Here is a 267,978-nt window from a genome sequence, read left to right as displayed (position 1 = left end):
TCGGGTCTTCATCCTCGCCTCTCTCTTCTGAATTTTCTCGCCCCTGTCCAAACCCAGGGTCACCTTGGTTGGCTCCTGCTGCTTGCCGAGCTGCTTCGGCTGCCTGAAAAGCCGCTCTCCGAGCTTCTTCAGCCAGAAGCTCATTGAATGAAGGTGGAACCCTCTGGTTTCCCCCACTCATGGCCGCCATATAACTAGCCCGGGACATATGTCGTCCCCGTCCTCTTGCCATACGAAAACCTCCCCGACGCACAAAGTTGGTGCTCGGAGATGCTCTTCTCCCGATGCCTCCTCGTGCCGCCATCCAGTTTCCTCCCAAACGCCCACGTGCAGCCCTCGTCCTCTGACAGTTGCATTGGCGATTCCTCCTTCCGTAAGGTGGAGGATGTGGCCCCTGGGTAGTGTAGGGGTAGCTCTGACGATAACCATCCCGGTCTCCGAGAATTATGTAGATCGGAGGTGGCTGAGGCGTCAACTCTCTAACCACCTGAGTCATGCTTGTGATGACTCCCGTAACCATTGTCATTGCGGCAAAGAATTCATCTCTTTCCACAAAGGGAGGCTCAACTGGGTCTTGAGTCCGTGGGACTTAGTTGTTTCCTTGATTGTTAGTCATTCCTAAATATGTAATAATTTAATCACTAACATGTATTATTCAAGCAGAGACTTACATCTTGTCATTGAGTCTTATTATGAATGATGAACAGTTTTTCTGTGTAAACTTGGCTCTGATACCACTTTGTAACACCCTGATCTGGGACCTCAGGAGTCTGAGTTCGGTTGGTATTACTTCCCAGAGGGAAGAGTGCAAAGCTTACACAGTGAAAACGTGGCTAAAAAAAAAACTTTTTATTTCATTCTCATAAATCAACTTTTTCCTTACAATTGTTCATCATTCATAACAAAATATGGCAAATTACATTATTCAATGACAAGTAAAGTAAAAGATATCAATGCTCTACTGAAGAAGAAGAAGTTGCTCACAAACTGACTGTTCTAATACCTGGAACCTACAATTGTAATTAAACAAGAATGGGGGTGAGTCTACAACCCAGTAAGAAATAATTATAAGTAAATAAACACTCAATTTACAACTGTAGTGGGTTCTAAGCCCCTAGTCTTAATTTAGTTCTCGATACACCACACATGTTTGTATATTTTAATTACCCCCATTCTTGTTTAATTACAACTGTAGGTTCCAGGTATTAGAACAGTCAGCTTGTGAGCAACTTCTTCTTCTTCAGCAGAGCATTGGTATCTTTTACTTTACTTGTCATTGAATAATGTAATTTGTCATATTTTGTTATAAATGATGAACAATTGTAAGGAAAAAGTTTATTTATGAGAATGAAATAAAAAGTTTTTTTTTTGCCACGTTTTCACTGTGTAAGCTTTGCACTCTTCCCTCTGGGAAGTAATACCAACCGAACTCGGACTTCTGAGGTCCCAGATCGGGGTATTACACTAAATGTGTAAGACGATCTGCAAGTTAAGTTTCTTTCTCTTCATAGAGTAAAAATGACATACTTCAAATGTGAAAGCAGTACGACCTTTGAACGTATCTATAGAAGAATTTGTTAATAGACTTATCCATAATTTGCTACTTTGCAGTACACTGGGTTCAGTTTCAGGGGCTATGAATTAGTAGCTAGAGTCGTTTCTATGTTTGTAGCTCGGTTAAAAGATCCTCTCAAGATCTACTATCTCGCTATTTAATTGTTCAGTAGATCACATCATTTTGATAGGCATAGTAAATGATTCATCATAACTTCGCTTATTGTTTTCAGAGTAGCTAGGAAGGGACAAAACCTTCTCGTTTCAGGAACAATGGTGCAGAAGAATCTATAAGCTCAGAGTCTGTCATTTAATAAATATATAATTCATTTACCATATATTAGAAACAAACAAGCAAAACATGAGAACCACAAAAGAGAATAAATGAAACCACCTTATGCTGTTCACTGAAAACTGATTGCAAGCATTTTTAAAGTCCTTGACAGAAGTACGAATATGGCAGTATCAATGACATTTTCCTGTCTGTACATTTTCAATCATTCACAGTTCTAAAGTGCCGAATGTGCTTTCTTATCAATGGGTAGTGTTATACCATAGCATCCCCTCTTTTCAGTAGATTGTCAACATAAATAAAAGGTTACAGAGTTCTTTTCTTTAGTAGTCACAGCATGTGGTGCCCCAAAATTGAAGCATCCCTGTTTTTGCTACTTGGGGTCATCTGTGTACTCTGTATGCTTAGATAGATAACCTGTCAATGATGAAAGCCAGAATGCTCCATTTCTTAGCGGCGGCGTTCATGTATATCTCATACCTCAAGCAGATCCAATTCCCTTTGACCCGTATCTTCAACAGGATTGTGCAAGATTGGCATCTTATCATAGAAAGCCTTCCTCACACTTACGACATTGACTAAACATGCTTTTTTTCTCTTGCTTTTATGGTGCCCGATCTTACCAAATCTTTGATACAGCACACCCTCGTGCTCCATGAAAAAAGCTTGATCATGCTACAAGCTTGAAATTCCAAAAAACTGTCGATCAACACTAGTATACAAAAGCAGGTCTGAGATTGAGAATCTAGCAACAGTAGCAGCTGAGAACCCCAAATATATGAAATCTTACAACAGTAAAGCATACAAAAGGCATGTCTCTTACTCCAAGATCAAACTTGGTGAGTCCCACCAACAAACCGTCTTTATTTATCCTTAGAGAACTCTTTATCATGGTCTGATCTGAATTCCTTAGATGCAAACCATTGATGTGTATCTCTATGTCAATTGAAAATGAAGTTATCTTAAACCTAGTGCTGGGAAACGAGACGAACAGCTCACTGTTCAGCTTGTCTCAGAGCGTGAAATGCTCGGCTGGATTTGTAAACTGAGCTCGGCGAGCCAACTGCGAGCCATCTTGTTGAGGCATCCGAGCTGAGTACGACAGTGGAATAGGGATGGCAGTGGACCGGGGCAGGGGTGGTGGATAAGGTCTCCACTCCTGCCCTCCATCCCTGCACGGGTTTTGATTTTAACCTTCATCCCTGCCTCTATTCCTGTTTCATGTCCTCCATCCTCGATCCAAACGGGGCAAGGAGGGGTGGAGCCCCGTTTCCCCTCGGTCCATTGCCATCCCTAAAGAAAGATTGGAGATGGGGCAGGGCAGGAGCAAGGAGGGGATTGGGACGGGGAGGCGATGGGGTGAGGGAAATCATAAGTCCATCCCTGCATGGGTTTTGATTTTAACCTCCATCCTCGTTTTATGTCTTCTATCCCTAGTCCAAACGGGGCGAGGCAGGCCCCCGTTCCCCTGTCCACTGTCATCTATACAGTGGAAGCTCTGCTCGGCTTGTCTAGGCCTGTTAGTATATAATATATACTCCAAGCAACTAGGCTTACACCCATTCGCATAGTTCATCCATTTTTTCTTACCCATATGCACACGTGGGAATAAGCCATGCATCTTCTTATCGTCTTCCTATCAAGGGGAAGGAGTCAATGAGCATGTCAGTGGGGTATATATATTATCAAATTGTAAAAAAATACTTAAAAAAAAACCTTTTTTAGGAAACAAGTCAGCTCATGATCGCTTATAATAAGCTCAGGCTAGGCTTATGTCGGCTTGTGGCAAGCTAACGAGCTGAGCCCGAGTAAGGGATTCACCCTTAACAAGCCGAGCCTGAATTCAGCTTAGTTTTACAACCCTACTTAAGCCACACCTGCACTTACCAAAAGAGTTCAAGAGAAATTCTCACCATCGAGAAACACGAGTGCATGATTGTCTTCAAACAAAAACGGCAAAGTAGTTGCCAGCGGGGGGGCTCCACGTGGTTGGTAGGATCTGTCAGTGCACGTCTCCCTGTGGTGGGACGTTGCAGGTTCAAACCCCATTCGTACGTTGAATAAATAACTGGGAGGGGTTTGCCTCTAACCCCGGCTTGCCTTTCCAAAAAAAAAAATGACAAAGTAGTTGGCAGCCTGATCACAAGCATCTATCTACCATCTACCAGAGCTCCTACTTGGTCAAATTAATGTGGAGGCCCCAAGATACACAAACAATGGCGAAGCAACCCGGCCCAATGGCCTGGTGGTGCAGGAACAGCTGTTTCCATGTGAAGAGTGGGTCCCATCCCAATCAACTGAGCTATCTATTTTCATCAAAGTGCCTGCCACCCCCTAGTGCTATATCTCCCACTATTGGCACAGCCCATCCCTTGAAGGGAAAGAAAAGATGGAGCTGAACAATAGTTAAGCGTAACAGGCCTCACAGTGAAAGCATTACCACCACGGGGAATTCAATGCAAGAAGAAAAGCAAACACTAGGCATGCCTTTAATAATGAACTTGGGTATCGCTTTTTTCTTTTTCCATATTTTATGCTTTTATAATATTTTACAAAATTAAAGCCACCTAGTTTATCAGATATTTACAAAATGGTGCTTAGAATTTGCGTTATTGCAATTGACTACTTTTTTTGTGAATGAATTTCAAAGACATGATGGTATTAGTCTGTTTTTTTATTAAAACAACTCACTTTCTCTGTCATCTTTAGGCTTTTCTAAATTGGCCACATTAATTAAGATTACCATCTGAATGTGAGAGCTAACCTTCTTTATAGAAGGGCAGAATCAAAGTATTAAGTGGTGAACAAATGGGTGCAACTGTTAAATTCTATGGTGGTAATTGAGGGCATTAATTTTACTCACTTCCACTTAATGATGTTAACACTAAGCGTGCCTTTGACACATTATAAAAACAGCTGGCTAAATGTAATAACCCAAATGCTATGTGTATTTGTAAAAAATAGCTGATAATTTAATCGGTTAATTATTTTGTAAAATACTTTTTTTAGATCGAGCTTACCCGTGATGGAGATGAGGGTGAGAGTTTACCGTTATGATGGTGGGTGGGACTTTGTCCATTTTTGCACTGTCTGGGAAGGGTTGTTGGGCATTTGGGAGGCACATGGGTCCTATGAAAGATGGCACCAGACAAATACTATATTGTGTGACGCACATTCATGGAATTGGATCAGTTGGTACACTTGAGTGAAATGAGTAGAGGGCTTGGACTGGCAATGAACAACTTGGCATAGTAGGTGGTGACGCACCAACTCGTCAACTATGCAAACCAATGTTGTCAGTATATCGGTATCGGTATCGCCCCCCCTGAATCGTTTGGCCACCGAAATTCAGCTGTATCGGCCAAATACTCAAGTGAATCGTTTTGTATCAGCTTAAAAATAATAAAAAAATTATTACCATGTTAAAATCATTAAAATAAATTTAAAATTAAATTAAGAAAATTAATTTTTAGTATTTTTTTTACATTTATTTAAAAAAAATAGCCAATTCAGGTTTGCACTAGGTCAAACCCCATTGGGCAACTGTCCAGTGGATATTCTTTGCAGGCTAGGGGCATTATTAAGAGATCCTTAGGCAGGTTCCTCGTCGTTTAAAAAGGAAAAGAAATTTTTTCAAGAAAAGCTCCTAAAGTTTGGACATTAATAAAAAAAAAGGCACTTAAGCTTTGAGTTTTTTTTTTTAAATGCACCTAAAAAATATAATGGTCAACTAAAAAGACTCTAAGAGTTTACTACCATCAAGTTTGCTGTTAAATGTGATGTAAAATTATCATTTTATCATATTTTAAAAAATGCACCTATAAAAAAGAGGGAAGGAGTCTTTAAAGGGTTAACTAGTAAATTAACTCTCTTAACTCTTTTTGGCTTAGTAATGACCTATGTGTTAAATGGATGGAAATTTGTTTTTTTTTATTAATGGTGCAAAAATTTAGGTGCCTTTTTAAAAAAAATTAAAACTTAGCTGTGTTTTTTTATTAATGCCCAAGCATTAGGTGGATTTTTGAAAAATTTCCTAAAAAAATGTCACATTTTGAGAGCCCCATGTCACTAAGATTCATCAACACAAGGACACGTGATGTAAGTTCAACTTGCAAGTTCAATTTTTTTTCGAAAAATAGGACATGAGGACATGAATCTTTTTTATTTTTTAATCAATAAAAACTATATTTTAATAGTAAAGATGCATTTTATTGAAAATATCAAAAACTATTAAAATTTTATTAAAAAATTAAAATAATTGTCGCTGTGTCAGTGTTCGCTCCTTACATGTCCACTTGTCACATCCAAAATAATGTGCCTCTCTGACGTAGGCCCCAAACCATGCCATCAAGACTCTAGAGAAGATCAAGTCATCAAAGTCGCGGAGGTTTAGGCCTATGTGGTGACTGCCCACCCTGGCCCCAAACTGTGCCCACCTCTCATGTTGAGTGCTCCAAAATTGTGCCTTCTGCGTGCATAAGACTGGTGGAGCTCTCTCATTTTTAAAAGCAATAGAGGATTTCCACTATTCCTTTATAAGCAACTTTTCTTATATAAGCAATTTCTTTATGCATGAGTTTTTGTGAAAAATGCAAAACTTTTTTTTATAAATGCATTCATATTAATGTGCTCTCTCACTCTCAAATTCTCTCTCAAATGCACGTCTTTTTTATCTTTCTCAAAATAGAGCACTCTTAAGCTGTTTGGAAGAGAGAAAAACTCTCATAAGAAAGTTTTGCCTATGAGAGTTTTTGATATGAGAAGTTTTTCAAAAGAAAGTTTTTCGCTTGTCTCAAAATAGAGCACTCTTAGAGCATGTTTCGAAGAGAGAAAACTCTCATGAAAAAAAAAAGTTTTTCGCTTATTTGTGTAGCATGAAAAAAATAGAGTTAAAAAATGTGAAAAAATGAGAAAGAGGAGGAAGAGGGTGGTGGTGGTGGTGAGTGGTGTTGAGATGGATGGTGGTGGCGAGATATGGTGAGACAAGTCATGGGAAGTGTGAAATTAAATTTTTTTTTACTAGAAAACATTCCTCCTCGTATAAAAAGTGTACATTTTAGAAAAACTCTCTCAACGAAAAAGTCTCTCTTGTTTGGAAGGGTCAAAAAATCTGTACGGATTTTTCCATTTTGCATCACTATTTTTCTTACGTCTTTCTTGATTCCCAACACACCCTTAAAAAAAAGTGACGTTGAGAGCTCTTTTATTTTTTAAGTAACAAATCAGCAGGTCATTGACCCATTTCGGGCTTGGCCTGCCATGATCCAAAATGAATTGGCAGGTATTGGGCAAAGAATTAAATCAATTTGGAGTTGAGCTCAACCCAATAATTATTGGGCCAGGTTTTTGACAATTTAAATTCATTTTATGGGTTATGTTTTGTTTTGTTTTCCAATTAACATAATATGGTATGGTGTTTGTTAGGGTTTAGTGTTTTGATATATATTTTTTAATAGAATGAATGTTTAATTAGAGATTTAAGGTCTTTGTGTATGTTTTCAATTAGCGTTATGCATGAATATGTAAATAATGAGTGGATGTTTATATTAAGAGTTTTGTTTTTTAAATATATTGCTAGTATAATTTATTGGTAATTATTTTTTACCTCTTTATTGTGTGTTTGTGCTTAAGGGTGTCAAGGGATTGGATGTAGTTTGGACCATATTGGTCTTCATATTTGACTTTGAGGTGTTGATACTAGGTTCAGACCTGAGTCAGATGGATCCACAATAAGAAAAACCATACCCATGTCTCATAAGGATTATAGGAACCGGTAAAATAATACATGTATCTTTTTTACATTGAAAACCCATGGATCTTAATCAGAATTTGTGTCGGATCTAGGTCTGGTATGAAATTTCACAAACTATGCCTACCTCCATATACTAATCGGATCCTTAAGATCCAACATCGATTCTAAATGAACCTTCTTTGTCACCAACCCTCACTCTATAAGATTTGGTATGAGTTTGGTTCTTGTTAAACCCAACCTATGGACATCCCTATTTGAAGTTGGAAACCTAGCTTGCACGCAATAATTCGGGGGTTGTGTGTTCTCCTCTGAAGACCGATTCGTGTGTTCCGGGGTGTACGGAGGAATATCTTGGGGCCCATGATAATTCATATGCCTATGTTACCCATGATGATTTTATAATAAAATAACATATAAAAAAGATAAATAACATATAAAAAAGATAGATATGCGTTTAACGAAAATATCCTCCCGTAAGATAGATATGCGTTTGACAGAAATGTCCTTCTGTAAATAGCTTTGTACATTTCTGTGAGTTCAGGTTCCCACCTTGGTTTTAAGATTGAGTTACAACACATTGCCGCCTTCTTGTTCTTGCCTTGTGTTACAAAACATTCTCGGGTTCGTTTCTACCTCATGGAGATAACTATAAATTGATCAATTGGTTCGATCATTGGTGGGCGTCATAGGAGAATTTATCGACCATCTCTTTTTACAGTCTTCTCTTCTTTTTCATTTTTGTTAGGCAGTATGAAAAAAAACAATGATGCACAAACATTCCAACAAGTGCCAATAAGGCATCTTGAGTACATTTCCATGTCATCATGCTATTATTGAAGAAGGTATGTCGTCGTGAGTGCCATTAAGGCGTTTTGTTATTGCAGGTGGATATTGACTTTTTGACAGTTGAAAAATTAAAGATATGTGTAGGACGTTGGGACCTATTGACAAGAATGCTTGGTTACATATGCGAGGAAGGGCCTCTACCCCATCCGGTATCGTCCATTCACTCAGTATATGCAATGTATCGCAAATCGTGGTTGTAGTAACATACTACCGATTTGTAAGTTATTTTTTTGTTTGTTAATATCGATTTATAAGCTAATATGTTGAATTGCCATATCTATTTGCAATATATTATGCGATATGTATATCAATTTGTAAGATATTATGTGTTTTTTAGTGTTGATTTGTAAGATATTTGTAGTATAATTTTAAAATATGTGCGTGCAAAATTTATATTGTTATACGCTTACGGTGGCAATTTGTGTATTCAAATCACTGCTCATTTAGCGATGTCTATTGAAATCGCTTCATGGCATCGTAGATATAATTAAATCACTGTTACGTAAATCGCTATCGTCAACACACATACACGATAAATCATTTCTTTTATTGGCATGGTAAATAACAACTCGATGCATAGTATAAGCAAATAACAAATCGATGTTGTTTTTATACTGTGATTCATTCAATCATTTCTTTGACTTGCTTAACTAATCGGTATCCGTTGTTATATGTATCTTGAATAAATTGTAGTAAACGTATGTGCTGGTTAACGCAAATTGATATCTTGCTTATGACAGTGGTGAGCTTATCATCTGGTTGCAGTGAAGATGTATCTCAATCGTTGAAAAGTTATGGAGAAGTGAACATCTATACTAATGACGCACCTGAAGAAGTGAACATGTGCACTAATGATGCACATGATAAAAAGAGTGCAAGCATTTGATTCACTCTTGACTTGAATGTTCCAGTAGAAGAAATGCAATTCGATAATGAGGTAGACGATCATGACAGTATACTTGACTTTGTTCCCGTAGAAGAAATGCAGTTTAATAATGAGGAAGCTGCATACAAATTTTATAATGATTATGCCTTCAAACTTGGATTCAGTGTTAGAAGGTATTCTTGGTCAAAAAATGCACAGGGTGTCGTGGTGAGAAAGACATATGTTTGTTCTAAGGAAGGTTGGAAGAAGTCAAGTGAAAATTCAACAAGGAGCAAGTCAGATTCAAGATGTGGTCGTCCAGCGAGAATGGTGTTAAGAAGACTTCTGAATGAGAAATATGTAGTTTGTACTTTAATCAATGATTATAACCATAAATTAGCAACTTTATTTATGACTCTTATGTTAAGGTCACATCGTAAAGTAACTGAAGCGCATGTTATAATTGCTGAAATAGCTGATAGTGTCGTCATTGCACCAAAGAAGACATACAATTTGTGCGTGCACATAGATGGTGGTTGCGAGAATATACCATTCACACCTATGGATCTAAAAAACCACTTGAGGAGGAAGATGACAGATAACATAAAGAATAAAGAAATATGTTCTTTGTTTGATCACTTATAGAAGAAATCAAGCAATGGCCATGGTTTCTTTAGTGCAATGCAACTGAATGAAGATGGATATGTTGTGAATATGTTTTGGGCAGATTTGAAGTCAAGAGTAGATTATGAATGATTCAATAATGTGCTTGTTTTTTATACGACAATGAAGATTAATAATAAGCAGTGTCCATTTATGCAGTTTATCAGAGTAAATCATCACTCACAGAGTTTCATATTAGACGGTACTTTTTTATATAACCAGACCAAGGAAACCTTTGAGTGGTTGTTCATAGTATTTACATAGGCAATGAATGGGAAGCACCCTGAAGCTGTACTTACAGATGATGATCACGCAATTATGGCTGCAGTGTCTCATGTATGGCCAGATACACATCATCACCTATGTTTGTGGTATATTTTTCAAAATTCAGCAAAGAACATAGGACACATATTTAATCAGAAGACAATGTTTGATAAAAAGTTTATAAGGTGTGTACTTGAGAGCGTAGACGGGGTCACCTTTATGTCTGATTGGGAGGAAATGATTCAGATGTATGACCTTGAAGATTGTGTGTGATTATAAAATTTATATGCAAACAAAGAGAAGTGCGCATTAGCATATGGAAGACAATACTTTTGTGCATGTACGATAAGCACACAAAGAGCTGAATCTGTGCATGCCACGCTGAAGAAAACTTTGTATTCATGTTTAACAATGTTGCGCTTCATGGAACAATATAAATTATTTATAGACAATCTTAAACAGAATGAGCTTGAACAAGATGTGAAATGCTTCAACACATGCCCTGTAACTTTGAGTATGAAAATATTGATATGAACTACAAATATGTATACACTAACTATATTTGAATGGATTAAGAAGGAGGTTATATATATCATGAATTGCAACATAGAAGGACATATGCAAACCAAGAATATGCATAAATATCATATTATATGGGAGGATGAAGCACATTCGAAAAGGTAAGAAGCATATGTTACGTACAATGTTGACAACAGAACATTTTAATGTACATGCAAAATGTATGAATTCAAAGGTATTTTATATCGTCATGCATTAAAGACACTTAATCAAGAAAAGATACAAGAAATACCTGAGTCATATTTAATGTGAAGATGAACGAGACAAGCAAAGATTGAACTGCTGGATACAGATAATGTTCGTGCATCTGGTATTGATGAGAAGTACCGCATAGCCTTCCGTTATCAACAGCTACGTAGGTCACTTATGCATGTTGCATATTTGGCATCGAAAAGTGAAGAAGCCTATGTATGCAAGAGAAAAGTGTCAAGAAAGTTACTTGAAAATGTGCAATTAATTCACCATCAGTTCGTTGCAGCTCATGAAGATCAATCTAAGAAAATGAGAGCAAACAACAAAAGTAAAAATCATGTTTCTTCTGACCCGCATGAGAAGTTGCGCCGAAGCGTAAAAATCATCTTCAATAAGTCCGGAGTCAACGTTGTAGATTATGATGAACAAATTCACCTAGCGAAGGGTATCAAAAGGAAACTTGCTTCTGATCATAGTCGTTGGAGGACAAAAAGTGCACTAGAATTGATTGGCAAGAAAAGGTCTAAGAAACAATCAACTCCTAAGCAAAAGCAACCAAGCCCTTCACATAAACAGGTATGTAATACATTATATTGTTTCTCATGTAAATTGCATTACATGCAACTTATCAATATCTAACTTGTGTAATTTCTAACATGCAGCAATATCCTACAGACGTGCACTACAACGTTGGAACCTTCAATCCTCCCGACCAGTTTGAGTCGAATGATGACATCAATTTTACAAGTCTTTTGGTACGTAATCAATGTTGAGAGGATGTTTGCATTTCTTGTCAAACTTAACGCAGTGTCTTATATTGTTGTGTTTCATGACAGGCTCAGTTTAATTCAAAAGTGAGCAATGGAACACAAAAATCACGTGTGAATTCTTCAGCTACATAATTGTATTTGATTATATTAACATGATCGATCATTGTAATATGTATCCTTCACATGTATAAGTTGTTGTCTCATCTAGCTTACAGAGCTAAAGTTTTGATACCATTGGTAAATCATCGTTGTTCAGTGCTTATACCATTAGTAAATATCATTGTATCATGTAGCTTTCACATGCAAAAAGTTGTTCTATGAATAAACTGTATTAAAAGTAAAAATCATTGTCACATCTAGCCTTCACATATACAAATCATTATACATATACTGTAGTTGAATCGTTGCGAAAAAAAGTTATTCTATGAATAACTGTATTAAAAGTAAAAATGATTGTCTCATCTAGCCTTGTTAGATGAGACAACAATTTTTACTTTTAATACAGTTTATTCACAGAACAACTTTTTACGCAACAATTTAACTACAGTATATGTACAACAATTTGTATATGTGAAGGCTAGATGAAACAATAATTTTTAATTTTAATACAGTTTATTTACAGAACAACTTTTTGCTTAACGATTTAAATAAAGTATATATACAACGATTTGTAAATGTGAAGGCTAGATGAGACAACAATTTTTACTTTTAATACAGTTATACAAATTGTTGTACATATACTATATTTGAATCGTTATACCATATAGTGTCCTATAGTGATTTATACAATGACGTCTATGTCAAAGACAATGATTTTCCTTTGCTGCAAATCGTTTCATGGCCAAATCGTTGGTCATGATGTATTATAATAAAATACTCATATTGTTTATAAATGAATGTGGTTGTAAATCACGTTGATTTGTATTTATGAAGTTACCACGACAATGATATGTCTTTGTTTGTTTTATCGATATGTAATATCGTGATTTACTCATATCGATTTGCAACTGTTACTAAAATATTATTTAGGTACTTTTTTAAGTCTAAATATCTTGTCGATTTGTTTATTATTTTTCTTTTTTTCCTTTTATGAATCAGTCATTATGTAAATCACGATAAGACATATCGTTCACATAGACAAAGCTCGTAAAAGAAAATTGCGATAGGACAAATATTGTTATAGTATGAAACTTAAATCGATGAGGTTGTAAATCAATTTGTATTTATCAAGTTACCTCGATTTGTACTTTACCAATAAACATCGTATCGATTTGTTTTTTCTTTTTCTTTTTTGCCTTTTATCAATCATTGTGTAAATTGCGATAAGACAAATTGTTGTACATATACTGTATTTGAATCGTTATACCATATAATGTCCTATAGTGATTTACACAATAACGTCTATGTCAGAGACAACGATTTGCCTTTGCTACAAATAATAGTCTAACTTATTGACGTATTTAGTAAAATTGGGGTAATTGTTGAATTTTTATTTCAACTTAAAGAGATTTACATAATTTGTATACACAGTCTTATAAAATTTGTATACAGTCTTACAAAATTTGTATACACAGTCTATAAAATCTTTTACAAATCTCTTTACATCATATTACTTCTAAGAAGGGTCGCGTCGTTCGTTGCCTTCTAGGTATTCTTGTCATCTGAGTTTTTTTCTCTTCCGCAATTAGAAACTCCATCAATTTTTTGCATAGTTTTATGTGAAATCCAGATATATCATCCTGCAACAAAAAGGTAATGTGAGACCGATATATAAATTGAGTCCCCAATAATATAGGATAATAAAACATGTTTAAGTGTAGAGCATACATCATTGAAATAAAGTTTTTGTCCATTGTATATTGCTTCAATATACTTCATTACAAATATGCCACAATTGATGCTATTATTTTGTAAAGGAGCATCCTGTGCGCAGTGAAACCGCCAATCGCCAATATCGACAACCAAGACATCTTTGAGAAATCCCTTCTGTGGTTAATGCAGAAGCAAGTAAATTTTGGGCCACCGTACAAGATATGATACACTTATAGATAAAAACTTACCAAATGCACAATGTCATGTTGTATACGAGTGTAAAAGTCCAATGAGTTATAGCACCATAGTTGTTGTTTTTTTAAATCTATCACGTATAAGACCTAATACTTAGACGATTGCCACAATGTAAGAATAAATATCTGTAAATCGATGATAAAATATCTGACAAATCGATATGAAAATTCCTATTAATAGCTTAGAAATCAATATTAATAATCAACATACAAATAGATATTAAAAATCAAAATAATATCTTAAATTGATATAATATCTTACAAATCGATAGTAGAAATTGTGTTAAGATTGTTATGCATCACAAACTTTGGACAAGTTTTTTCACTTACCTTTTCACTTGACCAAAAGTCTCCATAGTGATCATCGTTACCCTAACATTGTAGTCCATCTTAAAATTCAGTGGCGTATAGCAGTCGACGAACAGAACTCTGTTGAACGAAACAGTGATAATAGTAAGGTTAAAACACAAAGCAACAAGAGTAAATTGTCGCAATATTTGGCTTCATAAGTAAACATTGTTGTAAGATTTAGCAAACTTAAGTATAAATCAAGATAACTTCATAAATACACATCGTTACTGCATCAAACGTATAAATTGTTGTTGCTTCAAATATACAAATCGCTACTGATTTAAATGTATAAATTATTCATGCTTTAAACTTACAAATCGTTGTAGAAATCACACCCTTCATAAGTACATATTGTTGTAATGTTTGGGCTTCATAAGTAAACATCGTTGTATGATTTAGCAAACTTAAGTACAAATCGTGATAACTTCATAAATCATAAATACACATCATTACTGCTTTAAACGTATAAATCGTTGTTGCATCAAACGTACAAATCGCTACTGCATTAAATGTATAAATCATTGATGCATTCCAATATACAAATCGTTGTAGAAATTTAGCCTTCATAAGTACATATCATTGTAATGTTTGGCCTTCATAAGAACAAATCGATTTTTGATGCCTAGAAGATGAATAGGTACAAATCGATTTGTTTCAGTATGAAAACAGATGTTATTTAGCATGAATGGTACAACCAATTGTAAGATTTAGCATTCAAATTTACAAATCGATTTGTTTACATAACGAAACTTTACACAAAACTTACCAAAATGACAAGAATTTTGGTAATCCGACAGTGGAGGAGAAACACCCAAAAGGTAGATGCAGTTGATAGTGACAACGATGCTCCCACTGCACAAACAACAGAAAAGGTTGCTCCGATGAGACCAGACGATGACAAAGGGTGCATCGTCAAAGGGAGCTCCTATTACATTAGATGGTGCATCATTTACTGCTTAGGGCAAAAATGGAACGTTTGAACTTTGAAGAGTTAAGATCATCCTCTCTTTTCTAGAGGGGGGACATTTTTGTCCTTTTTTCGAACCATCGTTTCATGGCATCCTCCCTTTTTTGAATAGAGAACATTTTTGTCCTTTTTTTAAACCATCGTTTCATGGCGGGAATGGCAAGAAAGGGTACTTAAGTTTTTGTAACTGCACTGAACTCTGAGGCTAAGTGATGTCGACACACACGGGGATAAGAGCCCCACGTGCTTATATATATGGTGCTCATTTGGACCCCTGAAGACGCACATGCATGTTCGGGGGGGGGGGACATATAACCTGCTTCGGAAAGCTACTGTTTCCATTCTTATCTTTGTACGTTCCTGTTTTGCACTATCCTTTTCTTTGTAAATGCAGATGTCTTGAGATAACAGATTACAATAAACCATGTTTTATGATGACTCAGTTGAATCAATTCTAAGTGTGCTAGGGTCTCAAGAATTTCATATCAAGTTAGCCAAGTTCCAAATGGTTCAAAGCCATAGTTAGTTAACCTGGTTAAGTCTAAAAGTGTAATTCTTTATCATCATCCAAACTGTTTGTCACAAAGCATCGGGTTGCTGCTAAGGGAGGATGGAGTTGCAAGAATGATACAATAGAATGTTTTTGAGTGGAGGCAAAGTGAATACCTTGCAAAAATTGCTAAAAGGAATAAGCATGAAAGCACATATCACCATGCAACTAGATATATAATTTAATAATTTTACCTGTTCGTCATCAATAGAACAAATAAAACAATAACTTGTCAAAGAGAATGAGATTACAAAGACAAAATTGAAGGATTTTCTCTCGCGTTCATTCTATTTAATGGTATACCAATTTACAACTGTCGTCCGAGCACCAAGCCTTGTAAAGGAGAGGGAAGAAACAATGTATGACAATACCACCACAACGGGAGAAGACTAAAAATTCACTAATCACCAATATAAAAGGTTTCTACTATATATTGCTTGACCTTTTCGTCAACTATTACGAGCAAAGAGATAGGATTCTGAAGGAGTGATACGGAAAAACAATGAACAAACATGAAGCAAAAAACAAAATAAAACAATAGAAGACACTAGATTTACGTGGTTCAACACTTAGGCCTATGTCTACTGGCAAAAAGAGCAAAAAATCACTAGCAAGATGTAACACCCCGATCTGGAACCTCGAGAGTCCAAGTTTTGTTGGTATTACTTCTCAGAGGAAAAGTGTACAGAGTTTACACAGAAAAAACATGGCTATTTTTTCATTATCTTTAAATAAGTCACTTTCTTCACAATGTTCATCATTTATAACAAAAGAAAATAACAATTACATGAATGTTCAATGACATGAAAGATAAAAACTACCAAGTGCTCCACCGAATAATAAGTCGATCAAGTCCTACATGTTCTAGTGTGCCTGAAACCTACAATTGTAATTAAATGGGGGGTGAGTCTACAACCTAGTAAGACATAATTATAAGCAAATAAACATTTAAACTTACAATTGTAGTAAGCTCTAAGCCCCTAGTATGAGTTTAGTTTTTGACCCACCACACAAGTTTGTATATTTTAATTACCCCCCACACCCCCCCAATACTCTCTTAGACACTCTATTATACCACACTAATTCGAGGTCGGCTATACCGGTCATAGTCATCTATGGGCGTAGTAACTCGCGTAAAATACCCAAATTTTACATGTTGGCCAGACAATGAACCATGCACTTTCAATGGTCTCTGGACCACCAGGCACTACAATGAAACAAAAAAGGGACCCTGTCGGTAGCTAGCCGGGAGGTGAGGCTCAATCTCAATCTCGATATGATTCATGCTGCATCCTAACCATGGTGGTTCTCAACCATTCATGGTCGTCTAGAGTCTCCAAACACTGTGTGAGTGTAACCCTAAGTTCAACACATAGACCCATATTCTCAAACTCGTATTTCACTCATTCTCTCACGAGTGATATCGTGAAATGATCACGACAGATCTCATTCTTTAATCTTAGGATGACATTAGGACTCATAATTATCTTATAATAAGCACGCAACGATGTAGGGTCTCCATATTGTTAAATCACCGGTGGCCTACTCTCCATTGTGATTGCACTCTGGCTACGAACCAAGTAGCCCTTACCACAGGTCGCCACTTCAAAGATTTAAAGAATTATGTATGTTAATCTCAATATATTCATTCATACAATATGAATAAAATAAAATGAGACTCAAGTTTAAACACAGTCTCATCACAATGCATGTCATTAGCAATTTATCACATACATATACTATCACAAAATAATCTTTTTAACATACATGACATACAATAACTAACATGTATTCAACAACTAACATGTATTATACAACTAACATGTATATGCAATCATCTCATAATATCATGCATGGTCAATTTATGTATATCATTTTTATATTCAAAAGTTATCATGATAATCATGTTAATTCATAACAATAACATGCAACGTAAAAAGGTTTATTCACATCTAAAATTACTTATAATATTTTTTACCTTGAATATGAATATTAATTGTGCTCTAGTCGCAATCAAGTCTCAAGATTCTTTAAGAGTAGGATCTGGTCATTACACAAATATATTCATATTAATGCACATGATCTCTTATACTTTAACAAAATTACCAAAATACCCCACCCAAATTGACTTGTGAGACCTCAATTTTTATGTTCCTGATTTGACCAAAACCAATAGACAAGCAGATTCCTTTTTGCGATACGAGTTCAATGCACCAAACCTCGATTGATTCTGAGTTCGGAGTGTGAAGTTATGCCCAATTTACCAAAATGGATTTTGGATATTCACAAGGGTATTTTGGTTATTTTGAAATTATTTTCATAATTCAAAAATAACTTATAACCTGATCCAGATCGATTTTTTATCGGGACCCAAAACTGCCTAACTAGATCCAGACTCCTTACTGATCTGGATCCAGAACTATCTAATTTGATCTATACCTAGTTCTGATATGGATCTAGAATTGTCTGACTGAACCAAGACCCAATTCTTATCTAGATTCAGAACTGATTTGAATTAGATTCAGTTCTATTCTGGATCCAAAACAATCAGTCCAGATCCAGACCCATAACTCTCTCGATCCAGTTCTATTTGGATCTCTCTAAATTGACTGGATCCAGATTTGGACTGCTCCAAATCAAACCAATATGGATCTGAGACCCAGTCACACCCGACTCGGTCTAGTTTAAACCTGTACGGTTTGGTCTGAACCGACTCAACCTAATTAAATTGGTTCGGCCAGAACTGGTTTAGTCTGAACCGGTTTGACCAACCCTCTTTTTTTTAAAGACCAAGGTTTGGTCTGGGTGATGCCCAGACCGACCCGGTTCGGTCCGGGTCACAACCGAACCGACTCGATCCCCAATTAAAAAAAAACTAAAAGCGAAAGGGGCAAAGCCCCTTCCATTTTCATATATGTAGAGGGATCGACAGCTGCCGGCCCTCTCCCTCCTTCCTCCCTGTGGCAGAGGGGTCGGCCACCGACGCCAGCCGGTCAGCCCCCCCCTCTCTCTCTCTCTTAATTTTTCTTAATCCTCTTTCTTTCTTTCTTTTCTACAGTTTCGTCGGAACCTATGGTTGTTGGCCCCTTTTGCCCAGATCAAAAAGGAGAAAACGAAGAAGAATAAGTGGATGGAAGGCCTTACCTCGCAATCGGCCAGATATGGTACGTTTTGCAACTTTTTTTTGTCACTCTCCCTCTGTCGTTCTCTCTCCCACTCTTAATGCGGGGTGGGGAAAGAGGCCCTGCGTGAGGGTTTTTATAGCCCTCATGAAGGGTGAGGGGGATGAGGATAAACCTCACCCCCTTTTCAGTTTATTGAAGGTGGTTCCCTCAAATGAGGAACCATCTTTTTTTTTTCTTCAAGGTTATCCCCTCTGATGTTTTCGTCGGAAGGGGGTTTACACAAGACGTGAGTAAATACAATGTCTAGATAGAGAGCTCTCAAATCCCTGATCCTGAAGACACCCGAAAACTCTCAAAGGAGGCAACTATGCATGTGACAAAGGAAATGAAACCCTAGCTGGTACAAAAGGAAAAATTATAAAACTAGCCTGCAATCCCTCCGATAGCACTACAAAATTTCATTTTTCGGTCACCAAAATATTTTTGAAACGGGCCATGGATCGGAGCATGTCCAAAATTCAAGACACCTACAACGAGAGAGAGAGAGAGAGAGAGAGAGAGAGAGAGAGAGAGAGCAACAATCATTGAAGCCAATGACGTTGTATCCCCTAAGTAAGCAACAAGACAGCATGAAAATAATGAAATAATGAAAGAAGAACCAGCTATAAATTATTGGCCCCACATGGCCACTCAATTTGGTAATGTGAGCATCGATCACACCCACCTAAATCGTAGTGGGGAGCTCTAATCTCACCCATGAGCACTTATAGGGACTATGTTATCCTTTGGAACCAATCTATTCGGCCGAGGAATCAGGCGACAAGGAAGCCGGGAAGTCCCAGGCTGCCCCCCCCTTTAACTTCCATGGCATCTCACAAGATGGACCACCCCTTGATCAATTCCAAACAACTCTTTAATGGAAGCATCACTCAAGAGATCCAAGATCCAGAACTCAACAGACACATTATAATTGGAATGTGGGTCACACCCTAGGAAGCATGAGAGTTCATGAACTTGCCCACGCTTAATGTGATAAATCTCTTGTCTAGGTTTAATTAGGAATTCATGACAATGAACAATTTTGATACTTGTGGACACTTGTTTTAAGTCCAGCTTGATGCATACAAAGCTTTTAGGTGAGAATCTTTAGAATGAGAGCATTTTTCATGTAATTCTGCTGCATTGCTGGGTTCCATATGGTGTCCCTTCTTTTTCCTGCCATACTCAGAAGAAAGCAATCATAGTGTCCCATTTGTCAGCCTATTGAAACCAAACACTCGACAATTACTGAGAGGAATGCAGTATGAAACCACACAATTTGTTGATGCCCTGGGCCAAAACCAAGCATGTAAATCCACCACTTTGAGTTAGCAACGTAAATCGAGACCCCATGAAACTCCGACCATAGCTGGCCCCAGACCAACTCTTCTCCATTAGTGTTTCTTCTTCAAAGACAAACGATAGAAACCTTGGCCCTGTTCATATAATCGAACCCAAGACCCATTAGTTATGATGGTGTGGCCTAACCATCCAGCTATCTCCCTTCTCAAAACAAAATCCAGCCATCTCATACAACGCAGTGCAGACTGGCAACCTTTTTTTTTTTATTCTCTTTTTTTTCTTTTCCCAACTGAATCTCGAAGTTGGACATGTTTGTTTGACCCCATGAGAATCAGTCTCTCAGAATGTTGAGAGAACGATCCTCATTTGCGCCATTTTTCTATGTTTTTTCACGTGCAAGCAAACGTGAGAAAATGGGGCAGTGAAATTTGAAAACACATTAGAGGTTTTCACTCATTTCTCATGCATTTTCGAATCATATTGTCCACCGTATGATTTGGAATCATATGATTTCGGATCACATGTGATGTCGAATCACGAGATGCAAGCAAAATGAAATAGCCAAAAAAGACAAGGACTACATATCCCATCTAAGCCCACAAAGAAGAAAGGTCCCTCACATTTCTTTTCAAAATAGGGATAGGTCCAGCGTCCTTTTACGTCTTGTACACTCCAAACAGTATGGCCTCCAAATTCTTTGCCCCTGACCACCTTTCATCCCTACGTGATGGTAATGGGACATGAGCACACAACGTCCCTAATCCTAGTGTTGGCTGCCAAACCTTATTCTTTAGCTCTAGGACAAGATTTAGATATGGTCAAACAGCTCAAATCAAGTTAAATTTATGTTTGGGTTGTGGTTTGGTCTTGATCTTGATGTTGGTCATGGTTAAGATTGGTTTTGCACTTCAACTTTTTGGTTCATTTGACTAAACTTCAGTAAATATACTACAGATTAACCAGTCAAGTGGTCATAATTGATTTTGATGTTCATTATAGTTGGCCTCAAGGGGGTTGGCGTAGTGCGGTGGGGCCTTGGCTGTTAGATGGGCAGTCAAGGTTTAATTCTCATGGGCGTCACCCCTCTGCGCAAGCCAACGCATAGCATAGGTCCTAGGAGCAGGAGTCCTAGCTTCAGAGTTTTACACTGCTGACACAATGACCGTAGGTATGGCAGGCTGAGCCAGCGCGACAAGGTCTTCATGCCAGGTGCAATTTCTTTGGGTTATAAAAAAAATGTTCATTATAGTTTCCAGCCAAAGTCAATGACCATTGAAATTCGGTTTTGCTTTGAACAGCACCACAAGGGGATGCACACTACCACGCCCATTGAAATCTACCGGATTAGAAACCTCACCCCTTTTTACTTTTCCTTACAACTTAACAATGTTTTGCATGCTTTTTCTCTGTCTTTCTAATTTTCATCCTTATCTTGGCTAGCTATAGAGCCTTCTAGACAACTCATGTGATCACTAGTTTAAGATAACCTAGTCTACACCTCCATGCGCTGCTAGAGGAAGCATTATAAAGATTTTTCAGATACAAATAATTTTACAGCTGCAGCCTAGTTTAGAAAAACTTGACCAGATCCATCTTCCAGTTAATGATACATCACTAAATTGTCAAAAGGAAGATTGGTTTTGCTATTTTACTTCTTCGTCATGAGCCTCAAAACATTTTCAAAGCAACTAAAATGGAAAGAACAAACCTAAATAGTTGAATGAATCAATGTAATGCCATTGCAGAAATGTAAGAGCTTGAGATTATATATATATATATATATATATATATAGATAACATCGTGGCCGTCTGTTTGCATTTTGGATGAATGCCACATATAACTGTTCCATTGACTTTTTAACTTTTCAAAATACAAAACTGACGGCCACGATGTTGGCATGAGCAAAAAAGCTCATGTTTCAGCATGACCTGATCTGCTTCCACAAGGAACGCCGTTATGGGTGCACGTTCATTGCTGCGAGACCAAAGCTGGGTGTGCTCGCTCGTGAGAATTCATTGCTATACTTACTGATAATCATCAAAACTTCTTATGCTTGCACTAATTGAAGTTGCTAGGCATTTTTTTGTTTTCCAGCAACAGGCTTGCATCAATTTAAGCACCCAAGGGTATTTTGCAATAGATTTAAATACTTGAATGGCATATTCTGGTCTTGATAGAATATGCTACACTACATAAGCCGACAACTTTGTTCAAAGGCATCAATGAGAAATCACCATCACTTTGATTAAAGGATGGAACACCCATATCTTGCAGGCTGGTTTTCTCTCAGATCTATGAAATAAGAAATGTTTCCAATATAACTGCCACCTCAATAAAAAGAATGGAGGAATTTAAATTGTTTTCTTCCATACACAGATAAGCCCTAATTTGTCCATTACCATGGGCCATCAAATGAATAGTTTGGCAACTGTAATCCCACCAAGGCAGCTATTCTGCACCTTCGTCTATGTGACCAATAATTTGGAAGCAATCAATGATGTGAGACTAGTTAGGCTGCAATATGTAGGCCTAAGATTCTTTTGGCATCAATAGACTCTCAGTATCCTTTATGGACTGTTGTAACAAGGTAGGTATGCCAAAACACAAGTTATTCATCATCATCACGGAACCAGCACTGCCTGCACCGATGCTCTGTAATTGTGGAATGGAGAGGTGATGCAGTGATCGGGAGGATCACTCCTGAACACGGCAGATTGATACCAAAGCAAAATCTTAATTATCCACGAAAGCAAGAATTGATGAAAAATAACATGAATTGCAAGAAGAATTAACTAAAAATCACTCATCAAGCTCCTTTTTTTCTTTCTCTCTACAATGGATATTTATAATGAACAAAGAGAAAGAAACCCTAATCTTAAAATAGGGATGGCAGTGGACAGGGGGCGGGGGACAAGGTCTCCACCCCAGTCCCATCTCAAAATCCTGCCCTCCATCCCCGCATGGGTCTTGATTTTAACCTCCATCCCCGCATGGGTCTTGATTTTAACCTCCATCCCCGCTTTCATTTTCGTTTCATGTCATCTATCCCCGGTTCAAACAGGGTGAGGCGGGGCGGGGCCTGTTTCTCCTCTGTCCACTGTCATCCCTAAAGAAGGATTGGGGATGGGACGGGGCGGGGTGAGGTGGGGATTGGTGACGGGGACGGGATAGGGTGGGGAAAAGCGTAAGTGCATCCTTGCATGGGTTTTGATTTTAACCTCCATCCCCACATCCATCCTTGTTTCATGTCCTTCATCCCCCGTCCAAACGGATTCGTTCCCTATCTTAAAACGGATTCGAGGTAGCTACAATCACCATAAACATGATTCAAGGACCAATATCCCACTAAATAATTATAAGAAAAAATAAATAATAAAGATGGATCCTATAGGCCCAGTAGTGTAGTAGTGTCTCGTCCCCGCTCCTGCGTAAGAAGTGGAATCTGTACAAATTGAAATTTAAAAGACTAAACCCCCAAAACAAAGTTGGTGTTCAATATTAGCCATCTCACCGTGGTAACGAGACACTCGTCTCCAATTGGCTGCCCCAATCCGCCTCAAAATATCGGCCATTTTTAATATTTAAATATAACAATATATTTCCAATTTTTTTCAAGAAAAAAACTTTTTTTTTTATTTATCACACAAATTCTTTGCCAAGAAATTTCTGATCATATATTTGTTACGATGCCTCCTAATCAGATTTCCACAATGGAAGGGGTGAAGAAAATTCATTCACGTAGAAAAGGGAAAAAAGAGGCTTGATGACCATCTATCAGGAATTCCTTTCTAATTCATCCGAACTCGAATTCAATGTGATCCAAACCCGAGATCCAATAAAATTAGATTCACTATTGAGTTTTCTTTTAAGTACTATTCTAAATACTAATTTTTTGTTCTAACTGTTTCTTTCAAATGAACGAGTTTTTGTTCGACAAAGTTTATTTCTTTTTGTTGGTTTTCAAAGTTTTATTGAAAAAATCATATCATGCCGCTTGTGAGATTTCATTAGTAAAGGTTGTTTGGTAAATATACTACTGATTAAGTAGGCTATATGTTTTTAACATGAGCCAGCCGGGACAAAGCTTGACTCAGCTAGACATGAGCCCGAGCGTGGGCTGGGTCCTAAGGTAACTGAGCCAAGCTTGGTTCGTTCGACTCAGTTACCAGCCGTACTTATACCACTGTCCACATAAACGAAACCAATGAAAGCCATCTCTAACCCATACTTTTGACATCAAATTGCACCTAAAAATGAAGAAATATGACGATGTTGAATTCGTGGGGGCAACTCAATTTTCTAAATGTGAGAGTGAGTAAATCATTTTGAAACTCTTGTGACACGAATAGATGTGTTGTACGATAAATTACCTTGTAACGGTGAGCTGATATGCTAATTTGACTTCCCCTCTTGGACCACTATCAGTCTAGCACCACTCGACTTTTGCATACATTTGACTCCAAGGGAAAAGCTATACCATATGTTAGGCCGTTTAACCAAAGCAGCCCTTCTAGAACGACCAGACTCAATCCTAAATTTTAACTTTTGTCCAAAAACGAATTGAATGTATGATGGAAGCCATCCTATTTCAAATGATGGGATCCCTGTTCGTCCCATCTTGAAGAGGTTAAACGGATACAAATTTGCTCATAGTTACCATAGTAATTAAGAAGTGAATGATTGAAAAATTGGCTTAACGTAAGGAGCATAAAACATGCCTTATCCCAAGCTAGACTATAAAAAAAAAAAAAGCTAAAAAAGCATAAAGCATATGAATAAAAAGTCAGCAATGGAAGCAAGAAGTGACAAAAGTAAAGCATGTGCGGTTTTAGTTGATACCATAAGCTCTTTGCACAAAAATATCCATCATATCTATTAATTTTAAGATGAAAGCATGCATCTTTGTAATATATAAAATCATTAGAATATGAGAACTGAAATCTGAGAACTAAAAATACCAGGATTTCCAACACTGTTTTGCAAATCCAACCATGTGGATGTGCTTGGCATGGTGAATTTGCTAGGAATCAACCATTGGATCATGTGTTTTTTGATGAAAAATGTGATTTTTGAGTGCTTAAATATTTATGAAGATTAAGAGCCATTGACTTTAAAGGTTAAAAAAATGGCTTTTATCATCAAAATCAGATGATTCAAGAGCAAGTTCTTATAAAACCAAGCATATAGATCACATTCATATCATTAGATTCAAAAGAAAAGAACAAAAAATTCATGAAAGTCGTGGTTCACACATTAGTTCTCACATTTTCAGTTCTCATATTCTAGTCACTCTTATATATATATATATATATATATATATATATATATATATATATATATATATATATATATGAGAGTAATGCGTTTAAGTATTTTTGAATGTTTAATATGTTCAGATCTCTCTCTCTCTCTATATATATATATATATATATAGATAATTTTCAATGAAAATGCATTTAAAAAAATCAAGCAGTTCGACTGATATTAAAAAAGACATGCTTTATATTCTCGCAAGTCATCTTCTCAGGGTTTTGAAAGTGTGGAAGAAGATCATGCTTCTTCCAAGGTCTTCAAAAAGCTTCCGGTAACCAGAGCAGATCAGGTTTAACCTAGCGAGATGTGCGGACTGTTGCATCGGCAATACGACCTGATTTGTTCCTCTGGTGACTAGTTTTGCTGACAGGTACTTTTGGTCTAAAGCCCAATGATCAGCACTTGGCAGCCCTTATTTTTTGAAAAGAGGGAAGATCAGGTGAATGCATTTTTTTGATATCGACGCTGAGAAACCACCCATCAGAGACCTAACAGCGCAGGCTCTGCCTGTCGTACTTATGATCGCTGCACTGGCAACGTAATGCATTTGTGCCTAAGGATGGCAGTGGACTGGGGCGGAGGGGGGACACGGTCTCCACCCCCGCCCCGTTTCATAATCCAAACCTTCATCCCCGCACGGGAATGGATTTCAACCTCCACCCCCGCCTCCATCCCCCTTTCATGTCCTTCATCCCTGGTTCAAACGGGGGGCGAAGCGGGGCTCGTTTTTCCTTAGTCTATAGTCATCCCTTAAAAGATTGGGGGCGGGGCTAGGCAGAGATTGGGACGGGGCGGGGCGGGGAAAAGCTTAAGTCCATCCCTGCCTCCATCCCTGCACGAGGATAGACTTTAACCTTCATCCCCGCTTCCATCCCCATTTTATGCCCTTCATCCCTGGTCCAAACGAGGCGAGGCTGGGAGGAGCCCCGTTGTCCCCCTGTCCACTGCCATCCTTATTTGTGCCCAACTCCTTAGGGTGGGCAAGTGACATGCATAAAGCAGCTGTGCCACGCTCTTCATTCGGAGCCTGATAAAACAAAAGCATGATGTGGTTGATGCATGGTTGATCAGTTTGGAGGCACCATAGCAAAACTTTAGGTTTTTTTTTTTAAGGCTCAAACTTAGTTAAGCACCCCATGCATGACATAGCTGCTGCTAATATCTATAGCCCAAGTGTGATTTCTTGATCGTGGCTGGTCCAGCGCAATCCCTCATATCTTTGCACCATCTGTGGCATCCTTTAGCCAGAAAAGGAAAAAAATGTAGTAAAAAAAATTTGACAGAAACAACGGAACGCCCCCGAAATCAGTAATTCATCTGACTTGGCTCAAGGGGGGAAAGTTTATCCAACTACAAAGTTACCACCGGGGCCCACCAATGACAGGCAGCCCTCGATACAGCGTGTCCTCAGCCTCTCTCCAACCAAATGAAAGAATTGTTGGGGGAAATGCATACAAAACCAAGGACAAATACGCAGAAATCTTCACTGCTCTTGAGGTTTTACTTGGGGGGACAGATAGTAAATAACACAGACCTCAAGGTAGGCGATATGGTCCTCAAGATCTAATCCTAACTTCCACTGTGCACAAATAGGGATTTACGATTATAAACCCAAGTGGGCAAGTTTAAACAGTAGTGCGGTGAGGCTCCACCTATGTCGAGACTTGGTATTTCTTTTTCAATGATGTAATTGTAATATTCATCATAATCAGCCCTGAAAGTAACCTCTTTCTCCAATTAGCCAAATCAATTGACTTAAAGAGTTGAGTTAATCACATGAGTTTCAAACTCGGATTTGGATCAACAACTTTGCACCAGGTAGGCGAGTGTTAGTGGGCCTAGCCAAAAACCCAACGAGTTCCAATCAACAAGAGAAGAGGACACTGCATATTAGGTATAACAATGCAAGATGAGATGATAATATATCAAACACTTTATGTAATTGGTGGCCATTCATACAAAATGAGTGATTTTTAGGAGATAACCAACAGGAGGAGAAGGAGGTTTTTATGGAAGAAAGATCCATCAGATGGATGAGGGATGGTGGCAGAGACTTCTCTTTCGTTATAAACTTCAAGAGAATTAATGTACATATCACTTTTTATTTAATTAATTTTTTTATCATACATGCATAAAAACAATTAACCATTTTTAAGGTTCGTAGCCTTCATAGGATACATACATGTATGATTTTAATTAACCAGCAATAAAGTTACTAGCCTCTATTGAGCACAAGCATTATAATTGCACACATTATTATGCCGCCTATTAAGCTATCACCGTATCATACATAAGCATATCACATTTTCATTAAAGAATAATACAACAATCATTCATTGTGAGCCATAATTCATTTTAACGATATACAAAAATTGGTAACATACGAGCCAATACATAATCCAAGTAAAAGCACATGCTTATAGCTTCGTTGAGCCTACACCATACTCTAATATGGTGTAATCATTTGGTCAAGCTTTGAGATTCATACATGTTGAACTAGTCTGTTTTTTGTACCATGACATAAATGCAAACAAGAATTTCAATTCAGAACAACATGAATAAAATATATTCCAAGATGCACCACTGATAATACTGCAGTTTTTTTTTTTCAAAATCAATGTTGCATAACTTTGAAAAATGAAAAAGCCACCCTCAAGATCATAGACCCAATCACATTGGCTCAACCTGCCATACTTATGATCGCTTTCCCAACAGTGTAATTAAACCCGTGGTTCCCACCTTGCTTCAAGGGAGTCGTCTTGCTTCAATATAAGCAAGGAGTATAATGTCACGGGCTTATTTTGGAAGCCGCGTGCGGCACCTGGCAACCCAACCAGGTCAGCCTTCCGAGTTCAGAAAGCACGCAAACACCCCTCACAAGGGTATCCAATCACATCCGAGCATACACAATCTCAAAGAGAGCAACAAAGAGAGAGAGAGAGATAGAGATAGCAACAGAGACAAAAAAAGCAACTTCCATTCATAAGTTGGAAATTACAAAGAGGGGGAGAAACAAAGAGAGAGAGGGGGGTGGGACCCGTTACTTTTCTTGGTTAACGAGGGATCTTAGGCCAAAGGTCATTTATAATGCACCTGCAGAGGTCCGAAGAGGTATTTACATCAGGGCAAGGAGGAATCAACATGGCAGGGTGGAACACACTCCCCCGCCCAAACTGGCACCGTCCTCGGTGCCATCTTTTTTCTGGTAGTCTTCGATTGCTTGTTGAAACTGACGAATATTTCGTGGAGTCTCCCAACTGGCATCACTCACTAGTAGACCTTTCCATTTCACCAGATACTTCTTCACTTCTCCAAGATAGTTATGGACATGATCAATGATAAAATCAACTTCTCGTGAAACTGGCACTGTTGTAGAGAGGGCTCGTTGAGGAATAGGAGCCCGTTGAGGCAGACTGCGACTCAGATCTTCTTCATCTTTGTTGAATGGCTTCAGATTGCATACATGAAAGACAGGATGTACCTGAAAGCTGGGAGGGAGGTCTAGTCTATAAGCTAGCTTGCCGATTCTTTGAACAATGGGGAAGGGTCCATCATACTTTCGAATGAGTCATCGATGGTGCCCCCGAAATATAGCTTTCCTCTCGAGATATAATTTGACCAACACTTTCTCCCCGACTTGGAATTCAACGGCCCGTCGTCCTTGATTTGCCCACTTCTTCATTCGCTTAGCTGATTTGTGTAGGAATGCCTTTGCTAGTTCTGTCCGATCATGCCAATTCTTAACAAAATTGTAGGCAAAGGGCGCCTTTCCTCGACCTCGAGCAGCTAAGGAGTGCGGTGTCTGAGGTTGATGTCCTGTCACAATCTCGAAAGGACTATGCCCTGATGATTCACTCTTTTGAAAATTATAGCAGAACTAAGCTATATCGAGTAGATCCTTTCAATTCTTCTGATTAGCATTCACAAAGTGTCTCAAGTAGTCCTCCAACATCCCGTTAATACGTTTGGTCTGGCCATCAGTTTGGGGATGAAAACTGGTAGAGAAGTGCAATTCGGATCCCAACAACCGAAAGACTTCTCTCCAAAATTTACCTGTGAACTGAGCATCTCGATCACTAATAATGCTCTCTGGAATTCCCCAATATTTCACAACGTGCTTCACAAAGAGTTGAGTTGTGTCCTCTACCGAACAATGATTTGGGCCTGACGCGAATGTTGCATATTTTGAAAATCTATCAACCACGACAAAGATGATATTGCATCCCTCAACTGTTGGTAAGCTGACAATAAAATCCATCGAGATACTTTCCCAAGGTTGACTCGGCACAAGTAGGGGCTCCAACAATCCCGCTGTCTTTTGATTCATGGCCTTATCCTGCTGACAAACCAAGCAGGTGCGCACGTACCCATCTACGTCGTCACGCATCTGCGGCCAGTAGTAAACTCGCTCTATCAGGGCAAAGGTTCTCTCTTGACCTGGGTGACCAGCCCATAGGGAGTCGTGGCACTCCTTCAATATTTCTCGTCGCAGAGCCCCCCACCAGGGCACATAAACTCGACCCCCGACTATCATCAGCAATCTATCTTGTTCCCAAAATCGCCTGGTTTTCCTCTCTTTCACCAGGGAAAGCAGCTGTTGCGCCATGGGATCCTCCCGTAAGCCCTCCCGAATTCTATCAAGGAGGTCACTTCGAGGTCCAGTACTTCTACTAGCATCTTCCATCAAGGTCGTTAGTCTGACCTTCCTACCCAAGGCATCTGCCACTACATTAGTCCTTCCAGGTTTATACTCTAAAACCATGTCAAATTCTGCTAGGAACTCCTGCCACCGAGCTTGTTTTGGACTAAGCTTTTTCTGAGTTTGGAAGTAGCTCGTGGCTACATTGTCGGTGTAGGTAACGAATGTCGACCCCAATAAGTAGTGCCTCCAGGCACGTAAGAAATGGAATACGGCGGTCATTTCTCGTTCGTGCACTGTATATCGCTGCTCAACATTGTTCAACTTTCGACTCTTGAAAGCTATTGGGTGACCATTTTGCATTAGTACACCTCCAATTGCAAAATCTGATGCATCTGTATAGACTTTGAATGGTTTTCCTTGGTCCGGTAATTGCAACACTGGTTCCTTGGCCATGGCGTCTTTTAGACCTTCGAAGGCTCGCTAACACTCTTTTGTCCACTCCCACTTTTTGTCTTTCTTCAATAATTCAGTTAGAGGCGCAGCGATAGCTAAATATCCTTCGATAAAGCGCCGATAGTAGTTTGCCATGCCCAAGAAGGATCAAAGCTCCGGAACCTTGGTTGGACTTCCCCAATCCTAAATAGCTTTTATCTTCTGGCTATCCATCCTTAGGCAACCTTTCCCAATCACGTGGCCCAAGAAACTTATCTCATCTTGGCCGAACATACACTTTTCCCTTTTTATGCATAACTCATTGTCTTTTAGAATCTTGAACACTATGCGCAGGTGTCACATGTGTTCTTCCATATTCTGGCTATACACCACAATGTCATCGAGGTATACAACCACGAAACGATCCAAGTGAGGATAGAATATCTGATTCATCAGTGTAGAGAATGTAGCAGGAGCATTCGTCAAGCCAAACGGCATCACCAAAAACTCGAAAGCACCATACCGCGTCACACAGGTGGTTTTGGCTTCGTCTCCTTTGGCAATCCTAACTTGCCAATATCCTGAACGCAAGTCCAATTTCGAGAACACCCGGGCTTCCCCTAATTGGTCAAACAAATCAGCGATCAGGGGCAGGGGATATTTATTCTTGACAGCCAGCTTGTTCAGAGCCCGATAGTCCACACATAGCCTCTTGGACCCATCATGCTTCGTCTGGAATAAGACAGGGGCTCCAAAAAGGGCTTTTGATGGGCGAATGATTCCGGTAGCCAACATTTCGTCTAACTGCCTTCTGAGTTCAACCAGCTCGGGTGGGGCCATTCTATAAGGCACCATGGTAGGGGGTCGTGCACCTGACACCAACTCAATCTGATGACCTACTTCTCTTCGCGATGGCAAATTTCGCAGGCAACTCCTTGGGCATTACTCCTTGAAATTCTTCCAATATTACAGCTATAGGTGGCGGCACTTCCGCAGGAAATTTCTCACTGGCTTCCTCTCGCATTGTCAATAGAAATGTTTGATCACCTCGTTGGAGGCCCCTCTTAATCTGCAGGGCAAAAACCAAACGAACATTCGGTGCCCCCAACGTCGAGGCAGGAATCATACATGGCGATTCTTCACTCATAAAGCTGACAACATCCAAATGAGGCATAGGCACGACCTTGCTTGCTTGTAAAAATTTCATCCCCAAAATGACTTTGAAGTCATCCAACGGAACAATAGAGAAGTCTATTCTGCCAACCCACTGACCAGCCCCACACTACAAGAAAATCGTGGATTAGCGACGGACTATATCCATCGCTTATCCATCGCTAAGCCGTCGCTAAACAGTTTAGCGACGAATTAGCAATGGATAGAGGCCATCGCGAATTTTTGCTCGCTAATTAGCGAAAAAACTTATCTGTCATTAATTCCGTCGCTAATTTGCGACAGTTTAGCGATGAACATTATTCGTCGCTAATCTGTCACTAAATTTAAAAAAAAATAAAAAAAAAATTGATCCCTGACGGGCGGTATTCCGGTAGCAATAAGCCAGACTTATACCGCGCCAAACAGGCATTGCACAGAACGATCGCTCTGCCTCGTCGTCGGACTTGTATCATCCTCCGTGAACTGGTGCTCTCCGGCGTAGCCGTCCTCCGTAAACCGGCGTCGTCGTCCTCCGTGAACCGGCATCACCGTCCTCCGTAAACTGTCCTCCGTGAACCGGTGCTCTCTGGCGTCACCGTCCTCCGTGAACCGGTGTCATCATCCTCCGTGAACCGGCATCACCGTCCTCCGTGAACCAGTGTCGCCGTCCTCTGTGAACCGGCATGCTCTCCGGCGTCGTTGTCCTCCGTGAACTGACATGCTCTCCGGCGTCACCGTCCTTCGTCAACCGGCGTCGTCATCCTCCGTGAACCGGCATCGCCGTCCTCCGTGAACCGGCGTCGTCGTCCTCCGTGAATCGGCGTCGCCGTCCTCCAGCGATCACTCTGCATAATCGTCGTCCACCATGAACTGACTTACACAACGTTCACTTTGCATCATCGAAGTCGGTTTAAATCGAGCGTAGTCGATTTAAATTTTGAACGAGGAGAGAGGGAAAATTTCGTGCTCGGTTTAAATCGAAAATTAGCGAGGGATTTAGCGACGGAATTTTTCCGTCGCCAATCCATCGCTAATTAGCGACGGATTAGCGACAGAAAAAATCCCTCGCTAAATCCCTCGCTAAAATGTTTTCTTGTATTGAGAATTAGCAACAAAAAAATTGTTGTCATTAATCTGTCGCTAATCAGCGACAGATTAGCAATGAAACAACTTTCATCGCTAATCTGTCGCTACTTAGTGACGGATTCATGAAGAAAGTTTTCTCTAGCTAATCTGTCGCAAATTTACGACGAAAAAAAATCATCGTAAATTTTCGTCGCTAATTAACAGTTTTCTTGTACTGCCAAGTGCCACATTTCGAGAGATTCCCAGAATAGGTTGTGTTGCGGAGTTCACGGCCTTCATGCGACTAACTTTTTGTTCCCATTGTAGGCCCAACCTTTGGGCCTCATCTTCGGCCATGAAATTGTGAGTAGCCCCTGTATCAACCATTGCCTTCGTAGCTCTTTCGTTGATGGACATCGCCAGGTACATTAGTTCCTTGTTAACCATGGGGGTTGCAGAGGAAGATCCTCCTAGCACATTCACCCTTTATACTGCTCCCATCCTGACGTCCTCTTCTACCGGGGCTTCTTCCATCTCAATGGCATTAGTCGCCCTTCTTCCTGCATTCCCTGCGTTTTGATTGGGGTAATTTCTAGCAAAATGATTTCCGTTGCAATACCAACATCGAAGATTTGGTTGTATCGACCTGTTCCCTAGAATCCTCTCATGACGTGCTTGTGGTTGATTTCTTTGATCTCTAGGAGGAGGTCGATACTGGTTCCTGGCTTGACCTCCGACAACATTGCCTTGATTTGGCCGTGCCTGAGGGCCTCCACGATTTGGGTTCTCAACTATCTGTTCAGCTATAGTCATTGCACTTATCAAGTATGTCGGTATCATCCGAGTTAATTCCTATTGAGCCCAGAACTGTAGGCCCTTTTTGAAGCAGTACATGCGATCCATTTCCGACATATCTTCTATATCAAGCATCATTACGGAGAATGTCGCTACGTATTCCAAAATACTTCTTGTATGCCTTAAAGCCATCAGTTTGTCACGAGCAAGTTCCTCAGCGTTATGTGGAAAGAAATACCCCCTGAGTTCCTTTTTAGAGTCATCCCATGATTCAATCGGGACCCTTCCACGTTCCATGCCACGATATTGCGTCCTCCACCATACAGCGGCATTCTCAATCAAGTACCTGGTTGTCGTGCGTATTCGATCAGCATCGATGTCAATCTCTGCTTGATCGAAGAATTGTTCTACATCCCATAGCCAGTTCTCCATGATCCTGGCATCTCTTTCACCTTTGAATTTTGCCGGTTCCACTGGTTTCAATTTCGGTCGTTCACGATGAAACATCACTGCATTACCCCCGCGATTTCCGGCATTGGCCACACCACCAATCCCATTTCCCAATAGTCTTTCTAAGACTCCATATCGTTCTCGAAGTTCCCGCATGTCAGTTTCCTGAGCCACCAACCGATCAGATAATTCCTAGACTGTAGCCCTTAGCTCTTCGGCCTCAGCCCTCACATCCTCATTCAATTTTTCAAAATCTTCATGTGCACTTTCTAGCGTAGAGGAGCAACCATGAACGTCACTTGTCAAATCTGTCATTTTTTTCTCCATCTTGGTCACTCTTTTATCTAGAGGACCAACCACTTCCTCAAGGCGAGACATCTTTGTCGACTCTACGACATATTTTTTCTTCTCCGCCTTTTTTCCTTTGTGAACTTTTTCGACAAGTTCACCAAACTCCGCATCCATTCTTGAACGTCACGAGGGTTTCAGCAAGTACCCCTCCTTTCTTCTTTCAAATTCTCAACTAGGCTCTTATTATCAGTTGTCACGGGGTTATTTTGGAAGCCGCGTGCGGCACCTAACAACCCAACCAGGTCAGCCTTCCGAGTTCAGAAAGCACGCAAACACCCCTCACAAGAGTGTCCAATCACATCCGAGCATACACAATCTCAAAGAGAGCAACAAAGAGAGAGAGAGATAGCAACAGAGACAAAGAAAGCAACTTTCATTCATAAGTTGAAAATTACAAAGAGGGGGGAGCAACAGAGAGAGAGAGAGGGGAGAGAGACCCATTACTTTTCTTGGTTAACGAAGGATCTTAGGCCAAAAGCCATTTATAATGCACCTGCAGAGATCCGAAGATGTATTTACATCAGGGCAAGGAGGAATCAACATGGCAGGGTGGAACAATAATGCCCTTGCCCTTTCTTATATATAAGGGGTCGACGCCCGTAACCCATCTAACAACAAAGTCTCTCTCCTACTACGCCAAACCCCTTGGGTGTAGAAATTTAGATTCAAAACATGGATCAAAGTCACTCCACCACTTTCGTACATCTAAATGACAACGTGATTAATCCCTGAAGTTAACAAAGGCATATCCTGCAAGGCACTATAGAGCACTAGCTCAAAGTACGTCTGAACTCAAGTGGCAACAATGGGATTTGAGCTCCAACCCTCTCTCTCTCTCTTACCATATACACTAACTTTTGTTTATCACTCCAACTATTAAAGCTGGACGCTCAATCATGTTTGACATTTATTAGATGTTTTTGTTTCAATGACATTTATCAGCTGTTTTTGTTTATTTGTTGGCAGTGATAACGAAAAGTAAATAAAATTGTGACCTACCAGTGGGCGGGCACTCTAGATAGTATTCAATGTGGGTAAATAGTGCAACTGAAAAATAAACACATAATAATTTTATACCTATCTATAAATTTAAAAACTGGCGCCATCTATGTCAGTCTTATACCTAAAACTAGTAGTATTACCGTAGGCAATGTGAAGGAAAAGAAAAAAAAAGGCAAAAGATTCCCGCATGGTACGGTGGTTAACGGACTGTGAATATGTTGGCAACAGGTCTATTTAGGTGCCATCCTAAGTGTGGCAGGTCGTTGTCGTGCGCGGTGGGGCACATGCACTCCACAGGACGCGGCAGAAGCGCAGAACCCAACCAACCCCTAAAAAATGAAAGGGCATTTTCTTCCCATTGGTGAGGCAGGGAAAGGCGTTGCATTCATTGGTTCATGGCCCAGCTTCTTCACGGTCCTTTACTTTCACTAAAGGCTCTCTCGGAGAGAGCTGCTCAGCGAGTCGGTGGACAAAATTTGCTTCGTTCGCTGTCTGTCGCGGGACCCGTGTCGACCTACCCGCGACGGGGGAGACTCCACCATGAGTTCATAACCCTCCGGGTCTCCACAGCCCGAATAAACACCCATTGTACTGGACAGACGGGCCTCATAGCGAACCGACTTATAATTAAAAAAATGAAGAAATGACCGTACTACCTATAAGAATATGCTATTTCACAAAATAGCTGCAAACTATAGTAATATTTCTCAAATACCCACCTGCTCGATTTTTGTTGAATATAAAAACATTTCTGATGATTTTTACACTTTCACTACAAACAACAAAACTCACCATTTCATCACAGTTTCAATGAAACTCACTATTGCAAAACTGAGATTCACCTATAAAGTTTTAGGGAAACTTGTAGCTAGTGAAACTAAGATTCACCTATATTATTTTAGTGAAACTCATTTAAGATTCGCATATACATCAAAATGGTGAAACTCAATTTAGTTGCCACAAAACTAAAAACTTTTTTTCTTTCACTTTACCCATCATCCCTATCACCACCACTACTTCTCCACCGTCATCATCATCACTACCACCACTTTTTCACCATTATCACTGCCACCATCACCGTTACCACCACCACCCTTACCAAGGTTGGCAAACTCGTTGAGTCAACACGGTGACTCATTTCAAAATAGGTGCCAAACTAGTCACCTGTTAAGAATGTCTCATTTTTTTTCATAAGCTCGCCGTCAACTCACCCTAAATCTATCAAACTCGGCCTAAACTGTTGGAGTTGAGACATTTAATGAATCTAATTTTTAAAAGGCTTTTTTTTAGAAAGAAACCAACAAGAAGTAAAAACTCTACCTATTTAGTTTTTCTTTTTTATCATTAATGCTTAGGTTTTTCCTATACAATACAACTTTCATAAGAGGGCAAGCATGCCAACATTGAGTTTTCGTTGCATGGGATATTAATTGAGAGTGGTTGAGCTTCCATTGCAACTCTCTCTCTCTCTCTCTCTCTCTCTCTCTCTCTCTCTCTCTCTCTCTCTCTCGACAATCTGGACTCTACTTACCTAATACAATGATCGCTTTTGTTTTTTGTATACTCTTTATTAGATATTTTAGAATTTAAATGCATTTTATTCGCTATTCTATTGCAACTTAGTTTCGCTAAAACTTGAAGGTGAACCTCAATTTTGCTGGCCATTGAGTTTCACTAAAACTGTATAGGCGAATCTCAGTTTCGTTGGCGTCGAGTTTCGCTAAAATAGTAGGTGAATCTCAGTTTTGTTGAAATGGTGAGTTTTATTATTTCATATTTTAGAAGGGTAAAATCATAAAAAAATGCTCCCATAATCAATGAAAATCAAGCAGGGCATTCAAGAAATATTGTGATATCTTGCATGCATCTTTTATGTGAAATAGCATTATTCCTAGGGGTAATACCATATTTTCTAGTTTAAAAAAAAAAACGTAAGCTCGGTTCCTTCAAGAGCTCCCACTTGCCGTAGTTGGCATGTTTCATTAATTGTACAAGGTCAATTGCATGCGTGCAATTGAGCACCACGCATGCGCTTGCTGAATTTGATGGATTTAAGGTGAGTTGATGGGAACATGTAAAATAAGTTTAAATAGCTTTTCAGTATTTTTTTTAGTAATTTTGACTGAATAAATGTGTTTGGTATGGTTCATTTACTAACAATTAATAACTAGATTATGTTTCTTAAATGAAAAATTATTCGAGTCTCAAATTTTTAATACCATTGATCTTCAAACCCTATAAAAGCCCACTTACAAATTAGAAAGGACAATCAAATTGCTATGAAATCAAGCATGTAGACCACATCCGCACAACACAACTTAAACAAAAAAACTCCAAAAACCCTTTTTATATATTTTTTATATAGATTTCATTTTGTAAGTTATCTCACTCTCATAATAATATTCACTACTTCACGCACGTTATTTGGCACAAAAGTATGGGAACAACATTACTCTAATCATATGTAGATTGGGATTGACAACATACAGTTCCAGTGATGAATAATCATTTATGGAGAGCTGGTCATGGCTCAAACCTTAAAAGATTAAATTTTGTACTAATTAATGCGTGTAGGCTATTTGGCTCAGCATTATGGCGCAGCATACTAGGTTGTCTAGTCACTTATAAATTATGGTTTCAACCATGCATGAACGTATAAAATACTAGAATTTGATCGCTGTTAAGATGGTTGGATGTGACCGAATACCACAAAAGAAAAAACAACTCCAACAGACATCGTTTTGTATATTATATCTTTCTGTTCTGCTAGGAGTTAGGCAGTTAGCTAACCAGGTGCGTGAAGACACTAGTGAATAGCAATAATGGTTTTAGCTATGGGACTCTAAAGCACTAATCGAGCATACAAATCCATCACATTATTTTATTCACAGATGCAGCACAGGCAGCGAAATTTAAAGCTAAGAAACAAACTTCGAGCTTAGAAAAGAAGGGAAGCTGCCTTCTAATAGTTAGGCATGTTAGTTCCGATGCTCTACTATGCATCTCTGGGTCTGGTTGGTCACTTCCGACCATAGTCTAACATTTTCTTTATTTTCTTTTATTTTCTTTTTCTTTTTCTGGAGAATGATAATGGTCTGACATAGTGCGGAGTGATTCCAACATTTTCTTCCCTGCGGAAGGGATGGTTGATCTATCAATCCTCAGCCCTTCTGCACATACAAATTAAACACACTGCCCCATTTGGTCATTTTCATAAAAATAGATGGTCTGATTGCACAAAGATATCCATCTCCATATAATGCAGTGTATCGTGAGAGGTTCATTCTACTTCTTTTATGTCATTTACAAGCATATTCTTATATGCTACGTATAGTGCTATGGCATACTTAAAAACCAATTCTCTATAACTAGCATTTACAGATTGCCTTTATCCCCTATGGAACCTACGATGATAATTTAATTTAACAATCAATTGAATTCAGCTTCATCTTAATTTAATTAGTATTATAGTTAACTGAAAGTTCAAAAGCTCGTAGTTTGGCTTAGGATTGCATTAAAACACAAGAACATCAAATCAATGGCAGAGATGGGTTTTATTTTTTACTAACCAAGAGATAAGTGTAATGACGAGTTATATCAGTCAAACCAAAAAACATCAGCATACGCTAATGAGATTTTGATGAAATCTAACAGCTCGAAACCCACCTTAATCACTTGACCTAGACTATAGAGGTTCAAACTGATCACCAAGTCTATGCAACTCCCTATCGAATATAGTCAGCAGCATCTGATTCATAGGAAATTATGCATTAACAACAACTACATGAAATAATATATTTGCATCTCTTGTAAAAGATCATTTTCACTGGCACTAGAGTGAATGCATGTTAAATCTATTTTTTTCTTATATATAATTTCGATTTTAATTTATTCAATTTTCAACGTATGCAAAATCTTAGATTAGTATCATCACAAGCATCGATGCAGGAATTCAAAACGTCGAATGAGTGCACTTGACCATGTGAACAACACTACACTTCATGCCAAACTTCCAAGACACCAATATTGCTCACGACCTCCCCACATACGAGATAAGGTCGAAGGAGCATTCCCTTCAAATATTATTTAGCAAATTAGGCCCCATGGTCTCTATTTTTGTTTTCTAAATACATAAGATATCTAAATTATATTGTCTAATCAAATTTATCTTAATCATGTGTTTATTAAGGCTTTCAAGCACCCTCACATCCCATGCAAGAATACACGATGAAACAATGAGATTAAAACCGAACATGTCAGACATTGTATAGTCAATGTGCCATTCCCAAGTCCACTCCTGTCACATTTTGGGTCACATCCGTTTGAGCTCAACAATATTGTTTGCTTTGATGCGTCCCATACTTTTATTTTCAGCATAGCCTCATCATAACGAAAGAAACCCTGTGTGGTTGGAGAATGACATTTTCACAGAAATGATTTAGGGGCATCGACAATTAATTGAGTATAAAGATTTTAAATAAAGGCATCACTGGAAGTAAGGGTCTATGTCATAAGGTACAGGAACAGGTACATAGGGTACAACATGGAAATTTTTAAAAGGATATAGGAGTACAACTATACATATACACCTATTCGTACGAAGCAGGTTATATGTTCCCCCCCCCCCAAACAGGGCATCTCATGCTCGGGGGTCCCAAAAAGCACCACGTATTTAAGCTTGTGCGTCTCGTATCCCCATGTTTGTCAGCATTAATTAGCATTGGAGTTTGATGTGATTGCAAAGACTTAAGTACCCTCTCCTCCATTGGTGCCAAAAAAAATAACGATTCTAGAAAAGGAGTGATTGTAAAGACTTAAGTGCCCCGAAGATGATTATTTAAGACCCAATCTCTGCACTACAGGATTATCCGAGAAAGAAATCTCTCCTGGAGGAGGCCATGAACATCAACCCTCTCACTCACTCTCTCCCTTCTCTTTCTGCTTCTGTGCACATTCAGCAAAAGATCATACATTGCTTCATCAAGCACCGATTGACCTGCACATTGACTGTTGTGGAGCCTGATTCAGAGTTTTTACCCTTACAGGAGAAGGGTTTGGGGGCTCCTCCCAGCGTGGGTAGCATCATTCAACTAAATGAGTTGTAGATCTTGATTCAGATTTTTTACCCTTACAGAAGAGGGGTCTAGGGGCTCCTCCCAGCGTAGGTAGCATCATTCAACTTGAAGAGTTGTGGAGCATGATTCAGAGTTTTTATCCTTACAAAAGGGGGGTCTGAAAGCTTCTCCCAGCGTGGGTAGCATTATTCAACTTGATGAGTTGTATAGCTTGATTCAAAGTTTTTGCCCTTATAGGATGAGGGTTTGGGGGCTCCTCCCAGCGTGGGTAGCATTGTTCAACTTGATTCGTTACGGAATACACTACAAATCATTATAGTAAGGGCAAAAACTTTAAATCATGCTCCACAACGAATCAAGTTAAACGATGCTACCCACGCTGGGAGGAGCCCCCAAACCCCCCTCTTGTAAGGGCAAAAACTCTGAATCAAGCTCCACAACGAATCAAGTTGAACAATGCTATAGTCAGTGTGTAGGTCAGTCGGTGTTTGATGGAGCAATGTAGGATCGTCTGCTGGATGTGCACAGAAGTAGAAAGAGAAGGGAGAGAGAGTGAGAGGGTTGATGTTCATGGCCTTCTCTAGGGGAAACTCTTTGCCTCCCTTGATTTCTTCTCTAGAGAGAAAGAGAGAGGGTTTTACAGTGTTTTACGGAGAAGGAAGAAGAAGAAGATGATGATGAAAAGTTTAAACAAACAATTTTGATGCCTTAGGTTTGTTTCGTCGGATGACCATCGGATCGCCGACTCACTATCGGATTGTCGGCTCACCATCGTTTCGCCGGATCACCATCAGATCGTCGACTAAGGTTCGTTTCACTGTGTAGACTTTGAAGAGTCAACATCATCCTCGACTTTCTGGATGAATGACATGTTTGTCCTTTTTTTTTAACCGTTTGTTTTCCTTTTTTGAATGAAGGACATTTTTGTCATTTTCTCAAACTGTCATTTTATGGCAAGAATAGCAAGAAAGGGTACTTAAGTCTTTGCAACCGAACCAGACTCCAATGCTGAGTGATGTCAATATACACGGGAATACGAGCCCCATGTGCTTATATACGTGGTGCTTTTTGGGACCCCCGAACACAGACGTGGGATTCAGTGAATCATCGAGGGTGAACATACACCACCCTCTCATATTCGTATCCATGAATAATTTCTTTTGAGAATTTATCCATGCATCTCTCTCTCTCTCTCTCTCTCTCTCTCTCTCTCTATATATATATATATATATATATATATATATATATATATAAGAAAATTGTTTCATACACTAAAGCATACCATGATGGTGATACACTAGCATTTTTTTGCCACATTCTACCATCAGATTGACTGCAACAGGCAAAGTTACCATAACAGTTTCTGACCAATTTAATGCTAGAATAATGCAAATCAAGGAGTGTCTTGTTTTAGGTCAAACTAGATTCAAAATTGTCTTAGCTATTGTAGTGAAGGCATTAATGAGGTTGAATATGATTATAGGGCTTTACACAGCCCGCTGAGAGTGTGTTAACTCTGCCGCCAGCTTCTGGTTTCACAGTGACAAGAAAATGGTGTATATATATATATAATGGATAAAAACAACCCTTATTGCATCTTAACACCAATAAAAATAGGTAACCAATGATTTCCAGATTCAAACGGATAAAAAACTGGTCTAATCCATACACAGTGAACTACCAATACCTGTACCAGTGTTGATATAGGTAGGGCACCCTTGTAGAAGTATCATGTTACATAGGCAGGGATACATCGTAAATCCTGTAAATAGGATAACAAAACTAAGAGAGAGTGTGTAACACCATGATTCGGGACCTCTTGAGTTTGGGTTGGTGGGTATTACTTTTCAAAGGAAAAGTGTAAAGTAAACACAAAGAAAACATGGCATAATTTTTTTTAATTAAAACACCATAATCTTATAACCAAATTCATATCAGCTACATCATCCAACTCAAAAGCACATATTTACATACGGTTCAATAAATAAAAACAGTAAAGTAAAAGTCTCTGTATGACTCTTTTGCCATTTGCAAACACTTGTGATCGAAAGCAGCTACGTCGACCTGCCTCGGGTAGATCTTCTAGAACTTACAGTTGTAATTATTAAGGAGATGAGTTCAAAATTCAATAAAAAATAATTATAAACAATTTAAGATTCTGACTCACAACTGTAGTGAGCTCTAAAGTCCTAGTCTTAATTTAGTTTTCATCACAGAACACACAAGTTTGTCTCTTTTAAATTCTCCCATTAACCTTCTTACACTTACAAGTTAGCATTCACTCAATGCTAACTACTTGTAATGCTCCGAATTTTTAAAACACTTTGTCTAACTTTCATAATTTTTTTTGTAGCAAAATTTAGAAAATACTTTAGCAATGGGTCAGTCATAGGTATATGGCTAATCACTCAATGTCATCGATTTTAGAAGATGCGGGGTGAGTCATAGGTATGTAGCTAATCACTCAATGTTCACCAAAATATTTTATTTAAGCAAACCAAAATGAGTTATTTATTATAAACAATACTATTTAGTAAAGCAGTATTAAATATTAGGTTTGTAAATGAAAGGTCTAACAAAGTATGGAGAAACCCTAGATCCTGACGACGCCATATATTTCGCATATCACACTGCAGATTCAGTACATGTATCTCCCATAAAATAGGGTAAGAACCATTCCTAATCTGATAAAAAAATATTTCAATTTTAACAAGTATAATATGTTGAAGACATAAAAAGTTACTCTAGGATCGTAGTCAAAAATATCGTAGCTCAAGTATCCACGACTTAGTGTATAGGCATCTTATAGACCGAAGCAAGAGCTCCTCGAGCCTAGCTTAACCATGCAGATACAATTTGAGTCATTCGCATGATCGGTCCAACAGATTACCAGGATCAGTAGCTTACATAAGGTGATGCATGAATAGTACTAACGTACATTCATTCATTCATCAATGTACTTATAACTAATGCATTGTTTCGATAATTACAAGTTCACCTCTGATACGCAGGAGAACCTAATTTCAGTGTCAAACAAAGTCATCGAGGTATTTATTATGCTATATATTTTTGTGCCCAGAAGTCTGAGTAACCCTATCTATAGCAGGGCAACATGTTTTTATCAAAACAAACCCTGTTAGAATGGTTTGGATGCATCCTACTACTACAGTAGCAGAGTTAACTCATGTCTTAAGGATAACCCGACCTCCTAACCCCAGAGTGACTGAGAGACCACCTGAACTCTTTGGTTCATAAGATAAAGTATGTTACTCGTTGTGGTACCAATATCCTCTGCCTCTATGAGTGTAAGTCTTGAAGGAGTTTGACGACATAATCTTTATTATTAGAACATCGAGTGCCACATAAGCAATCCAGTGCATTATGCACTATAAAAAATATAAACCCAACCCCAATCAGTTTTTTGGAAACACGGGCAAGTTCCTGTATGGAGAGAAACTATTGTTATGTTTGTTTAAATGCATGCAAACATCATTCTTGGCATCTATGACCTTCACGAGTGCTTCACCCATTGCAGGTGGATAACCAACTATGGCATAACGGTACTTACGCTTATAAATATTATTCTTATATAGTAGTTTACAAAGATATATATAACCAAAGATCACTTTTGATTGACTGCTCAGGCGTATTTAGTTGCAATGAGCACTGGCCTAACAAGGAGCAACAACTAATCTTGCGCAATAACCCTTACGAGTACTATGACCTTTAAAGCGGAAATACAACAAGTGATCTTGACAGGGTTTCAACAATGAGGGCATCACCATGCCATCCATACTAGCTTAGGTGAGTATTTTGCCAGAAATTTTGACAGCAACTCTCTAGTTTAATAAAAAAAACACTATGTTCTTTTTAGCTCAGAGAGCATCTTGTCAAAAAATTTGGTAGCATCTCCCTTGTTTAATGGAGAAAACAGTACCTTCGCTTTTGGATAGATGTGCATTGTTGTGCATACATTGCATCTCCCATAATTTATCAAAAACCCAGGCTTTAGTTAGGCCTTATGCCAGTGACTTAGATGTTTACATAAAAGTAGTTTTGCACAAATTTAAAACTTTTTCAATAGGGGTTTCTTATCTAAACAATGTTTTAAACGTGACAAGATTTTTGAATCGCTTTGAGTGGTAGAGATCAATCAACATTTGTATACTTATTACAACATAATTATATTTATTAAAAGCAAGATCATGTGCATATAACAGCGTGATGATAAATTAAATAACATAAAGCAAGGTTCGGTGAATGAAATCATGCACCGGGCTAAGTTGAGTGCGTAAAACAATACCTGGTGAATGAAACTACGCATCAGGCTAAGTAAAGTGCATAAAGCAGGGCTTGGTGAATGAAACAACGCATCGAGTTAAGTAAAGTGCTTATATATATATATATATATATATATATATATATATAGAGAGAGAGAGAGAGAGAGAGAGAAAAGTAGTCACAAAGATACATGTGTAAATACCGAAGCAAGCTTGTAGTGACCTAGAGGGCGTGAACCAAAGACTAGGACCCTATGATACATAATTCATCATAAATATCACAAAATAGTCGTTAAGATATGTGTGTGAACACTGAAGCAAGCATGTGGTGGCTTAGAGGGCATAAACCAAAGACTAGGACCTCATATTATTTTAGAAAGGTGTACAGTAAGGAACATCCCATTGTACACGACAATTATTCCAATAAATATAAGTTGAAATAAAGAGCAACGTGCAAACCTACCATAAATCTGGTAGAGGTGGCTTAGCACAAGCGTAGAGGCACTCCTAGGTTGTGGCAGACACGTCCTTCCTTGGCATGAAGAAACGAAGAGATATAGGTCAAAAATAAACCAGACCTAACTTAGGTACAATTGGGTTCAAGCCTACCTCAAGTGAGCTCAATCCAGGTCAAATGGGTTCTACCTATATAAGAAAAAAGTAGCCAGAAGATAGAGAAAGTCAACTTATCAAGGTCAAGTAGTCTTGACTCAAGTGAGCTCGATCTAGGTCAAGTAGGTTCGAGCTCACTCAAAGTGGGCTTGACCCAGGCTAAGACCAAGAAATAAAAGAAGAGAGAGATAAACTAACCTGGTAGGTTAAGTATACTTGACCCAAGTGGTCTCAGTCTAGGTGAGGTAGGTCCAAGCTCACCTTAAGTGGGCTTGATCCAGGTCAAATAGGCTTGACCTAGGCAAGAACCAAGAGAGAGAAAGAGGAAGCTAGAGAGAGAGAAAGAAGGGGGCGAAAAATTCTAAAAAGGGGGGGTGGGTGTCTTATTTATAGACTTTGGGTGTGACCCCCAACCTAAGAGATAAGCATGCCCCTTCTTTTCGATTTCTACTTACCAATTTTGGATAACGACAAATATATTTTATGTGGAGCGCACCTAGATATTTTCATGAGATAGTTATGTGGGGCTCACAGGATATTTATATGGTGCCTACAAGATATTTTTGTAGGATATTTATGTGAGGCCCATATATTTTTGGGGTTTCGTCGATATTTTTTGAAACAAAAGTTAGTATTCTATTCTCTTTGTCTTGACGAGACAAAGCGGATTGTCTCTGCAAAATTCTCTAATTTTGCCAAATGAGTGCGATATGACTCCCTGAATATTTTAAGCGTATATCCCAATGGATATATGCATCATAAGTACAATTGGCTCTATGAAAACTCTTTGTTTTGTATTCTAGGTCAATACGATAAAATTTGAAAAAAAATACCACTTATTTTTATTCAAAAGTTTACTAAAAATTTGCGGATCTTACACTACTATACTAGATTAGTTATACTGGTAATAGTCTACTTTGGGCATAACACCCATATAGAATACCACAATTCTACAATGTTGGTCAGACTATGAACTACTCTAATAGATCTCAGCTAGGATCACTAGGTATTGTAGTGGTCGAAAAGTCAGACTGAAGAGCTAGACCTAGCCATAAGGTTTGTGGTTCATGCTACATCATGATTTTCCTAGAGTCTCTCACTGTGTGAAAATAACCTCTAAAATATTTTTATGCAACTCTCGCTTTCCCACATAAACTATTTCGAGTTTATTTGCTCTCTATCTCAAGTAAAATTTTTAGAATATTCCTAGGGTTTTGATATTCACAAATATCTAAGCATGCAAAAGATGTAGTGTCTCTATATCGATGTAGTGTTTCTACATAAATAAATCATGGGTGGCCCACGTTTATGGTGACTCTCATTCTAATGGCTATTAGGTAGCCCTTTTCATTTGTCGCCTCTTTCAGGATTTATGGGGTAAAATCCATCATGCTAAGATGACTCAAATCTTGTAATAAACATAACTGAAAGAATAGACTAAAGAAAATCTCTCAAATACTCAATTATATTCTCAACATGTAATTATATGTTCTCAAACTCAATGTATGTATTTTTATCTAAAATACAATATTTCTCTAATCATGCATGTCATATTGAAGCTCAGTAACACATGAAATAATTTCTGCACAGGAGCTAATTCATATGCATTCATTTTATCTCTCAAAGATGCATAATTTTAAAAAATATAGCTGCATAACATGCAAGGTAACAACTATATTCTCAAGCATATATAATTTCATGAACAAAAATATTATTTATTATTAACTAGACATACTTATAATATCTCTTACCTCAAACACAAGTGCTGAACTCTAACTTGTGGTCGAGTCTCACAATAACAGTCATGTCTGTACATTACACAAAAACTTATTTAATTATTAAATCATATTTGTTATATTTATAAAATTATCAAACTATCCCTCTCAAAGTGGTCTGTCAGACCTCAATTTTTGTGTTGTATGTTTGGTCATGAGATTAGGATGGACAAATCTCTCTCTGTTCCGATTTCAATGAACCAAACATCACTTGATTATGAGTTTAGAGTGAAAATTTATGATCATTTTACTAATTTCATGATATAAGAGTATTTTGGTATTTTTATTGTCCTGCGAGTTTAACCGAACTCAGTCCAAGTCTGGTCTGGCCTCGGTCTGGTTTCAGTCTAAACTGAACCTAAAGGGTTCAGTCTGTTTCTTTCTCTCTTTAGTTAAGTGAACTAGATCTAGATTCAGTTTGGTATAAATTGAACCAAATTCAGTTTGAATTCAAACTGGACCTGAGATAGAGATCCAGTCTCTGCCTCACTCTCAAGTGAACAAATTGGATGTGGATCTAGTTTGATACAACTGAACTCGGCCCGATTCAGAATGGGTTTGTTACCAACTGAACTCAGATACATTTAGGCTTAAATGGATCTAGACCCAGTTTAACCTGAGCTTGGATCAACTGGATCCAAATAAAGATCCAGTCACTGTTGGCACAGACTGAACCAGATTTATTTCAGTTTGGGTCTGGACCTAAGACAAGGGGTCCAAACTCTGTCTGACAGGCTCACAAAAACTGAACCCAAACCCAGATTGATCTGGGACTCTGTCTCACATGCTCACAAAAACTGAACCCTAAAAAGGGGGGAGGAGTTTTACCTGTGATCACTTCCTCGTCGAAGAATGTCTCTCTTTCTCTCTTTCATTTCTCTTCCTATGTGCAACTTCCTTTCTCTTTGCAAATTTTTCTTCTCCGTTTTTTTTTTTAGAATACAGTGGGGGTAGAGGGTAGGGATCTCACAACTGTGGGAGTCCCCACTTTCCCCACTCATTCAAAATCGTGGGAAGGCTCCTACGATTTTCCCCTTACTACGGTAATGAGGAACCGTTTCTCGATATGAACGGTTCCTCATCACCATCTTTATCTCTATTAATTTTTTTTAATCTTTAACCATCTTTTTTTTGTGCACGATACACATTTTAAGAGAGAGAGAGGGAGGGGGAGGGGCGTTGGGTATTAGTAACAGGAGCATCCAGCAAGTTATGTGTCTCAAACATGAAAGTCATTGGGAAAGAGAAGCGTAGTAAAGGCTGGGTTGGGAGTACTAAACTGAGCGGACAGATCTCCCTTGGATCGGAAATTTTCAGACGAAAAGGCAAAGTGATAGAAGGGGCCAGAACTAACATATTACATGCAGAAATGAGAAAACCACTCGAAAAAAAAATGTTAAAATGTAGAAAAGAAGAAAAACGTATAATATTCATGTAAACGACGCTGACAAATCTCACCTTGCCCACGTTAACCTTATATCATTCCATGTTTAGTTCCTATGATCAAGGATTAATTTATTGAACAGTATTTTATACTCCTGATGCAACGCCGCACGCACATGCACAAACAATGGTCTTTCACTTTTGTCTGTAGCCTTTACGAAACAAGCAGCTGTGTGTGATTTAACTAAGCATGGAAGCTTATGCTTTAACGCTACTTCCATCGGACCATCCGCAGTCCCCACCAAATCATGATTGGCACTAACGTTCTACACACATAAAATCATGATTTGCACTACTAACATTATGCACACGAAAATTCATGATTTGCACTAATATGCGGCACAAATTGCCTTTGCATCCCAAGCATTTCCCGCCTAGATCGTCAGTTCTAGGCATGATGGTGGGAGACCATGCAGTATAATTTTGCTGAACGGTAATTATATAAGCATATGAAATCACTTATGTTAGTAAAAGAGAAAAAAAATGAAAAATTAAGAAGTGCATGAATTTTAAAAAGAGAGGAAGTTCAAAAAATAATCTGCAAGCACACACGACACGAAAGCAATCAATAACGACACATCGGAGACCGGAAATACCCAAAAGACAAATTTGGGTTTGACTAACTGCTCCGACCCTAGCGCTTACTAATGGGACGTTCGGTTGGATCATTCAGAATCGCTTTCTCAGGGCTAATAGCCTGAAATCTCATGTTCAACCGAACATGAGATTTCAGACAACCCGTGAGATTTCAAATCACGGGTTGCACTGGGATTTAAAATCAGAATGATTTTCTAAATCCCGTCGAGTTGAGGCACCCGAACGTGCCCTAAGTCTTACAATTGATCCTCTAAAAAAAAAATTTAAATCCTCTCAACAAAAAAGAAGGCTTACAATTCATGAGCAAACGGTATGTGGCCCCGGGCAATGCATACATAAAATTATAATTGAGCTTAATGTGAGGGGTGGATTTAATATTTCATAAGGAAGACGATAAAAATAAAAAGCATGGGTTGGGAATTTATTGCATCTCGACTAAATGAGCAAAACAAGAAGGCAAAGCAATTAGTAGAGGGAATGGCCTGACTACGGACAGCATGACTGTTCTCTGCACGTAATGCCGGATGGGTTAGGATGTCTAACGGTAAGCGTGTTATTAAAAATTCCATGTTTCAATCGGTACAATACCCCTGTCGGGTTGGAGGGCGTGGCCAGGCTACATCAAGATGGAGATAAATATATATATATATATATATATATATATATATATATATATATATATATATATATATATATATAAGCCACGCATGTATATTTTAATGGTTAGATCAAATGAAAGACCCCTTGTCTGGTTGCGTGCGCGTCTGATCCACATGTGCGAAGGTGAGTATATATATATTCATACGCGTAGATGAGGTTGCTGTGGACATTCTCATTTGGGGCTTACTGAGAGGGCACTGACAAGGAGGAGCAAGGGGTGCACAGTTGTAGGACGAAAAAAAGGGTGGGGGGAGAGGGGGTTGAAAAGAAAAATATATAGAGGGAGCTGATACCTAGCCTGCTAGGGGTAAGGATGGAGAGAGACAAGGAAATGAGGCAATCAAAATTCAAGAGGATCTGTGTGTTTTGTGGTAGCAGCCAGGGGAAGAAGAGGAGCTATCAGGATGCAGCCACTGAGCTTGGGAAGGAACTGGTATGCTCTGATTTGTGGTTGTCTCAAAGCATGGCATTTTTCTGCTCTCTCTCTCTCTCTCGGTCTTTTCCTAGACTTCATTCTGAGGATTTTTCTGTCTTTTTCCCATATAGTGAACATTTCAGGGACTTAGTTATATTTGTTCATGCCACAGATGGCCACAATGTTCTTCTTTCTTGTGTTTATTCACATACTTCTGCAGACAGTCGGTAGACATCTGGATATGATTTTAGGTTTGCCTTTGTTAGTCCATGCTTATTTCCTAACAAGTGCATGAAAAAAAAAAGTCATGCTTTATCCTCTCCTTCTACGTTTTCCTTCGTTGGTTCCTGTTAGGTTTCTCATCCCTTCATCACCCTGCAAAATCTCACCTCATCCTTTTTTTATTTTTGGCAAGCCACCTCGTCTTTCTATACATACAAATCTAACACAGTTCTTATTGCATCCCTCAAGCCCTTTTCTGGAACCTGTGTATGTGGGGGTGGGGTGTGTGGTGTGGCGGGGATAGTAGTGGATCTGGCTAGTGTATCATACACATATGAAGTTCTTACATAACGAAACATGATGTTTCTACGGTAGGCTTAAAGGAAATTTCATGTACAATATAAACATTTTCTTTGTTTTTTGGTGTAACCAGGTGTTGAGGAACATAGATCTTGTTTATGGGGGAGGAAGTGTTGGGCTCATGGGTCTTGTGTCACAGGCCGTATACAACGGTGGCCGCCATGTCATTGGGTAAGATGGTGGCTTTTCTTCACTACTTTTCAATTTCATAAATAATTTACTCATAAGACTATGCAAGGCAGCCTGTTATGAAGCATTTTCTGGTTAATTAACTCTAATTTTTTTGTCATGATATTGTCCCACTGCAGAGTTATTCCCAAGACGCTCATGCCTCGAGAGGTATATTAAAAAAGGCCCTATTGATTTTCGTTCTTTGGAAACTCTAATAAGATCATCCAAACCTCCCTTCGTTTGCCCTCTTCCCAAATTATCACTAAAGTTTTCCATCCCACTCTTCCAATAACTCGGCGAGTTCCAGTCCGGAGGAATCGCCAAGGAAGGAGACCACTGGGCAAAAAGCCCATCTATTCTGAGACTACTCATCATGAGAGCGCAACACCCCATGAAAAATACCAAAACCCCTTGTCAGCTTTGTCGGAGACATTGCCGTCTCCTCTTTCAGTATCCGCACTCGACCAACCACCTCTTAGCAACTTTCTCTCTCTCAACATTTCTTTTTATGCTTTTTCAGATAACAGGGGAGACTGTGGGAGAGGTGAAGGCAGTAGCAGACATGCATCAAAGAAAGGCAGAGATGGCACGACGGTCGGATGCCTTTATCGCCCTACCAGGTTAGTGTAAAGATCAGACATTTCCAGAGACCGGCACTTCAACTTTTGTGATTACTGGAGATATTTGAGGAGAAAAAGGGAGAAATGCCTATAGTGTTTATGCCTGAAATGCCCTTGTGATTCTGGGGTTTCCTACCATTCTTTTTGTCATTGCCCCAAGAAAGCAATGACAAAATGACATGTCCTGCACATCTTTTTTGGACCTTTAGGGCAATGGTGTGAAAGGAACCCCTCGAAGATAAACCCCTGATCCCAATGCCTCCTCTTCTTTCGTTTTTCTTATTTTTCCTGTTTTGGTCAAGGCCCACTCGGAGAGTGCAGCTTGGTGCCCTCCAAAACCATGATAAAAGGAGAACTTTTTCTCACTTTTCTATCCGTTGAGCTGAGATCTGACATAAAAAAAAACGATCTGTTAAAGGACCCCAATGGTCGATCAACTGAAGACTATAATGGTTGCCACAGTGTTTGTTATCCTACAAGTGGGTAGTTCTGCACCACCTAAGTGACTTTTTTTTTTTATTTCTTTTATGAAAGCATTGCACCACTAAATGTCATCATCAGCGTGCCACAAAACAAAAAGAATAAAACAAGGGTAGCATACGCACAAAGGAAAACCATAATATTAGCACTAAAGCAACGAAAAGACAATAAAAATAACTCCAATTTTTAATTCCATGCAGGAGGATATGGGACTCTAGAGGAGCTACTGGAAGTCATAACGTGGGCACAACTAGGGATACATGATAAGCCGGTAAATACTAATCTATAGAACCGCTATAGGAGGGGTGTGATCTACATACCTTCCACTGACTAGCAATCATTCTTAACGGGTTCGTTCTCTTGCTTTCAGGTTGGGTTGCTGAATGTTGACGGGTACTACAACTCACTGCTGTCTTTCATTGACAAGGCCGTGGAGGAAGGGTTCATCAGCCCCAGCGCTCGCCATATTATTATCTCTGCACCAAACGCGAAGGAATTGGTGAAGAAACTGGAAGTAAGCTCCATAATCTCGTCCCCTTTATCCTGCGTAAACTATGCATGATGAAAAGAAACTGCACAAGCCCTGCTAACCAAAGACACCCCGAAGGCCAAAGCCCAATAACCTACTACAGCAGGTCGTTATGTATAATCGAAAAATATTGGTTACCCTCATGGGTTCCAGACTTCGTAGTTGAAAGTTGAAACTCTTAGAGGGAGGTCATTTTACCAAATCTAACTCTTCAGCGTGGTCAAAACAGTGCGAATCAAATAGTTCTTTTCTGGATGTAAAAATACTATTTTTCGTGGATTCAAAATTCAGTACATTGTAGCCCGTTGACTTGTTAACTTAAAAAATCTGACATAGGAAAAACATGAACCAAGAGCCGGTTTTCATACATATAAGGTTAAACATTTTATATTACATTAGCAATGTTCAACTTATTAAAATAACCGAGCAATCAACATTTTTTTAAATACATGGTTATGTTTTGAAGAGAAGGATAGAAAAGATCCGAGGACATGGCATTGGATAGAAATGATTGGAGGAGAAGGATTCATGTGGAAGACCCAGAATGATTTTCTTTGTTGATTCATATAGCCCGACCCCAATTGTTTTGGATGAAGGCGTAGTTGTTGTTGTTGTATGGTTATGTTTTGAAGAAAAACGAAAAAAAAAACATACTTTGTAAAATGTAACAATGATAATTTAATTATTTGAATTTAAAAAATGACTTTTTTAATCTCAAATAAGTAACAATGTATTTAAAAAAATCTCATTACTTTTAAAGATATTTTCATCATTTCAATCAATTGAATGTTTCTAACCATAACATATAATATTAGATAAACCAAACAGAGTAATAAACCATGTATTCATTTATATCTAATATTCAGTAGCTAGACAAAAGAAAACAAGAGAATGTGTCATTTTATGATATTCCGGATCATTATATATATATATATATATATATATATATATATATATATATATATATATATATATATATATATATATATATATATATATGCACCAAAATCTTCACGATAAAAAACCTATAGATTGTACATCCAAATGATTTTATTCATGTTTTTTGTTAAACAAACCATAAATGCATCTATGGGGTTAATTTAGCAAATAGAGTTTGCACCTATGGCTTCCTGCTAGATTTAAATACTATCTGTATGCCACAAATGTAATAATATATCTTATTTAATAGAAAAACATATTTTAGGTTAAATGATTTTTTGGTAGTTTAAATAGGTTTGTGACAATAATTAAAAACCAATAACATGCAACATAATAAAATTTCATGTACAAAAAATCAAGTGCATATGTTGAAAAATATTCGGGCCAAAGCATGCTTCTTATAACAAAGCAATCATGCTAAACACATTCGAAAGATTTGATTAAGTAGGTAATACCTTTTTTGCAATAAAAGGTAGACAATATTGGCTTATGATATTAGCACCAAATATTTATCACATTTAAGTACCACAATCTTGGGTAAAGCCCTAATTTCATTTATTTAGTCAATCATAGTCTTCATGTGTTTGCATTTTTTTTTAGTTAGAAGCATTGTCAACAATGCCATTGATATTTTGAAACAGTGCGATATTTCAAGGTCAGCCGATATTTTTTTGAGACTTTCCTCATATTTTCAAAGCATTGCCAGAACCTAAAATATGATGATAATATTGGAATATTTTCCCGAGATATTCCAAGATTTTCAAAATAAATAATTTTTTTGTATATTTTAATTATATTTTTTGTTTCTTTTATATTTTAAAACTTTTCTAATTATTTTATATTTTTGCAAGAAAAGTACTATAAAATCTACAATTTCTTATTTTTTATTATTATTTATATTTTTCAAAATTTAAAACTTCTGTTGTTTTTCCGAGATTTTTTTGATAGAAACGACTTTGTAAAATAGCTCTCGAGAAAAACCTTACCGAGAACAGTAGTGGTGACTACGGTTAGAAGCATTATTGGATCCAACTATGTTGATGTAAAAATCTATTCTTCATAAAGTTTCCGTGCATTGTGGGACCACTGAATCTTACATTCATTTATTTATTTTTTGTTTCGATAGCTACTCTAAACTATTTGATAAAATTTCGTTATGTTTCGTTCGTTCTTCCGATCTATGTGCATCTCATCCGCATAACGTGAGGTTGTGAATTACATATTTACCTTACGTTCTCCTTTTCGAGTATCGGAAGGAGAATTAACCTATAATTTTAGGCCGTTTGATTCCAAATTGCACTTCATTCCTCTGTTTTCTTCACCTAAGTTATCATCCTTTTTCATAAATGCTGCCCTGGATCTTACTTTACAAACTTCGTTTTCAATCTCAAAATCAAGAAAAAAAGCCGAATTCCTTACCGTTTTCTAGTTCCTGAAACGCAAAACAAGAATTCAGACGGAGATTTTGGATCCTTTCCTTCCACGACTGCTCGATCTCATCTTCTCTCTGTCACGAGTATCAGAAGGAGAAATAACCTATAATTTTAGGCCATTTTATTCCAAAATGCACTTCATTCCTCTGTTTTCCGTATCAAAGTTATCATCCTTTTTCATAAATGCTTCCCGGGATCTTACTCCACAAACTTCGTTTTCAATCTCAAAATCAAGAAAAAAGCCGAATCCCTTGCCGTTTTCTGGTTCCTGAAACGCAAAACGAGAATTCAGACGGAGATTTTGGATCCTTTCCTTTCACGACGGCTCGATCTCATCTTCTGATCTCTGAAATTTTCGGGATCCAGAGATCGTCTCCTCCTCGTTTGGCTTCGATCTAGTTCATCCAAACGCAACTTTTGCATTGTTCCCTCTTTAATGCAGAAAAAGGGAAAGTCACGATCCATTTCTTGATCCTCTGGTTTTCAGCGAATTGCGATCGAGATTAACGGGGGAAAATCATGATTCATTTCTTGATCCTCTGGTTTTAACGGGGAATCCGCCTCGTCGTCTTGCAGGAGTACGTGCCTCGCCATGAGAGAGTGGCGTCGAAGCTCAATTGGGAAATGGAACAGCTCGGCTACTCTCCCAAATGCGAGATCTCGAGGTAGTTTGAAGGAGGAGGATGAGGAGGAGAAGAAGAAGAAGAGGAGGACGAGGGCGTGAACGAAAGATATTTGCCGGTCTCTTTTGGGAAGGGCGGGAGGGTGTGGAAAGGATAAGACGAGAAACTTCGATTTGGAGGGGGAAAAAATGCCAGGATTTTTTTTCTTCTTTTTTCTTTTTGGGTTTTGTAAAGATACAACACAGAGTGCCTGAGCTTGTTGGATATATAATATATACAAAGAAAACCTTCTCTACGATTCATCTGGAATTAATTGAAATGCTTAAGAGTCCGCTTCTTGATCTCGCTACGTCAAGGTGGCTTGCATTGGACTCACGTAGCTCGGGCTCGAGTCCAAAGTCCAAACATGATCCAACCCGATATGATGGTATGCATTTGAATCTAGTTCGGATTTGGATCCAATATGCTTGGGTATATTTGGATCCGAAATAGGACATGCTAAACAAGTACATTTTGATGCAGATCGGAACTACATTTGACCCGAACTTTTTACTGTTTCAGTTGAAAAAGCAAAGCATTTGTTCCACTTTCAGCAGATCCAGCTCCACGGGTTCTTATACCATAACCAAATCTGGAACTAGAGCTCTGTATCTGATCCAAATAGATAACCAGACCCAATCAATGTCGGCCGTAGTGTAGTGTTGCAACGGATCAGATAAATACCGGATCATGCATTATAAAAATCCAGATCCATGTCTGAATCTGAATAAGAACCAGTAACATAAGATTGAATCCCAATCTCAAACATATATGGTGATGCTGGATCCCGTAAAATAAGTCCGAAACCAAGGTTTTTACATGTAAATTGTGTAAACGGACTGAATTAGATACAAAACACCGATTCGAATCTGAAAATGATTTGGAATGTGTAAATCCAAATCCAGTCCGAATGATCTTTTGGATCTTACTTTTAATGATCGATATCCGGAGATAAAGTGTTGATTCGGACCCTGTGTCCCATCAAACCCGATCCGTTTGCAAACGAAACGCACGAACACAAGCATTTTTCGCCCTTCCTCCACCTATAAAAGGGCCCCCGTCTTCTACTCTTGTTTCTTGCCGCTCGCGAAACCCGAAGCCCCAGCCTTGTTTTGGAACCCTCCTTCAGAATCTCCCCCACCGATGGCCGCAGAGAAAGGCTCCCGAGCAATCTGGTTGCCGGGAAATCCTCGTTCTTCCCGTACGATGGTAAGAAATGTAAAACTTCGTGCCGTATTCTGTTTCCAAGGAAATTACGCCTCTCTTTTTTTTTTCCCTCGTTTCTTTTGCATCTCTGATCTCAACGAGTTGCCGTAGATTTTATTTTACCATCAGAATCACACTAGTTCCTTTTCCGTTTTACATTATTCGTTTATTGATTAGCGTTGCTTGGATATTCCCTCGTGAACTTTAATTTTTTTTGTTTGTTATGTTTTAGTTTCCCCCCCTATAGGGTCGGATGTTTTCCGCTTTGATTGTGTGTTTGGATGAGCCCGACTATGGAGGTTAATTGGATAAGTTGGGATGTCGCCTTGCAAGATCGCAACTTTTGGTAGTTTTATAGATCAATTGGGCGCCAAACACTCCCTAAGAGTCCTTAGGGACAGAAAAATGTTTATTTTTTTCAGTATGCTCGTGTTTTTAGCACGCTTGACCATTTACTTCTTAAGGTAAGCTTAGTCTTTTAATTTATTTATGTTAAGATCTGTTTGGAAGGGGTTACTTGGAAGGAATCAAGGTAAATGTGTTGCCCTTTTGTTGTGAGAGCACCTAGGAATTTATCCTAGAGGATCCCTGTGAGAGATTCTATCCGATTCTCTGCCTCGTTTGGGGGACAATTTTCTCATTGCATGGGAAATTGGAATGAGAAATATGCTTTTTCATCACAAGACGGATGAACGAGCTGCTTAATAACTGGTTACAATTTGAATATCTTCATTTTCATAACCAGATGCAACTTTTTCAACTTTAGCGTGATGCATGTAAGCATCTTGGCCATTCAAATGTATAACCAAGGCGCTTAACTTCTGAAGACAAGAAGACTAATTGTTATGTGGTGCTATTAAAAGTGTGGATATAACGTAATGGCATCATCCAAAACTCGGACATAATACTTCTAGAAACAGCTCTACCACGTGCTCAACGCATATCGAAATCACACTTCTGCAGGCTTCCTTTACAGACATGAGACAACCAATCCATTAAATTCTTTAGTTGGAGGGAAGGAAAAAAATACATATGTTCAGTTCACCACAAGAATTAGCAAAAACGTATAGCACAGGCTGGGACAAAAGTACTCTCAGCAATCACTCAAGATCAGCATATGTACTTTAGGAAAAGAAATCGGGATGCTTGAGAGTATCGCTCTTATTCTTAACATCAGCTCATATTCTTAAGAACAAGAAACAACTGCATATGGCCTGGTTCAGAGTCTTCAGATCCATATGTGATGTCACATCTAGTAAATGGAAACAGGTGGGGATTAGATCCGAACCTACTCCATATTTGCAATATTTAGACACACTAGAATCTGATCAATATGCAATTACAACAATGTCTTGACATTGGTGTGTCCTAATGAATCAAAATTTGGGAAAGAAATTTCAAACTTCCAAAGTAGTCCAAATCATGGGAATCGGTAATCTGGAGTGCGTGGACTCTGTCATTTTTCTTGTTATGCTCGTTGAATTCACATCCAAATGCCATGCCACCTTTTCCACCATTTTAGACACTTATACCAAATCCACAATTTCCTAATTACACTAAAAGTGCTAATACTAGCAAACAGTTTTAGAGCAACACAAGCCCAAAATAGAGTTCCAAATCTATGGACAAATATCCAAGTTAAAGAGAATAAAATGAAATGCTCCTAATTACTAATTATAACAGAACCATAATTTGGATTTGGACCACCCAATGCTTGTTGACTACTATACAAGAGCATCTTCCAACTATATAATGATTGAGAGTTGAAATGCGGGTGCAAGATCGGAAGCAAGAATATGGAAATGCAACACCAAAAAAGAGAGAGTTCATAATGGAAGTGCATGGAGGGTGGGTGTGAGGGAGACTATTGGTTCTCCTAAAATTTATTTGTATTTACAGGATGGACACCTTTCACCTGCGTAAAAATGTATATAGCCATAGAACAGAAAATGCCTAAGGAGCTCGAAAGTGCAGTTCTAAACTGCAAAAATCATGCTTACCAAACATGCTTCTCGATTCTCGTAACCACAAGTATTGTATAATAGGAAAGATTGCTTCATATGATCTTCCACATCGCTTCTTATTCATTCCCACATCTCTTCCTTTTCTCTTCGATGTTGCTTACTATTTACTTCCACATTGCTTCTTGTTATAGGTTATGTGTAGTCATAACATTGTTTCCTTATCACCTCCTATTCACTTCCACTTTTGTGTCACTTATTTTGTGCTTCTTTTATCATTTCCTACATGCTTCCATCACGCTTCATGCTTCACACTTTTACTTAAAACTCATTTTTCGCTTTTATTGCAAATTGCATCCTGTATCCACCTACTGTACTAGTATCTATGTATACAACACTACGTAGATTCTTACATACAATGTCTTGCTTAAGGAAAATGTCTAATTTCTTGAGTTTGTTGAGATTATTGTCTTTACAAATTAGATACAGAAGAAAGTTCTTGATTGATTATAAGTTGAAATTCACTAGCGATTGAATTACAACTGCACTGTGACCAAATAAACTTTGGTGTCTATAGGTTGGATCTTAGTTGTCAAAGGCAGCTCCTAGGCGACCTAGGCGCAGCCCCATCGCCTGGGCGACCAGATCTGGGCGGTTGGGTCCTATATTGCCGCCTAAGCTGTCACCACCTAGGTTTTTTTTTAAAGCCTAGGCTTTTTTTTTGAAGTTTTTTTTAAGACATCATTTGTTTTCTTCTTCGAGGAGGAGAAGGAGAAGAATAAGAACAAAGAGAAGACAATTATTTATGTTGTATACATGTTTCTTATTATGTTTTTTATGTTATGTTATTTATTTATTTATTTTGGGTACCGCCTAGGCCTTTTTAGGGGCTCACCGCCTAGGCTCCACCTAGCGCCTATGACAACTAAGGGTTGGATGTTAGGTTGAACAAATTTTCCTATCCTATGGCTCGTTACTAATGGGTGTTTTGATGCACCCACTTATTCAAAGAGATAGAACAAGTGGGCAGTTTAGACACCCCATTAAATATGTAGAGCACTAAAGGTTTGTATGTTATGTTGTTTGGTTATTGCCATCGCCATCGCCCAACTACATGGGGTTGGCTTTACGAGTCCTGTTTCTCCATTCATGTCTATCTAGAGCTAAAACTTTGGTTACTTTACTATAGTTTATGTCACCTCTAACTGCTTCTTTCCAAGTCTTCATTGGTCTTCCTCTTTTCCTAACTCCTTCTACTTGTACCATGGCAATATTTAAGAGGTCTTTGTGCAACATGTCCAAACCATCTTAAACGACATTCACTTATTTTATCATTCATTGGTCTAACTCCTAGGCACATTCTAATAGATTTATTTCTAATTTTATCCTTTTTTATAACCCTGGACATCTATCTTAACATACACATCTCTGCAACATGCACTCTATCTTATCGTTTTTTAGTCACCCAACATTCAACTACATATAATAGTGTTGGTCTTATAGCAGTCTTGTTGAAACGTCCTTTCAGTCCTAGAGATACTCTTTTATCACATAGCTCACCATTAGCTTGTCTCCACTTAACCCACCTGACATTGATCCTATTAGTGACGTCTTCTTCAAATCCCCCACTTTGTTGTAATGTAGACCCTAAATACTGAAACTTATGGCATTGTTTAATAGGCAACTTTTATCACTAGCTTTTATACTAAACTTGCACTTTGTATATTCAACTTTTGTTCTACTAATTAGTAAACCATTTTTCTCCAACATGTTCCTCCAAAGTTCTAATTGCTTTTATATATTATCTTTTTCTTGACTAACCATTACTATATCATCTTCAAAGATCATGCACCAATGGACTTCTATTTAGATGCAAGGCATTATTTTATCCATAACCTATGTCACACAGACTCGGTTGGGGAGGCGACGCACCTGGGCTGAGTCCGTCCGCTTTATAGACTCGATCAACTTTGACCAAGTCTATAAAGGTCCATTTTCAAATGTTACCTGCGTTAGGGCCGAACCCTAAAGAGGGGTTTATGACAGGGGGAGGGGCTTGCCCTGTCGATCTTTGCCTCCCCCCCCAACCGCCCGGTCTTCATCCCCTGCAGTCACGCTGGCGACCGTAGCCACAGGCGAAGCCAGCCACCCTCTTCCCCAACCACCGGTCTCAGGTATGCTTCCTCCCTCTTCCGTTCTTCCTCTTCGTCCGGCAGGGGGCTCTCCCTTCCTCCTTGTTTTCCGACAGGGGGCTGCCCCCTGCCTCGTTCTTATTTTCCGGCAAGGGCGGAGTCCCTGCCATACTAAAATAAGTTTTCTGTTTGGTTGTAAATCTAGCAATTTAGTTTTCTGGTTTTCTACTTTTCAAACTACTAAAAATTCAAGTTTTCTAAATTCTGTATAAATGTAATGTTTGGATGTACTTGAAAAACTGGGAAACATCCAGAATTAAAATTTTATTATGTTTGGATGGTTTACTTGAAATTTGATCTCTCTCTCTCTCTCTCTCTCTCTCTCTCTCATGCTAGCGTGTGCGCACACACACACACACTCCCTCACTGCAACACGCTCCATAAGGTGAAACAATCATGAGGTTCCTTTTCTCATGCTTTTCTCGTACAAAAAAAGGGACTGCCGCAGATGACTACTGCTGGGGGGCCAACGTTGGAGATGGTGATGGCTGCCGCTGGGGCCGACGGCGGTCGAAAGAGGCTAAAGATGGGCGCTGACGGTGGTGGCCGCAGAAGGCTGCCTGATGTCCGACGATGGAAACAGGGGTTTGGGATGGAATGTCGAGAGAAGCCAAGACCCCGAAAATGGCAGACCTCAGATGGCCGATGATGGCTCAACGGCTAGATTTTTCCGAGGGAGAGAGCGTTGGTGAGAGGCGTCGGACGGAGAGAGGGGCAGGTCACGGAGGACGCCTGCCGGAGAGAGGAGCAGGTCACGGAAAACGCCGACGGAGGAGAGGCAGGAAACTCAGGAGCGTCGTCCGGCCGTCGGATGGGCGAAGGGTTGGGACCGCAGAGGGCGGAGGCAAAGAGGAGGCTTCTAGAGCTATGGAGCTCAGATCAGAGAGAGAGAGAGAGAGAGAGAGAGATAGAGTGCCGATGGGAGGGGAAGGCCGACGACAACAATGGGGGTGCGACAGTGGCAGTTTTTGCGATTGTGGGAAAACAAAGGGGGGGGGTTACAGTGGCCGACGGTGAGGCTCGGGTAGTGGCTCTTGCAATCAGGTAGGTGGTGGGTGCTGAAGGCTAGGGAGGATTCAGGCGACTGGCATGATAGAAGGCATTAGAGAACTGGTCGGACCAAAAGACGTCGCTCTCCTCGAGCTTGAGAGCAGAGGAGTCAGGGTCGGGTTGCTTCAATAGCCGAGGAAGCGAATGGCGGAGGAGACAGGGTCGGGTTGCTTCAATAGCCCAAGGAAGCGAAGGCGGAGGAGTTGGGTTCGCCGCAGAGCGAGTCCGAGAGACAGAGATTCAAAAGAGCCCTGGTGAGACTGGTGGACGGCGGGAGTGGGAGGGGATCTGGAGAATCGACGGCGTGGTGGTGGTGCTCGACGTCTCAGGGGAAGAACAGGCGGCGGCGTGGTGGTGCTTGACGTCTCAGGCGGCGGCGTGAGGAAGGAGAGGGTCGAGAGAAGGGGGGGGGGGGGGACGTCGCTCTCCTCGAGCTTGAGAGCAGAGGAGTCAGGGTCGGGTTGCTTCAATAGCCGAGGAAGCGAATGGCGGAGAAGACAGGGTCGGGTTGCTTCAATAGCCCAAGGAAGCGAAGGCGGAGGAGTCGGGTTCGCCGGAGAGCGAGTCCGAGAGACAGAGATTCAAAAGAGCCCTGGTGAGACTGGTGGACGGAGGGAGTGGGAGGGGATCTGGAGAATCGACGGCGAGGTGGTGGTGCTCGACGTCTCAGGGGAAGAACAAGCGGCGGCGTGGTGGTGCTTGACGTCTCAGGCGGTGGCGTGAGGAAGGAGAGGGCAGAGAGAGAGAGAGAGACCGGTGACAATGGCAGTCAGAACAGAGTTTTTAGAGGTTCACATGTCTCTTTGCCTGGCCTGCTTGTTGGAACGAATTCAGCCAATGTGGTCGGGTAAAGACTTCAGCTGGATCGGGAAACGGTGCATCGGGCGTGTTGGGCAGCCCACAACACGCAGCGCTGGGATGCTGCAGGGTGCTTCCGCTCGGGAGGTTGCCCCATTGATAGAATTTATGCTTCTGCACTATACTTTTTCTGTTTTTCTGCAGATTGTTGTGCCTTTCTGCAGTTGCTGCGTTTTTCTGTAGCAACTGTGGTCGTGGGAATGGATTGTTTCCTTTCTCCCTTACGCTGCTCTGTAATGAACTGTATCTACATATTTTTTTGGTGCTCGGTTGGATGTATTTTGGTAATGTTGAATGATAAATGTTCTTCTCGTACAAAAAAAGGGCAAGTTAGAGGTAATGGAGTTCACAACAGCCCACATTCACGATAGAAAATCCTTAGTCCATTAACAACTAACTGGTGCCAAAGGACCATACAACTTACACCAGCTGCGAAAATCAAAACAGCTCCTCACACGGCCAACTGGTTTAAGACATTGTCCACAAAAGGTGCAAGCCATCATAAATTTTCTGAATGCATGGTCGAGCATATTCTTCAAAACTGCTGCATTTCCTCGCTGAGGACCATCAAAATCTCAATCATTTGTTACAGCCAAATATTCCAGAAGATGCAAGACTGCCAAATATTCTAGAGCTGATTTTTCTTGGGCAGACATACATGGTTCTATTCTTTACCCAATACCATGTAGCAGACCTCCCCCAAATCAAAGTAAAAAACTAGCAACTGCATATCAATACGATAAATTTGATAACAGAGTTATCAGAAATGAAGACAATGCATGACAAGTCAAGTGTTAAAGCATACACATTAACATGTTTAAGACAATGTTAATCTTGGACATGTAAACAAACAAACAAACATGTAATCCTGAACAGCCACTGATCACATTCTACCAAAGATATCTCTAATCAACCAAGTTGTTTGCACTAAAATGAAGGAATACAACTACTCTCTCTAGCCACACAGAAACAACGCAAGCCAATCATCCACAGAATTATTGAAGTCCATGAAACTAGTGTCCTTTGTGCTTATTCTATTGAAATCCTAACATGCTTTCTTCAGGTTTCCACATTCTGCATGTATTAGCCATGATGTTATTCTCCTCAAACCCTTTTGCCCTTACATAGGTATCAACCCATTCTGCCATCCGATACGCCAGTTTTTGGAATAGGCAGCATAGCAACCTGATTAGGTTGTACATTTTTTAACTCCATTTCTCTAAAAAGTTAGTGCTGAATATTTTTCGTATAACCATTGATCAAGGTGGTCCATGAAACTACATTTATTCTGGCATTTGATCAAAAAGTTGGCGACACATAATTGGCCACAGCTGCAGTACATATCTATCAAACAATTACAGGCAAAAACATCCATGTTAACAATACTTTTAATCTCATAGCATGCACCATCTTGCTTAATTTCAAATCCCCAAGACACCAACAAGCAGAAAGCATGCTAACAGTTGTAATCGCATTAACTCTAAAGTTTTCATTCATCACAACGCTAAACCAAAGTGTATCCAGAGCTTGGCCTCTCTGAGCATACACAGCAATGACAGCATTCCATGACACCAAATCTCTGTGAGACATTTCATCAAACGATTGGTGTACACACTCAGTCGCGCCAAAAGGAGCCACACAATTTCATGAGAGTGATTTGTATGATCAAATACCAAATTGAAACCCGTTATGAGAACGTGGGAGTGCACCATCTTGCCTTCACAAGACCTCGACAAACCTGCACCAGCCCAAGTAAAAAAAACTGAGCAGTGAAACTCACTCTGAACTCCCGTTTCTCCTTAAGTGAGCATACACCAAAATCACTTCAAGTGCATTGCCTGTCTTCAAATGTAACGACCCGATCCGGGATCTCTCGGGCTTGGGTTCGTGGACGTTAGTTCTCATAAGTAAATTACTCTAATAACCTCAAAAGCTATGTTAATTTTTTTTTTTATTAATTGAAGGTCCATACATCTATTTACAATATCATAACCATCCAAATACATAAGCAGAATAAATAGAAGAGTGTAAGTGAATCATACTTCAATCGTACTGAAAACTGGTGGTAGAGTCGAAGTCCACTACAAAGTCCTATGAGTGACAACAGTTGTTGAACCTCCAGTTGCAACCAAAAGAGGGGGGTGAGTCTACAACCCAGTAGGATTTCATTTACAAATAAACATGACCGTTACAATTGTAGTGAGCTCTTAGCTCCTAGTCTTAGTTTATTTTGTTAATTATACACATATAGTATTTATGAGTTTTACCCTCTTTTACTGTATCTCTATCATCATTCTCAAACATCTTCTCTACTCTAATCAGTTATTTCAGACATAGTTTTTTCGAGCGTAGCAACCCATGTAGACAACTCAGAATCTACGATGTTGGCTAGACATATGAACCACTCACAACAACGTAGTCCAAACTGTCTCAAACTATGGACACCGGTGCTGCAGCTACTCGCCGGTTGCAAGCCAAGAACTAAAGAGCTCAATCGGTAACTAGCCGAAGAGCTAGGGTGGCTATACATGTCCCTAATGTTTTGTAGTTCATGTTACATCCTACATGTGCCTAGTGGACAATGTTCTAACCTCGAAGAGTCACCTTGGAACGTCTGAGATATTCTCAAGGTACACACATCAACAATGCCCCAGACCATGTCTCCTAGTAGAGTTCCTTATTAAGCTTTGTGTGGTTATCCTATATACAATATTCTTTTAATATTCATATCTTAAAGTCAATAGATTATACAATCAACAATACATGTCCATCAACTACTTTTTAACACATGTTCTAATGTCAAAACTTTTAAGGATAATAACCCACCACAGACTTATTAATTCACAATACTTATAATGCCCCTACCAAGGCATAAGTGTGACATTCTCAGGATAGTTCCTACCTTGAGACTTTAAAACTCTACCCTTAATTCTCAAACTCACACATTAATCTTTTACATGCAGTAGTGTTATGATACATTCATATTCATGTCATGAATCAAGAAATATGTATCATCATATTTAAGCATCATACTAAACATTAAACTTTATGGATCCTTAAGCTTGCCAAACAATATTTGATTCACAATAAATAAAACTCGCATACTTAAAATATGTAGAATCACATTGAAAGATGCCTAAACTAGTTAGCATGTATTTTATTCAACTAAGGAGGAGTTTGCAAATGTTCACTTACCTAGAATGCTTAAATTTCAATTATAAGAAATATTCTTAGCCACATGCAAGTTTTAATTTGAAATCAACAAATATCTCATATCATTATTTACAATCTCATCTTTATCAAAATTATCAAAATACCCTTGAGCTTAAATGCCAAACTCTGACTATTTTTTCAGAGTTTGTCATCACATCTCTTACTAATGGATCCTACTCGAAAAATAGAATCGAAAGATCTAAAAAAAATCACTTGAATCTGACCTCGGGTACCAAGTTATGCCTTGTTTACTAATCAAGCATACTGAGGGTAAAATAGTCCTTTTACTTTTTGACCAATTATAACAAAATCTATGTTGTCTTTACACCATGTCTAATTCGTATTAAATTTTGGATCCAAATTCACACTAATTTCAAAATGGGTCACTTAGGTTTTAACCAAAATTCTAACTGGATCTTGGATCTGGTACGCTCAATCCAAACTTATTTGTGATGATTTGACACGTGCATGGTGTCTATGCTAGACGTACTTGGATTTTGGACTAAATTCCACTAAGTCCACTTAGTTTCAGATCCACTTGAGTGTATGTGATCTGACTTGAGTTTTAGGTCCAAATTGGGATCCAAACTTAGATCCGATTCGTAATGAAAAATCGAGGTGTTCTCTATCTCGATTTTTTCACCGCACTCATTCAATCACGCATACACATATATTTATATACATCCAAAGTTTGATTTGGCTCGGTCTAGACTGAGTCGGTCTAACCCATAATGGCTTGTCTTGGTATGGATCAAGTCAGTCTACAAATACAAACCCGACTTGGTCTACTAAACTAATTTCGACCGGACTCGGTTCGAACAGACCCAGTCGGTCTGTCCCAATACACAGACCCTGACTCAGTCTGTCGAATAATACAAACTCGACTCGGTCTGTGTCAAAAAAACATAAACCCGACTCAGTCTATCGAACAATTTTTTTTTCGTTGCTTGGCTCGGTCTGAGCACGCCCAGACTGAGTCATCCCGGTCTGCCTTGACCCGGCTCGGTCTGGGTCATGCTCAGACTGAGCATTATGGCTGACTCTGTCTGCACTGCCATTCATAGTCTGCAGAAACGCAGGTGGATGCCATTTTCTGGATAGAGAGAGAGAGTTTGAGGCCAGGGAGAGGGGAAGTTTGAGCCCCGTGATCCCTGTATCTCCTGGATTAAAAATTTTCCTGTTTTAAAAACTAATCTGGTTTTTTAATATCCCAATTTACATTAAAACAGTGAAAACGTATAACTCTGGCTTTTTATTTTTCCAATATCCCATTTTCTGGATAATTTGGTCTAACCAAACAGGCCCTTAGAAAACGTGGTTTTTCTGGTTTCCAGCCATTGTCGAAATCCATCTGATTTTGAATTTGTTGGATAGTGGTCCAAGTTTCCAACATAATTAGGCGTCAGTGATCTGGTTTCAGGATTGCCCTTGACCCGCCTCCACAGTTCTCTCCACAGGGGTGTGTTTGGATAAACCAACTAATCCAGCCAATCCAAAAAGGTGGGACATGCCAGGACATTATTTTGTTCTCCAAAATGCAATATCCCAGTTTATCCCACTCTTCTAGGTTCATTGTTGCGTGCAAGCTCACCAACTATGGAAGTCTCTTGCCTCAAGGCCGAAGCTAACAACAAACTATCCTTGGTGGGAGGGTGGAAGTATTCATGGAATTTTACACTGAATATCAAAACAATTCCATGGTCAATGTGACACCTCTCAGCCGAGGTGTCTAAGGCTCTGTTTGGGAAGTGACCACCGGAGGTCACCAGAGTGGTAAGTGGAATCCCTACTTCCTAAACTGTTTGGAAGCCAGGGAAAAGTAGGAACTGATGACATTTGCCAATTCCAATTCCTCATTTCACCTGTGTGAGGTGGTAATTACCAAAATGCTACACCAGTGAAACTTCTGATGGGCACACTGGTGGCCTTCTCAGTTCATGTATTAGAGTAATAACTGCATCGCAAACAACCCAAAGGATTTGTTAAATCCATGACTATTATGGAATCCACTTTTTCATACTCAAGAGGCAGTTTAGAAAACCAAAGTGGCAGTTTGCCCCCGTTGTCAGGAGCAAGAAGAAAAAAAGATGTCAGGAAAGACAAACGATAGATACAATTTGTACTGAAAGTTTTTTTTGAGTGAGCTTGGTACCGGTCTCTTACTAATAATCCAATTAGGCTCACTGTTGGAGAGAAGCTGGGAAATCTCCAGCATTATTTTTGTTTGGGGGAATGGAAAAAAGGCATTTAGGGCGGTTCAAAGTTCATTGAAAATGTGATTTCTATAAATCGACTTACCACAATACAGAGGATTGGGGGCAGATGTTGGGTAGTATCTAACTTGTTGACATCCCTAGAATTCAGGCACCATTAAGGGCATGTTTGCCTGAATCTCATGTGGTTACGAATTGCACGGTGACAATGTAATTATGAATCACATGAGAAAGGAGGAAAATAGTCCTTTGCCGTAATTCTGAATTTTTCCATCAGTGTGAGAAAACGATTGTCATCAGGGCCAAGAAAACCGACCTAAAAGAGCGGTGAATTCCTTCAAAAGCAATTTCACTTACTACGTACCAACGGGGGGCTCCGCTTGTTTAGTAGGAGCAGCTAGTGCACTTCACCTTGTGTTGAGACGTCACAAGTTCAAATCTCAATGGTATCGTTGTATAATTGGCAGGGGTCTGCCTAACCCTAGCTCACCTTTCAAAAAAAAAATAAATTCACTTACTACGTACCAACTCCGCTTCTTTGGCAATTGGTAGGAACTGTTAGTGCATGCAGGTCACCATGTGTTGGGACATTGCAAGTTCAAAACCCAATGGTATGTTGTGTAACCTGTGGGGGTCTGCCTAACCCCAGCTTGCCTTTCAAAAAAAAAAAAAATCACTTACCACTGTTAACCTACCGTTGTATGCCCTATCTATATGACAGGGACACGCAATTTGACCGCAGTTCAGGTATGCTGATTCGGACATGGCTTTGTATGAATATTATTCTAACAGTTTTTAATAATTCTTAGTTTTAATAAAAGCATTTTTAAATATTAAAATGTTGAAAATAATTTGTTATTAATTAAAAAAATTAAAAAATCCATCTCTTCGTATGTTTATTTTTTTTTTTTGAAAAAAAAAATGAACTTGAGAGTTGAATATGCATTCCTTGTGCTCGTGTCCACCTATAGACTTACGTGCTGTCTCTTTCTCTCTTGCACGTTTACGTACGTACATGCAGGAACTCCAAATGCATGATTGCAAGCTATTGCCCCGCACACGAACTTAGGAAGGTCAAGAGCCTGATGGCCAGAGGCGGAGCTAGGGGGGGGGGGGGGGGGCAGTCCTGCCTCCCGAAACAGTTTAATTTTTATTTATTTATTTTTAAAAGCCCAACCCTGATTCCATATGAAATAGGCTTTTATCCATTTTTTTAGCCCAGCCTTGACTGCAGCAAATAGTTTGATTTGTTCATATGAAATAGATTTTTAATAATAATTGTAGCCATTTTTTACTTTATCTCAAAAAAAAAAATCGAGGGCCCTAACCTCGAACCCCCGACTATCACACCATTTTTTTTTTGCTACACACCTGTTTCCCCCCCCCCCCCCCCCCCCCACACACACACACACCAAATGAATCCTAGCTAGGCCACTGCTGGTGGCGACCCCCCAATGAGGATTGGCGTAGTGGGGTATGGCTCCACCCATTAGATGGGTGATCAAGATTCCATTTTCGAATGTTGGCTTCAATCTCTTTTAATATGTATAAGCATGTCCATTTTATAACGTACACAGTCAAATATGGCAGGAGATCTGGAAAAGCTTGATATTTTCAAAATATCACCTGTTTTGCAAATATCATTTTTATTTGGATATTATCATGGTATTAACATGATATCTATAGCTTTTATATTAATCTGTTACTTATATGTTTTTATATATTTACATATATTTATAAATTAAATATATCAATATTTTTCTTTCCCTTAAGGGTAAGTTTGGAAGCAAGAAAAATCCTCATAGGAAAAAAAAATTGCCTATAAGGAGTTTTGATATGATAAGTTTAAAAAAAAAATTACGTTTGTTTGTATGTAGCATGAGAAAAACAGGCTGAAAAGGTACGAGAAAAAAATTCGGCTTGTTGTTTGTGTATGAAAAAAAAATCTCCTATATCAAGTGCTAATAAATGGCAGTTTTTCTCCTAAAATATTGCTAACCAAATAATATATGTAAAAATAAAATTTTGGTGGCTGCATGCAATAATGGAACTTTGGCTTTTGTCACGTGTTGTGCCTTGGCGAGTGAGTGCAGAGCATAATAGGTTTGGTCCAAAACGTCCAAATCCACAAGCCGGATTCCGGTCAGGGCTAAGTTGTAAACCCAATGGAATGTCATCTGACCCGTCCAACTCAACCCACTCAGAACCTGGCTCAATAAGACCTGGGCCTAGCTAGCCCGAGCCCAATAACAGTTGGGTCTAGCTTCACTTCTTTTGCACATATGCCATTTTACAGTATTCTCCACCATTTTGTCGTAGGACATGCATATATTTGCCACCCATACGTTTGCCACCCAAAGAAAAGCATCACAAAAAACTCCATCACCCATCATCAAAAAATGCACCCCACCAATCAAGTGAAAAGAAAAAATGGCAAAAAAAAATCCAATTCATTTGAGTTATACAAACTTAAACAATTACAAAAGTTTAATATCCATAGTCTTAGCATTACAATCATAATTTATCAGAAGTATTTGTTTTTATAAATCAAGTAATTATAAAACCATGGCATTAAGCTTCCTTGCATTTTGTAAACAAAGAACTTTGTTGCTTTGGCTAAACACTTGAAGAGATGACCTCAGTTTCTTCGTCCAAATGATGACTTAGGTTTCTTGTGACATCATCATCTCTGGTTCAAACTGATCAGCATTTTGAGTTTTGATCAAGAATAAAGATAACAACCAATCACCACCACCATCGACAACCGGCTCCCTATAAAGAATAATGTCCATCTTCTATACTTATATATGTTCATATACGGTGAAGTCATTATACACTGCAAATGGGTTGGATACGGATCAAATCTTTCTTGATCCAAATTTGAATCAGAATTTCATGCACTTGAAGTCTAAAGCTGATAAAGATCCAACAATTTCGGATTGGATGCAGATCTGAACTATATGTACTGGTAAGAGTCTATTCAAAACAGGCTATCGTAATCTGATTGGGTATTGATCAGAATTTGAATTATATCTGACATGGAATACTGATCTGATTAAGTGAATCCAAGCGTGATCAAAATGTACATTTGGATCTTGAAAGATTTGAATACGGAAAATAATATGCCCAATTCAGGTGGGACATTCAATCAAATCCGATCCGTTTGCACCTGATGACAGGTTTTTATTTTAATATAAAAGGGCAGTTCCGGATCCGGTGCGGACCACTCACCAGTCACGAAGACTGTTGTTGCGGTTGCTGACTTGTAGAACGAAGGCCGGCGTTGGTGAGACGACGTTTTCTGGATGAGATCTGGGCGTCAAGTCCAAGCTCCGTCAAACACGCCGCTGGTAATTGTTATCTCGGACACCCACCGCCTCCGTATTTGTAGATGTGATGATTAAAATGCCCATTTTCAGGGATGGGAAGATTCACACCAGAAACTCAGAAAAACGACAGTTGAAAGACGACACAATGTGAGCTTTGACTTTCACACAATGTCACAAGTCATGCCCCTGGGAAGCAAAACTTAAAGTGCATCTTCCTCTTTTAAAATAAATAAAATAAAATAAAATGCACACTTTCAACTCTAAAGTAGGAATGACAGTGGACGGAGGCGGAGGCGGAGGCGGAGGCGGAGGCGGAGGCAGGAGACAAGTACTTCACCCCTAACTCCGTTTTGCCTTCCCTTCTCGCATTTGTTTCTGCACGGATTTTGAATTTAACTTTCATCTTATGTTCGTATCCTTCTGATCCAAACGGGGTGAGGTAGATCAGGATTTTGTTTTCTTGATCCTTTTTGTCGTTGCCGCCTTCCATAATTAAAAGAAGAAGAAGAGAGAAATAGGAGCTCATGCGGCTCATTAAAAGAAGAAGAAGAAGAAAATTTGAATGTTAGGGTTAAGAATATATATATATATATATATATAAAAGAGTTTAATAATAATTTCTTTAACATGAAATGAGAACGAAAGAGGATGGGAGAAAGAGTAAGTCTATTGATGCTTCTATCCTCGCACAGGTTTTGATTTTAACCTCCATCCCCGGTCCAATGGGACGAGGCAGAGTGAGGCCCCATTTACCCCCAGTCCACTGTCATCCTTAGACTAAAGACTCTAAACCAACAAGGGAAATTGCAGTCATTTTAATTTGTTTAAATTAACAATGTATTAATCAAGAAATATGTCCTTTTTGTCATAAGCAAAAAAAATGATGTCCGTGTCATTTTTTGTTCGATTCAATTTCATATCCAACTTAAAATTTTGATCCTAATATGAAAATAATCCAATTGAACATATCCGAATGTAGGTTCGAATTTTACTTAACATGTTGGATTCAAATTACATGTAAACTGATTATGTCCAACATTTTTTTTAGCAAATTCAACTATATAAGGCATGGTGAACTTACTAGCAATCAACTGTTGGATGGGGTATTTTTTTATAAAAAAATATATATATAATTTTTGGATGCTTGAGTATTTATGTAGATTATGAGTCATTAAGTTTAAAGCATTAAAAAAATTTGTTTATACATTATAATATGATGATTCAAGAGCTTATCCTCACAAGGCACCATCACATCCGTATGATTATATTTAAGAGAAAAGAACAAAAAAAAATTATAAAAAATCATAGTTCACACAATAGTTCTCACATTCTAATGACTTATTACACACAAAAAAAAAATCTATAAAAATCACAGTTCACACTGGTCAGAAGTGGACAACTTAAGGCACGGTGGTCGTGGGGCTTCAACCGGGGTTTTCTTAGCTTCGGCTTGGGTTTCTCATCGTCAAAAAAAAAAAAAAGTGAGAAAATAATGTGGTGTTTTTGTTAATCGCATGAAATTGAGGGTCGTTTGTTACTTTTGTTTTTCTTTTGCTTAAAAAAAGCGCACGACAATCCTTTATTTTTAGTTTAAAGTTTTCAAGCATGGTCCATCTAATTTTATTTAGGCCAGAAAAACCTCAACAATTATAGAAAATAATAGTAAATAAATAAATAAGATGGGCTGTACACGTTAAAAGCAGGGCGAACAGCTAAAAGGCCTTAATAAATTGCTTGTCCAAACCAAATCTTTTTGTATACGCATTTTTTTTTTCTTTCCTTCAAATTGCAACAAAGAGGAAGAGAGGGAATTGAATTCCCCAAATTGAGGTAGAGAGAAGGAAGGATTCAGGGGTTGTCCGCATACCATTTGGTGGGTTTTGGGAGTCTCGTGATCCACGGCTTGAAAGACCCTCAGGACACCAGAGAAATTCGTCCCACAAGTTTAAAGGCAACGAAGGAGGATAAAAATACAAAAGGAAGAGAGAGAGAGAGACCCAAAAAGGGGAGAGAGAAGAAAAAGAAATTAAGGGAAGCCACAGATATTCCTTCTTAGATCTCTCTCTCTCTCTCTGGTATTGCCTTTGGCAGTCCTTCCAGGTAAGGATTTTATTTCTTGATATCCTGATTTGTATCGTGCTTTTTCTTTTTTGTTTCGAAGGATTCTGAATGTGGGTCTTGTTATGAGGAAATATTTTTCTTGATCTCGGTTGTCCGTTCTTATGGGGTTTAATTCCTTATTTTGTTGATTTTCGATTGAGGTGAGGGTGTTTTTTTTTTCTTCTTTTTTCACGTTTTATTTAACGTTGGGGAATGTCGGTGGGTAGTTTGCTTATCGTCAGCTGGTTTTCACATTGTTGGCGATCTTTTCCGTAGATGGTGGTTTCATATCATGTGAGAAAAAGGGGTTGTGGGGGCAAAAGTTCTCTGTTTGACTTCGTGGGATGGTAATTGTAAGAGCATTTGCCAGAAGATGTTTGGTGATTTTGGATGTTGGAATTGTTTGTGCATCTGCGCATCGAAATCTTTGCTTCGGGGATCCTGTAATCCGATGGTTGTTGCTCGATCTGGAAGTTTTGAATTCGTTTTGATGGTATTTATATCGATCAATCGATGTAGGAGAATCGCCATCTGAATTTGGTACGAAATGGTTCTCATTTTTTTTCCCGCGGAAGAAGATGGTACTCAATTGCCAAGTTCCGGATCCGATGTTTACAGTTGTAGATGGATTCTCATGCTTGAATTGGTGTTAATTTTCCTACATCTATTTGACGATTGAAGCACTCTTCTGGTGTCTGTTGACATCATTTGGGTTCTTTGATTATTTATGGTACATTTACGATGTTCTGCAAGGAATTCTGATCTTGGGCACTTAGAATTGGAGTTCACCAAAACCAACGATCTTGGTTGGCCAATGAACTGAAGTGGAGCTGGTTTTATGAACGACGATATTGTGATCTTGGGGTTGAATTATGTGGGCTAATCAAGTTTTGGCTCATTCGATCTCTTTAAGGGTTGTTAGGTTCCTGACGTTGAGATTGTGATATTGACTTTATTCAATGTGCAAAGTTGCATGGTTATTCACTGTGTAGAGCTCCCTTTTGGTCTTTTCTTTTTTCCTGGAAGGTTGCATAGGATTAGGTTTGATGTGTTTGTCCTTAAACTGTTTCTGAGAGGAACTCATGTTGATAACCTTCTCCATCTGTTATTTTCTCTAATGTGTTTGCCTTTGTAAGATAGACTGTAAAGTTTTCATCCAGAAATGTCGTGTATTTAACCATGCTTTGTGGTTTTTATTTAATAGGTATGCCCACTTGAGCTTTTGTTGAGACATATCAGTTGATTTTGAGGGGTTTGCACTCGAAGAATACTATTGTAGTGAATCTTCAAGGAAAATGAAAAAGGCCTTTGATCAAACCGTTAGGGACCTGTAAGTGATTACTTTTTAATATGTTTTCTTTGTCTGCTACTGAAGAAATGAGCTAATTAGGTGTCATGAATACATAATTATTACCCTGTTTTTCTGTCTTGCAGTAAGAGAGAGGTTAACAAAAAGGTCTTGAAAGTCCCTGGAATTGAGCAGAAAGTGCGTAATTAATTTCATTTGCCATCCAATTCACTGTTTGTGTGATTGTTTTTTTCCATTAATTTTATGTAGCATTTTTATTGTGCCTCCTGGATGACTGGCACTGCATAAGTTTGTAATGGCTGGAGTTCTTGCATGTTGACCAGCACTTTGTCTGCTTGCATTGTCAAACTTTGTGCTGTATGCAAGTGGAACGAGCCCTTTTAGCCTTTTTCTTTTTATGGCAGGTTCTTGATGCAACTAGCAATGAGCCTTGGGGTCCTCATGGATCACATTTGGCAGATATAGCACAGGCTACCAGGAACTTGTGAGTTTTTTTACTGTCCATCTCGTGTCTGAGCACTTTCTTGGTCTGCCGTGGTCGTTAAATTTATTTTTTTTGCACTTTACACTTTACAGCCATGAGTATCAGATGATCATGTCTGTTCTCTGGAAGAGAGTGAACGACACGGGGAAGAACTGGCGGCATGTCTACAAGGTATGGTGTAATTGTTTGAAGTGGACCATATGATCAAATATGTGCTTTATGCTCTTGTCCATTCACTGAGTGGATATTATTTCTACTGAGTTGCAGGGATTGACTGTTCTTGAATATCTGGTGGCACATGGATCAGAACGAGTTATAGATGAGATACGAGAGCATGCCTACCAAATATCGGTATTTGTTTACTTATTATTATTCAATAACAATGCCCAAATTTAGGTTTCTGCAAAGCATGGTGGTTATGAATGGAGCTCGAATGATGGTTTCTTTTAACATTTGTTATGGCTGATCTCAAATAGTGTTCTTTACCATGTTGCAGACTTTGTCCGATTTTCAGTATATTGATTCTGGTGGAAAAGACCAGGGAAGCAGTGTCAGAAAGAAATCACAGAGTCTTGTTGCCCTTGTGAATGATAAGGAAAGGATACAAGAAGTTAGGCAGAAGGCTCATGCTAACCGGGACAAGTGAGTTTACACTAAGCAATAAGCAGAAATTTTCACATGTACTAATTCCTGTTAGACGTGACAACCTTAGAGGTTCTTTGGTAATTGCCATTGTCTTCCTGTAGGTTCCTTACAGGTGGTGGAATACACAAGTCCAGTTCTTATTCAAGTACTGGAGGGGGTTATGGTGACCGTTCTGATGATGATAGATATGAAAGCCGCTATGGAAGCAGAGATGAAGACCGGAATGCATATGGGAGGGACAGTTACAGGGATGAAGACCGCTATGGAAGAGGTGGTGACTCTTATTCTCGAGATGGGGATCGATATGGTCGAGACTCTGTTGAACGCTACAACAGAGATGGCTATAGAGACGATGATTATAGAGGCCGGAGCAATGATGATTATCAGTATGGATCAAGAAATAGAAGTGTCGATGGTGAAAAGAACCATTCTCATGATGAGGATGACCGTTATTCTTCTAGGTATATGTCCATTTGTCTTGGGATAACTTCTGACATGCTTTGTTGAGAGGTCTGACCAGTATGTAGTTTTAGGCTGTGTTCAACTTCTGTCTATCTGCAACTTCATTTTCTTTCTGATTGTAAATCATGTTGCACCGTTCTGGGTGGTGCTCTAACTCCTCATATATATATGCATTGGCTGTGTTTGGAGGCCTTTTAAGTCTTAATTTTTTTCCTTGTACATGTGTTTTAATGGTGGCCAGAGGGCTTTTTTGTCTTAATTATTTTTTCTTCTTGAGCAATTTGATGTTTAAGGTGTTTATCACGATGCATGGCTTTTGGTGCAGAAGTGGAGGGGAACGGGGTGATGACTATTCTCAGGATGAAAGGTGGTTTAGGGGAAGAGCTGAAACCTGATTTCTTGCTTCTCTTATCTTTCATCTGTTGATGAGCTTATATCCAAACTTATATGACATTTTATATGTTTTTCCTTGTCTTTATCAGGCGATTGGAGCGCAAGCTTTCTTCACAACATAGTGCACCTCCAACATATGAGGAAGCTGTTGCTGATGCTCAAAGCGGTACCCATGATGAAAGGTTTGTGTGGTTATTATATACGTCCTTTTTGAAACTTTCTGGAATTTGTTTACATCTTTTTGAAGCACCCGATGCATGTGAGAAATTATTTAACAGTGTTCTATTTGTGTATTTATTTGTCTAAAGGGATGAAGGAAGTGTAGGAGGTTCTGTGCATAAAGCATCTCAGCTTGGAAATGCAGATCAAAATCAGAGCACTGCTGCTGCTCCTGTGAACAAGGAAGTCGCTGAGTTTGATCCTCGCGGCTCTGTAGCAGGTCAGCAATTGAGTGTAGTTCTTTTATTGGGAGTTAATCAGGATTTCCTTATGTGTCATGATTTCAACTGCATCTCCATGTGGATTTGCATTCTTGGTTTAAGCACAAGTTGCTAACTTATTGCAGTTTTCTCTTTAATTTTAATGATGTATCATGGTGAAGTTCAAATCAATGACTGCAAAGAAAGTTTACGGTAAATGTTTGTTAGACCAACAACTAAATCTTTTATCAATTTAATTAATGAAGTGATTTTGCTGAAGGTGACTGAATTTAAAGTTTTAAACCAAGTGGAAAAGTAATTCTGTTTTGGTTTCTTTTGTGGGTTAGCTTGGGGCCACACGTTTTCGCTAGCTCCAGTCACTTGTTTATGAGTTTACATGTAGGGTGTGTTTGTTTAGCCCCCATGAGGATCATTCTCTCGCACAAACGAGAGAATCTTCTCATATCGCTCCATTATTTTGTGTCTAAAACATGAGAAAATGAGGCATGAGAGTCCATTCCTCTTTTCCTTTGTAATTTCTCATTTGCCATGAGAATCATTCTGTCATCTGTCCCAAGTGATTCTGATTCATATAATTCTATTTGTCATTGAGAAATGGACTCTAAAGTCTAAAGTGGTAGAGCCAAGCGAACGTGCCTGTGACATCTTTTTTTTCTCCTGGTCTGTCGACTCTGTCCTTTATCTTTTGTTTTTCTCCATCTTGTTTTTGTAATTTTCATTTGACTTGCTTTGTCACTTCAAGTTCAGATTACTTCAATTTCAGTTGTTAGATTTCTCATGATATTGTACATGATGGGGACTGTATAATTCTGAGGATGTTTTGGCAGAGGGATGTGAACTGATTGAGATTGGTTTGGATACCAGACTGGCAGAGTGCTGTTTACGTGGATTCAATAAGCCCTTCTGGACTTATCTAGCATGAATGCTTCAAAATGTCCTGTATACCCGTATAGATGCTTGTACTTCTGAGTGCTGGTGCTGAATGCTTCTTTTTGTTGTGACATGTAGATTTATTATATTTTATATGCATTTGTATTTCTATGAATATCTTATACCTTCTACTTTTTATCTTTATATTTTGACCCAGTTCTCCAATTGGAACACGTGTGCATATGCATGTGTGCAGTTTACCTGCTCTTGGTGATTTCTAGTCTCTCATGAATGGTCCCTTCTGAAGTTCTCCTCATGGAACATTTCAAGTAATGTGACTGAGCTGACTATTGTCAAAGCATTTTCTTGGAGGGCCTTTGGGTTGGCACACAGGCCATGTCTAGTTAATCATAACATAATGACACCTAGGCTACCTACCCTGCTTGATTGAACATATTCCTATGTCAGCATAAGAAACCTTTGCATTACGTGGTCTTTGATGATGGGCTTATAATTATTGACTGGGTCATTAGAACAGCAGCTTCTCTCTCTTCAAAAGACTCAAAAATTACATGGATCATCAACTTGGAAGTAAAATGACATTCACTTAGAATTAGTGGAAATGAACTTTTTCTTTAATGATGACATCATGTTATACTTGATTATGATCATTTGTAATCCAACATACAGCTTTTCCTCTTATTTTGATGCAAGCAGTGGTATTTGTTGACCAAAAGCTCCTGGGTTTGCAAACTCATTTGTGCTTCATTTTTACAGCTGCTCCCACTTCTGCTGCAAGTGCAGAAATGGATCTTTTGGGTTCACTGATGGATCCATCTTCACCAAATTCATTGGCAATTACTCCAGTAGCTTCCTCTACTGCTGCAACTTCTGGTGCTGATGCATTTGCAGATCCTGGTTTTGGGACAAGTTTTGTGGCTTCATCATCTGCACCCACTGCATTGAATCAGGTATGGTTGGTTGTTTCTTTGTGTTTTTTGGCTAATTTTATTTGTGTGATGGTAGGAAGCTTGAATTAAAGTTTTTGAGACAGCGGAAGCTTGACTTAGATAATAATGACATCTGTTCTTCCAATGTGAAATATCTCAGAGTGCATGCCTGGAGGTAGTGTTGTTGAATTCCTTTCAAAGCTCATAGCTTATTAAAAAGGATCTATCACCTCTTTTGGGTGTTTGTGCTCTTTTGACAATTTGATCTTCATTGTCAATCACATGGCATTGGTCAAGGCTTGCATTTGAGGCTGTAATGGGTTCGTTCCTAAAAAGGGCTGAGTACTGCCAAAGTCCTAGAGTCGATGCAGATAAAAAGTATTGGAGAAATAGGTTATGCATCTTTGTTCGAGTTAGGCTTGGTGCAACTTGTTAAGCCTTGTCAAATTTCTCAGTGAGACTTTTTTTTCTCTCTACCAAGGTGATATTGTGAAACCTTAATAAACAAAAGAGAAAATATGCAAAATACGTTCCATTTGTCGAGGTGTCGTGATCCCTACTCTGGTGTTGCAATTAGGTATTTATGACCTAAGTTACTACAATGTGGCACTGCTTTCACTGTGAACAAGTTATGTGGCAATGCAATGACTCCCTATTTCATGTTCAGCCCGTGTCAAATTTCATTGGAGGTCTGGAGCTTATTTATCAGAGACCATTGGGTCGTGCTTATGTTAAAACCACCTGGGTTAGGTTGTTCTTTTCCAGATTTTGATTGTGCTATCTATATTTCACTTGTACATGCAGTATTTTGTATTTAGACTTTGTACGCCTTTATTTGACTGGTCATCTATTGCTGAATGGTCTAAACAGCCCAGCGAGGATCTATTTGGGGATTCTCCTTTCAACGTTATATCTTCTCAAGAGACTGTCAGCTCTCAGGCACAGAGTTCTGCACCTACAGCTTCCTTTTCAGCTACCATTACAAGTGAAGGTGCAGAGTCTGTCCATCCTCCTGCAGCTAGGGTGGAAAACATCTCTGATTTTGGTTTTGGAGAGTCGTTTCAATCCCTTACTTACACTCCGAACACTGTTCAACCTCAAGCAATCCCAGAATTCCCACCCACTGAGCAGCCAACACAACCACCTCCACAGCAATATCTGCAATCACAATCGCAGCCACAGCAATATCTGCAATCACAATTGCTGCCACAGCAGCCACCACAACCATATCTACAGCCACTATCACTGCTACAGCAACCATCGCAGCCGTATCTGCAGCCACAGTCACAGCTGCAGCAACCACCACAACCATATTTGCAGTTGCAGCCACAGTCACAGATACCATCACAGCCATCCTTGCAGCCACCTTTACAGCTACCACCACAGCAACAACTGCAGCAATCACATCCATATCTGCAGCCCCAGCCCCAGACACAGGCACAGCCCCAACCCCAGCAGTATTTGCAGCCACAGCAAAGTAGTGATGTCCTGGCAAATCTTCTTCCACAGTCAGCATCAAGGGTCACACCAACCTCACAAACAGCTGGTCCAACAGATATGAATTCTAAATCCCAGACTCAGAAGGATAAATTTGAACCCAAGTCGGCAGTTTGGGCAGATACACTCAGTCGTGGTCTAGTTAATCTTAATATATCTGGATGTGAGTATATCTTTTTTTCACTTTCATTTTTTTTAATACAACTCTGTGACCTCATACTTCAACACATAAAAAGTTACAGCAACACTGAACTTCTTAAAATGGCTCAATTAACCTTATGTCACCAACTCAACGAGTCATCAATTGAAAAAAACATGGTCTTCTCTATACCAGTCCCACTTACTGCTCAATAGTAACAAAATTTCCTGTATCACATTAATTAAAACTGAACCATGTCTCATTTTGCCAATTTCAAATATGTTCCTATTTCAACATATATTATTGTCTAAATTCTCAACTTACCTGTTGAACTAAATTTTTTTCTTGGTTGAGTATGATAATTGACAGTTCTATACTAAGTTGAGCTTTGATCTATATATATTCATGTCCCTAGTACTGTACTATCTAGAAATAAGCCATGGTCGTGACATTTGTTTGTTTGATCTAACCCAACAGATTCATTTGGCATATTTTTATAGCAGAAAATGCACTTTGCCTCGAGTTGTTTTTTTACATCACGTTTTTTTTTTCAATCGCAAAATTCTGGTGCGTTATGGACTGTCAATTTACACATTGCAATTGCACAATCCAAACATGTTTTCTAGTAAACAAGCCATGTATATCATATCCATTTAGCTTTTCTTATTGAAGAAAAAGGTCTTTGATCCACTAAACATTAGAAAAATGTGAAAACTAATGGAGGCTATTCGATAATACAGCACTAACGTGTGTGTATGTGTGGACTAGTAAATTTCAAAATATGGGGTTATGATCACATATTCTCCTAAAATCATAAGTGAAGCTCTGCAAATTGCAGATGCCTCTTTTTCTTTTTCATCTCTCTGTTTTTGTCTTTTATGTTCAAATAATATACATGCACTTACATTACACCTTATGCTTGGTGTCCTTTCAGCAAAAATCAATCCCTTGTCTGACATTGGTATCGACTTTGATTCCATTAATCGGATGGATAAGAGAAAAGAGAAAGAGAAAACCGCTGCTGCACCTTCCACTGTTGCTATGGGTAAGGCAATGGGAGCTGGATCAGGAATTGGTCGGGCTGGTGCAACAGGTTTGGCTCCTCCAAACCCCATTATGGGCGCAGGCATGGGCATGGTCATGGGCATGGGCATGGGCATGGGCATGGGTGCAGGAATGGGAATGGGAAGTGGTGTTGGAATGGGTGCTTATGGTCCTGGCATGAATCAACCCATGGGCATGACCCCGAGCATGGGTATGGTCCCAGGAATGGGCATGGGCGCAGGGGCACAGGTTCGACCTGGTGTTGGAATGCCACCCTCTGCTCCGGGCATGGCAGGTTACAATCCGATGATGGGGATGGGTGGTTATAACCCTCAGAATCCATATGGTGGCTATAGGTAAAGTTCTTTCATAATGAAAAGAAGGGAGAGCGAGAAAGAATGGTGGGAACAAGCTCAATGCAGATGTTAGTTTTGGCACATGGAACATGATAAAATTGGTGGTCGCACACCTTTCTAGTCTGATTGCTGTGGTGGTATGTGTAATTTTTTAATACATTGCTGTTGGCCGTGTTTTTTGTTTCAATCAACCATTCTTGTCATGAGCTTGGTATATGTTCAGCCTGAGACTGTCTCCTGCATCTTCCTTTTCTTTGCATTGTGGTGTCTTTTTTTCTTGTTTATCTTCTTTTAGTTTGTTCTTTTGTTGTGGGGAAGGTGCTTTTAGATGCTAGGGAGTCATTGCTGAGTGTATTACTTATCTGAGCTTTGTCTTCTATGATATATATATATATATATAGGATGCCCAATAAAAGAAATAAGAAAATAAAAATTTGATTGGTTTATGCTTGATAATGGTGGACAGAGAAAACAGCCTTATGTTCTTGTTTGTCTATTTGAAGGATTTTTTTTAATGAATTTCGAATTGGGAAAATGCATGGAAAAAAGGGGCCAAAAATCAGTCTTAGTTTGATTAGCCTTTTGACCGGATTCAACTTGTGGCTCTTGTGGGCGACCCTTTTTGTGGTCCAACGCACGGTTCGAAGGGGTTAGTGGTTCTACAGAGCCCCACAGTTTCAGGAAATACAATTAACACATTTTTTTTTTTTTGATGAAGCGTCTAACACGTTTATAGGGTGGCCTAGTTTTATCCATGACTTCGGGAATTCTTGACAAACAGCAGAAGTGGGATTCTTTGTGGCACAAGTCTCCAAATAGAATTTGCTTTGCCGTACCCCCGCCCATCCAAGTGGGATGAGAGAACATAAGGTGGATATTCTATTCATGCTTGAGACTAGAATTGTGATCGATGCTCTGTCCTCACTGTAGAGGGAATTTTCCAATTGGGAACTTTTTTTGCTAATTTTGAGGTGGCAGTTAACAGCCGTATTATTTGTATGTGGAACCCACAATCAGTGGCTGTAGAGGTGATGGTAGCCACTGATCAAATTGTTTCAGTTTTGGCAGATCAAGGCAATGAAACAATGATTGTAACAATCAGGGTGTGTATTGCCAAAATGAAGCATGTCATAAGATAAGATTGTGGAACATGTTAGTACATCTTAAAGAGGTAACTTGTGTAGTACTTGGATATTGGAACACGACCAGATTTTTTCGTGAAAGACAAGGGTCCCATTTAGGTCACCAGCACTCCTCTCAGTTTAATGACATGATCAGTCAGTGTGAGCTTTAAGAGGCAAAAACACATGGGGACAGTTTTTACTTAGCATAATGGCCAACGAGTAAACAACTTTCGGGCAGAAAGGTTAGATAGAGCTTCGGTGAATAAATTTTGGGTTGAGGAATACTATGATTCGAGTTCTCCCCGTACTATTCCAGACCGCAATGCCTTACTCTTAATTAGTGCTTCCAAAGCCACAGTGGTATCCCATTTAAATTCTTCATATTTTAGACTATGAAGGAAGGGTGATGGTGCAAAACAACTGGGGTACTAGTGTTAACAGCAGTCCCATGTTCAAACTAGTGGCCAAGCTAGAGGCAGTCAAGAAGGGGCTCAAGTGTTGGCATAAAGCGAACATTGGTTACCAGACAAAATTAAAGCAATTGAAAAGGAGTTGGAGAGATGCCAGTGAGATCAAGGAGGGGTAGGGGACTCAGTATCCAAGGAACTACAGTTTCGGGATGAGTTACAGATCCTTGCCCAGATGGAAGAGGAAATGTGGTGACAAAATTCAAGATATAAATGGCTCAAAGAAGAAGACATGAATACAGTCTTTTTTCATGCACAGGTGAACAAAAACATTATGAGAAAAAGCATCTCAATCCTCATCAGGGAAGATGGAACAGAAATAACAGACAAAGATGACATCAAGGAGAGGTCAAAGAATTACTTTCCAGATATGTTCTCAAAAGAGGCAATCCAAGAAGTGGATGTAGAAGTAGAAGGCTCACTAGAAGAAAAACGTTATTTAGCAAAAGAAATTTGAGACGAAAATAATCCGTCGCAAAGTTGAGACGGATTAGCGAGAGAAAACTATCTGTCCTTAAAATTGGAATTAGTTGCGGAATTAGCGACGAAAAAATTTCATTGCAAACGTCGTCGCAAATTTGAGACGAAAAAATTTTGTCTCATACTTCGTCGCAACTTCGCAACAGATGAGCGATACCATTTTTACGTCGCTACTCCGTCGTAAATTTGCGATGACGTTTGCGACAGAATTTTGTCGTCGTTAATCCGTCACTAAATTTCTCGTAAAACCCTAATGCAAGCCCTCTTTCTTTTCTCTTTCTGTTTCATTTATTGCACACCCCCGCCCTTTCTCTCGCCCTCCCTTCTCCCTCTTTCAACGATCACCTCCCTCTTTGGTAGCTTCGCCGGCACCACCTCGTTGGTCATCCGACCTTTCTCTCGCCTCCTCTCTCCTTCCCTCTTGCTTGTCTGTCGACACCGACGACCTCCTCCCCCAGGTACGTCTTCTCCCTTATCTCTCTCTCTCTCTCTCTCTCTCTCTCTCTCTCTCTCTCTCTCTCTCTCTCTCTCTCTCTCTCTCTCTCTCTCTCTCTGTTCTGATGGGGTCGGGCTCGACCAGGTAGTCAAGCCCACCTCCCTCTCGGTCGAGGTTGGGCTCGGCCTGGCAACTGAGCCCACCCCTCTCCCCGCTTCCTCTTTTCGCAGTGGAGGGGCCATGTCCCTCCCTGTTTCCTTTGATAGCAAGAGAAGGGCCTGCTCCCTTTTCAGGCAGATAAGCATACAGGGGAGGGGGGTGACACTCCCTGCCACTTCCACTCTTCCTTTCCTTTTGACAGGAAGACAGGGGTTGGGCCCCTACTCCCTTTTTCTGTCAGGTTGTTCGGGTAGGGAGGGGATGAGATAGTTTTGCAAATATCAGCCATTTTTTGAAAATCTCTCCTAACCCACGTTGGTGACCTTATCATCCTCCTGTTCTGGTAGCCTCGCTCCACAGCCGACCAACGATCAGATCTCCTTTGTCGGTGAGTCTGCAGGTATACTGTCTTTCTCTCTCTGCCAGGCGGTGGCGGAGCCCCTGCCGCCTCTTGATGGGTTGTTACCTCTGTCGTATATAAATGTGCTTTCAGGTGCGTAACTGAGCTAATTGGGCGATGCTTAGTGCTAAGCATCGCATGTGGCTAAAAATGCAATACAAAAAGAAATAAAAAAAAATGCAAAGGCAATAGCATGCAAATCGGGTAAATACCCATAGTGAGTAAGTGATGCAAGCGCATCACAGGTTATTTAATTTCTTGGATGCAACATTTTTTTGTTCACACACTCACTTAGTTGTGGATATCTAGGACTACTTTGATGGAGTTTAGAGATCATGCTGAGCATTATTTTAATGTATAAAAATAGAAGTGCTCTTATTTTTGGAGTTCGAATTTCATGCTAGTCATGGTAGTAGTTAGCGAGATATTGAAGTGTGTTTGCTGCAAGTACATGTTTGATATTATTTTGATATGAATGATTTGAATGTATTGCAATATTTGATGTGATTGTATCCATGCTTGCATGAAGCTATTTTCAATTTGATTATGTCTCTCATGTGAAATTGTATCATGAAAGCATGCTGCAAATGAATGTAACGTGTTATGAATGGGTTTGCACATGAAAATGAATGATAAGTTATCAATGTTTCAAATGAATGGTTTTGCACATGAAAATATAAAGTTAATCAATGCATGCATCATAGTTCTTGTGATTGAATGACATCATATATATATATATGTGTGTGTGTGTGTGATATATATCAAATCATTACATCCACTATGAATGCATGATAAATTAGATTTTTTTTATCATAGCATTCTTATGATTTTCTTTTAACTGGTTAGGATAATATTCATAACATCATAGGACAAAATGGTTGTAAATCGTTAATGGATGTATCGTAGGATAGTTGACAATGAGGTATCACTTGAATATATGGATGGTGTTGACAGTTTTATTGAATTTGCAATGACAAGTGTCAGTACAGTGGATCCCACAGGTCGGATCAGATGCCCCTGCACGATGTGTAAGAACAATCGATTTGTAGAACCTCATGGCATTAGACATCACCTATAAAGGAAGAGTTTTGTGAGTGATTATCAAAATTGGATACTTCATGGTGAAGAATTTTAGAACAATTTTAATGCACGGATAGATGTGTTGTATGATAATCCATATGTGGATTTGATATTTGATGCTGAAGGACCAAAATTGGGTTCTACTATAGGTCCTAATGATGTACCAACTGGGGTAGAGGAAGAAGCAACAAACTTACTTAGAGATGCTGATGAGCCACTTTGAAATGGTTGCGAGAGTCACACTATCTTGTTTACAGATCTTCAACTACTTAATTTGAAGTTCGAGTATAATTTGAGTCAATCATGTTTTGACAGTTTGTGCTCTATTGTGAAGAGTATGTTGCCCAAAGATGAGAAATTGCCACAAAATTTCTATCGTGCGAAGGTTATGGTCAACACTTTAGGTATGGGGTATCAAAAGATAGATGCTTGTCCAAATCACTACATGTATTTCAAAGATCAAGAAAATAGCAGATCATGTTCGTCATGTGGGCATCCTCGGTTCAAGCCAAAGACAAGAGGCAATGGTAGCACGAGGTCAAAAGAAGTGACATACAAGTCGCTTCGCTACTTTCCTATCACCTCTAGATTGCAACGATTGTATATATCTTCGAGGACAACTAAACACATGAGATGACATGCAAATAAAGTTTGACATGATGAAGACAAGATCATGTATCCTATTGATGCGGAAGCTTGAAAGCACTTTGATCATACTCATCAGACCTTCGCAATGGAAGTTAGAAATGTTAGGCTCGGTTTATGTACAGATGAATTTAATTCATTTGAGGGTAGATCAACTCCATACTCGTGTTGGCCAGTATTTTTCACCCCATACAACCCTCCTCCAAGCTTGTGTATGAAGCGTCAAAATCTTTTCTTGTCTCTATTGATCCCTAGTCCGATCTCTTCGGGCCAAAATCTTGATATATATTTAAGGTCATTGATTGATGAACTGAAAATACTATGGGATGACGGTGTTCTCGCGTACCATGCCCAAAAAAAATAAAACTTCAATATGAAGGTTGTTGTTCTATAGACAATTAGTGACTTCTCTACATATGGTATGTTATCTTGTTGGAACACACATAGGAGGTTGACATGTCCGTACTGCATAGAGGATACAAAATCTTTTAGATTGACACATGGAAGGAAGTTGTACTGGTTTGATTGTCACAATCGATTTCTACACAGCAACCATTTGTTCCGACGACAAAGGAATGTGTTATGATCAGGCACAACTGAAATGGAAGGTCCACCTACACGGTTGTCTGGCATAGAGATTTTAAGACGATTGTGATATTTTTCATATGGACTGACAAATTCCCGTAGTCCGACACCCTTCCTTGGATTTGGGAAGGATCATAATTAGACAAAGAAATCAATATTTTGAGAACTACCATATTGGCCGACCTTATTGATACGACATAATTTAGATGTGATGCATGTGAAGAAAAATATGTTTGATAATGTGTTCAATACGGTAATGAATATCAAAGAAAAAATGAAAGATAATCCAAAGGCTTGTATGGATTTAAAAGTAATATGTAAAAGACCGGAATTAGAACTCAAAGAGTACAATGGCAAAATACTCAAGCTAGTGAAATACATCTTTTAATATATATCACATCACTTTCTCATATGCTCTTATTTTTGGAGTTCGGATTTCATGCTAGTCATGGTAGTAGTTAGCAGGATATTGGAGTATGTTTGTTATAGGTACATGTTTGACATTGTTTTGATATGAATGACTTGAATGTATTGCAATATTTGATGTGATTGTATGCATGCTTGCATGAAGTAATTTTTGATTTGGTTATGTATCCATGAAGATATAGAGTTGTGTAACTGATCCAAATAAAATTTTTATTTGTTAGAATATGGTTTGTGGAGGTCACAGTGGTAGAGCACCCAGTGGTAGCCAGTCTTAACCTCCATCTTCATGGGCTGCTTTGATAGGTATATCATTTAACTAATTGTATACTTGATTAGTTTAAATGTGCATTGTGTGAATTTCTAACTCATTTTTTTATAGATGATGTTTTGCCTGCACATGACCTACCTACATCAACTATTCATACATGTCACGAGACAACGCCGAATGTAGGGTCTTTTGAGTCTGACACACGATAACTCACTCAAATAGTGTATATCGATAGTCGACCGTAAGTATTTCATTTTCACTTATCTAATACTTATCTTATAAATAGTGTATATCGATAGTTAATGTATACCAATTCATGTGGAGCGCGAAGTTTAAGCCACAAGAAGTAATATGATAAATTAGGCAGTCACTAGTTCAGTATCTTCCAGGACTGGTCGCTCAATGAAAAGAGTACCCAAAGAAGGTGTTGGACAGATTGTAGTCCTCATTCATGATATACAATCGTTTATCATAGTTAATGTGTTTCATATTTAATTTTTTGTTATAGTCATGTCTACTAACTTTCTGAAATTATTTGTAGACTTCGAATCGCTTCGCGACTGCGATGGAGGAGTAGGACGCGAGGCGGGTGTGGCAGAAGGTGGCTGTCAGTCGATTTGCAAACATGCTGCATAATATGAAGATTGCAGCAATAAAAACATCTGGTGGGATAGATGATCCACTGCAATGGAAGGGTCATGGCTCTCCTACTATCAGGTCAGATTTTTGGGATGCAATGTGGGACAAGTGGGCGAGGCATAAATTTCAAAACCGCTCAGCAAAGGCTACACAAAACCAAGTGAAGATACCTGATGCCCATCTACACACAGGTGGATTTAGGACTTTTGGGAGCCACCTGAAGAAAATGGTAACTCATCAATATATATATTGTCAAATTTATAAGTATTGTTGCATACTTTTTAAATGATTTTTTTACCATTTAACCCCACAGGAAGCAGAAAAATGAAGCATTGTGCCTTATAAGGATGTGTTTGTTGAAACATATAAATGTAAGAGCACAGGAGAGTTCGTATCAGATTAGTTCACAAGTGGTTGTAGTCATAGCTCGATACTCTGACTCGGCAGAGGATCTAGAGATCGTATCAGAGGGGATTCTGACCTATGGAGGTGAGGTGTCCAGTAACTGAATGACAAGTCGTGGGGCAAGTGGCCCAGTTCGAATCACAATAAGTCGATAATTGTATATCGGTGCTTGACTGCATGAAAAATCCTTTTGCTGGTGAGGACTTTAAATATCGAAGAATCCTGAAGGCGGTGTTCTGATGTGCAGTCCATGGAGCTTGCATAAATTGGCTTAACAGTTGGATTGGATATAAGATATCTGGTCGTATCACAATTAAATAAAGAAGTTGCCCGACTAGACAATGATATAGAGTGGGATATAGTAATGGATCTCCATCATCTGGTATTAGTCAGCACTTTTGATCCATAGGAAATTCTATAGGCTTTGCCCCAAGAAGACCGACATCAGACAAAATATCTAGGATATATTTTTGTTAACTTAGAAAACTTCAAGTGGAAATACATGTAACTTCGATGCTGAGGAAATACTTAAGTTCACCTAAATCCTTAAGGTGAAACCATGTATGTAGAAATCCCTTGATTTGTGTAATCATCAAATCATTGTCACTAGCGATGATAATATCATCAACATAGATGAGAATAATAATGAAACTATTGGATGTTTGTCGCGTGAATAAAGTGTAGTCAACTCAAGATTGAGTGAATTGAGCATTTTTAAGAGCAGAGGTAAGTTTCATAAACCAATTGTGTGAGGATTGCTTCAATCCATAAATGGATTTATGGAGTCAACATACTTGATTTTCTCCTTTGACACAAAAGCCAGGAGGGAGTCGCATGTAGACCTCTTCATGTAAATCACCGTGTAAGAATGCATTATTGACATCAAGCTGATATAGAAACCATCCATTCATAGTCGCAAAGGAAAGTAAACACCGAACAGTAGTAAGTTTTGCTACCGGTGCAAACGTGTCATGGTAGTCGAATCCTTCAATTTTTGTGTAGCCTTTTGCGACAAGTCATACTTTATAGCGCTCAATGGAACCGTATACTCGGTGTTCAACCTTATACACCCAACGACAACTAATGGGGTGTGTATTAGGAGGTAATGTGATGATGGATCAGGTGTGATTTTCTTCCAAAGCACGGATTTCATTTGACATAACCTCACGTCAATGCAGATGTTTAACTGCCTTGCCAAAATGTTTGGGTTCGTTATCGAAAAGAAGAGATGAACGAAAAGCAGCATCAGATGGAGAATGAAAATATGGGAAAACGTCAATGGGATATCGACACTTGGAAGAATCGGGTTGCAGAGTGTGTGATAAACTATGTGATTTTGGTGTGAGGATTAAGCAGACATAATCTTTAAGGTAAGACAGTGCAGAGAAAACGCGTTGGGATCGTTGCATGGGTTGTGAATCAGCTAGCCGGGTTTGGATCATGAGGTGGAGCCAGATTAGCTGTGGGATTGGTAGATGGGTCAGGTGGAATGGTCGCTAGATCTAGATCATCATTGTCAGGAAATGGGAGTGGCACAACCACGGGTATGTCATCTTTCTCAATGTGACCTTGGAGAGGAAAGACTTTCATAAAAAATGACATCGCGACTAATGAATAATTGTTTTGTCTCAAGATCAAAGAGTTGATATCCTTTTTGATCAATGGGATATCCAACAAACAAATAGTTCCTGGTGCGAGAGGAAAAATTGTTTTGGTGTGCATTGATATTTTTTTGCAAAGAATAGACATCCAAACACCTACAAATGATGGTATTGAGGTTTATTTTCAAAAAGTAATTCATAGGGTATTTTGTTGTTCAAAAGCAGAGAAGGCAGACGGTTGATCAAGTAAGCAAGTGTAAGAATACATTCACTCCAAAAAAGAGGTCGAAAGATGGGATTAAAAATGTAAGGCTCTAGCCACTTCTAAGAGGTGTTGATGCTTACGTTCAACCTGCCCGTTTTGTTGGGGTGTTTTGATATAGGACTTTTGATGGTCGATGCCATTTTGATGAAGAAAATGTTGGAAACAACAAGAAGTAAATTCAGTGTCATGATCACTGCGAAGAAGTTTGACTGGAAATTGAAAGAAATTGTGAACTAAAGCACAAAATCATTGAAAACAATAAAAAGTCTTAGATTTATAGCTCATTAAAAAACCCCAAGTCCAACAAGAAAATTCATCAACAATGGTAAGATAAAAATGAGCATCCGAATGAGATGGCATTTTGTAGGGGCCTCAAATGTCACAATGTACAAGCTCAAAGGAATGAGCATGTTGACTTAAACTAGTTGGAAATGAAAGTCATGTTTGCTTAGCATGATGACAAACATCACAAATACATTGAGAATCAAACACAAAGTCTGAGACAAATTTATTCAATAAAAAACTTCGATCACGTGAGGGATGACCCAATCGCATATGCCAAAGGATACCTTTATTTGGTGTAGAAAATGTCAAAGCATGATGAGTATTGGGAAGGATGAGATGGTAAAGGTCATCACATAGTTTGCCTGCTCCAATCATTATCCCCTTCAAAGGGTCCTGGAAGAGACAAAAAGAGGAATAGAAAGTAGCTATACAAGGAATTGAAGATACTAACTTCGAGATAGATAAAAGATTGCAATGAAAATTAGGTACATACAAAACATCAATAAGAGTAAGATTGAAATAAAGGTTGACATTTCTTATATAAGTAACAAGAATTTTCTCACCATTAGGAAGGCTAATCAGACGTGGTTTTGGTAAAATCATGATATTGAAAAGAATTTGAATATGAGGTGTCATGTGATGTGAAGCCCCTGTGTCAATGACCCAGAAAAAAATGAATGAAAAGATGAATTACCAGTCAAGTTGGCGGAGGCTGGTTTAGCATCAACATTAAGCCAAGAGGCAATATGTCCAAGTTGATCTTCTGTAAGCTTTGAAAGAATGGAATTAGATTTGAATTTAGGCGGATTCCGAAGTGGTGCAGGCTCTTGTTACAAAGTTGCATTAACCGATCCACGATCTGCACTTTTAGTGTTGGAATTAGCCTTTGGATGGTGTGGCGGGTAACCATAAAGCGAATAGCAATGATTCTTGATGTAGTCTAATAACCCACAATAATCACACTTTGGGCATGGGTTGTTGTTTTTGGTGGAGGAATGATTGACCATGGGGCGTGACGAATGATATTTAGCCGAAAGTACTAGATTATCATTGGCACGACCACTCAGTGGCATAAGTAGTCTCTGAGTTTCCTCTTGGAGAATCATGGAGTAGACTTTGCTAATGTTCAGAAGGGGTTCGATAGTCAAAATGTGACTTCGGAGTACGACAAATGTTTCATTCAATCCCATGAGAAATTGATAGACCTTTTCTCATTCAAGACAAGTATTAAAGTTTTTGAATGCACCACATGTGCATGTTGGAAGAGAGGAATATGAGCCGAGTTCATCCCAGAGTGTTTTGAGTGTGGTAGAATAAGCAGCAAGAGAACTTTGCTCCTAATGATGATCAGAAATAAGTTTCTTTAGTTGGTAAATTTGAGTGGTGTTTTCTTGAGAGAAATATTCTTCTAAATCCAACCAAACATCCCAAGTTGTGTTCGCATAAATGACACTATTGGCGATGTCTTTAGAGAGGGCATTAATAAGTCAAGATAGTACCATGTCATTGCATCGGCATCAGGATGAAAAATCGGGTGATGAACTTATCGACTTTGGGAAAGAGTCATCAACAAACACAAACTTATGTTTGGCACTAAGAACAATCCTCATAGCATGCCACCAAGTCGAATAATTGTCTCTCTCCTGTAAGCACAGAAAAGACAAGCACAATTTCAGGGTTGTCACAATGATGCAACAAGTATGGTGAGATGACATCAGGGAACTTGATCAGCCATGAAAGAATCGACGTTATGTCTCTGAATGCAGCAAACAGAGATTGCTGCTGATAGAAAATGCTACTACGGAATATAATCTGACTTGGCAATATAGGAATGAGACTGAGACAAGGTGTGGCACAAGAAAAGAAAATGACTGTTTCACAGTTTGCAGAAGATGTGAATGACGATCTGGTCTAGCAGGAGAGGAACGAGATCAAATGGATCTTTCTGCTATGATACCATGAAGAATGTGAGATTACTCAGGAATTCGTTATCATTCCATTGGTGAATTCGGTAATAAATAAAATTATAAGGTATAGTTACATGATAAACATCACAAATACAAACAGATTTGAATAACAACTATGCGCAGACGGGTGGCTTGTGCGATAATAGTGGACATGCGATTGTAGATCCCGATAGAATAGCGGTGGCAAGCTGATACAGTTCAGATAAGACTTGTGCGATAATAGTGGACATGCGGTATTAGATCCCGATAGAATAGCGGTGGTCTGCTGATACAGTTCAGGATGCGATAACCAACCCTGAGATGAGATAGCGTGAATAACGGGTAAGTCAATATTTCCTGGGCTAACAAAACCTGTTTGGGGATTTTTCTCTAACAAAAAATCTAAAAAGGAGAGGAGAAAGAGAAACAAATGTGGATAAAATGGAAAAGGGTGGGTGGGGAGAGGTGGAGTGCTGCTTACAACTGGCATGAAAAAGACAGGATGATCATAAAGGTTGGTAGGGACAGACGCGATGCCACCGCCAACTTCTCTCTTCACTTAAAAAAAATCCAAAAATGATATATATATATATATATTCATTTTTATTTCAATTATTAATTGAACACTTTGGAGTTATGTCCAAAAGGAATATTCCCACTTTTACCGGACCTAAGATCTCAACGCACTCCCACTGCAAAATTTGTGGGCCGCCCTTGTTGCAGATTTTCAATATCATGCTGTATTTGGGAGGAGGCATTTGAAGGTATTTCAAAGGAGTTGGGAAAGGTTTAATTATTGAATTTCAAAGGAAGTGGGTTTCAAGGGAGTTCCGAGCTTCCTCTGTTGTTTGCAAGCACCATTAAATCCCTCCAGGATTCAGGCATTCAATTCCTCTTTAATCGGTATCTTGTTTGAAGAAAAATGTGGTGCACCACCATGAGTGGGGCAGACTTGGATATGATCTAATTCACAGAAATTCAGATCCAATCCAAAAATAAATTGCTCAAAAACCTGCTAAATAAAATTAAGAAAGAAATAAAAAATTAATTAAACCCACTCAACTATCACTTTTTAGCATCCTTAAATAATAACTACAAACTAAAAGCATAATAAACGCCTACAGCTAAGTATAAACATTTTATTCAATGTGACCAGAAAGAATCAAATGACATTTTTGTTTGGCAAAAAGGATTTTAGAGGACTATGTCTACTCTACTATGGGTCTAAATGTTAAATAACTAATTAATAGCCAAATGACAAGTAGCCATCATGAGTCTGGTTTGCTAATAGAGGGGAGAAACATTAGGGAGTTTGATTATGAAAACAGGGAAGCATGGAAGGGATTCATCTATCCACCGGAATCCTTCCAAAATGAGGTTGTAAAGGATTTCAAAGAAAGGAAAAAAGCGGATTTGGGAGGCCTTGATTCCGTGCTTATATCACGGTTTCCATGGATTCCTGCTTTCTATTTTCTAACACTTCTTGTTGGCCCTGGGTTTCCTTAACTAGTTGTAACCCGTATCCGATGTCCTCCGGTTCCTGTCGATACGATCCTCCCAAACACATCCTAAATGAGTCGGTAGTTTTTGGTGCCATGCACGCTTAAATGTCATTAAAAAGTCAAAAGCTTATGGATCTTTTGAGCTGTCTTGCCAGTTGGAAATTTAAAAGATAGAAGATTCGGATTTTTTGGTAGCACGCATAACCGCATAAAAGATAGAGAGGGAGAGAGAATAATTGGTCTGTGCTAAACCCATTTGGTGTTATACTGTGTGCTAAATGGGTTTTTCAGCTTCTTTGGTGTTTTTTTTATGTGGTTCCAGCCTTAAAAATGTGTTTGGCTTGGTCGATTTACTAAGAATCAACACTTGGATCATGTGTTTTGGATGAAAAAAATGATGCTTAGAGCCTCAAAATTTTACAAAGATTTTGGACCATTGATTTTTTGAACTTTATAAAGACCCAGAATCAAACATGTCAAGAGCTTATCCCTATAAAATCAAGTACATAGATCACATTTGTACGGTTTAGCACCAACTCATCTCTCTCTCTCTCTCTCTCTCTCTATATATATATATATATATATATATATATATATATAAAGAAAAATGTCCAACCAAAACAAGGTCTAAATTCTACAACCAACAATAGAAATATATAAATAGGAAAGAGTGACTGTCTAACTAAAGGAAGGTCCAAAATCTATAACTAACAACGATCTGATGGCTCTTCTTCTCTGGTGCATGAGCATCTTATCGATCGAACCTCATATATTTGTTCTTTATAATTTATTTAGTAACAAATATGCTTTACATGAAGACTTTACAACATATGAAAATGTTTTTTGAAACGTAAAAAATTTGATGGCTCACAATGCATTTAAAACTTTATAATACAAAGTATTTTAGGCCAATTTTTGGCACTTTCATAAACACAGATAAAAATCTAATATGTAAAGTCATCAATGAAAAACTCGATAGTTAGAAAAGGAATGCCGTCAATTATCATCGGTGATAGATTTTGGACTTTCCTTTGGTTAGACGATATACATTTATATAAGGTATAGGTGCTAACTACTTTTCTAGCTAATCACCATGCTAACTGAGCTTTTGAATGATTTTATCGATGTATTACTTAAATCTGGCCATACAAATGTGTTTATGAAAAACATAATTTTTTAAGTTTTTAATATTTAAGAAAATATTAAACCATATAAAAACCTTCAAAAGGTACATATCAAATTCAAATGATCCAAGATTTGATTCCTGTAAAATCAAACATGTACATCGGTACCAGATTTAAGAAAAACATATAAAACCCCTTCAAAAGCTCGGTTAGCATGGTGGTTAGCAACTACCTTTTTTTATATGTGCATATATATAATCACTATAATATGAGAACTACGAATATATGCATTTTCAAATTTTTTTTTTTTGAAAATCTAACCATGTAGATATGTTTGGTATGGTGAATTTGTTAATTAGAATCAATTGTATGACATATATTTTTGATGAAAAAATATGATTTTTGAATTCTTAAATATTTATGAAGATGATAAGCAGTTGTTTTTAAAGCCTTAAAACAATGTCATTTATGCATCATAATCAAATGATTCAAGAGCTCCTTATAAGCATGAAGATCACATCTATATGGTTATATTTAATAAAAAAGAACAAAAAATCTATGAAAAACGTAGTTCACACGGTAATTCTGATATTCTAGTGACTCTCTCTCTCTGGAGAGAGAGTAGAGGGCAGCTGCCTATACCGATCTGTACCTTACAAGGCTTTTGAAGGGTTTTTTTTTTTTTCTCGAATCTTATCATACAAATGTATTCTATGCGCTTGATTTCTTAGGGATCAACTCTTGCATTATTTGATTTCATCGTGCGGGAAGATTTTGTAGGGTTTGAAAATTTCTGGTATAAAATTTTTATAAATATCATAAGTATCCAAGACCTAAAAAATTCATGTTTTTTTCATAAAAACACGATCCAAGTGTTATTTCTTAGTAAATTGACCATGTCAAGCGTAATTGCAGAGTCAGATTTGCAAAAAGCAATTCAAAAATCCTATGTTCGCTTGTGGTAAGTTGTGGTGGGTACAAAACTGTGCTCTCTCCCTCCCTCTTTTATACATGGTATATATATATATATATATATATATCAAGTAGAGCGTAGGTGCTTAATTATACGTGTATACTGATTTTTCGATATATTTTTTTGCAGTTCCAACCCCATAATTGTGTTGGGCATGGTCGATTTACCAGAAATTCATACCTAAAACTGTGTTTTCGATGGAAAAAAAATGATATTTGAAGCTTCAAAATTTTACAAAGGTTTTGGACTGTTGATTTTTCAAACCGTATAAAAGCTCACCCATGTGTCGGAATCAAAGAGCTGATCCCTATAAAATTAAGTATATAGATCACATCTGATTTAAATCATAATATTGCAGAAAAGATGAAAAGAATTGGCTGCCATTTTTCCTTTAGATTTGTTTTATGTGAAATGAAAAAGTTCAGTCGGTATAATCTTTAAATAAATAAATAATAAGAAGAACAGGAAGAGACCTATTTTTTTATCATTTTTGTTTTTCTTTTCCTCTCAAATAAATTTGAATGGTCGGAAAACGTTGGCTCACTTGGCTTTTGGGAGGTGTGAGGAGACACAAGTCAACAGTCACGCAACCGTACTTAGAACATCGATGGCTCGTGTCACACGTGCGAATCAGAATGCTGTCGAAGCGTGACGACAAGAGTGCAACGTCAGCAGTTCGAAAAGAGAAAACCCAAAAAAAAAACTTGGAGAATTTCCGGGAGTTAGCAGCACTAGCGCCGTTACTTAACGGCGATCGTTTGACCTATAAAAAAGGGTGAACTTCACCCGAGCACCGAGTCGAGAGAGAGGAGTTAGGCCAGCGACCACGAAGACAATCCAAAGGGAGAATTCCGAGCGCCGTTAGACATCAGGATCTCGCCGTCATGTTCTCCGTCAAGATGGAGCCCGATCTCGACGACCTACGGTGCCACCTTCTAGAAGATTCCTACTACACCTCCTTCTTCCTGGCGAGCTCTCCGTCGGAGTCGTCTCTGACGGAGTTTACCACGCCAGAGGCCGTCCCCGCTGGCGCACCGGGAAAACGGCGGCGGATCGATAATTCCGATTCGTTCTGCAGGAGCGGGCTGGAGGAAGAGGAAGAGGGAGACGACGAGGGGGAGAGGTTCGTGCAGAGCGCGCTGCGATTCGACTCGCCGGAGACCGATAACGATCGGGAGGAGGAGAAAAGGAAGAATGTCCCTCCGGAGCCACTCTCGGCGGCCGCGCTACCGTCCACCTCGGTTCCACCGAGCTTCTCCGGCGTGTTCAAGGGGCCGATGTGCCTGAGCCCGTGTTTTTCCGGCGGGTGGGAAGAGCTCCCACTTAACGAAAACGACTCGGACGAGATGGTTCTCCATAGCGTGCTGGAGGAGGCGTGCCTGAAGGGGTGGTTCCCGTCCCGGGAGTCTCAGCCGGCAGGGAGTAAGAGCGAGACGAGGCCGGGAGTCTCGGTTCGGAATAAGAGCGGGAAGAAGCGGTACAGGGGAGTAAGGGAGCGGCCGTGGGGGAAGTTCGCTGCGGAGATCAGGGACTCGGCGCGCCAGGGCGCGAGGGTGTGGCTCGGGACGTTCAACACGGCGGAGGAGGCTGCGCTGGCTTACGACCGAGCCGCCTACAAGATGAGGGGTCCGCGGGCGCTGCTCAACTTCGCACTCAGCGTCGTCGAGCCGCAGGTCGCGGCGCCGGAAGCCAAGGCTAACGGGTCGGCTAGCTAAGAGCGACGCGCGAGCTTGAAAATTACTCAAAACCGTGGTTGAACTTTCTTAACCCGAGTTGAAAATTTTAGGTTCAAGAAGGGAGCTCTGCTGTGCCAATGTGGGCCCTGGCGAGGGAAGATATTTCAGGCCTGCGTATAGGGTAAGGTGGGCCCTTCCTTCACCACAATCAATGGCTACCGCTGCTTGGGCACTGGGGGCCAAGACCTCAGTCGAGCAGATGGGCCCACTAATCTAGCACGGAAATGCCAACTATGCAACATTAGTTGGTGCTTTGTGGTGATGCTAGTCGGGGCGTGGGATCACCTATAAATAATGGAGCCCAATGTGTGGTAGTTATTTCTGCAATTGATATGTGTTGTTGGTATGTGAGTGGAATGAGGCCGAAACGGGGCCTGTATATATGGCTTCGTGGCGGGTGTATATGTGCATTTATTTATTATATGCCCATGTAGATTCCCTCGATAATGACTATCTTTTTCTTTTTAAATTATTTGGATAATGGAATTATGGAACCAAAGTAGCCCTCTTGGTAGCGACAATTTTAGTCTACCAAACTATTGTCATTATGACGAGCCCCATCCTTGCCCACAGTTTTAGTTCTTACAAGAGGAGTAAGGGGAATTTGAGCCCACAAGCACTCAACCCCAATTTGCATACTGTCATAAGTTTCACATTCTTTGGATTCACGGAATTGGAAATTACAAGATAAAAGTGACCCTTCTGTTTTTTTGAAATCTTTATTGGATGTGTCGACCAAAAACAAGTCTCAATTCCACATCAACTGCTTCCAAAACGAAGGATCAAACAAACCCAAATCTTCCAAAACGACGTGCAACATACAAATTTCAACCACCAAAGAAAGATCTAGAGAGAGAGAGAGAGACGTTGCAGGTTCAGAACCCCAGTGGTACGTTGAATGATAACTGGTGGGGTCTGCCTAACCCCAGCTTGCCTTTCAAGAGAGAGAGAGAGAGGTGGCGTTAAGCTTATCCACATGAAAAACCTGGTGGGGTCTGCCTAACCCCAGCTTGCCGAGAGAGAGGTGGCGTTAAGCTTATCCACATGAAAAACAAGAAAGATCACAAAATCCCATTTTGAATGATCATTGCTAGAAAAAATATTAGCATGTGCTCAACAGCGACTGTATATTTTAAGCAAGTCCATACAGATGGGATATTTTGTGAATAATTCCAAATCCATAGCCTTCTTATCTTTTTGGTGCACGATAATTTTGTAGCTTCTTGATTTTCATGGAAGAATAGAAAAGATTATCTCCACCACTTACCCAAAGGGCTATAACAATGGATTTGATTCTATTTCCAAGATCAAGTTAATGCTTCAATTTTAAGGAATACTGGGAATTATGCATCGTGCTAGAGCTGCTACGGAAGGCCTAAACTCTACGCAATGATACCTAAAACACTAAAACCAAACTAGACTCAAACATAAACAGCTAGAAGCGCAATACAATAATGCTAGGAAACTGGATTTTCTTTTGTATTTAACATTGTGGTACTCCAAAAGGCACGTACTGAAAACAGAGAGATAAATGTGATCCTTGGAAAAAGAGAAACAAGCAGAGAAGGAAGAAACACATTGTATGCGTTGCTTAAAGAATAGCACGGGACCAACGGGGGCTCAGCTTGTCTGGTAGGAGCAGTTAGTGCACGTCACCTTGTGTGGGGACGTTGCAAGTTCAAATACCAATGGTATGAGTTGTATAACTAGTGGGGGTCTGCCTAACCCCTGTTTTCTTCGTCAAAAAAAAAACACAAAAGAATGGCACGGGACAAGAAAAACATGAAAATTATTCAGAAAGCAACCGCAGAATCCAAATAAACATGATTTTCCATTACCTACCTTTAAAACACTACCAGCCAAAACAATGAGCACATGATACAAGCACAGGTTAAAGTTTCTATTCCTCCCCTACCAACCATGGTTACATGGCCCTCAAGCAGAAAAAATAAACAATAAAAAATGAATTGAATGGCTAGTTTCGAGCATTAAGCTAACAAACCTAGTATATGTATGTAATAGATGTGGGGACTCACAGAAACGGGTCTAAGCTGGACCATTGGGTAGGTCTTGGTTGGTAACAGAAGTACCTTTTGGATTGCATACTTGTGGCCTGAGCTTGAACCCAAGTTTCTTTGAGAATAGACTCCAAGAGCTCTTTGGCTTCCCAAGCTTCTCAATCTCTTGCTTCATGCTCAAATACTCCTTCTCAAGCTCGCATACCCGCACTCTCATGTCATCGATTCCAACCTTGAGGTTGTGATTATCCTTGATGTGAGCAGGAGCAGCAGTCATGGTGCCTTCGTTCTTCGGGATGTCGAGGCTGCCGTGTGGTGCATGTCCATTATCAAGGTTATCTGATACAAAGAACCATCCTGCAATGGTTGTCCGGAGGCGCAGCTGCTCGAAGAACAATACTTGGACCACAACTCTGAGTGGCAACCTTTCGTTCTGGGCAGCATGCGTGCAGGCCTCTAGGGACAGCTTCTGGCAGTTCATGAGTCTACATAGCTGCTCCCTCTCAGAGTCGGTCAGCCAGGGATGGGCCTGAAACAAAACCATGCAGAAAAAGTGTAAGCAATTATGGACCTCACTATATATACATGGCACAGATAGGATGTGCCCACTGCTAAGACCCACCACCAACTGGGCAAAGATTCCAAGTTTTTCACCTGTTAGAACTTGGCTTACATATGTCACATGGACACCACCAATAAGACAGGTTAACAGCTATTCTTGTGGAGTTTTCCATCGCTAAGCATTATGCATTACTCATTCACTAGAAATGTAACAAAACATGCCCCCCACTGCTAAGACCCACCACCAACCGGGCAAAGATTCCAAGTTTTTCACCTGTTAGTTCTTGGCTTACATATGTCACATGGACACCACCAATAACACAGGTTAACTATTCTTGTGGAGTTTCCCATCGCTAAGCATTATGCATTACTCATTCACTAGTAATGTAACAAAACATGCCCCACATTGCTTAGACCTACCAACTAGGCAAGCATCCCAAGTTTTTCACATGTTGGACTATATCACATGGACACCACCAATAAGACAGGTTAAAACCATTCTTGTGGAGTTTTTTTCGCTAAACATTATGCATTAGCTAGTGTCGATATTGGATATTCCACCTATCTATATCATTGCTAGAAACTTGCAAACAGGTTCTTTTTATGCAGAGTGCTAAGTCTGCCAAGAATAAATATAACACCAAGAGCGTCACACTGCCGTACAATTAGGCACTTGGTCCGTCTATTTTTCTAAAGGGGCTGCCCCCGCAAAAACAAACTCTCTAGCACTACAACTACAGAGTTCCCACTGTGATATCAGTGTTTGTATTACCTTCAAGTATATATCAATAGCACGGTAAATGCCATCATCCAGGGTCCTAGCATAGTCGGGAATCATTGCTGCTAGCGCCTGAAATTTGGAAAACTTGAGATTAACGTCTGGTGCAATTTCTGCAAGGAATCCATCAACGAGCCTGGCCACCATTGTAATCGGTGCCGGTACAGGTGAGCCAATCAACTGCCCTTCATCAACCAAGCAAGGGCTGGCAGCCGCAGAAACTTGATCAGACACAAGGAAATGATCTAGAATTCTCTGTACACAGTCGATGTCATAGAGAGTTTCTACCGAGTAAGTCAAATTAGGAAGGAGAAGGTCTTCCAGGGAAGCCTGGTCCATTTGCAGGCCCGCACTTTTCTCCAAGTTGTCTCTGCATGATGAGCTCGCGTGCAGAATCGTGGCTGTACGAAGCAAACCAAGTAGGAATTTCGTCGATGTGACACCTTTCTGCATGGGTAACAGACCAACAATCTCTTCGAGCAGAGTCCTCTGATCACCCTCTGATGGAAAAGACATACGAGAGTTCTTTTCCTGATTGCCTGAATGTCTTTGCAGTCCAGGGAGATGCCAATTTGCATAGAATGTCAGGCACCCTGCAACATTCTCCGGACTCATTCCTTTGGACTCCATTGCCAAAACCAATCTTTTCAATAGAGGGAAACTTAAAACTGCTAAGTCTTCGTACCACCAATCTGAATTCACAGTTTCTGGCTTGGCTTCTGTACCAATTCCATTCCATAAAACGCTACCACATGGACTCTGCAGGGTTCTTTGTCCTCCCATAGGCCAACCAAACAAATTTGGGTCACAACAGGCTTTCATGGCCAAGGAGTTGATGCATCTTGTGACAATGTGAAGTTCCTCAGCATGAGGGAGCACCTCCTCACATGTTTCCAGCGCTTTTAGAGTGTCCTTCCAACTGGAGAAAACCTCACTGAGAAACCCCTCCGTCTGAATAATCAAGTTTCCTTCCCCATATTCTTCAGTCATCCGAAAGTGCTCAGCAGCGCATCGAACGCATACCACATTCACGGCGGTAAGTTCCAGCCTAATGCCATAACAGAATTTCACAATGACTTCAAAAGCTTTTGCACCACCGGGGATGTCATGGAACTGCAGGACACACCCTGTTCCTTCTGCACTGGAAGACTCTTCAATTAACTTCTCCAACAGACCACTCCTAGAAAGTAAAGGGAACTGCAACAACAAAGTGATGATTATCATGAGAGAGAGAGAGAGATGTACTGGAATAGAATTATACCTTGTGGAGATGAAACGAAATTTCTCCAACTTCAATATCAATATCACTAGGAAGTCCAGTAGTACATAACCTGAAAAGAGATGCAGGTAAGGAAATCACCGTGTAAGCTGGGATTGCTCCATTATTGGTATTTGAAGCCCAGACGGTTTCTTTGAATACAGTCACCGCACACATGATATGGTATAGAAAAGAAAGAGATGCAAAGCAGAAGATATGCATTTCAAACTTACAAAGGTTCCATTCTGGTGTAAAAGTGCTCAACCACGAAGCAAACATAGAAAGGCATTCACATAATAACGTTGATAAACAATGAGATGCAAATTTAGATAATTCAGCTATCTCAAAGGCATAATTGTTAGAATTCAACAATATTTTCTTTTGCAAAAACAAGTTGTTACTGCCTTTTTTAGTTATTTGTGCATCTGCTAATTATTAACACTTTATCCAAAAAAATTATTAACACTTCCAATTGTCAAGTGCATAATTTAGTGTTAGCTCAATTCAATTGTTAAGTACATATCACCCACTCGTGTTAGGTGTTAGCTCATCCAGCGTTGTCGAAAAATTGCTTGTCTTTGTTGAACTCAGACAAATTACCTGAAGATGGTCATATTTTCAGCCTTGCACATTGACTCAGGGGTATCCCCACAGTGCCCACACTGGTCTGGATAAGAGGGATATATATAGCTTCTATTGTATTTCTTGCTTTTCCATCCTATGCTTGCTTCTGTTCTCATTAGAAGGTTCTTACAAACAGTGCAATCACATAGTTTAAACAACTGACAAACGACCCGAACTGAGTCAGCATTCATCTTTTTCCAGGAGCCATCTATTTATTATGTTTCATTCCCATGTAAAGGAAAGGTGGAAAGGCTTTACATGAGAATGGGCATGGATTTCTAAAAAAATCCTGCCAGCTCCGCCCCCATGTGAAAGCTTTTACAGGGAGGTATGAATGGATTTACACATACAAAGTGACCCATCATGATGATTTGATGTTTGTTGCTAGCTCAGTACTTTTCCATGTAAGTAATACGAAACAAACCAGGCATAAAACCAAAACACCCAAACAAAGTTTCAATATTTGTTTATTTTTGCAATTCAAGATTCCAGGTTGTTTTCACTTCGTTAAAATGTTCCCTTCTACAGCTTCTTCAATAGTAAAAAGTAGAATGGTGGAAATTGCTGGTATTGATGAGATAGCACAAAACTACATGAATTTCTTGTGGTAAAATTTTTTAAGGACCCTCGGAACCCCAATAAAGATAATAATATGAAATTATGAATTAATCTCATACAACATGGGAAGGAGAGGTAACAGGCTTAAAACCATGGACTAATCAGCTTGGGACAGAATATTGGCATTCACCATATTCATTGAAAAATAGATATAAAGCTAGTTACAGCTTCTTCAATAGTAAAAAGCAGAATGGTGGGAATTGCTGGTATTGATGAGATAGCACAAAACTACATGAATTTCTTGTGGTAAAATTTTTTAAGGACCCTCGGAACCCCAATAAAGATAATAATATGAAATTGTGAATTAATCTCATACAACATGGGAAGGAGAGGTAACAGGCTTAAAACCATGGACTAATCAGCTTGGGACAGAATATTGGCATTCACCATATTCATTAAAAAATAGATATAAAGCTAGTTACGTTCACCAGATTGCATTTATGCCAGGAGAAAAAACATGTAAGCAGCCATTTCTTATTCAAAAAACTCAATTTTTTCATCAATAGCTTGACAGACACCTCACGGATGCAACTCATACTGCTTAAAATGGGAAAAACGCAATGGATAACTAGGAAACCAGAGTGATCAATCGTGGGTGATTAGAAGCCATCGGTCCAGGCATACATTGGGGTCAAAATTTGATGGGCTACAGGCTTAAATGCTAGGCACAGACTGAAAAGCAACTGTTGGCACTAAACCAACCAACAACCCCACCTATTTCACTTTTCTGAATTACCTACTACTGCTGTGTAACTCAGGCATTGGCAGATTCCAGCAATTGAATTCAGTCCAGAGTGAATTGACATCCTAATTTTCAATTTTGATTACAAAATATATCCTATCCCAAGATCAGGATTGCAAAATTTTCTCAAATTTCTTGAAACAACACACTCATTGGCAATATTGCAGTACTGAAAAACTGATAATTCATCCTTGGCAGGAAAACAAAAGACTAAAGCTTTGTGTGCCCATAATAAGAAATTGAACAATCAGAAATTTTAGAAAGAAGGCACACATGAAATGTTAGTCATATTACCTATGACCACCAGGCATTCTCGGGCAGCAGCACCTTCTTAAGATACCTCCTGGCTCGGTACTAACATTGAACATTATTGCTTTTTTCACAAGAATGGTAAACATAATTCATCATTCTAAAACCTTAAAGGTTTAGAGGTTGCTCTGCCTTTATAGCTCTTTGCGGATTTCCATCAGCCATGATCCGAATTACTGTCAGGGCATTTCCTCTACATGTTAATAATACCAGTAGCTTTATTCCCTTCAACTTTAGCTCATTCAGTAGCTTGATGAGGGTGTGATTCCATTATTAATATCTACCAAGACTTTACACGGAAAACATGCTCAAATATCTCAAACTAGGTGCATTTTCAGTCAGACCTACTGGTGAAGATCTTACTTTTAAAAGTACCAAGTCACTTCTATTCTCATTGAAGTCCTAAGCAACAGCCTGATTAGACAAGCCATAATTAAATCAAAATAAGAACTAATGTCTTCCATAAGAAAAATGCATCCAATCCTTCATTCTTGTTGCACAATGTCTCACAATGTTTTCTCAGAAGCTTCCTTTGTCAGTAATTCTTCAGTTTCACTTTTGAATACTTCACATAATAATTTTTTATTGTGCTTTTTGATTCTTCGCTAGGGTCGAGATCTTGATACCCTCTGTTCATCTTTTCCAAAAGTCATGATTTTATCATCAAACAGTAAAATAAATGATCCCAACAGAATTTCAAAAACTCTTCATCTCTGCAAATATATTCCCTCATTTAGGCAATGGAAGACGCTAATGAAATCTTCAAAGCTATCTGGCTTCTTATGATAGAAGCAGGGTGAGCATTGTTGGTATGGATGAAGAACACAAAATCTCGAATTTCTCGCAGAAATTTTTGTAAGGTTCATTAGAAATCCCAATAAAAATTAGACGGGTTGAGACATTTAAAGCACCTTAAGATGCAGAGGATCCATTTTCCTGGTCCTTTTATCAGGGAACCCGCCTATTTTAGATCTTATAATTGCGCGTGAATACCTCAGACAGCATTTTGAGGGAGAGCCGACGGGCATAAAGCGAGGGAATGTTTAGAGCGTTAGTCAATCTGGTTGGAATCGCAGAAGATTTGCACTAACAATCATGAAAGTTTGTCACGCTCATCATGTTATGTTTGTTTCACATGAAAAACACAGAAAAGCTTGCAGCCATTTCACATTGAAACAATTAGGAAATCAACAAGCCATGCATGCCACGGGGTCCAGGCTTGCATCCTAGGCACAGCCAGAGAAACAATTTGTTGGCACTAAACCAACGAACAATTCCACCTAGTTCATTTCTCATCAATGACATATATGAACTAAATGCCACTGCAATGCAACTCTGTAGCGGTAAGATTCCAGAAATTGTTCTATCCAAGTCGGGAAACTGGGAAAATCTGCTCATAACTGCAGAACTAAAAAAAAATTTGTGGAAAACCCACAAAAACTTTGATACACCTATGCAATTTTTTAAAGCGTGCATTGTATCGATTGGAAGATATGGGCATCTTAGAATACACAGAAGTCCTAATGGTACGTACCAAGCTTGTCCTTGACGTTGAAAAGCATCAGCTTTCGAACCCAGTTTCAAAGAAGCCATTGCATCATGAGAGAAAGAGACGACAATGAGTCATTTCATCCAGAGAGAGAGAGAGAGAGAATTCAGTTTAACGTAGCCAAAAGAAAATAAGTTTTTTTTCTCCTTTTTCATTAGAAAGGATAATAGTGTGGGGGTGCTGAAATAGCTGGTGGTCTTCAGGGTTAAGCATGATAAGGTTAGTTGTATTCAAGGGAAGGTCCAATCGTGGAACACCATGAATGCAGGGGTTTCCTAAAAATCCTCCGCCAAATCCCACTCGGCCCGCGAACTGACCGTTGGGTCCAATGCCTTTGCCCAAAATTCGCCTTACCCTATTAAGCAAGTTTTGCATATATTTGATGTGCTTGTTTGTGCCATAAAGGTTGGGGCCTACCCCAAATGAAGCCTAGCCCAAGGGTGGGCTGGGTTGGACAAAAATACCAGTCCCCGCCCAAATTGGAATGTGGAAGTAAACTTCAGTTTCGTGGTCGTCGTCACGACTCACCATGGGTTCCAAATCAGGTCGCTTCTCATCTTTATTCTTATCTAATAGTTTTTTTACCCCATAATTTTACTCGTTGTTATCTGCTTAGTTTCGGAAACCTTTAGCTTTTTTTTATAAAAAATGTGACAGCCTAAGGGAGGGAGAGAGAGCATTTAGGAAGAAGCAATGTTCGGTGTGTTCGGAGTTCGAATGAGCGCCACATATATAAGCACATGGGGCTCGTATCCTCGTGTGTGCCGGCATCACTTAGCGTTGGAGTCCAATGTGGTTGCAAACACTTAAGTATCATTTCTCACCATGAAACGATGATTCAAGAAAAAGATAAAAATGCCCTTTATCTAGAAAAAGACAAAAATGTTTCATTTTCACCGTAAGCAGTAAACTTCTATGATGTCGTTGGATCACCTTTTGATGACGCACTATATGATGTAATCGGAGCTTCCTTTAACGATGCACCATTTGCCATCGGCTGTTGCTGCCGAAGCACCCTTTATTGTCGTCGGAGCAACCTTTGCCGTCGTCTGTGCAATGGGAGCATTGTTGCCACCATCGACTGCATCTACCTTATGGGTGTTTCTCCTCCACTATCAGATTACCAAAACTCCTATCATTTCGGTGAGTTTCGTGTAAAGTTTTGTTATGTCAACAAATCAATTTATAAATCTGAATGTTAAATCTTACAATTGGTTGTATTATTTATGCTAAATAACACCTATTTTCATACTGAAATAAATCAATTTATACATATTCACTTTTTGGGCATAAAAAAACAGTTAGCATAATTTATTCTTATGAAGGTCAAACATTACAACGATATGTACTTATGAAGGCTAAATTTCTACAGTGATTTATATGTTTGAATACAACAATGATTTATACATTTAATGCAGTAGCGATTTATACATTCAATGTAGCAACGATTTATACGTTTGAAGTAGTAGCGATGTGTATTTATGATTTATGAAGTTACTATAATTTGTACTTAAGTTTGCTAAATCGTACAACGATGTTTACTTATGAAGCTCAAACGTTATAACGATATGTACTTATGAAGGGTGTGATTTCTACAATGATTTGTATGTTTGAAGCATGAACGATTTATACATTTAAATCAGTATTGATTTGTACGTTTGAAGCATCAATGATTTATACGTTTGATGCAGTAGCGATGTGTATTTATGAAGTTACCTTGATTTGTACTTAAATTTGCTAAATCTTATAATGATGTTTACTTAAGAAGCCAAATATTGCGACGATTTATAATGTTGGTGATTGTGTAACGAATGTGATAATTTGTAATAATATATACTTGGGGAGGTGGTTGTAACATATAATGATGCGGTTAAATTTATATGTCGTTCAGGTTAGCAATGACTAAAATTTGTAAGATAAGAAAGCCCCTGTTGTTCGAGGGGATGATAGTGGAGAAGTGATCCACCAGACCGATATATATGAGCATTATGAAGCGTACCAAAATATAATGAAGATTGAGAATGATAAAGGCATGGACAAAGTGTTGAAATTTTATAATGTGAAGCCTGGTTAATCCGATAGTGAAGATGAAACGCAAAGGAATAAGGATTTTATTCCCGATGTTAGGTGTATTTTTCTAGCTCCATCTATCTCAAATCATGGTCAGGTCATCACTCTTTGGGGAGATGATTTTAAATCAGCCAGGAGTTTTGTGTTTGAAGAATGGTGGTTGTAGGAGCCATATTTTCACACGATTATTATTGAATCATGGAACAAGCTTTCTAATAAGCATTGGACAGCTATCCGGTGTCACAAGAAGTTGTCTCGTCTAGCTAAGGATATCAAGGCCTGGCTTCATAGTCGAAATGTGGTTAAATTTTAGCAAATGGCTGCATGGGAGCAAGAGAATTTGGTGTTGTATCAGACAATATCTTCCCTTGAGTCTCTCTCTAATTTGCAACTTCAGAGTTTGATGGCCAGATCCCTTGAGTTATCAATGCTATTGAAAAACTGGAGGGTCAAGGAGGAAATTCGATGAAAACATAGGGCTAGGGTGAAATAGCTTGCGGCAGGAGAAGAAAATACTAATTTTTTTCATTCATATGATTCTCATCATCATAGAAGGAAAGTCGTTCCTTCAATCACCAATGGGAGAGTTCCTTATTTTGATCTACACGTTAATTCAGTAGTCACTCAATATTTTAAGGATTTATATTATGTTTCGTTAACAGCAGAGGGCGTCATTGGTTGAGCTTTTGTTGGGATGATTCAACAAGAGCAAGCCAGAATTATGCGAAGGAAGATCTCTGAAGAAGAAATTTATAAGGCCATCAAAGATTTATTGTGGTGGAAAGCACCAGGAGTAGATGAGTTACATATGGATTTTTTTAAAAATATTTTGGGATTGTGTCAAGAGTGATGTGGTTAACATGTTTGATGAGTTCTATCGTAACTCTAGACTGCCTAAACAAACTCACTTGGCTATTATATCATTAATTTTGAAAGATGATGTAGCCATGATATCTCAAGGTTTTGCCTGATTTTTGTTATGAGTGCTCTCTATCGTATGATTGCCAAAGTCTTGGCTAATAGGATAAAAGCAGTGGCACACCAGATTTTTTTGGACTCTCAGTTCACATTTATCCACAATAAGAGGGTTCAACAATCTTTCATCATGGCATCAGAAGTCATTCATTCCTTATAATTTAGCGGTCAGCCATATTTTGTTTTAAAATTAGATTTTCATAAATCCTATGATTATGTGCATTGGTCCTTCTTATTTCAAATGTTGTCAAATTTTGGTATTGGTCCTTATTTTTTTGGGTGGGTGAGGAAATTGGTTTCAAATGCTTAGGCCATGATAAATATTAATGGTATAAGAGGAGACCAGATCATGTTGGGGCATGGATTATGGCAAGGTTGCCTACTCTCTCCATTATTGTTCAATGCAGTTGCAGATGGACTAGTGGTGTTGCTTAAGCGAGCAACGGCAAAGCGATTAATAGATCCTTTAGATGTTCTGAAATTCCCAAAACATATCCTTATTTATACTGATGATATGATTATTTTTTGTCGAGCAAATGTACAACAGATGCTTAGATTCAAACTAATCCTTCAGTTCTTTCTCTCTCTATCTGGACTTACACTTAATGAAAACAAATATTCACTTACTATGTTCAATATTAAGTCTACTATACTTGCAACAGGGAAAAGGATTTTTAATTGCATGATTTCTAAGTGGTCGATGACATATTTGGGCTTGTCGTTACAAGTGAAGCACCTATCTTTAACTGCATGGGAACCAACAATTCAAAAAGTGAAAAAGAATTTATTTTTGTGGCAGGCGTCTTATCTCTCCATCACTGGCCGACTGACTTTAATAAGACATGTTCTTTCGACTATTCTAGAATTTTTTATGTTTATGTTTGTGATGCTTTGTGGGAGTGGAGAAGCATATTACACGTTTACTGGCGGATTTCTTATGGTCTGGGTGTCGTCTCCAGGGTAAGCATCATTTGGTTGGTTGGCGAACGGTGGTGTAACCTAGGCGTATGGCTGGCTTAGGAGTTTTTGCTCCCAGACAGAGGAGCATTGCACTTGTTGCCAAGCAATGTTGGTTGGCTCATCAACCGGGTAATCCATGTGCTCGTTTGCTTCATGCTAAATATGGGGCTCCCAATTTATTACTAGTTCGATAAGGAACATGGGGTTGGCGATCTCGCATTTGTGAAGATGTGGTTGAGGGCTTTATCCTTCTTCAGAGATCAAATTGAGGATGCAGGAAATAATGGTCAGTGATTGCAATGGGCGATTGCGCCAAGTGGTGTGTTCCACACCTATAAAGTGTATAGATCGTTGCTCTCCCTAGGGGTTGATTGGATCCCAAATAGTGTGTTATGGGCTAAGGGCACTTCCCCCTGATCTCGGGTCTTGGCATGGTTAATTTTGCAAGATAGGGTTCAAACCCATAGTAATTTAAAGAAGTTGGGTTTTCAGTTTCCAAGTTGGTGTGTGCTTTGTCAAGAGGCTGAAAAAACAATGTTTCATTTATTCTGGTCATGCTCAATCTTTGTGAAACTTTTTAATAGGACGTGGAGACATCCGAAAGTGATTGTTAAGGTGGAGTTTTTTGCACTAGATCTGATCCTGGGTCCAGTACATATTCGACGAAGCAAAAGGTAGAGGATGGTCTGGAGGACGTGGTTGCTTACAACATGGTGGTTTGTATGGATGGCATGCAATGATGCAATTTTCTGTCAAATTTTGTTTCTCCTTAATAAACTATAGTGCATAAAATCTTGGTTGATGTAACACCCCGATCTGGGACCTCAGGAGTCCGAGTTCGGTTGGTATTACTTTCCAGAGGGAAGATTGCAAAGCTTACACAGAGAAAACGTGGTTAAAAAAAACTTTTTATTTTATTTCTATAATCAACTTTTTCTTACAATGTTCATCATTCATAACAGAAAAAGAACAATTATAATTTATTCTCAATGACAAGGAAAGTAAAATATACCGATGTTTTGTTGTGGACTGATAAAACTGCTCCCAAGCGACTGATCTAATGCCTGGAACCTACAGTTGTAATTAAACAAGAATGAGGGTGAGTCTACAACCCAGTAAGAAATAATCATAAGTAAATAACAACAATTTACAACTGTAGTGGGCTCTGAGCCCCTAGTCTTATTTTAATTCTCGATACACCACACATGTTTGTATATTTTAATTTCCCCCATTATCATTCTCAAATATTCTCTTTCACACAACTATCGCTAGGCTGACTATACCGGTAATAGCCATCTATGGGCGTAGCAACCCTATAGAACACCCCAATTCTACATGTTGGCCAAACAATGAACCATACACTCCCAGTGGTCCCCGGACCACTAGGCACTGCAGTGTACCACCACGGGGACCCCACCGGTAGCTAGCCGGGAGGTCAAGCTCTCAATCTCGGCATGGTTCATGCTACATCCTAAACATGATGGTTATCAACCATCCATGATCCTCTAGAGTCCCAAACCAGTGTGAGTGAAATCCTAAGTCATAACTAAGTTCACACATTGAACAATATTCTCAAATTCAAAGTTCACTCATTCTCTCACGAGTGGTGCTATGACTAATCACAACACTTCTCATTCTTAATCTCATATTGACGTTAGGACTCACACCGCTCTCACTTAGCACACAATGATGTAGTGTCTCTACATCATTAAATCACCGGCGACCCACTCTCCATGGTGGCTGCACTCTGGCCGCGAACCAGGTAGCCCTTGCCACAGGTCGCCACTTCCGAGATTTAAGGGGTACTGCATGCTGAACTCTAAATATCCATTCATACTATATGAATGAACTAAATGAGACTCTAATCTAAACTTAATATCATCATAATGCATGATATTAATGATCAATTAGACATGCAATTACAATCGCTTTATATCATGCATGACATATTACAACTAATATGCATTTCACAATAAACATGTATTTAAATTAACTCAGAATGTCAAGCATGCATGTCATGGTCTCACTCAAAGCCATCATGCTAATCACATAACCTCTTAAACACTACGATAACAAACAACGTGAAACAGGTTTATTCACATCTAAAGTTACTTATAATATTCCTTACCTCAAATGTGAACACTGTACTTCCACCGAAGGTGAGTCTCAAGATGCTCTAACAATAGGATCTGGTCATTAAAGCAATATATTTGAATTAATTCACAAATCTCTTACTAAAATTACCAAAATACCCTTCCCAAATCTTATTCAAGAAACCACGGTTTTTGTATTTCTAGTTTGACTGAATTTCATAGACTATTGTATTTCCCTCTTCAATACGAATCAAACGCACCAAACCTCACTCGATTCCGAGTTCGGAGTGCGAAGATATGTTCATTTTACTAAAATGGATCTCAAGTATCCAAATGGATATCTTGGCACATTTCGGATTCCGAGCCAATTCGAGACTATTTTCTTATCCAAATTCTGATCTGGATCCAAACCTTGTCAGTTTGGATTCAGATCCATTGCATAACTGGATCCAAAATTGTCTGACTGGATCCAGAATAGTCTGATTGGATCCGAACCAGATCCATTCTATTCTGACTGGATCCATGACAGATTGACTGGATCTGGGCCTGCTGGATTGGATCCAGATCTGCCTGACTGGATCCAGGATAATCTAACTGGGTTCAGACCTGTCTGACTGGGTCCAGATCCGAGACTGATCTAGTCAAATCTGGACCTGGTTAATCTGGATCTGATACAGGTCCAAATTGAACTGGGTCTGAACTGAAAACCCAGATCCAGACCCGAATGATTCAGTTTGGACCTTGGTTCAACCGGGTCGGTTCAGACCCGATTTGGTCTGAACCGGTTCGACCTGAACCAGAATAACCAACCTAGTTGGCTTGAACCGGTTTAACCCGAACCGGTTTGGCTTGAACCAGGTCGATTTGAACCGGTTCGGCTTGAACCGGTTCGATCTGAACCGGTTCACCCAACTCACAAGACCCGGTTTGGTCTGAGTGCGACCCAGACCGACCCGGTTCGGTCTGGATCGCACCCAGGCTGAACCAGATTTTTTTGTTCCAAAGTACTCGGTCTGGGCGCGACCCAGACCGGTGGGCTCGGTCTGGGTCGCACCCATACCGACCCGGTTCGGTCCGACCCGGTCCCCCCAATTAAAAGGGCGGAAGGGGTTGTGCCCCTTCCGATTACTGATGCAGAGGGTCGGCCCCTGCCGACCCTCTCTCTCCACCCACCTATCTGGGCCAGCCTCCGGGGCCGGCCAAAGGCATCGGCCGGTCGCCGAGGCCGGCCGTCGGAGTCGGCCGCCATAGGGGCCGACCGACCCCTCCCTCTTTCTCTGTCTGTTTTTTTTTTGTTCTTTAACAGCAACTCGCCGACTGCAATGGCTGTCGGCCCCCTCTGAGTTCGGATCAAAAGAGAAGAACAAAGAAGAAGATGGGGAAGGTGGCTCATCTTGCTGCTGTCGCCGCCGCCGCCGCCTCAGGTAAGAGTCTCTCTCTCTTTCTCGCTCTCTTTCCCTCTCTGACTCTCCCTCTGCCGCTCGTTTGGTGCGGTGGAGGGAAGCTGTTATAGCCCTCACGCAGGGTGAGGATAACCCTCACCCCCGCGGATTTTGGGGGGTGAGGCTTATCCTCACCCCCTCCCGTTACGCGGTTTCCCCTTTGGGGGAAACCGCAGTTTTTTTTTTTTTTTTAATGTTTATCCCCTCCGGCGACTTTGTCGGAGGGGGTTTTACAGTTGATGTATATGTGATTCTGCATATGCATCTTAGATCTCCCCTTCCCACCGATAGAAGTTCACCCATCTATAATGTCTTCTTGTCCAGCGGATCTTGGTTGAGCTTGGATATGATGTATGTTTCAGTTAGTCTGTAGTTATTTTACTTCAGCTTTACTGTTTTTTATTTTCATTTTTGTGCTTATTCAGTTCTTGGGTTCAACATTTTGTTAATTTTCATGAGTGGTAATGTTGAATCTCTCTCTCTCTGAGCGAAACTCACCATTTCAATGAAACTCATCGTCAAAGAAACTAAGATACACCTATACAACAAAATAGCGAAACTCAGTTTAGTTGTCATAGAACTAACAAATCTTGTGAGACATTTTTTTTACAATTACTTTTCTTTCACTCTACCCCCATCATCCATGTTACCACCACCACTTATCCACCATCACCAACATCACTACCACCACTTCTCCACTCTTATCACCACCACCATCATCACCATAAAAAAATCTCACAACTAAGATTTATTAGTTTTATGACAACTAAACTGAGTTCTGCTATTTCGATGTATAGGAGAATCTCATAGCGAGTTTCATTGAAATCTTGGGATTTTGCTAAAACTGTATAGGTGAATCTCAGTTTCATTGTCGACGTGTTTCACTGAAATGTGAGTTTCGTTGTTTCATTTTTAGCGGAATGGATAAAATTGTCAAAAATGCTTTCAAATTCAGCGAAAATCGAGCGGGTGGGTGTTCGAGAAATATTGTGTATCTTGTAACTATTCTCTAAAATAGCATATTCTTAAAGGGTAGTACAGTCATTTTCCATACAAATAAAAGAATTGGTTATAGATTAGCTAGGTAACTATTCAAATGCTAATGAGAAAACGTAACTATTGAGAAAACATGGTCTCTCTCTCTCCGAAATTATCTAAAATTTACAACGAAAATGCATTAGATTTAGGTTGGAGGTCCAAATAAAATTTGATCCATTTACACCCGAGGTGAACATAGAGTTGGGAACCGAATTGACTCTTGAAAGTTGGCCCATCAAGGTAGGACCCAGGCCCAGCAGTAAGATTTGGATCATGTGCAAGATGTTACTGTAAAAAAAAAAATTATGACGAGGAACCCTCGCCGAAGCGAGGAAAACCCAGGATGGAGCACCAACGACCACCCTGCCTTACGTGGCCCACCTCTGAAATGTTACTGTTGTCACATGGTTTCAATTGAACCTAACTTCAGATAGGATAGGTACAAGGAAAGAGTCTAGGGATGGGTCACTGTTAGGAATGGCAGTGGACCGGGGGACAACGGGGCTCCGCCCCGCCTCGCACTGTTTGGATCAGGGATGAAGGGCATGAAACGGGGATGGAGGCGGGGATGAAGGTTAAAATCTATCCCCGTGTGGGGATGGAGACGGAGATGGACTTACGCTTTCCCCCGCCCCGTCCCTGTCTCAATCCCCGTGCGGATCATGTAAAGGACCATGTAAGTCCTTTAGTGGATCGGAATATAATTTCACTAGAAAGCGTTGATGTAGGTTTGAATTTGAATCCAAAAGTTTGACCTTGTAGGTCCTTTAAGATCCAAATCTTAGGTCTGCGCCTAAGTATAAGATGTGAATGAATCAAGTATTATCTAATATCCAGCCTATTGCTTATAGTTTGCCTTCATTTATGTATCTATATCCAATTAGCTAAAAGAAAATTTGCTGCCAAAAAATATTTTAAAATTATTAAAGGAAAGCTATCTTATGCATAAGGTGGGCCAGCCCACTATCATGTATATGGTAATTAGCTGTATCAATTTTACAAATTTGGAAAGTTTCTGAAATCCCAAAGGGACATTTTCTTTATGTGTTTCATGTGTTCATCTTCATCTTTCCACGAATGTACGGCTTCCATCATTTCTCAATTCATCTAACTCAAGCCCGTAGGCACGGGTTCGAAATTCACATGCTTTAGGCCTGAAAATTATTCAGGGTGATTTCGTAATCTCCTCTTCTTTATCTTTGCTATAAACGATTTGGTTTCTGTGATTTTTTATGTGTAGACTTCAAATTGCTAATCGAGTTTTTATTGTTTAAAGTATTGTTTTGCTACATGTAAATCACACAATTAGGAAAAAATAAATGTTCTTTATTATGGGCCTTCCTGATATGTATAATAAAATGAGGTTCTCTGTGAATTAGAGTCGTAAGATGGTTTTCTTCACCTTCTTAATTAGGTGGTTAAGTCCATGCATTTCTTGCAAATGATTAAAATGTGATGTATCTTCTAGACCATTTGCTATCATTTGCAGAATGTGATATCTATATAAACTTCAAGTTCACAAATTTTAGTTTGCTTTTTCTTTTCCGTTGGACTCTTTTTTCTGGACGACAGATTTTTTTTTTTTTTTTTTGTTACCCATAAGAAATTGAATATGATGTAATAATATCCGATGAGTTAAAGAATGAATATTGATAGCAGTCATATTACCATCAAAGTGCACCTGTCCACCGAACTTTTCTTGCACTCTTTCGAGATTCATGTGTCATGTAGCCATGTTTTGTGGGTAAAACCACGAGAAAATTGTCACTGTTGGGTTCGAAAATGAGCCCACTTGATTGTCAATCAACTACTGGTATTCAATCATCCTTTCTTGTTTTTTTTTTCTTTTCTAGTTCAAAGAAACAACAAGAGCCCGACTTTTGACCTGTTTAGAGTGATCCAATTTGGTTAATTTCTACTTGGATTTGACTATTGAATCCTTTAATTGGATTCGAGTTCCTTCCGGTCATAGACTTGATGCACAAGAGGCTCTCATGAGCCATATTTGTCTGATGTAAATGAACCCTTTAGTTGGGCTTGGTTCAGTTTTCATCTGAAGCCTAACCATAATAATATCGACATGCCAAAGTGGCTCAACTCCACCTTCCCCATCTTTAGAAGAACTAAAAGAGGGCATGGCATGCCTTAGTCAAGGTGATGAATTGGACAGGTTTACGTGGATATTATAAAATGTACCACATCCAAACTCGTGTAATATCCAAATGGTAGACCATTTAAGCAGTAGTCAACTCCATCCAAAGTCCAAATTCAAGCACCTACAACTCACTGTTTTAATGTTATTTTGAAAAGGTACGTTGAAGAAAAGCTTCAATATATTATGTCATTTTATCTTCATTTTTTCTTTTTATAATTATTGAAACTTTATATATGATTATGTAACTATTTTTTTAGGCCCGATTAGTATTTAATGAAAAAAGGAGAGAGAGAGAGTGCACACCTCTAATCCATCCTTACCTAGAACATATGAGTTGTATTCCATCGAACCAGATCCAATCGGGTTTTTTCCTGCATAAAATAGAGAGATCTAGAGAGAGGGGGATCCAACACGTTATGGGTGGATCTGTCCTGCCAGGCCTTGACTCAGTCCCCCAACCAAGTAACTAGGCCTAGTCAATTCCTGTCTCAGATCAGTAGACCCATCATTAATTGTAGTTTGAGCTCCAGATTGGATCAACATGGATCCGACCAATTAGGAGCAGGAAAAATGCTACTTAATACATTATAAGTGAATGGAGATGCTTAATCATCATACTCATAATGAGTGCGACTCACAAAGACTCATTAACCGTGTGCTCTTCCACGAATTCGGTCTAGTTATAAGCATCATTTATGAAGGACAAGAATCTCAAAGTCTTTTTACAAGTATATACGCTTCGTCAATGGGTTAAGATATGACGCATACATGTGTGATGTGTGGGGGCCAACCGTTCAACGTCAAAGCCTAACTTTGCCTGCCTGTCATTTGGCACCTAGCAACAGTCCGAGTCAACCAAGAATCTGACGTGGCTGCCACTTAGAAGCTTGCAAGCGTGGACGAGTTTTACAGAACCGAAGTGCGCCGCATGAGCCGTTGACTTCTTGGTTGGTTGTTGAAGTGGATCTTGACACGTGATGTGATGAAGGAGTCATCCAATGTCGGTTGGCGTGGCTCATTGAATGCTCGGCACATGGTTTAGCTTATTATAGGAAAGCCTCTAAATTCTTCAGTAGATTTTTTTTTTATATTTGCACCGAATCTTTTTTTATTGACAAGCTGAGGACCCCTACCAGTATAAGGAAAAAGAGAGAAAACTTATGAGGAAGACATAGAAGGAAACCAATCATGTGGTTTAATCAGAGGCCATGCCAAACAAGTTACAACTGACGAAGTTACTTGATTTGCACTGAAAAGCTTGGAAGGAGGAGATGGTATTCATGAAAGGAAAGGTAAAAATCACCCATAATCTACCTCGACCTTCAAGTGCCTGATTTATGAGCCCAACCCTGTCCATCCCCATGGGTGTTGGTAACTGGGACAGGATCCACATCTCTAGGGGTTTGAACCTGCAACGTCCCACCACCCACAAGGAGACGTGCACTGACAGCTCCTACCAACCACGCGGAGGGTGGGGCTCGTTTTCTTTCTTTGGGAGGCTTTGATTTGAATCCAGCCGAATCAACCAATTTTTAACCAGTAGATGACACATCTCAGTAAAATATTAAAAATAACATTAAAATTTATGTTAAACCCTTTTAAAATATATATATATATATATATATATATATACATAAAAAAAAAGCGAAAACAGCTTGTTTGGAATCGATTCTGGAGCCATAAGATACAATTCTGCCGGATTGGCAACGATACTGGCCCTAATGTTACTTTCCCGGTGAAGTTACCAATTGCCAAACTGTGGTAGGAAAGCCCCCATTTGTACTTACGCAAAAGAAAGGGTTGCCTTTTTGACGTCTTAAGTGAAGGATTCGTCATCTTTGCTTTAGGCAGCCTTCTTAATTAACGGCCAAACCACCAAATCCCTTCCGAAGCTTTCGTCATAAAACTAAAGGTTGCGTTGATAAGCAAAAGAAGAAGAAGAAGCGATCTCCTTGTTCTTAAGTATTTACCACATAAACTTTGTCACAAAAGAAAAGTTCTTTTTGTTTTTTTTTTGCTAATTATCAAAGCATCCAGGAAAGAGAAAAGACATTGGGAAAGGGTAAACTGGTCATTTTTGTAGATAAAGTGCTTTCCAATGAGATTCTCATTCCTGACAATAACGGTTCATTCCAAAAAAAAAAATATCTTCTAATCTTGCTTTTCTTTGATATTAAATATTAAGCAAACTTGTTATCTTAGGTACTTCCCAATCCTTGCTGATGTAAAATTTGGCCATTGTGTCCTCCAATATTTTTGAAATGGTCCACAGAGAAACTAAAACCCCATTAGTCAGGGAGGGAGGGAGGGACCCATACTGGTGAAGGCCTGGTCTCAATTGGTAGGGGTGATTTGTGAAATTTATCAAATTGACCGGATGTCACTGGTTTGATAGCCATATATGTGCCCGCCCTTTGCCACAAGGCCAAAAATGGGTGTACCAATCTTATTAAAATCAGTTCACTAAGTTAATCAGTTTTTTTTTTTTTTTAAATAAAAAAATCAAAATCGAATCGATCTTGAATCTGCTCCTTTTTACCATCAAGGTGTCATTAAAAATTTAAAGAAAAAAATGTTAACCAATGTTTAAAATATTTATAAATTAAATTTGAATCGACCCCTTTTGAATGGCCTTTGGGCCTATTGGAACTGAATCGGCCAATTCAGACCGATTTTGATAGCATTGGGCTGTACCCATGGCAAGGGGACCCGGAACGTTACACCAATTAGCATGATGGTTTTTTTTTTTCTTTCTCAATTATATTACAAAAAAGGAAAGGGTACATACGAGCCAAACAACGTCTTCCTAGGGATGTATTCGTCTTCTTCGCTCACATTCAAAATTCTCAAGCTTAATAAGCAGGAAGGTGATGTGCAAAATCATCTCTCCTTGTGTGCTTTGTCCAAATTGTTAGGCAAACCGAACGCGGCCAAGAAAACCAACCCCAATTCTTTTATCGTTTTCGTCGTTGTTTCCATGGTGGCGGGTTCTCTGTAAACCCCTGTTGACCATTCCCCTCCCCCTCACTCTCTGTTTGCTTTCAGAAGTTGCCAAACAAAGAAAAACAAAATTTGTGTCTGCATCTCATATCCCGATGGGGTCCTCAAATTCAACCAGCCTAAGTTTGGCACAAAGCATTACATGGGAGGAGGATTGCTGGGCTTCTCAAACAAGCAAGTCAAACAACCTCCCATTTTTATATACCCCCATGCACCAGATTCAATGCTCATCAAAACGGGTTGTAGAGAGAGTGGAAAAGGAAACCCAAATTGTTTTTCGATTTCCATCCTCATTTACAGCCCTCCCCAAGATTCTGTTTCAATAAATGCAGTAGACTTTGGTGTTGGGCATTCATCTTTCAATTATTTTTATCTGAATACAGAGCGTGGGCTGTTCATTTTCCTCTTCTTTCTCTCTCTTCTGGATGATTTTGTGAAGTGATTTCTTTTTTTTTTCAAGGCGGTGTTGGGATTGGTTGTATTCAGCTGGTGAAGGATTATAAGTTAATTATTCCTCTGGATTAGAGAGAAAGCTTCGTGAAATCTGGGCCTGAAACGTTGCCCTTGGACTATTCCACGCCATCAAAGCCGGCTTTTAATGGTGTCGGAATGGGTTGAAGTGCATGAGATAATGTGAAGGTAACGCTTGAGAGTATTTCTAGGGTTTAAGCCATGTGATTCTCACACGGTTTTTTTGGTATATATATCAATGTGCACATGATCTGTTTCAACTTGAATAGATATAAGACTTGTAGCACTCTCTTGGGTCTTCGTATCTATTTCTTGACTCCCCTTCATTCTCTTTAGTTCCATTGTTGCCACCTTTACTTCTCTTTGGTTGGTGAATCACCTCCTCCTTTCATTCATTGGTTCGATTTGAATCCTTTCCTCATTTCCATATTGCAATATAAAACCTTCTTTCATTCATTGGCTTGATTGAATGCGTTTCCTCGTTCCCATCTTGCAATATAAAGCGTTTCTGGGGTTCTCAATTTTTTTTAATGGTGGGCTGCTGAGAATCATGTGATCTTGTCATTGGCCACTGTGTATCTCTTTTTTCTATATGCTTCATACCGAAACGTCCCTTTCTTTTCATTAGTTTTCTTTCTGCGAAAAAGGTTGAGTCATCGTTTCTTGAGCACCACTTGGAAATTATAAGCCTTTGAGTTCAGATTCACTGCACTCCTTATTGTGTGACAAGGCTTTCTAGACCTCTGTTTTATCATATATAATCATTGTCTGAATAGTTTGGCAATTCAAACCATAGAGATTGAAATTGCTCTTTGTATATACTGCATTTGTCTGCTGAAATTTTGCTGTTCTTTTTTCTAAAGCCCTTTTGATCTATCATTTAGATTTAGGCTGTCATGGATCTAGTAAGAAACCCGAGTTCGCAAAGTGGGGAGTACTTGGAAAGCATGATTCGCGATTATGTTGGAGGGAAAACCAAGGCTAGAGCTCACAAGAGCTCGTCTGCTCGCTTGGTTACTATCCTCACCTGTTTGCAGTTCACCTTTGCCATCTATGCAACATTCCTTCTGTACTACATGAGCCCGACGGTCGATTTGCGCACAAAGCCAGACTTCTCTTGGGCAACTCGGATCGCCAAGCACTGGCAGCAGTTTATCATCCAGCCACATGTGGTGGCACATTACCAGGAAGCCACTAGTTTTACTTACCCAGCTGATGCATGTGAGCATGAGACTATCGACTTCTTGCAGAAGAAGTCGAACGATTCACAGATGATCAGGATCAAGAGGGAGCTCTACGACGAAGTCTTGGAATTTCAAAAGAAGTCTTTTGGGACCGAGACGCTATCTGAACTCATGAGGATGAAATCAAAGTGGGGCCAAGGAAAAATTCCTAAAATCACAGTGATTTTGAATCACTTTAAGAGGAAAACCTTATGTGCACAGCTTGATTCTCTTCTTCACCAGACCATTCCCTTCCACAATGTGTGGGTGCTTTCTTTTGGCAGCCCCAATGAACTTGGCATGAGGAGAATAGTCGAAAGCCACAATAATTCTAAAATCAGCTTCATCAGCTCAAGCTATGATTTCAAATATTATGGAAGGTTTCAGATGGCTTTACAGACTGATGCAGATTTCGTATACATTATTGATGATGACATGATTCCGGGCAAGAAGATGCTCGAGATTTTGTCACACGTTGCAGGAACAGAAAAGTATAAAAATTCTGTTCTGGGCAGTATTGGGAGGATATTACCTTTCAGGCAGAAGGATTACACCTTTCCCAGTTACAGAAAGTTTCGTTCGAAGGAAGCTGGACTTTATTTGCCAGATCCAGCTTATGGAATCACTGTGGACCGGATTCTTCAGGTGGATTTTTTGTCTAGCTCATGGTTTTTGTCTTCCGATCTTGTGAAGACTCTGTTTATTGAGACACCCTTCACTTTCATGACTGGTGAAGATCTTCATCTCAGGTATGAGGCTGACTGTAATCAATCTTTAACTTGTATGTCTATGTAAAATTTAATTTCCAAACTGTGGTTGAATTACTAGATGTAAATGTTGATTTCAACTTATTTTCAATTGCACATACTCTGTAAAGCATCAATTGTACCTCTTAACGCATATTAGGCATTTTATGTTCTACCAATTCAGATTCATAAACTATATGACCATTAGATTCTTACCCCTGCCAGGGATTCTTCTCAACCCTGAGCCTGTCCTTGTGCTTTAAATTCATCTGAAGTTAAAAGCCTATAGCTTTATATGTAAAAACAAGTATATTTTCTCCTTTAGTATCTGTTTTTCAATTTGGCCATGATCCGTGTCTGATAGATACTCAGCTTACGTGTTGTTTGTGCTTCAACCTTGCAGCTACCAGCTCCAAAAGTACAGGAATGCGGGCTCATTTGTCTTACCAGTTGATTCTAAAGACAAGGAGACGTGGGGAGACAGTGAACACAGACTTGCTTATATATCTGAGACCACTGTAATTTTTAAGGATATAGTTCAAGTCCGTGATGATCAATGGTGGCGTGCTCTCTCAACTGGCTACATAACCCAGTGGGCTGCTATGTATCCTCAGAAAATAGATGCTCTGTTCTATGCTCATTCTGTGAATGAAGTGAGAGCATTGGCACCTCTTCTGGAGAAATTTAGATCAACAGTTGGAAAGAAGGCCTATATTGTGGTGTCTGGTGGTAGTTTTTGCCCATGTGAAGGGGCTGCAGATGCAATCAAGTGGCCAAGGGCAGGTTGCCGTGAGAGGAGATTCAAGATCTTTGATTTAGCCATTGGTGCTACTGGGGGAATTTCAGATTCTGAGGTGCCCGTCCTGCATGCTGTTTACTCCAGCATGAAAGGGCTGATGAAAATTCACAATCCAAGTGTGGTGATTGCAGTTGCAGATATTGATGCTAATGTGCGCAAGGCACTAAAGATGGCTGTTGAGACCAGTTCGAATAGTTCAACATTGGTTCTCTTGCCAAGACCTTCCATCCCAAAGGTTTTCTTTATGGCTGATCTCAGATCAACAGCGTTACCAAGTAAGATTTTACTCTTTCTTATTCATGTCCAAGTGTGGATTTCTTTATGAAGCGCTTAATACTGTGCATCTTTGCAGTCATCCTTTATTAATGCATTCTATTCAGCTTATAACTAGAGATACAGGCCGTGGCTGAGAGCCACAACTCTGGTTGCAAGGTGGCGAATGCATCCTTGCAAATCTAACTAATAGAGAAAATAAATCAGATGACCCTGGGATACTGTTTAGTAGACTTTGGCAAGTGGTGAACATGTTGCCAAGTCTCTAGTAGCCTTAGTTGGAGGAGTTGATGTTTAGTCCTCGGTTTACAACATCTCATTCGCACTTGTTTCTGGTATTTTTCTAGTTTTTCTTTTATTGCTTACTTGGATTCTAATTTGTTCCATTACATTTTTCCTTTATAGATTGGAACCGGATGCGAATTTCTGTAAACATAATCACCCAGAACCGTGCTGCTTCATTGCAACGGCTCCTCAAGTCTCTAAGTAATGCATATTATGTTGGTGATGAGATCACAATCACCTTCAACATGGATACACAAGTGAACCAAGAGACACTGAGGCTGGTAAATGCTTTCCCTTGGCCGCATGGTCCCAAGATCCTCCGCCGTCGGATCGTCCAAGGTGGCCTCATTCGAGCTGTTAGCGAGAGCTGGTACCCCTCCTCAGATGATGATTTTGGCCTCTTACTGGAAGATGACATTGAAGTGTCCCCTTATTACTACCTGTGGCTCAAATATGCACTGCTAAACTACCACTATGACCCACAAGTCTCATTTCCAGAGCTTTCTTCAATCTCTCTGTACACACCTAGACTTGTTGAAGTGGTGAAAGAAAGGCCACGCTGGAATGCTACCGATTTTTTCAAGAGAATACATCCAAATACACCATATTTACATCAATTGCCATGTAGCTGGGGTGCCTTGTTCTTCCCTAAGCAATGGCGGGAGTTCTATACCTACATGAACATGCGTTTCACTGAGGATGCAAAGCAGAACCCCGTTCAGATTCCAAAGTCCCGGACAAATGGCTGGCAAGCTTCATGGAAGAAGTTCTTGATAGATATGATGTATTTGAGAGGTTATGTTAGTCTGTACCCAAACTTTCCGAATCAGGCAAGCTTCTCAACCAATCACATGGAACCCGGTGCACACATAAGTGCCAAAGATAATGTGGTTAAGCATAATAAGGCAGATTTTGAGGTGCCATTGTTGCAGAGAGACTTCAGGGAGCTGTTGCCTGCTGGTAAGCTACCTCCAGCCTCAAAGCTGCCTGTTCTCAATCTTTTCAACCAGGCAATGTCCCTTAAAGGCCTGAAGTCTGCCGGAGCAAAGCTTACACAGGATGTGATACAATGCAGTGAAACAGAGGTTGTGGTCGTTGAACATGAGACTGGCAGGCCTTTGAGATGTGCGAAGTTTTGATTAAATTTTTTTCTCTCCAACTTTTTCTCTGGATTGTGATTGTGTAATGGAAGAAAAAGGAGGCCTACCCTTCTCCGTTACTTCTTTTTTTCAATATTTTTATTCTTCTATTATGTAATTTGTTCGAGTCTGTGTTCAGTCTGGCAGAGGAAGCAGAAGGCTAGAATCCTTTTTCTTGTTCTTGATGGAGGGTTCTTAAGGTCGGGTACTTCCATTGTCTTTGACACCACCACAAAATAAAGGTGGTTGATTTCATTTATGCAGCCTAAATTGGCTTTCGTTATACAAAGGAAATATAAAGACCCTCTCTCTCTCTCTCTCTCTCTCTCTCTCTATGATGCCAAGTAATTCGGATTTACATGCTTCTTTATAGTGGCTAAATTTGTTGTTTTTTGTTAAAGATGGGGAACAAACTGTGCAGATTAAGGTGGTCGGGTCTTTGAATTTCGTAATGAAGAAGTATGCATTTTTCCACATTCTTCATCAGCAAACCCTTTGCCAAAACTTTTTTGTGCTAATGCCATCGTACACATTACGTTGAAGCTGGCCGACTCTTCCATGACAGAGATTGGGAGGTGTAGCACAACATTGGAATTTGATGAGGGACTCCCAACAGAAACACTTTCAGTTGCAAGCTCGTCTGGCATTTGTTCCTCATACTTGATACTATGTATAATGTCAATTTAAACACATGTTCAGAACCGTTGCAGTTTCATCGGGCAGAAGTTAATAGGTGCCAAAAGTTAGATGCTTCATTACTTTTTTCAAAATGACATTCTTCTCATGTGTTTTGAGTCTTTTGACAGTGTCATTAAAAATTTGTTTGCCCATTCTTTATACATGTTTCAAAAAAAAGCGTTACATGGCATATTGTAATTTTTCTACAAATTGATGAGTTGCCATTTATAACTCCCTCTATCCATCGTAAATCAGGAGTTATTATCAAGGAGGTAAATGTTCAAATGACTAAGAACTCTCTCTTTTAATAGCATAAAATAAAATAAACCTCTCGTCCAGCCCCATGAAACTCCAGTCATCATAAACTTAGGTAACCGTTCATACGGATAAGAACCATCTCTCTCTCTCTCTCTCTCTCTCTCTCTCTCTCTCTCTCTCTCTCTCTATATATATATATATATATATATATATATATATATATATATATATATATATATATATAGCCATAAAATAAAGGAAACCTGCACTATGGCCCATGCTAACGCCTTGTGGCCGTTACAGTTTCCTAAACCTACGCCACAATTGTGAACATTGCCCTTCTCATCACATTTCTAACATATATAGAAATTCATGGTGGTATAACATGTAACAATGAATCATACGACTAGCTCTTGGATTGATGACCACCGATTCAGTGTTTGAGGTATTGTAGTCTAGCAACGATAAGTACATGGTCTTGACATTCATTCTTCAAGGCAGATATATATTGTTCACCTATTAGAAATTGCTTAAGCTTTCCAAATAAAGAAAAAAAGAACACGGAATTGCTTGAATATGCCAAGCAATGATATTATTTTCGTTGTTTCTTTTTTTTTTAGAGAGATTATTTTCACTGTTGTATTCTTGTAGGTATTCCAAAGCGTCTCCTAGGTAACACTACTTACGCCCCAAGGGGGGTTGGCGTAGTGGGTGGGGGGCCTTGGCTGCTAGACGGGCATCACCCCTTTGAGCAAGTCAATGCGTAGCATAGGCCTCCGGGGCAGGGGTCCTAGCCTCGGAGTTTTAAAGACCGGTCAGCTCATTGGTGCAATTTCTTCAGGTTATAAATCCAAAAAAAAAAGGCAGCACTATTTCCTCATGTATCTGGTGTCATTGGGAAATTCACCAAAGCGTGCTTGCAGAGGGCCATGATATATACAAATATTTTACCAAACAACACAAGCCCTATGAGTATAATCAGGTATTTCATGAATTTTTTTTTGTTCTCCTCGGAAAAAAGTTCTTAAAAAAATTTGTTTGATTCACCAAATGAATTGTTTAAGCACGAAATTGTAAGCTTGGTGAGTTTTGTGTCATGCATGTGAATCCTAGGTCAAGTTGGTGACCTACACTTAAGGTTTGCTTTGCAAGTTCTTCATTGGTTATATGGACTCGGGTCTTCTTCTCCACTCCTGCATCAACATTTTGTTTGAGATGCACTAAATTTCATTTTATTAATTAAGTAGAAAGAACTTTGGGGGTCGATACCTTATTACCCTGACACTACAAGAAAAATGTGTATTAGCGACGGACGCTATCTGTCGTAACATCCGTTGCTAACGTGTTTAGCGACGGATTAGCGACGGCGTAGCGGCGGATAGCATCTGTCGCATAACCTTAGTCGTTAACTACGGCAGAATTTATTTGTCGCTAAATAACGGTGGATCATGTTCGTCGCTAATCCGTCGTGAAATAAAGACTGATTTGATTATGTGACGGAATTTAATTTGTCGTTAATCCGTTGCTACTCTTTAACGAGGGATACGTATCCATCACTAATGTCTATCATTAATGCCTGTCGCTCGGCCCCTCCAGCGCAACCACTATTATCTTACACCAATAGGGAGGGTGTTCGGCCCTTCCCCAGCAAAAAAAGCACACCTGCGAACGCCGATCGGAGGGCGATAGGAAGGGGAAAAAAAAAGGGAGGAGGGTCAATACCTGCGAATGCCGACCGGTGGTTGGCGATGTCGACGGCGGCTAGCAGAGAGAACACGAGGGAGAAGGAGAAGGGCGGTGACTCAGGCGGATGTTGATGGACACAAAGAGGGAAGCAACGACGGTGAGGATGCCGACAAACGAGGTCGGAGAGAGACGGTGTCAGAGAGAGAGGGTGGCTCACCAGAGCTCTATTGTGGGTCGCCAGTTGCCGCAAGGGAAGCGAGAGGAGACACGGAGAATGGGGGTTCTCGGGGTCGTCGGGCTGTCTGCCAGACACAGGGAGGAGGAGGTGACCGGGGCGGTCGTCGGAGGGCAGAAGGTGGGTGGGGCGATTGCCGAAGAGAGGTAGGTGGCTAGGGCAAGCAACGGGGGTGAGAGAGAGAGCAGAGTTAATTTCGTGCCCTAGATAAGCGTTTTACATAAAAAAAACTAGCGACAAATTCGTAATAGAACAATTCTGTCACTAACATTGATGCTACTTAGCGACGGATTCGAGACAGAAACATTCTGTCGCAAACACCATCGCAACTTAGCGACGACTTTTTACCGTCGCTAAGTTGCGACATAGTTTGCAATGGATGTAAGTCTGTCGCAAATTTGTCGCTACTTAGCGACGGATTTGGTGACAAATCGTTCCGTCGTAAATCCCGCAACTAAATCAAACTTTAGAGACGGCTCATTTTCTTTCGCTAATCCATCGCAAAATGGCGATGGATTATTTCCGTCGCTAATTGACATTTTTCTTGTAGTTTGAGTTTTTTCTACTTGATTAATAAAATTGAGTTTATTTTTTCTCAAAAAATGTTGATGCATGAGTGGATGGGTTCATAAGGATTCATTTGGATTCAATTTATATTTTATATTTTTTTTACCATTTGGATCTTTTGTATTTGGATTAGTTTAATATTTGGTTTATTTATAATAGATATTGGATTATATGTTAGATTAAATATTTAGATTTTATTAGATTATGATAAGTTTTATCTTTTACGGGCGATCATATTAGAAAGTTTATTTAGATGAGAATTAGGAAATAGATGAGGAGACCTCTCTAGAAAACAGTAAAAAAAAAGTGAAGTTGAAATATATAATTCAGTTATTTTTTTATTTTTCTATATTTTTTAATTATTCTTTTATTTTCATAGTTTATTATTGAATCCTGCGAGGTTCAAGAGAGACCCTCTTGTTTATTGCATCACATGCTTCAAGTGCTCATGGGGAGCAGCTGCTAGCATGTCTAGTGATGAAAAGAATTAGGTTCCTTATTAGATATGTGTGAGTTATATTCTTAAGAGAGAGAAATATCTTACTCCCCCTTGCACTTGCACAGAAACAAATCTCTGTACAGGATTTAATGCCCCCCACCATGGTCTCGTTCGGCAAATCATGATGGGTTTTCATGTAGATCAAGCAAGAAAACAACTATGGAAAAGGTATAGGCGTCTTGTCTGAAAGCAGCAACACTTCACAAAGCAGGAGTCGGCCTTCCTCCAATACTAGGGGTTCTTTACAATCCTTTACTACCCATAGCATAAATTTTAGTTTACAAGAAAAACACTGATTAGCGATGGACATTTGCGATGAAAAAAAATCGTCGCCAATTGGCGATGGATTAGCGAGAGAAAGATATTCATCGCTAAAATATCATTTATTTACGATTTTAGCGACAGAAAATAATTTGTCGATAATTCACTGCTACTTTACGACGGATTAGCGATTGATTTTATTTTGTTGCAATATCCTTCGCAACTTAACGACGGATCAGCGACAGAACTATTTCGTCGGTAAGTATTCGCCAAATAGTGATGCCCTAGCGACGAAATTTGGCCGCCGCTATACTGTCGCTAATTTCCCCATAAATCCCTAATTATTTTCCTTTTCTTTCTCTTTTTTATTTCGTCTTCACCGCGTCTCCCCGGCCCGCCTCCCGTCGCCACTCGGCCTGCCTCCCGTCGCCACCCGGCCCGCCTCCTTTCGCACCCCCGGCCCGCCTCCCATCGCCACCCAGCCCACCTCCCATCGCCCCTCAGCCCGCCTCTCGTTCACCCCGACCCGCCTCCCATCCCCCTGTCGGCCCGCCTCCTGTCGCCCACTGGCCTGCCTCCCGTCGCCCCTTGACCTGTCTCCCATCGCCCCCCGGCCCGCCTCGGTGACACCAGAGCAGCCACAACACCGGCATTCGTCATTTCGCCGACCACAGGTGAAGGTTTTCCCACCTTCGTCTGTTTTCTTCCTCATTTTTTTTCTTTTTCCGTCAGGCAGCCGAGTTGCCTCCTGCACCATTTTGTTGGTCAGTAGGGACATCCTGCCGCTTTCTTCTTTTCGATAGGTCGGCAGGGGCCAAGCCCCTGCTGCCTGCAGTTATTCTCGGTAGGATGGCAGGGGCGAGGCCCTGTCGTCTGCATGCGTAGACAAGGCTGACAAGGGCCAAGTCTTTGTCGCCCCTTCTTCTTGTCGTCAGGCAGGGGGGGAGCCCTCTGCCTCTGCTTATTTTTCCTGGTGGACAGGGGGCAAATCCTCTGCCTCCGTGTCTTTCTGACAGGCAAGGGGGCTTTTCCCCCTGCCTCCACGATTACTGTCAGACAGGGAGCTTAGCAGGCTCATCCCCATCCTTCTTCTTCTTTTGACAAGGAGGGGCCAAGCCCCTTCCCTGTCTCCTTGTCTTACGAGATGTGAGGAAGTAGATTTTTTGTATTATATTATTTTGTATATTTGTACGTTGTAGGTAGTTGAGCTAATTGTGCGATGCTTAGTGCTAAGCATCGCATGTGACTAAAAATGCAATGCAAAAAGAAATAAAAAAAATACAAAGGCAAAAGTAATTCAAATCGAGTAAATACCCGTGGTGAGTAAGTGATGCAAGCGCATCACATGTTATTTAATTTTTTTGATGCAACATTTTTATGTTCACACACTCACTTAGTTATGGATATTTAGGATTGCTTTGATGGAGTTTGAAGATCATGCTGAGCATGACTTAAATGTATGAGAATAGAAGTGTTCTTATTTTTGGAGTATGGATTTCATGATAGGCATGGTAGTAGTTAGCGAGATATTGGAGTGTGTTTGCTGCAGGTACATATTTGATATTGTTTTGATATGAATGATTTGAATATATTACAATGTTTGATATTTTTGTATTCATGCTTGCATGAAGTTATTTTCCATTTGATTATGCCTTCTATGCGAAATTGTATCATGATTTTTTTGTTCAAATGAATATATTTGTGTCATCATAGCATTATTAAGATTTTCTTTTAACTGGTGATGAAAATATCTTTAATATTTTAGGATAAAATGGCTGCAAACTGTAAATGGATGTATCGTAGGATAGTTGATAATGAGGTGTCGCATGAATATATTGATGGTGTTGACAGTCTTATTGATTTCGCAACGGCAAGTGTCAGTACAATGGATCCTACTGGTCGGATCAGATGCCTCTGTATGATGTGTAAGAACAATCGATTTGTAGAACCTCATGGCGTTAGACATCACCTATACAGGAAGGGTTTTGTTAGTGGTTATCAAAATTGGACGCTTCATGGTGAAGAATTTTAGAATAATTATGATGCAAGGGTAGATATGGTGCATGATAATCTATATATGGACTTGATATTTGATGTCGTCGGACAAGAAATGGGTTCTGTTGTGGGACATAGTGATGCATCAACTGGGGTAGAGGAAGAAGCAACAAACGATGCAGCTAGTACATTCTATGACTTACTTAGAGATGTTGTTGAACCACTGTGGAATGGTTGCGAGAGTCACACTATCATGTCTGCAGTTCTTCAACTACTAAATTTGAAGTAGGAGTTTAATTTGAGTCAATCATGTTTTGACTGTCTGTGCTCTATTGTGAAGAGTATGTTGTCCAAAGATGAAAAATTGCCACAAAATCTCTATTGTGCAAAGGTTATGGTCAATGTTCTAGGTATGGGGTATCAAAATATAGATGCTTGTCACAATCATTGCATGTTGTATTTTAAAGATCAAGAAAAAAGCAGATCATATTCATCATGTGGACATCCTCGGTTCAAGCCAAAGACAAAGAGAAATGGTAGCACAAGGTCAAAAGAAGTGTCGTATAAGTCACTCTGCTACTTCCCTCTCAACCCTAGATTGCAACGTCTTTATATGTCTTCGAGGACAGCTAAACAAATGATATGGCATGCAAATAAAGTTCGACATGATGAAGACAAGATCACATATCTTGTTGACGCAGAAGCTTGAAGGCACTTTGATCGAACTCATCAGAACTTCACTTTGGAAGTGAGAAATGTTAGGCTAGGTTTATATATAGATGAATTTAATCCATTTGGGGGTAGATCAACCTCATACTCGTGTTGGTCGATATTTGTCACCCCATACAACCTTCCTCCAAGCTTAAGTATGAAGCGTCAAAATCTTTTCTTGTCTCTATTTATCCATGGTTCGACGTCTCCCAGCCAAACTCTTGATGTATATTTGAGGTCATTAATTGATGGACTGAAAATACTGTGTGATGACGGTATTCTCGCGTACGATGCCCACAAAAAACAAAACTTCAATATGAAGGTTGTTGTTCTATGGACAATCAGTGACTTTCTTGCATATGGTATGTTATCAGGTTGGAGTACACATAGAAGGTTAGCATGTTCGTACTGCATGGAGGATACAAAATCATTTAGATTGACGCATGGAAGGAAGTTGTGCTGGTTTGATTGTCACTATCGATTTCTACCTAGTGATCATCCATTCCGAAGACAAAAGAATGTGTTTCGAGTAGGTACAACTAAAATGGAAGGTCCACCAACAAGGTTGTCTGACATAGAGATTTTAAGAAGATTGTGATATTTTTCATGTGGACTGACAGATGCCTATAAGGCAACGCCCTTTATTGGATTTGGGAATTATCGCAATTGGACAAAAAAATCTATATTTTGGGAAATATCATATTTGTCAACCTTATTGATACGACATAATTTGGATGTCATGCATATGGAGAAAAATGTGTTCGATAATGTATTTAATACATTAATGAACGTGAAAGGGAAAATAAAGAATAATCTGAAGGCACGTATGAATTTAAAAGTGATATGTAAAAGATCAGAATTGGAACTTAAAGAGTACAATGGCAAATTAATGAAACCAAAGGCAAGGAATGAGCTTGGTCCAGATCAAGTAAAGTTGGTATGTCAATGGTTAAGACATTTGAGATTTTCAGACGGCTACATTTCTAACATTGCTCGGGCTGTGAAGATAGATGAGGAACAGTTATATGGGTTGAAGAGCCATGATTGTCATGTCATTATGCAACGCTTGATACCCCTAGCATTCCATGATATGTTAGACAAACCTATATGGGGGGTATTGTCCGAGTTGAGTAGATTTTTTAGAATATTGTGCGCAACTGAAGTTGTAGTATCTGAGGTAAAGAATCTCGAAGAATCTGTCGTAACTACTATTTGTCAGCTAGAGAAGATATTTTCACCAGCATTTTTTGATGTTATAGAACATGTGGTCATACATTTGCTATATGAACTTAGGGTTGGTGGACCTGTCCAATATCAGTGGATGTATCCATTTGAAAGGTATATGCTTATTTAAATTTTTCTTTTCAATACTATTGAGAAATTTATTGTAATCTGAGATGCATATTGTTGACAGATGCATGTTTGACCTCAAGAAAAAGGTTCAGAATAAAGCAAGAGTAGAGGGCTCTATTTGTGAGGCGTACACTTTGGAAGCGATTTTAAATTTCTCATTTATGTACTTTGAACCTCACATTCCAACATGTTACACATGCTCACCTCGTAATGATGATGGAGAACAATCAACTGTAACTGGCAAATTGTCTATATTTCAACCACTTGGATATGCATTTGGCAGTTGCCGGTCAAGACTCTTGGAAGATCGAGAGCAAGACACAGCACAAATATATATCATTTTCGATTGCTCAGCAATTGACCCATATATTGAGTAAGTATAGTTAATACGTAACATTAAGTTTTATATGTGTGTACATGGTTCGGTAAAATAAGTTTATGTTAAGTATAGACAATTTGATCTGGAGTTGCGAAGAAAACTTCCACAACTCACTGATGCAGAAGTACAGAAAGAACGTGAAAATAAATTTGTGGCATGGTTGAAAGAGTTGGTAAGGACGATTGTATATATTTTTTCCCTTTATACAACAATAAAATACGTAATTTGTTGTGATCATAGTCCTTGTTTGTACTTGTAGGCCCACCATGGTGATGTTAAAGATCAAGGAATATGTGATTTACAAAATGCTCTGTCTAAAGTTGTGCAGTGTTACAACAGGTACATCATAAATGGTTATCATTTTCATACAAAAGACTACGATGTCAACAAGTCAACGATGAATAGTGGCGTGTGCGTCAAGGGTAACAGCTATGGTGAAAATGAACATGAGTACTACGGTGTTATAGAAAAAATAATGGAGTCGACTTACTTAGGCACAAATAATAGCTTAACTTTATTCAAGTGTCAATGGTTTGATCCCACAACAACTAGAGTCAACAAAGTCTCAGGCATTGTGGAAGTGAATGGTAAGTCAAGGTTTGGAACATATGAACCATTCATATTAGCCTCCCAAGCTCAACAAGTGTACTATACTTCATATCCAACTACAAGAAAGTTAGATAGAAATGAATGGTGGGCAGTTTGTAAGGTGAAGTTTAAACTATACCCCAAGTATGATTAGTTACAAGAAGACAAGATTGCTGAAGAGGATGAATACTATCAATCAGATGATATGTATGACTTCTCTTATGGTCACGATGTCACACATGGTATGCATGTCATATCTTCACTGGCTTATGGCACATGCATGGAAGAATGTGATCCAAATGATATACGAAGTGGATGGGCGCTAAATGAAGAAGAAGAAGATAATGACGAAGAGGAGGAGGAGGAAGAAGACTATGAAAGTCAGACAAGTGATGATGAGTCATTCACGAGCCAGGGAAATGCAACTTGTAATATAGTTTGATCTGAACGATCTAAATGATTTGAATGTATTGAAATGTATTGTATTGATTTGAATATATTGAAATATATTGCAATGTTTGAATGCCTTGCATGATGGTTTTTTTAATTTAATCTGAATGATTAGAATGATTTGAATGCATTGAAATGTATTGTATTGATTTGAATATATTGAAATGTGTTGCAATGTTTGAATGTCTTGCATGAAGTTTTTTTCAATTTGATCTGAATGATTAGAATGATTTGAATGTATTGAAATGTATTGTATTGATTTGAATATATTGAAACGTGTTGCAATGTTTGAATGCCTTGCATAAAGTTTTTTTCAATTTGATCTAAATGATTAGAATGATTTGAATGTATTGAAATATATTGTATTGATTTGAATATATTGAAATGTGTTGCAATGTTTGAATGTCTTGCATGAAGTTTTTTTCAATTTGATATGAATGATTTGAATGTATTAAAATGTATTGTACTGATTGAATATATTGAAATATGTTGCAATGTTTGAATGTCTTGCATGAAGTTTTTTTAAATTTGATCTGAATGATCTGAATGATTAGAATGATTTGAATGTATTGAAATGTATTGTATTAATTTGAATATATTGAAATGTGTTGCAATGTTTGAATGTCTTGCATGAAGTTTCTTTCAATTTAATCTGAATGATTTGAATGTATTGAAATGTATTATATTGATTTGAATATATTAAAATGTATTACAATGTTTGAATGTCTTGCATGAAGGTTTTTTTAATTTGATCTGAATGATTAGAATGATTTGAATGTATTGAAATGTATTGTATTGATTTGAATATATTGCCAGTACATTTTAATTTGTTAGAATATAGTTCGTGGAGGACACAATCGTCGAGCACCCAGTAGTAGCCAGTCTGAGCCTTCATTTTCATGGGCTCCTTCGATAGGTATATCATTTAAATAATTGTATATTTGATTAGCTAAAATTTACATTATATGAATTTTTAACTCATTGTTCTGTAGGTGCTATTTCACCTACACGACCCACATATGTCGAATGCAAGGTCTTCTCAGTGTAACCCACGACAAATAATTCAAATAGTGTATATCGATGGTCGACCATAAGTATTTCATTGTCACTTATTCAATATTTAACTTATAAAAAATGTATATTGACGGTCGATTGTTGATGTGTATCTTTTCATGTGCAGAGCGAGGTTTAAGCAGCAAAAAGTAATATGAGGAATTACGAAGTCATTATTGCATCATCTTTCAAGACCGATAGCGTAATAGAAAGTGTACCTGAGAGAGGTGTTGGACAGCTTAATTTTTTCATTCATGGTATGCAATCATTTATCATAACAAGTAGTATTTTATATTTATGTGTGCTAACGTTCTGAAAGTATTTGTAGTTCTTTCATCGCTTTGCGAGTGCAACGAGGAGAAGGACCCAAGGGTAGTGTGGCAAAAGGTGGTTGTCAATCAATTTGCCGACATGTTGCACAATATGAACACTGCAGCAAAAAAAGCAACTGGTGGGATAGATGATCCACTGCAGTGGAAGGGTCATGGGTCAGCTACTGTCAGAAGAGATTATTGGGAGAGCATGTGCGACAAGTGAGCAAGCAATGATTTTTGAAACATCTCAGCAAAGGCTGCACAAAACCGAGCAGCGATGCTCGATGCGCATCTACACACAGATGGATCTAGGACTTTTGGGAGTCACCAAAAGAAAATGGGAAGTCATCAATATATATATATATATATATATATATATATATATATATATATATATATATATAATCAAATTTGTGAGTATTTATGTATGCTTATTAATCAATTTTTTATATCATGTGACATTGCAGGATGCAGAAAAAAGAAGCATTGTGCCTTACAAGAATGTGTTTGTTGAAATACATAAACGTAAGAGCACGAAAGATTTTGTATCAGAGAAGGCGAGAGCGACAACGGTATGTATTTATTGTATTAATAAACATTATAATATATAAGTTACTTTGAATTATGTCATCATAAATATTGTAATTATTAACTATTAATTCATATTCTAATTATTACTTTGTAGGAGTCATACGAGCAATAAATGATACAACGATATGGCAATGACTCAACTCAGCATCTGTCTTTTGATCTTGCAGCATGGGTGACTGCTATAGGTGAACCCAAAAAGGGTTGTGTGTTCAGGTTTGGGAGTAACATGAACACCACACCAGTCGTTGCCTTCTGCAGCCCGAGCTCACAGAGTTCTCCCGCCAGCATCAACTCCCAACGTCCTATTGACCCTGATATGTGTTGGGATAGTGTTTGTCAGTGTCTTGAAGACAAAATGCAAAAGTTTTTAAATAAAGCAATTCTCAACCTTGTCTGTAATGAGTTGTGCAACTTTTTCAGATAGAAGAACTTCATCTGCATTCAACATGAGCTCAAGTGCCCGTCAGGTATGCATGATTGAATTGCTATAAATTTTTTCTTATAATTTTGTTAATGTCCTTCAGTTTATTACTAGTCTATTTGTCATTCAGTCATTTACTTTGTTGCATTAGATTAGGTGGATTGCATATAATTTATTTCAATATGTTTTATTTATAAATACTAACATTTTGGTTCTCTTTTGTAGGATGATGGAGATGATCAGCGTAGAGGAACTGATGGAGGCATGGAGGAAGGGGTAGATCGAGAAAATGAAGAGGATGATGCCCAAAATCTTGGCGAGGATTAGGTTTTTTTGTTTAATTTGTTTGACAAACTTGTAACTAATTATAACTTTGCAAGGATTGTACTTGGTAGATAAAGTTTGCTTAACTTAGCATTTATGTTTAATTTGTATGCATTTTTTATTTGTACTATTTTTTTATAAGCAAGATATATGAATTGTACGAGAATTTTTTCTCGATTTTCAAAATATTTCAAAAAATAAAATAAAATTTTTTTTACAAATCAGCAATGGAGTAGCGACGGATATTATCCGTCGTTACTCCGTCGCCAATTTGAAGTAGTCATTGGTTTGCGGTAGAATTTAAGTCGTCGCTAATGTTCGTTGCCAATTAGCGATAGATATTCATCCGTTGATAAATAGTAGCGACGAAAATAACGACAAATTAAATTATGTCGCTTGACCAAATCGGTCATCGTTTAACGATGAATTCGTGACATACATGATCCGTCGCTAAGCCATCGCAACATAGCGACGGATTGGTGACAGATAAATTCTGTCACAATTTAGCGACTAGGGTTATGCGATGGATGATATCCGTCGCTAGTCCATCGCAAAATCCGTCGTAAACATGTATAGTGACGGATTAGCAACAGATAGCATCCGTCGCCATTATGCATTTTTTTTTGTAGTATAAGCTCGGAAGAAAACGTCGGCCAAGGAAGAGGAAACATGCCTAAAATTAAGTAACTTGAGAAAGTATTGCAAGTGTGATTACACTGACATTAAGGTTTTCATTTGAGTTGGATCTTTTTGTTGGAGCATAAGTTGATTCTTATTTTGGGTTCCCTTGGTTGTTCAAGGAGAGTAGTTATAATAAAAGAAATGTGCGATAGATTGGAAACTCTAACTCTCGTTTATCTAGAGAAGTGAGGTGATCCGGAATACAAGAGTATGGAAATTTATCCATATCAAGATACACCGTTAAGAAGATTACAATGATTGCAAGGATAGACATCAAATGTAGAGAGACATCAACTGTGGGACGTTAAATATGGAGAGATGTCAATCGAGATGGGCCTCGATCAATTCCTCTTTCGTTTCCTAAATCTCAACAGGGTTGTTGTGAGTTATCTTCATTTGATGAAGTGTTGGATGATCCATTTGATGAGTTGGATGAGCTGTTGAGGTGACTGACTTATCTACTTTGATAGTCCTTGGAAGACGACTCTCCTGTGGATTTCACAGTCAGTTTTCTTAACATGCCCACACGTTGTGCTTGCCACGAATAGTAAAACACTTGGCAAGTGAGCGGTTTTGGTAAGTCCATCAGCGAGTTGATCCGAAGAGGAAATGAACTAGACTTGAATGTGTTCTTTTTCGAAGCAGGTTATATGTTCCCCCCCCCGAACAGGGCAGTTAGCTACATCTCATGATCGGGGGTCCCAAAGAGCACCACGTAAGTAAGCATGTGTGTCTCGTATCCCCATGTTTGTCAGCATTAATTAGCATTGGAGTTTGATGCGATTGCAAAGACTTAAGTACCCTCTCCTCCATTGGTGCAAAAAAAAATGACGATTCTTAAGAAGGAGTGATTGTAAAGACTTAAGTGCCCCGAAGATGATTATTTAAGACCCAGTCTCTGCACTGCAGGATTATCCGAGAAAGAAATCTCCCCTGGAGGAGGCCATGAACATCAACCCTCTTACTCTCTCTCTCTCCCTTCTATTTCTGCTTCTGTGCACATCCATTAGAAGATCATACATTGCTCTATCAAGCACCGACTGACCTGCACATTGACTGTTGTGGAGCCTGATTCAAAGTTTTTACCCTTACAGGAGGAGGGTCTGGGGGCTCCTCTCAGCGTGGGTAGCATCACTCAACTTGAAGAGTTATGGAGTCTGATTTAGCGTTTTTACCCTTACAGAAAGGGGGGTCTGAGAGCTCCTCCCAGTGTGGGTAGCATCATTCAACTTGAAGAGTTATAGAGTCTGATTCAGAGCTTTTACCCTTACAGAAGGGCGGTCTGAGGGCTTTTCCCAGCGTGTTCATGGCCTTTTGCCCTTACAGGAGGGGGGTCCGGGGGCTCATCAACCCTCTCTCGCTCTCTCTCCCTTCTATTTCTGCTTCTGTGCACATCCATGAGAAGATCCTACATTGCTCCATCAAGCACCGACTGACCTGCACATTGACTGTTGTGGGTCCTTACTGATGAGCTGCCTCTAAATTTATTCGACTCTGGGTCCTTACTGCACTTGAAGTTGAGTCGTTGTATTTTTTGTTATTCAGTGGGTGGTGAGGCCCTCCTCTACTCTCTCAAGACTCTTAGTTTGGGCAATCTTTCTTTTGATGATTATGGTTGTAATGTATCGTTGAAGTTAAAATGGGGAATAAAATGACAATAGAAATCGCTGAAAATTTACAGAAATAAACTAGACTCAATAACGAAGACACCACTTTTTACGGATTTGGAATATGACCTCCGGTTAGGGAGATATGGCCCTGACAAGTTGGTCCTAATTCGGGTAGCGATTTGCTTACTGAATAACACTACAAATCGCTATAGCGATTTGCGGAAGACACTACAAATGGGTCGCCATCATATTGCATCGTAAGAATTTACAGAGCCGGTACTGAAATCTCATGTTCGGGGGTTCCAAACCGCGCCACGTATAAGATGCAGACCGGCATGTATCCCCATGTGGGTCGCCATCATATTGCATCGTAATTTGGTGCCGCAGCAAAGACTTAAGTCACCTTTACCGTCATTCGCTTCCTCTTCCTCGGACAGACATAAATGCCCTCCTTCTAGAAAACTGAATCGTCGGTTCGTGAAAATGACAAAACTTCCCTCCATCAATATTGCGGGAAAACGTTTCGCAGAGTTTGCGTATGTAGCAAGCGTTATGTTGTATGATACAAATAGTTCAAAAAAATCCTTTCTCGCTCTAAGCACTCTACCGGAGATTCTTTGCTTTCATCTCGAGTTGCCGGAGCATCCTTTCCTTTTTACCAGAGCATATGTTTCCGTCTTACGCGCAGTCGCAGCATCGTTGCCACCTTCTGTTGCGTATTAGTTGTTACTGTTGCTTACTTTACAGTTGAAATATCCAAATTCCCATCGTTTCGGTGAGTTTCGTGTAAGTTTTCTTTCTTCAATCTGAAGATTGCTTCTTATACAACGATTTGTATTATGAACCCAAATATTTTGACGATTTCTAATGATGATGATCGTGTATTGTGTTGTGCAGGTTAGCAATGTCTGCGCCTCATTAGATTAGAGATACCCCGTCGTTCTATGGGTTGTCTATTAGAGAAGAGATCCGCCAGTCCCATCTATCTAAAGTTTTTGAAAGATACCAAAATATACTTAAGATTGAGAACGATGAAGACAGGGAAAAAGCCTTGGAATCGTATTATGCGGAGGATTATCCATCAGATATCGAGGCTGCGGACCAAAGGAAGAACTCTGAAGAACAAAAGATGCAGAACAAGGATGACGAAGAGAAGGCAAAGGCCAGAAATATTGATGAGAATATAAATAGAAGGCGGAGGATTAACGCACAACAGATGAAAAAGAGGAAGAAGAAGGCGGAGGAGTGGGAAAGGGATGTTAGCAAAATGCTGGCGGAGGCTCATAGGAGAAACTTGGAGAGTAGAGCAATGCGACACAAGGCAAGGCTACTGAAGGAGGCAGAGGAGAGGCGAAGGCAAATGAATAAGGAGGAGGAAGAGAAGGAACATAATATTCCTCAGTTTGAGGAAGAAAAGGAAAGGCGAAGGAGGGAGTTGGAGTTCGAGGAAGCTAAGGAAATGCAAAGGCAGTAGATGGAGAATGAGGAAAAGAAGGAAAGGCAACGAAAGAAGGAGGAGGAGGTAGAGAAGGAAAGAGAAAGGAAGAAGCAGGAGGAAGAATTGCAGGAAAGAAGGAAACAACAACTGCAAGAGAAAGAAAGGCGACGGAAGGAAAAGGAGGAAGAAAAGGAAAGGGAAAGGAAGAAGCAGGTGGAAGAACTGCGGCAAAGAAGGAAACAAGAAATCGAAGAGAAAGAAAGGCGGCTGAAGGAGAAGGAGGAGGAAGAAAAGGAAAGGGAAAGGAAGAAGCAGGAGGAAGAGGCGAAAAGGGAGAGACAAAGGAAGCAGAAGGAGGAGGAGATAAAGGAGAGAGAAAGGAAGGAGAAGGAGGAGGATGCGAAAAAGGAGAGAGAAAGGATGCAGGAGGAGAAAAGGGAGAGAGAAAGGAAGGAGAAGGAGGAGGAAAAAAGGCAAAGAGAAAGGAAGCAGAAGGAGGAGGAGGAGAAAAGGGAGAGAGAAAGGAAGGAGAAGGAGGAGGAGAAACGCGAGAGAGAAAGGAATCAGAAGGAGCAGGCGAAAAAGGAGAGAGAAAGGAAGCAAAAGGAGGAGGAGGAGAATAGGGAGAGAGAAAAGAAGCAGAAGGAGGATGAGAAAAGGAAGGCGAGAGAAAGGAAGGTGAGAGAAAGGCATGCGACGGTGGAGCCGGTAGAGATGGAGATTGAAAGGCAGTTGGAGGCAGTGGACCCACCAGAAAGTCCTAGGTTGGAGGGAGAACAGCAGAAAATAGCGACCAAGGTAAATATATCCGTCCTGTCTGCGAAGATTTAATAATATGTTTAGCGATTTTGGTATAGCGATTACTGTGTTAGGTATTGATATTTATAGTGATTACTGCGATAGTATGTCTGCAACCGATATTATTTATAGCGGTTAGTAGAATAGTATTTATAAGTACAAATGGAAGTAATTTATAATTTGTAGAAATAATATGTTATTTTGTGTTACAGGGAGGTCATAGGAGAAGTAGAGCACCAGGTGAAAAGCTCGGAGGTCGCTGTCAATGGCCTGTAGTTCTGTCTTGGTATGGTCAACTGAGTGCATATCAGAAGGACCGACTACGAAATATGCACTTCGGTGGCCTTTTAGACCAGCAATATTTTGAAACTTGCTGGAATACCATGACTCACCTGGTAAATAAGTGGAATGATAAGACTAACACATTCCAGTTTGATTCTTTTGAGATCACCATGACTCTAGAAGATGTGGCGAGGATCAGTGGCCTTAAGTGCGATGGCAGTGCTGTCCTATTACAGCATTCAAAATATAACGCAAGGGAAAACTGCACTGCCCTTCTAGGGATGTCGATAGACGAATGGAGTCAATGTATTTCTGGTGGAAGCAATTCCACATCAATGAAGGTCTCATTTTTTCGTAATAAATGGGAAGGCCACTCCGCTACTTGTGCATCTGAAACAGCTGACCAAGAGTTGCGCGGCTTCCTTTTATATTTTTTTGCTCTTACATTATTTTCCGATTGTTCTGGTTCGAGAATAAGTTCCATGTGGCTGCAGTACCTGGCAGACTTAGACGAAGTCGACAACTATGCCTGGGGTGCCGCTATGCTCGCACACCTGTACAGTCAACTCCACCGTGCGAGTAATGGTACGAAAACAGTTGGCGGATTTTGGCCATTTGTTCAGGTATTTGTTGATTACATACTTAGTATTTGCAGACAAATCTCATTGCAGTCTGTGGCGTTGCTAATAATATTTTTTTTGTTAGGTCTGGGCGTTGGAACATATTATCCCATTGCGTCCACGGTGTGGCCCTCCGATTTGTGGTTTTCCAAAGATCAGTCGCTGGGCCAGAATAAACATCGCAGTTTATAATGCTAAGTCCATTTTAGATGGGCTGCAATTAAATGAGGTAAACGTTCTAAAATTGTTTACAATCGCGTCAGCATTTACCATTGAGTATTATAAATCGTTGTAATGTTCAGCATTCTTAAGTATACATCGCTGCAGGATTGTCTTCCGTAGTGCATATCGTTGTTGCCATATCATGCGTAAATAAATTTTAATATATTTGTCATTCGTTATTAAAAAGAATTACCAATGTACAGGTTTTGTGGAGACCTTATGGAGATGGGGGCGATGATGAAGACGTTGTTGCGGAGGCTGCCAGATTCTCTGACTGCGATTTGTGGCTATTCTGCAATTTTGAAGCCGAGTTGCAGCAAGGTAGTCGAGTTCTCTTACAATCTGGCTTGGGGCAGTCTATCCCAAATAAGCCTTTGGAGGTGAGAAGGAAGATGAATATTGGTGGGGGCAGGCACGTGAATTGGAGCGATCGCTACAGGGACGAATTATTAAATTGGAACTCAGGTGGTTTCCCTGCCGTATCGTATGATCATGAAGGACGACAATTTGATCCCTTCTATTTCGAAAGCTATTGGGAACCAATGCGGCGAAATCGGAAGATTATGAAAATTGTCAACTTATGCCTATCAACTGTCCCTTCTCATGTTGTAGCCCAGCCTCTACAACCAAAACGTCGTCTCGCTCTGGTTAATACGACTAGTCCCTTAGTAACAAATCACGAGGAAGACCGAACACTTGCTCCAAAAGAGAAGACTCTCTCTGCCGCAAGGTTCGAACTTATTGAGAGGAAGAATAAGAAATTAAGGACAGAAGTAAGCACTATGGGCAGTCAATTGAATGCAGTGGTGGACATGATGACCAGTCTTCTTAGGCAAGGTTTCGCAACGAAGAGGCCACTCAGGATAGACAGTCCACCAATAAAAAGTGAGAGACAAGTCTATGAAATTTCATCAGATTCGTCCAGTGACTCGGAATAAATCCTAGATTTTCATTTTTATCACGCTATACATTTGTTGTAATTGTATAATGAGTTGCGGTAACGTGAAATTCTTTTACTGTTTAATTCTTTATTATTACATCTTTCCGACTTTGGGTCTCGGTAATAAATAAATTTAAACGAAAATAGATGTTTCTTCAGAAATCGTGGCATTGCCTAACCTCTTTGGCATCGCTAAGATATAGCATTTCTGTTTAGCAATCGCTGTATTTGTCTTCGCCTCGAAAGAATATCGCACAAAGTATTGGCGATCTAAGCCATGAACAATAATTTAACGAGTTCTGACGGCACAAAGGTTTGTATCCATATACGATAATCGTGAAAATGTATTTGTGTTAAATAATCAATAGATAAGGAAAGGATTTGTTGCCATCGCTGGATACTTCGTGCTTTGAGTCGGAGAGCATCGCAGCATAGTGATTTGTGGGTATTGTTCGAATGTCAAATCACACGTGGAAAATGTATTTTTGAATATTTAAAACTTAATGAGCGGCATGGAAAAACGTATTTTTGAATACTTCGAATGCAAGCATTTAATTTGGCGGCGGTTATCAAAAAAAGGCGGCATGCGAAAAGCCGTATTTATATTTTTTTTAAACGCAATCAATTAATTAGCGGGCTGTTTTCAAAAAATGGCTGCACGTTAAAGGACTTTACCTTTGTAGGTGAGGACGGCGTTTCAGTATCTGCATTGCAAAGGTGTCATCGATATCTCCGTCCAGGCATGGCGCCGAAGAAGGGGACAATCGAAGCAGTACGACCAGCCATGGCGGCCAAGAAGAGGACGAGTGGAGCAATACGACCCGACACGACGCCAAAGACGATGGGAGCACTACGACCGGGCACGGCGGCAACGGAGAGGATGATGGTAGCAAAACGACCAGGCACAGCGCCAGAGGAGTGGACGAGGGGAGAAAAACGACCAGGCACGGAGCAAACGGATAGGAGGATGGGAGCTAAATGACCAGGCACGGCGCCAATGGAGTGGACGATGGGAGCAAAACGGCCACGCACGGCCCTGAATAAGAAGACAACCACATCCACAGTACCAGGACTAGCGCTTAAGAGGTATATTTTTTTAAACGCCTGAGCGGTTTAGTGAATATTTGCCTCTTCATGTCGTATTTGGACTAGTGTTGTTTACTGTAGACAATAATTTCAATGTCCAATCCTGAATACCACGCTCATGGTGCACTCAGTGCAACATCCACAGTCTCGGGTGGGCGGCAACGCCCTGACGAGTTAGTAGATGACATCGAGCAGATGCAAGATGAATTTGCAGATGGGAACACTATCAGTAAGTTTGTAAGTATTTGTCCAGTATCAATTTCTAGGTCATCGGTTTGCATGTTCTGAAGTTCGTAAATTTGTGCAACCAGACAATATATGATTTTGTCAATTACATTCAGAGCAACCCAACGAGCAATACAGTACGCATCATCAGCCCGTATTTCATGGTATGTCTGGGCCGCTGTTGTTCTGTTTGCTTTCATGACGTACTCACGTTTCTTGGTGGTTAAACCTTGCTATTTTGTGCAACAGATGTACGTCCGGCGAAAGCCATACGGCGTAGGATTCGCAGATGCACTACCTTGTTGGAACAACGATGATGAGTGCGTAGACATTTCGAAATTTGGATAGGTAAGTGAACAAACCTCTTATCCAAGGTTTATTCGTAACATCCCCATCACGATAAGTCTCTGGAACGAAAAATGATTTTATCGATTCGCAGATTTTACTTCCTACACTCTGACAACATCCAGACCATTGGGTCCTATACGAGATGAATTTTCAGGTAAAACAACTATGGTGCTACAACTCATTGGACTGCCACAGTGGCGTAGAACGCGATGCTATGCATTTGGTAAGCTTGTGCCCAAAGGTGGAGTAGCTATTCGAGGTGGACCGGACTGTAATATATTATCCCTTTTTCACAGGCGGGATTCCTTAACGGGCAAATGGGTGTCGACATTGTCGAGTGGATGTTGCTCTGTGCTGACGATGCTCCGTTACAAAGTAATGGGGTCGATTGTGGCATATTTGTAATGAAGCATATTAAAGCAATATACAATGGAGAAGAACCTTGTTTCCACGCTGTATGAGCTTCGTATCCGATGTTATTGGATATTCTTGTTATATATTGGTTTCACATTACCTGTTTTGTTGCAGGAACATATGTCGGTAATACGCGACGAAATATGCGGAAAATTGATTGAGTTTAAAACGAACGGCAGACAGAATAGTATAAAGTGAAACCTATCGATTGCTCTGTCTGTACAACCTAACGAGCCTCTCCATCACCGTTCTCGCCGTCCTCCTCGACAGCAACCCAGTCGGTGCAGTCGCGCTGAGGGTGGCCAGCAGGAGCTCCGCCAAGTCCTCTTCCTCTCCCTAGCGAGGTCTCAGCGGATTTGTCGTTCCGGTGACAGGTGTTCATCTCGTTCCGGTGACGGGTGTTCTATGAAAAGTAAATTGTATTCAGAAATAGTTTTATGTTGTATACGCATAACCAATGCTGGTAAAGTTCTTAAGCAATGAAGAATACTATACGGCGAAAGATATTTCTAAATATCGCATTACGTGAACTTATCAATAAGAAAGGTTTGTTCTCAGAAATCGCTGTATTGATGAACCGACGATAATGTACACCTAAGGCGATTTCTTGAGACGTACTTGTGGATTTATTTGAGACCCAAAGATTCGGTCCAATCGCATTGACTATGATTCAGAATAGCCCTCTGGCATGACATTGTTTTCATTAATGCGGAGTGCTTTTTTATTTAAGATTTGTTTTTGGTTTAATGAAACTGACGTATATACTCGAAAACTGACGGAGGGTGATAGGACATTTCATTAATATTTGAATGACACAACACACAGTTCCACTTTGCTTCTCGAATAAGGAACCGACATAATCGACAATTCCTGCATAAATGACTTATTCTTGAATCGAGTGCATAGGCGGCTTCGACGCAGTTGTCGTATCCGTCTATACCTTTTTCATACGTCTGTAAGATCATAATTGAAGAAACCGTCGTTTAAAATTCAAGCAATTTTCAAATGCTGGCACAGGTTTTCATGGTCGTAGCAGTGTAGTTTGACGTTAGACCACCAAGCGTATCGCTTTGTACTATTCGTAAAATACGAACGCGACATTAAAGCCATGTTTAAGCATACAACATTTCATAGCGATGTTGAATATTATCATTTCGAACATTAGAAGTCTTTGTTCATTGCACACATCGCAGTCTCACCCTGCGACTGTCAATCACGCGGGTTGAGCGCACATCTTTTATCAATTACAAGCCTTTTAGATCCTCGCCTCCGTCAGTTTCTCCTCCGAAATTAGAAAGGACGTCAACTTTTTGCAGAGTTCTTTGCGGAATCCGGGTATATCAACCTGCAAAAACAAATTGTAAACTAGAAGCAATAGACATGCCCTTAATTCCCAATAACAGAGGCCAAAGAATGGCATACAGCGTCGAAACAGGGTTCTGCACCATTGTATATCGCTTCAATGTACTTCATTACAAATACGCCGCAATCAACGCCATTATCTTGTAAAGGAGCATGGTATGTCGTGCGATAGATCCACTCGCTGACATCGACTCCCAAAATGGTTATGAGGAAACCGATCTGAGAATAATGCGACCGAAAGTAAATTCATGACCCCAGTACACTACATAATACTCATATAGATGGAATCTTACGAGATGGGAAATGTCTAGCCGTAAACCACTGTCAACTTCCAACGAATTATAACACCATAGTTGTTTTTCGCGTAAATCCATCACGTATAAGACCCAATGCTTTTCAGACTGCCAGAGTGTAGGAATCAATATCTGCAAATAGATCGAAAAAATGTTGTTACCACTGTTACGCTGTAATATTGCACTGTAGGTTTGTTTGCTTACCTTTTCACTTGTCATAAGGTCTCTGCAGTGATTACCGTTAACCCAATAAGATTTGCCGTCTTGAAATCCACTGGAGTATGGCAAACGGCGTAATATAGTCTGCAAACCGAAAGAAACATTGCTAACACCAACGTTAACATACGAATCAATTGGACTAAATCAATAATGAAAAGCAACATAAAATACAACCGATATACCATGAAATATGGGCTGGCGACGCTCACAGTCTGGCTTGGTGCGTTGCTTTTAATATAATTTACGAAATCGGATATAGTCTGTTTGCAGCAAATATGGTGTTGTATTGATCATACGTACACATGTCTTACGTTTATAGACAACTGCTACTAGTTTCATACTAACAAAATTACTGATCATGTTGCATTGTGCGAATTCACTGCGCATTCGGTTGATGTCCTACAGGAGTGATTGACTAAGTTTTCGCCCAACTTCGTCGGTGGATGTTCGACTGAAATGAATGCGGACATTGCAACGACCGATATTTAAATTACATTATATAGTACACAAAAACAAATCGCAAAAAACGCATGAAAGAGACGGATTTTGCTGAACATGTAGACTATGTGTAGACAATATACCCATGATTCGCCATTGTTGGTCGTGTAGTTGTCTTTGTCTGCCTCACCGACTATAATTTTCTATGTTCGAGGGCGGATCTCCAGGTTTATGAAGGAACCGTCGGTTTGGTTGTTGCTGGTTCACGAAGTAGAAGACAAACACACCTTCCAGTGCTTGTGCGACTATTTATGACCTAAAAGATGTACTGCTCAACCAACATGATCAATGAATATTGTACGACAACTCAAACATTTATGGGTATCCGTTGGAAAATACACATTGATTAGCCTTTTATTTATAATATATGGATACAACTTTTCACAAGATAACAATAATGATTTCAAAAGTCAAGTGGAGGTGTCGGGAACGCGAAAGATTTGCTGGAGAAGAAGTTGACTGGAGGTGTATGGCGATTTGTGGTTATCGTTGAATAGCGATCTGTGGCATCGCAGCACAGTGATTTACAGTCCTACGCTGCGATGCCACACATCGCAGCACACTTGAACAATCCTTCACATCACGCTAAGATTGACAATCCAACAATAATCAACAACGTTCTACGCTGCGATGCCACATATCGCTATTCAACGATAACCACAAATCGCGATACAGTGATGTCATCATTCGCCTTCCTGCAGAAGCAAAAACCCGCTATCTATCGATTTGAACAAATTCAACCACGAACCGCAAGTCGTCAATGACAAACGACTATAAACTCTCAAAAAATCTGGCATTGTGGAGATCGGGTCATGCAAAGAGGCATGACAACTAAGTTAATAGCCCACACGAGATTCCTGTGTCCCAAACCTATCTGTCGACTGCATCATAGCCTGTTAGGAAAGAGAAAATATTAGACACTGAATTAAGTTTCACAAGAAATGCATACCTCCTCGCAACATCGATTACATACCAAAAGCCTTGTAAAACTGTAGCGATCGTTGCCGGAAATCTAGTCGGGAGAAATGTAGGTTTGAACATTTGCCGGTACTTCTGCAGGGTATTGCTGCATGATGGACATTACACGAGTTAGCTATTTGACAAGCTTCACGCAATGGGAAGCAATATAATGTTTTACATACCTGTTCATTCGAAGGGCTTTGTTGTTTTTTATTACAGGATGGTTGTTTCTTAGTCCTTTTCTTGCCAACCAATTCTAGTGCACCCTTTGCCCTCCGACAACTGCGATCAGAGGCAGGTTTTCTTTTGATACCCTGCGCTTCATGAATATGTCCATCATAATCAACAACGTTCACTACTGACTTGTTGAAGATAATGTTTACGCTTCGGCGCAACTTCTTGGGAGTGTCAAGCGATACATGATTTTGACCTACGTTGTTCGATCCCATTATCTTCAACTGGTATTCATTCGCTGCAACAGACTTAATGTGAATTAACTCTACGTTTTCAAGTAACTCCGTTGCAGCTTTTCTCACACATGCATAGCCTTCTTCGCTTCTTGATGCCAAATCAGCAACATGCATGAATGACCTACACAGTTGTTGGTAACGGGAGGCTATGTGGCACTTCTCGTCAACACCAGATTTACTCGCATTGTCCATAACGAGCATTTCAATCTTCGCGCGTCTCGTCCATCTTCGCATTACGTAAGACTCAGGTATTTCTTGTATCTTCTCTTGATTGAGTGCCTTTAATGCATGACAGCATAGGATACCTTTGAATTCATACATTTTGCACGAACATTCTAACCTTCCGTTGTCGACATTGTACGTGACATGTGCTTCTTGCCTTTCCTGATGCTTTTCGCCCTGACAAAAAATATGGTATTTGTGCATATTCTCGGTTTGCACCAGTTCTTCTATTTTGCAATTCATGACATGCAACACCTCTTTCTTGATCCATTTAAATACAGTTAGTGTATACAGAGTTGCAGGTCGCATCAATATTTTCATGCCAAAAGTTAGAGGTCGTGTATTGAAGCATTTCACGTCTTGTTCAAGCTCATTCTGTCTTAGACCGTCTACAAATAATTCATATTGTTCCATGAAACGAAACATTGTTAAACATGAATACAGGGTTTTCTTCAGCGTGGCATGCATAGATTCGGCTCTTTGTGTGCTTATCATACCTGCACAAAAGTATTGTCTTCCATATGCCAATGCCCACTTCTCTTTTTCTGCATATAAATTTTGTAACCACAGACAGTCAGCAAGGTCGTATGTCTTAATCATTTTGTCCCAATCTGACTTAAAGGTGACCTCGTCTACGCTATGAAGTACACGCCTTGTAAAATGTTTGTCAAACCCTGTATTCTGATTAAATATGTGTCCTATGTTCTTTGCTGCATTTTGAAAGATATGCCACAAACACAGGCGATGATGTGCATCTGGCCACACATGAAGCACTGCAGCCGCAATTGCGTGATCACCATCTGTAGGTACAGTTTCAGGATGCTTCCCGTTCATTGCCTGTGTAAATACTCTGAACAACCACTCAAAGGTTTCCTTGGTCTGGTCATACACAAAAGCACCGCCTAATATACAACTCTGTGCGTGATGGTTCACTCCCACAAACTGCGCAAATGGCCACTGTTCAGTGTTAATCTTTATTGTAGTATCAAACACAAGCACATCATTGAAGCATTCATAATCTAATCTAGACCTTGAATCTGACCAAAACATATTCACAGCATATCCACCTGCATCCACTTGCATTGCACTAAAGAAACCATGTTCATTGCTTGATTTATTCTGTAAGTAACGAACCAAACAACATATTTCTTTGTTCTTCATGTTATCTGTCATCTTCCTGCTCAAGTGGTTTCTAAGATCCAAAGGTGTGAATGGCACATTTTCGCGACCACCATCTATGCGGGTAAACAAATTGTATGTCTTCCTTGGTGCATTGCCGGCGCTATCGGCTATTTCAGCCATTGCAGCATGCGCTATAGTTACTTTACGATGTGACATTAGCATAGGAATCATAAATGATGCAGATAAATCATGATTATGATCACTGATTAAAGTATGCACGACAAATTTCCCATTCGGATGTCTTCTCAAAACCAATCTCGCCTGACATCCACATCTTGATTCTGGCGTGCTCCTAGTTGGATTTCCCATTGATTTCTTCCAACCTTGCTTGGAACAGACATATGTCTTTCTAACCAAGACACCTTATGCATTTTTTGACCAAGAAAACCTTCTCACACTGAAGCCAACTTTTAAGGCATAATCATTATAAAATTTATATGCATCTTCTTCGTTATTAAAATGCATTTCTTCTACAGGAACATAGTCAAGTGCAATTCCATGTACATTCCCAGTTCCTACGGTTTTATTAAGTGTACTGACATCAAAATCATGATCATTATTGAATTGCATTTCTTCTCCTGGAACATTGAAGTCAAGTGTACTTTAGTGTACATTCCCGGTGCATACACTTTTATTATGTGCGTTGTCATGGTAGTCTACCTCATCATTGAATTGCATTTCTTCCACTGAAACATTCAAGTCAATAGTGGGTCTAATGCCTGCACCCTTCTTTTCATGTGCATCGTTAGTGCAGATGTTCAATTCTTCAGTTGGGTCATAAGTATAGATATTCAATTCTCCAGATCTTTCTATTGATTGAGCTACATCGTCTTTATTACAACCTGATGATAAGCTCAATGATGTTTTAAGCAATATATCAATTTGTGTTTGCAGCAACATGGCAAACAAGTCAATATTATCTCACAAAAATGAGAGTCTGTTACTAATACAGCGGTTTAAGATACAATGCATATGATGAGTGAATGTAGGATACCTGATGGGGTAGAGGCCCTTCCTAGCATCTGCAAACAAGCATTCCTGTCAACAGGTCCCAGCGTCTTACAAATATCGATAAGTTTCCAACCTTCGTAAGAACAAGATCTACCTGCAATAACCAAACAAAGCCTTAATGACACACAAGACGACATGCCTTCTTCATCGATAGCATGATGCTGGGAAGCTACTCACGCCGCCTTGATGGAACTGGTTGGAATGTTTGTGCATCATTGCTTTCTTCCTTAATGCCTAACAACAACGACAAATAAAAGAAGACAGTGGAATGTTTTGTAAGCAATATATCAATTTCCGTTAGCAAGCGGCATAGGTTTACTACGATTTAATCAGGATGCATATAAGAACGGATACCACTAGGGTTACGCAAGTCAAAGCAACGATTTAATGAATGAAAGTATCAAAGCAAGTGCGGTTTGATGTTTGCTTATGCTGAGCATCGACGTGTCGCTTACCATGCCAATAAAATAAACATGTCGTACATGTGTGTTGACGATAACGCTTTCATAATATCCACGAGGCTCTAAAGCGAGTTCAATAGAAGTCGCTGAGAGAGCAACGATATGCATGCGAAAATCGCCCCGCCATGCGTGTCAAGATGTGTTTCTGCACCCAAACGTTTTCAAAGTCTGTGTACAAATATCTTACAAATACACATTACAAAACATATAATATCTTACAAAACGATATGTATAGTGATTTGTCAGATATTGAAAATCGATACGGCAGTTCAGTATTTATAACTTACAACTCGACGATACAAAAATATACTATCTAAAAGGTCGATAAATATATCGCACAATAAATTACAAATCGATAAGGAAGAACTTGAACATAATAGCAAACAAATTGATATTAACTAACAAAAATGTATCTCACAAAAACGAGAGTCTGTTACTAATACAGCGGTTTGAGATACAATGCATATGATGAGTGACTGTAGGATACCTGATGGGGTAGAGGCCCTTCCTAGCATCTGCAAACAAGTGTTCTTGTCAACAGGTCCCAGCGTCTTACAAATATCGATAAGTTTCCAACCTTCGTAATAACAAGATCTACATGCAATAACCAAACAATGCCTTAATGGCACACAAGACGACATGCCTTCTTCATCGATAGCATGATGAGATGAAAAGCTACTCACGGTGCCTTAATGGCACTGGTTGGAATGTTTGTGAATCATTGCTTTCTTCCATGATGCCTAACGACAGCAGAAATGAAGAGAAGACACTGGAATGTTTTGTAACACAAGGCAGGCACGAGAAGGCGACAGTGTGTTGTACAACAGGATAAAAAACAAGGCGGAAAGCTCGACTGGAGACGAAGGCAAAGTTTGCGTTGATAATGGGAGCAACTGTTACAGCAGATGGCGCAGGCAAACGTCTCCACTTTAAATGGTTAACATCAAACTTTCTGGATGGAGGATTTTTTTGTCCTTTTCCCCACCCGTCGTTTCACAACTTTTGAATAGAGGATATTTTTGTCATTTCCTCGAACCGTCATTTCAGGGCAAGAAAAGCAAGTAAGGGTGATTAAGTCTTTGCAACAGCACCAGAGTCCGATGCAAAGTTATGTCAACATACACGGGAATACGAGCCCCATGTGCATGAATACGTGTCGCTCATTCGATCCCCCGAACACGGACGTGGGATTCAGTGAATCATCGGGGGCGAACATACACAACCCTCCCGGTCTTTTTTAACATGATCTTGAACAAAGTGGAAGTCGATTTCCACGTGTTTGGTGCGAGCATGAAAAACAAGGTTTGCAACTAGATATAGAGCTCCAATATTATCACACCAAAGAATCGATGGTGTAGGAGAAATGAAGTCAAATTCCTGAAGTAGAGACTGCAGCCAAAGCCAAATGAGATCTGCAGTTGCACATGCAAGAGATTTGTACTTTGCCTCAGTGCTAGAGTGTGTCACAGTTTTCTCCTTGTGAAAGGACCATGATATGGTGTTAGGTCTAAGAAAGGCATTGTAACCTCTTGCCGATTGTTGATCATCGAGGCAGACGGCCTAATCGGCATCTGAGTAGGCACTGAGTTGTTGTGAAGCGGACTTTTTGAACACGAGACCATGATGCAGTGTGTACTTACCTGAGATAACATAGAATGTGTTTAACAGCCAACCAATGTGCAATAGTGGGTGAAGCATGTACTCACAAACCTTGTTCACGAAGAACGCAACATCAGGTCCGGTGATAGTGAGATATTGTAAATCCCCAATAATGTTATGATACAAGGTGGCATCATGAAACAAGGTAAAGTCATCATGAGATAGTTTGGCAGATGTACCCATAGGCATTAAAATGGGCTTAGCATAAGCCATGGAGGCTTTGTGCAGGAGCCTCAAGGCATAAGTACACTAACAGAGATGAAGCCCAATGAGAAAGTAAGTGACCTCAATCCCAAGAAAATAATTTAGTTGTCCAAGATCTTTGCTAGAGAACTTTGTGCCTAAGTGTTTGATCAAATGTTGAATGGTGATAGACGAGTTACCTGTGATGATGAGATCATCAACGTAAACCAGCAAGTATACAACTAGCCCATTTTGTTGAAAAATAAACAAAGAAGCATCAAACTGTTATGGAGAAAATCTACAAGAAATGAGATACGAGCTTATCCGCTGGTACCAAGCACACGAAGCTTGTTTGGGCCCATAAAGAGTGGGATCTAATTTACACACATAGTAAAGATGGTATGTATCCTCAAAGCCTTGAGGTTGACTCATGTAGACATCTTCCGAAAGTAGACCATTTAGAAAAGCATTGTTGAATTCCAACTGATATATGGGTTAATGCATAGACATTGCAAGAGCAAGAACCACATGAATCGTGATAGGCTTAATTAGTGGCCTGAATGTTTCAAAAAAGTTGATTCCCTCTTCTTTATGAAAACCCTTGGCAATGAGACGAGCCTTATAGCGAGTGATAGAGCCATCAACATGATGCTTGATTTGTTTAACTCATTTTTAGCTAATAACATTAAAATGCTTCTAAGGAGGAACTAGATGCCATTTGTTGTTTTCGATAAAGGCACGATGTATAAAGGATGCTATGAAAAGACCTGGGTTTGAGAGAGTCGTCATAGACCGGTTTATCTTGAGATGGACATGATCAGTAGGTCGATCGATAGGAGGAGGAGGAGCAGTCACGAGGTGCGGTAGTGTGGAGGGGACGATGAGTCAGGATGAGTGGAGCTGGGTGTAAGCACTGAGATGTCGGACGGAATAACAGGGACCACTGGTGGAGGGTTTGATAATGCCATGTAGAGAGACTCTGTTAGATCGAGTGCAAGTGGGACAGTCAATTAAGTAACAAGGGGAAGTGTCTCAGATTCAATAGAGAGAGGAGGAAGGACGACAGAGGACGTGATGCCCCATTGAGAGAGGTTCGGTTGGGAAGGTGAGGGACACAAGTGGCTTAAGGAAAAAGACATTTCGTCAAAGTAGACATGATGAGAAATGTAGGTGTGGTGAGTGATAGGATCAAAACAAATGTACCTCTGACGAGAAGCATAACCAAAAGATAAACATGTCTTGGTTTTTTGTTGGAACTTAGAGGTGTTGTACGAAGTTATGAACAGGTAGCAAATAGAGCCAAAAACACTAAAGTGTTGATAACTAGGTAAGCATTTAAAAGGTAGCTCATAAGGCATCTTGGGCTCAAGGACTAAAGTTGGCAGCCTATTGATAACGTAAGTTGTTGTCCGAAAAGCATTAACCCAAAAATCATAGTTGAGGGAGGCATGCTCAACATACTCTATTCGGCTTCCACTATGTGGTGATGTTTGTGTTCTACCATGCCATTATGCTCAGGTGTGTCTAGACATGAAAATTTATGGAAGATGTGTTTTTGTAAAAAAAAAAAATCATGACTAATAAATTCACCACCATTGTTAGATTGGAAAGACTTAATAGCGAACTGAAATTGATTTTCAACTATCTGCTTAAAGTTCTTGAAACAATCAAAAACTTGAGATTTAACATGCATAGCGAAAAGCCATGAGAAGCAAGTGAAGTCATTCACTATAAGAAGATAGTACCAAAAAACTTCATGCAAGAAAATCAGGGTTGGTCCCCAAATGTTGACATGGAGAATCTCAAGCAGAGAGGTTGTGCAAGAAACTGAGTGACCAAATGGAAGCTTATGGGCTTTTCTAATGAGACAGTTTTCACACACCTTTATTTGTCTATCCCTACTAAATGAAATAGCATTTTTAGAATATAAAAATGAAACAATTTTTTTTGTTGGCATGCCCCAAACGTTGATGCCAAAGGTCAAATGAAGCTTTTATCCCTGCATAAGCCGCCATCATTTGATTATCTCTCGGCTTAATTAGATAGAGATCTGCACTAGTTTTTTGTCTCTTAAGAAGAATCTTGCATGTATGTCGATCCTTGACAATGAATTCAAATGGGGTTAATTCAAAAATGCAATTATTATCTTCAGTAAATTGCCCTATATATAGAAGATTTTTTGTGATATTGAAAACATGCAGAACATTTTTCAAATCAAAGGTAGCGTCATTTGTTGATAAAACAAGATTGCCAATGCTCGAAATAGGAAGCATCTTACCATTACCAACGATGATGAAGTACTCGCTTTCTTGATATTGAGGTTTATTGAAAAATTATTGATCATCCATGGTAAAATCATTTGTCGCACCCGGTGTCGGGATACTAGTAGTCATCATTGCTTAATTGTAGAGACATTGCTGAGAAGGCCTTAAGAATGTCTCAATAATTTTTAGCTATGTGACCATGTTTGCCACAATAGTAGCAAGTAATAAGTCCTCGTTGATTTGGAGGATTTTGTGTGCCATGATTAGAACTAGGCTGATTTTGATTGAAATTTTTTCCTTGGCCCCTACCCCAGCCGCCTCTGTAGAAGCCACGCCCACGATTGTAGCCTCTAGAGGCATTGAAGGCAGTCAAAGAATTTTCTTGTGCTTGAGGTTGTTTTGGGTGGAGCATGAGAACATGCTTTTTTTATTGAGAAGAAGATCATACAGATCTGCAAGGGAGTGAGTAGCAGCTTCGGTGGTGATTGAGGTAATAAAACTTTCATATTCAATAGGCAACCTGTTCAAGGCTATTTAGACAAGGGCATTGTCTTCCACAGGATGATTTTCTGAAGCAAGAGAATTGGCTAAAAACTTGATGTGATCTAAGTATGATACATTCCTTCTTTATGAAAGTACGATCTTTTTACAGAATCATGAGTCTCAACAGTGACTGAGATCAATAGATCTTTTTATGTTTGTTGTGTGCCCTTAAGTGGGTGATTTATGTGGATTCATGATTGTGTAATCGATCCATTAGTGGTCATTAATTGTAATTGTGTGTGTAGACATCTTTGTAGTTCATTACAGTTTTCCTCACTTCATCATGCATTCTTGGCTTGGTTTATGTGTTAGTGATGTACCATGTGAGGCAACTTCATACGTTCCTGTGGCTAGTGATGTTTTTCTCTCAATTGTTGGTCCATATAATGGTTTGTGTGTGGGCACTGACCTTTGTTCTGATGATCCAACATGATCTTGTATTTGTGTCAACATTATTTTTAGCAGGGCCCTACATGGTAAAGTTCCTTTTAATAGGAAGGTATTGCATCTGTTTCCTTTGTAGGACCTCTCTGTTTTGTCTCAATTTTTTTCCCAGTTAGCTGTTTATACCATGTCAGCTTTTCTGGTCAATGTGTAAGTTAGTTGTGTACTCTTCTCTTATATAGATTTGATCTTAAATAAATATGGCGGTGTACTGTCATGTCATTGGTATTACATGCCCTTTTGGTCATGCACATGAGGCAAGAGTTGGAGTGGGCGTAGGATTGAGACTATATTTTTGCCACTCCAAGTGGAAGAATCTGTATACCTAGTTATTGGCCTGTTTCACCAAAAAAAAGATTTTTTCTTGATTGAGGACTAGCATTTGCTGTGCAATTACTTATTGATTAAAAGTTTATTACTTTCTGAACGATCAACTCTATTTAGTGAGTTTCTGCTGACTCATTTTAAGAGTTCTTTGTGAGCAATGAAATTGCTCAAAATTTATTAGATAGAAGCTTGTCTCACAAATTAAAATAATCAGGTGCATATTCATGTAACTATTACTGTATCTGGTTTATGCTTCTGATAAATATTTCTCTAGCTTTTCTTATATTTGGGATTATGAACAGGGCACCCCAGTTAGTGAGCGTGCTATTCCAGTTGCAATATTTGAAGCCGATGTTGGTAATGATTATCTTAGACATCCTCATTAATGTTATTGATGAATATATCTGGAATTTTTTTTCATGTTGAAATTTCTTTTTCATTATCAGAAATTATGAAATTCTATGTAAGGAAATGGTGCAAGATCTCATCAGATGTGGGCATCAGGTCTATAATTGATTGGTCCTATTAAAGGCAACGGCTTAGTTCAGCTATTCAAAAGATCATCACTATACCTGCTGCAATGCAGGTGGTCTTATCCCCGAAATTGTCTTTGTTTTTTTTTTGTGTTGGTAATTATAATATCTATCTTAGAGAAGGTACTCGCTGCAGGTCTCTAATCCAGTTCCCAGAGTGATGCACCCTGACTGGTTGCATAAAAAGGTTCAAGAAAAATAAGATAGATTTCGACAAAGGAATATAACCGATATGTTTAATCCATTGAATAGAGGTGCACAAAGTAATCTTTCAGTGCATGATACCAATCATTTAACAGATGAAAGACATGTTATGGACTTAGAAGACATTGGTGTCGGGCATTATTTCCCTGACAGGGATGCGACCAGTGGTTCATGGTTGTCAAAAAACTAGTGGGCAAACTTTTTCAAATAAGTCTTCTCCAGGATCTGTACTTTGTTCTGCTGGACAGAAAAGGGATGACGCCTCTGGCGTACTTCCCCAAGTGTCAACTGAGTTCCATCAAAATGGCAGGTCCATTGAAATCATTGATCGGAACATTGATTACCATGGGTGGCTTGAAATAAGGAAGAGAAAATGGAAGGAAACTCGGGAAGCAAAGAAGGTTCGGAGGTGTTGTAACATGGAAGAAGCATCATTTATTATTCTTTAAATTTTTTGGCTGATTTATTGCTTTTTGATCAATGATTTTTCTTTTCTTTTCTTTTCTTTTCTTCCTCTCTTCCTCTCTTGTATTCTAAATTCTGATAATTTGATCTCACAAATTTGTGATTCTCATTTGAAAGAAGAAATAAGAAAATGTTTCTCATTTGGGATAGATAGAAAAAAACATGCTTTATGTCACCAAGTTGACGGGACATCACAAGTTCAAAACCCATAGGTGCCATCCCTTTCCAAAACTGGATGTACACACCAATGGGCAGGAAGAACCTCAAAGGGTTTTTTACCAACTGGAAGCTAGCCAATGGGAAGTTGGTGATAGGGGGTTTCCTTTGGATCATCCAAAAAAAAAAAAACTCCAATGGTCCAAGTGGACATAAATGCTCAGTCTTCCATTTGTCCAAATTCCATTGAGATTCCCATGCCTCATTGGCCCTTACTGCTCCTTAAAGAATGAATACAGTTACAAGGGTAAAACCCCAGGCCGATGACACAACAACTTCAATGATCCAATAATCCAATTAATTAATCATTGAGTGATCGATATTGTGATAATTTTTAAACAAACCATCCAAGTGTTGGATCCCATCAAAAGAAAATGTGTTATCTTTTCTGTAGAATACGTTCTTGGATGTAATTTTAACTTAGTTAATTGCTTTATCATTCGAGATGCTAGCTTGTTGTCAAACTTCAATACATAGATTAAATATTTACAAGTCAATCAATTTCACGAGAGATACTTGTATATATAGAAATATCAATATCAAGTATGTCGCATCATGCCCTTAATACATGAGATTCAATTACAACATCATCATGTTATCTTGCATACCTTGAACAAAGCATGGATTGGCTCCCTTCACATGCACTGTGGTCGAAGGGGCAATCTCCACAACTTGCTAATAGATGCCCAATGTGCTGACGGGGTTTTTTGCATGGATATTGTTGGCAAATAAAAGACCGACTTCTGAAAAATTGGCAACCAACTTGATAATAGATGCCCAACGTGCTGCTGTGACCTAGAACCGGCCACTCATCTTTTTTGGTACTGCATTTTTTTTGCAAGAGGTTTTCAACCAGGTTTCAGACCAACGGGAGCTCTTCTTGTCTGGTAGGAGCAACTAGTGCACGTCACCTTGTGTTGAGACGTTGCAGGTTCAAAGCCCAATGGTATAGTTGTATAACTGGTAGGGGTCTGCCTAACCCCAGCTTGCCTTTCAAAAAAAAAAAAAAACATATTTCAGAATACTGTTAGTTGGACCAAAAGAAGTCTCAAAATCGAAGAAATGGCGTGTAATCTGGAAATGGTGGAAATGTTAGGCATGGTGGCGTGTCTGGGAAGATAGAAATAATCGGGTATTCAGGAACAAAGCCTCAACTCCAATTAAGATTTGTCATCTCATCGAAGGCGATGTGGTGAATGTGGCCCGATTCAAAGTTGGAATAATGGATAATAACTCCTAAAAATCACCCTCTGTTCAAAGGGACCATTCACTGCTGCAGTTCTTGTTTATAAGGTGTATGTGTGCACTGATCTCGTCTCCTTTTTATGAGGATACCTCATCCTCATATCAAAGATATATGTGCTGATTACTGATTGCTGATAAATAAAATTTTCCTTGTTACTCTAAAAAAAATGGAATATGCTAAAAAAAATACATGAGATTTAATTTGTAAATCAAACTTTCAAATTTTTTAGTTTTTATAGATTATTTTAATATCTTGGTGCACTATAATTTCCAATAAGTGCTACTTGGGTATGAGTGCCTATAAGCCAAGCCAAGTCCAAGTATGGATCGTTGCTGTAATTAGGAGTGTCAACGGGTCGGGTTTACCCAGACCCGACCTGAACCAAACCCTATAGGGTCCAGGAATGGTGATAAATAAGATGACCCGTGTCCAGACCTGGGTATAGTTTATGAAATTTTATACCAGACCCGGCCAGAGTTTTGATTAAGACCCACAATTTTCAATGTAAAAATGCTGAAAAATATTGTTTTACCCGGTTTGATTCAAGTAGTTCTTATCGGGTCTGGATATAGTTTTTAATTCTTATGGTGGACCTGATTAGACCTGGGTCTGGACCGAATATACCATACCCAAAAAAATTGACCTAAGTCTTGTTCCATCTGGGTCTGAACCAAACCCAATCCGTTGACACCCCCAGCCCCAGTTGTAATTACTCGAGCTTCTACCGGCCCGTTTTGAGGAATGGACTTACTCTTTTTCTTTTTTAACGATGGAAACTTGTAACCCAAACCTGCTGCCTGAGAGAACGACGGTCTTTAGGGGAAAAACTAAATTAAGGTTATTCTGAGCAAAAAACTTCTTCTCCCGGATACCCCTCCTCCTCTCAAAGGGCCTCCAACTGCCTTCTTCCAAACAGTGTTTTGTCAAAGTCAAACTAAGCCGCTCAAGAGTCCGAGTTTCTATCATAGCCCACAAGGGCTCTCATCTGCTAAGGGTGCTGTGTAAAATGTCACCGAATTGACCGATGTCACAAGTTCAAAACCCACTGATGGCATACATCGCCACAAGGTCAAGGCTAGGTGTACTCCATGGTGGGCAGGGGACCTTAAGGGTTTTACCAACCAGTGACCAGCCAAAATATGCTGTCCGTGATGGGGGGTTTAAATTGGATTATCCAACAAAAAAAAAAAAAAAAGTTAGCTAGGATTCATCATAGCTCAATAATAAAGTTAATTCAATCATTGACTGTTCAAAGTCATTTGGTCCGAAATGGCTATGTTCATAGCTCAATAAGAAAGTTAATTCAAGCATTGGGCTCTGGCACAAAAGAAACCTGCTTAGTTTAGAGAAGAACAAAGTTTTTTTTTTTTTTTTGTATCTCGTAAACGATAGAAGCGGTAAAAAGAAAAGGAAAAAAAAAGTAAGAAAACTGTAATACTATTGGAAGTTTAAATGAATCTTACCATTCTAACCACCTTAATGTATACTGCCAGAGAGCAGCAGGTTAATTTGTAGCAAATCTAACCACCCATTTTCAGAGAGAGAGAAATGAATGAAAAGTTTCACCAAACACCATGGACTCCAATGAGTTGCTGGTTGCTTGCTTTACCAGAAATTCCATGAAAAGGGATCTTTTCAACCCACCAACCTGACTTGGATCCAAAGTCTCACTTTTCTTAAGGAGCCAAAATTAAGCTGAACAAGCTAAACAGCTTACCTAAACTTCATTAACCACCATGAAAACCAAACCACATTTTCCTAATTACCGAAACACCCTTAATCAAATTATCAAATGCTCAAAAAAATCGTAAAAGAAAGAGAGACTCTTTCCATCCCACAACACACTGGACTTCACCCTCCTATACTTCTACTTCCCATGGTAGACTATTTACACTGCTGCTTCTGGATTAATTCAGCCAAGCTTATGGCCATCTTGCATTATAAGCTGATTTATCCAGCATATTAATCAACATGAGGAGAAAGAGAAACATTTCATTAATCAAACATCATCAAATCAAGTACAAGTAAGAGAAGTGGTCAAAGACACAGGAGTATGCATGACTATCAAAAACCAATCTTTCAATAAATGGATGAACATGGCATTCATTATCTTATGTTATTTTATTCTTCCTTTGGGACTCCTAGTGGGGGTTGTTCAGAAACACAAAACCTGACAAAAAAAACAGGATCCCTTTTATGCTGTTGGGATCTATACATCTTCCAGATGGACGTTACTGAACCCACCAAATCTTTGCACATACTTTCTGCCCTTCAATAGGAGAGTTGGTTACACCAGCACGGTGGTTACCCTTGTGGTCAGGGGGGTGCTGTGTCAAGCTGAAGTCTTAGCATCAAATCTAGCTGGCGCATGGGGGCTGCCGTTGCTTTATCATAGTTGGGGGGCAGGTTGGGTCCTCAACCTTTCATGGAGGCCAGCCCATTATGGACATGTTTGAAAGTGAGAAAATTGTAAGAAAAGTGAAAGTAGGAAAGAAAAAAGTATGTTTTTTTCAACCGGTTTAAATGAGAGAAAAATAAATTCAAACAAAAAAGTTTTTTCTAAAATGTATTGTTTTTTTTTTTTAGGTAAAAATCCTCAAAAGAAAATTTTTCATTAAGGCCTCTGCCCAAGAATCCCAAATGACCGTCCGTGTTGGGGGCTGCTCAAGAGGCGTAGGTTGCCATTGGTGGAGAAGTCGAGAGAAGCGTGTAGACGATGACCACGAAAAAAAATTTTACTTTATTGTTATCATGCTACACAAACAAGCTAAACTTTTTTATTTAGAAAAAGTTATCATATCAAAACTAACTATTGATGGGCAAACATTTTTTTACCATAAGATTTTTTCTTGGTGAGGGTTTTCCTTTCTCATAACAAAAATATATAATAAAAGAATTGGTTACTTAATCTGTAATGACCGACCCACGCACTCATCATAAAAATTCACCACGTTAGGCTCCGTACATCGAAGAGATGGACGGCAGTCGCCGCTCCACAATCTAAAGCATCTTTCCTTGGGAAGCAGACCAGGTCATGCTGAACATGAGCGTTTTTGCTCATGCCCACATCGTGGCCATCCGATTAGCATTTTAAAAAGTTCAAAAGTCAATAAAACCACGTGGCATTCATCCAAAATGCAAACAGACGGCCACGATGTCAGCATGAGCAAAAACGCTCATGTTCAGCATGACCTGATCTGCTTCCCTTCCCTTTGGGATCGGGGGGTATTTTTTGGTAATTTATGACGAATTCTCGTAATTGAATTGAATCAAGAGGGTATTATCGTAATTGAAGAAGGGTTAACGTAGAGGTGTGGGAGGTGGCATCAGCCCCGTCACCCGCCTGACAGCGGACTTAACGACGTTAGGCGCGTGCGCACAAATAAAAAGCGCGCAGAAGCAGAGCTTCGCCAGTTGAGTCAAGTCTCGACGCTCGCCGGACGGACAGTCGGTCGTTCTCCGCGACGACGCCCTCCTCTCAGACCGGCGTATTCTCCGGAGAGTTGTCGGAAAAACTCGACTTGAACGTAAGAACGTGACACGTGTGCATATCGCAAGACAAAGAACCGGGATCGTAAGGTCAGTATTTTCTCTCTTCCAGCGATCGTTTTATGTTCCTCTGCATTTCCCTCTCTCTTAGTTCTGTCATTTGGAACGGTAAGCTTCGGCGCTTTAATGGTCGCTACTCGTGGTTTCCGGCAAGTGCGTCGCATTCCGACCACCGGCGGCCCTGACGTGCTCGTCGTAGTCTCGTGTGAACCTCTGTTCCATTGCATAATGAACGTGTCAAGGAGGCTCCCTCTTTTCCTTGGGAGTTTCTGAAAGGCGTTTCCCGGCTGCTGGGCTGGACTACTGAATCAAATCGGTTCTTGAATCGTTGTTCTGCTAAGCCGGATGGCTCAGCGAGGGATACCGGAATCGGTTATTTGTGTTTGTCAAACTCGCCCGAGTCAGAGGTGTCTCAGCCAAGTCTTAGTGACGAATCGATCCGTGTATCCTTTTCGTCTCAGAGTTCAACTCTGGCCTCTCGGGGAGGCTCTGCGGTGCTATTCGGCTGTCCAATCGAGTCGAAACTTGAGACGACTCGGATGAGACAGGCAAATTTGGCAGTTTTCGTTTGTCAATTTGTCCGAGTCGAATCACGGTTCGAAAATGCCCGAGTCTCAACGATAAAATCCCAGACCGACTCGGTGCTCGTGTCCCCGCTGGTATGCATGGTGGCCCGGAGACCGACGAGTAGAATCCTTCCCGATGACGTTGCGCAAAGGTGAGCGGAAATGACTGAATTGTCCTTTTGAAAAATGAAAAACTATTCGTAGCGGCATAGGATTCTTGTTGGATTAAAATGGGACCGTCGTGGTGGGAATTTAGTTCAACATAAAATTCATCTGAAGTCAGAGTTCCTAATCTTCCAACTTGGATGGGTAAATGGGTCGAGGTCTTCTGTTATAAGGCCCATGACTTCAAACTCCGGTCTAATTAGCTTGAACGCAAAACCTGCAATTTGAATTCTTCGTTGGAGATTTGCGGAAACAAAATTCACTATAAAATCGAGTCAATTCGAGCACTTGCTAATGTGAGCCATGTTCTGGAATTTCCATTCCAAAACTCGCAGTCCAGCTAATCCAAACACAAATATTCTTTTTGTTTTTCAGCTGCAGGTCGAAAGATTTGAGGAGGCGATGGAGGGCGCTGGTTTCCAGTTGGGCGTCATCGGTGCACTGGCTCTCTCCGTCGCGTCCTCGGTGGCCATCGTTATATGCAACAAGGCCCTCATCAGCACCCTCGGGTTCCCATTTGGTCTCTCTCTCTCTCTCTCTCTCTCTCTCTCTCTCTCTCTCTCTCTCTCTCTTTGATTTTATGTAATAATAACATGTAGAGCGCCTTCTTTGCTGCTGCTGTGTCTTGCAGCAACGACATTGACGAGCTGGCATTTGGTGGTTACATTCGGCACACTCTACGTGGCGCAACGCTTCCGTGTTTTCGAGACGAAGTCGGTGGAGATGAAGACGGTTACGCTGTTCGGGTTGCTCAATGGGGTCTCCATTGGCCTTCTCAACCTTAGCCTTGGTTTCAATTCAGTCGGCTTTTACCAGGTCAAATCGCAACTCTCTCTCTCTCTCATGTTACAGATTAATTTTTTGGAAAAATTTGACTAGAATGGTATATATATATATATATATATATATATATATAAACCAGTGTCTTTACCAAAAAGGGAGTCATTCGGTTTGAGGTTTCCACTCTCCTGCAACTTGTGTTTTGTATTTATTTATTTTTTTCTGTTAAGCATGCTTGGGGTTGAGGTCCCCTCCCATTTCCCTCGCCATGAAATAAGTTGGTGCTAGCATACTCCTATGGAGAAGACCAATCAGGAGGTTTGTGCTTCCATTATACTTCATCCGCTTTCTTAAATACAACACTTTACATAATGGGGAAAAGGGATTACGGTACAAAATCCTTCAAAGCAAATTTTCCAAGTAAGTAACGTGGAATTACTATAGCAATAAAACAATACTTGCCATTATGGTTTTCAATTAATAATAATTACCATGTTTTTAACTTGACGCTAAAATCACCGCATTCTAATCTTCATATCTCTCGCTAATCTAGCATTCTAGCTTTGTTCATTCACGTCTAAAACGGGAAGTGATAGAATTAAAATAAGTGACAAATAGCCAAACAGAAAAAAGAGTTGATCGCCAATCGATCAGCTGCTTCTATATATACTATAAATTTTGTCCTTCCATTTGGATGAGCTATACATAAAACAATAATTGCCATGGTAGTTTCGTAATCAATAAAAATTAGCATCTCCCTTATCTGGAATCATCTTTTTTTAATCTTTACTTCTCTCTCCCTCTTTATCATGAAACGGGGACGGAGAAATGCTATGACAATAAAATGGTAAAATACATTATAACGTATTAATTAATAAAATTTAGCATATCTTTGAATAATTTACTTATTTTTGTTAAAGAAAAGATAAGATTCATCTGATCCTAATCTTCAATGGTGAAAGAATGGTAAAAGTGTGAGTGAGATCATAGTTGCATAGAAACCATATTTTGCCCTCCGTGTCTGTTTCAGGCGCATATCAGTTTTAGAACATTGAAACTGACCATACGGCAAAATGCTACGAAACTGCTTTCAAAAATATTGAAACCAGATTTAGAAACACCAAGAAACTAGTTTCTAAATGCATATGATACTCGTGACTAAGAATATAGGAAACCAGTTTCTTATATAAGTGAAATCAGTACTAAACTTGGTTTCATCCATAAACGCATATGAAACTCATCTCTAAGAATATAGGAAACTAGTTACTTATATAAGTGAAACAAGAACCACTTTAATTTTTTTATATGTGTGGATCTAGCTTACTTCCATTGAAACCACTTCGATTGAAACTGCCACGGGAGGTTATTTTTTTTTTTAATTTAAATATGATTTTTGTACCTTTTATATCAATTTCATAATTGATATTTGAGAAGACATGTGCATACTTGCATATACTTCTCATAAATTCTTGAAAGATGCAATCCTTACATCATTAGCTCGATATTGTTCTATGTATTTTCTTTATTTAGTTATTGTCTTAAAATATATTGCATTCAATATTTTGCTTTTGCATGTTGCTTGAGACATTGGCTCATTGCTATAAGTTGTATATAATGAAATTAGGTGATATTTTGGTTTTTAATGCTTTTTCTTTTCTTAGTATTACTTTTGCCATAATATATATGATGGTATTATTCTTATAAGTAATTTTTAGAAACTTGTACCATCATCAACGAAACCACATACCAAAATCTTGTATCAACGTCTATTAGAAACCCATACCAAAATTTAGATAAAAAACATACCGAAACTTTTGAGGGCCTGGAGTACCCGTACCCTGGCAACTATGAGTGAGATAACCGAAAAATACTTGATCAGCATTAATCCCTAACTCAATACATATGCAGGTTATTAGATACTATTATATATCATTTATTGTGGTCACTCGATACATATGTAGGCTATATAATCAAGATACATACTTAGGTTATTAGATGTTGTTACTTATCATTCATTGCGGTTTCTAAGAATTGCACGCACCGCTCTTTTACGTCTATAAATTAATTGCCCTCCAATATGATATTAATTTCTCCTGCTTGGTCTTTTTTATGTTTAGCTATGATAAATACTCTCCATTGAGGAAAAGTACCCCTTCAACCCCACAATATGATCCTTGCCAAGACTTTAAGACGAGAACAGATTCTGTGTCTCAGTCACACTCTTGGCAACATTATGTTGGATTAGTAGAGGAACTTTCTGAAATTTGTGCAAAAGGTGTTACAAAACTTACAAAATACGCTAAATAGTTTTGGTTTTAACAGTAACTTCAATCAAATCCTGCACAAATTAGCAACTACCTACCTGAGACATGGGCAGCTTGCCTACTTGAGCTTTAGTGGATAGTCCCTCTGGTATCCGCTTAGAAAACCCATATTCTTGACGGGCATTCTACGCTACATTTGGAGGCACCCTTGGTACCTAACTACCACACTGAATTAAAAGGACTCCCAGTATTCTCTTAGGGTTAACATCATTTTATATGTGCACAATTCTATATTTCAAGCCTATATTCGTCCAAAAGACCACCCAAATCTACCTCATTTACTGAGCAAACCAGAAAGCCCTGCTAATCATCCGCAACGAACTTTAGTGTGCACTCAATTAAATTTCTGTAGGACAATCATATAATCAATGCTCATCTGCCGCACCAAAAAAACAAAAAGAGAATAAAGAGAGTTGGAGTAGCTTTCCCTTTTTCATTTAGTAATTTTTAAATTGCAAGGTCATGATCCTTATGGATATCATATTGCCAACAAGAAAGGATACAAGTACAAAAATAATTATCATCGTCATTGGTTAGTTTAGGCACTTTTTTGAAAAAATGATGAATTTATTCTGGCTGATTGCAGATGACAAAATTGGCTATTATCCCGTTCACAGTGCTGCTGGAAACCGTCTACCTAAAAAAGCAATTTAGGTATGCGTCCCATTTCTCGTAATATTGGATTGGGTAGTCAAAAGCGTAGTTTGTTTCTGGAAATTTTCACCAATCGCCATTTGTTGGCTATTCTTTCCCAGATTTTGGAAATTAATAGTCTTCAAAATTCAGCTACTTTGTTTTTTACGGTTGAAAGATGGGAACACTTTTTTTTTTTTTTTTCAAATGATATAATGGGATGAACACTCGTTTTCAAAACAATGAGGTGGTTGATGATATTGCACGAATAGTTACTAAATTTCTAATCTTGCAGCCAGAAGATAAAGGCCTCTCTTTTACTTCTTTTGGTCGGAGTTGGTATAGCATCCGTTACTGATCTCAAGCTCAACCTTCTTGGTTCCATTCTATCTCTTCTTGCCATTGTGACCACATGCGTGGCTCAAATTGTAATACCTCTCTCTCTCTCTCTCAATAATGGTGCATTCGCTTGTTTGTAATGCTTTTAAAACCCATTTTTGTGTTGCAGATGACTAACACCATACAGAAAAGGCTCAACGTTTCCTCAACCCAATTGTTGTACCAGTCGGCTCCATTTCAAGCCTCTATCCTTCTTGTTGCCGGTCCCTTTGTCGATCAATGCCTCACAAAGAAGAACGTATTTGCGTACAAGTATTCTGCCGTAGTCATGGTACTCTCTTAGCTACCATCATCATAGAAATATGCCTAGTCATAGATAGGGTGTAGTGTAACCGGGTCAGGTGGTTCGGTTCTTATCAGATCTGATTCTGAATCAGGTCTAAAAGTAAGACCCAAACCCGACCCAATATAATTTGGGTTCAGGTTATGCTTCGGGTACAGCTTAGAATTGTGGACCCATATGGGTTAACGAGATTGGGTATAAACAAGTCAGGTCTTTAATACACTCATTTTGAATAGGTCGGGTTCAGATCTGGGTATGACTGAAAAAAGTTGACCCATATGGGTTAACGGGTTCGGGTTTCAGCTCGGGTCTTGATATGATTGATATTCTACCTAGTTACCCACCAATAAAAAAAATAATGAATCAGCTATTCATTAAGAAGATTATATGCTAACATATAAAAAGTTTATTAACTATTCTAAATAATGCCAAATTTTAAATATAAAATAAATATTTATATACCAACCAATCATTTTAAGTTGAAATAAAAAGACATTAATGATATATCATATTCAAAATGTATCAACTTCAAGGAGTTCTTGAGTATTATTCTTTAGAATTGGACATCACTTCAACCCAACAATTTCCAAGGCCGAAGGGCAATAGGAAGTATTTATAAAAAAATGAATTAAAGTTTTGATTACTATAAAAAATGCATATTAATTCTTAGTCTTTAAATATTTAATTGATTATATAACATGGTGTTTACCAATTATTCTAGTTATTTCCTCGTACTATTAATTATAAAATAGGTTTGGGTACATAATCGGTTTGGTACGCCGCAAGTTCAAAAATAAAATGGCTTCGGAGATCGGTTCTGTTCTACAATATGGGGAACCATTTAGATTGAGTATAAAGAACGAGGCTGGGCTTACACTTTTTCTACCCAGTCTTGCCCTGTCCTGTTTGGACATCAAAAGGGTAGTATTTTGAGGCGGGACGGGGGCAGAGACCTTGTCCCCCACCTCTGCCTCTGTCCACTGCCATCCCTATGTGCATGAATCATGCGGAGAATACAACAGCACGAACAAGGGTGAGAGGTGAAGAGCATGGGTGACTCAACCTATGTAAAGTGGGCTCAGCATAACCAGGCTAATTAGTCTTTCCCTGTTCCTTTTTTATCCACGAATTAAAAGAGGAAATTTTGTAAATATATGCAGGTTTTCATCGTCGTCTCCTGCTTGATCGCCGTGTCAGTGAACTTCAGCACATTCCTGGTGATAGGGAAGACATCCCCCGTGACGTACCAGGTGCTGGGTCACCTCAAGACGTGTCTGATCCTCGCCTTTGGCTACACGCTTCTGCACGACCCCTTCACCTATAGAAACGTCTTAGGAATACTTATAGCCATCATCGGCATGGGCATGTACTCTTACTTCTTTACCCGCGAGAACAAGAAGAGGCAGAGCGACGACCACCCCATCCCAACCTCTCAGGTAGCTGCAAAAGTTCTCTCTCTCTCTCTCTCTCTCTCTCTCTCTCTCTCTCTCTCTCTCTCTCTCTCTCTCTCTCTGACTTGTTTATTCGCATTGTTTCTCTAGACCAAGATCAGAGAAAGCACCCCATTATTGGTCACAGTTAGCCTGGAACATCCAGATAAAGAAGGAGCTGAGGCTAAAAAATCTGGTTGGATCAATGCCTAAGGAGCTAGGTGACTCTAGCTTAGCTCTGGCTGATATCACCCTAAATCTTGGGGATTGCTATTTTTGGTGCTCGTGAATGGCTTGGCTTGGGTGAACTGCATTCCATCTCGTGCTTTCGTCATGGGTTTGATCGGGTACACTCTTTCAATGCTTGTTGGTGTCAAGGGACCAATCGGATTGTGGGTCCTAAATGTTGATATGTTTTGTACGGCAAGTTGCCAATGTTGCAGCAATACAGTGCTGGTCAAAGATGAGAATGTCTCTTGCTTTTTGTTATTCACATTTTTTTCATAAAGTGAAATTTTAATCTAAATTCTAAATGGTACGATACGCCTACAGACGTATAAAAATGCAAATTATGATTTGTTTGCCAAGGTAAAAAAACGTCCGTCACGGGCTGCACGTTGGCTGCCCTTGGGTCCCTAGTGCCCCACCAGAGATACACCCACATGGACCTTGTGGCAACAAACGCCATTCATAGGTTTCAAAGTCATGTCATCCCATCAACTTGATTGACATTTACAAGTTGCTCTCCCTAACAAATCAGCAGTGTCCGTGTGCACAGCAAATTATCATTAACTCCACTGCAAAACAAATTATATGTCGTACCTAAAATAAACTGTAGTTTTAACTTCTAAATTCATAATCCCAAAAAATAATGGCCCATCATCGTAAGCAAAACTAATGCTCCTGGTGTCCAAATAATATTCGTCCTACGGGGGAAGAGGTAAATGCATTAGTCTAAATAAGTTGGAGAATAAAACCTGTTTTTTTTTAATATAAGCAAGCTGGGGTTAGGCAGTCCCCGACCAGGTACAAAGGAAAATGGAAACTAATACATATCCAAAATTGACGGGAACGTGGTTTGTCATCTTAGCCCAACCTATACCACGTGTAATTGCTCCATGTGGATAAGTGTGTGCACCAAGGGCGGATCCAGGGGGTGAGGAGGGGGCTCGAGCCCCTCTTAAGGTTTTGAAATTTTTTATTATAAAAAATTATATTGCCATCCTTTATATTTTATTTTATTATAAAAAAAATTTACCCCCAGAAAGTTTTGAAATGCCTAACCCCAGCTTGACTATATAAAAAAAATCAGCCCTATTCTTATTATTTTAGAGTGGCAGATGATGGCTTGCAATAGTAAGAGGTTTGTTTATAATATTGTGAATCAGTGTTAAGCATTGCAAGGGTTTGAATGAGATTTAAAGGTGCAGAAGGCAATAGAGCTACGCACCGTCTAACATTCATACCCACAGTTCAAAGTAGTTTGTTTTTAATGGTTAAGCATCTAACATGGGGCATTGATCATGTCCTTAAAAAATGGTGCGTTCTCGGAAGTGCTTCATAATTTGCCAAAATCATTTTCACATCCAAAATCTTTGAGTTTTAACTTTTGTAAAACATATTTTCTCTTTAGCAAATATGGTACGATCATTGCAAATTATTTTTTAAAATGTCATTGAAAATGTGTGAACTTCCTTCAACTAAATACAACCAACGTAAGTTCATAAATATAGTACAACCTTTACAAATCATGTGTGAGAATGTAACCTAAAAATGTGTGAACCTCCTTTAACTAAATAGTCTCATTGTACGTGAATAACACATTTCTCGCAATTAATGTCATTGATGATTTCTCTTGAAGTCATGTTTATGTTATCATGCAGACATGCATGAATGTAATCTACGCATAATTTCCTGCTTTATATTTTTTTTTATTATAAAAAAAAATTGCCCCCTTTAAGCAAAATCCTGGATCTGCCACTGATCTGCACCTCACCCTCTTGAAAGACAAGATGGAAATGGCGAAAAAAACCCACTGAAAGATCCATTGAGATGATAGTGCAGATTGAAATTTATCCAATAAGAGAAAATGAAAGTTTACCTCTGAAGATAGGTACACCAAGGTACCGAATGGGAATAGTACCAATCTCCCAATTGGTAGGTTGCTGGAAAAACTGAATCCTCTGATTATTAAGCCTAAAGGGAAGAATCAACGATTTAGTAGGGTTAACCTGAAGTCCAAACTTTGCTCAAAAGTCGCACACTATCTGAACAAATTTGCATTCAAACTGCCCTTTATCATTGCTTATTTCAATGAGCTAACTGCATCATCTATTGTTGGCGCATGAAGCACAACTTCTTGACAATTAGGAAAAAGCTAGCCTTCTCGAGGCAAATTTTGTTCAGTGTAATAATAATTACTGCAATAATGGTCATGGTAACCAAGGTGTTTTTAGAAACAACTGCTCAAGACGTAGGAACAGAGGTCGTTTTGATTCAAGACACTTTAAACAAATCAAAACTCAGGTCGTGGTTACCAACAAACCAATGTCTGGAGTGGTTTTCAAAACTCAGATCAGTCTTATGGGCAGCAAGTTTGTCAAATGTGTGATAAAACTGGTCACTCGGCCAAAACGTGCAGTTTATACAGTCATAATCAGGTTGAAAGTAATCCCGGCCCCCTCACTGCTATTCAGCAAATTTTGATTCAGGCAGAATGGTGAATCGTGGTACCCGACTCCCGTAAATCTCATCATGTGTTTCCAAATCCTAATGCATTGAGTTTGCATAATGATTATCATGGCAAAGGTTTGTGCATCCTTCATGCAGGAAATAGTTCTTTTAATTTGAAATCGTCTAGATTTTTGTTGAAAAGTATCCCACGCCTGTTCCTGAGATTACTAAATGATTGCTTTAAGTTCGTAGATTTACACAGGACAATGGAGTACATTTTTAGTTTCACCTTGATTTTTGTTGCTAGGAAATGACAGGAGGCATAAGTAAAAGATAGATTGTATTCTATAAACTTTGGAGAGTGCAATAAAGAGGCCAACATTGGAGAACGTGCCTCTTGGATCACCAACACAATCAACTTAGCCACCCTTATTTTCTTATTGTTAGAACTGTAATTAAACACATTGGTTTGCCATTTACTAATAGAGGTTTGATGCATATTTGTCTTGCTTGTCAAACAGGTAAGTCACATAAGTTGCCCTTTGCTGACTCCACTAATAATCATGTGACTCGACCTCTTGAGCTTATATTTTTTAATGTCTGGGACCACTCTTGTCTCATAAAAATAATGACCTGTTATTAACTTATTATGTGTTTTTGTTGACGGTTTCTCGAAATACACATGAATTTATCTGCTATATTACAAATATGATGTTTATAAGGCCTTTTGAAAGTTCAAATCATTAGCTGAAACCACTGCATGTAAGAAAATAAAGTTTTTTCAATCGGATGGCGGTGGTGAGTTCACAACCCTGAACCCATATCTCAGTCAGTGCTACCATCGTGTGTCATGTCCCCAAACGCATGAGCAAAATGAAATTGTTGATAGGAAACACAGAAACATTGCTAAAACTGGTTTCCCTTAAGACTCACTCAGGTGTTCCCACACATTTTTTTGACTTATGCCTTTCATAAGGTTGTCTACCTCATCATCCCACTACCTACTCCTAGCCTAGGCCACAAAACTCCTCTTGTGACTCTTTTAAAATTAACTTGATATTACCTTTCTTAAAAGTTTTGGTTGTACTTGTTATCCTAACCGTCGGCCTTATAAGTCCCATAAGCTCTTACAAACTCTATGTTTTCCTAAGGTACAATGCTACTCACCACGGATATATATGCCTAGATCCTACATCAAACAAAACTCTTATTTCTCATCATATTGTCTTCTATGAAGGCCAATTTCCTCTCCAGACAACAATTGTGTCTAACATGTGTCCTCCTAGACCACTGGACGCAACAACAATGGTCATACCTTGTCCACCTCTCCTTCCCATTGTCCCTACAGTACTAAGCTCTCCCATCAGACCTCCCCCACCTAGTTTGATCGTCCATTCCCCGGGTTCCTTGGGATATGCATACCCAAACCCACCTGTTCTCACAAGCTCCTCTTGGTCTCTAACACTACAAAAAAACAGTTGATTAGCGACGGAATTTAGCGACGATATTATTCCGTTGTGACTTAGCGACGGATTCACGAGAGAAATGCATCTGTCGCTATAATTGGAGAATTTTACGAAAATAGCGAGAGATTATTTTCTCTCGCAAAATCCGTCGCTAAGTAGCGACGGCTTTTGCGAGAGAATATTTTGCCGTAATAAATACGGCATTTAGCGATGGAATTGCGACGGATTATATTCCGTCGCTATTTAGCGACGGCCTGGGCGACGGAATATTTAATGTCGCCTTTTTCGTGTTTTGAATTACGATGGCTTAGCGACGGAAGTAATCCGTCGCTAAGCCATCGCTAAATGTCGCATAACCCCTAATCCCAGTCCTCTTTTTCCTTTCTTCTTTTGCTGCTCTCACTCCCGCCCTCTCTCTCCTGCCGCCCTCTTCCTTCCCGTCGACCTCTCTGTCGGCCCCCACCGTTCACCGAAAGTCGATCTCCGTCAACCTTCCGCCGCCGCCGCCAGGAGGAAGCGCAGGTATTTCTGGGCCCCACCGTTAAATGGAATGAGATCGACCCCCTGCGTTTTCCGGCAGAGGTCGACTCCGCCAGGCGCTCGACCTCGGCAGGGGGTCGACCCCCTACCGTGTCCGGCCGGGGGTCAACCCCGACAGGGGGTCAACCCCTTATCATGTCCGGCAGGGGGTCGACCCCGGTAGAGGGTCGACCCCGACAGGCGCTCGACCCCGGCAAGGGGTCGACCCCCTACGGTTCCGGCAGGGGGTCGACCCCCGCAAGGGGTCGACCCCGGTAGAGGGTCGACTCCCTCAAGGGGTCGACCCCGGCAAGGGGTCGACTCCCGCAAGGGGTCGACCCCGGCAAGGGGTCGACCCCCTGCGGTTTTGGCAGGGGGTCGACCCCTTGCCGTGTCCAGTAGGGGGTAGACCCCTTGTCCTGTCCGGCCGGGGGTCAACCCCGGCAGGGGGTCAACCCCTTATCATGTCCGGCAGGGGGTCGACCCCGGTAGAGGATCGACCCCGGCAGGCGCTCGACCCCGTCATGGGGTCGACCCCCTACGGTTCCGGCAGGGGTTCGACCCCGACAAGGGGTCGACCCCCTACGGTTCCGGCAGGGGGTCGACCCCTTGTCGTGTCCGGTAGGGGGTCGACCCCGACAGAGGGTTGACCCCTGTCATTTTCGACAGCGGGTCGACCCTCTGCCATGTCCGACACGGGGTCGACCACCTGCCGTGTACGGCAGGGGGGTCGACCCCGGCAGAGGGTTGACCCCCTGTCGTGTCCTGTAGGGGGTCGACCCGCTGCCGAAAATGATTTCCGACAGCGGGTCGACCCCCTGGGGTTTTTGGCAGGGGGTCGACCCCCTGCTATTCCGGCAGGGGGTTAACCCCCTATGTTCCGGCAGTGGGTCGACCCCCTGTGTTCCTACAGGGGGTCGACCCCCTACGGTTTCGGTAGGTCATTAGGTACTAGGCTTCTCAGGCCCTATGCAAGATGTTTTTATTTGCTTCGGTTTTTTTTCTTGATGACTTCATTTTAAAACAACATTTTTTTTGTGCAGATTTTTCAACGGAACCTGCTCGTGCTCAGCCACTTGTGGTAAGTAAGGGACAAAAACAATGCAAATCGGGTAAATACCCATGGTGAGTAAGTGATGCAAGCGTATCACATGTTATTTAATTTATCACATATGAGCATGATAGAATCATACATAGAGTTTTTTTATTGCCTTAGAGTACATATGAGCATGCTATAATAACATATAGAGTTTTTTTATTGCCTTAAAGCACATATGAGCATGCTATAAGCACATATAAATTTTTTTGTCTGCCTTAGAGCACATATGAGCATGCTATAATCACATATTCAGTTTTTTGACTGCCTAAGAACACATATGAGCATAATAGAATCACATATAAAGTTTTTTTGACTGCCTTAGAACACATATGAGCATGCTATAATCACATATTCAGTTTTTTGACTGCCTAAGAACACATATGAGCATGTTATAATCACATATTCAGTTTTTTGACTGCCTTAGCACACATATGAGCATGATAGAATCACATATAGAGTTTTTTTACTGCCTTAGAACATATATCATTTATGATAGAATCACATATAAATTTTTTTGCTTTGCCTGCCTTAGAGCACATATGAGCATGCTATAATCACATATTCAATTTTTTGACTACCTTAGCACACATACGAGCATGATCGAATCACATATATAGCTTTTTGCCTGTCTTAAAGCACATCTGAGCATGGTAGAATCACATATAGAGTTTTTCTAGCTGCCTTAGAACACATATGAACATGCTATAATCACATTTTCAATTTTTTGACTGCCTTAGCACACATATGAGCATGATAAAATCACATATATAACTTTTTGCCTGCCTTAGAGCACATATGAGCATGATACAATCACATATAGAGTTTTTTTATTGCCTTAGAACACACATGAGCACATGATAGAATCACATATAGTGTGTAATTTATTTCATTATATTTTGTTTATCAATACTGACTGTTCTTTTCTTGTGTAGGCTGCTAGCGATAATCAGTGTAGCGGAGCTGAAGGGACAGATAAAGGCAATGAACAAGAAGACGCACAAAATCTTGGCGATGATTAGAGAACTGTGTTGAAAAAGTTCTATTTTTTTATGTTTCCTAATTGTAATTGTTGAATTGTAAATAATTAAACTTGTTAATTTTAAGGTGGAACGATTAATTGTTGTAGATTCTTTTTATATGGAATTTTTTTTGTGGTTTGTTTTTTATTTACAGGAAATATAAATTGTATAGGAAATATAAATTGTATCGTTCTCGGTATTTAATTTTCAAATATTTTTTTTTATTTTTTTTCGTGTTTGCGATGGATTAGCGACGGAACCATCCGTCACTATTCATATAAATCTAGAGACGGCCTAGCGACAGACGTAAATCCGTCGCCAAGCCGTGGTCGTTGTTTAGTACCGACGGATTGGCAACGGAATACAACGCTCGTTAGTCCGTCGCACTTAGCGACGGATCTGGCGACGAATTTATTCCGTCGCCAGTTAGAGTCGAAAAATTCGCGACGTAAGCATACTGTCGCCTCGTCGTCGCTAACAGGCGTAGCGACGAATTAGCGACGGAATGTGGTCGTCGCTAATCTACTACTTTGTTGTAGTGTAACCAAAATATACCTCCTTCCTCTTCTACCCACCTATTCAACAGACACATCACATGCATGCTCACCCGTGCCCAAGATGACACTTTTAAAATGAGGTTATTTGTCGCCATAGCTCACTCCCTACCTAATGCCCTTCTTCTTAAGCTCTCTATGAACCCTAAACCCACCACCTATAAACAAGTCTCTTGTGATCTTCAGTGGCAACATGCCATGCATGCCAAACTCTAGACCTTGGCTCATAATAAGACTTGGACTCTCATAATTCCTCTACATCCGGCTCATAATGTTGTTGGGTGTAAATGGGTCTACTAGATCAAGCATCATGTTCATGGATCTCTTGAGTAAGGGTGGGTAACGGAACGGGTTTGGGCCAAGGTTTTAGGCTCGGGCCGAAACCCGACCCATTATATATGTGGGTTGGTCCAATGGGTTAGAGTTATTTATTAATATTTTAATGATAAACAAATTTAAAAATTAATTATTGCATAATAACTTAGTAACTATTATTATTTAGGTAAATAGTTACATTAATTTTATGAAAACTATAAAGATAATTAATTAGGTGCATGAGAAGATGATAACTTGTTAATTATTACTATTTGTAAGTAGATTTGGGTCAGTTCGGGCCAGACTCAGCCTGTTGGGCCAATGGGTCGGGCCATGGGCTGCTCTTCAAGCCCAAGCCTGTTAAAAACCAGGCCAAAACTCGATCCATTAGTAAACGGGTTGGGCAAGGCCGCACATAAAGCTCAGTGACCCATGATCTAAACAGGCCTGGTTTGACATGATGCCCACCCATACTCTTGAGCGTTATAAGGTCTGTCTTGTTACTAAAGATTTTCATCATGCTGATGGCGTTGATTTCTTTGAGACGTTCAATCCTGTCATTAAGTCTTCAACCATTTGTGTTGTCCTTGCCATTGTCGTCAGTCATCATTGGCCAATCCGATAGTTAAATATCAATAATGTCTTTCTCAATGGTGACTTGCATAAAACTATTTTCAAGACTTAGCCTCCTGGGTTTCAAGACCCTCATCATTCGGATTATGTGTGTCAGTTGCACAAAGCCATATATGTAATAACCTCGATTTTTGTATTTAATTACCAAAATTTATCTGAAAATGAACAGGCATTTTTTTTTAAATTTGGATCTAGGATCCAAGATCCATATATGGATCCATATAGAATATCATATAAATATAATATAATATAATATATCACATAAATGGAATTTAACGTGTGGATCCATTTGAATCCGACCTGCAGACCCATTTTGGTAACCCGTCGCGGATCCAGACCGAGTCCGGATCCCGGGTCTTGGACCCGAGCCGCGCCCCATGAAACGAAAAAAAAGGGGAAAGCCCGATAAGAGGGTTGCTCGATAAAACCTTCTAGGGTACTTTCAGAACCCTAGCGGGAGTCCATAGCGATGCAAAGGGGAGATGGAGCACTGTGTAGCCGTCGGGGGAGGGTTCCTTCCTTTTTGGGCAACCTTCCTATAAGAAGGGGTCCCTGAATCTTCTTCTTCCCACTCTCCTCTTCTCTCCTTCCCTCGATACCTCCATCTTCCATCTGCCTCCCATCTTCCTCTCGTTTCGTGTGCGACAAAAGGACCACCGCCGCCGGCGACCTCCTTCTCGCAACAATAGCAGTCCAAACACCGGTCAAGGTAGGATTATGTACCTTTGCTTTCGGGTGATTGAGTGTGCACGTATGTGTGGGGGAGTCCAAGAACCCCAAATCGGAAGAAGTTTTTTTTTTTTGTTCTTCAAATTGTTATACTAATGAAGGGTGTTGTCAAACCCTAAACCAAAAACCCCAAATCCATGATTTGGGGGTTTCAGATTTTTAATATAGAGAGGGGTTTGGGTTACAGATTCTTGCTTGGAGTGGGGACCTTGGATTTCTGATAAAGGGTAGGGGGGTCAGTAAATTTTTTCCTGTTGTAGGCTTTACTATGTTTTCTCCATTGTGCCTGTCTCAAATGTGCTTTAGTGTTACCCAGTTCGTCTACATGTGCCAAACCTTTGGCCAGTGCAGGACATTGGTTTGGCATATAGGTGTTATCGATTAGGAAATTGATATTGTTGTTTTAGGAAGTTAGTATTGAACCACCTACTTGCCTAATCTGAATTGGTAGGACACGGTGGGATGCAAATACCCATGAAATTAGAATTTTTTTTTTGGTTTAGGATAGACTTTGGGTATTTGCCAGATTCCAAACTTATTTCGTTCTTCCATGTTCCTGTATACATTGATTTCTTTACGATAGGCATGCCCAATTAGATTTGAAATGACCAGGGGGATATTCTGAAGTAATTTTGATTTTTGAATACACATAATGTGAATATAATTAGAATGTATGCTTGCTTTGTTATATGGTTTATTCCACTCTGCTTGCATTTTGGTCTTTAGAAATACTAGCAGATCTCCAATCGTGGTACGTGCATGGGATGTACCCTAGAGCCCATTCAAAATCTGATGTGCTTAGCTCAACCTAGCAAAATACACTGACCTGTGCATTAAGTTATGCACTTCGGGTTAGCATGTCACCTGTTATGAATTTGTAGTGAGTACATGATGAAAGTTTGGATTGGGAAATACTAAATAAAGTTATAATTTAATTTATGAATTCTGCAAAGTACTTTGGTTAGGAAATTATATTAATTCCTTTTTAGATTTTAACATACATTTGATTTAATAGTTTTAAAGGGGTGTTTTCCTTTTTACTGATGGGTCTGAACTGACAAGGTACCCCTGTATGTACAAACCTTCATCTGAGTCATTATAATAGAGGGACTAAGCTCTGTGTGTTAATATCTTGGACCTTCAAAAAATTCTTGAATGTTAACTCCTGTAAGTAGGAACACCAAACACTTTTGTTTTACTTGTAAAAGGGCATGTGAGATGTCCATTGTGCGAAAGCAAGATTTATCTATTTAGTGTTGGGGGTTGGGATGCAATCAGATTCTATGAATTTCCATTGGGTTGCTTTTAAGAGTCCTTATATGCTAATCACAGGATGATCTGTAAATACTTACTGTGTCTCAAAATATTGCTGAATAAAATTTGAGACTGTACATTTTACCATGGATCAACATTTCGTATGACAATAGCTGAGTAGGTCTGCATAATTGAATGGCTAAAGTTTTGGGTTAACATGGCCATGAAAATACCAAGTTTGGTGCTTGAGAATTTCGAGTGGATCTCTCAAATTTGTGGACCTTATACAAATATGAAACTTAAACTTAATATTTATGCCTGATTGGTTTAAAGGTACTAGGGCTTGTGTGTTTGACTGGTTTAAAGGCACCAGAGCGCTCTAAGTGGGTTTGTGCAATCAATATAGAAAAAAATTGGGATGTGTATGCCTTGGTAAAAGGACTAAGGTTGGGAACCTGCTACTATGATAGTAGGAGGTAGTTTGGGGAAATGCCCTTGTACTTTGGGTAATTTAAATAAATGAAAAGATTAACCCACTCAGATTTGGGCTTACCTTAGAAAGGGTAGGTGGTACAAAACTTAAGAGACATGTGTTTTACTGTTTTGAGCTAAAGTCACTCGTTGGTCTCCAGTCCTCGGAGTTTGAGGGACCCGGATTACCAATGTGTCCTAGGTGGTAGCTCTTTATTTTTTTGCAGAAGTTAGGGATGCATCCTGTTTGGTTTTGGCCTTTGAGAGGTTCTTTTGGTCACTGACCGCTCCCTTAGGATTTACAGTTTCAGTTAAAACGTTCGGGTTAATAAAACATTCATGAATAATAAACCCCCGAATGTTCTCTTCTATTAGGGATGATTCGGCTTGCGTATACCCGCAGGATAATTAAAGATAAAACATTTGAATTAGATCATCTTAAGTATCACATCTGAGTAGGTACTAATAGATTTATAATTTTATACATAAACAGTTACTTGTTACATGTGAATATTTAATTTTAGCATGCAACGAAATTTGTGTCTGTGATATTTAAATTTTGTTAATGATGTGACTTGCTAGTTAGCTTCTGATAAATTATTGACTTTCGTAGCATAGAGCTTTATTTATTCTTCTATATACTGAAAATCACACATGACACCCACATCACATACTTGACACATGATATACCTGCAAGAAAAAATACAGAAATTCCTACTTAAACAGTTGTAGTCTAATTCCTATAAATTTATCATTTTCAGGTGAATGTGAAGAATACAGTTTAGGAGCGATTGCGGGATAAGGCTTCGATTGAGACTTTGAATTTATTGTTCTTGGGATATTTTAGTTTTCTTTTTAATTATTAAAATATGTCATAAAACTCTAATGTTATTATTCATTTGATAATGAAATAAAATAAATGATTTGGCTTGCTCTCCACTGTAATGTGCCTGAATGCTTAACCTCATAATATTTGTTGTTTCCGCTGTTTAAAAAAAAATCCTCAAAATTGGGTTAAAATTTCGGGGCGTTACAATATATGACATGCAACAAGCTCCTCGCACCTAGTTCAGAAACTTAGTCATTGCCTTTTGGATCATGGGTTCTATGAGTCTCGTACCAATCCATCCTTATTTATTCTTACTCAATGAAGACTTTACTCATTTGTTTTGGTTTATGAGGATGCTATTATTGTTACAAATAGCTCCCCAAATGTTGTCCATTCATTCGTCAATTATTTGGGTTGTTAGTTCACTTTGAAAGACTTGGGTGATTTACATTGTTTTTTGGTCATGAGAGCCGTTTGTACTTCCAATAGCCTACATCTTTTACATATTTGATCTCCTTATGAGGACCAACATGCTAGACACCAATACTATATACACTCACATGGTGTCTTCTACTCACCTTTTACTTTTTTTTTTGGATGCCTCTTGAGAGAATCTGACCATGTACTTCAGTGTTGTTGGCATGCTCCAATATGTCACCCTTTAATGCTCAGATTTGTCATTTCAGATGAATCGTGTTTGCCAGTATATGCATGCTTCTACCACTGACCATTGGTCTACCGTCAAGTGTATTCTTCGGTACCTTAAATATACCATTCAGCCTTGTCTACAAATTAGTCATAGTTCCTATAATCGATTATTCATTTATGTCGATGTTGATTGGGCTGAGTCCACTGATAATCGAAAATCAACCTCTACGTATATTGCCTACCCTAGTTACAATTTAATTTCATGGAGTTCTAAGAAGCAACATGTTGTTACCGACTTCAGTATTGAGGTAAAATACAAATTCATTGCCAATGTGGTTGTTGAATGTTTATGGCTCGAGTTCCTGTTTCTCGAACTTGGTCATCCTCTTCTCATATCACCTTTCATCTACTGATGTCTCTGCCATGTACCTAGTCGTGCATCCCACATTACACACTCATAGTAAACACATTGAACTCGGCGTTTATTTTGTTCGGGACAGGGTTGTTGCGAGTGTTCTCTTTGTTCAACCTGTCTTCATCGGTGATCAACTCGTGAATATTATCACCAAGCCTCTCGCTGTCTCTCGGTTCAATATTCTTAGATCTAAGCTCAATGTCATGCCCAGGCCATTGCACTTGCGAGAGGGATGTCGAGACAGATGAACCAGTTCTACAATGCTTCATCCAATCCAAATTGGATTTGATGATCAAAGAGACCAGATCCATTCAATAAGTCTCTATTAGCGGCAAACTCAATAAGGAATCCTCCAAGGAAGCCATTTATCACATGGCAAACCAAGATCATAAGAGTCCTATTGCTAATAAAATGTAATTAACAAGATTTCTTCCATTAGAAGCATCAACCAGAGTCATCTAGAAGGCAACTGGTTGAGCTCTGATGTATGAGCTCTGCTATAAATAAAAGGGCCTCTATATCACTATGATTGAGCTAGAGAGATAAAGGTATCGTATCGTGGGCGTAGGTCATCCTAATCGAACCACGTTAAAATTGTGTTCCCTTGGTGTGTGCGTGTGAGTGCTTGTGAGTTCAATCTTTTAGCCTTGCTTGTTCTCATCCCAGTTGTCAACTTGTTTACTATGTGGTCATATTGAGTTGATAAAGCTTAAACATATAATTTCAGCTCAATAGTTTTGTGCCTTTGACAATATCAAACACTAACTAACTATATACAGAGTCACTAGAATATAAGAACTGGAAATATGAAAACTAACGTGTCAAAATGCGATTTTCATGGTTTTGCACTCAAAATACTAACATCATTAAAAGGATTGGGCGACATTCGAAGCATGGTTAAATGAAGCGCTTAGAGTAAGCAGGGATCCTGATTTTTTGTCATGACACTATTTGATTCACTTTTTTATCTAAATGTTAAAATAACAAGCATATCTTTTGTTATCTTCATAAGTTTGCCTTTTAGAAGAAAGTTTAGCGTTGGATATCACTTTACAAGTATGGCTTTATAAAGCACTTTTTTACCCTTGTTTTGTGTTTTTATTCAAAAGCATCATATAGCAGTTAATTTATGTTGTTAGGCTTAGTTGAAATTTCTCATATTCATAATATATATGATATCTATGCATAAATTGCTGCACAAATGATTTTATTACTTAAAACTTTTGGTGTCAACATAAGCTTATTAAGATGTTGCATTTGTATTTTTGTTAATGCATATTTGTGCATTATTTTCTTAAATAAGTGATGGTGATTTTTTTAGCGGGTCCATACTGAATCTCCGCTTTGTCACTAATATCTAGCAAAGGCGTAGCTAGAGGGGGTAAGACTGGGTTTTTTTTTTTTTAAAGCCTAGTCCTAGCCCAACCTTGATTCCATATGAAATAGATTTTTATCCATTTTTTAGCCCAGCTCTGACTGCAGTAAATAGTTTGATTTGTCCATATGAAATAGATTTTTATTAATAATTATAGCCATTTTTTATTTTATCTCAATTTTTTTTTCGGGGGGGCGTTGCTCCCGAATCCTCGACTATCACACAATTTTTTTTTCTACACCCCTATTTGCCCCCCCCCCCCCCCCTCGCATGAATCCTAGCTACGCCCCTGATATTATCTAGTATAATTCTTTGAGAGATGTTAAGTTTGACACTATCTCAAAACTGATTGACTTAGATGAAGCATCACATGTATAAGAGAAAATTGCATATAGATGAAAATTACCATAGGAGAAAATCACATGTTTAGGAAAAAAATTGCATATATAAAAAAAAATCATATATATTTAATAAAAAATTATAGAAAATATAAAAAAATCACATATATATATATATATATATTATAGAACAATCTATATTCTTAGGTCTATATCTCTCTACTCCAACCTAAAAAAAACTCCAGTGTTTTTATACTTTTTGAAAAGCTAAGACACAAGCTTATAACTTTTCTGTTTTGAGCGACAACAAAAAACTCTTCTAGGGTTCTCGTTTTTTAACTACAAATCCCGTATAAAAATATACTTTGCAGATTGAAATAAATGAGCAGTCCATCTTCCTCAGAACGTTTCTTCTCATATGCTCATCAGATCATGGTAATATTAGTGAACTTGAAAAGCTAACGTCCTGATGTATCTTATTCTTTTTTATATTTTTATTTTTAGCACGTGACTAGAAAATACCATAAAACAAACAAAAAAGGCACAAGTGTGCCTATTCCAATATGGAGAGTATGCTTCTATTACGATTTTGAAGGTCAAAAGCAAGAACTAGAGACATTTTCAGTTCTAACTAAAACAAGAAAAGTTATAGGCCTATTTCTCAACCTTCAAACTATAAAAATGCAATTTTTTCACAATGGATCAGAAAGATACAAATTTGAGAACAAAAATTGTTATATAAAAAACAATCATATATTTGAAAAGAAATTCACGTATAATTAGAAAATCGCATGCGCAAAGGGTTGCTATTTTGGACATTGTAAAAATAGCAAAAATTGCTAAGTCATTTCGAGAAACTTGTTATATGTGCCATAGTGTACGATCATTTACCCTTTCTAGTTCTCATGTTGTAGTGATTCTCTCTCCCTCTCTCTCTCTCTCTATATATATATTTCACCGTCATTGTGGTTAACTGTGCAATTTGGTGCTAAGGAATACATGAAAGTAACAAAAAATCAATATTATCTGGCTTGGCGTGGTATGATTTGGTTCACAAATCTGATAGTTTGATTAAGCATTCTAAGTCCAATTAATCCAATGGGGGCTAACCTCATTTTAGAGTTCTACACCCTTCAAATCTGAATTCAGATAACATCTGGATCTGAGTAACAACGCGGGGGCTCCCCATGGTTGGTAGGAGCTGTCAGTGCACGTCTCCTTGTGGTGGGACGTTGCGGGTTCAAACCCCAGTGCTACGTTGAATAACAACTGGTGGGTCTGCCTAACATCAGCTTGTCTTTTAGAAAAAAAAAACATCCGGATCTCAATACATGTAAACGTGTAAGCCAGATTCAGTAAATAGCCGTCTCCATTTGTAGCTGGATCTAGCTCTGAACCCAATTAGGCCACGTCTGATTATATGGAATCGATACCACCTAACCTGATAGGGATCCAACCCATTTACATTCTGGATTACCCTTCGAAGTACTTGCATTATATCTGAAGCTTCATTACAACCCTTAGGTTGGGGTCTTCATATCCGACAGATTCTAAATCTGGACCCAGTTACTTTCACACTTTGTCATATGTAAGAATTATCTGTTAGGGTCGGCAATGCCAGTTTCTGAACCCGAACCGTTTACACAGAGCGGACCAAAATGCTCCAAAACCATAACCGTCCGATTCTGAAGGATCGAACGGCTATCATCACGATGTCATCTTCGGCAAGCCGCCTTACTGACCTTCTATTTCAGTAAACCCTAAAATGACGATATTATCCTCAAAGTGTTAGTTAATTTCTTTGGCAAGTGCATGCACCGACTTTCCACTTCAGTAACCTCTGAAATGACGATATTAATCTCAAACTGTTCGCTCATTAACGTGCCTATTCTTGACGACAAATAGAGGGGAACGCGAGAGCGCGGGAAAACGCTCTCTCTCTCTCTCTCTCTCTGAAAAGAAATTTTGCTTTGAAGAAAAGGGAAAAGCCCTAGGGTTTTCTTCGCTATTTCCAATCCGTCAAGGCTCGGTAATCGATTGAGGGGGCCATGAGCGGAGAAGGCAGAAGAATGGAGCGTGGGCCGTCGAGGAGTAAAGCGAAGTCGAAGTTCCTCCGCAATGTCGAGGAGGAGCTCGAGGCCAAGCTGGGGTTTGAGTTATTTTCCGAAGGGGAAACCAGACTCGGTTGGCTACTCTCCTTCTCATCAGTGAGTCTTTTCTAACCCAAACTCGTGTATCGTTTACGAGACATTGCTTCGATTGTTTCTGATCCAAAGACATTGCTACTCTCCTTTTCATCCGTTGGATGCTTTGGTGACGAGCCTGGGTTTGATCGTTAGAATTTATTCTTACGGGGTCAATCAATGCTGGTTTTAATCCCTTTTTTGATGTTCTCACGCGCGATCTTGTTGCTTTTGTTCAGTCTTTGGAATCTTACAATTCCAACGAATTACGTCTTGGAGAAAAGTGTGATCTTTGAAATGATTCACCCAACGGCTAATCTTCAATTGACATATTGAGATTCTTGTTCAGTTTTCTGGTTGTTCAATTGAACTATCAACCCAATAGATTGTTGTGAAAGTATTGCACTGTACGTCTTCGTAAACTGCTCCAACTCACACGAGGAAACGTTTAGTATGTCTTTTTCTTCATGTTACGCCAGATCTGCTAGTGGTACGCGATGCAATCAAAGGGGCTCAAAACTTGAGTTGAGGGGCCCTCTTCTGGAGTTCATCCCTTTGAAGCGATGCTGAAGCTTTTCTCTCGCTTAATAGGCTACCTGTTTTGATGATATGTGGTTCCTTTGTTGCCTATGTTGAAGTTCTAGAGGTTAAAAAACTACAGCTAGTTAGTTTTCATTGTTCTGTATCCTTATTCTTTTCCTTTATGTTATCCGATCGTATTTATATACATAGATATTATCCAGGGTATGAGGTAACTCTCTAGTCCATATGTTAAACCTCAATTTGAAAATTGTTGTCGTTATTAAAAGATGGAGCTTTGTCGTTACCTTTTCCTCATTTCCTTCAATTTTTACTTGTCATGCCATCCAGCAAGCTCGCTGGTCTGGTTGGAGCTACACATGACATGCCTCCAGGAATCCTGCTACAAGTTGCTCATTTCATCTAACATATTTCATCTAACATATACCAGCTAAACATTGTCCCTTTGTCTAGTTAACAATGCTCTGTTTGTGACATGCAGTCATCATTGGAAAATCGACAGTAACAAAACATGCAGCTGTGTGAATCTTTACTTTGTTTCGCAGGTGAAGTTTCAGAACTCATTAGATATTATAATGATCCAGTGGCTTCGTGATGCTTGTCACTTCAAAATTCAGTTCAGATTTCTTACCATTCTTTTTTGTCTTTTTGTGTATAAAAGTTATTTTTAAACATTTGGTTTCTTTATGGCTTTTACAGCATGGGTCTACTTTCAAATCCAAATATAGGTTTTCTCCTTATTTCTATGCTGCTACAAAGGCAAGAGTGTTACAATTCTTACATAATTGTATTGGCTTCATGATGAATGAATTTTAATTTTATATAGTTGCTTAGTAGCTCATGGGCTTTGTCACATGGATACAATGGTGGATTCGAGGATTCAGCCATTTTTGTGACGTTTTCAATATGATTTATATGCAAAGGGATACACTACGGCTATCAAAACCGAGTATCCGTCTGACATAGCTCATGGGTTCTCAGTAATCACTTGCATGTATTTGCATGCACACGTTATTACCATTGGAAAAATGTGTGCATTTACATGTTTGCATGAACACATGCTCAGTCTTGTATCCGTTCTTCAAAGTACTACCTAGGCAACCCATTGATGTTTTGATGAAATGGTTGCTTTGTTTTGTATGATTTAGGAGAGAACTGAATTGGATGTTGAAGCACATCTTCGGAGGCGCTATGAAGGAAAAATATCGGATATAGAGATTATAGAGAAAGAAGACCTTGACTTGGTACTTTTTATTTTTTTATTTTTTGAACAATTTACTTGGTACCTTATTGGAATGAATTAGGCATCAAATCACATCTTGGGCGTGTTCCCTCCCACCTCTGTCTCATATACATATACATACATATATGTATGTATGGTTAATCTAAGTTTAATGCATTTTGGCTTAATGTTAGTAGTGTTCTTTGCTTAAATTAACAAAACCCCCTTAAGACGATCACACTTTTGAAAAATTATTGTAACTTCTAAAGGTAAAAAGTCACATTTACAAACTAATAGAGTATATTTTTGTTAAATTTTAAAAGACTTGTCTTACTTTTACTCTCTCTCCCTGCACCCCCACCCCACCTAAAAATTAATAAATAGTTTTGAAGAAAGCTTCAATCTTGAGGGTGTTTTGGCAATTATACCACTTGATTACTGCTAACTTCAAACTAAAATGACTGGATTTAAATTCATATTTTCCAATATATGTTTGTATCGTAATGTATGCGTGTATAAATTACGTCTATCTATTTATGTGTTTGTTCTATGTAGGAAGTTTTTTTTTAAATACAAAAATTTCAAAGTCCTGTGCAAAGTTCAATTTCCCATTTGAGTTGTCACGATATTTTCCATGAAAGATAATTTCCAGAGGGAATTTTTAGTTTTTCTTTTAAATGTATACTGTGAAGAATTTCTTGATTAAACCACCTTTCTAAATCTTCTTGAGGGTACATGTGTGCCTGCTTGCTTCGTGTCTATATATAGCCATGCACTTTTGAAGAGAGTGTCATCCTCCAAGTATTCTTTTTGCCAGTCTTCATGGTAAACAGTGACATGCATACGTTTTTGATAGTATAGTTGTCACACTTTATGTTTTGCTTCATGCCATGTTAAGGTTGCAAATTATGTATATGAATTTGACGACTGCAATCAGTTCTTTATTTTTTTCTTTTAAACTTGATTGAAGCGATATTTTGTTTATTTCAATCCGTGCTTGCCTGGTTGGGAGTCTAGCTTCTATACCCTAACAAAACTCCATTTTTTGATGTAAAAAAAACTGCTATTAGATAGGGAATGTTTAGCAAGCATATTTTGTTCATATTAGTCTTTGCTAGCCCCCTGATTCAGAATCTAGCTTCTATATCCTAATTTTTGAACTCGATTCTTTTGGTGTCTTTAGAAACAAAGTTCAAGCCAATTAGAAACCTACTTTAGAAACAAAAATTAAATAGAAATTTAATAAAAAAATAGTAAAAGAAGAAATAAAAAATTGATGTAAGTCCTAATTGGCTTGGACTTTCCTAAGCCAATTAGAAATCCAAAAAGGAGGTTAGGGAGACTTACCTTAGGGAGGAGAGAATCCCAATGTGGTCTATAAAAGACCCCATTCTCGCGCCCTGCCCCACCCCCTTCCCTTCCTATGCTTTCCTTCCTTTTTTCAAGTTTCTCTCTCCCCCAAGTTCTCTCTTCCTTTACCCTCCCTCTTCCACACCCCTCATTGAAGGTTTGGAGCTAGTGTTGGATGTCCATTGCTGAGAAGGAGGAGGATCATCCTACGGTTTCAATTTTCGTTTTGGTTCATTTTTCGGTTTGAGGTAGGTACACTCTAACTATGGGTGTATGTATGATGTTAAGGATCATATGAGTGTTATGGGAAGATTCTCATATGCATTTCAATAATTATATCAGTCATGGTTTATGCATTGACTGATATCATATTGAGGTTAGAGGTTTTAGAACTCCAAAACCATTTTTATCGAAATCATTTTTGGGGATTATTGTATGAATCAAGAGATGTTTTTGTAAAAATCATTTTATGGGAATTTTTATCCATGCTTTGTATTAGATTATGCAAGTACAATAAATATTAAATTAGATTCTTGATGAACTGATATTATATGTGTATGGTTGGTTTAAAAATCCAAGGATGAAATTTATATTTTTGTGAAAATCGATTTTTGGTTAGTAAAAGCCTTCTTTTAAAAAATTGACTATATAAAATCTGTGATTTTTTAGTTAGATGTTGTATTGATTTATGTGATCCCTGAGATTGATTTTTGCAAGCTCATGTATGGTGTATTATATTGAATTAAAATCAAAACGATTTCTGCTTATGTTGTCTATTTATAAAAAACATGCATTTAAAGATGTGCTAGTTGAAAAACGTGTTTTGTCATGTGATTTTATTCCGACCAGTTTGAAACAATTTACTGGTTCTCCTAAATAGTAAATTTAAAAATTCTCAAATTTTAGAGGGATGTTCCAGAAACATAGAGAAAGTCTAAAAAAAGTTATGTTCATTTGAGGTCTGAATTGAAAAATATGACCTCTGTAAGTCAAAATATAATTTCTATCCTGACAGAAATTATGTAATGACCACTTGTGATTGTTGATTTTATCTCTCACAATCTGCTATATGTTTATGGCAAAGATTTTTATTAGTGTTAGATTATATATTTAAGAAGACACGGTAAAAATTTGGTACATAGGTTCATTACGATCTGTGAATAAAAAATCACGAAAGTTGGTTCCAGAAACTTGAAATTTCTTAAATGCCGTCTGTCCAAGAAAAGAACCAGGTTGTAGTGCGTGAATTTTAATTCTCAGATAACATGGAGTTTAGACATGCTTTATATGCGAGATTTTGTCAGACATGCTCATTTATCTACAATAAAATTTACAGAATTTGATTCATTTTCTAAATTCATGAGTTTATGGTTCTTCGGTAAAGCCAAACTGGACAGGTCTGTTCTATGAACAGAAAACCAATTTTGGTAAAAGACTTACTTTTCCCTAGTCCAAAGGATATTAGACCTAGGTTTTTTGTTGTAGATAGCTAACACACCTATACATCTACTGTAAAAATTTCAAATTTAATCTCAATGTATTCTTGCCATGGCAAAATTTACACCGACTGTTAAATTTTATCCATGCAATTATGAATTGAAACTTATGTTTACATGTATGTCATGGTTCAGAAAGTGAACCAATTGGACATAAATGATGTTCATAATTGAACCAAATGGATGCATTAATGGTTAGGGCACAGTGTGTGGTCCTAAAGATGTTTTCTATTTATGAATTCAGTTATGAACATGTACTTATGCAAATGTTGAAATTCTTGGTTATAATGTCAAATGATTACATAATGTGTTTCAACACTTAAATGAGAATAATATGCAACATTATGATATGATATAATGTTATGTCATGCATCATTATGTTAATTATTGTTATTATGTTAATACATGAGTTACATATTACACATGTGAATGCTCATGAGTGAGCTTTTCAGTTCAAGGAATCGATTTGTGCTATGAGAGCACAAGTTTATGATGTTGCATATGTTCATGTGAATGTACAATAAGACATGGAGAGACATGCATACACATACTGGTTAATTATGTATGGTTCAAGGAATCAATGAGGTGTCTTGTGTACACGATGTATGTATGAGGTCAAGTGATATTCTTGTGTTGTAAGGCGTGTAAGACATGCAAGCGCACCGGATTGTTCAATTGTGAGCAAGGGTTGTTGAGAACCCATGAGGTATTGACAATACACCAAAATGTGAATAAATATCATTGACCTATTGCCTTAATAAAGATAATCTTGTTGGCAAATTCTAGATACACTTTTGAGGTATATGTTATCGAATATCTTAAATCTGGATACACCTTGAGGGTGTATATTACCAGTGTTCCTCGATTTACCTTAGAAAGGGTAGGTGGTACAAAACTTCATTGAACCTTGTGTTATTTTGTAGAGTAACGATGTCTCATTTGGTTCCTAGTCCTCGGATTTAGGGGATCGAGACTACCATGTGGCATAGGTGGTATGTCTCAATACTCTATAGAGTTGGGATTCTCTCCTCCCTAAGGTAAGTCTCCCTAACCTCCTTTTTGGATTTCTAATTGGCTTAGGAAAGTCCAAGCCAATTAGGACTTGAAAATGGCTTTAAGCTTGTTTTTGAAGAAGGAAGATTTAAGATTGGAGATAAGAATTTAAATAGAACCTGAAAATAAGAATGGGACTTGAAATTGAGATTGAATATGAGTTTTGAAATTGGATTTAAACTTTGAAAAATAGAATTGAGAGGTGAATTTGGAAATGGAATTTGAAATTGGAAATGAATCTTGAATTTGAAATCTAAAATTGAATTTGAATTTCAAAGAAGGAGTTTGAGATCTCTGAAGAAAGTAGGGTTGGAATTTAAATCTAGAATTTGAAAATCAAGATGAAATTTGAAAATAGGGATTGAATTCTGGATTTAAAGTTTAAAATCAGAATGAAATTTGGAAACAGAATGGATTCAAGAAATTCAAATGGGATTTGAAAATAGAATTTGGATTTAAGAAAGGAATTGGGTTGGGAAATGAGATTCAAGATAGGATTTGGGTTAGAAAGCTGGATTTGGGAATGAATTTTTGAAAATGGAATTGGATTTGAGAAATCCAAATGAATTTTGAAAATAGGATTGGATTTTGGAAATCCAGATGGAACTTGGAATTAGATTTGAGAAATCCAAATGAAATTTGAAGATAGAATTGGATTTTGGAAATCCAGATGAAACTTGAAATTGGATATGAGAGATCCTAGGTCGATTTTTAAAATTGGAAAGAAAGATAGAGAATGAAACCTGATTTTCAAACTTAAAATTTGAAATCAAGAGATGAATCTGAAAATTTCAAAGTTGAATTTGAGCTTTGAAATTTGATCTGGAATGCTGAATTAAATTTGAATTGAACCCTGAAAAATTTTCCTCCTCCCTCTGCGAGAGAGAGAAACGATTCTGTGAGTCAAACTTGACCAAAGTTTTGAAAATTACTCGCCTCCGTTTTGAAAATTTGTAGGAAAATTCCATGGAATGGGATCTGGCTGTCGGTACGAGGTTCGATCGTTTCTGGCGCCTTTATCAAGGGTAATTGAACCAAGAATCAAATGTGTGTTTTGACTAAGTTAAATTATCTAAATTATGCTCTATTTTCTTAGAATGCACAAAGAATCATGCATGTGCTATGGAATTTTGAAAAAAAGATGCAAGTTTGAGAAATATGATGTTTGCCTTGGAAAATTGAGATATACTTGGAAAATGATTGAAAAAGTGCTTGAAAATGGAATTCCTGGGAAAATCATTGAATTTCATTGAAAATCAGAAATTTGCATTGAAAAATGGATTCTTGAATGAAACATGGATTTTCAAGAAAAATTGAACTTTGGGAAAATCGATTTTGAGATTTGGATTGCTTTTCTGAGGAAATGGATTTGAGAATCTTTGAGAAAATCTGGAAGTTCATTGAAAAATAATTTTTGAAATGAAAAATTGATTCTCAGGAAAATGGAACTCTGAGAAAATCGATTTTTGAGATTGGAATTGCTTTTTTCTAAGAAAATTGATTTTTGAACAGGATTTGAGAATTCTGGGAAAATCAATTTTCAGAAGTAATTCAAATTTTTTGAGAAAATCGATTTTTGGATTTGAAAATGAAATTGAGAATATGGAAACTTTTGGAAATCATGATTTTGAACTTGGGAAATGCTTTGAAATCTCATTTGAAAATTCAGAATTATGAGAAAATCAAATCCTAAGAAAGACTTGAAATTTTTTGGGAAAATCGATTTCTCTGAAATGGAATTGGGAAAAGAGTTTGAAAATGATGTATATTGAATCAATAAACATGAATTTGAAAGATATTTCATTGAGGAATTGGGAGAATCCTTTTGAAATTTTGAGAAATGCAATGCATTTTTTGAAGTTAGCCTAAGAGTGTAGGCTGAATGTGGCTAATACGAAGATCACAAATCTTGGTTTTCTTCGTATTCTGACTATGGCCATAAATACAAATTCCACCAAATTCGTGAACTCTCTAAGAGCTTGTGCACGTGCCATTCATGTCAACCATAGTGATTTTTTGAAAAATGTGCATATGCATCATACATCAGATATTGGAAATTGCATAAATTAAACTCTATACAATTCAGTCCTATTCTAAGCTGAAAAGTAACTCTTATTCCAAAGTGTTACATCTGATATTACATTGAATTGAAACAAAAGAAAATAAAGGTCTTCTTCCTGGATATTCCTGCAAAACTAGAAAACATTGTTAGCACAAAAATGTAATTTTTTTTTGAATTTATCCAAAAATATTAGAAATCATTAGATATTATTCAGATATAAACCCAACTTCATACCCCCTTTGATATAAACACGAGAAATAAGTAATAAAATTCGAAAATAAACTTGGAAATTCAAAATTGGGGTAAAAATGACCAAAATGCTCCTAATGACCTTGAAATCAGGGTTTTCTCAAGGAATTTTTGTAAAATTTAGAAATTTGAAAATCAAATAAAATAAAATTAAACATAAGATGATGCAATATGATGATATGCATGAAAATTTGGAAAATTGAAGCTTGGAATTTCGAAATTGGGGTCAAAACGACCAAAATGCCCCTGATAACAAGACTATGGCCTTGAAACCAGGGTTTTCTGAAATAAGTTTTGCAAAAATGGTAAATTGAAATGCAAATGACATTGAAATTAACCCTAATATGACATGACATGATTATTTATATGACAAAAACCCTAAAATGGCAAAAATATTACAAAATATCAAATTTGACTTGATTTTCGTTTTTGAATTTAAAAATAAACTAACATACAAAGCAAATGAACTTTGAATTGAGCCAAATTTGGCATGTACATCTAGACTAACACTAAAAACAAAATGGAACTCAAAAATCTATTTTTTTTATTTTTTAGTATGAAAAATAACTAAAAATCTTAAAAATCAAGATTTTGCCTAAAATGCTAATTCTAAATTGGATTTCGGATACTAAACTTCCATAAAAATTTCTCAAATTTTATTAGGTGACAGAGTACAGTTAGGCAAAGATTTTTGCTATTTACAGGTTCTGGTTTTGACCTATGGTCGGAGCTGGACAACTCCGGCAAGTCGGATCGGAATCCGATGACTCTAGGATCTAGGGCATACATACAGGTTTCAGGAAACATTATGAAAAAAATAGCAGACAGTTGAGAAAATGGTTGAAATTCTGGGTAAATGTCTCTGACAAACAGAGGAAGATTTCCTCTTTGTACAGTTTTGGGATTCAGGTTATGGTTTGGGAGAGAGCAGAAGATTATGAGAGACCTAGATCTCTGAATTTCTCGGACATTGGAATTTAATAGACAGAAAAGTTAATTTCGGAAAAAATACCTAGGCTGCTTTAAAAATTCTCAAATTTTGGGAAATGATAGAGGGAATAGTTAGGAACAACTTTTATGTTGGAAGTTTTGACATTCAACCTATGGTTTGAACGGACGCAGTGGATTAGGGTCAGTCTAGACCCTGACAAGGAAAAGTGAGATTTTCCCAGGAGACTGGGAAAATCGTTTTTTAGCGGGGACCAAAACTACTTAGAAAACAATAGGAAAGTACTGGAAAACAATAGGCTCTTACAGGGGCTCACTGTATTTTTTTAGGGAAATTCGGATCGTCCATCTAGGAGATCTCGGATGTTCTTGTCTGCTAAATGAAATTTGGATTTTCTTGGGGGGGGGGGGGGTGAAAACCCGACTTGGAGTTTTATTTTTAAAATGGAGTTTCAGAGGCCAAATGACTTCGGGTTTTTGGCAGGAGATCCATAACATAAACATGCATTCAACATCAAATCTACATGATTTACTGATAAGAATATTTACATAAAATAATGAATGGACTACACTTATAAAATCAAAACCTATAACAATAAGATGAAATTTCAATGGGCTAAACTAGATGAATGAAATAAGCATGAAATCTATATAAATATAATGATGCAATTAAAAAAAATAATCAGGGGTACGACTTGGATTTAGTATTGGCCATTGTAAGGAGGGATTCAATCCATCAAAAGGATGAATCACATATTTACGTAGCCCTTTACCATGACACGATCAAATAAAAACTATCCATAGATTAATAAAATAAAAAGAAGAAGAATAGGAAGAGTAGGAACCTTACCTTAGGGATCCAGCTACCACGATTGAGGATGGACACCCCTTCCCAATGGAGGGGATGAACCAAGTGAAAAGGCTGCAGCCAGTGGAGGGCGTGCTCTGGCTGGAGGAGAAAGAAGGTTGGAAAAGAGAGAGCGGGTGCTTGGGTGCCACCAAGAAAGGGGCTTAAACTCTTGGATCTTGCTGGAGCAATGGTTGGATGATGCTTGATGGGGGTATAGCTGGTGCTAACGTTGTCACCAAGTGGAGGTTGGACCGACAATAGCTGGAGCAAAGGATGGCACCGGTTGGAGGAGAAGGCAGCAATGGCTGGAGCAGGGCTGGTGCTGAACCGATGGAAGAGCTGCCTCCTTTAATCAAGTAGAAGAAAGCTGCTGTTGGTGTAATGGAGAAAGGGGGCTGTTGCTTTGATGCAGTAGGAACTGTGGCTGTAGAAGACAGTTGAACCTGCTGGAAGAGAAGTTAGGGTTGAGAGGGACCTCAATGGGGCAGCCGTGTGCTTCCTTTCTTTCTTTTCTTTTTTTAACAAAAGGGCTTAGGGTTTTAATTAGAATGGACTTAGGTATTTAGGGGCTAATGAAAAAGGGGGAAAAGGGTGCACGTGAATGGGCTGGACCAAGGAGGAGGAAAAGGAAGGAAGGGAAGGGAAGAAGGAAAGAAAGGGAAGAAGAAGAAAGGAAGGAAAGAAGAAGAAAAGGAAGAAGAAAAAGAAAACGGAAAGAAAGGAAGAAGAAGAAGAAGAAGGAAAGGAAAAGGAAGAAAGAAAAGGAAAGAAGAAGAAATGGGGGCTGGAGGCTTGGTCGATTACCTTGGTGGGTCCCACCTCCTCTCATAAAATAAAATAAAAAAAGAAAAATAAAAGAAAACAAAGAAAGGAAAGATATATATTTTTTTATTTTAAAATGAAAATGTAGATGTAATTGAAGGAACCATCTCAGAGTGGGCTCACTTTCCAAATTTGAAATTCATTTTGAGGATCATAGGGGTAGAATAGTCTTTTTAGAATGTTTTCGGACGAAATGAGTTATTTTTGACAGTTTTTGAAACGAGCTCAAAATTTGAAGTTTCATACCCCGTTGCGAAGCAAATCCAGTTTAGAATTTGAAAATTTGAGTTTGAAAGAAATCCAGATTGTTTTTCTCGAGAAAATATTTTCAAATTTAGAATCTTGGGGGGTAAAAATGTCAATTTTGGAAACCCAGGGTTTGAAATTGATTTCTGAAAACTTTTAAAACTCAATCTGGATTGGAATTTTCAAAACTGGAGTTCTGGATCTCGAAAATGAAATGGAATGTGATGAAATGTTATGAAATGACATGAAATGATGAGAAATGACATGAAATGCTATGCGAAATGCAGACCCTGAATGAAGAATTTTGGATATTGGACTTTAATTGACATTTGTACCAGTTCAAAAAGTGTTAAAATTGATATAATTTGCAAAATGGTTTAAGAAATGGTTTTCGGGTTCTACCGGACCAGAGTTACACTGAAAATTGGGGTTTGAGCTGGATTGAACTGAAATAAACTGAATTGAGCTGAGTTCTAGGGTTTCAGAACTCAAGTGAACTCACAAGGCACTGACTCAATTGGATTCCCGGAATAAATTTTCAAGAGTAGCTGCCATTTTTAGAGAAATGGTACGGAATGGTCACTGAAGTGAAGTGAATTACAAACCAGAGTTGGGTTTGAGCTGGAATAAAGATCAGTAATACTGAGATGAACTAAAATCGAAGCTTGAACGCTAGCTCAATTGGCTGGACTCAACTCAATTTCAGCTGAAAGGGCTGAAACAGGGTAAAATGGGCTCCTAGACACTTAGAAGTGGTTTTGAACTGAAACTGGAGCACTTGAACTCTTGGTGAGCTCAAGCTAGATTTTTGGGAATAAGATTCACTGAGAATGACTGACTCAGAGACAATTGACTTGGATTTGATCGAGACATGAGCTCATTTATGAAGAAATGATCCTATTTTGCCAGAAATGGTCAGAAATGAAAATGACCTTCTCACTATGAACTTAGGTGAGCTAGAAATGACTGACATTCTAATTGTTCTGAGTTTACAAATAAGCTTGGTTGACTCCGACTGACTGAGGTTCAGGATGACCTAGGGGTAAAGTGGTAATTTTTTTAATGAAAGTGGGTAAAATGGTAGTTTTTTGATACAAACTTGGGATTTAACTTCTAGACTGACCTACTAGGGTTGGCACTGCACAGAGGGGGATGCATCTGAAAATGAAGGAGGAAAATTTGGGGTGTTTACAACGGCTCATTGAGACATAAGTTTCAGGACAAAGCCCTAAAGTGCAGGTTTGTGGGATATGCTGATGACTACAAGGGGTATAGGTGCTATGATCCATTGAGCAAACACATCAAAATATCAAGAAATGTCATTTTTGACGAGATAAACTTTGACAATCAGCCTGCTAATCCAAGTCTCCATGTTGCTAATCCAAGTCCCAATGTTGAAGTATACTATCCATGGTTAAATTCATAACTTTTTTCCAATACTAGGGATGATTGTTCTACAGATTGCAGTCAGAAAGAGATATGTAAGGAACCAACAGATGCATCCCAACCAGATCACACAAGACTTGTAGCCAGTAAGGTCTAAGGGTATTGTCTACACCCGGTGAGAGAAAGAGCCCTCATCCATTCCTTACACAAATATTGGTTCTTCTACTTTCACTCCACAGTTGTTAGACATCAGAAGATCCACCCGGATTCGACATCCACTTGACAAGTGGGTAAGCTATAAAAACTTCTCTTTGGATTTTCAATTGTTCCTAACGTCCATAAATAAAGAGGATGAGCCTCTGACATTTTATCAAGTTGCAAGTTCTAGAAGATTGATCGAAGCGATGAATGAAGAAATCAAAGCCTTACGTGAATGTGGTACATGAGAAGTTGTGCCTAGACCACTAAATAGAAATGTGGTTGGGTCGAAGTGGGTGTACAAGATAAAATATAAACGTGATGAGAGCATTGAAAGGTATAAAGCTAGACTTGTAGTCAAATGATTCACACAAAAACATGGACAAGACTTTGATGAAACTTTCAGTCTAGCCATTGAACATGGATGGAGACCATTCGTATTGTGTTGAGTCTAGCCATTGAACATGGATGGACGTTGAGTCTGCTAGATGCTAAAAATGCCTTTTTGCATGGGGACCTAAAAGAGAAAGTTTATATGGAATAACCCACTGGGTATGCAAAACAAGATGTCAATCAGTGTGTGTGCAAGTTAAAAAGAGCGCTCTATGGATTGAAACAAGTTTCTCGGTCCTGGTTTGAGAGTTTTTCGTTGGAAATACAGAAGCACAGTTTCTCTCAGTCTCTTCTAGACCACTCACTGTTCATCTACAGTGAACGAGATGTCACCACTTTTCTATTGATATACGTAGATGATATCATTATCACAGGGAACTGTAGAGATCACATTGAGGAAGTAAAGAAGTTATTAAATCAGAGATTCAAAATGAAAGATCTGGGAGATCAGCGGTATTTTCTTAGGGTAGAAGTTGATAAGACGTGTAATGCACTTACTCTCACTCCACAAATACACCATGGATATTCTTAGTAGGGCAGACATGAAAGACTCTAAGCCATTGGCAACTCCAAGTATCATCCATCAGAAACTGAGTTCTAAAGAAGGGGATTTATATGGGGATCCCACTAGGTATCGTAGCATAGTTGGCATGCTGCAATACCTGACCTTTACCAGACCTAACATAGTGTATCCTGTCAATCAGGTATCCCAATTTATACATGAACCTCATACACCGCACACCGAGACTGTTAAGCAAATACTACAGTATCTAAAGGGTACAGTTGGTGGGAAAAGTGAAAATCAAGGTGGTCGTGAAATCATTATTTACGCTGATGCTGATTGGGCGGGTGATCCGGATGAATGGCGATCAGTATCTGGTTATTATGGCTTCATTGGATCAAACATGGTCTCTTGGAGTAGTAGAAAACAAAAGGCGATTGCCAGGTTGAGTACAAAGGCTGAATACAGGTTGATGGCTATTGCCACTGCTGAGACTACATGGATAAGACATCTCCTAACAGAGATGGGAGAATCGATTACTCGATCACTTTTGTTGTGTGATAATCAAAGTGCCATCAATATGTCCTTTAATCCTATTTATCATAGTCGAGCAAAGCATATTGAGATAGATCAACACTTTGTTAGGAAAAAGGTTGAAGAATAGGAGATTGAGCCTATGTTTGTGAGAACTGAAGAGCAAGTTGCGGATATTTTCACCAAAGGACTGACAAATGGCAGATTTTGGATGCTGAAAGGCAAGTTGTTCATGGTCCATGACCATGCACAACTTGAGGGAGGTTGAATACAGGTCGATGGTTGATGCCACTGCTGAGACTACATGGATAAGACATCTCCTAATAGAGATGGGAGAACCAATTACTCGATCACTTTTGTTGTGTGATAATCAAAGTGCCATCAATATGTCTTTTAATCCTATCTATCATAGTCGAGCAAAGCATATTGAGATAGATCAACACTTTGTCAGGAAAAAGGTTGAAGAAAAGGAGATTGAGCTTATGTTTGTGCGAACTGAAGAGCAAGTTGTAGATATTTTCACCAAAGGACTGACAAAGGACGAATTCTGGATGCTGAAAGGCAAGTCGTTCATGGTCCATAACCATGCACAACTTGAGGGAGGTTGAAAAGAAGTTGTTAATTGGGTTTTGGACCCAAGTCGGGTCTGCACAGAACCAGACCCGACTTCTGTACCGGATCGGGTTAAGATCCAAACATAGAATATGTTGCAATTCTATTTTGTATTAGAGGGTATTTTTGTACCCTAAATTTATGTATTAGTTAAATAGTCATAACCTAATACAATGAAACACGTTGAACCATATTTTGATGTGTTTTTCTGCAGCCTCTTCTTCCTATATCGTGTTTCTTTCTTCTTGCACAGGTGAATGTGGAGAACATCATTTTTAACACTCTCCCTCTGAATCAATGCAAAAAATGGAAATATCATTTTTAAACTGATTTTTAACTAAGTTGTGAAATATTTGAAAGTGTAAGAAAACCTCAAACTTATGTTTGAGAAAATAAATTCAAGTATGCCTTGTAAAGTCATCTAGGAAGATGACATAATATGTAAAACCTCCTTCGGATATGACAGGTATAGGGCCCATACATCCGAATGAACTAACTCAAGTGGTCGTGAAGCGACAAATTTTTTTTCTTGAAAGGGTAATTTCTTCATTTTTTCAAGAATGCATTCTTCACATTTTAAGGGATCAAAATTACAAAAATGTTCCATCTTTGGAAAAAGTGAATCTTGGATATACTAGGATGGCCTAGTCTCTTGTGCCATAGATCCAAGTCCATTTTTTGAACATTACAACATAAATCATTCTTGGGAATTTCCAAAAAATCCATGTAGTATAAGACTCCTTCTCTATGACCTTCCCCAGTCAACTTTCCTGACTGATGATCCTGCACTCGACAACCACGAGAGGAGAAGAAAATGTTATATCCATGGTCAGATAATTGAGAAACAGATAAGAGATTAAGGTTTAACTTAGGGATATATCTAATTTTTGGAATGTAAAAACCTTTTGAGTTTTTGAAATTATCTTCAAAATTCTCTATTCCTTTGATTTCAAGTGATGTCCCATCAACGGTAAAAACATTTGACTCATTTGAGTTATGGCATTCAGATAATATGTTTATATTTGGTGTCATGTGAAAAGAGACACCTGAATCAAGAAGCCAAGGAGATTTACTTGTATCAGAAGTGCTAACGGAAGAGGCTGTAGCTTATGTAGATGCTTCCTTGAGTAGTGGTTGAAGTACCTCCACCAATTGAGCTAAAGACATACTTTCAATGGAAGATTCATTTGATTATTGTGGATGTCCGACAGAGGCAACCTTTTTCTCATAAGGTCTCCTCAATTTTGGACAATGAGTTTTCACGTGTCTTGGTTCATGGCAATAATAACAAATAACTTTTCTTTTCTCGAGTTCATTTACTTGCCTTTTATCATTTGTCCTTTCGTAGTTTGGGGGTTTGTATGTTCGAACATGATTTCTTGGTCTGAATATGGCAAGAACCGAGTCATCATCATACTTGGTGATTCTACTCTTGAGCCTATTTTCTTCCATACTTAGCTCTTCTATGGTGTCTTCTATCGAAGACACCTTCCCTCGATGAAGAAGAATGCACTTAGTAGATTCGAACTATGATCTTAATCCGTTAATAAATTGAAAAAGTGCTCCGCATTTATTTGGTTTTGGCAGAGTTCTCTATCTTGTGAGCAATGCCATTTTGGTTCAAGAAGTGCCAACTCTTCTCATAACTCCGATAAGCCATTATAGTATTCTTTAATACTCTTGTCTCCTTTAACCATATTTCTAACTTTGATTTGTAAGTTGCACACATGTGCAATATTTTTAATTGAATACATTTTCTTAAGATAATCCCAAACATCATTGGCATGCTCAAATTTTGTAAGGATTGAGCATTTCTTGATGTTCACGCTAGATATGAGCCAAGACATAATCTTGACATGTCCCATTCTCCATTCTTTTCATTTTTTTCGTAAGTGGCAATAGCTTTAATTTTTTCCACTTCCATGAGAGGAATTTCTCTCCTTCTATCTTTGTGAGGATTAGTGTAGGTTCCAAATCGGTCTCATCCACTAATCCCCACAAGCCCTTTCCCTATATAAGATGCTTAATGATAGAAGCCCATGTAACATAGTTTGAGTCGTTTAGTTTGATGAGCTTAATGGTGACATTATCGTTGTCATCTATTTTATAAGTATTGAGAAAAGAAATGACGATGAGAAGAATAAAGAAGAAGATAGGAAAAGAGAGGACCAAAGGCAATGTTATTCCACCACGGATGATGTGTACAAGAATTCCTCCAATCTCCCAAGCTTTCACACGATCACCACTTCTAAAGAACTTCACCTCTTTCTTTAAAAAAATGATTTTCGAATGACATGTTTCCCAATGCACCGAGAAACCTTAGCTTGATCACTCCAATGGCTCTGATACCATGTTAGAAAATGAAGTCCACAATTGGATCTTCAAATGATGCTCACAATCAATCTCACAAAAGAACCACGAAGGTTCATAAAATCGATTAGTGAACGCCTTTGAATATCTGTCCACCCATCAGAAACAATGGAAACTCTATTTTGCTTCCATGAATATTTTTTAATCTCTAGCAATCTCTCAGCATTTGCCCTCTTTTCTGCAAGAAGTGTTGTTAGTAGTTTTTTTGAGCTTGGATGTACATAGCCACTCAAATTACAATTTGCTAAAGAAGTAACTAAATCCTTCGAATAGGATTTCTAGCTGCATTAAATGTGAGTGAACTAAAATAAAAATACCTCCTTACTTTTCTATCCATCTCCTCTCTTCCATATGTGTTGAATGATGCTTGTATCGTTCCTCTTCCTCTACCTCCTACAACCACTTTTTTTTAGCATCTTCTTGGTGGCTTACAAATGACACACTAATTGCACAAGAATCACTCATTGTCTTCCTTTTCTCATATTCTTTTTGTATTTTCTTGTATTGTCTTTGCATTGCCTCATCAATTCTTTTGCATCCTGAAATGCCATGTCCTAGTATCTTCAAACAAATGAGCCTTAACTCTTGTGTAAGATTCAACAAAATCTCTTTCACAGAGCTTGCATCGAAAGCTCTTGTTTCCACCACCTCCTCCAATTTTTGCAAGCTTATCTACATGTACCTATAATGACCCCCCATCATCGCTCTCACTACAACTATCAGCAACACTAGCAGCAACACTAGCAGCAAAACTCACATGTGGGGATGCAAATACGAAGTCCTTTTCCTTTATCCATCATTTTTGTTCTGAAAACATAAAAAAAATTATTTTAAAAACAATTATCCACACAATCAAGATTTATAATATTGAGTGCAATGTCAATAACATATACAATAAGTTCTAAAAAATATAATAGTACGTATAAATAAATATCGAAAGGTGCGAGAAAAATCTATAACAATAACATTAATCATTAATGCAAAGTGAACACTCCTAAGCATGGGATTATAAAAAATATATATAAGTGTAGAGTCTGCACTCTGCAAACATTTTTTCGCTTAACATGCATTAAATTAGGTATCTTTAGTTTTATGTTTAAATGGGTTTCTAAAGAGATCTAATTAAAATTAATAGTCTATATTGCAGCAAAACTTTGTCATAAAAAATCAAATGTTTTGATTGAATTAATTCGATATCAAAGCATATTTTCTAGCAACAAGCCATGATAAATGCATCAACAATACATGCATGCTCAAATTTAGCCTAAATATGATACTATGCATGTTCCTCTCTCTCTCTCGTTCAATCTCTCTGTTTCCTAAATCATTTAGGAAAAACACCAACAACTATGCATTCTTTTTAAAGTTATCCGATATATATATATATATATATATATATATATATATATATATATATATATATATATATATATATATATATATATATATATATTAGGCCAGGTAGAAATTTAAATTTCATTAATATAATTGAAATTTGAAAATTAACTAAACAAACAATAAAAATTGTCTATGTTAACCAAGATCTATTAAGTTCACCACATAATGCATTGCAACTCTTATCCAACAAGTAAAACCAGGAAATCTGAATTTTAAATAAATACGTTCGTTACATTTAAAAAGAACCAATTTGATCAAAACCATAAAAAATCTCAAATCTGAACAAGAAACTATAAAAGCTTAATCTCAATCAGATTGTGAAGTGAGAGTGAGAGACAGAGCGAGCGAGAGATGGAGAGAGAGAGAGACTGAGGGAGAAAGTTCGGAAGACAGAGATATAGAGAGCGAGAGTGAGAGTAAGTGAGAGATGGAGAGAGCGTGTGTGAGAGGGAGCGAGAGAAGAGAGTGTGTGTGCGAGTTTGAGATACAGAAAAAGCGAGAGAAGAGAGACAAAGACAGAGGGAGTGAGATTGAGCGAGAGAAGAGAGATGGAGAGTTAGAGAGAGCGAGTGAGAGAGAAAAAGCAAGAGAAGAGCGAGTGATAGTGAGAGACAAGAACAAGGAGAGAGAGAGAGAGAGGATGTAGTGATATACGTACATGAGGATACCCTTCTTCAGCTTCAAGAGGAGAAGTCATCGTCGGCGTCGGCTTCTGGAGGAGAAGAAGGGAGAATTAGGGCAAAAAAAATTTGCCCTAATCCTCTTTTCCTCAGCCCATTTCATTGGGTGTTTTTTTTAAGTCCAAAAGTTGAACATAAATGACCGTGGGTGCATTGACTGCACCCATTGTCGAGTTGACCACACCGGGTGCCGCACCCACACCCGCATCACATCGATGCGAGTGCGTCGCATCGACGCGGGTGCAACACCTGGTTGGCCGAAATCCTGTGACATAACATGCTAGCTTAGTTTTGTTGTTTAATATGCATATTGTGTCACGGTTTGCATTTTTTCTCGTATAATTTCACAATCCCTAGTAGATGGGACTTAGACGCAAGTTGTGAAGCGTTTGAGTTTCATTTCGAAAAGGAGAGTAAAAAGCTTCGTGATCCTTAGTAGCTGAGAGCAGACACAAGTTAAAGTGTTTGAGTCTCATGTCGAAAAGGTAAATGAAGGAAGTCACTTTTTTGTCTTAGTCAATATCTTTTGGCATACACTACAAAAATATAAAAGATATTGACATTGCAAAGGACATAAAAGCAGACCATATGCAAGTTATAAAATAAAAAAAGTGCGAAAAAAGAAAAAATATGAAAAATTGAAAATCAAGAAAAGAAAAGAGTTTAAAAAGAAAAAGTTCAATGCTTAGAAGTGTGATTGAGAAAACCTGTGCAGAAAACATGAGTGAGGACAAGTAAATAATAACTTGTTTTTATTGGACTTTCCAAGAATAAAACATAAATAATTATGATATTTAGAAAAGTGAAAGAAATTCTTTTTCTGTGGTGGTATATAAAAGATTTTAATTATGTTTTGATTACGTAATAACAGAAAATATTTGTGAAAACAAAGTCTTTAATTGCCTACTACTTATGAGGATGTGTAATATTATGCATACATGATAGAGATGCTTCTAGGTAGCATCACTGTAAACTCTCACGAGACCTTACTCGTTCACTGGGGTAACCCAGGGGTTAAAAGGGCTTGTTGCATGTGCTAAATGCAACCGTGATTCCTACTAAAGTGAGTTAGTGATAGTTTGTATTTCTTGCATTTTTCTAGTTTGCTCGAGGACTAGCAAAAGATAAGCATGGGGGTATTTGATCATGCATACATTTTAGGGTTTAATTCATATTAAACTATGCATGATTTCATAGAAAAACGTATTAAAAACCCAAGTTTGTGTTAGTTTCGAGAAAATGTGCAAAAAAAATAAAAAATGGAAAATACTTGAAAATTGAGTTTATTTTGCAAATTATGTCATGGTCTATCATTTGTAATCAATTTAGAAGGTTAGGGTAAAAAAATAATGAGAAAAAATGTTTAAAATTAGTTTTAGCCTTAGTTTTAGCAAAGATAGTGAAATGTAAGGTTTTTAGATAATGGTTTTGTTTAAAGGAGGTGTCTTTAGAATTTCGGAAGAAATGGTGGGGTTATGGTAATTTTGGCAAAACAACTCTCAAACCCCTTTAAAAATCCACGTAGAGGAGAGGAGAGGGGAGGAGAGGGTAGTCTCCTCTACGCATGCCTCCCTTTCTCCTTCCCCTTCCTCTCCACCAAATTCTTAGCTCTTCTTCTCCTTCTCTCTCTTTTTTTCTCTCTTTCCTTTCTCCTTCCTTTTCTTCTTCTCTTCTTTCCTCTCTGGTGGAGCATAGTAATCCGGCGGTGCGGCTGCGCAAAGAGGATTCCAATTCTCTTCTCAACCCAATCTCCCACGCTGAGTTTTCTTCTTTTTCTGTCTCTAATTCTTTCTCTTTCTCTTTCTCTTTTTCTTCTCCTGCATGTTTTCTTTTCATTAATGTTGTGATTCAGATTAGTTCTAGTAATAAAAAATAAAAATAAAATAGTAAATCTTGTTTCATCGGTTCATGTTGTACATAATCTCTGCATCATTTTTGTTTTTCTGTTTTTTTTTAAAGCTTTTCATGCCGCATTGCGTTTTACTTCACTGCATCTCTGTATTTACAGTGAAATCTCAAATTGCCGGCAGTTGATTTGAGTTCTACGGTGAATATCTGATTCACCGTGGAAATCTCAGACTAACGACCGTGAAATTCTGATCTTCAATACCGTGAAGTCACAGTAGCCGTGAAACTTTCTTTCGGCTTGCTCTGATTTGAAATCCAGAGTCTCATGTGTAGCATTTCTCTGTTGCTCTATCAGCATGGCTCAGGCATCTTCGGTCGGAGTTCATCTTGAATTTGAATTTAGACCGTCGGATCTGGCTTGCATTTGCCGGACTCCATCAGATCTGGCAGAAATTTGGACCTGTCGGAGTCCCCTTTGCAATTGTAGGATCTCTTCATCAGATCTGATGAGAATTCTTTGCAGTTATTGGAAATCATCATCTGGTCGGTAGTGTAACTGTGAAATTCTCTGCTAATCTGGAATTCATCTGTGAATTTCTTCTTCATAGCATTTGTTATTCACGTTTTGCTTTCAATGCTTTCATTTGCATTATATCATTGTAACTCTACATTTATCGTGAATGTTATGGTTTGATCTGATAATTCATCGTGAAAGAAGAATCTGGTTTGCCGTGAAATCAGAGTTAGATCTGATCCGACAGAGTTATCCTGATCTACAATGAGATCCAGTTGCTACATTTGTGTCTACTGTGAATTCCAGCAATTGCTTTTGATCTGTAGTGAAAAGATTTGTTGTTTGTTGTGGAAAATACTTTCATTAAATCTGTTGGGGATTTACTGTTCAATTCCTTTCATATAGCAGTGTTATGAAATTGAAATCGGTTGTTGCTATGTAAAATGTTGTGAATTCCATGTTCACAATACTTCACTTAATACTCACAGCATTTGATTGTTTTTGGCATTTTCATTTTCTCAGTATGTCAGTTGTCTAGTTTCACGGTACTTTTCTTTTGATTTTCACGGCTGTCATTTTAGGTATATTCATTTTAACATTTTTGTTTACATATTGCATTATAGGCATTTCATTTTATGGCATCACATTTTAGGAATTAGCATTTAGGATTTTTTTAGCATTGTATTGTGCTCATATGAATTTTTGTTTTTGCATTTATAAATTCTTTAGTGCATTTAATTTCTTTTACATTACATTTCATATTCTAGAAGCTACTTCATTTCTGCATTTGCATTTCTTTTATTAGTAGTTTTTTTTCTTGTGTTGCTAGAGCAGGAGCAAGCAAGCAAGTGATACTTGTTGCGCACGCATTCAACACGCAACATGGAGACACAAGCATAGAAGACTTGTTTTTTTTAGATTAGGAGTTTTACTTTCTATTTAATTTTGGGGTTTGTAATAAAATCATTTTAAACCCTCTGCGTAGGGTATACATTTGATGTAATAGTTAAATAGTTTTTTTTTCTCGCACTTTTACATTTTAGGCAATAAAGCGTAGTTTAGTTGCACGTTTGAATACAAGTATCTCCCGTTCTCTCGGATCGACCCAGACTCTACCACTTGTGAGAACCGGTTTTATATTTAGTGTCTTGTTTTTAACTTATTCTCAAGAAAATGATAGTTAAAAAAGAAATTGACTCCTATACACTAATTAACGATCATGCCAAACAAAGCTCAAAGAAGAAAAATTTTGGACTGAAACCAAATGATGTCCATCAAACTAAAACTAAATTAAATACTAAATTGAAAATTAACATTAACTTGTAAAAACTATGCTTAATTTAAAACAACAAAATAAAATCTAGTGATTTAAGGAAACATTGACTACTAACCTGATTTTTTTTCTTTTTGTTCTTCTAATCTAATAAGTAATCTAATTAATTAAAAACTAGACTAATGTTTACTAAAAGCTTAATGGCAGATATTGAACAATAATCAACGAAAAAAACTATGATTTATTTGATGTCATCTAAAAAATATTCAGAAAATTATGTAAAGTGCTAAATCGGTTAGAAAGAAAAAAAACTTTATTTATGTGATCTAAAAAGAACCGAATATGAAAAACATAATGCAGATTCTTCTAACCTAGATTTAACCTAAAACTAATCAAGAAAAGATACGAAAACCCTATGTTAAAACTATTGATTTACCTAAATCAAGAAACAGCTAAATGGCTAGATTAAGCAAAAAATATATATTTTTTTATTTTTTTGATATTAAATATAAATTAATCTAAACTAAATATGCAGATGATGCAATGGTCAAACTAAATGCTATGCAATTTTATGATTTATGCTATGCAAAACTAAAACTATGGTGAAATGGGATAGAAGAAGGGAACCAGATGATCCGCTTTCGACGGATGGGTTGAGAAGAAAATAGTTGATCTCAATTGCATGCACGCCTCCCTGACGAAGAAGATAAGGATGTCGACGATGAGAAGGGTTAGAAGCAAGAAGAAAAAGGAGAAGATGGAGGAAGAAATCGATAGAGAGAGAGAGAGAGGGCATGAATTTCAACAAGGAAAAATGTTCCGTCTTGCTGAAAACATACTATTTATAATGAGAAAATTAGGTTAAAAATAAACTTTTCAAAAAGAGTCCAAAGATTTTCAATAATTTTCAAAAAGGGTTTTTTATTAAAAACATGTTTTATCTAAAAATCAAAATTTTTTAAACTAATTAAAACTAGCTAATTACAACGTAATCTAACTAAACTATAATTAAGAAAATTCTAAAAATAATAAAAACACTAAAAACGCTAGAGCGTATTAGAAAATGCAGTATTTTTGTAAAAAATTTAATTTAAAACAAAATCACGAAAACGACAATAAAGATGGGTTTTTAATGCGATTTTATCATGGATCATGCATAAATATGGATGAATAAAATGTAAGATATTATGCATGATCAAAAGGCTAAGGTCTTCTCTAAGTTGAACTTGAGATTTGGTTACTGGCAAGTCAGAGTTGCGGAAGGGGATGGGCTAAAAATTACCTGTGTAACGTGACATGGGCGTTTGAATTTCTTGTTATGCCCTTCTGCTTGATGAACGCACCTGCCACCTTCTCAACCCTGATAAATAAGATTTTCTACCTGCATATTGACAGGTTTATTGTTTTGTACTTAGACGACATAGTGGTGTAGAGCAATTCTATCGAGCAACATGTTCGACACCTTCGAATTGTGTTTCATACTTTGAAGGACCACAAGCTATATGCCAAGCAGAAGTGCCTATTTGGTCAGAAGGAAGTTCACTTTCTTGGCCATATTGTGGGAGGAGGTACATTAAAGATGGATGATAAGAAGATTGAGGCTATTTAAGCTTGGGAGCCACCTACTAAGATTCTTGAATTATGCTCTTTCTTGAAGCTTGGGATTACTATTGGTGCCTCATTAAGGGATATTCGTAGATCGTTGTTATGGTCTGATGCATGCCAGAAAGCTTTTGACAGGTTAAAGCGTGCCCTGACAGAGGAATCAATGCTAAGGTTGTCTGACTGTCAACAGTCATTTGAAGTGCAGATTGATGTATCTGACTTCACAATTGAAGGAGTGTTGCTCCAAGAAAGACATCTCATTGCATTTGAGAATAAAAAGTTGAATGGCGTTCATGAGCGCGAGATGTTGGTGGTCGTGCATTGTCTCTGCACATGGCGGCACTATCTTTTGAGGTCGTAATTCATTGTACGCATTGATAATGTTGCGACATGCTACTTTCAGACTCAGAAGAAGTTGAGTCCAAAGCAAGCGCGCTAGCAGGATTTTTTGGCAGAATTTGATATGATCCTTGAGTATAATCCTGGCAGGACCAATGTTGTTGTTGACGCCTTGAGTCAAAAGGCAGAACTTGCAGCTTTGCTCGCTTGGGACGGTAGTGAGCCAATCGACGAGCAATCTTTTCAAGCAGTTTTGAGAAGCTTTAAAGAGTGACTTGATGGCTTAACAACTGATCACATTGGTAAAGGAAGGAAAGACACAAAGATTTTGGCTAGAGGACGATTTGCTCTGCTCAACGGGTGACCGTCTATATATCTTGTGACAGGATACTCTACGAAGGTGCTTGATGTACGAATGCCATGATACCACTTGGGCGGGTCACCCTGGACAAAAGAAAATGTTGGTGTTGTTGGAACGCACATTTTAGTTGCCACAGATGCACGACGATGTGGATGCTTATGTACGGACTTGCTTGATTTGCCAACAAGACAAGCCCATCAATCAGAGACCCAGTGGGCTACTGGAGCCACTATCAGTGTCAAGCCGTCTGTGAGAGTGTATAATCATGGACTTCATCGTGAGTTTGCCAAAAACTCAAGGTTGCAATTCTATCTATGTGGTTGTGAATAGATTTTTGAAGTATGCTATATTTGTTTCTATCCCTGTCACCTGCTCTGCTGCCGATATTGCTAAGTTGTTTGTATGAAATGTAGCCAAGCATTAGAAAATTTGAGAGAGCATTGTCAGTGATTGTGATGCCCACTTCATTGACAAGTTTTGGCGAGAAGTGTTTCTCTTGATTAGAACAAACTTGCACTTCAGTACAAGTTTTTATCCCAAACCGATGGACAGACAGAGATAATCAATGGCATGTTGGAGGAATATATGCGGCACTTTATCAGTGCCAATCAAAGTGACTGGGCTGATTTACTTGATGTTGCTTAATTATGATACAACCTCTAAAAGAGCGAGTCATTCGACCATAGTCCATTCGAAGTTGCAATTGAACAACAGCCGCAAACTGTGCACTCTCTTGCTGTGCGAGGATGTGGCAAAGCACCTTACGCATACCAGTTCGTCAGGAACTTGTAAGATTAGACAAAGTTAGTAAAGGCACATTTGAATAAGGTGACCAGGCGCATGAAGAAATTGGAAGATGAGAAGGGTCGACCAACAAAATTTTGTGTTGGGGATAAGGTGTTGGCGAAGCTCTTTCTAGATCACACAACTATCTTTTGGAGTCACTACTGAGGCCTTATTCGCAAGTATGACAGCCTCTTCACTATTATCAAGCTTATGAAAAATTTGGCGTACCGACTGAACTTCACAGTAAACTTTTAAGTGCATTCGGTATTTCACATATACAACCTGAAGTCGTTTCACGAAGACGAAGGAGACCCTCAATGAAGCATGTTTCAATCTGCTCCCATTCTGCAGTGCACATCATCAACGGTCAAGGTTCCAGGTAGAGAACCTGAAGTCATCCTCAATCATTCCAACAACTAGCTTGAGAAAGCCAAAAAATACTTAGTGTAATGGAAGGGATTGCCAGAATGTGAAGCCACATGAGAGAAGGCCACCAACATGTTTCAGCATCAACAACTTATAAAGGATTATCATGAACAATTGGCATCGAGGACGATGCCAACTTAGGTGGGGGAGTGTCTTTCAGACCACCATATTTTTTACCTTTTTGTTTCTTATGTATATACCTTTTTGGCACTCTCGAGTGCCCTCAAAAGACCTTAAGGCTTAAGAATCCCATGGAGACTCTTTCTTCTTCTCTTGATGTACTTTGTTTTCAAGTATCTATAAAGAATTGCATTCTTGCCTCTTTGCTCTCTTTATGATTGTTCATGCATGTACTCTTACTTTCGCTTGTGCGCCTGTTTTGGATGTTTGCAATTACCCTAAGCTACCTGGTGGGGGCTTTCACTTCTAAGCTTATGACAATACCTGAACCCAAATATTTGGGTGTGCTAGTACAAATGTTTACCTGGATGTTTCAACCCACGTAACATGAATATTTGGGTGTGCTAGTACAAATGTTTACCAGATATCTCGAGCATTTTTCTAGAAGAATATATGTTTAGGTTGCATCCTTTAGAATCACTTTGTCATGAACACGAGAGTGAATCTAATTTCTAAAGAGCCGAAGATGAGATTCGTTCGTGAATCACTTTCTAAAACGCATGAGATCCGTGTGATCTGAGAAGGAGCTGCCGAACATGCCCTTAATATCCTTTAAATTGTGTGGAATGTGGATGAGTAGCGTTTTATTTTCTCCACCCGACATAACCCAACGATATGAACGCTTGTTATTTAAGTAGGTTTGGGTGCACATTGATGGATCGGGTATCTGACGTGCGGCTTTTTTTAATCAAGAAAAAAAGACACCTAAGCGAGTACTGCTAAGACAATCTGCCATCTGAAACCGTCCTTGCTATTTATTTAAGACAGTTTCGGGTTAGCTGTATGCCCAATAATTCCTTTCTTCCCAGAGCCGGAAGTTGAGTCTCTCCAGTTTATGTAATTAATCAAGAAGCCAACCCCTAGCCACCATATGACTGGGTGGTTGTGCTTTCAAAGCTTCATAAAATTCAATGCGTATTTATGGGACGGCTTATAATGATGTCACCACGTAAACTTTTGCTGTACCAAGCAAATCCCATCACTCTTTTGTGAGCAATTAATTTGGTGAAAGTTGGCTGCACGTTCTCACGCATCATTGCCTGCATAGATTAGACAAACCGATCAATTGATGTACCGCGTTTGGTGTGAAACGCGTCATCATAATAAATGGACAGTAATAACCACCTTTGACAATTCCCTCACCACCAGCAGAGAAAACCTTGGAGGTCATTAGCTCAGTTCAGTCTCATTTCTTCACAACCTTCATAGTTTTGAAGAGAAAAATCACAAAGTCTGCCAAAAGAGTTTTCAAGTCAAGGTGGGACCGAAATGGGCCGAGCGAGTGTCAGCCTTAAATAGTTATGGAACACGTTGACCCAGTAGTACTAGGGTGTCTTTTATCAATCTACTTTCTCGTTGGTCTTAACTAGACTGATATAAAAAATACTAGGCCCACATTGTCCATCTGTTCAAGTTTAGGTGAGAATTTCATTTAGCCACCCATCTTTTGTTTGAGACCTCAAAAAACAGTCCCAAGTTTGTAGGGTTTAGAATGCTGGGATGTAGGAATTGATGTGGGGGTGAAGAACATGTTGTTATGCTCGAAATCGTCAGGTAGGTTTGCACTCTTAACTCACTTACGATTTGAATGCATTTTTTGTAATTGTATATTTTCACACTATTTCATTGCATTTATAAACTTGTAAAAAGTTCAAGTTTGAGACACAACTTTGAGAAAGATTTTTTCAGTTCTAAGAGACACGTCTCTTTGTATTTTAAAGATAGTGATTGTTTGAATAGCACCCAAGAGTCACTTTATGGTCATATAGCCTTACATCTTCTACTTGTCCATAGATATCCTGTGTTTCTATGTTTGTTTTCAACCGAAACCTTTCATACACACTTTCTGAGTGATCTTTATTCACTCGCCACTTAGACATATCTGAGTCTTATCTGACTTGCATGTCTAGTAAAAATATCCTCAACGACTGCCATGTCACTTGAAGGATTATAGTCCACTGCTATTTCATTTTTCATAAGCATATCATGAATATATTGATATTTAACTTCAATATGCTTACTTTTAGAGCTGTCAGATCCTGTTTGTATTAGTCTTATAGCAGTTTTATTGTCATAATAAAGTTGAATTTGATCTTTTAGAATATTCAATTTCAACTCATTTAGAAAGCGATTTATCCATGTTTCAAATGTGGCTGACATGTTACAAACAATATACTCAGCTTCTTGGGTATGTTGTGTCACACACCTATGTTTCTTGCAGGATCATGCAATTGCCTTACCTCCTAACATAAATACATAACCAAATATGAACTTTGCTTAATCTCTATCACCAACAAAGTCAGCATTTGAGTAGCCTACAAGCTTTAGACTATCTGACTGATAACATAACTTGAGTTCTTTAGTTTCTCTTAGTTATTAAAAAATTATTTTCAATGCTTCTCAGTGAAAGAGCCTAGGATTACTTCGATATCTACTTACTAGACTTACAACAAAACTTAAATCAATTCTAATACAAAGCATTGCATACATCGGGCTTCTAATTGCCTGAGTATAGGGAACATTCAACTTTTCTTGTCCATCTTTTGGACAATCATTTTTACTAAGTTTTAGGCCTTTTACTACAGAAGTATCATTTGTCTTGGTATTTTTCATTCTATTTTTTTTTAGAATGTGGTTAAGATATTTTTCTTGACTTAGACATAGCAATCTTGATTTTTTATCTCTCTGTATCTTAATTCCAAGGATATATGAAGCTTCACCCATATCCTTCATTTAAAATCAATAACTTAACTATGATTTAGTCATATTTATCATGTCTATCTCATTTTCTGCAATTAATATAATATCAATATAGAGGGATAACACAGTAAACTTACTCTTACTATTCTTGGCATATACACAGTGGTTCAGACTATTTGCCTCATAACCCAATTTGGTTATAGCATTATGAAAAGTCAAATATCACCGTCTTGGTGACTGATTAAGTTCATATAAGGATTTATTCAACTTATATACTTTATCCTCTTGACCTTCAATTTCAAAACCTTTTGGTTGCTGCATAAAATTAATTTCATTTAGTTCACCATTTAAGAAGGTCGTTTTTACATCCATTTGATATGGTTAAGACCAAAATAAGCTCTCAATGCTAAAATGATACAAATATATAGTAATTTGGCTACATGAGAGTAGGTTTCTTCATAATCAATCCTTTCTCATTGAGAATAGTCTTTTGCTACTAGTCTTGCCTTGAATTTATCAATAGTTCCATTTGCCTTGAGTTTTTTCTTGAGAATCCATTTACTACCAATTGCCCTATATCCATTAGACAAAGTGGCTAGTTTCCAAACTTTATTTGTTTCTATGAAGTTCAACTCATCTTTCATTGCTTTCTTCTATAGTTCAGACTCATTGAAAGCAACTACATCTTCAAAACTCAAATTGTTAAGAGTTTCATCCAAATCCATGAAATAACATAATTCTTCACTCAAAAATGTATAATAATCATTCAAATATGATGGAGGAGTTATTGTCCTTTTCTGTTCAATTACTGGTTGTGAGTTATGCTCATTATTCACGCCTGGATTGTTATGCACTAACTCTTGATTTGGTACCCAAGGATCATTTATGATATCTATAAAGATGCCATTATCTTAAGGATCAAAATTGTTTTCTTTTGTTTTTAGAAATTATATCACTCTACTTTCTATAAAATTTTTTTTGAGAATTATATAAATGATATCCCTTTGATTCTTTTGGGTATACCATGAAGATACATTTGATAGTTTTACTATCTAACTTGTCTCTCATTTGACTAAGAATTAACACATGAGCATATGAACTCCACTTTCGCAAATGACTCAAATCTGGCTTCCTACCACTCCATAATTCATGGGGTGTAACCTCTACAACCTTAGAAGGAATCTTATTTAAGATATAGATGGTGATGCAAATTGCTTCTCTCCGGAATTTCTTGAGAAAAATTGCATGTGTCAACATGGACCTTGTCATATCCATTAAAGTTTTATTCTTTCATTTTGATACACAATTCTGTTATGGTGTATAAGGCAAAGTTATATGAGAAGTTATATTATTATCATTGCAAAATGACTTAAACTTATCAAAATTATATTCACATTCTCTATCAGATCTAATAACTTAGATGTTTCTTTCTAGTAATACTTCAACTTCATGTTTATATGCCTTAAACTTTTCTAGAGTTTCAGATTTCTTAAAGATTAGGTATATGTATCCATACCTCGAATAGTCATCTATAAATATGATGAAATATGATTTCTTTTCATGTGTTTCTACTGTTAAGGGTCCATATATGTCTATGTGTACTAAAACTAGTAAGTCACATGATCTACTTCTCTTAGGAAAAGGTTTTCTAGTCATTTTACCTGATATGCATGGTTCATATCTTTCAAATTCTACATTTTTAAGATAAGGTAATAATCCTATACGAATTATTCTTTTCATTTTATTGACATTTATGTGTTCTAACCTTAAATACCATAAATATACATCGACATTAAATGCATAATTAATATAACCTGAAATATTCATTGCATTATTTATAGAAAGAGTTATATTTAAATAAAAGAGATTATGGTCAACATCATAGTAACCCCTGAGCTTCACTTTTTCATCTTTTCCGATAGTGACCTTGTCACCCTGAAAGTAAATTTAAAAACCTTTTTTAGCAAAATCTCCTATTGCTAAAAGATTTTTTTCTAATGAAAGGTACATAAAGTATATTTGTTAGTAGGAGTCTCATCCCTTCTACTTGGAGCCCGTAGGTCCTTATCCTGACCACATCACTATAGGTATTATTTTATATATACACCTTATGATCTCCAAGCTTTAGCTCCTTCAACTCTATGAGTCCTTCATTTGACTTAGACACATGTCGTGTCACCCCTGAATCAATACACCATCCTGGGATATCACTATCTGCGATCAATGATTCAGACACAATGTAGATTATTTCTTGTTTCCCATCTATTTGCTTTCCTAGATTCTCTTCATTGTTTCTCTTTCTTGGAAATGCCTAACTTTTCTGCAAGAAAAACATGCTCCTCAGGTTACAGTCTTGGAGTTCTTGGTTTGCACTAGACACTTCTTATTGAATTTATTCTTCTTAAATTTCTTGAAGAATGTGCTTTTAGGCTTGAACTTGTGAGGGGTTGTCGAGGAGGATTCTTGGGTATTCATGACTTCTTCCTTCCTATCTTTTTGACGTGCACTCTTGCTCAAGGGCTAATTACAGAGAGAGCTCAGTTAGAGTAAGACTTTTTTGGTTTAATCTCATGACAATTGACACCATCTTCTAAGTTGGAGGAAGGCTGTTTAGTATGATGAAGATTTGCATTCGCTCAGGAATATCATTTTCAAATATGACTAAGTCCTTAGCCATTATCAGCATTCGATTTACATGATCGACTATGTTGTCTGACTCTTTCATCCTGCATGAGTTATATTGCTCCACAAGAAGTTGAATGTGAGTTTCTGAAGTCATATCATACTTCTTTCTAACTTCTTCCATCATTCTCTTTGTAGTGTCAAAGTCTTCAAATACATTGATGAGATCATTTTGCATAAATGTTAGAAGAGTTGCTCGAGCAAGTTGATCATTTTCGATAAACTTATTATGAGCTTTCTTCTCTTTTTCACTCAGTTTATCAGTTAGTGAAGATTTTACATTAATCAATACATATAGAGTCTTGTCATTGTTAATAGATATTCTCTCTTCCTTTATATTTCAAAATTCGTCTCATTGGGTTTTTTAATTTTGAACAACTCAACCATGACTATTCAATTTGCTATATTCCTAATTATAAAGAAATAATAGAATTAATAAAGTTTATTCTAACTAATATTTGTAAATGTAATTAGTTTTGATCTTTCTAAACAAATTTAGTATGTAATAAGATACTTAAACGTGCAAGAATTTGCACACAAATGCTAAATTTTAAATACTTTTAACAAAAATAAGCACTAAGTGGTTTTCATAAACTCATGATCACTTTTTTGTAATTTCAAAAAACAAAAGAAGAGGATTTATGTAAGCAAAAACACATAAACCTTTTTCTACAACTTTTTAAGTTAACAAAAAGTTTTTAACCCTTTTTTGTAATATGAAAAAAGATTAGATCTTATGTTATGCAAAAATTCAATAAAAAAAAACAATTTCTGAAATTTCCATGTTTATCAGAAAAGATAAACCACCTTTCTGCAATTTTCAAAAAAGTAGAAGACTTTCTAAGTAAAAATAAAAACAAAAACTTTAAACTGATTTTTTTTTAGTTAAACAGAAAGATTCAACCCTCTTTTTATAATTTCAAAAAATATCAATAGCCTTTTTGTAATTATACAACAAGCTATATATATGTTTGAAATTTCTTGAGTTTAACAAAAAAGAAAAGAACCACTTTTCTGTAATTTCAGAAAAGTCAGTGTATTGTTTTTCTATTTTTTAGAAAAAATTGAATTAACAACCTATTAAAGAGCCCCCTTTTGGAATTTTAAAAAAAAATCAGTTTCAATTTGTTTTTTTTTAAGTGAAAGCTTATACGTAAAAAATGAAAAAGGAAAACCTGATTAGGGTTTCCTTTGCATTTTTTTTAGAGAGGAGAACGGAAGCTGGGCAACGAGAGATTTTTCGACAACGGGTGGCAGCCCAATGCTTTTTCTGACAACAGGTTGCAGCCCAATGCTTCTACCGCTGCCTGAGGGTTGAAACAAGCCACCCTTTGCCTGGAGAAGCGTCGATGGTAGAGGGAGATTTTTGGTGAGTCACCGACCACCTCTTGCGGTGGATGATGGTGGAGACGGGGATGAGGAGGTTTGGCTACCTCCTCTGGCCTATTCGGTGATGCCCAAACACCAACAAAGGTAAAAGCCCCTTTTTCCCTTTTTTCGTTTTTTTTTTCTGTCCCCGTTCCTCCACCGCGGTAGGCGATGATTTTTTCAGTCTCAACGATTCAATCCCCGCCCTCTGTCGTTGCAACCATTCTTCGGTGAGAGGGTGGATGCCACTTTTGTAAAAAAAAAAAAGCGAAGAGGGTAGCAACCAAGCCCTTTTCCTCTTCTTTTTTTTTTTACTTTTCTGCAATACGACTCTTGCCGTGAAACTGGGTGGTCCAGGCTAGGAAAAATCCTGCCGACCGATGCATACTGTGAGAGGGAGAGGAAGATCGGGCCACCATCGGTGGTAGTGATTTCTTCCTCTACTAAAAAAAATGAAACCGGAGAGGGCCAAATCCTCTTCCTTTTTCCTTTTTTTTTCGAGTTTTTGCAAATCGAGAACCCTTGGTTCATCAATTTGTCTAAAGCAGAAAATAAAACTGATTTTTTTTGCTCTTTTCGATTTTTTTTTATGTTTCTCTTTTTCGACGATGAGTCCCTGCCATAAAAGGGATGTTTCGGTCTGACATTACCGATGTTCGATTCTTGCGTCAGTACACCCGCATGCATAAGATGCTTTCAACATCATCAGGGATATGTCAAATCCCCTCTAATACCAATGTAGGGTTTAGAATGCTAGGATGCAGAATTACTGTGAGGTGAAGAACACGTTGTTACGCTCGAAATCATCGGGGAGATCCAACCTCTCAACTTACGTACGATTTGAATGTATGTAACCCTATATTTTCATACTATTTCACTGTATTTATAAACTTGTAAAGAAATAAAGTTTGGGACACAACCTAGAAGGCATGACAAAGTTTCTTAAAAACAACATATCAGGAGCCGTTTTTCAATGTAAGTGTCAAAATGAGGACCTCAATCTGGTTAACTCAGGTTAAGTGAGTTATATTATATCATAAGATCACTAAACTGACACTTATATAGCATGATAACAAGAGCAAAACAGATTTTTTCAAAACAAGGTTAAAAAGGATGCTTCTTGAGTCTTGACTATGACATATGTTTGGCAGTTTCATTGAAAAGATGGATCCTAAAATGTCTTTTAAGAAAGGTTGGGTTCCTTGTGGAACTTTCTTGAGGCCCATCTTGTGCGCGGGAAACATATTCTCGTTGACTTTTTTTCAGGAATATGTATGTTTGTGTAAAGTGCAAGTTGAGATAAAAATGAAAACTTGCTTGGCCGGCTTTCCAAAGTGCCATTGGCGACTTTAGACTACAAGACAAGTTGAGATAAAAATGAGGACCGGCTTGCTGTCTCTGACAAGTGGATAGGGCTGAGCCAATCATGCTCTTGGTATTTAATAGTGGCATTGATACGTTCATGTGCATACTGCCATGAAGTTTCTGATTAGATTATCGTGCTTTATTGGACCGCAGATCTAGTTGTAGTAGTGTCCCAATCTCAGGCCCATATCCACCACTCGGCCCTCAATCTTACCCACTGGGTCCCATTGTTGCATCAAAATATGCACTGATGCAGAAACTTCATTGGGGACCATTCTTTTTCACTGATTTTGGGCGCCGTTCATCTTGATGATGGACGGTACCTTGAACAATTTTTTGTCTAAAGTCCGGTTTCCTCGAGCATGAGGTATGGACATCTGGGCCAAGGAACGTTTACACAGAGAGAGAGAGAGAGAGAGAGAGAGAGAGAGAGAGAGAGCAGGAGGACATGTCAACGGGTGGTGAAAACTAAAAACTAAAAACTAGAAAGCCGGCAAGCCAAGAAGGCAAATTTTCAAATGACGCAGTTATTCGTCGAGAATTTCTCTCACAAGCATCATCGTCATCATTAGAGACCAACAACGCTCCACCTCTATCTCATTCAGCACCCCCCTTGATGTCAATACCTCACTTTTACCCATTCGCCCTTCCCTTTCGGAGCTTTTATCTCTTTTTAATTTTCCCTAATGATAGTTTGCTCACCCACCAGCTGTCAGCTACTGTTTTATTGCCTTAACTGTCTAAAACAAAACTAATGAGCCTCTCTCCCCCCCTGGCTGTGGCTGGCAACACCCACCTCAAAACTACACTAGAAATTGTCAGAATTTCCACCTATTTTTCGTTTTTTGGAAACGGAAAATATGTTCTGGAAATTTCAAATAACTAAACATCTTTTTATATATTGGTAATAGACTTTTTAGTTAAATTAATAAGGGTAATCAAGTTATAACTTATAATAAAACTCTAGCAGAGACAGAACTTGGCAGATCTTGTGCGTTTCATGTGTGTGGGTATTAAAAAAGTCCGTATCAGTTAATCGCAAGAATAATGATGACCATGTTTTCAGCAATGAAGTTGGCAGAAACCCATAGTTTATGCCTCCCATTGACTGCATCTGAGCTGTCACGTGATCCGCAATTAGCATCTCAGCGCCTGCATAGATTGACACGGTCTTCGAGTTTAATATAGAACCATAATAAGAATATTGAAAGTACAACCAATATCGTTGATATATCGTTACTTATCTGACAAATAACAATATATAATAACAATTTTTTTAGTAATAACAAGAATACCATTGTCAATATGTTATGTGGTCTGATATAATAAATGGTAGTATTAATACAGAAACAGAGAAAGAAAGAAAGAGAACGAGAGAGGGGTGCCACCTTCACCTGACATTCTCAGGTTGAAGGTGGAAACCCCACCATGGTTCCATTAATTGGCAATTCTGATGTAATTGTTCCTTTTCTTTTTATTTAACCAATGCTGTAACATAGACTGGAAATTTTCTCGCGCATTTATGATAATGGTCATATATAGCTGAGGGGACAGGGAAGGGAGAAGAGAAAGCTGGGAGGTATTCAAATCGGTGTCTCAGAAGTCGAAGGGAGAATGGAAGGGTGGTTGTATCTCATACGTTCTAACAGATTCGGGTTGCAATCTTCAAGGAAGCGGTATTTCGTTCTCGAGGAAAATAGTCTGAATTGCTTCAAATACATGCCCATGTCCAGAGCAGAGGTACGTTATGATTCCTCTCTGTATTCTTGTTTCCTTTTCTTGCTGCAAAGTTGGAAAATTCAGAAATGTTACGGTTCTTTTTGTTGTTAATTCTGGATTTGTCAAGTATGATTTAGTGCGGGTTTTTGGATTCTTCTTTTGCCCTGTTCTGTATGTGTTGCCGCTTTTATCTTCCCCATAATTTGGTTTTTCTTATTGGCCTTCTGTAGAGAACAGGTGTTCATGTTTGGTAGCTTCTTCCTTCCGTAATGTGTCGGCAAGTGATTTTGACATCTAGGGTCCTCATTCAAATTCATTGTTAGGACTCTCTGTTGGGTCTTTCTGTTTTCTCCCTCTGCGTGCATGTGAGAGATATAACTTTGATGCTTTTATTGCTCTTTTGTGTTGGAATTTTGTTCTTACACAATGATCAAGTGTTATTGAGAAACAGGTAGTCCAAAAGCTGTCTGGTTTTGGGCGCTGTTCACTCCGATTATTGATGATGATAAGGTTCAGTGGTCTGGCCTGATGCGTAAGCTCATGGCCTGTATAATGTGTCAATGTTTGGCATTTGGGATTTGTATTCGTTACTGGTCATTCTTATTGCTGAATTGGTTTACCTTCTACCACTAACCATTTGGTTGGGATCTTCTTGAAGATCATTTGATTGGTAGGTATTTCTTTTTTGTTTGCAAATAGATATTTAACGTTTGTTTTTGTCAAGACAAAAACCATCAAACACAAGTCCATGATTTTTATTGAATTTGTGCTATGTGATGAATTTCTTTGGAAAATTGATAGATAATTCAACTACTGAATCTCGCTAACTGTCGAGAACATGACTACTTATTTTCTGTAGATCTGGTCAGATATTCTGATAAGCCAATTTGAATCAGTGTGCTTTTATCATTAATTTTGTAGGATATTTGTGTGATCATCTGTAAGACCTTGTAATAGTGAAAAATAATGCACCTTTTTTTTCAATTAGTCTATTAGCCTTCATATGCACTTTGTTAACCTTATGATCAAACCACACTTTTTCCACAGCATCACATCGAAATTTGGATGATATACTGGAAATGTACATCGATTTTGAGAAATACAGTTGAACTTTGATAGCTATAGGCCTCAACTCTAACGCTCAAATGTGATAGCTGGAGTTTTAGAGTCACTGCAGCTTAATTGAAGGATCTGAGCTCAGATCTCACTGGAGGCTATTTCTTAGATCAGGAGGCAAATAAATAAACAAAGAAATAAAAGTGAATATAGCACTTGATGGAGAAGACATGGAGCAAATTGATGTAGAATAGGATGCGATCATGTTGATTCATTAGGCTCAACATCTTCATCCCGAGCATCTGATTCAACAGGATCATATTCTACAGAATCCATGACGAAAGAGCTTAATCTTGACCTGTAACTACGATGACTTCTACTTATCTGGCTACTCATGCTGGTGAATCCGGCCCCTGTTACTATGACTGGGAATTTTTGCAGGAATTCAGAATATTGATCCGGAACATCAGACTCTGAAGCTTGAAAGAAAAGAACTTCCATAAAGGCTGGGTCACTACCCACTCTATGTGAAGATAGCCCACTCCTTACACTATAGAAAGTGAGGTTTGTTACGCTCCATGTGTATCCAAAGACAGATATGCAGAGAGATATGGCATACCAGTAATACGTCCAGACTCCAAACAAGGATAAGGAAAAACTGTCTACCCTGTTACGTCAAGTGTAGACCACTTGGCAGCTCTGTAAAATAGGTGGAAAAAGAGAATTTTTGGCTAGAAATTTAAACCCTGAGAATAAAATTTGAGTATTTATCTCTTCTCATGGTACATAGAGATAATGCATGCATCTCATAAGCAGTTTTTTGTTGTATGATTAGAACACATCATGACCATGGTCCAAGTTTACCCAATTTATGAGCTCAGTGATATTTTATTGTCTTCCTGTAGGTCATGTCTTGCATCCATATATCATTATTGAGAGAATTCTGTTATACATCTAGCTAATGGCGGAATCCTGATATGGAGTTTCATTAATCTGTTTCTCAGGATCCTGTAAGAAGTGCACTTATTGATTCATGTACACGTGTAGCAGACAATGGGAGAGAAAGCATCAGTGGGAAAGTAGGTCCAAGAATGTTTCTCCTGTACTTAATATACACATTTTCTTTTGTCACCACATAGATGTTACCAATTCTTCTAACAATTTTGGCTGCAATTGCAGGCGTTCTTCATATTTACACTTTATAATGCTCTAGATCACAATGATCAACTTAAGGTCTGGGAGATATTCTGTTGTTGCTACTTCATGTTTTGCCTCATTTGATTTATTCCTAGTTCAATATTCTCAACCAAAACCAGCTTTATAATGTGGTTTGGCAATTTAATACAGTTGGGAGCTAGGAGTTCAGAAGAAGCAGCTAGATGGATACATTCATTCAAAGAAGCAGCACTGAAGGTATAGACTTACACAGATTGCTCAAGTTTTACTTGTCATTTCAAACTACTAGTCTAAACCTGTACCTTACTTAATATGCAGGATTATCCAAATCAAGGAATCAATTTTCTGTTTTCTCCCAACAGGAAGCACCAATACTTCAGGTGCTTACCTCTCTTTGTCCCTTCCATGTATTTCCTTCAATATCCAGTGCCCTTATTTCAAATTTTTTCTTTATCATGTGTGATGTGCAAAGGATCTTCTTCTACCAACATTGAATATACATGTTAAAGCTATAAACTGGTTATGCTTCTTCTAGTCTTCATTTTTGTGAAGTTGGCTTTGATTTTCTTCAAACATCCTCAAACTTATATTCAGCAGAAGAATTATCAAGATTCAGGCACAATTTTTGAATCAATGGCTGACTTTCCTGTGAGTGCATATATGCATAAACAAAGTTTAACTGTTTGCATGGTCAAAGTGAAGTCTACCATTTAATTTGGATAAGTAACCAAGTTAATGCATGAATCAACTAAATGAGGCCAACACACACAAGCATTTTATGTGCATACATATGTATACACACAACACATACACACGCACAAATATATATAGAAAACCTCCCAAACCTACCCAATAAGAAATATTTATCGGATTTTTGATGTTTTTTCGAAATTCTCAGATGTGTTCAGCATGATTGATTTACTAGAAATTGACACTTGGATCATGCATTTTGGATGAAAAAATGGTGTATTTGGAGCCTTAAAATTTTATAAAATTGTAGGCCGTTGATTTTTGAAACCTTATAAAAACATATTCATGCATCGGAATCAAAAGCTCCAAGAACTGATTCCTATAAAAACAAATGCATAGATCACGTGTAAGGACAGAATTTAAAAAAAAAAACACCAAAAATCCAATAAATGTTTCTTATTGGGTAGGTTTGGGAGGTTTTCATTCCCTTATATATGTGTATGTATTTATTATACATATATATCTTGGATATCCGCATGTTAATATTTCTCCTAGTTCATGCATAAGCACAAATGGACATGCATGCACACATTATAAATAATCTGTTTCTAAAATTTAGCATTGTCCATTTGACTACAATGTGCAATGGTTTGGCAGGTTGAGTCGCAGGAAGGGGATTTGCCATATGAACTTCTTAGGTATAGTGGAAGAACACCATCTGTTCTTTTTGATGTCCTATTGAATAGGATCTGTGATTTCTTTGTATGTGTTTATCAACTCTTTTATTTAATTAATGCTACTGGGATCTCCAAGCGTGTTTATTACTCCTTTCTTCCTTACCAATGGATGTCAAGTATTTGTGAAATAACCTAATGCTACTGGGGTGTATGCTCTTATTGAGTGAAGGGGCTGGAGACCAAGAAGTGAGCTATTTATATTAAGCATTCTTCTTACTGCTAAATCCAGTTTCTTGGTCAGTGATGAAAGAAAAAGAATTCCACTTTTTTCCTTTCAAGGAAATACCACCAAGATGTGTGCACATGGGAGAATAGTAAGACATTGTTCAATGAGAGATATTCATATGAATTTTGTAACATCTTTTTTCTTTTCAATCTAACTGCTAGGTCATATGGACACATTAAACAGGGTCATGTATCTAGAGGACATGACATGTGACACTGCGACACATATCAGGCACCATGTGCATTTTTTAAACTTTTTTTTTATTGTTTTCATGACTGCACACCCTGAGTATTCTCTTATTTTATTTTGAATTTTACTCTAGGTAAGGATGAGAAAAAAAGACCATTTTTAACTGTCAGTGTTATACCAGCCATTATGTGAAAGCACTTTGATAGAAATATAAAGAATTACTATTTTATTTTCTGCCCAACTTCACTTTAGGTGTGGGCCCGCAAGTAGATCCTTTTCTGTATGTGATTATGGTAGGGCCTGCATTATTATATGGTGTTGATTGTTAAAGACATGACATGAAGACAAGAATGGATGCTGTTGAGATGTGCATGTCGAAGTGGATCTACATATAATAAAAATATGAACAAAGTAGAAAAAAAAACTGGTTTAAGAAAATTAAGGAGCAATACCTATGGTTATGGCTTACATACAGAAGCAACTAGCACGTAAGGATGACATGATACAATTTGCTGGAATTAGGTCAATGAGGAGACCAGGAAGACTTGGTGTGGTGTGGGGGATGTGATGTTCTTTGCTTGTAGGTATGCCTGTCTCTATCTGCAAATATGAGAAAATTATTTTACAAAATAGAGATGGCCAACTATTTTTCAAAAGAAAAGGTACACTAATATGACACACTTAATAGACAAATTTCACTCTAAACTAACTAGATGTGTATTGGTTATCTTGACAAACTTCAGAATATATGCAGCTATTTGTTGCATATCCTGGTTGTCATTGTGTTTATTACTTCTTTGATGCATGTACTATAAGGACACTAATCAGAATGGAAATTTAACTGCACAAATGATTAATTTGAGAAGTTTATACTTCTCTTCTGCATTATGTTATTCATTTCTTCATCTTATCATTTGAGAAATGTAATCTTGTGTTGTACTCACAACAGGTCTGGATTGGACTGGTTGCTCAGCGGTACATGCAGAGCCAGTGGCAGCAGATGTCATTGCACCATCTCCGTGGACAATGATTGGTTGTCAAAATGGTAAGGCGACTTCTCTTTCTCTTCTTTGCAATCTACTTAAACATCTATACTCAGATTTGTTGTCCATCCAGGTTTACGGTTATTCAAGGAAGCTAGAGACGGAGACTTCCATGGAAAGGTAGCCTTTTATGTTCAATATATTTATAACAAAACTGCTTCCTGATTCACTCAATTTTGTTACCTATCCTCAGCATTATGATGATCGTCCAGCAATAATGGCAGTTGGTGTGGTCGATGCAACTTCAGAGACTGTCTTTCAGGCAGTTATGTCCCTTGGCGCATCAAGATCAGAGTATCATTCTTAAACAAGCTCACTAGCACTTCTATACATCATTTGTTATTAGCAGTTGAATCAACCTGACTATCTGCAATCTAATATTATCTGCAGATGGGACTTCTGTGTTTCTCAGGCGATGGTCATTGAGCACCTTGATGGCCACACAGACATTATTCATGAACAGATGAAGAAAGATTGGTTTCCTTGGTCAGATTTTAAACTGGTGTTTTTTTCATGGATAAATTGAAATCAGTTCATCTGTGCACTTTAAATCATTGATACATGGCACTGTTATGTTTTAATGTGCCTTATGTTGATGTTTCAGGGGAATGAAACCCCGAGACTTATTGATACGACGTTATTGGAGGAGAGAGGATGATGGAACATATGGTAATATCTTTAAGAAGTGTTTGATGTTTTTTTATTCCTTGCTGAAGCTTTTCCTAAGAAATTGAAGGATTTTATTGGCTTTTCATGCAGTAATTTTGTACCATTCTGTGTTTCACAAAAAATGTTTACCTCTGAAGGGCCATGTTCGAGCTTGCCTTAAAAGTAATGTATGCTTTGACATAAATTACAAATAATAGTTTTGGAATATTTGTTTCCTTCTGAATATGGCACTTGTATGGTTGGTATGTGCAAATTGGTGAATAGATTAATCAATATAATACTCGTTCTGTTTTGCAGGTGGGGGATATGTAATATCTCCACTCAACGAAGGGAAACAATCAGTTGTCAAGCACATGGTCTCCATCAACTGGAAATATTGGAAGTCATCTCTTTTTAGATCTTGTGAAACATCTATAACCATCAGAATGACAGAAAGAATTGCAGGTGATCTCTTGATAAATCAATATTCAGATTTGTATGCTTCATATTCTCAGGAGCAGATATTTACAGTCATTAATTTTGCATTTGCCTTTTACTTTTGTAGCTCTGAGGGAAGTGTTTAAGGCCAAGCTTGGAAGTGCCTACAATGATTGCTCACGAGGTGAGTTGACAAGATGTGCTGTACTGCCAGAAAGTGACAAGGAGGACATCAAAGTTGAACTTCAATGTACAGTTGAGAATGGAAAAAGTGAGAATCCATTGGCAGAAGAACCGGGGGAAGAATCATGTCTCAAACCAGCCAATCGTGTCGGGTCTTTCCGCCAATTGAGCGATGAATCTGATGAGTTCTTTGATTTCCCTGAGCAGTCAGAGTACGAGTATTTTGACCTTGACTCAGACCATTTCATGTCAGATTCAGAAAATACATGGTCTGCTGATGCTGAAAAAGAAAAACAACCTCAGGTACTTATCCTGAAAATATTGATATGTTTGTCTTCCAGCAATTTGTCGATGAATATATCCAGGTCAGTGGTAGATGACCCAACAACCTGTTGGGCCCGAGTGACTCAAATAATTCAGCTGAAACCTGAGTTTTCGTCCTTTGGGGTTTGGGCTGGGTTTATTCACTAGGCCAAGTTTCCATGTTCACTGAGCCAGTTCAAGTCCTGCTAGATCAACATAGGGCTTAAGTTTTAAACTACATGATTGCCTTCTTGAGTTATAAATGGATCAGCAGAGATATTCTTTTAGCCTCTTGGATTATTTTATAATAAGGTTTGCTTGTACGGCAGATGATTAAATGAAAGCTATTTAAAGAAAAAGTTATGAGCTGATGCATACTTTAAGATAAAATTGTCATGACATTTGCACAGTTAGTAGTTTCAGTACTTACATATTTGTCCATGCTCAATAGCTGATATTTATTGTATGAACACGTTTATACCATCTTCTTTAGTTTGTTGAACATATGATGGAACACAGTATTGTTGTTAAGTTCAATTAACAAACATGTGTTTGAACTTTAAAATTGTATTTTGATGGGAAATTCATGAGACGTGAAAAAACCAATGAAGTGTTTGTAATTATTTTGTTGCATTAATGACATTAAACAACAGATGCAAGATCAAAGCCACACAAAGCAGTCAACACTGTCAACAGCCGCAGTTTTCGTGAAAAAGTTGCATGAACTGGCAGGTGGGTGGTGTTTAGCCTGTTTATTGCATTGTCTCGTAATTTGATGTCTAGGTTAAAGTTGTGATATTATATTCTCATGTATCACAGTTCAGCGGAGGGCTTACATAGATTTGAGAGATGTCATAATGGAAGAGGGCTCATCCTGCTGCTATGGAAGCACTCTCCCAGAAGATCCTACTTGTTCTACACCATGCAGCTGGACAACTTCAGATCCTTCAGCATTTCTTATTCGTGGGAAGCATTACCTTCATGACCGGAAAAAGGTAATATTGGTGGTCAAGGGACATTTTTCTAATAGAAAGCACTTCTTTGTCTTACCTTATATCCTATTCTACAGAAGCATTTATAAATGCCAAACCTTTCAAACATGCATGTGTACCGTCATTCCCATATCATTAACTACTACAAATTCCCAGTGCTTAGTCTTCAAGTTTATGTATGCACTAGGTCAAGGCAAAAGGTACTTTAATGCGATTGGTTGGTGTGGATTGGCTCAAGTCTGATAAGCGAGAAGATGATCTTGGTGGCCGTCGTGGGAGTATGGTTCAGGTGATCAAATGAGAAATATCTTGTAGCAGTTACAAAGTGCCGTTTATCTTTGTTATTAATCTAGTATATGTTTGTCATTACATGCAGAAATATGCAACACAGGGTGGTGGCGAGTTTTTCTTCATTGTTAATATGCAGGTTTCTTCCTCAATTTTTTTCTTCCATCAGTTGGTTGCCTTCCAATGCCTCAGGATTTAATGTTTGATGTGTTGATCTACCCTTCCATTATCTTAGGTTCCTGGTTCTACTATGTATTCTCTTGCCCTGTATTACATGATGGATTCACCTCTGGAGAAAAACCCATTGCTGGAGAGCTTTGTAAAAGAAGATGATGCTTACAGGAACTCCAGATTTAAACTAATACCCTATATTTCAAAGGTTAAACTATTTTCCTTTTAATTACCATTTCCATGCATAAACGATGAGTACTCATTAGATTTTGTCTCTGGTCCTCTCAGGGATCTTGGATAGTGAAACAGAGTGTTGGCAAAAAAGCATGTATGATTGGGCAAGGGCTGGAAATAAATTATTTTCAGGGGAAGAATTACTTGGAGGTAAAGCTCTGTGCCATCTCAAATAGTTGTCTATTTTATAATATTTAAATGGAAAGATACGTACACACACATACCCACACCTACCAACTGTACACACATACAGAGGGTTGAGTTTTTCCAAAAAAAAAATTCCAATATTTGAGTAGAAATCTTTATCTGCTTAAGCAACAGGTCATATTCATGACTGCATTAGTTTCATGATGCATTAGTTTCATGAATTAGATGGATCAAATACGCATATGAATTTGATTCAGAATATACTGCCTAAACCAATCTTCTGATTGATCGCTTGACCATTCAATCAATGGCAATACCCAAGTTTGTGCCTGTGATGGTTGTTCAGGTGATTACGGATCAACCCTGGTCTGAACCGTTGACAGGCCTTCACAAGCACCAAACGCTTGCATAGTTGCATGTGTGCACACATGCTCAGACATTATACTACATTCTTTTTACACCTGGTAAAAACAGCATTGTCCAATGCCGGTATTGGTTGAATTACCATGATATCAGATAAAGCATTTCCCTTTTCCTTTTAGTGAGATATTTAATCTGAGAATTTTCAAGTTTCAGCTTGGAATCGACGTCGGTTCGTCAACTGTTGCAAGAGGTGTTGCAGGATTGATTCTTGGCTACCTGACTAACCTTGTTATTGAACTGGCATTTCTAATACAGGTAAGAGCTTCCTCTTGGTATATGAACTTTCAAAGATGCATAGCTAAGTACCTTGATTGGCAATTTGCTCCAAGTCATCCAGGGTCAAAGCTGCTCCTATGACTTGAACATCCTAAGCAACCTGAGCCACTTTGGCCATGAGTCCTTAATCTGTGGTTTAGCCAACGAATAAAAAGATTGGACCTCCCAACTTCTGCTGCAATTCTATCTTTGCACTAGAATTTGGACTTTGAAACGGTTGTAACCATCAGAAACAAAACTATTGTTTTCTTGGACGTTCCTCTTTGCAGTATGACTCGTATTTTTTCACACCTTCCACACCTATAGCATACATGAATTATATGCATTTGAGCATTTCTTTGAACTTGACCCCTGAAAGTTGTAAGTGAAAAATGAGATATCCTTCTCATTATCTCATCTTTTTCTAAACCAATGAATTACTGTTTGGCTCAGGCAAACGCGGAAGATGAACTCCCAGAATTTCTTCTTGGAACATGCCGCCTCAATCATCTGGACAGTGATAAAGCCATGTATGCAAGGCCATGATATGTTCTTATAGAAAACCATAAGATACTACTCTCCCATAAAGGTGGGAAGTAGAATCAATCCAACGGGCTCGCTACAGGGAGCTGCGGAACATGCTGCCATGTTGATGCCTCGTAAATTCTTCTGCTCAATATATTTCAAATTTTGAGATGCTAGAATGTATGTCACGAGCATGGTTGGCAGGTGTTGAAGGGACTGAAAAAATATGTAATTTGTAAAGAAAATACTTTATTAATCCAAATCTGTTCTTTGATATATGCAAACGGGATTCACTTGTGGCATGATTTTTTTTTTATTTCTTTTGCTTTCTTCGTTAAGTACAAATTTAACTCAGATGCAAAGCATGGTTCCTCTTTGGGCGAGGGAAGCAGATCAGGTCATGCTGAAAATGAGCGTTTTTGCTCATGCTGACATCGTGGCCATCCGATTTGCATTTTAAAAAGCTCAAAAGTCAACAAAACCACGTGGCATTCATCCAAAATGCAAACAGACGGCCACGATGTCAGCATGAGCAAAAACGCTCATTTTCAGCATGACCTGATCTGCTTCCTTGGGCGAGTGTGTGTTTATCCTAACCCCAAAAATCAAACGATTTTAGACTCTGTCCAATCTAATTTTAACAGACTTGTAGGTTGAGTCTGCATCAAAACTTAGATCTCCTTAAAACCTGTTCGTTCTTTATAAGATTAGTATTTTACAATACACACCCGAATCTACTACTGCTTGTACTTCAAACCGTTTGTACTAGAATTAATTTATTATACCGGCAGATAAGGACCATACTCATTCATATTCATACCTAAATGGATTAAAGAAGAATAATTTTGTACTCAGATAACTTAAGTTCTACATGAATATGTTAAACATACTTCATTGCATGAACTATGAAGTCACGCAATCAAAATCATCGTGATATGTTTATTCGCGAAGTTCCAAGCAAGTTCAACCCAAGCGAGAGCTCATTTAGAACTCACCTTTTTCAGTAAAACTTTGTATTTGAACAAAAAAACAAATGTTTCCGTCTTTTCCCAAAATATCTGAAAAAAACATCGTTGTTCTAATAAGAACACTTAGAACAGAAAAAAAAAAACTAGGTTTTGAAAAAAGTGCACTCTCCATGGATTCAAAACCATAGCCGTCCCATATCAAGTGACAAATCCTGGTCACCCCAAACCAGGACAGGAAGGTGGAGCCCTTTGGAGCATGAATATGTGAATTTTATGACAGTTATGACAGGAGAGCATGCAATTCATAAACAAGCTTAGCTTATATTATTTGATAATATATATATATATATATATATATATATATATATATTATAATCCAAGAGAAAACTATATATAATATAGTTAATATTACATGGCATTCACTTTTCTAAGTATAAAGTAGTCAATATTACATAACATTTACTTTTCTCAGTGTAACGTGTGTAATGAAAGCTGATCCAAAAATTTGAAAAGAAAAAATGCATAGACGTGTTATTAAGGCACCTGCCAACTCTGACGACGGATGAAGCAAGTACAAGTTTTAAGTCCAAATCAAGTAAAGGCAAGTTGGTAGAGGTTCAGCCTTGTCCAAATGTGACATTTGTACACATAATCACCTGGAATTCTGAAACTGGGATTCACATGTCTAGCATATGGTTTATGCCCTTCGAACTGCAGGCTTCCAATAGAGTGCCGCTTTGGATACGCCTTCCGGGACTTTCGGCCGAAAGGTGTTTTCAAGGGAGTTGCCGCTTTCATTCAAGGATCTCTGTTAGATATTGATTTTCACATTCGCGTGACGAAACGTTGTGCATTTGCTCATATCTCCGTCTCAGTCCAATTGAACTTTGTTCCCAAATCACACATAGAAATCGTCATTCTCAATCGGTGCCAATTTAGTGAGGAAATGATGTACGAGCAACGAATATGCGTCTGTCCTCACTGCGGATCAACTAATCATTCTCAATAGTACCTGCCCTAAACAGAGAACTCCCCATCAAGAAGAAGATGCAAGTCCCCCTACATATGAATGACAAACAGGTCTGACTGCATCGTCGACCTCGCCCAATGTTAAAAAGGTCGATGGAAAATTCTGCTCCTAACCAATTTTCGGTTCTCACAAGTGAGAAGAAGCCATCCTGTACTGCCTTTGGAAATGGAAAAGTGCAGGACCAAATCTTGGCTGATGTGATGGCGGTAGAACACGCAGCGGCTATCAAGTCACAAACACAAAGTTTCAGTGACCTTATCATCCTCTTATTATGGTCGTCGGTCATCCACATGCCTTACTCGACGGCCTTCCCCTGGTCCGGCGACGGTTTCCGACCAAGCTCTGTTGGTGCAGTCGGTTACCCACCCATGTCCAGGCCTCAATGCTTCAGCCTCTCAGCAGTCGACACGTCACCAAAAACTGAGGCCCTCGTTTACATCTCCTTCCGAAACTATTTCCCTGAATGATCGTCAACCATCAACAACGCCCACCTCTCATTTGGACTCCACCTCAGCGTCCACATCTCAGTCAACCGCCATGTCATTACAGGATGCCACGTTGTCACCTACCTTCACTTTTAACCCTCGAAGCGCGTGTTTAGGGTCCAAATGAGTGCCACATATACAAGCACGTGGGACTCGTATCCCCGAGTGTGTCGGCATCACTTTGCATAGTAGTATGGTATGGTTGCAATGACTTAAGTACTCATTTCCGTCATAAAACCTCATCCAAAAAAAGTAAATGACAATTCAAAAGAAGGACAAAAATATCCTCTATCTAGAAAAAGGATGATGATGTTAACTCTTCAAAGTTCAAACGTTCTGTTTTCGCAGGTACAATGGCTCCAAAAGGATGATGGATCATGTGTTCATGATCAGGAGGGTATTTTTCAGGAGGCTTCTCTCAGTTATTCACTAGTACCAATGTCAACCATTGCACTTTTGATGGTCCATTGGAGCCGTGTGTTAATCTAGAAGAGAATGCCAAGTTACTAGCTCATGTCATTGATGTTGAAGTGACCCTAACCGTATCTGATCTTGATGGGAGGGGGTTGTGTGTTCTCCCCCGAAGACAGATTCGTGTGTTCCGGAGTGTACGGATGAATATCTTGGGACCCGTGATAACTCATATGCCAATGTTACCCATGATGATTTTATAATAAAATAACATAAAAAAAGATATATATACGTTTGACGAAAATGTCTTTCCATAAATAGCTTTGCACATTCCCACGAGCCTAGGTTCCCGCCTTGGTTTTTAGCTTGTGTTACAACACATTGCTGCCTTCTCGTTCCTGCTTTGTGTTATAAAATATTCTCGGGTTCGTTCCTACCTCATGGATATAACTATAAATTGATCGACTGGTTCGATCATTGGTGGGCGTCATAGGGGGATTTGACGGCCATCTCTTTTTACAATCTTCTCTTATTCTTCATTTTAGTTAGGTAGTGTAGAAAAAAGCAATGACGCACAAACATTCCAATAAGTGTCATTAAGACATCGTGAGTACCTTTTCATGTCATCATGCTATTGTTGAAGAACGTATGTCGTTGTGAGTGCCATTAAGGCATTGTTTGGTTATTGCATGTGGATGTTGGCTTTTCGACGGTTGAAAAATTAAAGATATTTGTAAAATGTTGGGACCTGTTGACAAGAATGCTTGGTTACAGATGCAAGGAAGGGCCTCTATCCCATCCGGTATCGTCCATTCACTCAATATATGCAATGCATTGCAAATCGCAGTTGTAGTAACATACTAACGATTTGTGAGATATTGTTTTGTTTGTTAATATCGATTTGTAAGCTATCATGCTGAATTGTTGTATCGATTTGTAATATATTATGTGATATGTATATCGATTTGTAATATATTATGCTATATGTATATCGATTTGTAAGATATTATATTTTTTCTAGTGTCAATTTGTAAGATATTTGTAGTATGATTTTAAAACATGTGCGTACAGAATTTATATTGTTGCACGCTTGCGATGGCGATTTGCGTATTCAAATCGCTGCTCATTTAGCATTTTCTATTGAAATCGCTTCACAGTGTCATAAATATAATTAAATCGTTGTCACGTGAATCGCTATCATCAACACACATATACGATAAATCGTTTCTTTTATTGGCATGGTAAATAACAAATTGATGTATAGTATAAGCAAATAACAAATTGTTGTTGCTTTTATACTGTGATTCATTCAATCATTTTTTTGACTTGCTTAACTAATTGGTATTCGTTGTTATATGCATCTTGAATAAATTGTAGTAAACGTATGCACTGGCTAATGCAAATTGATATCTTGCTTATTATAGTGGTGAGCGTATCATCTGGTTGGAGTGAAGATGATGTATCTCAATCATTGGAAAGTTATGAAAAAGTGAACATCTGTATTAATGACGCACCTGAATAAGTGAACATGTGTACTAATGATGCACATTATAAGAAGGGTACATGCATTGGATTCAGTCTTGACTTGAATGTTCCAGTAGAAAAAATGCAATTCGATAATAGGGTAGATGAACATGACAGTACACTTGACTCTGTTCCCGTAGAAGAAATGTAGTTTAATAATGAGGAAGTTGCATATAAATTTTACAATGATTATGCATTCAAACTTGGCTTCAGTGTTAGAAGGTATTCTTGGTAAAAAATGTATAGGGTGTCATGGTGAGAAAGACATATGTTTGTTCTAAGGTTAGAAGAAGTCAAGTAGAAATCTAACAAGGAGCAAGCTAGATTTAAGATGTGGTTGTCCAGCGAGAATGATATTAAGACTTACGAATGAGAAATATGTAGTTTATACTTTAATCAATGATTATAACCATGAATTAGCAGCTTCATTTATGACTCCTATATTAAGATCACATCGTAAAGTAACTGAAGCGCATGCTACAATAGTTGATAGCATCAGCATTGCACCAAGGAAGACATACAATTTATGCACGCACATAGATGGTGGTCACGAGAATGTGTCATTCACACCTATGGATCTAAGAAACCATTTGAGAATGAAGATGACATATAACATAAAGAATGGAGAAATATGTTCTTTGATTGATTACTTACAGAAGAAATTAAGCAATGACCCTGGTTTCTTTAGTGCAATGCAATTGGATGAAGATGAATATGCTGTGAATATGTTTTGGGCAGATTCAAAGTCAAGAGTAAATTATGAATGTTTTAATGATGTTCTTATTTTTTATACAACAGTGAAGGTTAATACTGAACAATAGTCATTTGCGCAGTTTGTCAGAGTGAACCATCACTCACAGAGTTGCATATTAGGCAACACTTTTTTATATAACCAGACAAAGGCAACCTTTGAGTGGTTGTTTAGAGTATTTACATAGGCAATGAATGAAAAGTACCCTAAAGTTGTACTCACATATGGTGATCACGTAATTGTGGTTGCAGTGTCTCATGTATGGCCAGATGCACATAATTGCCTATGTTTGTGGCATATCTTTCAAAATGCAACAAAGAACATAAGACACATATTTAATCAGAATACATGGTTTGATAAAAAGTTTACAAGGTGTGTACTTGAGAGCATAAACGAGGTCACCTTTATGTCGGATTGAGAGGAAATAATTCAGATGTACGACCTTGAAGACTGTGCATGGTTACAAAATTTATATGCAGACAAAGAGAAGTTGACATTGACATATGGAAGACAATACTTTTGTGCATGTATGATAAGTACACAAAGAGTTGAATCTATACATGTCACAGTAAAGAAAACCTTGTATTCATGTTTAACAATGTTTCGCTTCATGGATGTAAACACCCCAATTTTTCCTCATCCATGCTCAGACAACCCTCCTTGTGTGAAGGCCAACCCTGTTAGGTCAGTGTTGGAGTCAAACCCCGAGTCAGTTTTAGAAAATCACCACTTTACCCATTTTTACTAGGAAAATTACCATTTTACCCTTAGGTAATCTCAGACCCCAGTCAGTCGGAGTCAACCAAGCCCATTGGTCAGTTCAGAATAGTTAAAATATCATTTATTTCAAGCTCATCTGAACTCACAATGAACAAACCACTTTTATTTCTGACCATTCCTGCCAAAATGGGATAATTTCTTCAGAAATGAGCTCATTTCTCACTCAAATCCAAACCAATTGTCTTTGAGTCAGTCATATTCCCCAAAGTCTAACTTGAGCTCACTAGGAGTTTAAATGCTCCAGTTTCAGTTCAAAACCATTTCCAAGTGTCCAGGAGCCCATTTTAGCCCGTTTCAGCTCTTTCAGCTGAAATTGAGTTTAGTCCAGTCGATTGAGCTAGTGTTCGAGCTTCGATTTTAGTTCATATCAGTATTATTGATCTTTTCTCTAGCTCAAACCCAGCTCAGGTTCGTAATTCACTTCGCTTCAGTGATCATTCCATACCATTTCTCTAAAAATGATAGCTTTTCTTGAAAATTTAGCTAGAAAGGTCAGTTGAGTCAGTGTCTTGTTAGTTCAGTTGAGTTCTGAAACTCTAAAACCCAGCTCAATCCAGTTCATTTTAGTTCAATCCAACTCAAACTCTAATTTTTAGTGTCACTCTGGCCCGGTAGAACCCGAAAACCATTTCTTGAACCATTTTGCAAATTTTATCAATTTTAACATTTTTTGAATTGGTACAAGCGTCAATCAGGGTCTAACATCCAAAATTCTTCATTTAGGGTTAGCATTTTGCATATCATTTCATATCATTTCTTGGAATTTCATAACATTTCATCACATTTCATTCCATTTTCGAAGTTCAGAACTCCAGTTTTATAAATTTCAATCCATATTGAGTTTTAAAAGTTTTCAGAAATCAATTTCAAACCCTAGGTTTCCAAAATTGACATTTTTACCCCCGAGAGTCTAAATTTAGAAATATTTTCTCAAGAAAAACAATCTGGATTTATTTTAAACTCAAATTTTCAAAGTCTACGCTGGATTTGCTTCGCAACGGGGTATTGAACTTCAAAATCCGAGCTTGTTTCAAAAACTACCAAAAATAGCTCGTTTCGTCCAGAAATTTTTTAAAAAGACCATTCTACCCCTATGATTATCAAAATGAATTTCAAATTTGGAAAGAGAGTCCACTCTAAGATGGCTCCTTCATTCTCATTTTAATAAAAAAAAGCTTTTATCTTCTCCTTTTCTTTTTGATTTCTTTTATTTTTTTTTTTATTTTCTTTATTTTTATTTTTATTTTATGAGAGGAGGTGGGACCCACAAGGGGGTCGACCAGCCCCCTCTCCTTTCCTCTTTCTTTCCTTTTTCCTTCCCCATTTTCTTCTTCTTCTTCTTCTTTTTTCTTTTTCTTTCCTTTTTTCTTCTTCCCTTTCTTCTTCTTCTTTCTTTCCTTTTCTTTTTATTTTCTTCTTTTTCTTCTTCTTTCTTCCCTCTCTCCTCTCCCATTTACGTGGATTTCTTCCAGCCCCCCTCCTTCTTCTTCTTTCCCTATTCTTCCTTCCTCTTTTCCTTCCTTTTCCCTTCCTCCTTTTCTTTCCTTCCTTCTCTTCCCCTTTCTTTCCTTCTTTCTTTCCCTCCTTGCTTTCTTTCCCCTTTCTTTGGTCCAACCACCATAAGACCCATCCACTTACCTATTCCCAAGGACATTCACGTATTACACAGCCCTCTCCTTCTCTCCCCTCTGACAAAAGCCATCTCCCATTGAAAAGTTAGAATTTTTTTATTATTTTTTCCTAAGTTTTCAACCCAAAGGATCACACGGCTTCTCACATTGATGTCACTTCACCAACAACATATCAGCAGCCCCTTTGAGCACCTCCCTTTGATCTCTCTTAGCCCATTCACTAAGCTTCAGTCCTTCAACATCAACCACCACCGGCATCACCACCTCCAACTCCCCCTTGTTGCAGCCACTAGCCTTTTGCTCCAGTCGGCAACTCCAACTAAGGTGCTTCCACAACCTCCAACACTTCCATCTCCAACCTTCAAGCAACATCTTCTTCAACCTCGAAGTCGCCATCTTCAGTTGGTATCACTCCACCCCTTTACAGCAAGCATGCATTGTTCCCCTCCTCGGTAGCAACTACAATAGCCTGGACGTTGATCCCTCTAGCTACTTCAAGTTGGTGCACGCCAAACTCCAAGGTAAGATCCTCTTTTTTGTTTTAATGTTATAAAGATCCAAGGGTGTTCATGGTTTAATGGATTTTCCTTTTAAATCTAATTTGAAATTAAGTTAAAACCAGGTTTACATAGATGAAAGGCCTCAATTGTCAATCTAAAAAAAAAGGAAAAAATCATGTAGCTATGGGATCTGTTTGGGCTGAAGCTCCCTTTTAGAGCCTTATATGTCATGCTATGTGAGTCAAGGGATCCATCCGATGGATGGATCGGATCCCCTCTCGTCAATAGCATACATTAAACAAAGTTCTACCATTCTTTGATGGTTTTCTTATTGTTTTTTTTCGCATATTCCATGTCATGAGCATTGCATTTGATTACTTAGTTTAGTTATATTTGTGGTTTATCTTGTTTTAGTTTAGGCATCCAATCCGACAGTCATTTCACATTTAAGTTCTCGTTGATAAATCTTAAAATTTTATTTGTGAATGCCTTCATTTATCGGTGATTTTCTATAAAAAAACCCAGTTTGATTCGGGTTCCTGAACCCCAACAAATAAACTGAATCCCAAACTGTGATTTCACCTTTTCCAGAACTTCCAATTGTTGTTTTAGCAGACAAAAGCTTTTGAGATCTCCTAGATGGACGATCTGAATCCTCCCTTAAAAATTACAATAGATTTATCGTGGAATTTAATAATTGTCTGAAAATTTTGAGATTTTTATAAATAGATTGGCCACTGTTAAAAATCGATTTTCCCAGACCCCTGGGAAAACCTTGATTTTTCCTTGTTAGCGTATAGACCGACTCTAATGTGCTGTGTTCGTTCAATCCATAAGTCTTCTATCAAAACTTTCAACATGAACGTTGTTCCTAACCCATTTCTCTGTCATTTTACAAAATTTTGGATTTTTTTGTATTGTCAAAGTATTTTTCCCAGAATTATCTTCTTTGTTTGACAGATTCTCATGCCTGAGAATTTCAGAGATTCAAACCTCTGATAATCCTCTGCCACAGCCCAAACCATAACCTGAATCCCAATGCTGTAAAAATAGAAAATATTCCTCTGTTTGTCAGGGACATTTTCCCATAATTTCAGCCTTTTTCCCATTTGTCTGATATATTTCCTATGTTTTCTCCTAAAATTTGTTTGTCTGCCCTAAATCCTAGGGTTGCCGGATTCTGATCTGACTTGCCGGAGTTGTCCAGCCCCGACCATAGGTCAAAACCAGAATCTGTAAATTGAAAAAATCCCTGCCTTACTGTCCTCTATCACCCCATAAAATTTGGGAAATTTTTATGGAAGTTTGATATCCGAAATCCAATTTAGAGTTAGCATTTTAGGCAAAATCTTGATTTTTTAGTATTTTTAGCTATTTTTTATATTAAAAAAATAATATTTTCGAGCTCCATTCTGTTTTTAGGGTTAGTATAGGTGTCCATGCCAAATTTGGTTTAAATACAAGTTCATTTGCTTTGTATGTTAGTTTATTTTTAAATTCAGAGGCGAAAATCGAGTTAAATTTGATATTTTATGATATTTTTGCCATTTTAGGGTTTTATTTATATAAATAAGCACGTAATGTCATATTAGAGTTAATTTCAATCTCATTTGCATTTTAATTTCTTATTTTTGCAAATTTTTTTCCAGAAAACCCTGGTTTCAAGGCTATAGTCTTGTTATCAGGGGTTTGGTCATTTTGGCCTAAATTTCGAAATTCCAAACGTTAATTTTCTAAATTTTCATGCATATCATAATATTTTATCATATTATGTTCGATTTATTTTATTTGATTTTCAAATTTCTAAATTTTACAAAAATTCTTTTAGAAAACCCTAATTTCAAGGTCATCAGGGGTATTTTGGTTATTTTGACCCAATTTCGAATTTCCAAGTTTATTTTCAAAATTTATTCATTATTTCTCATGTTTATATCAAAGGTGGGTATCAATTTGGGTTTATATCTGAATAATATCCGATAATTTCTAATATTTTCGAATAAATTCAGAAAAACCTACATTTCTGTGCTAACATGTTTTCTTGTTTTGCAGGAACATTCAAGAAGAATATTTAGTTATTTTATTTTTTTTCTTTATTCAATTAAATATAAAAAAAACAATGTAATAATTTGGAATAAGAATTTACATTTCCTGTATAGAATATGATTGCATTGCATATAGTTTAATTTCAGCAATTTTCAATATCTGATGCATAATTCATGCACATTTTTGTAAAAATCACTATGGTTGACACGAATGGCACGTGCACAAGCTCTTATGAAGTTTATAAACTTGGTGGAATTCGTATTTTTGACCATAGTCAGAATACGAATGAAACATAGATTTATGATCTTCATATTAGTCACATTCAGCCTACACTCTTAGGTTAATTTCAAAAATGCACTGCATTTCTCAAAGTTTCAAAAAGATTTCCCAATTCCTCAATGAAATGTCTTTCAAATTCATATTCATTCATCCAATTTACATTATTTTCAAACTCTTTTCCCAATTCCATTTAAAAAAAATCAATTTTCCCCAAAATTTCCAAGTCTTTCTCACGATTTGATTTTCTCAACATTTCTGGGTTTTCAATTGAGATTCCAAGTATTTTCCAAGTTCAAATCAAGATTTTCCCAGATTTTCACATTCTCAATTTCATTTTCAAATCCCAAAATCGATTTTCTCAGAGTTCCCATTTTCCTGAGAATCCATTTTCTATTTCAAGAACCATTTTCCAATGAACTTCCTGATTTTCTCAAAATTCTCAAATCCATTTCCTCAGAAAAGCAATCCAAATCTCAAAATCGATTTTTCCAAAGTTCAAGTTTTCCTAAGAGTTCATTTTACAATGCAAATTTCTGATTTTCAATGAAGTTCAATGATCTTCCCAGGAATTCCATTTTCAGGGCACATTCCAATCATTTTCCAAGCATATTTCAACTTTCCAAGCATACATTATCCTTTCAAAACTTGCATCTTTTCAAAATTTCATATTACAAACCTGATTCTTTGTGCATTCTAGGAAAATAGAGCATAATTTAGATAATTTAACTTAGCCAAAACGCACATTTGATCATTGGTTCAATTACCCCTGATAAAGGCGCCAGGAACGGTTGAACCTTGTACCGACAAGCAGATCCCATTCTACGAAATTTTCACGCAAACTTTCAAAACGGAGGCGAGTAATTTTCAAAACCATTTTAAAAAACTTTGGTCGAGTTTGACTCGCAGAATCGTTTCTCTCTCTCGTAGAGGGAGGGAGAAATAATTTGCAATGATAATAATGAAACAATATGAATTATTTATAGACGGTCTTAGACAGAATGGGCTTGAACAAGATGTGAAATGCTTCAACACACGTAACTTTGGGCATGAAAATATTGATGCGAACTGCATATCTGTTTGCACTAACTGTATTTGAATTGATTAAGAAAGAGGTTATACAGGTCATGAATTGCAACATAAAAAGATTTATACAAACCGCGAATATGTATAAATACCATATTGTATTGGAAGGCGAAGAGCATCCGAAAAAGCAAGAAGCACATGTTATGTACAATGTTGACAACATAACAGTTGAATGTAAGTGCAAAATGTATGAATTCAAAGGTATTTTATGTCATCATGCATTAAAGGCACTTAATCAAGAAAAGATACAAGAAATACTTGAGTTATATTTAATGCGAAGATGGATGAGACAAACAAAGATTGAATTGTTGGATACAGATAATGTCAGTGCATCTGGTGTTGATGAAAAGTGCCACATAACCTCTCGTTACCAACAACTATATAGGTCACTTATGCATGGTGTAGATTTGGCATCGAAAAGTGAAGAAGCTTATGTATGCATGAGAAAAGTGTAACACCCCAGATTTTCAAAACAAAGATAAGTTAAAATTTTCATGAATTTCTTTTTTTTTCTTCTTTGCAGCGAAACTTAGAAAAGATTTTAGCAGCGGAATCATACGATAATGAGTCATCGGTATTAGAAAACTCTAGGCACATCACAGGTATGTGGCCATTTTATCGAAAACCACATGTTTATTACAACATCACAGCTTGAAAAAGTAGTATACGTTCAATAAAAGGAAACAGTACAACTCTGACTAGAGAAACCCTGAAACTCGATGCCGCCTTGCTCCCCATATCGCAACGCAGGTCCAACACCTGAAATTCTCATAAAACAGGGTCAAAACTACTAATGATCTGGTAAGCAAGCAATCATGCATCCATTCAACTCAAGTAAATGTGTTGACCATTCAGGGTCACAATATGCTATAACGACACTCAAGTCTCCATGACTTAGCACATATCGTAAGAGCCTCCTCGGGGCTATGAGTTGAACATTTGCTCAAGTCTTCATGACTTAGCGCAAGCCTCTTCAGGGCTGTGATTTGAATATCTCGCTCAAGTCGCCACGACTTAGTATAAGCCTCTTTCGGGATGAATATTGTGCTCAATTCTCTATGACTTAGCGTTGACCTCTTCAGGGTCTCGAAGGGATGTCTAGCTCAAGTCTTTATACTTGGCACATTCGTATCCCACGAGTCTAAGGACAACTCCTCGAGCTTCGCTTAGCTGTACGGATACAACATGGGTCTTTGCCCAGTCGATCCAGTAGTATACCGATTATGACACCTTCACAAAGGTTATGCAGAACTTGACACAACAACGTTCATTCACTCATACATTCAGGCATCGCTGAACCTAAGCAAATGCTTTATTTCGATATTTAACCCCTCTCACTAGGCTTAAGGGAGGTATATCTAAGCATCAACGCGATGATTTGGGGGTTTATTATTCTATGTATTTTAGATACCCCAGAGGCCTATTGACCCCATCCCCCTAGTAAGACGATTTATTTCATACCAGAAGAAGTCTCTACTAGATATTCAGATGCATCCTATTACTGCAATAGTTGGGTTCAATCCTTAGTTATTTAAGGATAACCACGACCTCCATACCTCTGAGTGACAGAGGCCATCATGAACTCTATCAGATTCGAGGGTAATATATGTCACTCAAGGCTGCACCATCACTGTCTTCCTTGGTGAGAAAATTCTGAAGGGGTCTGCCAGTCTTACAAATTTCTTGTCGGACATTGCATGCCTATAGGGCAACCATTGAGAAGATGTACTGGGCCCCATTCAGTGTGCTCCTAAGACGGTCATCAACCGTGGGGTCTTTTCATTTTATTCATATGCATGCTTGACTCTGCTCTCAGTACTACGTCTATCACGAGCATCTCACCTCTTACGGGTGGACAATGTACTCTAACTCTGCGGCCCTTACGAGTCTAGTTGTATATCAGTCTCTGAACGAGTATGCATATGACATGATCTCAATGGATCGGTTGCTCGACGTATATCATTGCAATGAGCACTTAGTCATGTCAAGGCACAACCTCTACTCTTGCGTAGCGACCCTTACGAGTAAGTTGCCCTTACAGGCAATAGGGAGACGAGCTATTCTGGCATCGTTCCAACAACAGAGCATTTTCGTGTCATTCAACTAGTTCCGGCAGCTCTTCTGCCAACCATTTCGTCAGCACTTCTCCTATTTCAACGGCAGTAGTGCGACGAACCTTTCTGCATTGTAGAAAGTACTGAGGGCATATGGACAACACCTTCTCTGTATGATGGAGTAACATGCCTTGCTCTTTCTGATCTTGGTTGAGCTTCTTCAGAAAATTTTGTAGCACTCTCTCTCTTTAACTGAGGAAGCGTGTGTTTCTTTTAATCTCGGTGAACATCTTTTCAGTATTTTCAGCAGCACTTTCCCTCTTTGATGAGGAAATCGCTACGCTTTAACTCGAGAACGGATGCGCACTGTTGTACATACTTTATATCTATCAAGGTTTATTAAAACCTTGGGACATAGCTAGGTCATACGCAAATAACTTAGTGTTTACGAAAAAGTAGTTTTGAGCAGAAGCGAAGCCTTTTCAATAGGGGCTTCATTTATCAAGCATAATCTTGATCGAGGAGCGGTAATAGAATCGCATTGGCGATTTGGAGTTGATCTCCATTTGAACGCTCACTTACGCGTCATATATGTAATATAAGCAGAAGCATGTGCTTTATATGGCGACGACGTAAATGAATGATATACTTATTATTCGGGGTATGTAACCGAGCAAAATATTCTACACATATATTTGCAGAAAGCAGAAAAGCCTTGGCATCGTTCGACGCGATGGCAAGACAAAATGCATAATTTAAAAGCATGATAAAAAATTATAGAAAGCAGGGAGCCTTACACGAATGGTAAATTATATTTAAGTAGAAGCCTTGGCGATATAAGACGTGACGGCAATCTCAAGACAATATATTCGAGAATCGACATCCAACGATAGTTACAAGGCGAGCGCGTGAACACTGAAGTGTCCTAGAGGGCTGAACCAAGAACTAGGGCGAGATATTATTTTTAAGAACGCATATACTGTACATTCAAATATATATATCCAACAATAGTTACGAGACGAGTCCGTGAACATCGAAGTGTTCTAGAGGGCTCAACCAATAACTTGGGTAAGATATTACTTCAGAAGGTATATGCTATATACAAACAATCAAATACTTGAGAGAGATGGATCAATGAAGCGAACTTACTTCAAATTATAGAAGAAATGACTCTGAGGTGCTCCAAACGCTTCAAACGAGGTTCGATCCTTACTTTGAGAGGTCAGACTAGGTCAGATGAGGTCGACCTAGTTGAGAAAGAGGAAGAGTAGGTCAAGTTGCTCAACCCAAGTAGTTTGAACTAAACTGGGTTCGGTCCAAGTCAACTGGGTTCTGCAGGTTCAAACTTAGCCCAAGTTGGCTGGGTCTGGGTTCAGAAAATCAAACCAAGATTTGAGACCAAAAAGGACTTTGACTTTGACTTTAAACCTAACTAGGTTCAAGTCAAGTCAACTAGGTTTGGACCAGGTCAGGCAGTATAGGACCAGGTTACGCAGCCTTAGGTTAGGTCAGGCAGGCTCAGACCCACTCAGGCAGGCTAGGCTAGGTACATGAGGTTTAGGAGAGAGAAAGAGAAGCTAAAAGAGGGGGGATGATTTTTCTAAAGAGGGGGCTCCTCTATTTATAGAAAAGTTTGCTTACCCCTAAGTAAACCCTTTTTTCTAGATTTTTTTAGTTTTTTCTAGAAAAATCTAATGCTTTCTTTCCCCTTCTTGCCCTTTCTTTCTGAAAAATTCCAAGAGGTTCTTTCTAGGTGTGGGGCCCACATGGGAATTCCATGGGATATTTTGTGGGTTTCACCAGATATTTTCTGAGGAATATTTTCGTGGGTCTCACCAACATTTTTGTGGGTCCCGAAAAAAATTTGGGTTTTCGGTGATTTTTTTCAAAAAATTCTAAGTACGCCATTCTCTTCGTATTAACGTAACTAAGAAAGTTAGCTCGTATAAATCTCTTGATTTTATTCAGGAAGGAAGTTATGACACCCTGATGGTTTGAGCATATATTCGTGAAGATACAAATACCCTAAGTACATCTGGCTCGCAGGAATCGATTCAATTCGCATTTTAAGTATAAATGTTATTTTCACCAAGAAATGTCTCATAAATTTTATTCAAAAGTTGTCTGAAAAATTATGGGTCTTACATCATTACCCTCTTAAAAGAATTTTGTCTGCGAAATTCCAATAAGAGTACTAAGTGAATAACTCAGGATACTTTTCTCGCATGTTGGATTCGGGCTCCCAAGTGCAATCATCGATCCCATGATGTTGCCATTTCATCTTCACAAGTGAAATGACCTTCGTTCTGAGCACTTATTTCCGACGGTCCACGATTTCAACATGTCTTTTTCCCACTGTCATATCTTCTTGAATGTCGATGTCTTCATGTTGGATGACGTGGGAAGGGTTGTGAATATATTTTCTAACTATTGACACATGGAATACGTTGTGTATCTATGCATACTACGGTGGCAATGCTACTCGGTATGCAGTCTCTCTGATCCGGTTCAAAACCTCAAAGAGACCAACGAATCTGGGGTTAAGCCTTTCCGAAACAGAACACACTCTTGGTTGGAGAGACCTTGACGAAAACCTTGTCTCCAACCGAGAAAGTGAGCTACATATGTTGTTGATCTGCGTAGCTCTTCTGTCATCTCTGAGCAGTCAGTAGCTTCTTTTTTATCATATGAACCTACTCAGTATAGTGTTGCAATACAATGGGCGAGTCCAAGGTTCGCTCACCCACTTCGCCCCAATGGATTGGTGATCGGTAGGGTCGATTGTATAAGGCTTCATACGGTGTCATCCCAATGCTAGCGTGGTGGCTATTATTGTAAGCAAATTTAGCCAACGCTAAGTGAGAATCACAATCACCTTTTCATTCCAACATACAGGCTCTTAGCATATCCTCAAGAGTCTATATGGTCCGCTCAGATTGCCCATCAGTCTGGGGATAGAATGTTGTACTGAACTTTAGTTTTGTCTCCAAGGCTCTCTACGACTGCTCTCAAAAGTGAAAGGTAAACTTCAGGTCACGATCAAATATGATCGATATCGACACTCCATGGAGTCTGACGATTTCCCGAATATAGATTTCTGCCAATCTTTCGGTTGAATATCGAGTGTTGATTAGGAGAAAGTGAGCAGACTTGGTGAGTCTGTCCATAATCACCCATATTGAGTCGTGTTGTTTCTTGGATCGAGGTAATCCTACGATGAAATCCATCATAATACCCTCCCATTTTCATTCCAAAATTTCTATCCGTTGTATTTTACCGTCAGGTCGTTGATGTTTGATCTTAACTTGCTGACTGGTCAAACACTTCGAGACAAATGTAGCCACATCTCTTTTCATACCCCTCCACTAGTACTTCCTCTGTAAGTCTCAGAACTTTTTGGTGCCTCCAGGATGAATAGTGTATCGACTATTATGTGCTTCCTGGAGTATTTCTTCCCTTAGCTCAAGGTTATTTAGAACTCAAATCCTTTCTTCCATCTATATTCCTCCATCTTCTTTCAAATAGAAGAAAGTATCATCTTTGTCAGCTCGAGCTTTTAATTTCAAGTACTAGGGGTCCTTGAATTATTCAGCTACAATTTGATCAAGGATCTCAATATTTATTGTCAAGCATGACAATCAGATTCTGTATGAATCAACCACAAATAACTTTCAGTTGACGAAATCCTCCATCAACTTCCATTATCCTGTGAGGCTGGCCAGAGTGCCAACAGTCTTGCGACTAAGGGCATATGCAACGACATTCACCTTTCTAGGGTGATAAAAAAGCATGAATTCGTAGTCTTTGAAGAATTTCAGCCATCGTCGTTGTCGCATATTCAATTCTTTTTGAAAAAAAGAGGTATTTCAAGATTTTATGGTCCGACATGACCTCAATTTTTTCTCCATACAGGTAGTGTCACCATATTTTAAGTGCGAACACTACCGTGGCAAGCTCCAGGTCATGGGTTAAATAGTTTTTCTCATGGATCCTTAATTATCGTGATGCGTAAGCGATCACTTTATTGTGCTATATCAACATGCAACCCATACCCGTTCTTGAGGCATCAGTATAAGCCACGAAGCCTCCTTGACAAGCAGGTAAGGAGAGAGGCTGTTATAAGCCTTTGTTTGAGGATCTCAAAGCACTCCTTACACTGATTGTTCCATTCGAACTTGACTTTCTTTTTCAACAGTTTTGTCATGGGTACTGCAATTCAGGAGAAGTCTTGTATGAACTTTGAGTAGTATCCGGCAAGTCCAAGGAAGTTACGAACCTCAGTGATATTCTCTAGTTGTTTCAGTCTATCACAACTTCCACCTTCGCAGGATCCATTGCAATTCCATCTTTTGAGAATACATGGCCAAGGAATATCACTTTGTCTAGCCAAAATTTACATTTTGAAAACTTGGCATAGAGTTGATTATCTTGAAAGGTTTTCAAGACGATTCTCAAGTGCTCCTTATGTTGTTTCTTATTCTCAGAATAAACGAGAATGTCATTAATGAAAATGATGACAAATGCGTCTAAGTAGAGCCTGAACACCTGGTTCATCAGGTCCATAAAGGCAGCATGCGCATTAGTGAGTCCGAACGACATTACTACGAACTCATAATCGACATATATCATTCTGAAGGCAGTCTTAGGTATATCTTCCTCTTTAACTCTGAGTTGATGATACCCAGACCTGAGGTCGATCTTGGAGAATACTCTTGTTGTTCTTAGTTGATCGAATAAATCCTCAATCTGAGGCAACAGGTATTTGTTCTTAACGGTTTCCTGGTTAAGCATTCGATAATTGATGCATAACTGAATGAATTTATCCTTCTTCTTTACAAATAGCACTAAGGCTCCCCATGGTGATACACTCAGACGGATGAACCCTTGCTCCATCAGTTATTCCAACTGACATTTCAACTCACTGAGCTCAGCTGGTGCCATTCGATAGGGAGCCTTTGATATTGACGTAGTTTTAGGTAAGGATTAAATTTCAAATTCAACTTCACGAAGTGGCGGAAGTCCTGACAATTCATTAGGAAACACATCGGAAAACTCCCACACTCTCAATAGGCATGGTAGTTGAACTTTCTACCGAGAGACTTAGTAGGAAGGCTATACAATCCTTCCTAAGGTATTTTTGTACCTTAAGAGCTGATATCAGTCGTTTCTACAGGACAAGTTTGGACAACCGGTATTTCACCTTAGGCAATCCTGATCGAGATAGAATCACCCTACCCTCGTTGTACAAAATCCTGACATTATTCTGGGTCAACCAATTCATTCCCAGAATCACATCGTACTGTACCATATCGATTAGGATGGCATCATTAGGCAAGTGTTGCCCAGCTATTTTTATATTCAGGTTCTTCACACACCGGATACATTTGGTGCATGAACCCAACAGATTGTATACCTCAATCATTTTATCAACCGGTTGCACCGAAGCGTGGAGTTGTTTAGTGAAGTCATCAAGGATAAAGGTATGAGTAACACCACAATCAAACAAGATGTAAGTAACATGTCCATTAACATGTACGGTGCCTTCAATCAGGTCACCATTTCGACTTGTTCAGTCGTTACAACGTATACACGACCTGCTGCAGGTCTTTGTTCTACTCTAGGTGGCGATCGTTGGAACAAAGGGCGCTATGATGCTTGTCGAGAGAATCTGGCAGATCCGGCATTCTTCCTCTGCTCGTTTGCAAGTTTTCTGTCACACTGCATCGCAATGTGACCCACTTTACCATAATAAAAACAACCACCCATGTCGCGAGGACACAACCTTCTAGGGTGGTTCATATGGCACTTAGGGCAGTTAGAGTTGGGCTGCCGATTAGTTGGAGCCATGTTTTGTCTTGGCCTTGTGACTTGCTGAGCAACGTTCCCACCTTGGAACTTCCTCTTTCGAAAGGGTTGTCATGAATCCTGTCCACTTGGGAACATTCTTTTATGGTTCCCACCATCAACTATGGACCTTTTTGCCACGATCACTTCGGATCGCTCTCAATCAACGTGTATTTTCGAAGTTGCCGCCACAACATTTTGAAACGTCAGGGGCATGCTTGTTATAACTTGAGACTGCAGCCCTTTCCGTAGACCATTGATGTATTTGTCGATCCTTTTCCTGATCCGTTTTGAACAACTGGGAGTAATGTCGTTCAAGATTTTGAAATTTGGTGGTATAGTCAATCAGACTCATACCACCTTGCTCCAATTTCATAAATTTCATCTTTTTCTTGTTTTTGAAATGCAACGGGAAGTAGTTATCCATTAAAGTTCTCTAAAAGTTCTCCCAAAGAATGGCTTCAAGTTGTGAGAACTGGCTGATCTTAGTGGTATCCCATCACTTTCGTACATTATCCTTCAGCCTATAAGTATCGAAGTTAGTTTTTTTCTCTTCTGATACCCCCAATACCAAGAATGCATGCTCTGTTTCCTCGATCCAGCTTTCTACAAGCTCGAGAGCGGCTTTATCGGCGAAGACCGGTGGATCAAGCTTGAGAAACTTCTCATAAGTTATTCCTCCAAGGTTCTCGTTTCGAGGAGTGACTGGTTCTGGCCTCGTTTCAAGGATGGTTGTTACCAGGTTGTTGAGTGTCTCTAACAGAAATCCTTTTGTATGGGACTCCTCGCTCGGTATGGTTCTCCTCGTCGTAGGAGTCATTTATCTATTAATACAAAGCACGTATTTTAGTTTCTAGATGTATATAGGAAAGTAAAACTTTATTTACTTATATGCATTCTATTGCACATGCATCACCTTTATATACAAGCGTCACGTCACTCTGACGGACATAGGTGGCAAGAAACTATATACATGAGTCTATTGACTCCAAAGTACAACCAGTTTCTAAGAATTGATTTTTTTTGTAACGTAAACAACCCAAAATATCGTCAATTGCCACATTTCCTTGGCTTAGGCACAACTAGAGTTGGCTTGGGCGGCACTTCCGCACTCTCAAGTGAATCCTATAGATAGATCAATGATGTCAGTCCACTTTCCCACTCAGTGGCATCATGACTCGAGGAGTCCGAGATCATAATAGGATAATAAGAGTTGTATCCTTCTCCCTGACTATTCAAGCTCAGCTTTTGTGATGTCGCTCCATTCTCTCATACAATAGCACAATGACTCGGGAAATCTGAAATCATAATGGGATTATAGAAGGAGTTGTTGTATCCCTCATCCAGGTTATGCAAGCTAGGCGTATGGGATGTCTGTTGATAGCCTTGCAAGCGATTGAATTCTGCAAGGAAGTTCAAGTCGATGGGGTATGGTTACTACCAATACTTGTGTTATGTGATCCACTAATGCACGAGGTCTTGTCCTTGAGACCAAGCGGCTCTCACCGACCCATCTCGGTGGTATACCTCCTTTGGCATTTGTTGGCGGAATGCGCCTCTTTGCCACAATACTGACAGTCTTAGACTTCCAACAGGCATACCTACTAATCGTGCATAATCTCACAACGATAGCAACATCCGCGCGAGTCGTGAGTTGCCATTTATAAAAAGATGTACTTAAATTAGAAAAAGTATAAAATTTATACTTACAGTGCGATACCGCAAATAAGACGGATCTTGAATCAGGTTTCTCAGACACATGCTCTGATACCAATTCTGTAATGCCCCGGATTTCCAAAACAAAGTTAAGTTAAAATTTTCATGAATTTCTTTTTTTTTTCTTTGCAGCGGAACTTAGAAAAGTTTTTTGCAGCGGAATCAGACGATAATGAGTCGTCGATTTTAGAAAACTCTGGGTACATCATAGGTATGTGGCCAAACAACTCATTGACCACCAAAGTATTCTATTTTATCGAAAATCACATGTTTATTACAACATCACTACTTGGAAAAGCAGTATAGGTTCAATAAAAGAAAACAACATAACTCTGTCTAAAGAAACCCTAGAACTCGATGCCGCCTTACTCTACATATTGCAACGCAGGTCCAACATATAAAATCCTCATAAAACAGGGTCAGAACCATTGATGGTCTAGTAAGCAAGCAATCATGCATTCATTCAACTCAAGTAAATGCGTTAACTACTCAGGGTTACAGTACGCTATAACGATGCTCAAGTCTCCATGACTTAGCGTATATCGTAAGAGCCACCTTGGGACTATGAGTTGAACATTCACTCAAGTCTTTATGACTTAGCGCAAGCCTCTTCAGAGCTGTGATTTGAATCTCTCGCTCAAGTCTCCACGACTTAGGGTTGACTTCTTCAGGGTCTCGAAGGGATGTCTAGCTCAAGTCTTTATACTTGGCACATCTGTATCCTACGAGTTTAAGGACAGCTCATCGAACTTTGCTTAGTCGTGAAGATACAACATGGGTCTTTGCCCAGTTGGTCCAGTAGTATACCAATTATGACACATTCACAAAGGTTATGAAGGACTTGATACAACAATGTTTATTCACTCGTACATTCAACCATCGTTGAACCTAAGCTAATGCTTGAATGTATAAGTGAATGGACATAGAAAAAGGAAAAGAGGGAGCGCAGGGGCGAAAGTCCCCCTGCGGCTTTTAAGAGAGGAGGCAGGGGCCAATGGCCCCTGTCGATCATTGAGAAAAAGGGCAAGGGCCATTGGCCCCTGCTGGACTTAAAAGTGGAGGGGGCAGGGGCCAATGCCCTCTGTCGACCTCGATAGTCATCGGGGCAGGGGCCCTTGTCGATGCTTTGAAAAAACAAAGCAGAGGCCCTTTGGCCCCTGCCTGCAGCTAACGGGAAAAGAGACAGCGAGAGAAAGGGGACTCGCTTGAGGCTACCGGAGAGGAGGGAGGTCGCCGAGGAGGTGGGAGGTCGTCGGGCGGTGGTTGCCGAGATGGGAGCTCGCCAGAGAGGGGGAGCCGAGCGAGAGACACAGTGGGAGAGGGGAGATGAGAGATGGCAGAGGGGGAGAGAGAGCCGACGAGTGAGGGTCACCGGAATAGGAGCTCACCGGAGAGGAGGGAGGCACTAGGGAGGGTCAGAGCCGAGAGAGAGAGAGAGAGAGAGAGAGAGAGAGAGAGAGAGAGAGAGAGAGAGAGGAGAAAACGGGAGTCAGGGAGAGGGGTTTCGAATGCCTCTCCCCTTTCCCCCCCTTTGCCCTTTATAAAAGAAACACAGGGGATGGGCGCCCATTGTGTGTCGCCCCTTGAAACCCTCCGTAAGTCACCACCAATGGGATGGGAATCAGGTCTGGATCCGGGTCGGGTCCAGACCCGACCTGGGTCCATTTTTTGGGGTTTTTTTTACAAATCCTCTATATAGGAATCACACCCATCACCTGGTGGAGCTACCAAAAGGTAGAAAGGTGCTACAAAATAAGTGGGTTTTCAACCTTAAGAATGAAGGTCAATGCAAACTGAGATATAATGCCAGATTAGTGGTGAAAGGCTTTAAGCAGGAGAAAGGCATTGACTTTGATGAGATCTTCTCACCTGTAATGAAAATGTCATCTATCAGAGTGATACTTGGTTTGGTGGCATATCTAGATTTTGAGTTGGAGCAGTTAGATGTCAAGACAACTTTCTTTCATAGAGATCTAGATGAAGAAATCTACTTGGCACAACCAGAAGGTCTTGAAGTTGCTAGGAAGAAGCATATGGTTTGCAAGCTGAGGAAAAGCTTGTATGGACTCAAGCAGGCACCTAGGCAGTGATACATGAAGTTTGATGCATTCATGATGGATTAAAAGTATCACATATCAGTTGTAGATCATTATGTTTATATCAAAAAGTTCTCGATAGGTAATTTCATTATCAAGGAGTTTTCGATAGGTAATTTCATTATCCTATTGCTGCATGTAGATGATATGTTGATTGTGGAACATGATAATCACTTGATTGGCCAGTTAAAGAAGGATATTGGCAAGTTCTTTGATATGAAGGACTTGGGTCCAACACAACAGTTGTTGGGCATGAGAATCACTTATGACAGGAAGGCCAAGAAGTTGTGGTTGTCGTAGGAGAAATATGTTGAAAAGGTGCTCAAAAAATTCAACATGAAAGATGGCAAGCTACTTGGCACTCCTTTAGCAGGGCATTTCAGATTGAGCAATAAGCAATGTCCATCCTCAACAGATGAGCATGAGAGAATGGAGAAGATTTTGTATGCTTATGCAGTAGGGAGTCTTATGTATGCCATGGTTTGTACCCGCCTAGACTCAGCTTATGCAGTTGGTGTGATGAGAAGGTACTTGTCAAATCCTGGCAAGGAGCACTGGGCAGCGATGAAGTGGATCCTCAGGTATCTAAAGGGTACTTCTAGTTATTGTTTATATTTTGGTAAATCTAACCCAACGATACAAGGATTTGTTCATGCAGACATGGCAGGAGATTTGAATTCCAGAAAGTCTCTTTCTGGTTATGTGTTTACTTTTGCAGGGGGAGTTGTATCTTAGCAATCCAGATTGTAAAAGTGTGTGGCTCTCTCTACCACAAAGGCATAATACATTACAGCGATAGAAGCCTGCAAGGAGATGTTATGGATGAAGAGTTTTCTTCAGGATGTAGGTTTTAACCATAAGGCCTATGTGTTGCATTGTGATAGCCAAAGTGCCACACTTGGCGAAGAATTCAGCTTATCACTCAAGGACTAAGCATGTTGATGTTAGGTATAATTGGATATGAGAGGTGCTTGAGCATAAATTGATGTTGTTAGAGAAGATTCATATAGAGAAGAACCCTGTAGACATGATGACAAAGTCTCTACCAAAAGAGAAGCATGACAGGCAAAGAGACTTTGTAAGGATGACTGCCTTTCAGGCATGGCCCTAGGTTGTTTCTTCGTTACAGGTGTGATCCCTCTCTTGACGCTGGAGGGGGAGTGAAATGACCCGACCCTCACTACCTTAAGTGAGGCGAGAAAAAGGAGGGCAACGATGTGCCCTATTTTATTCTTCACAAAAACAAAATGGGGCTTCATGGTGAGGTCGAACAGGGAGAAGAATAAGAGTGAATCGGCAAGGGGTAGCTTGCTGCAGAGTTGTGGCATGGAAGAAGGTCATTAGCAGAAGAGAGAGAGAAAGAAAGAAGGAAGAAAGAAAGACAGAGAGAGGATTGTACACTTGGGTGATCTCTTTTCTCAATTTCTTTGGGTTTTTTCTCTCAAATGGATAGAGGTGATTATTTTCACCTCTTGTGATAATCTTTTTTTATAGAAAACAGAAATAAGTGTATTGCTGGTGTATTGACTTTGATTTAATATATAAGTTTACCTTGCTTATGGTTTTTTACCCCAAGATTGAGGGTATTTTCATGTAAACATGTGCTCAATCATTTTCTGTTATATTTCTGCAATATCTTTGCTTTATATAGAAATTATAGTTTGATATAAGTTCTAGCAGTTGGTGTTGTTTATTTTCAGCAGCACTTTGCTAGTTTTCTCGTCAAATCAGTTTGTTTAAGTTGTTACTTTGATGCTCTATGTTGTCTCATGTACATAATTTCATTTGCATATATTTGTGATGCTATGAAACATTAATATGCAACTGTAAGTGGGAACAAAACAGATTTTTATAGATTTCATAAATTTTTGTAAGTGGGTTGTATATTGCAAGTGTTTCAACAGTTTCTTGACCCCTTAGATGTATGTGAGGCTCTCCGAAATCCCTTGGTACCAGTGGAACCCCAAAACAGCTGCCCGACTCGCCGCCGTACAGTGGCTCATCAAGCTCGAGGGCCTGAGGGGCTCGGTGGTCAGGTTCTACTTTCATCTAATCCAGCCCTATTCCAAACATGGCCTCCGACAAGAAGTCTTTGATCTCGCAGCACGAATCGGAGGCGTCTTGCTCCTACAGAGCCATCGACAATGCCCTGGCTCAATTGGAGCTGCCGGACCAGGCGAGGGAGAAGCTAGAGGAGATGGAATCCGCAGGTTTATGACCTTCCCCATTCAAATTCAAATTCAAATTTCCATAGGTGGTTCTTGCCCATTTCTGGGTCGTGACGGATGAAGAACGTTTTTTTTTTTTACAGTTTTCTTTTTAATAATTTAAAAGAGAAAAAAAAATGAGAGCTTTCTCCTCATTTTTCTTACTTTCAACAAGTTGGACACACGTGGTGGGAGATTATATGACGCGGCATATAGCCGTTCCTGAAATTCTCCATAATTTTTACCCTAAACTCTTTGTTACACGAGTAGACTCTTAAAATTTGTAAACTCTTATTTAATGAGGCATTCTCCTATACGTACGGTTGCTAACTCATTGCAATAAAGAAGAAGGGCTGTAAACAAACGCCATCGGTAAAGACGCTGTTTGCCAATGTCATTTACACGAAGCTAGCTATATTTTGTAGAAGTAATTATAAAAAAAAAAAAAGTAGTTAATTTTGAAACATTTTTTCAACAGCATTTTCTTTTTTCTCTTCCCCTGGTATGAATATCCACTCTCAACTCAAGTTTTCTTAATCTCAGGCTCAGCATACGTGATCTTAGGAAAATCGATGTTTAACGCGTTTCCCAATGAACGTTCAGTTCACTGCAATGTTATCAGTGTCGTATCGGCAGGAAATCGATGCGAGTCACCCCCTGAATCCGCTATATTTTTTAATAAATACTAAAAAAATATTTTTAATATTCTTTTAATAATTTTAACACGTGTCACATTATGATTGACACAAAATATTTTTATTTTTTTATTTTTTTTTTGGCCGATACAGAATGATTCACTTGAGTATACCGATACATCTGATTCTACTTTCAGTGACACTGACCCAGGGACCTTTGTGTTTGTTTATGTGAGAAAAAGGTGGTATCTGGCATGAAATTTCAGGAAAAGAGTGGTATTGTATCAGCAAATTATATAATCGATGCGAACTTATTTACTGTAATTCATGGGCGGTCAAATCCTATGGTTGGCACCATAGGTGATAAATAACGCTAGAAATTGCCTGAAAGTTTAAAACGCCAATTTCTCGCCAGTTTTTTAAAATATCGTGAGATTTATGAAAAAACATAAATACTGTGAAAAAACCATTATATTTTTATTTTTAAATAATTTTTATTAATATTTTTATATTTTTTATTTTTTTGCAGAAAAAATAAAAGATTTATGAAAATTTTTCAATTTCTCGCAAGTTTTTGAAACACGAGATTTTTCCGTTTGTCACTATGGTTGGCACTCGAGATTGAGATGACTACTAATTAACCCACAATATGATTAATAAAGGCTAAAGTTAAACGATATAATTCACTTAAAAATAGAGTCCTCAGAAGGGAGGCAGCTCTCCCGTACCGCCAGAGCTGCCTTGAATGCGGTTCATTCATTTGAGGAGCAACACCATCTAAAACTTTTTTAATTTGTTTTAACCATTCTTTTTCTTGAGTTGTTAGATGCCGTTCATCTAAAACTTTAATGGCTCTCAAAAAATTTGTGAGAACCGTTCCATCCAAGGCAGCTCGGATGGTATATCGTCTCTGACCTGATGTGCTCTTATTAAAATATGCATCAAATCAGAAAAGTTATATATTGGAGTTAGCAAAACTTGGTTTTAAACATGTCTTCCTAGGGATTTGGTGCAGTGGAAGGAGCTTTGGCCATTAGGCGGGTGGTCAAAACCCTTAATTACATTAATGATGGCAAGGGATAAAGGTCAGGGGTAAGCCCCTGTGTAAACCCATAGAAACTACTTTTAAAATTTATTTATTTTCAAAACTCATTGTTTTATACCATTCTTTTGAACACTTGATTTTTTTTTTTTTGTTGCGTTGTGGCTGTCACTGGGCTGAATTCATTTGACAATTAGTACGTGGTGAAATTCAAAAAAAGAAAAGACAATTACTCCTCGGTGTTTATTCTCAGGAAAAAAAAAAGGGATTGACTTGTCCACAATAATGCATGCAAGCAAGAGTATTCAAAGCAAATACAAAGAAGAAATGAGCAGAACCAAATTTCCAGGTCATCTTAGACACTGGGTTCTCTCAAGCCAATAATGGCAAGATAGAGAGGTTTGGTTTGCCTTTAATTAAGGGGTTGCTGATGCAATAGTAGCCTTTTCGTAAAAGCGAGTACCAAATTCTCCTTTAGGGCCGATCGCACATTCTTGGCCATGTCAGGAAAACAAATATTGCCTAACTGAGATAAGAAAAAGTGATGGACGCACCAAAATCGATTTTCCCTCATTGCTCATTAGTCGTAACCTTTACACTTGTGGTAACCAAACTATTGACCCCAATCGAAATACTTTTGCTTTTTTACATATAATTCATGCCAACTGATGTCATCTAATGTATGGGCTGTCAAATCCTGTGGTTGGCAATTTTGGATACAGCCTTTACCACTGACCCACCATATGATTAAAGGTTAATTTATTGAACCAATGGCTCAAAATCAACACAAAGCTGAAACGATGCTCATTTAAAATAAAATATGCATCCTATCAGAAAAAGTGTTTTGATGCTTCTTTCCACCTTGGGTATCCGAAATTGTAAGTGGATTTTCCACTATCATAACTGGAGTTGCAAAAAAACCGTATATTGGAAAAACTCAAACTCGGTTGTTCACAAATTAAACGCTGCTGTTGACTCTGGAATCAGACCGGGAACCATGTGACGATCTGGGTCTAGTCGAGCAAGTCGCGAACCTCTAGGCGGTCAAGTCAATGATGTCCGAACTAAACTCCATTAAGTAACTATGGTTCGAGTCAAGTTGATCCGATGAGCCCTGAGACTTTGGAGTCCAACTCCGTGTTGCGATGAAACTTCCCAAACGAAGCACGTGACTAAGACTCAGAAAGAATGAAAAAAAGTCCAATCAATAGAGGCTGTAGCGGGGTTACATGTGGCCCCACGTGAGCCATGCCCCCCCTTTCCATCACGTGCCTTGTCTCCTGTCGCTCCCCTCAGGCACGCGAGAGAAGTTCTCCTTCACCCGTCGCGCCCCCTCAGGCCGCAAAAGGATCTACCAATTAGCGGACGCATAGGTGACCTAATATCCAGAATCACCAAAATACCCTTCTGATTGCCTTGTAATTGGATCCATTTGGTCAGGTTCAGGCTGAGTTATGTTAGATCCTATTTTGAGTCAGTCCTAAAATTATACCCATAACATAATTATTTGGATTGGATTTGGATTTGGATTTCCTTCCAAGCAGGTAATTTATTTTAGACCAATATGGGTTATTGACCAGGGCTGCATGTGGGCCATGACCTGAATAAGAGGATTTCGATCAGAGTGGGCAGTCTATGAACCTACACTCTTCTCTCTCTCTGACAGCCTGTCCATTGCCCTCCACACAAACAGGCACATACATGTATAGTAATGATACGGTGTCCCCAAAGTACCTACTCCTACATACTAAAATCATGGTTGCAGGTTGTATCTTCTCAATTAAACCTTATGGATGTACTCAACATAGTTTATTTGATGAGAATCATGCTTTGGATCATGTTGTTTAGACATAAAAACAATATTTATAAGTCATGAAATATTGATACATTGTCAGCAGTTGATTTTTAAAGGTCTTAAAAAACATACATCTATGCTATAATTATAGAAAATTAAGAAATTTGAAAATCTAAAGCTTTTATTAGATGAGTAGGTACTTCGTGAGCACCTTTTATATATATATATATATATATATATATATATATATATATATATATATATATATATATATATATATATATAGAGAGAGAGAGAGAGAGAGAGAGGTAGGTGCTTAAGATAAGTGCTTGATGGATGTTTTAAGTTTTTTTTTTTGTTTTTTTTTTAAATTATAACTCTACATATGTGATCTATGTACTTGATTTAAAAAGGATAAGCTATTGAAGTGTTCGATTTTGACACAAGTGGGTTTGATAAGGTTCAAAAAATCAACTGTCCAAAATCTTTATAAATTTTTTAGGCCCTAAACATCATTTTCATCGAAAACACATGATCCAGGGATGGATTCCTTGTAAATCGACCATGCCCAACACAATTATGAGGTCAGAATTGCAAAAAAAAAACACTAGAAAAGCAGAAAAATCCATCAAACATGTATCACAAGTGTAATGTCCTTAAAAATCCAACATTTTAAAACTTTTCCAAACCCTAAATTTTGAGAAAAAAATTAAACTTTTTATTTATATATACAATTTACATGGTTCTCAAAAGTAATATGCCAACAAGCTCATTTATGACCACATCCCAACCGTTTTAAATACTAGACGATCCGCCTAAGCGCAAGCGCAAGTATATATTAACCTTCCAGTATCAGATCCAATACAAAATCATTCATAAACACAATTTGATTGAATTTATTACTCTAAGGATTCTTACATGTGAAAAAAGAAAATATGGAAGACAAAATATATCAAAATTTAGGATAATTAAGGAGTTACGTAAATATTTAAAGTTCTAAATCATATGCAAGAACATAACAGGAATGAAATGATAGAATTTAAAAATGTTCTCATTCTAAAATATTATACTTCTTTAAATGTAAAGATTCAAACAAAAAATAAAATTTACACAAGTTTTCAACCATCTCAAACTTTTGCCTGATCCCTCTAGGCATCGTAGTAGGTAAGAGTGGAGCCTTGAGACGCGCAACAACCCGTACTTCACTTCAATCCTCTACGAGGTCAACTGTAATATTGTAGGGCATCAACCATATGCTAGTAAGAAACCAAAACTAAACTTGAAGAGTGCAATTCAAGTTGAAATGATGCAATCAAGTGTAATTCCCATCATTTTAGAAATGAGAGTCAAGGGAATCCACATCACAATAAGAACATGATATTAAATCACATAAACCATCATTCATTTCATGACATTCATAATTGCATCACTTGTATATATGAAAACTAAAAATCATTCTCATTTTAATTCATGGCATTCAATTTCATAACTATTTATATACATGATAATCATTTGCATAAATGTATGAAGCTAATAATTCATAACATGCTTCAAAGTGAAGTAAAAATGTCATCTATCATGCAATGCCAGCATTCACTCTCTTTATGCTAAAAAAAAACATGCTCAAGTTCAACTTATGACTAAGACATGTATTATTTCAATTATAAATTCACATGTCATTTATCAGAACATTCATGCACTTTGTATTCAAATATAATAATAGAACAGGTCCTATCTTGACCCTTCCTATGTGTCACACATAAACACCTCTCATGCATCAGCCAAGCCCTTGGCTTGTATCAACATGTTAAATCATATGACCAAATATAAACATGTTTTTTTCATTCACATGTAACAAAATCATATGCAATAATCATGCAAAACTTTAAAAGTCTCTACATGTTCACAATATATGATTATGCATTTGAAAGCAGTTTTCCTAAAAAATCTAATTAATAGTGACTCTTGCTTATTCAAACTCATCTGGTACAATAGAAGATATAGACATCCAGAAACAATCATAGAAGTATTTATTGTTCTATGTATTTTTTTATTGCCCTCCTATGGCTTCACTGGTTCTTTTTCGAGCGATTCAACTCTATAATACCGCAGTTGAGAGAATAAACACATGGTCCCAGGTCTTGGCCTACGCCAAACCAAAATCGTTGACGAAAAAATCAGGCATGTATCCCTAACTCTAACTTAAAAAAAATATATCAAACATTTAAAGGTAAAGATATGATATATTATTCATCAATCGTCAAGTGATAGATAAGGAAACAATGTCCTATGAGTCATTCGTTTCAAGCATTCGAACATAAAACATTTAAAAATATTTCATCACTTAATATTCTATTCAACCTTAACTCACATAATAAAACACAATCTATATGTATTCAAGTCATACAAGTCATCACATAAATATATATGCATCTAAGACATTCAAATTATTGCATCATTTTCATATGTATTCATAATTCTTACAAACAATAAGTCAAATCACATTTGACCATTCTAATGTGAAATACACGCATATACCTTCTAAGTAATTTAGTTAGATATTCATGATACACATTAATCATGATATATATGTGTGATATATTCACTTAGACAATTATAATGCAATAATGCAATCATTTGTAATAAAACTATGTAGGCATGATGTATCATTCACCTAATAAGTCAAAACTAGTCATTTGTACGTGTGATGTGTCATTCACCTATACGCTAACATATGCGTTATAATCATAACCTCATATCAAGATCTAAAATCAATAAGGATCTGATTCTCACATCTGAGTTCAGTATATATCATGCTATAATAAAAAAGCCAAATCTATAGATTCATAAATGAATATCTCAATCAACTTAGAAAATCATCGTAATTCATCATAACATTTCATTTAATCATATAAATATTTACATGATCCACACCAAATCGCCTGGTCTAAGAAATGTACAACCTTGCAAAGAGTTACTGCCCTAGATGGATGATCTACCTAGTCTTGGACAATGCACTTCTTCACATAAACTTACCGGTCTAGCCGGATTACCTGATCTGGTCATGCACACCCTCATAGAGAATTCTTTGAAAATAGTTCCTTAATAAGTACCATATCTAGTGAAAACTATTGTGATATATGTATCAATATAATTAACTACTCTCAAGGTCGATAGCCATCAACACAAGCACAATCATGTATATAATCAATGTGCATCACATCATACATCATTCTATATGACACTTAAATCATAAAATCATACATTTAACCAATAAGGTTTCATTAACTATAGTTCACTATTGAACTTAAACATCTATCGCATTCATTCATAATTTTATATCATGTGACATTAAAAATCATATCATACAAAAACATATTATCTTACACATTATATTATCGCCACAAGAAACATTGTATTTCGTAAATTGAACTTCGAAGCATGCATAAACAAAACATGAATTTTATGCATGTATACGTGAACATGCATATTTTATAATACGAAGCAACTAAACCTCAACATACGTAACTCCTACGTAGTTTGAGTTATACACACAAGATTCAAGTCACATATGCATTGTTTCATCACATGAATCAATATACAAAACACGCATTTCATGCATAATGTGTCACACACACACACACACACACACACACACACACATATATATAGCATTCACATAAATCATGGTTTGTTCATCAGAGCATGAGATATATCAGTCCATGAATAACGATATTTGCATAATCCTATCATGAACATGATTCTATCACTCATGCTTTCATGCATGATTACATAATTATTATTTCATACTAGCATGATATATTCATTCTAGGCATGTTTTTATGATACAATTCTCACATTCATGGCAAGCTTAATAAAAAAAATAATGTCATGCAAGTATTTGATGCAGTCAATTCAAATACGACAATACAGTCAACCATTCATTTTACAACAATGTCAAACGTATACCTAAAATAAACACACTTCAATATCCTACTAACTACAACCATGAATAGAATGATCGCTCAACTATAAAAATAAGATCACTTCTATTCTCATACATTCAAATTATGCTAAGCATGATCTCCGAACTACAATTGTCAACAGTCCTAGATATCAACAACTAAGTGAGTGTGTGAGCAAAAGAATGTTGCATTCAAAAAAATAATTAACATGTGATGCGCTTACACCACTTACCACGAGTATTTACTCGATTTGCATGTTTTTGCATTTGCATTTTTTTTCTTTTTGCATGACATTTTTAGCCGCATGCGATGCTTAGCATTAAGCATCGCACAATTTGTTTAGCTATGCACCTGCAATGCACATTTATATAGACAATACAATACAATTCTAATATTTTCTAACATTATGACTGTGCGATGAATTCAACGTGCATATTAACTAACTTTTAGATTCTATCATACAACATGAATAACATTCTAAAATTTTAGTTTAGAAATCCTACATTTTCGATGCAATGAAAAGTAAAATGAAACTCGAGATCTTGAGGGTCCAGTGCAACTGTCACATGACACGATCTACTCGTCCCTATCGCAATGAGGGCGTGCTACAAGTGCACACACAGACCACGAACACTTATCGAACTTCGCTCTAGCATATAAGTGACCAAAAATCAAGATGTAAATCGGTAACCCGATTGTGAACAGATAAAAAGAAGCATGCTCACAAGCCCAAATAAAACTAGACAGCCACATGGAGCAAGTTTCATAGTTGCACGCAATCCAAAGCATCGCTCCTCGCGATGGAAAGAAAACCAAGGCACTCGGTTTCAAAAGGAGTTTCATATTCCTTAGGGAATACGAACC

The 267,978-nt window shown here is 38.6% G+C and overlaps 8 protein-coding genes across 10 annotated transcripts; 7 read left to right on the top strand and 1 right to left on the bottom strand.

The window, feature by feature from the left end:
• Positions 1-50,135: 50,135 nt before the first annotated feature.
• On the top strand, positions 50,136-55,698 carry LOC149817450 (cytokinin riboside 5'-monophosphate phosphoribohydrolase LOG1). Its single transcript, XM_089984525.1, has 7 exons — positions 50,136-50,255; positions 50,893-50,990; positions 51,128-51,158; positions 51,511-51,610; positions 52,291-52,361; positions 52,461-52,604; positions 55,568-55,698. Exons 1-7 carry the CDS (start codon positions 50,136-50,138, stop codon positions 55,658-55,660), a joined length of 657 nt encoding a protein of 218 aa, XP_089840651.1. The 3' UTR covers positions 55,661-55,698.
• A 17,764-nt stretch (positions 55,699-73,462) lies between these two features.
• Positions 73,463-82,567, top strand: LOC149817449 (clathrin interactor EPSIN 2-like). Its single transcript, XM_089984567.1, has 14 exons — positions 73,463-73,775; positions 74,980-75,105; positions 75,210-75,261; positions 75,489-75,568; positions 75,661-75,739; positions 75,836-75,919; positions 76,065-76,210; positions 76,315-76,674; positions 77,001-77,042; positions 77,158-77,250; positions 77,377-77,507; positions 79,156-79,349; positions 80,199-80,988; positions 81,899-82,567. The coding sequence occupies exons 2-14, from the start codon at positions 75,071-75,073 to the stop codon at positions 82,366-82,368; spliced, it is 2,556 nt and encodes an 851-aa protein (XP_089840693.1). The 5' UTR covers positions 73,463-73,775; positions 74,980-75,070; the 3' UTR covers positions 82,369-82,567.
• A 15,400-nt stretch (positions 82,568-97,967) lies between these two features.
• Positions 97,968-99,409, top strand: LOC149817448 (uncharacterized). The gene has a single exon (XM_089986427.1). It carries the CDS (start codon positions 98,059-98,061, stop codon positions 98,887-98,889), a length of 831 nt encoding a protein of 276 aa, XP_089842553.1. The 5' UTR covers positions 97,968-98,058; the 3' UTR covers positions 98,890-99,409.
• Positions 99,410-100,956: 1,547 nt separating this feature from the next.
• Positions 100,957-107,411, bottom strand: LOC149817447 (BTB/POZ domain-containing protein At5g03250-like). The gene is made up of 4 exons (XM_089985377.1): positions 107,353-107,411; positions 103,529-103,598; positions 102,262-103,464; positions 100,957-101,457 (listed from the first exon to the last, which is right to left on the bottom strand). The coding sequence occupies exons 1-4, from the start codon at positions 107,409-107,411 to the stop codon at positions 100,957-100,959; spliced, it is 1,833 nt and encodes a 610-aa protein (XP_089841503.1).
• Positions 107,412-121,423: 14,012 nt separating this feature from the next.
• LOC149817446 (uncharacterized) lies at positions 121,424-126,316 on the top strand. The gene is made up of 4 exons (XM_089985230.1): positions 121,424-121,739; positions 122,456-123,543; positions 123,944-124,614; positions 125,018-126,316. Exons 2-4 carry the CDS (start codon positions 122,468-122,470, stop codon positions 126,034-126,036), a joined length of 2,766 nt encoding a protein of 921 aa, XP_089841356.1. The 5' UTR covers positions 121,424-121,739; positions 122,456-122,467; the 3' UTR covers positions 126,037-126,316.
• Positions 126,317-128,782: 2,466 nt separating this feature from the next.
• LOC149817445 (UDP-xylose transporter 1-like) lies at positions 128,783-172,243 on the top strand. The gene is made up of 9 exons (XM_089985376.1): positions 128,783-129,013; positions 159,464-159,514; positions 166,481-166,625; positions 166,737-166,921; positions 169,796-169,863; positions 170,138-170,270; positions 170,351-170,512; positions 171,685-171,960; positions 172,121-172,243. Exons 1-9 carry the CDS (start codon positions 128,783-128,785, stop codon positions 172,241-172,243), a joined length of 1,374 nt encoding a protein of 457 aa, XP_089841502.1.
• Positions 172,244-188,329: 16,086 nt separating this feature from the next.
• On the top strand, positions 188,330-210,814 carry LOC149817444 (DNA polymerase epsilon catalytic subunit A-like). Of its 3 annotated transcripts, none has more exons than XR_016427367.1 (4): positions 188,330-188,498; positions 189,496-189,559; positions 190,163-190,258; positions 210,577-210,814. XR_016427367.1 is itself a non-coding variant. In XM_089985524.1 (4 exons), the coding sequence occupies exons 1-4, from the start codon at positions 188,410-188,412 to the stop codon at positions 210,597-210,599; spliced, it is 267 nt and encodes an 88-aa protein (XP_089841650.1). In that variant the 5' UTR covers positions 188,330-188,409; the 3' UTR covers positions 210,600-210,814. The 3 variants fall into 3 exon arrangements, 2 of the variants coding, with proteins under 2 accessions (XP_089841650.1, XP_089841649.1); XM_089985524.1 differs by having other exon boundaries at positions 210,582-210,814; XM_089985523.1 differs by lacking the exon at positions 189,496-189,559 and having other exon boundaries at positions 210,582-210,814.
• Positions 210,815-224,189: 13,375 nt separating this feature from the next.
• Positions 224,190-234,559, top strand: LOC149817443 (protein ENHANCED DISEASE RESISTANCE 2-like). Its single transcript, XM_089985867.1, has 22 exons — positions 224,190-224,572; positions 226,612-226,686; positions 226,787-226,840; positions 226,955-227,020; positions 227,102-227,163; positions 228,131-228,171; positions 229,575-229,670; positions 229,742-229,788; positions 229,862-229,962; positions 230,059-230,154; positions 230,273-230,337; positions 230,428-230,499; positions 230,635-230,781; positions 230,882-231,240; positions 231,894-231,972; positions 232,060-232,235; positions 232,420-232,521; positions 232,609-232,659; positions 232,756-232,899; positions 232,980-233,075; positions 233,649-233,750; positions 234,204-234,559. Exons 1-22 carry the CDS (start codon positions 224,447-224,449, stop codon positions 234,294-234,296), a joined length of 2,250 nt encoding a protein of 749 aa, XP_089841993.1. The 5' UTR covers positions 224,190-224,446; the 3' UTR covers positions 234,297-234,559.
• Positions 234,560-267,978: the final 33,419 nt, after the last annotated feature.

Source organism: Nuphar pumila, chromosome 13 (genome assembly GCF_984573655.1).
Source record: "Nuphar pumila chromosome 13, dmNupPumi1.hap1.1, whole genome shotgun sequence".
NCBI classification, from domain to species: Eukaryota; Viridiplantae; Streptophyta; class Magnoliopsida; order Nymphaeales; family Nymphaeaceae; genus Nuphar; species Nuphar pumila.
The sequence above is the reverse complement of the archived record's forward strand: the minus strand, read 5'-3'. Positions and strand labels throughout refer to the sequence as shown.

Excerpts from the sequence above, each read along its gene's own strand:
- LOC149817450 (XM_089984525.1), top strand. The coding sequence starts at position 50,136 with ATGGAGAGAGACAAGGAAATGAGGCAATCAAAATTCAAGAGGATCTGT. Across the intron at positions 50,991-51,127 it reads GGTGGCCGCCATGTCATTGG|AGTTATTCCCAAGACGCTCA; the intron begins GTAAGATGGTGG and ends GTCCCACTGCAG. Across the intron at positions 52,605-55,567 it reads AATTGGTGAAGAAACTGGAA|GAGTACGTGCCTCGCCATGA; the intron begins GTAAGCTCCATA and ends GTCGTCTTGCAG.
- LOC149817449 (XM_089984567.1), top strand. The coding sequence starts at position 75,071 with ATGAAAAAGGCCTTTGATCAAACCGTTAGGGACCT. Across the intron at positions 76,211-76,314 it reads GCTCATGCTAACCGGGACAA|GTTCCTTACAGGTGGTGGAA; the intron begins GTGAGTTTACAC and ends GTCTTCCTGTAG. Across the intron at positions 77,043-77,157 it reads GACTATTCTCAGGATGAAAG|GCGATTGGAGCGCAAGCTTT; the intron begins GTGGTTTAGGGG and ends TGTCTTTATCAG.
- LOC149817448 (XM_089986427.1), top strand. The coding sequence starts at position 98,059 with ATGTTCTCCGTCAAGATGGAGCCCGATCTCGACGACCTACGGTGCCAC.
- LOC149817447 (XM_089985377.1), bottom strand. The coding sequence starts at position 107,411 with ATGGCTTCTTTGAAACTGGGTTCGAAAGCTGATGCTTTTCAACGTCAA. Across the intron at positions 103,599-107,352 it reads CAACGTCAAGGACAAGCTTG|GTTATGTACTACTGGACTTC; the intron begins GTACGTACCATT and ends ATCTCTTTTCAG. Across the intron at positions 101,458-102,261 it reads CTATTGATATATACTTGAAG|GCCCATCCCTGGCTGACCGA; the intron begins GTAATACAAACA and ends GTTTTGTTTCAG.
- LOC149817446 (XM_089985230.1), top strand. The coding sequence starts at position 122,468 with ATGGATCTAGTAAGAAACCCGAGTTCGCAAAGTGGGGAGTACTTGGAA. Across the intron at positions 123,544-123,943 it reads GGTGAAGATCTTCATCTCAG|CTACCAGCTCCAAAAGTACA; the intron begins GTATGAGGCTGA and ends TCAACCTTGCAG. Across the intron at positions 124,615-125,017 it reads CAGATCAACAGCGTTACCAA|ATTGGAACCGGATGCGAATT; the intron begins GTAAGATTTTAC and ends TTTCCTTTATAG.
- LOC149817445 (XM_089985376.1), top strand. The coding sequence starts at position 128,783 with ATGTTGATGGACACAAAGAGGGAAGCAACGACGGTGAGGATGCCGACA. Across the intron at positions 129,014-159,463 it reads CGGTCGTCGGAGGGCAGAAG|GGCACCCCAGTTAGTGAGCG; the intron begins GTGGGTGGGGCG and ends GATTATGAACAG. Across the intron at positions 159,515-166,480 it reads TTGCAATATTTGAAGCCGAT|CTGCAGGTCGAAAGATTTGA; the intron begins GTTGGTAATGAT and ends TTTGTTTTTCAG.
- LOC149817444 (XM_089985523.1), top strand. The coding sequence starts at position 188,340 with ATGAGCGGAGAAGGCAGAAGAATGGAGCGTGGGCCGTCGAGGAGTAAA. Across the intron at positions 188,499-190,162 it reads GGCTACTCTCCTTCTCATCA|GAGAGAACTGAATTGGATGT; the intron begins GTGAGTCTTTTC and ends TGTATGATTTAG.
- LOC149817443 (XM_089985867.1), top strand. The coding sequence starts at position 224,447 with ATGGAAGGGTGGTTGTATCTCATACGTTCTAACAGATTCGGGTTGCAA. Across the intron at positions 229,789-229,861 it reads ACGGAGACTTCCATGGAAAG|CATTATGATGATCGTCCAGC; the intron begins GTAGCCTTTTAT and ends ACCTATCCTCAG. Across the intron at positions 233,076-233,648 it reads AGGGGAAGAATTACTTGGAG|CTTGGAATCGACGTCGGTTC; the intron begins GTAAAGCTCTGT and ends TTCAAGTTTCAG.